The sequence below is a fragment of the Tympanuchus pallidicinctus genome, unplaced genomic scaffold, assembly GCF_026119805.1.
Source record: "Tympanuchus pallidicinctus isolate F22 unplaced genomic scaffold, pur_lepc_1.0 scaffold1, whole genome shotgun sequence".
NCBI classification, from domain to species: Eukaryota; Metazoa; Chordata; class Aves; order Galliformes; family Phasianidae; genus Tympanuchus; species Tympanuchus pallidicinctus.
In genome coordinates this window covers 94101025-94379593 of record NW_026294618.1, presented here as the reverse complement: position 1 = coordinate 94379593, position 278569 = coordinate 94101025, and the positions used below count along the sequence as shown (strand labels likewise).

The following is a 278569-nucleotide window of genomic DNA, read 5'->3' as shown; positions in this document are numbered from 1 at the left end:
GTTGCTTGCCAGGCGTTCTGGGGACACCTGCAAACGAGAGGCGGCCCCTCGGCGCTCACGGCGCGAGGAGATCCGAGCACAGCACAGCCCCGTGCGGAGCAAAGCGGCCCCCCGCCGGGGCAGCGCGAGAGCCGCGCTCCGGCTTGTCGCTGCCCGCCGGGCGCCGGGACGGGGGCGGAGGGCAGGGCAGGCCGGGGCAGGGACGCGTTGCCCGGCCCCGGGGTGCCGCCGGCTGGCTGTCGCGGAGAGAGGGGGCGGGAGCGGGGCCGCTCCCTAAGCGGTGCGGCCCCCGGGGCCCCGCCGCGGCGCGGGTAGGGCCGGGCAGGGCGCCGCTCCTCCTCCCGGCGCTGAGACGCCAGGTGCGGGCGAAGGGAGCAGGAGCCGGGCGGGGAAGCGAGGGACGGCCGGGCCGGGCCCGAGTGAGTGAGCGAGCGAGAGCGGGGAGCGGCGCGGGCTGGGGGCGGCGGGGCAATCCTTGCCGGGGCGAGGGGCGCGGAGCGGCGGCGAGCGTGGGGTCGGCTGAGTTTGTTGCTGTTATCTGGGGAGCTGTTTTAATCGCTGCGGTGCGAGTCGAGCCCACCCGAGGCCCGTCCGGGAAATCTCCTCGCTGGGGTGTCAGCAGCCGGGCACTTCCTCAAAGGCCTGCGCTCCGTGCGGAATGCGCTCCTCGCCGTCGCCTTCTGAGGACGGCGGGGCGATCGGCGGCACGCTGCGTGTTTTCCCCGCTTAACCTGAAGGTGAACGCGTGCCTGCGCAGACAAGGACACGTCCTTCTGTATTTCCACACGAAGTTCGAAGCTTGGGGCTGAAATCTGCGCCGAGCTCGGTGCGGGTGTAACGGCTGCACTGGAGGTTTGCGTTGGCCAACAGGCTGTGCCGTGCCGCTGCCCCTCCGGCACGTGCAGAGCCCACCTGAAGTTTAATCACCGGACGTGCGCGGCCCCTCTTGGCAGTTCGGGCCGTTTCTTTTGTTTTTCGTGCTCAACAGTCAGTTGTCCACGTTGCGTGGTTTGCCGCTTTTTTGAGACCGGGCTTTGTTCTGTGATGGATTTACTGGTGGTTGTGTTTTCTTATCATCAAACTAAAACCTCTCGAGGAGGAAGTGGGGAGGAGAGCAGCTTCAGGGAATGACGGGGTGCCAGAATTAGCTGCTCTCAGGCCATGGTTTTCCAGGCCCTGCAAGCCGCAGTGCGAGTGAGGCTCTCCCAGCCCCCGGGCTGCTCGTTTTCACCCACATCAGCACAAGCGTTTGTACACAGAATTGCATTGGCAAGCTAACGTGCATTTAAAAAGAAGTTACCTATACGGTTTTGCTGGATGGATGATAATAATTCAGTAATAATACTGCCTCATGATAGACAGAAGTGTAGGCAGAAGTTACGGCTCTGCCAGATTTCATACCTGCACTTGAACTGAAATCACATGTTCCTCATGCTTAGTCAGCTGTCGATTTTTATGTATTTTGATGCTGTTACGGATGCTCAGGAGTGTGATTGGTGGCGTTCTGACTTTCTTGTTGCTGTGAATAAAGTGCAATGGTAACAACTGATCTCCTGCATGCTGTATTCCCCTTCTGCTGAATTCTGGTGCGCCAGGATTCAGGAACTCTTGAACACTGCCTCCATGAGAGGCACAGTGCCCTGTTCTAAAGCATACTAAGCTAGTAAAACCATATAGTGCACAGCAGCACAATAGCAGAATCCCAGCTCTATCCCAGAAGCAGTACAGCTGTAGTGTTGTCCAGTGTACAGCATGATGCCTTTATCTACCAAGACAAAACAGACTTCTTGGTTAAGTACCAGCCCTTGTTAGTTTTTAGTTCAGTAACTATTTGGTGAAAAGGTGTAGGCTGACACATGCAGGAACATAACGGCATTTGTTCCTCCGTGTAAATTGGCCTTTCGGTGTTCTGAGTTAGAGCTCTCTGTTCTAAGTCACGATTTTAGCCATGCAGGGCAGACTCCCAGCACTGTTCCAATGAAACTCCTTTTAGGGGAAAACCACTGCATCAGTGATGGCTTTGAGCCGGACAGGTCGTTTCCTTTATGTTATCGTTCATTTTCTTTTGGCATAAATCAAATCTTAACACGTACATTTTCATTGCATTTACATTTGGAATCATTCTTTCTTAGTAGTAGATTTGTCATTGCCACCATATTTGTATTATCCCTTAGATATCTAATTTTATATCAGTAGGATTGCCACAAAGTATGGCCTCAACCCAAAGGAGTTGGAAACCAAGAAACCAGAAACAGTGGTATTCTGAGAACAGATTTTCAAAGAACTTGACTGAAATGCTTAGACGACTTTATACTATACTCCATAGTACAAATACTACCTATTATTGTAATGTAAATTGCATGTACATTACATAAAATGTAAATTATATGTAATTTAACAAAAAATCAGAAGTCTTCCTATTGAAATTTTTAAGCTGTAAGAAGTTAGGAAGAACATTTGAAAGTCTGGAGAAGATTAAGCAGTAACAGGTTGGCTGTTGAGCCTCTTTGTGCCTCTGGAAAGGAACCTCTGAACATTGAACTCGGCTCTGCCTTCAAATAGTATCTTTTGGCACATAAACCCTCCTTTGTTATCTAATCAGTAACATAAAGCTGTATTATTATGAATTTGGTGCATAGGTGGAAAAAAAACTAGAAAACCCTGTTTCTAGGCATGAAGTGCTTAACCCTTAGCTTCATTTTACATTCATATAACCTAAACAAGTCTGCTTTTGTGCTGTGATCAGTCCCGTGTTCATTCCTTCTGCCACTCCTCACCTGTGAGAATGGGCCTTGATCTTATATTTTGACCTAACTTAGGCTAAATGATTTAACTGCTAAATGTTGTTTTTTTTAAGGATCTACAGAAGTCTGTTAGCACTGCTGTGTCCCTTCTAGCCTTCTTTGTAAACAAGTACTAGTTGATTTATATGTTCAAGCAGTCTGTGTACAGCACCATAGGCAAAGTCTTTGTTTGTGACTTGAATTCTTAGACATTGCTGAATGTCTGCGTTAAATGGAAGTCATCCACTCTATTGCCTACACTTCTACTGTAAAGGTTTGTTTCTTAGGGTTCAGTTTGATGGCACCCTGAGTGATAATCTGCTGTCTTCTTTCACTGGGTAAATATCCCAAATGCTTCATGCAGCGTCTGGCACTGTGTGCCTACAGCTCCTTCTTCACTAATTAGCAAAACTCTACTGATGATAACCTGCTTTGCTTCTACTGTGAGCATCTCTTCTAGTCTGGCTTGGCATGATTACTATGTACCTGTCCTGGCAGGAGCCTGGTGGAATCTCAGGTGATTCACCATGCTGAGACAGGGTACGTGCTTTCATCCCTGCAGAAGCAGACAGTCAGCTGGAACTGCTGCTACGTGCCTTGATGTTGCTGGCAAAGAGCCACTAAAGTTGTTTGTACACTCCCACACACACCTACCCTAATAGGTAAAATACTCTGGTAGAACTCTTCTGCCTTTTGCTCTAAATGTAAACTTTTATTTGCAGTGAAAATTACAGCCGTGAGTGTAAAAGTCAACAAAATTCCTCTCTTCACTGGATAGATTGCCAGAACAGATTCCACCTACAACTATTTGCAGTGTCCCTGGCATTGGGGAAACCGGAATGAAATTGGGCTCTTTCTACCCTATGAGCGACACTTGAGTTAGGGAAAAAAAACATCCAGAATTTAAAAAAATCCCACTCTGTCTTGCAAGAGTAATCAGAAGAACAGAGTTTAGTTCAGGGGTAGCAAGATAACAAATCTGAATTTCCTACTAAGGCTACTCTGAAATCTTGGCAGTATGGACATGTTTTGAGACTGTGAAGATATCAGTTAGTTTCAAAGAGTAGAGGAAAAAATAAGGAAAAAAATATCCTTTTTGTTTGGTTTTTGCAGAGCTTGCACAGATCTTTGGAAAATGATTTCCTCAAGTGCTTACGGGTCTAACACCTGGGAGCTCTTGGTGATAGTTGATCATCAGTGTGAAGAAGAGCAAAAGGAATTTACACTGCGGGTCACAGGGGACCTTCATATTGGAGGAGTGATGCTGAAATTAGTGGAACAAATCAGTGAGTAAAGACCGTTTCATTTGAATGGTGTTATTAAAATAATGTGTGAAGCTTTCCTTTAATCCATTTAATCGCAGAAGTCCCCGTGGAATTAAGAGCAGCAAGGTTTTGTCTCTTTCCTTAATCAATGTGTGTGCTTTTCAATCTCATTTAGTCAAGGTTTTGTCATCTTTCATGTCAGGATAGCTAAGGGCTCAAAACTAATCAGACTAAAGCTATTGTTCACCCTTCCATAATCCTCCATGGAACTCACAAAGTCTCCTATCTCCTATCTTGATTCAGAGCTTTTCTTTGTCTGCATAGTTTTCAAAGTAGAAAGGACCCCAACATTTTTATTTAATCAAAACACATGCAAGTCCATATTAGTGAAACAAGACAGTTATCTTTTGGCAGCTGTCTTTTCACTGAGATGCTTTTGTAGTCAACCGTTGGCTGTCCTCGGTCAGCCTCATCAGTCTGCTCTTCTGCAGAGACCTTTGAAAGATTTATTTGTACCACATCACAGCATATTGACTCTACCTCCCTTACAAGTTTGTACTTCTCTTGTAAGTTTCTTTATCCTGTGTGGTAGAGGCCATCTTATTTGTTAGAGCTTGTTAACGCTCTCCTGATTGGTACAGGGCTTACTGCCAACACAGTAAATCTTGTTCTTGTGAGCATCCTGATTAACTTTAACTGTGCAGTCAACGAGGAAAACTGAATGACTGAAAGAGACTTTTGCTGCATGTCACCAAAACCTCAAGGAACTTACTGCTGGTTCTTAAGGCTAAAGAGATGATCTGTTCAGCAGTGCTTTGCAGGAGACCATGGAAGAACTTGTGCCCATCTGCGTGTGCACGAGGTATTTTGAGCTCACGCTGTTGAGTTGCAAAGTGGGTCCCCTGATTATTATTCCACATCCCAGCACAATCCAAGTAGTGTTGGACCATGCACAGCACCACATTCAGATGTGCTTTCCCTGTGGATATCTGCAAGATTAAGACAGTGCCACAGTCAGCATCTAGCTTAATTCTTCAAGGAAAACAAAGTTAAATCCCAGCACCTGTAACAAGTATTCAGCAAATGGGGTCTAGGTCTGAGGAACTGGAACTATAATTTTAATGTAAATTCTCCCATATGCAGAGTACTGTTTCCAAAGCCGATTTGTCAGTATGTTAGTTACTGGACTTATTAAGAACCATATTGTTTTTGTTTTTTTTCTAGAGGTGTCACAAGATTGGTCAGACTATGCCCTTTGGTGGGAGCAAAAAAAGTGCTGGCTACTGAAAACCCACTGGACTCTTGATAAATGCGGGGTACAGGCAGATGCTAAGCTGCTCTTTACTACTCAGCACAAAATGCTGCGGCTTCGCTTGCCAAACATGAAGACGGTGAGACTGAAAGTCAGCTTTTCTTCTGTGGTATTCAAAGCTGTCAGTGACATCTGCAAAATTCTCAGTAAGTAAAGCTAAATCTCATCTGGCAGCTAAACTGGAGCATTTTATTGAGCAGCTTTGTTTTCAGGTAAAATCCTTACTCCCTGCTAGCTCAAGAAGTTGTTTCATTGAGTTGAGGTAGGATTGAGTTTCATTGAGGTTTCATTGAGTTGAGAAAAGACAGTTGTTCTGGTTTTTGTGTATGCCAGTGGTTCCCATTGTACTGAAAACAGTGTCAGAAATGAGCTGCAAGAGTACTGGATGGTTGAAGTCCTGCTGATGGTGCGCTCAAGAAAGTAGGCACATGAAAACCTAATGAGGTTTAACTAGGCCAAATGCATGGTGTTGAACTTGGGTCGAGGCAGTCCCAAATACAAGTGTAGACTGGGAGAAGAACTCATTGAAAGCAGCCCTGCAGAAAGAACTTGGGGATCCTGATGGACAAAAAGCTGTACGTGAGTCAGCAGCATGGGCTTGCAGCCTGGAGGACCAGCAGTATCCTGGGCTGCATCAACAGAGGGGTGGCAGCAGGGAGAGGGAGAGGATTGTCCCCCTCTGCTCTCTTGTGAGGCCCCACCTGGAGTACTGCATCCAGGTCTGGGGCCCTGAGTACAAGAAGGATGCAGAGCTGTTGGAGTGGGTCCAGAGGAGGCAACAAAGGGCTGGAGCACCTCAGAAAGGCTCCAGGGAGACCTCTCTGTAGCCTTCCAGTACTTGAAGGAGCTTATAAGCAGGAGGGGATGTGAGTTTTTACACGATCTGACAGTGATAGGACAGTGGGGGATGGCTTTAAACTAAAAGAGGGGAGATTTAGGTTGGATGTTAGAAAGAAGTTTTTTACGTGGAGGATGGTGAAGTACTGGAACAGCAGATTGCCCAGGGAGGTTGTGGATATACCAACCCAGGAGACACTCAGGGTGGGGTTGGATGGGGCCCTGAGCAGCCTGATCTAGCAGCTGGCAATGCTGGCAGGGGTTTGGAACTAGATGATCTTGAAGGTCCCCTCCAACCTAAGCTATTCCATGATACACTGACCACAGTATAGCTTTCAATTTCTTCTAGCAGTGGACTGTGCATTTATTACATCTAACAACTCTGATAGAAGTGCCATAATTGCTCAACTGACATTTGGCTTAATTAAATATTTCTATCCGCGTTTTTCTCTCAGATTAAATCTTCTAACTCTTCTCTACATGAACGGAGCTTAAAATGTCTTTGCTTACCCAACATGGAAGTATTTTGCACGTTTTTTAGATTTGCAACTGATAATACATGTCTGAATCAGTACTGCAGTAGGGAACAGAATATCAACAAGACGGGTATAGAATAGAATAGAATATCGACAAGGTAAAATAAGAAATTTTTAAGCAAAAAAAAAAACAAAAAACCAAAGGAGTGAATTTCAAATACAGCATTTCCATTTCTGTTCTTGCTTATTCTTAAATCATACATTTAATTGAGTTTATGCTCAAAGGTTACTGCGGAGCCTTTAGGGACAGAGTTTTTATCCTCATATTCTAAGCCATAGTGACACTTGCTAGGAAAGCAGGACTAAATGCTTGCAAAACTCACCCTCGCTGCCCATCCTCTGGCCTTGTCACTGAATTACTAGATTTTCTATTCTTCTATTTCTATTACTAGATTTTCTTTTCAAACTGCTGAAATTAAGGTTCAGAGAGAAATATGGAGCTTCCCCAGACGTTGTTACTAATCATGGGGCTTTTTTTGGACGTAGTCTTCTAGGTTTCCTACGTTTCATGTTCCTTCATTTCCCAAATTGCCATTGTAGATATCAGACGGTCAGAAGAACTCTCTTTGTTGAAACAGTCAGAAGATACACTCAGAAAGAAGAAGAAAAAAGATAAGAATAGCAAAGAAGTGGTTACAGAGGACATTTTAAACTTGTGCAACTCTCCAACAAGTTCTGGATTGTCAGGTAATGAGAAGCTAGTAAGATTTTCTTCTTCTGACTGAAAGAAAAAAGAGGAAGGAATTCTGTTATGCAGTTGAACCCAAGGAGAGCAGTTCAGTGTAGGGTTGTAGTTACAGAGACATAGCTGAGTTCAAATTAGTAGCTTCAAAAAATCCCCAGTATATTTATATTCTTCTATTGTGTAAATGTTTTACTTTCCATTGTTGTTTGAAAGGTAGTAGCACAAAACAGGTGATCAGCTGTGGCCCTGCACACAGGATGTGCTGCTGCTCTTTAAAAATGTGAGATCAGACTTTTAAAAAAATGGACAGTTTTGGCAATCTGCAAGGAAAAAGTGAAATGAAAAAATGAGAGCATTTCTTGTATCTAACACAAATGAGATATATCTCACAGAAGGAAAAGTACTTTTATCCCTTAAGGCACTTGGCCTGTAAAAAGACAAGGGTTCTGCAAAGAGCAGAGATAGTAGTGTCTCAAAAGACAGAGGTTAGCTAGTCTTTTGCAATGGGAAATGGTAGACTACCTAAGTCTGAAGGCAGTTTTCCTTGGAATAATACTTTACTGCTTTAACTTGCAGCGAGTCCAGGTTTATACAGTAAAACCATGACGCCCACTTACGATCCCATCAGTGGGACACCAGCTTCTTCTACAATCACCTGGTTCAGTGATAGTCCCTTGACTGAGCAGAACTGCAGCATCCTTGCCTTCAGTCATCCCAACTGTTCTCCAGAAGCACTAGCAGAGATGTACCAGCCTCGGACTTTAGCTGACAAAGCCAAACTCAATGCAGGGTAAGGCGGCTAAACTCTGAAGACTTTAAAGGAACAGTAGAGATACACATGTGGATAAATTCAGTAAGTTCGGATGAATTAAGACTATGTGAGTTCTTGAAATTTGCAAAAGCAAGCGCTGCTTACTGGACAGCACAGAAGAATACAGCGTGCTAGGGGGTTTAGGTATGCAAGTGTGTGAGAAGATTGTCTCTCTAGCCTTGGATTGTCCTGTTTGAGATCTGTGGGGCATTTAACAGTAACTTTAATATGTCCCTGGATTTTACGGAAGGACAAAAGTAGCTGGAATGATAAAACAGCAAATACTGAAATTAAAAGCAAGAGTTCTAAAGATAACATGGCCTGAATTAAATTCTCATTTCTGGAGGTCAGTTAACAACAATCTTACTGGCATAGCTAAGTCAATGATTACTTACTGCCCAGTTTCTGGCATCTAGTCCTGATGTTTTGAGTAGTAGCTGAGAAAAAAAAAAAAGAGGAAGATTTTAGGTACTGTGTTCATACAATGAGAATTGGAAATCTATATGAATATTCCACTTACTCAAGTTATGACTTGAAATGTGAATTTTTCCCTGACTTGCAAGACTTAGAGCTGTTCATTACCATTTCTGTTTCATAACAACACTGCAGCTTTGCAGGTGTGACAGTTTTCCCATACAAATGAATTTGAGAGTTGTTTTCTTCCACAGCTGGCTAGATTCATCTCGATCACTTATGGAACAAGGCATTCTGGAGGATGACCAGCTTCTTCTACGCTTTAAATATTACACTTTCTTTGATTTGAATCCAAAAGTAAGAACTTTGTCTTTATTGTTGCTGACTATTTGGCTGCTTTCATGTCAAGAAGCTGTAGCACAAAGATACTGAATTTTAGCTAGGATTTGTCACAGATCTTTAAGAGATCAAAATCTAATTCTGCCCCTCAGCTATAGCTGCACTTTTCCCCTCTAGACACAGAATTACCATTGTGATAAGATCTTAAGTGTAAAGATGAGATCTGAAGAGCACCAGAAACAGTATCTGTAGAGGACAGTTTACTTTCCATTTCACTTCTAACAAGAAAAACGAAGGGAAAAACTAAACCTAAATGATCTAGAAGTATAAGCCCTATTTTTGAAAATAGGAGAGAAAGTGACATTAATGTTCTGCTGCCCTTCAAGGAATATTCAGCTTTTCTGGACTCAAGCCTTCTGAAGCTCCAAGGCACTTAAATTAATTTCAATGTATCTGGATGATTAAAAACTTCTGGAAAGCTCAGTAAAAGTATTTGAGTCCCTTTTGAAAGCAAGACTTAGTCTTCGAAAATCACTTATATGGTTTTTTGCCTCTTACTGTGTTTAATTCCAGTAAAAGTCAGTCAGACACTGTGGTTTCATTAAGCCAAAGTTTTTAAGGGCCTGGGTGGTACATTGAAAGAAATTAAACTGTGATTATTGACCAGCATAAATCAAGAGTTAAATGTGAAAGGGGTTTGGCATTCATATCATTATTTTCCGTAAATTCTGTGAACCTGTTTTCTTTCAGGCACCTCAGCTAAACAGAAGGGCATTTTTTAGTTCAGGTCATAATGTTTTAGGTGAAATACCATTCCCACTAGAAATCAAATAGGAGCCTCCGCTTCAGTAGCTCTGACATTTCCACTCTTTGCCATAGCCATGAAATAAGCTAAGATAGCAATGAGCTATTAGGTAGCCTGAAGCTATTGAAAGAGAGAGGTCATGCTCCCAGGTTCATCATCCCGTCAGCTGCCTTCCACCAGCTCTGGAGCTTGCGTATCCATGACTCACTTCAGCTTACTAACCAAACAAATTTAAACTAATCCACACTGAATAAATGGAGAGTGAATTAAAGCAGTTCACAGCAGGATCTGACAAACGTCAAGCCAGTGAAAGAGGAGAGCAAAAACCAAAAATGCCAAAAGCAAAAGAGAGGAAGTAAGGTCTAAGAATTTCTGTCTTTTGGCTGTGGCAAGCTATTGAATGTCGTATTCCTGTCAGCCATGTGGTGTTATTTTCACTTTCAGTGTGGTTCCACATTTGGTGAAAGCCAGTCCAAAACCTACTACCACAAAAAGGGAAGTCTCAGTCTTTCCTTCGACTTCAGCCACAAAGTCCTCATTAATTTTCTGTTGGATCAGCAAGTCACTGTGCAATTACAGTTGTGCGAGCTTGTGTAAGAGAAGGATGGGAACATACAGCAGGGCAGAAGTTGGGGAGAGGAAGGAAACAACTTTTATGACTTCAGTCCAATGTTGGATCATCAATTAGATTAGCTGCAGCTGATCGTGAATCTGTACCTTGATTGCCATCAATGACCAGTGTTGTTCTTTTTCTGCTACAGTATGATGCCGTGCGAATAAACCAAATATATGAGCAAGCCCGTTGGGCCATCCTCTTAGAAGAAATTGACTGTACAGAGGAAGAAATGTTGATCTTTGCTGCACTACAGGCATGTACTTGATCCAAGCTGCAAAACCTGTTTTCTTGAAGCAGGCACAAGCTAGGACAGAAACTCAACAGAGCCCAGGCCAATAGGTCTCCTTGGTCTGGGGGCCTCCTATTTGAGTGAGAAACAGTAAGGAGCATCAGCTAACTAAAACAAATACATTTGGTGACAGCATACCATTACTCAGATTAACACATACGCTTCATGGAACCATTTACTAGCACTACCTAAAGCTAACCATACACAAGATATTACTTTGATCCCAGTCTATTCTGAAGGGGATTACTATGAAGTGTTGCTTCTCATACCAGCTACCACCCTTTCATTTGTTCTTCATGGAAATCTAATACACGAATGAATATGTTCACAACAGCCAAAAATAAAGAAACCTTATAATACAGTGTGAAGACTGAAATGCAATGGAGTACATATAAATTTAACGTGATTTATCGTGGCGTGGTCCCTTACTGTGCGTAATAAGGCAGAACAATTCATTAGTAATAAATTCCTTGTACATTTAAATGAAGTTGCCAAAAATGCACAGTTTGTCACTATAGAATACCACAGAACTTATCTGTCAAATTTCCACCTGGTGTGGATGGCACTTACAGGTCACAGTGCTACGAATGTAAATGTTAGCAGAGTCAACCTCACAGAATGCAGAATGGATACACACTGAAGTAATATAAATCTTGACAGTTAAGGTGGGAAACTTTTGTCAGCAGTTGCAGTGGAAATGACACAGGACTTACAGTTTCCCTTTAAGAGGTTCTGCATTGCAGTACATTACACCGTTCACCAAGACCCAGAAAATCAAAGGGCATTTTCAAATGCTGTGATTCTATGTTGCTAATAACCATTTGAAATAAATTTGCCCATTCAAATCTGATTCTTGATGATTTATTTTAGTATCACGTAAGCAAGTTGTCATCATCATCAGAGACACAAGATTTCACCAACGAATCAGAAGTAGATGAAGTAGAAGCTGCACTTTCTAATCTGGAGGTGACGCTGGAAGGTGGAAAATCAAGTAACATTTTGGTATGACTTTTTGCATCCCAGAATTGCTTTCACCAAATCAAATGTATTGGCTCTGATGAGCCTTCCTGGTTCCCAGTTTCTTAACAGAATTAACAGACAATAACAAAGTGTATTGTACTAAAATTATTCCTGATTATTCCTGATAGGAGGACATCACAGACATCCCGAAACTTGCTGATTATCTCAGGCTAGTTAGGTGAGTTATTAAAACTAATAATAACAAAAAGCTTACCATACAAGAGATCCCTTGAATATTGCATTCTAATCTTACTGTAGATCCTGAGGTTATAAGTGAGCAAATACACCAGCTAGCTCTAACTAGCCTAATGTTGCCCTATTCAAATCTTTCTTTTACTGCTTCTGAGCCAGATTCTCATCAAATCTTTCTAACTTCTGGAGCGCTATGGCATCTGTATTTATGCTTGTTAAAAGTCTAGGCTCTTTATATTTCTCTGTAATTTCCTAGCATTCATCAATCATTGTCTCTAAATAATTTACAGTCTTGTTCTCAATCACACTTCACTGTGATTCATTTCTGCCAATGAGAAACATGGAAAAGAACTTTTGGCTTTCCCTGAGAAGGGTTTCTGAAGGCAACCTTGCAGATTTTTTCCTTTTCAAACAAAACAAACATATTACCCCTTTCTCACCAGATGTGGAGTCTGTTTTTTCTAACATCAAAATGAATTTCAAGTTGGAGTAAAAGTGAAAGTAAACCAACTCAGTAATACCTCACCTGAATAAGAAAACTGAGGAAAGTACAGTTCTGAAGTCCCATTATAATATCTTGATTTAAAGGTTATACAAATGACTACGCTGACCTCAAGTCTACAGTATCTTTCATCAAAGCAGTCTTCAGGTTTTAGAAGAATAAAGATTTCTGTTACAGGAATATCTGTTAGATTTACTCTGTTTACAGGTCATATTTGTAATCAGCAAACTGAAAATTACACTTGAAAATGCTTAACTGTTGTTAACTGCTAAATATTATTAATTTCCAATTAAGAAGTTGTGTTTGACATGCACATTACAAAGGTGGCTTAGGATTAAAGGGAATTTAAGAATTTGAAGGGCCGTCAGCTACTTGCCTCTAACAATACACTGTTTATTTTTTCTCAGCAGTTGAATGGTTTGCTTTAAAAACATTCAGTGGTTATTTTTCATCATTAAACATTTCCTGTAGACATGGTTAATTGCTTACTAAATCTAAGGCATTGTAGAAATTTGGTTAAGTTGTAGAACATTTTTTCAAGGAACAACAGCATTTTGGGAGTAAAATTATGTGCTCAGTTATAAATCTAAATGCAAACTTCTGCATGTCATATACATATGTATTCACATAGATGTAACTATAATAAATACATAACTTATAATGTAGTATAATTTATAATAAAGTAGAAGTAAACTTTTACTCAAAATTATGTTAGCACACAAGTAAATATAGCTTTCAGGTGGGTGATGATATTATGGAGAAGTATAGTTTTGTTTCAAAAAGAAAAATGATAAGCTTTGAAAAAAAGTGCTCATTAACTTCTAGTGATTGAATTCTGTCAGTCTAAGAAAATGTCAGAGTCTTATTCCTGGGGTGGGAAAAAATTTGACCCTGTATTGGAAAACTGAAAGCCAAAGCAGTTGGCAGTTTTGAAAATTATGTTTGGAATTGAAACCTAAAGATCTGAATTTTCTAGAAAGGACTGAAGTAGGACTTTTAGAAAGGTGCTAGAGAAGGCAAGAGGAGGTAATAATTCACTGTTGTGCAGCTGTGTAGCATTTATGCCATCATCTCGGATGTAAAGGCGAGTACTAAAGAGAGCAGAATTCCACAAAGAGCGCAAAGACTTCTGTTTTTCTCTCTTGCACTGTACTCAATCTAAGGTTTTTTTCCCCATGGTTTTGCTGGAGTATTCTTAGTGGGATTATGATTTTTAGTGGGATTATGATTTTTATCTCCTCCTGGAACTGTTACAACCACTAAGTTTAATTGTTAGTATCCATCAGTTAATTCACAGTTCCAAAGTTGATATTTTTCTGCCTACTGTTAGAAAGAAATTAGTTTGCTTTAGCAAAGCACCAAAATGAAGTAAAATAATTTATAATGAGGATTAACTCATGTATATACATGTGTGAAGGGTTGAGTAAGATGGTTTCAACTATTACCACTTCTTGGAGTGCTAAAGAACCTCTGAAACTTAGACAAAGATTAACATTTTGTTGTGCTAGGTATTATTCAGATAAAGCCAAAAAGATGGTCCCTACTCCACTACAATTCAGTGCACACAGGTTAGTTTGATGGGTGTAAATCTCCTAGCTAAGGAAAACCTGGAAAGTTTCTGTTGTATAAGAACAAACTATACATACATGCACACATATATATTCTTTGTTGGAAGAGAATGGCTTCACTTAGGAAAGGAAGAAAAAATAAGAGAAATCACATAGGAGTGGGGGAATAAAAGGAAGGAAAGAAATTACAGATAAGATTCAGCTGGAGTCTAGGATAAAAAACACATACACAGCTGGGACAACCTGGGTGTTGTGCTGGTTCCAGGAATGTGCTTTCCCCCTCAATGACACAAGTGTGAGTTGCCCAACTGAAGCCATGTGTAGGTAACCTCTAGGCAGTCTGAGCTGTACAGTAGTAGTGGTGAGTGAACTAGCACTTTGTACCTTTCAATATCAACAAACGTGATTGCTTTTTTTCTTCTAGGCCTAGGAGACTGTCAATCAAAACTATCAAGCCATATTGGTTTGTCTTTAAAGACACTTCCATATCTTATTTTAAAAACAAAGAATCTGGACAGGGAGAACCTATAGAGAAACTAAACCTAAAAGGTAGGGATTTTCTTCTCATTTCTTTCCTCTTTTATATTGCGTTAATGAACTGAAAACATCAAGAGATCTCTGCAAGACTCAAGGCATGCACAGTTTAGTCCTGAAACTACTTTTTCAGTTACTGACACTCCTGAGCAGGCAGACTGAATCTTCAAAAGGCTGAACAGAAAGCATTCAGTAATTTAGCACAAGATTATCTGGACCTGGCTTGTAAAATTGCATATACCCCTGAGTTCACTTAAAGATGAATCAGAGAGAGAATGTGATCTCTGAGTGATACTTTTATTACCAAATAGTTCTCTTCTCTGTTAGGTGGCAGTACTCACCTCTGTAGTAGTAGAGGTATGGATGATGCGATGATCCAGTACCTGTACACCTCTGTGCAGCAGCACCTCCAAGAAGTTCTCTGTGCCTTGTTTGTTTCACACAAGGGGATTTCCATAGCTGCAGCCAGCTTTAGGTGCTTCTGGAAGAGAAACATTGCATGTACACGGCACACACCAACATTTTATGTAGCTTCCACCTACGTGTACTTCTGCAGGAACACCATATATTCAGCAGCAGGGAATGGGTGATGCCCAGGATTCCTCCTAAAAGAAACTTTTGAAAAAGAAAGCAGATTGACACCTGTGAACAGATGGCTCTGCATACCGATCTGCACATCCTCAGTAGGTCAGATAAATGGATGGTTAAACTAGTCAGGGTGACTGGAACCTCACCAAGTAGCTCACAGCTCTGGTGTCCCTTGACACAAAGGCAACTCTAGTCATCCTTGACTCCTGCTGGGTCCAGAAAGCCTTTAGTAGCACCATCAACATGAAATACTGAGTTCTAGAGATCGCTGGGATCCTTGGAATGACCAGCTCTGTTGCAGATGTCACCTGTGTCCCATTTTCACTATTAAATTGCTTCTGAAAATAAGTTGCTTAGGGTAAAATAGGGGAAAAAAAGTCTTTTCAGGTAAAATGCTCTGTCTCATCAACTCCACTCCATTTTAAATGTTGAGCATTTCCTAAGAGCAGGCTGAAGCTTGAAAGCACCACATCTGGTCTCTTCCATAGTGAATAACATGCTCTCTGAGCTCAGAGCATTCATATCCGTGGCAAGCCAGGCCAGGCAGTGAACTAGAACAGAAAGCTTTCATTAGGCTTAATCTTTGAAAGTCTTGGACCTCAATTTTAAAGCAAAGCAACAATTAAGTGCAGTTTTTCAGTATTTAAGTACTGAATACTGAAAAACTGCACTTAAGTTAGTGAGATAGTAATTAAATAAATCCATTTTTCTCATTTTCTGTGATCTAGGGTGTGAAGTTGTACCAGATGTAAATGTTGCAGCAAAGAAGTTTGGAATAAAGTTGCTAATTCCTGTTGCTGCTGGCATGAATGAAGTATACTTAAGATGTGACAACGTGAGTAACACAAGGGAAAGTTTATATTCTTGATTTATTAGCAGACGTCTAGAAAGCCCACAGTCCAGTTCTAGAATTTGTGTAGAGAAATAGGAATGCTCTGGGGAGTTCATTATTTACATGTTCAGTAAATTTAAGACTGATGTGGTGGTCTAACAAAAATCTAATGGCTGATGGGAGGAAAGGACATTAATTCTGCCTTTATCATCCGTTTCCAAGTAGACTTGCTGGGAAAAATAAAATACTGTGCTATCAAAAATATCAAAGAAGTTACAAAATTTTGTACAGTTTTTTTAGAACAAGTTCTTGTTTTTGTTCTCTTTCTTAATTAGAACTCCCTACGTACGGATAAAGATTGGGATCTCACATTAGCTTTCAATTTAAATGTATTTGGTTTGCATTGGAATGCATCAATGCAAATTGTGTAAAAAATTTTATTATGTGGAAAACAGTGCCACAAAATTTCCAATCAAATATATTCAGAAATACTGGATTTCTTTCTGCCAGCTAGTAGCTTCATGCATCAGCCCATTTTCCAGATACATTCATGTGGATGAAATACCAAAATTGTTCTAGCAAACATAGGAGTGATAGCATATAGCTGCAATTGCAGCTCATACCAGTGATAGCTGTGGACACAGCAAAAACTGTTTTACATAGTACATTCTTTGGCATAAGAAAGCATCTCTTTTTTTTGAGAAATAACTACATTTTCAAGATAAAGGGTTTTCAAACTTTAAAACCTAACTGTTGTGCAGGTTGATTCTGTAGACAGAACTCACCCAGTCAGGGAAGAACAGCAGTACTATTGTAACTACATATCCATATGTACTAAGTACAGTGGCTTTACTGTACATTTTCAAGATAAAGGGTTTTCAAACTTTAAAACCTAACTGTTGTGCAGGTTGATTCTGTAGACAGAACTCACCCAGTCAGGGAAGAACAGCAGTACTATTGTAACTACATATCCATATGTACTAAGTACAGTGGCTTTACTGTACAAAGATGTGTGAGCCATCTTCATAAATGCTTTGACCAGAAATACCAACATTTGTATTTGTTGCAGGAGAATCAGTATGCCCGCTGGATGGCTGCTTCTGTTTTAGCCTCAAAAGGCAAAACAATGGCTGACAGCTCTTATCATCCTGAGGTTCACAAGATCCTTTCATTTCTCAAGATGAAGAACTGGACTATGTCTCCCCAGGCTGCCTCTGATCCAGAAAGCGTAGATATGAAACCAGAATGCTTTGTCTCACTACGTTACACAAAAAAATACAAGTCTAAGCAGGTATACTGAGCATGGCTTTACAGTTGGAAATGGGTTGTTCCAAACACCAGGCAGATGACTGCTTAAGGATGAGACTGGTTCCAAGCAGCATTTGGAAACCATGTGGCTATGCACTAGAATCACCTTGCATTACTCATTTGTCCCTTTGACACTCAGTGAGAGGTCTCTTTTGTTTTAAATTGAACCCGGGACAGCTCTCTCAGCTCCTCTTCCAAGTATTCCTACATCTGCCTGCCTCCTAAGTCACTCATCACATACTCCTGATGGCGCTGTCCCTGAAAGTCTCTTCAGAGTGAGAAAGGAAGGGAAGATTCTGCCTGCATTTTAAACCAAGTACCCCTCCTCCTTCCTCTCCATTTAATTCTTTGTGCCTTTGAGTCAAGAGTTCAGCCCACCTGAGCACGGGATGCAGTCTCCAAGCACAGTAATAGTGTACGTGCTACTCAGCATTGTCCATAAAATCCCGTCACCTAATCAGAGGGGCTGACTGCACATCTCACAGTCTGCTTTCAGGACTAGATAAACAGCACAGTAATTAGAGCAGCTACATAAGGAAGGGGACTTGTGTTACTGTGAATATATTTGTATTTAGCCTGTGCATGGCAGCTTGAGCTTATAAGATGCCTAAATGAGTAACAAATGGTACACTAGTAAAAAATCCTGAGGGGTTTGCTGAGCTCCTTCCCTCCCTCATTGCCTTAAGTTGTGAGCGTGTCCCAAGCACCTGGAGAGTGGTGAGAGTTCATTTCCAGGTGTGTGGAACTGCTCCTTAACAGTGCATTTAACATTCTAGCAAGACAGCTTTCCAGAGGTATTCCATCTATTCCATCAATTCCTGGATTGATGGAGTCAATCCAGAGCAAGTACACTAAGGCCCATGTTGCCAGAGAAGAAATACAAGGCAAGAATAATGAAAAAATTGGCTAAAAAAAGTTCTGGCATGGGACACTGCAGGTTCTGAATGAGAACAAACTGTTACTCCAAGATAGCTGATTGGAGAACCTATTAAAAATGAACATGCAATTCAGATGTTTGCCTTCTGCAACTGCCTTGGCCAGCAGGGAGCCATGGGCCAGAATTTCACTAGTAATGCAAGCTACCCTGTAGCAGTCTGTTTTGGCAGTGCTATAACACTATGAGTCACTAATAATACCATCTCATACTTTTGCCCAGTGGAGAAGACACAGACGGCAGAGGGAACTGAACGGAGGCTTCCTCCCTGTTTGCCAGCAGGCTCCCAGGACAGAATGGGCCTGTGGGCAGCAAACAAGGACAAGATCATTTTGTGGCATGCTGGAAGTAGTCTGAGTGCAGCACAAACCCAAATACTGAGACCTTCCTGTGCTGTTCTGCCCTTATAGCTCTAAGTCTATCCCCAGGTTCTCTCTGCAGTATGACTGCATGAACAGTGACAAGTAAATACCTTGACATCAGAGCTAATGCTGTTTGATTTAGTGAAAACATGTATATTTTTGTTCAATTGAAATCTTTCTCTCTTGCTGTGTTTCCCAGTTGGCAGCTCGTATTCTGGAAGCTCACCAGAATGTATCCCAGATGCCCCTGGTGGAAGCAAAGCTGCGTTTTATTCAAGCATGGCAGTCCCTCCCCGAGTTTGGCTTATCCTACTACATTGTGAGGTAATCGCACTGCTGCAGCGATGTCAGGCTGTTCGCAGTCACTGATTTTCAGGAATTTATTTGATTCCTTGTTGTAGAAACTCTCTCTTAGTATTTTTTTTTCCCCACAGACCTTTATTAACTGTAGTAACTTCCATGCTGCTGATTTTTCTATAGCTGTAGCACTCAGTAATTCCATTCCTGGAATGAGAGTCTCTACTATGCTTTTATACTTGCTTTTATACAAACCTGCTGGGTTTTGCCTGAAATAACATCAGTAAGATTAAACCCTTCCTGACATAAAATCTCTACAATTAAAAAAAAATTTAATAAAAAAAAAAACAAAAAAAAACAGGGAAATCTTGCTGATGTTCTCAGATTTGCCTTATATTTTTTTCATTCCATTTCTCAGTTGTTAGAATACAAAAGCATGCTTTTTGCTGAGCATAATTTCTTTGGCATTTCTTTAAGAAAATAGCAAACAAAATCCCACTTTTAGGTTAGTTTGGAAGAGCAGTGAGCACAAAAAAGGTCCTGCTGTCTTCACAGCAATTTCCCCAGATGCTTCCCTTGAATATGGCATAGCTCTGCAAAAGTATCTGACCTGCATCCTCTTCTCTTGACAAAACAGCAAAGGAATGAAGAGTACTGACACAGTCATACTCGGAGGCACACTCCTTAATTTCTTACTACCTCCCCTAGTACTACTTAAGAATCATCTGCGGTATAAACTGAGCAAGCTGGTAACCATACTCTGGCATAGAGGCCAGCTGGCATAGAAGAGCAAACATCCATACTACTAAACTCTCGTATTTCCCCAACCCCAGTAGTTGGGTGTGAACCACCAGTACAGCATGAGCTAGTAGTGAACACAGAGCTGGTAAACACAAGCTAAGCCTGGATGTTCCAGCTCCTCAGCCATCCCTGGGAGCCACATGGGAGAGTGCTGCTTGCTTGCAGCCAGAACTGTGCCCGGGGCTCCTCTAGCAGTTGAACAGAACAGACACTTGAGTTCAGTGCGCAGGAATGTTCCCTGTCAGTATTTAATTAACTAACATAGAGATGTTTTGCCCCATCTGTCAACACTAATTCTGTAACAACAGCAACAAGAACCTTAAATTTTATAGGATGGGCAAAACATCTTGTGCCTTATTTCTGCAAGCTGATGGACAGTATCTCAGTGGAAGAGTTAATTAAGATGCTATTTGTGGTCCAGGTCACGTTACCTCCCTCAGACCTGTTTAAACAAAAGACAGAAAATTCAAAAGCAGAATGAAAATCATAGAAAATATAGCAGTAGCCAGGTTAGACTTTTTCCAGCTTTTGTGAATGGTATTTTTTAATCTGCTTAGTCTTTCCCTTGTTTTGTTCAGCTCAGAAACTTCTGTTTGCAAGAAATTCTGATACCATTGTATTCCATTTTCACCTCAAGTTAGAAGACAGATGAGACATCTCAATATTTTGTGATGTTATCACTACTCAGAGATGTGCATATTTTGCTAACTCAGTTGTTTCAATAAGTTAATGGTGATACACAAAATAGTTTCTTTTATATGTTTATATAATTTAAATGAGAATATGTGCAAGAATATATTTCAGCAATATTGAAACAAGGAAAAATATTATTGACACTTTTCCAATACAGATACAATCAAATTCATGCATTTTGGCAGAACAGTACTTTTTAAACAGACAACAACAAATCGGAAAGATTTCAGCCACATCTACCTGCCCTGTTATTTTACCTGGTTCACCAGGCCACATCTTTGCTTTCTTACAAATGCTGTCTTAAAGAAGAATCCAAGCTCTAGTCCAGCCCAGGCTGTTGTGAATTTTCCCACCCTTTTTTTGCACTTTTGCAGAAGGGCACATTAAATGCATCTTTAGGCAAGAATTATTGCAGACTAAATCTGCTCAAAGTTGGCTGTGGTTTTCTTTTCAGGTTTAAAGGAAGCAAGAAAGAAGATGTGCTTGGGGTGTCCTACAACAGGCTGATAAGAATAGATATAGCCACAGGAGACCCTATTACAACATGGAGGTTCTCCACCATGAAGCAGTGGAATGTGAACTGGGAAATACGCCAGGTAAAACAGGAACAGCTCACAGCATTCAGCCATTACATTTCAGGCAATGGAAATCTTTTTAAACTTCATAGTGAGGTTTAAAAAAGGAAATTTTAAACGTGTTCTGATGTGTTATTAAATAACATAGGGCTTTTTCTTAATGGAGTCTGTAGTGAAAGTTCAGGAAACTATAAGGTCTCCAAGTTTAAAATCTACCTACCAAGATTATTCAAGTTGCTTTTGATTTTAGTGGGATGAAGTACAGAGACTTGAAGGTAAATTTCTCCTCATTATCTCTGTCTGTAAGAATGCCTCTTACTCATGTGTCATCCTCTAAATTGCAGTAGTTCAGTCTCTGTTACAGGCTGAGGATGCAAGGACCCAATGTGTTTTTCAAACCCCAGTCTGAGGTTGCAAACTCTCCTATGCCCATACAGATGCTCCGTTGTGCATTTTATAACAAGGTGCTTCTGCTCCTGGATGCTCTGTGCAACCATCTGTTGCCCAGCAGCCTACTAGATTTCAAACTTTGAAGCCACCTTTGCAATTGCACATTATTGGTGTGGAACTAGTGTAAGCTGATATAAATACAAGCAGCCTTGAAATTGTTCCTGCTTATACCATTTTCCATATCCATCTGAAAGAGCCAGGAGAGATCAAATTCAATACCTGTTGCTCTCCCCCTGTCACTGCACACCCTCTCAGGCAAAAGCCAGTTAGTAACTAACCCCACTTTGCTGGATTCTAGAACTGACAGTAGTTGGAAATCAAAACCTGGCCCCCAGAGCAGATTTTAAAGTCAGCACATAACAACAAATGGTATTAAACATAGCTGGTTAAACGTGCAAAGAGTCAGGAGTGCCACTTCTGCTCTCCCCAGTGTTCTCACTTACTACACCGCTAGAAAAAAAATCATTGGAAACTTTTTGTTGCCTGCCAAAAAGGCCTTTGACCACAAGAGGGCCCTGAAGAACAGAACAGTTGCAAACAAGAAGCCACAGACCTGCAACGTACTGCAGACCTAGAAATCAAATCTACAGCTCTTGCTTAGCAGAGACAGGTGCTGCTTTGTCACAGTATTTCTGGTCCAGCTGTGCTCTCACACTCACTCTTGACGCTGAAGCAGAAAAATGATGCAGCTTATCTCCATTCCTTCTTTTTCTGTATGTATTTTCTCTAGGTTGGAATTGAGTTTGATCAGAACGTGTCTATTGCTTTCACATGTCTGAGCGCAGACTGCAAAATCATCCATGAGCATATTGGGGGCTACATCTTCTTGTCAACCCGCTCCAAAGACCACAATGAATCTCTGGATGAAGAACTGTTCCACAAACTAACTGGAGGTCAGGAATGAGGTGAAAAGCTCTGCCTGCTTCTCCCCACTGCTTAAGAGAACAAGAGATAAAGAAAAATACGTCTCTGATGGTTAATTACTGAATAATAAATAAATTTTACAGGAACTCGAGGACATTGTGCAGTGAATTTCCTCTGTTACAGCTGTGTAATTCCCACTGTCAAACCAGCCCCTGTTAAACAGGCCATCCTTTAATAGAATGAGTGCTGAATAAATATGTTTTAAAGCTATATCACCTGACTAACACTTGTGCTGGGAACAGAAAACATTCAGGCAGTGTTCCAAAGCCCTAGAGGCTGCGCTGTCATGACTCAAGCAGTGATTACACAGCTCAAAACTACCATGGTGCCGTGTCTACCTTCACCCATATAAATAGCTCCCATAAGGCCAGTGGAGCTACCGCATACCAAGAACAAAGCATTTATCTCGACAGAATTGGATTCGGGATGTTAATGTTTTGAGGAACTCTGCCAGTTTCCAGATTGAAAAAATGCATTAGGTATTATTTTAAATTATTTACTTGTTAAAAAGGCCTTTGAGCATGGGCCTTCTTTTTGTCTTCTGTCCTTGTTACTCTGTTTTGTGGTAACATCTAACTCTAAGCTTGTTCAGGAGTTCGGAGCTGAAGTGCCAGTAGAAATTATCTTGCTCATGAATGTAATGCAGAATAGAAAAAGCTTACTCTGAAACATTGTGCATAAGGAGCTGCAACTGTAGCAGCCCGCTGGAGAGAGCCACACACATCCACTTGTTCTGAAAGAACTGTGGTTCTGCCCTACCATGTGTAGAAAGGCACAGGAGAAGAGAGTTAGGAGGATTCATAAAACTGCTGGACAAACCAAAACTGGTTTCAGGTATCTAAAGAAATTGAAGGGACAAGTGTTGCCATATCACCAGGAGATGTTGCAGAAATGACCATATGATTTCCAAATGTCACAGGCTGGACAGCCCTCATTCTTCTGTCACATCCTGTGCTTTTCTGCTGTGCCTGCAAGAAGGCTGTTGAAGAATGACTCTCAATTTAAAGAAACTGTGACTTTATATTTTGCAAAAGAGTGAGCAGATACAGCCTACTTCCCAGCCCACTGTGACTCTTTCTCCTCAGCACTTTCTACACAGGGGCCAAGGCACCATCCAGTTTTACTTCAACTGAGGACTGACTTGTTTCTCATTTGCTTGACACAAGCCAGGTATTTTCCTTGGAGTCTCAGAACCACAGATAGTAACAGATAGTCCAAGTCCAGACACTTGCAGGATTTACAACCTGCCCTGGGGAGCTACAGGAGAGCTGACACAGATGTCAGTGCCATAGGTGCCCTCTGCCAGGCAGCTTCCATGTCAGCTACTGACTTCCAGTCAGGATCATGGCCATGCCTGTGCTGAAGCCCTGCATTTGGTGACAGCAGGCTCCTTCACATTGATCACCAGGAAGCACAGCTCTTGTGCTTGTCACTCAGCACACAGCTTGTCACACAGCCGTCGCATGGAACACCTGCAGTTGCCACCTGTTGTTTAAATTATCTGAATATGAAAATCCAGACACTTTGAACACAGTTCCCACTAGCACAGCATGTGACTCCTACAGTGCTTAGCTAACACGCGTTCCAGTCAAGGATGCCTTGGCTGAAATTCCAGTGAAACTACCAAATCTTTCCGTTCTTTACCACCCCTCCCTCCGTCTTACCCTGGTGCGTCACTGCCTTTCTCAGAAAGCCTTCCTGCTGCTACGCAAGCAGCTTTGCCAGCTCATTCAGGCTGGCACGTAAGCCCCACCATCTGCCATGCTTCCTTGCCCCTGCCCTGTCCCCATGGTTTTTGAGATCATTGTTTCTTCTTGTACCACCCAACATACAAGGCTCTTGGATGAGAAGTAAAGAACACAGAGAGGAATCTGTTCTTATCCATTTGCCTTCAGTGCTGCAAGGGGCAGTGGCTGCAGGTCCTGTAGGCAGCCTAGGGGTAGCACAGGGCACTCTGCACCTCACAACCGCAGGCTGAGCAGCCCGCTCTGCCTGGGCCTGCACACAGCCCTGCTCAGGGCCAGCTGCTCAACTTCCATCCCACCCATGGCACCAAGCATGTCACAGCCAGACTCAGACCTTCCTCTTCATGCACACCAAATACCACACCCTTACTCATGCAATAACCTGATTTAACTTTGCTTTTGCTGTTTGTACCACCAATGCAGCAATCTATAATAATGAAGTTGCTAACTGCACAATCCCAGGAAAATTCCCTATGTGAGAAATACTTCACAGGGAAAGTAGCTGCCCTAGAAATAGAGCATCTTCTGTCTGTGCAATGCACGAAGTCCCAGACAGGATCGTTGTTTAAATTAAATCAGAAACCTTTAGCAAACTAATACATTGGCCCAACCGTGACCGTATTCTATGTCGAGCTTAATTAAACCGATGTCAGGTCAGGGTAAAATGCTACCAATGTCAGATGGCTGCTGTCTGTCCTTACCCACAAGATTCCGTAGGGCGTTTTGCAGCTGCTTTCAGACTGCACTACTGTAACAGACAATACACACGCCCCACAGTTTTCTGAAACCTTGGGCTAGATAATCCTCTCCCCCTAATGGCTGTAGGAAAACATCTTGCTAGTGCTTGCTCTGTGGAGTGACCAATAAAGTATTTCTTCTGTTGGCTTTAAAAGCCATTCTCCAAATTTTTCAGGATACTTTCATTCTTAGCCATCACTTGGACCAAAGCCAGTAAGAAACACTCATCTCTTAAACTTTACAGCCTGGTACCATTCTCACCTTCTCCTTTTCTCCCCGTGGCTCTGCTTATCGCTGTGTCACTGAGGAATGCAGGGCCCATCCCCAGCATTCCTGCAGGCAAGGAGGTTTTGTGCAGCACTGAATCAGCCCTAAGGAGGGGGCGTCTGGTTTAGCTCTTTGTGCCTCATAGATCATCCGTGTGAAAAAGAAGCTAACAAAAATGCCTGCCTTGACTGAGCATTCCCTCAGATTGACACCACAACTCCCAGAAAAGCAGAATAAGGAGATCAATAACCTGAAGAAACAGCAACTTGAGAACAGGTCGAAGTGACACACAGGGAGAAAGGAAATCTGCCTGCTGCCATCAGAGGATTTCCAAGAAACTGGTGAGAGAAGGCTGCTGTCTGCCTTGGGAAATCTCCACCACACCTGGGCAGCTCTCTGAGATATACCAGAGCTATAATACTCCAAATGATTAGAGAATTTGCAGCTTGGCTAAAGAGTGGGAAAAATGTAATGCCTGCCCCAAAACTGTGCATCCAAAAACCAGAGACAAATGTGAAAAAGAAATGTAACAAAAGCTCATTTTCCTTGGCTTCTCTACTTTGTGTAAGAGCTTCTCACAGTCACTCAGAATCAAGCTTCTCAGCTTCTCAAAAAGGAGCTAAGCTAAGAAGCTGCAAAGGCAAAGAGAAGGTAAGGTTCCCACTAGTCTGGTTGAGACCAGACTTTGCTCCTACTACTCCTGTAGCAAATGCTTCAGAATCTTTTTTACCTGCTCCAATTTGCCCTTTGAACCTGGCAGATCCCCAGAGCTACCTGTAGGCATATGAGCACCTGGCCTGCGTGCTCCCCTAAGCACAGGCCTGACAGCTGCTCCACCAACATTAATCCATGGGATTAGCCCTTCATTTAGGAAAGTATTTGTCTTGCCCGACAGCCGTTCCACGCAGAACAACATGTACGTTGCACCCAGCCTCCAAAAGAACCACAAGGGCTCCAGAGAGTCCTACTCAAAGCCCGTATCTTGATCCAGGGATGTTCTGGTGTTTTTCAAGGTCCTCTCCCCACACAGATAATGAATGACATAGTTAGAAGATAAGGTCTGCATACATGCAGAGTCAAGGATTTTGTGAAAGCAAGACCTTTATCTGCACTTTAGCACCAAAGCCCACAGGCCTGTTCTGCCTTCCACGTCACAATCTCTTTTGTCACCTTGACAAATGAAAAGCACTGACTACTGTTCTCCCTGAAAATGTTAACAACTGTCTTATAGCAGCAACTGAGCAGCCACATTCTTGCTTTAGCTTTGGAACCACCTCTTTTAATACATTCCTTTCAAGTTCCTGCTCTTCATCTTGGCCCTTGACCTGATGGTTTCAACTGTGACACAGCCAATAGCCCTAGCTCAGAGCAGTCCCTTGGCTTTACACCACTGCTCTTACACCAGCAAAGAAAGAACAAAGGAGCAGGAAGGGAACCTTCCCCAGCTGCAGACCACAGCAGATGCAGCACATAGATGAGAAGCCCCACACAGCAGGCCTGGGAGCCGGTCACGCTGCCATGTGATGCTGCAGGCCTCTCCCCAGCTGAAGGGATTTTGCAGGAGCAGCAGGTGGGTGGGAGCTTTCCTGTGGTATGTCCCAGGGGCCTCCTCGGCTCTGAGAGATGCCATCTGTCCTGGGAGAGCAGTCCTGAGAGTTACTCCCAAGTGCAAGTGTCTTACAGAGAAATGTAAATACTTTAAGCCTTTTATTGGTGTGCAGAGTTATCAACACCCTTGTCAGCAGATGGAGCAGAGCTCCACATCGTTACAGTCCGTCCACAGAAAAAAAATCCAGAAGAATTCCTCTCCCCTCCCAAGCTCCCTCCGTCCGCGGAAGATGCGATGGGTGGGACTGGAGGCACCTCTCCGTTGCCTTTACACCCGTGCTCAGCAGAAGACGGAGGCAGCAGGCCTGCCTGGGGAGCGGCGCTGAGAGACGGCAGCCCTCCCACCCTCCTGCGAGGGGGGAACGCTGCGGAGCCAGCCCCTCTCCAGGCAGGGGGAGCGAGCCTGGAACAAACGTCGCCTGCGTTGTGGGCAGAGCCGCGAGCAGGGGAAGCCGGGAACAGAACACAGACCTTACACGCTCCTCGGCTGAGTCACCAGAGTGTATAAAACAGAGCCCGGCAGCTCGCGCTGCGCGAAAGGGGAGGCACGAGGCATCGGGACTCTCGGGCAGGTACGTGCGAGCGGCCGCGGTTTAGATCTGGGGGCTGCGGGTGAATGCAAGAGCAGGATCCAGCCGTCCCGCTGCTCCCTTCCTCCCGCTGCCATGTGCCGCGGAGCAGGGAAGCCAGCAGCCCCGGGGACCGGGAGATCGTGAGGCTGCTCTGCTCTAGTGCGCTCCAGACGCCGGAAAGGACTCAGGTGACCAAAGCACACTGGCTGGTCCCTACCTCAAACCTGAGATGGGAGCAATAGACGATGGTCTGTCCAATACCTGGCACCTCTCAGGGAACAGCAAGTAGCTAATAAGATGAAGTGAGAGCCCGAAACAACAGATTAATAAGTAAAGCACTAGTTCAGGGCTATGGTTAATTTGTTCCTCTGACACAGAACTACCTGCACAGCCTTGGGCAAGTCACTTAGGACTTGTATTTTTCAAAGGGGTCTTCAGGTTGAGCTTTTGAATTCCTCAGAGGAGTGATGCAGTAACTTTGGTAGGAGTCTCATGGATGTATTTGTGTATTTTTCAAAGTGTTTGTCTATCAAAAATGTCTCTCATCACCCATCTCCTAGAGGACTGGGATGAATGAACCAGAGGCTGTGATACCCACACAAACCCAGCTGGGGCTGGACAAGGAGGGAGCACGGAGGGAACCATAACACTGAATAAAGTGCATCTCAGAACCCAAGCTTTTGAGGCCCTGATCCAGGAGCACGCACTCAGATCTGGCCACTTGAACAAAAACACAGGTCAGCAGCTACATTACCAGCACCTCCCTTTGCCTCTGGAACTGGAGCACATAATATCTCACCCACAGCAGAGCCCCAGCCACACCTGCCCCCAGCCCCATTGCCTGAGTACCTCCCCAGCAGGCAGCTCTTCCCAGAAAAGACACTGCGCTTTGTAGGGTTGTCCTGCTGCAAGACACAACCAGGTACAAAAGGAAAGTCATATAACATGGCAAGATCCCTTTCCTGCAGGTTGTGCTGTCCCAGCACCTGTTGCTGCAATGTCAACCAGTCAAGCAGCTCACTTCCCATGCAGCTGCTGCTCCAATGTGCAATACTGCTTGGTTGCTTTCTGCATGAAAAACTGTAGGCAAACTTGTACTAAGATCACACAATAATTCAGACAGAATGTCCCAAGGGGCTCCTTTTTGCTTAGGCTTAATTATAGAAGAGACGTTAATTATCCCTTACACTGTCTGGATGCAACAGGAAAACAATTGTATGTGTTTCACTTTTAAATACCTTGTAGCTACCTGGATGTATTTTAATTTGGTTTGTAATGCTGACGTTATGTTTTCCTTTCCCTGAAACAAAAAACAAACAGATCTTGCAACTAACTGCAAGCCATCCAGCAGGAAGATGCTCTCCTTCTTGCTCATCATTTGTCTGCTGGCAAGAAACACAGCATCAGGCCTGGTGAGCAGAGCAGAGCCTGCAGCATCCAGGGATGTCACCACCTTTTTCCAGCTGGCTCAGGGAGACCACTGGGAGAACGTTAATCTCACCAGCATGTCCTGCGAGGATTGGAAGAACAGGACATGGATCACCCTGCAGCTGACCAACAGCAGCCTGACGGCTTTCCCCATCTGCCTCCCAGAGGCCCTGCAGACCTTGGATCTCAGCAACAACCTCTTAGAAGAGGTGAATGGCACAGAAATAGCAAATCTCCCACAGCTGCGCATCCTTGTACTGAGGCAGAACCTTCTCCAGGCAATCAGGTGGGGGTCGGAAACCTTCAGCAGCCTTCATTCACTGGACTTAAGCTTTAACAAGCTGTCCTCTGTGCCATCGTGCCACACCTCTTCCATGCCTAACCTGAGGTGGCTGTCCTTGGCTGGAAATCCACTGATTGAAATCCAGCCACTGGCTTTTTCCTGTTACCCCCAGCTACAGTTCCTGAACCTCTCCACAACTCTGCTTGGGCAGGAAGGCAGAAGGGGAATTCAGGAGTCTGCTTTTGCCATCAGTCTCTCCCCTGGCGATGCTCTGCACAGTCTCGAGAACACCATCAGCGTGCTTGATCTGAGCGGGACCTTTCTCGAGAGAAGTAAGTTTATGGATTTCTCATGGTAAACATGGGGCCTGACCTTATTTACAGCCAACGTGAGCGTGTGAGGCACTCTCCAGCATCACATAATCCTGGAGAGAGGCCCTGGCACAGAGCAGCCTCCCCGAGGGAGGGCAAGGACAGCACCAAGCACAACTGCCCATCGCTGCAGCACCTTGCCTCCCTCCTAATCCCACAGCACACCACTGCCAGCCCCAGGATTAGCTTTGGGAAGCACAGAAGGAAATTCATTTCTCTTTCCAGATAAATGGCCAAAATCTTTCATTGTCTATCCCCATGCTTATACCCTGCTTTACACTGCTGCATTGAAGTAGCACAGAGAATATGGCAACAAAAACCAGCCCAACACTTCTGCACAGTGAGACTTCCCAGCTTGGAGCGATTGGCAGCACAACTTTTCTTTTTGTACATCTCCTGTCAGCTTACTTGTAACTGAGGTGCTGAGGCGGTGAGATGCTGAACGCTTTGCCCAGCTGGGGCAGAGCCAAGGCTTGGCTCCAGTTCTCCCACACACCAGGCCACTGCTTCCCTGGCCTCCCTGCACAGCCACCCTACGCATTTCCGTCTCGCTTCATAGCAGTTTTATTCATCTGAAACAATCCTACTCTCACAGGGGCTCTCAGTGAGGCGTCACCATGCATTACTGGGCAGCACTGGCACAAGAAGCACAGCATGGAGTCACAGCAGTGATTCTCTCCAGAACAGGGCAGCAGTAGCTCTAGCCCACAGCAGGGAGCAAAAGGAAGGCAGCACCGAGGGATTCTTCCCATCTGTACCCAATTCCAGCATGCAGCAGTAGAGACTTCCCTAGGTCACCTCACCAAGCACTGAGCAGATACACCACTAAATTTCTAACATCTCTTGTGGTAGTGAGTTACACGATTCAGTCCTAGGATGGAAAAGCACTTTTGTATAAGACCTGTTCCTCCATAGTTTCACGTCTCAGCTTCTTCTTGTTCTAGGAGAAATGAGATGGTATTTGCCTTTCTCACACCACTCAGACTTTGTAGACCTCTCTCATCCCCCTCCAGCCATCACTTCTCTGAGAATCCATTTAATCTCATCCAATAGGAAAACTGTTCCATCTCTCTGGTTGCCTTTATTACCTTTCTCTCTCTGTTTCCTTCTTCTCCCCTGCCCCATAAGGGCATGGTCAGATCTGTAACATTATAAAAATTATTGTTTCAGTGTTTATACGCCTGTGTACTGATTTTTGTTTGTATTCCTTTCCCCACGGGGAATAGCTACAGAAAACCACAGAGATATTTTACATCACTATGAATTCAGAACTTTTATCTGGTGGTTCTCTAGCTAAGTTACTAATAAATCCATGTGCTTCACAAAGAGAGGGTTCCATCTTTTCTGTGTGCTGCTTGGCAAAATCTCACTAACATCTGTCAATGGGCCAGCATTTCAGTCTGCTTCTTTTTTCCTAGGAGAAATCCACAGCATTGCACTATTTATGCAACAAGTAAAAATCTCTTTTCTGCTTCAGTTCAAGTTGAGTGGACCAGAGACTTGCCCAACCTCAGATTTCTTCACCTGACAAAGATGCCAAAATTACGAAGTCTTGATACCGACTTCAGGTCTATGCCTCACCTCAGAGAGCTGAACTGCCGTGACTCCCATTCTCTGGGTTTTGTGAGGACAGAGATGTTTGAAAGCACACCTAACCTAAGCCATCTCTCCTTTCAAAAGTGAGTTGTTTTCTTTTCTGTTGTTCTTCATCAGAGACATCATTGCCTTTGTCTCCCAGAACAACTGCGTGTGGAGCTGACTTTTATGCAAAGGTTGTTTGTCATTGCATATGTGGAAAAGAGGTATGGGTTTGTGTGTCATGGAGAAACACTATGCACCCAGGTACGCCACATGAAGCCTGTGCCGTAGCAACAGGACGAACACAGCAGGAGAACTGATAAAGCCCAGAGCTGCTGTGAGACTTGCAGCAATAGCATAGTTACCATTTGTCTGAGATCACATCCATCCTGCTGCCCCGCCACTAGAAGGCTTCACCCAGTGTTGATGAGATCAGCACAGATGCTCTGAAGCCTACTTTTGGTAGCTGATCACGCTTCCAAAGTCTACATTGCTTTACAAAGGATGGAAGCTGATAGTTTCCTAAATTTACACAACATTTTACAACATATGCAGAAATATCAGTTCTAAGTGCTAAAAATCAGGACCCAAACTCAAAGAGAAGAAAGGAATAACAATTAAAGTAGCAGAGATTAGACAGCACCTTCTGAACACTCAGGCTGAACACTTTTTCTGTGGCTAGGGCAGTTTAACAGTAAAGGCAAGCAAGGTCTTCCTAGATCAGTTATTTGATTTAGTAGCCGAGGGATATGGTCTAAGAGAGGTAATTAACATGAAGGGGATGACTACCATAAGTCAAGCCACTAGAAGCACACTGAGAAAGAAGCTAAAGAAATGACATAACATCAAAGTGCAGGTGAACGCATGATGGCAGAGATAACCTTTTCCTTTCCAGCTGCCATCTCTAAGGGTGCTATCCACTTACAGCACTTTAGCTATATAGAGACATATATACTAGAGACAGCAGCCACATTGTGCAGTTTAGAGAGATGGGCAAATAGCAACCTGGACTTTCAAATGCAGAATGGGAGTGTTGGTAATATGGTATTTCCAAGGCAACTGGCAATTTGGCATTGTATCTTACACAGGATGGGATACTAAAGCCTGCTCCAATTCTTCAAAGGTGAGCTCAGCACAAACTAATTACTTTATTTATTTGTCATCTTTTAGCTGTAACCTGAGTTCCTTTAATTCTTGGAATACCAATTCCTCAGACAGTATCATCATCAACTTGCATGGAAATCCTCTGCTATGTGACTGTAGGCTCTCCTGGCTGCTCTCCACGCCCAAGATTGTGCTGCAAAAGTAAGTGTTTTCAAGGAGATGAAGTAATCCTCTTTATACACAACTTAAATATGCAAGTTATTTGAAGACCAAATAGTCATTACCCTACAAGTTGCTCACATTCCTTGCATGTTCCTCATTTCCACAAGAGGTAGAAGTGTAAAATAAAGTCTTTTTTTTAGGAAGAAGCTATGGCTGAATTACACTTGGAAATGGACAAATACAGTGAGCATATGTAGAAAAGCATGAAGTGATATTAGCTGTGGATTCTGAGAATAGTTCATTTTCCTTCTTGGTTCATATTTCTCTATTTGCTGGAGATAAAAAATGAGCTAGCTAGGTGGCCTTGATGGGCAAGCACTGGGAGCATGGCTGGAAGACTTTACAAGTACTTTTGTTCACCATTTCCTCCTGCTCTGGCATTCCCAAAGCCAGAGGCGGTGAACAAACTTGCAAAAAGTACCATTTATCCTCAATTGTTTTCATGCTTTCCAAGAGTTTTACAGAAGAAGCACTTTGCATATGCATAATCTGACTTCCTTTGGAGGGATAACCAAGATTTCACCACCCAAAACTAAGAAAGCAGGGAAGTATACTGTTAAAATTAGATTGCTGCTCTTCATGAAGGACTTAGCATTTGCATTCTTTAAAAAAGCCTGCAGGGACTGAGTAAAGAAAGGAACTGAGCTCAGTCAAACACTGGATGTGCTTTAGCATGGCTCTTGCAGTCTGAGACAGCCAAGTTTAAGGATCCTGGGGACCTCATTACAACTCTCTGTATGTGTTTCCTTCTGAAGTGCAGCATTAAAGCCTGAACCTTTAACACAATCTGCCTTGAACCCAGACACTCTTGCCAAAGTCCACGGAGTACCAAAGGATGCTTTGTCTCAGGCACCTTACAAAAGCCAAGAGCTAGTCAGCTATGCTCACAATGCTGTGGAAAGTCATCTGTTTAGCACAGGACTATCGTTAACACAACCTAGTTCTGGTCTAGGCCTCACCTCTTTAATATGAAGAATGGTTTGGGATAAAAAGGCTCAGAGGAGCCTGTTAATGCTCTTGTGGAATTGGTCTTTTCTAACTTGTCCTCTCTACAGGGTTTCGGACACTTTTTGCACCACATCCCAAGAAAATGGGGACAGGCCTTCAGTCTCTTTTTCACTGCAAGATCTCTACAATAAATGCCAGGCTGAGGAGGATATCTCACTGCCCGATTCAAACACACCCTCCAGCCAAGGAGACGCTTTCAGCCTTGCCAGCTACTACACCACGACTGCAGCAATGACAACAGACTCTGCTCCGCTAACCAAAGACGCTTACATTCGTCTGAATGAGGAAGCCAGTGTAATGAGCACAACCTCAGCCAACCCAGCTGAGCTGATGCTCACTAAAGCCAACAGTTCCTCCCCCGAGGACGAGGCAGTTTCCGAATCCATGAGCCATCCCCCTTCCCTTGCATCTCTAACCACCTCCCCCGGTTTTCTCAGAGAGCTCTACAGCCAGACCACGGATTATGGCTCTGTGAGTCAAACTGAAACACTGAAGCAGCTCCAGGGAGAGCTCAGAAAAACTCACATGGCATTTCCCCAGGAACGCCTATTCAGCCAGCCCACTAGCGAGCATTCTACTCCAGCAACAGGAAAACCAGATGCCATTCCCCATTACATTCACTCCTTTGCTGTGGAAAGGACACCACAAACAAATCTACGGCAGCCAAACTCCACAAAGTCCAGCACTCAGTCAGCATCCACACCCACCCGGCCACGGATCCACTACGTAGATGACTACGAATACAGCGAGGAGACAACGGAACCCCCTGTGCAACAAACGTACACCTCCTGTGACTACAACCCATGCAGACACCTTCAGAAGCCGTGCAGCGAACTTCAGAGAGCATCCCCATGCTTATGTCCTGGCATGTCAACAGAAAATGAAATTCCAGACCCGCCGAGGCTCAGAGAGGTGTCTGAAGTCACAGACAGCTCTGCACAGATACACTGGTGCGCCCCAAACTCCGTTGTTCGTACCTATCAGTTGATGCTCCGTGACCAAGGCGATGAGGAAGGACAGTTTGTCCTGGAGAACATTTACTCCACAGCGAGGCAGTACACCCTGTATAACCTCTCCCCATACACCACTTACCACGTTTGTGTGACTGCTTCCAACAGCGCAGGGTTAAGCCACACAGTAAACCAAGGAATTGCAGGCAATTCATGCGCCAGGTTCAGGACAAAGCCCAGCTACAAGTCTGTCTTTGCTGCTCTGTCTGCAGCAAGTGGACTCTTTCTCATTTCCACAATTATTTTGTCCATCTGTCTGTGCAAGGCACGTAAGAAGCCTCACAGTGAGCAGTACAGTACGCATCTGGTCTCCTACAAGAACCCAGCGTTTGATTACCCATTAAAGTTACAAAGTGCAGATTAGCACTAGGTATCGTTCTACACATTCCAAGGTCGCTATCTCTATCACTTTGGTATGTTTTCCTTTATCAGAAAGTCCTTCAGAAAAAAAAAAAAAAGGAAATATCTGACATCATTGCCACTGTGTTTCTAGAGAAGAAAAAAAAATTTTTTTTTAAAGGCAGCCAAACAAAAAAAAAAAGCCTTTGGTTCTTGTTCACATGCTAAGTGTGGACATTAACCTTGAGAAGTAAGTTTTATGCTCAGCTACAAATATACTAATGTAATTTCACACCATGAGATGGATCCTTGTCAGCTGTCACCAATACAGTCCGTGCAGAGCGAGAATCTAGAATGCATTTTACTAAGCACAACAGATACTGCTCTCACTCACGTGAGTGAGGCTGAGCTTTCATTTTTGAAAGAGCATTACTGAAAGGAGCATGAAACAGACCTCCTTGGGCCCAGTGGCAGGGTGCTGTATGCATCCAACTCCAGTAAATAACTGGTGACCAAAACTGCTCAGCTCTACATCTGGTCAGGAAAAAGAAACACGAAGGTGAACTGCCAAAAGGAAGAGCAAGACACTGCGGGATCATCACAGCCAGGACAATTGCTTTGTTCTGACTTTGTGTGACATCTTCTGCAACTGAAGCTTCCGAGTGCAACCACAATAGCAACCGCAGGCAGTGCAGGGTTTGGAATACAAGTTCCTCAGAGAAAGGGTGGGAGGGAGCACATCAGCATTTACTTCACAATTGACTTTAAACAAGAGATTACTGCTCAGTTCCATCTGCAGATTGAGTGGGCTGATGACTTACCTCATACAGAGGCATAGAGCCAAGCAAAGAAAGAATTGAACGTGTATGTTGCTGAGACTTGAAAAACTGAAATCCTGTACACTAGCAACAGCAGGGATTTATGCAGACATTTTTCACACGTACTTCAGGGTACTCATTTCTGCTATACTAATAATAACAGATGCTGACAATTCCCATTCTTCAGCAGCTTAGAGAGATCTTTTCATTTGAAGTTTTTTGTTTGTTTGTTTGTTTACTTAAGAGGCAGCATTTGTCCTGGTCAAACATTTCCCTCTAACAACCACTGTTCAGAGAGCAAGCTATATTTCTATTGTTGTATAGATACAGCACATCAAACCCCCCAGGCTCAGAGAATGAAGGGTGCTGTATGCTGCAAGCGTCTCTTTTCTCTCCATGTTTTTTTTAACGTTCTTTGTATTAATGGAAATAAAAGCTACAGACTGGTAGTCCTTTGTTAAAGACAGATCTCTGAGTTACGTTTACCAGCTACAGTGTTTAGCCAGAAGAGTGAACACCAATATTTCATTAGTTTGGAACCTTCATGTATACAGTTAAAGAACATTTTCATTAAGATAAATCTGTGCTATCTGATGTCAAGAGAATTTTATTTTGTATGTGCCACATGCCTCTAAGGGCCTGCAAGCAACACTTCCAGGCAAATTTACTCCTCCCCCTATGGCAGCACTGGAGATGAGAGCAGCTCTGGACAGCTGCTCCCTGCACCCGTCCTGAGCTGCTGAGCTTCGTGACTCAGAAAAGAGGTGAAGTGCAGATGGAGAAACCAGGATGGCATCAGCTCTCACTTGGAAAACTTCAACTGCTTTCCCATTCTGGTAGTTCAGAGATTTGAATGTAGTTTCTCATGTTTATTTCAGGCCTGTTTTTTCCTGTGTTTTCTGGAAGGTCCAGTAAACAGGAGCAGATGATACTTCATTTGAAATGAGCAAGAGCACTCAGCCTTTGATTCACATTACCCCACATTGGGGCAGGGATCACATACTCCCCTGTGCATGTAAAATACCACTTGAAAAGACCTTGCCTAGGGTTCTTCAGTATCACCAGAAACAAAGTGGAAAAAAGTGAGAGACTTATGAATAGCCACATATATATTCTTGAAGATAGTTCTAGAGGGGAAGAACAGAAAAGATACTGCAACTGGAAATAAAATTAGTTGTTCCACTTCAACTATGAGTAAGCCCAAAGGAACACGATGCATAAAATGAGATTGAGAGGATGCATCTTAGCAATCCTTTCCCACATTACAAATCAAAAATCGCTGCAATGCTATACACCTATGGCAATGCTCAGCAGCAGAAGGTCTCCAGGCAGCAGAAATTCGACCTTGTTGAGGGTCAGTGAGAAGGGGACACGGCAACCTGCAGCTACCCAGAAGCAAAACGGCCGTTAGCCACAGCAGGCAGAAGGGCTGGCACTGACATCCACCCTGGCCACTCACAGCAGCCTTGTGCTGAGACATGGGAGCGCCTGCAAGCTCTACATGTTGTCATAACTGAGCACAGCAGCCATTTCTCATCACAGCTGCTACTCCAAGCCGTGCACAAGGACCAAGTCAGTGTTCATTATGTAGCCCTCCTGAAATCCCTCAGAGAGCAAATCACACCCAGGGTTCAGAGAAGCTCAAGCTATCATCTTTCATCCAAGCTCATCAGGTGTAAACATACCCTGCGGCTTTCCCAGAAGACTGATGACCCCTCATAGCAGCCTAGACACTCTGCAGGCTACTTTTTCACCTTCTTTTGTTTTCACAGCCCTGAAAAGGCAATGCCTAACACAAAAACTGTCCTTTGGGCCTGACCAGTTTTTCCCGGCACACAGCCCTCGGGTAGGAGACCCCCTTGTGCCAGAAAGCCCTGGCTGCAGACCTGCACACCCCTCAATTCCTGCTCCCCGACCCCACAAGGGCACAGAGGCAGGCACACAGCCAAGGCCCCTCCCACCTGCTGCCAAAAAATACCCACCTTCCTCTGGAATGTTTTGCAGACATCAGCGAGAGCTTCATTGGTTTCAGCTACCAAAGCACCAAAGACTTGCACAACACTTTGAGACCTCTTACAACAAACAAAATGCTTAAACTCTTCCCCTTACCACCCTTCTAGGAAAATACGTTGCAAAGAACAAACTACAGGAGAAGTATGTGAATCATGCAGTACAGTAGTAGAGGTTCTTCTAAAACTCACGTGCACCACTTGCAGAAGTTACTATATCTCACTGGTAATGCAGATTCCTTTCCCTTCAGGGAAACTAACCAGCTCCTTCTAAGAATATCTGAAAAAGTATCTCTGACTTGTTAAAAGACCCAAAGCCACTAGTTATGATCCAAAGAAGATCTCTGTTAAAGGAAGTAGGATGCAAAAGTACAGGAGGACAGAAGAATTGGAATCTTACAGTGCTCACTGAGCCCATTTTGTCTTCATTCCTTACAAACCAGGAAGATACAGCTGTTCAGAGAGACAATATTATTTAATAGACTCCTTGTGATGAAGTTCTGTATCACATGTTTTACTAAAGGCCATTATTTCCCCATGCAAACCTGACCTTGCTCATCATCAGCTTTACTACCTGTAAAGTAACAACCTGAAATACAGACGTTGTCATATCGTGTGTTGGTTGAGCCAGACCAGTTAGTCCTAATGAACTGGATCTTCTGGTGTGCATTATCAAAGACCTGAAGGTCACAGATAGATTACAAATATATTGATAGAGTTGATGTTGTAGCACATGATATACTCTTCATCTTCTGTACATATCACAAGTGTAGCTAGCATTATTATAATGATGTATATGTGTAAAACAAGGAAAAATTTCCTCTCTAGCTTCCTCTTTGCAAAACCATGCCTACCCCCCTTCACATGTGTATTTCTGTATCTGCTGTAACCTCGCTATTTCTCTTCTCATTACAAAAAGCAGTAAAACAGCACACTTTCCTGCACAACCTACTCTAGGTTACAACCTAGCTAGGTTTAGCACAAGGTTGGACTGGATGATCTCCAGAGGTCCCTTCCAACCCTGATTCTGCAGTAACAGGTTGAGCAGAAATGTAAACTGCAAGCAAAACCAAGAAAAACACTCAAAGCCTCACAAATACTGTGAGGTATAACATGATGGAAAAGCCTTCCATGACACAGATCACAGCCATGATGAGGCTGATAAAAACAGCAGCATCTTGCAGAGGCAGGTAAAGCAGGCTCAGTTTTCAGACTACAGAAGCCTCATTCCCCACCAACACACAACAGTGCTCTGTTACCTATGCCAATTGCACTCTTTTAAGCCAGGTGCTGCCTCATAATTTCTTTTCAACCTCAGTTCCTCACATCTTATCCAGCACAAGATGCAGGTTCATCACAACCAACTTCTCCAGCCAGTTCTCACTCCTGCCTCTTGTGTCTTTTCACAGGCCTTCTCTCTGCCCTCACACCATAATCCTACAGTCTGAAATCATTTTCAAGTTAAGGAAGCTATTGTTTCAAACTACTGAATACTTCCAGAAAACGTAAATCACCACAAGATCCATTCTAGAAGTTCAATTGTAGCTGCACCTACCAATTTCAAAAGTAAACCCTAAAAAGCAAGGTTGAACATTTTCTTGAAGCTTATTTTATAGCTTCCACACAATCCAAGTACATACAATTGCAGAAAAATATTACTCAGTACCATTCCTATTCCCCAACTCCCAAAAGCAGAGCTGTCGTTCCTGTAAACAGGAGCAGTAACTAGCTTGGACATTTCCTTTTGTTTCAGTGCTGCAGACAGACACAGGCAGCTGAGCGACCTCCCCCCAGCGCTGGCTGGAGCCAGGGCAGCGAAGAGAGCAATCAGGGGACAAAACGCCAACTTCTCCATCTGCGGGTGGAGTCAGACAGCTGCTGTTCTCCCAGCTCTGCTCCGCCTGGTTGTTCCTCCCTAGATTCCTGTTTCGGTCCAATCCTGCTTTGTAGCTCCAAATACTAAAACAAACCTTTGGATGTATGACAAAGGTACACCCATACATGTCTCTGAAACAATCTTAAAAGCCAACTGGCTGCCAGAAAGTGATCAGTAGTAAATCCACTTACCATGTAGCAGCTCAACTTGCTGTACTGTTTATCCCATCCTTCTCATGAACGGAAGATCAGCTGGGAGAAGCACACTGAGCACTAACAGTGCTTTCTCAAAAGCTTATGTCAATTTTTTCCCTGGCTTTTCTCTTCAAGGAAAAAATAAAATAAAATGTTACACGCATTCCTAAGATCCTTTTCCACTCACTTGGCGAGGCTTTTGTTCTTTCTAGAGGTCCAAGTTCAAGCAAAGGAAGGCCAGAACAACCAGCAGTGTGTGTGGGTGCATCCCCTGAGCATTGCAGCAGAGGCGCGTGCTGTTCCCTCTCCTCGCTCGGTACTTGAGAATCAGTCACCAAGTTCTCACGGAGTCATTTACACAGAAGAAACTCTCTGAAAAAAAGAGAGATGATCCCTGAAAAGGCCTCCACTCAGAAGAAAAGCCGTTCTCTTCAAGGCTCAGACACCACACAGCTTTGTGCGCTGTATGGGAATTGAGAGACCACGTAGTCTTCAGTGCAACAGATGCCATTTCGAGCAGCAGTTCCTCAGAGCCCTTGTGTCGGCACAAGCAGGAGAGTGAGGAAGCCCAGCAGAGAAGAGCAGCAGCTCAAGGTACGTTGCCCTGCATCACTCTACTACAAAGGGCAGCCTTCTTTGGAGAGCTGCCCCTGGAATCACTGCAACTGGAGGCAGGGAGTCCACATCGCACTGCTGCCTTGAACAGCCTCTTCTGCACAGGATGCAAAATTAAACCACCACACTTGCTCAGCAAGCACTGCATTGGCACAGATGTGCTCCTTCACAGTCACCTCCAAAAAACTTACATCCATCTGGAGGTAGAAATGAGGATCCTCTGTGGGCTCAATCTCGCTTGCCAAGAAGGATCCGGTTCATGCTTTACCTGCAAAATACAGAGATATTTATCACAGGTGAGAACATGCTTCGTGTCCACAGAAACAAACATTCATAAAAGAAAAAAAATGTTTAAACTCCTGGTACTTTTTTATCAGCTGTCCAAAGGATGTCGTTTGTTCTGAAACAGGGCAGCATATCAAGAGTAATTTCAACCTCTTTAAAACATAACCAAGCAAGACAATAAATAGCAGCTTTTATTTATTTTTTAATAGATTCAGGAAATAACTCCTTAGAGCAAGACTGATGTTCTGCTGCCACCTAGAGGGAGAGGATGGAATCATCCTGGGTACTATTCCACGTGGAAATACTTTACCGAAGAACTAGAGCCTGCACTGGTGCTACTGGACCCTTAAGGAAGCTGTAATTCTTCAAAGACTCAATAGCATTTATCTCAACATTCCGTCAGGATTCAGCCTCCAGCAATTGCTTTTCCCCACCTTAACCCTCTCTAGAGGCAACAAATCCCTCCAGAGAGTTGATGAAGGAAAGGAGGGACTTCAGTCTGAGTAAGTGCAACTGCAGCTTCAGTTTCTAGAGACGCAGAAAAATAGACGTCCTTTGTGTTGCTGTTCACCCAACTCTGTTTTGTATTGAGGTGCTCATCTGTTTTCAGTTCAGTAAGTAGAAGTGATGAGGATTATCAGTAGGGACAGTCCCTGTCCCACACTGCCTTTCAGCAGCGTATCTGCTCTTTACCTTTTTATGTAGCATTATGACCAGGAAGAGATTTGCCAATCTGACCGAGCAGAAAAGAACCATGGACTTCTAAAGATCGAGAAGGGGACTGCTCTCTGGGAAAATCAAATCTGGTAAATCAGTCTAAAAGAACAGTAAGATTTCTCTGTTTCCAAAATCTATGAATACAAGATCAGAGCACTAAGACTTTGCTGCCTCTACTGAGCAAAATAAAACCTTGAAAGTCACAGAAGCAGCATGCCATGGACAAGCAGGAGTCATTCTGCTGTTCCCTGGGCACCACATAGCTGTGCTTGCCCAGGTGGAAGGAGCCCCAAAGGAGAGTCCACTGCGTTGATGGTGGAGAAAGCAGTTGTGTTCCTCATCCTCCTTCCCACCGACCCACACCTTGTTATCTGTCCCACTCCCGCATGGATCCCCAGGCATCCCTAAAGGGCTGAGCTTCGTTCTCAGCATGCCACTAACTGAACACCCCTCCTCTGTACAGCTCAATATACACACAGACAGTGTAATGCTCCTACCACATTCAGTCAAAACTGGTGACAGGTCCAAGTCCCACCTGAAGGACAGAGTACTTCTTCAAAAAAATAAGTGGGAAAAAATATATAAGACCAGGATCATGTGTATACATGTTTACTGTATGATTTATCATCACCTTCCTCGCCACTCCCTGGAAATTCTGGAGAACAGAACAGTCAGAAATGACGATAAGAGGGAAAGAAGAACAAGATAATGTGCAGGCATCCCCTGATCTAAATCCAGCTCTCAAACAAGTCTGGAAAGCTTCTGTACATGCCGGCTCTAAGCACAGCCTAACACAAACACTGTCCCTTGGGCCTGACCAGTTTTATTCACCCATTTCAGATCCTACCCTCGCATGTAACGACTGCATTAAATACACACTAACAATTTATATAACTCAGACCAAGTACAACTTCTACCAGATGTGAAACCAAATACAAGGAGACAGATCTCAATAGTGTCAGCCTACAATTACTGAGGCAAGTGCTGATGAACCTAAGACAAACCCAGGCATGCTGGCAGCAGTTAGCGGGAATCCTAGTGCAAAACTCAAAATTAACCATAAACCCAGTCCAAACCCCAGGAAAACTAAATTGGAGTTCTCGTGGGTAGTCTCCTGAAGAGTATGGAGATCCTAAACCTACTCATCGGATCCTCCCAGTCTCTCCATCTGCACCTGCTCACAAGTCCATCCTACTCCAAATTTTAGCCTTCACTCCAATGGGAGACTAAACTTTAACAGCAGTTTTATGTTAAGTCAGCTCAGATAAATCTTCCACAAGCAATATTAAATCACAAGTTTAATGCTGTAATGCAACTGAAAGCACAGCAATGACAGCATAGTAACAAAGTCCTAGGCTGCAGCAAGTGGGAATATGCTCGAATGCAACAGCTGTAGGCACAGAAACAAAAGAGTCTGCTTACTCTTGGAAAGCCTCAGATACACAGGAATCTCCAGTGAGATGCCCTCAGTTCTACTGCCAACCCATAAATGAGGTCTGGGAAGGGGTGGATCCTGACTCCAGTCCTTCCAATCACTCAGATACGTTGCATGCACCTGAGCTCCCCTGGTTTGGCCCTGCCTTCCCACCAGGTGCTCGATCACTGGTTCAGGCTGTGATTTAGCACTTCTACTATAATGGGCATCTATGAAATGTCTATACACAGCCCACTGTCTGGACCAACTTTAACAACCTTTACGCGAGCCCAACAACTCCACAGTCACACATACCAGCACTCACTAAGCCCTCAATCCTAGCACTGCTCTGAAGACCAGCTCTTGAGAAGCAACCCTGCCAAACCAAAATTGCCTGTAAGTTGGAAGCCAATGACCACAGAAACCCTAAACTTAGATCAGCAGCTTGCTTCATACCCAGTAAAAACACAGGTTCTCCAGCCTGCAATGGAGCAAGCAGCAAGCCTCAACCCTAAGTTACCTTTAATATTGAGAGGCTTTTGTTTTAACCAAACACAGTTACATATAACAAGGTGACTGTGAGAGCAAGTTTCAGCCTTTATTTCCTCTAGAATCCTGAGGAAAAAACACCCAATCACCACCATGGCTCCTAACTCTAGTACCGTAAGGGCAGTGCTGAGCACTGTGCTCACTGCTAGCAGTGTTTCCTACCAGAAAACCATGCTGTATGTGCCATACTGTAGCATTACTCAACCCAAAGCCCAGTCCAGCACGCGAGAAAAAACACCTGCCCAAATTTTTGCACTCACTGTGTGCACAAAGGAAACTAAGAGCCTGGCCTGGAGGCTGCAAGGCAACCAGCTGCAGCTCTACACACAGCTCAGCACTTCTCAGCTCCTCCTGCTGAGTAACAGTGCTCTATCATGGCGGTAGCGTTAAGCCAGGTTTTAGCGCTGCTGCTATCACAGCTGGCAGCACCACGCTATGCGTTAGAGACCCCGACCACCCCGGGCATTTAGGATTGCTCTGTGCCGACGATACTGAAAGCGATACTGACCCAGGCCAGGACTATCGCTATGGCACACCCTCTGCCCACGGCCTGGATACGTCTCTGCTCTTATACTGCCTTCTTAGCCATCAGAAAAGGAACACGGAAAGACAAACACCAGCCACCCGCAGGCAACTCCACCACACAGCCAACTGCAGGGCAGCCAGGACCCCGCGCGGCCCGCTCTAGAAGCACCAGAACGCCTTTAGGTGTCCGCGCAGCTCGCCTGCAGGGCGGGAATTCCTGGCTCGCAGCGCGCAGGCGCGGCGCGGCCACCCATCGGCGTGACGTCACGCACGGCGCCGGCCGGCAGGACCCGGGCGCGCCCAGCGGGTTGTGGCGGCGTCTTCTGGAAGGTTCGCGGCTCCGTGAGCGGGGTTCATCCGCCTCCATCTGCCGTCACTGGGCGTCTGTCGGCGGCGAGCGGCAATGCCGGAGAACGCGGGACCCAAAATCCACGGCGGCGCTGGCAATCGGGCCAAGGGCACGTACCAGGACCGGGACAAGCCCTCGCAGATCCGCTTCAGCAACATCTCCGCCGGCAAAGGTGAGGTGAGGGCCGGCGGGGCTCCGGCGCTGCGTGCGGGAGCGTTCCGGGCTGCTCCCGGGGCCGTGGCGCTCGGGGGAGAAAGCCGTGGGGTGGGGGCTGCAGGAGGTTGCGCTGGGCGGGCGGTGCGAGCCCTCGGCGGGTTACGGCATGAGCTGTTTGCTCCTGCCGCGGTAAAGCGGGAGGTTGTACCCGCTTCAGAGAAAAGCTGCGAAATGGGCGTGTTTTATTATTACCGTGTTGCTGCTGAGAATGGCTCCATGGTGGTAAAACGGGGCGGGGGCTGCTTCGGAGTGGGAGACGCTGCTCAGAATCGAGTACGAGTGGCTGTAGCTCTTGAGATCAGCTTGTGAGTGCCGTTCTTCTCTTTCCAGCTGTCGCTGATGCTATCAGAACAAGCCTTGGACCAAAAGGAATGGATAAAATGGTAAACCTTTTGCTGAACATATGAAGGCAGTGAGATTGCTGAAGAGACTGCGATGTCTTATGTAAATCAAGTCAACGTGCTCTTTTGTCTTAAGCTGCTTTTCCAGACGTAAAATACTTCTCGTTTTTATGATCTAATGTTATTTGTACTAAAGCATACATTAAATACTTACCTAAGTTTTCCTGACAGGGTTATTTGTCACTGTCTGATACTGAACATCAAGATAAACGTTTCTAGTTCCAATCAGTGTTGTTTCTTTTCCCTCTCAGATTCAGGATGCTAAAGGAGATGTGACAATCACTAACGATGGTGCTACTATCCTGAAACAAATGCAGGTTTTGCACCCTGCAGCTAAAATGGTAAAGTCTTCTTTCATTGCTTACACAGTGATACTTGTTAGAGGTTCATTTCTGGGATAAAAGAACATTGATTGTAATATCTCATGTGGATTCAACGAGTGTAACTCATTAGTGATAAAGCAAGAGACTTTCTGCTGAGTGCTGCAGTCCTACTCACATTGATTGTAAGATGTTAAAGAATTCCAGGTCTTTGTTTCTTACTGCTTAGAAATATTTTTTTCTGGGTATGTGTGAAGATACAAAAGATTTTAGCCCAAATCTTCTATCTGAAAAAGAAAAGTTGGTGATGTCTCAAACCAGTAGGACAAAAGAGAGTCAAAGAATAAAATAAATGACATTATGGTCTGATGGCCCTAGGATACAGTAGTCCAGTCTTGTGAGAAATTGAATGTAGCCCTCTTTGATTTGGTTGAGATGGAAATGAGCATTCTGGGACCCTTCTAAAGGAAAGGGGAAAGATTCACTTGTTAGATAGGTGAGATCAGCTCCCTCTTAGCTTGGGAGAAAAGCTGCTTGATTTCTTTAGCTTTTGTTTTGTTGGAGGCTTTTGTTATCGCTTCAGCCAGCGGATGAGAAGCTGCAAATTAGAAAAGAGAAGTCCTGGTACTGTGGGTACTTTGGTAGTGCTGTGTTCTTTACTACCTCTCTTTTTTTTTTTTTTTTTTTTTTTTTGTAATTGTCAGAGTTTTCAGTTAAGTAGCATTATATTTAAACTCTTTTATAACTCATCATTTAGTTAGTAGAGCTGTCAAAAGCACAAGACATTGAAGCTGGGGATGGCACTACATCTGTTGTTGTCATTGCCGGAGCTCTTCTGGATGCCTGTTCCAGACTTCTTCAGAAAGGCAAGCATATTTATTTTACATATAAACATACATATGAGGCCTATTATACGTGGAAGTCTTGGCTACAAAAGCTGGTAAGTAGTGCGTACAGCTTTGTGTGTGTCACAAAGCTCAAAGCAGCTGTTAAATGAGAAGATAACATGAAAAGGTAACTTGAGGCTTTGCTCATGTCCCACTTCTGATTAAGATTCTCACTGCTTAGCTTTTATTTTGAGCTGATTGCAGCACCGTCAATACTGAAAATAGTAACTAAATGAGATGGTAAATGTTGCCTTATAAAAACTCACCCAGATTATACTTCTTATGGGCAGAGAGTTAAGATGATAAACTAAACTTTAAGCGGGTGATTCTGTAGTTGAGTAGTAAGACTGGTTTGGGGAGAGGGGGAAAGACCTTTGGTTTGCAAGGATGACCTAACAACCTTCTATATCATTCACAGGAATTCACCCCACCATCATTTCAGAGTCATTCCAGAAAGCTTTGGAGAAAGGCATTGAAGTATTGACCAACATGGCACAGCCAGTTGAACTGAGCGACAGGGAAACCCTGCTGAACAGTGCAACTACTTCACTGAACTCAAAGGTATGGCTGATGTGAACTTGATGCCTCCAGACAAACTGACCCTTCCAGCTTTTCCCAGTTTGTGCTGCTGTTTGCTTACTAAGAATCCTGCACATCTCAAATCTACTTGCTTTTGAGACGGTGGCTGCATTATGTTAAACTGACTTCTTAAAAAGCTATGGCTGATCAAGATTGAGTTGACACACTGAAGCAGAATTTCAATTTGAAACAGTTGGTGATCCCAAACATTAACTGCCAGGTGTAAAATACATACACAAACTTAAGATGAAAACAGTAACAGAAAGAACAGTTGGGTGGGGAGAGCTTTCACCAGCTTTTCATGTAGGCAGTTTTTAATTGTGAGGCAGAAGTTCCTAAAGCAGCATCAAAAAGTGGAGATGAATTGGCTGTTGAACAAACTTTGATCCTAGAATGCCTGTATTTCAGAGCTCTTGACTTTCCCTAGGGAGGCAATAGCTCTGAAACAAGCAGAAATTGTTCTCTTCTCCATAAAATTCCTTTGCACTGTACAATCTTTTCTTTACAAGTGCATTTTCATTCTGGCAGAACTCTCAACAGGATTATTTTAAGAGTTACAGAAATAAAGTCACATTTGTTTCCCAAAGTCCATGAGCTTATTTCTTTCCACCAGTGAAGCTGCTCTTAATGTTTCCATGTAGAGGAAAGGAGACACCATGTTGAGGTACCTGTCTGATGGACAGGGAGGGGAGTTTTGTTTTTCCAAAATTATCAAGTCAAACTAAAATACAGTGAGAAACTCCTACCTGTTGATGGTAAGTGTTAAATCACACATCACTGATTATTTTTATTTTTTTTTCCCCCTTCCATCATCAAATCTCTTAGGTTGTGTGTCAGTATTCCAGTTTACTTTCTCCCATGAGTGTGGATGCAGTGATGAAGGTGATTGACCCATCTACAGCGAGCAGTGTGGACCTCAGAGATATTAAAATTGTGAAGAAGTTGGGGTAAGAAACAATTTGCAATTATAGGCCTATGTGTTTTTGGAATTTGCTTCTCAAAATACTGGAGTTATGGATTGTTTTTGCTTGCAGAGGAACAATTGATGATTGTGAGCTGGTGGAAGGACTAGTCCTGACTCAGAAGGTGGCAAACACAGGTGTAACTAGAGTGGAAAAAGCCAAAATTGGCCTAATTCAGTTCTGCCTCTCTGCTCCAAAGACAGATGTAAGTTTAACTGGAACTAAAGTGGGAACTTTTGCTGTAGTTCTTGAAAAATGTAAATGTAATGACAAAACACATATCTTGTTTAAGATATAGTAATGTCAGCTCTATTCCACAGCTATAGTGAAAGCCTGCTAGTAAAGAGCTTATATTACTCATAACTCTTAAATATAAAGAATTTGTAGTTGGCATAAGAAAGAATAGTTCAGAAGTCCAGTACTTCTCCTAAAACAGTTTCTGATAGTACATCTTACTGTAATCTGTTTGTACTTTAAATCACAGGCTATTAAAGAACATACAGAACGTATCCTGATGCTTGTAAAACGAGCAGTTGTTCATGATGCTTGATGTTTCTTTTTTAATAGATGGACAACCAAATTGTTGTTTCTGATTACGCTCAAATGGACAGAGTACTGCGTGAAGAGAGAGCCTACATTCTAAACTTAGTTAAGCAAATTAAGAAGGCTGGATGCAATGTGCTGCTGATTCAGAAGTCTATTCTGCGGTACGTCAGTGCTGGTTTGCTCACCTGCTGTGGTCATTTGGGGAACAGCTGGAATCGTTTGCGGTCCTGGAAACTAGAAGTCAAACATCAGCAATTGCGTTGATGCAGAGTGACAGATTGTGTCTGTCACTCACAACCAATGCTAGTGCTGTCACAAATATATTTTGGATTTAATTATTTCCCTGTGAGGTAGACTGAAGAACTTCAGCATTACTGCTAATGCAGTTCACCCAGTTATTACAATAAGTTTGGACTGAGTACTCATCTCTTGTTTTTTAGGGATGCTCTTAGTGACCTCGCCCTGCACTTTCTGAACAAAATGAAGATCATGGTGGTTAAAGACATAGAAAGAGAAGACATTGAGTTTATATGTAAGGTAAAGTGAATTACATAAATGTTTACTAAAGTAACAGTTGTGTATAAAACAACACCAAAACTGGAGTACCCAACCAGTGCCAGTTTTTTCACACTTCAACAAATCTCACATTCTGAATGCAGTGTAAAGGCAGACAAGATATTTTACTGAAAGATGCTCCAGTTCTGTTGAGCTGTCCCAGTTTCGCAAAGAGAAGGGGTGGATGTAAGAGCAGCAGTTGTTACTGAGTTTTACTGAGGTACAACTGTAGAGCATGCCTGCTGACACTGCAGTTCAGATTAAGTATACTTAGATTTCTTTTTCTACTGTTATTTTTGCAGACCATTGGAACTAAGCCTGTTGCTCATATTGACCAGTTTACTCCTGACATGCTGGGCTCTGCTGAGCTGGCAGAAGAAGTCAACTTGAACGGTTCTGGAAAACTAATAAAGGTGAGTGAGCGGCAGATTAATTCCTTCTTAACCCTTGCCAATTCTTTTAATAACAACTACTAACTTAAAAGTAAGAACGTAAGTACTAAGAGGCCTTAAAGTACCTGCCTGTCATCCCTGCCTAGCCTCTGGCTTGCGAAGCATGGTGGTTTTGCTCTGCAGACCTCAGTGCTGTTACTGAAGTCGCACAGCAGATGAAGGCTTTTCTCTCATTTCTGTTGCTTGGCTCGGTTCTAGATTACGGGCTGTACAAACCCTGGAAAAACAGTGACCATTGTGGTACGTGGATCCAACAAGCTTGTTCTAGAAGAAGCTGAGCGTTCAATTCACGATGCCCTGTGTGTCATTAGATGCTTAGTTAAGAAAAGGTAACGTGTTCATTTGGCTGGAATAATTTAGTATATTAATGTGGAAAGCTCTTTGGCGCTTACGTACCTTGAGATTTGACTTCAGTTTCTGTCCCCAGAGCTTTAATTGCAGGAGGTGGAGCACCAGAGATAGAGCTGGCACTGCGCCTCAACGAGTACGCCCGCACGTTGAGGGGCATGGACTCGTACTGCGTGCGTGCCTATGGGGATGCACTGGAAGTCATACCATCTACACTGGCTGAAAACGCAGGTCTCAATCCTATCTCAACAGTAACAGAGCTGAGGAACAGACACGCTCAAGGAGAGAAAACAGCTGGCATTAATGTCAGAAAGGTAATGAGGAAGCTGAATATAGAACTCCGTAGCTTAAATAAATAGGGTATTAAAAGGAAAATATACTGCCTAAGTCTAAAATGCAGAGAACAAAATTCTTACTAGAACTAGTGTTGAGAGAAATAACAGCTTGCTGTCTGAGCCTGTAGCAGCTTATCCTGAGTATTGGTAATAGCAGATTCTTCTGCCTCCATGGCATTCAAGTACCTGCAGGTATCTCTTCAAAAGCATTTTTCCAGCTGAAGTCTTTCACAGTGAACTTAAAGACAAGTCTGGTTAGAAGGGTCGTGGGGTAGTGTCTGCAGGGGAAGGTGCTCACACATCTGGAGTAGCACAGTGGGATAGCTTTGTGTTTGTGCATTGTCACTACATTTGAACTGATAACAGCTATGGGTGGTTTTTCTCTTGGCTCATTTTGAGTGGATATCTCAAATACTCAGCAGCAGCAGACCTTTACAGTAATATTCCTGTTAGGAACCAAGGAGTGCAAACTAGTTGGTAGTCTAGCTTAGCACAACATCACTTTCAGGATTCTGTTAAATGTAGTTGCAGGCTCAATTGCACAAAGTGAAAGCAGCTTTCTGTTGCAGGGTGGCATCTCCAACATCCTGGAGGAGTTGGTAGTCCAGCCACTGCTCGTGTCTGTGAGTGCACTGACTCTGGCAACAGAAACTGTGCGCAGTATTCTTAAGATTGATGATGTGGTGAGTAGCGTTGGTGTTTATTTTTAATAAATGCAAGAATGTGTGGAAACACAGATTACGTGATCACCTGTTTCATTCTATTTCCTCCTTACTTTACGTGCTATTTATACCATTTGGTTCTCTCATAAGGGCTTAGGAGAAAGTGAAGCTGCTGTTGGTATAAAGCAGTACTTTAAAGCAAGATGTTACAGTGACTAACAATTACTTTTTTTGCTTATATATTTAATGTACTTGTGCTGGTGTATTTAATGTGCTTGTATATTTAATGTGTGGACCTCTTACACGTGTTGTTGTGCTCTTGCAGGTGAACACGCGGTAAGCTGAATCAAGGAAGCTGGGACTGTGGTCTGGAGCTCCTCAGCTGTAGTCTGAGCTGCAGCTTCCTCACCAAAAGCGCCTGTGTGAATTGTCTTAAAAAGTCCACAAGGCTTATGTACTTTTGTCACGTTAATTTAATACAGTTCCTGGTTTCAAAAAGGAAATGCAGTTTATCAATAAACAGGCACTAGTCTACTTGAGTCTTTGTTTTATGATTCACTAGAAAGTAGATCAACTTCTGTAGTTTGAATTACACTAGCATTTAGATTAGCATTCCATATCACTGTCAATTCATACAGCAGCTTACTACAGCCATGCTCCATCTTTTATCATGCCTCAAGCCCCCAGCTGTTAGCTGATCTGGGCTTTCCTTCCAGTTACAGTGTGTTCATCCCCCCCTGCCCCCTCCCCTCTAGCTGTTCCACGTGCACGCCAGCCCATGGCGCTATCCGGGCCCAGTGCTCAGCGATGCCTCCTCGGAGAGGTGGCAGACCACTCCCGACCCCAGTGTACCCGCACTCATTAATCCCCGTTCATCTCGAGCACAAACGCTTTAGAAAGGGAGGTGACCGACGGGCGGAACCAGCCGCGCCCCTTCTCACCGCCACCGCCCCCTCCTCCAGCGTGCTGCGGTACCGGGCCCTGAGGCTCCGGGCCGAGCGGCCCCGCCTCTCCCCGCCCGACGCGGTCCGGCCCCGCCTCTCCACCCTCCGCCGGCGGCGGCGCGCGGCCATGGAGGCTCCGCACGGCGCGGGGCCGTTGCCCACCGCCCGCCTCCGCGCTGCCGTGCAGCCGCACTGCCGGCCGCCTGCTGCCCGATCCCAGCGGGAGTCGCCGCACAGCGCGCAGGTACGGAGGGAGCGCCGGGACCGGGCCGGGCGGGTTGCGGAGCAGACGGGCCGGCCGCAGAGCCGTAAGAAGCTTACGCGGAGCAGCTAAGGGCTTCATTTTACAGTGGCTATGGAAACGGGCGGCGGAGAACCGTGGCGGAGGGGGGGCGGTTTAGGCTGTTCTACAGCTGCGTTCTAAGCAAGATAAGGTTTTTTTCCTTCCAAAAAATCCTCTCGGATCTTATTTCCCGATACAAGTATAAGGGCTTACAGAGAAAAACTTTGTTATTTAACTCCCTTTAAACAGCAGTCTCAAGCCATAAATCACTGTGCAGGAAGATTGTTCCATGCAGTGTGCATTAAAGCCTGCACATAGGTAATAGATATGAAATTCAGCTGTAGTGTTTAATTCATGAGACAATTAAATGAAGCAGCGCTAAAAACCTCATTCCCCTTTCCTCAGAGTCAGAAAGCTTGACACTGATCCCTCCTCTGTCCTAGGGGGAGCTGGGTGCAGAGCCAGGCCCTGGCAGCGAGCAGCCCCTCACCCCAGGCTGTGACACAGAGATGGGCTGCTCCAAGCTGGGCAGCTCAAACCAGGAGTATTACCTGAAACTGGAAGAGTTGAAGAATGCCCACTTGGAGACAATGGCAAAATTAGAAAGCATGTATCGGAACAAGCTGTATTTACAAGGAGTGCAGCCCTTGGAGAGGAACAACGCTAACAGTGCTACTTCCAAGGTCTGCTGTAGGTAAGTTTTGCGGTACCTTTGGTCTGGAGGATCTTTGCAGACAGCGGTAGGCAGGGATGTACTGCAGCTGGGAACTGCTGCTCTCCCCCTTTCCTGTAAATAGATAATTACAAAAAAGTTCCTTCAGTTTTAATAATGCTTATTCACCTTGCTAGTATGCTGTCAGACTAACAAGTGTGCAAACCTCAGAAATATGGTCAGTGTGTTCAGTAGAGCACGGTGCCTTGCCTTGTTCTCAGCCTGGATTTCCTTTGTAACAGTGATCTGGTGTCTGTACCATCTGGTGTCTTCTCTTACCCTCCAAGCACTCTTCCCTTTAGTGAGGGCACTGAAAACAGATTACTGCCTTTGAATCAATGTTGGAATGGATTCAAGCCTACTTCTCTTTTTCCCCCCTTTCTAAAGGCCAACCTGGGAGAAAAGCACATATCAGCCTCTAAATTTGCCCAGATCCTTCTCTGACTCCAGCTTAAGCGATCCCTTAGGCTCGGCTGTGTCTGGTGGGTCCGACAGAGAACTATCATCTGAGGACAGCTGTAGTGAAACCAGATCATTACTATTTGCTAAGGAACGGATTGCAAGGATGTGGGATGGCTTCTCAGTGGATGACTACCTTCCTCCCAGGAAGCACAGCCTGCCCACTGCAGCAGCTTCCAGGACAACACGGAAGCAGAAGGCATGGTCACCAAAAATCACTGTGCCCAAGCCCTTCCAGATGACAATTAGAGAAGCCAGAAAAAAAGAACAGAATGTCAAATCCAAGTCGCAGATTGAAATGGAAAATAACCTACTGAAGAAGCAGCTGGAGGAAGAAGCAGAGTGTCAGAAAAAGTTCCGAGCCACTCCAGTGCCCGCTGCAGTCTTCCTGCCACTCTACCATGAAATTGTGCAAAGGAATGAGGAGCGCAGGAAGTCTGTGAAGGAGAGGAGCAAAATCAGGCTCTTGGCTTCTCAGAAGCCATTTAAGTTCATTGAAAGAGAGAAGCAAAGGGATGAAATTAGAAGAATGCAATTAAGAGACCTTTCCACACCTGAAAAGAAAACAAAACCATTCAAAGCAAAACCAGTTCCCAGATATGTTTATAGCCCATCGGTTAGAGACAAGCTACAGGAGGAAGAGCTGTACAGAGAAATCCGGATTAGAATGAGAGCTGAGGAGCTGCTGCGAAATGCATCTCTGCCCACCAGCAGGCTGGCTCCCAAGGATGTCAACAAGAAGAAGAAACACAAGTGTGCCGAACCAAAGGAAACAGAGCACAAACCCAAGATCCAACCCAGAGTTCCAGATTTTGACCGACTACACCAGAAGTTTCAGAAACGGCTCCGGCAGAAGCAGCAGGTGAAACACCTCACGGTCTGTGAGCCGTTCCATCTCCGCACTCCGTACATTGCCTCGAACAAGGGGAAGGTTTTGAGAGACATTCAAGAGGATGAAGAAAGGCTAAAAGAAACACGCTGGCCATACGCCTCTCCAAGGCGCAAACCCCAAACCAGACAGTCGAGTGCAAATTCACCTCTCTTGGGATCTGGAGAATCCAAGTCGCCAAGAGTCACACAAGCTTCACAACGAAGGCTGCAGGCCCTAAGGTGACTGCTGCAGTGATGCTCTGTGTTCTATAAACACCTAGAGAGAATTCTTTTGTCCTTCTACAGGTGTAGTTAATTCTTTCATGCGGTGAATATGGGACTTATTATATTCAGTTGTATACTATCATTATGTCCTTAGACTAAATGCAGGACTTTACTAATGGATTTCCCTAGAAGCAGTAATGCACATTTCTGCACACGTCCATAGGAAAGGGAGAAACGGATGCAGTTTCTCAGGATATGTCCCAATCCCTTACAATGGCACATATTACCCATTTATATCAATCCCATTTTCATCCCCCCTCCCTGTTCCTCCATTTTTTAATATTTTTTTTTAAATATTTCAAATTTCCTTTGCCAAAGCTTCCTTTGAAACCTTGTGCTTGATTTCAAACAAATTCAGCCTTAGTTTATTTTTCCACCCAGGAATTCACATGAGGAAAAGAGAAGGCTGGAAGAACAACAGAAAAGAAACAGAACAAAGCAGAAACAAAGAACAAAAAAACTGCAGAAAATTGTAATGACTGGGGCTGAGGCCAATGACCCCCATCAGAGCCTCGCTCAGGTCTCTGAATCCAAACTAAAGGCATTCAGGTATTTCATCGCATTCCCTGAATCCTGAACCTCTCTGGCTTCATTGTATGTTAAGCATACAATGTTAAAGAAAAAAAAACAGAGTCTGAGTTTATATAGTTACATCCCTGATACACTGCACAAACAGGTCGTTACAAATAAGTGTGGCCAAATCTCAGCTGGGAATTGTTGCCCATTCTAACACCTCTCAGTACATGATTCCCTGCTCCATGTCTGGAACACGAGCACTAAATTGACAATTGAACTGAAGAAGAAAATAAGATTAAAAAACAGCACAGAAGAAGGATAGAGGAATTACCAAACATCTTTGCAGGGTGAGACTAGCAGGTGTTGGCATGGCTTCGCACAACTTTCTTCTTCCACAGAATCATTTGAGATGGATTTAAGTTCATTCAAGAGCAAACCTCACATCACAGTATCTGATCAGATTTTAGGAGCATAGTAAAACACTTGCAATTAATTATTCTCTGCATATAGTATTACACTATTACAAAGCACAACTACTTCCCTAGTGCTGATGGTTTAAGGATGGCGTAAGTGCTCAACTTGACAATGCTTACTGCAGCACAGGCTGGGTAATGAGGTACATGAATGTAAGGGCTCTTCTGGGAGAACAAACAAATAACAGTAAAGTTCACTCCCTCAGAATGGTGACTGTCCTGCCTTAATGCACAGCCCTACTGTAGAAACTCAGAGACAATGTGGGAAGAGGTGGGGAAGGCAGAAATGTGAAAGTTAAGAATGTAAGTTAAGAAACTAAACTCAGGCAGCCCCTGTTGGCCTCACTGGGCAGGACAACTTCAGAAATAGCTTTGTCCATCAGTATTCCAAGCAAGCTGATGTTCCAGTGGTGAGGGCCTGGCACAGCTGCCCATACATCTGCCCATACACACCCTGGAGGTGCTCAAGGCCAAGTTGAATGCGGCCCCAAGCAACCTGAGCTGGGGGAAACAGCCCTGCCCATGGCTGGGGCTGGGTGGGCTTTCAGGCACCTTCCAAATCATTCTATCATTCCATAAAAATGAGACAGTAAACTTAATTCCACCACAAGATAATATATCTTATGCATTTTTAACCAGGACCATACTTGTCATGAGCAATTCAACTTTTCACTGTAAGAAAGTACTTCTTGTACTATAGACAACTGATTTCTGTTGTACTGTGTTTATTTTAGGAACTCCTCAAAGCAGAGAATGCAGGAGTATTGGCAAGAGTTGCAAGAAATGGAAGAAAGAGTAAAGCAAAGGCCATTGCTCTTGGAAAGAGTAACTCAGGTTATCTTGTTTGTTTCTTAATCTCATCTCCAATTACTGTATAGGGAACTTTTAGTCAAACGCTGTTAGAAGTTATTTGATGTTATTTAGGCTAGTATTTGTCCATTTTAATTTCTACTGCTCCATCTCCCTATAAATTACTTTTCTGTGTCTAAGCATTCATGGCATGCTTGCACAAGGAAATCAGATGACATCCTCTGGTTCAATTATAATACATGCACATAGCACTGAGTCAAACAAATTTACAGCAAAAATGAGAGGTTTAAATTGGGAGAAAAACTAGAAGAACTCAAGCATTCCTCATGTCTGCTGTAAAGCTGAGACAGAATTTTCATCTCTGTCTCCCTGACTGCTTTTGGAATAGAGAGGCAGCAGGACATAGACGGCCCATTCCTCCCAGTTCTCTCATCCCTTCTGGGTGGGTTTCTTGGCCCACTACAGGGCCGGAGCATGCATGAAGGCTGGAGGACAAGGCCTCCTCACCCAGCTGTTACTCGGAGGAGCAGAGCTTACCACTCAGCTTCACAGAGAGATTCAGATTCATGCAGTGCGTCAAACAGTGCTGTAAGAGAATAAATCAATGTCATGTTTCAGAGCAGCAGCTCCCACGGAGAGAAACAGCCCTAGGAAGAACACAGTTGATGTTTCAGGTCTGCATCTTCTCCCCGCTCCCTCAATAGCAGTATACAGTATCCGCAGATCTTTGTTACCAGTGGATGTAGGGAGCAAACTGCATTTGAACAGAAAAGGGAGGAAGATCTGCTATAAAGTTCTCAAGTAGTTTTGCCATTCTTAGCTGCAGTAAATGATTTAACTTCTCACATGCAAATAATGAAACAGTATTAATATAAGCAAAAGTATCTGAAGATAGGCATTTAGCTCATACTTAACCCTTGTGTTTTTCCTACAGAGTAATGCCAGAATAGCTGCAGAAAAATATTATTCCAACAGACTGAGAGCTCTGGGGGTATGCCCAGACTTTGTTTCAAAGAAAGGACAAACAACTAACTTGCTAGAGTGCTACATTGCTGAAGATTTTGATGCCAAAGAAAGGTAGAGATCACAGAAGGTTTTTGGTTTTGCCACTGCATACCTAGTAATTAGAGCCATTTTTAATGCTGAGAAAATTATTTGCAGTATTCCCAAGTAAATATTTTAGTGTGCGTGGTTAGCTTTCCTGCACTGTTTTTTCCTGAATTAACTATTTGTTTTGTGAGTCAGAGAAGAGCACTGGATATGTTATACACCATGCACTTCAAAGAACAATTAAGAGTAACATTTTTAATTTGTTCCCTTAACCAAGATTTCAGGAAGGTTGCTAAGAAATCATTTCATTCTGCATTACCTTTTTTTTTTTTTTTTTTTTTAAATACAAGCCTTAAAAAATACTTCTCAATATCCATTTTGGTATTATGATAGGAAGGAAATGGAAAAAAAGAAATATATAAGCAGTACTGCTACTTTCTATCATAAAAGCAGAGTCCAGTGTTCCCTCTTTCCCAGTTTTACCCCAGCCAAGACTGCCAGGATTGGCTGTAGGTTACCTGAGCATGTAAGTCTTTTAAAACCTACTGGAAAGCATTTCACCTGAGAATACAAATCACATACAAATTGTCTTTACAGAGCCATCAAGAGTATAGTGGAAGAAAGGGAATTATTTGAGGAAGCAGACAGCATCAGTCCTCAATCTGAGCAATCCTTTGAGGAAGAGAAGAGAACAGGCATCAGAACCCCCAGCTGGGATGCTGAATCCGCTGAGAGGGAGGAAGAGGAAGAGACACAAGCCAGCCCTCAAGGTCAGCAACCTCACTGTGCAGAGGAGACCAGGTCCAGCCCCACCTCCAACCAGCACTGTGAAGAAGAAGAGCAGAAAGAGGAAAAGGAGGAGGAGGAAGCAAAGGCAGGCGTTCTGCTTGGACATACCCTAGAGGAAGAGAATGAAGAGGAGGAGGATGGGTCAAGACCCAGCTCTCAGTCTGATCGGTCCCATGAGCAGCAAGAGGAGAGTCAGTCTAACCCTGAAGCTGAGGGTGCTTTCCAATATGAGGATGAGGAATATGAAAGTGATGATTCTGAAGAGAAGCCCAATGATGACGAGGCTGACTGAAGGGAAGGCAGATAGGTTCCACAGCACCAGGCTGCCCTATTTCATTGCTGGCATTGAAATAGACACCAAAACCATGTCTTTTTGTTACTAATATTAAAAACTGTGAATGTAAAACTCTTAGCTTAGCAGTCTTTCCAGCACAGAAGCTGTGTTGATTTTCCAATATGAAAGATTAAATTATTCATTGCTACCAAGAAAAAAATGCACTAGAATATATTGAGAACCATCATTTTTAGTTTTCACTGAGCTCTAACAATGACAGACAAGTGGGGTAGAATAAAGTCAGTAGAATATCTTGAGGAAAAAAAGCATCATTCTGCAGATTGCTACCCAACCGAGATAGGAAGTTGTGCTCTTCCACCTGTTTTGATCAGAAGAGCTCTTTTGCAATCATGTAAATCTACCATTAACATAACAAGTGCTGACATTAACCTTCACACCTCCTTGTAGAGACAGTCAAGGGATACTGTGAAAAGAGAGCCTTATGACTTCACATAAACGCATACCCCTACTCAGGGCTTCAGGTACCACTCCACAAAGAACACAGACTGGTTTGTTTCTGCCCTTGCTATTTATATCCCCAGTAGCTTCTCCTACTCTTAGAGCTTTCCTGCTAACCTGTCATAGACAACGTTAGGAAAGAAAACAACAAAACTTCCATAACAAACAGTAGAGAGCAGAGTGTAACGTGGCATCACACAGGCTCTAAATAGTGAGCACAGTATTTGTTGAAGTGATCACACCTGCACAAGCAGCTGCAACAGCCAAGAGTACACATTTGGTGTTTCTGTGTTTGCTCTACTCAGGTTTTCTTCCACACTGTACCTGTTATTATTTATTCCTCCTGACTTTGAGAATCTGTGTCTCACTGTTTAGATTTTATTTTTAACTTATTTCTCATGTGTGGCATAACTAATACAAATTTGAACCTGTTGTTTTGTCATCGTTGTTTTTTTTGTTTGTTTGTTTTTTAACTCAAAATCTCCATCCCACATCTATCTTACTAAAATATTAATCACTGCTTCACAATGAAAATCATAGTTTACAATCTTGACAACCCACAATACAAATGAGGTTTGTTTGCTTGTGGAAGTCATTAGACTTTAGTTCTGAAAAGTCGTACAATAAGTTACTGAGTCAGGTATTACTGACACACAATCACACATTACTGCTGCAGTCTTTACTGAACCAGTTTTTGAGTTGTCTTGAAAGAAGGCAGAAAAGCTTTAGATTGTGTTTTCTCATACAGAAACTATTTGAAGAATTTTCAAATCCAAGACATTCAAAAGATCATTCAAATTTTTAAAACCTGATAGCACTTAAATTGAGTTTTCTAAAGAATATAACTATATAATCAAGCCATTAGGATAGAGCATAAGAAACATTACCAAAAACCTCCCTTGAACTAGGAGGTTAGAAAGAACAACTTTAAGATGAGTAGATTTGAAGAATGCACAGGTAAGTGGGATAACAAGAAAGAGTCAAAACAGTTTTAAAGGTTACACCTCAGTTTTCCTAGCATTTCTAAAGCAGCCAAGCAGAACTATGTAATCAAATGTGATCCAGCTGAGATGTTTTACCTAAGTTTCCAAGGTGTACTGAACAATCTGCTATCAATGGATTTTAAGTAAAATAAATCCCACTACAAAAGAAGAACAGTACTCATGAATTAGTTACTTGAGCCATAGGAAAAGATCAATTTTACTGCCCGTCACCAGGGTCTGGTGACCAGAGAGGAGGCAAAGAGGCACGAAGAAGGGAGCTTAGGAGCTTCCCAGGGGCACGCTGACCAGACCAAGGAAGAAGCAGCCACCTGGCACCTACTGAAGGCCTGCTCCAGGAGAAGCGTCAGGGGATGCAGAGCCAGAGCATCACAAATAGAAGCTATATGCTTGTAAAGGAGAAGCAGGAATAAATCTACTGATCTAACACAGCAATTTAACGAAGACTTAATGAGATCCAAAATGGCAAAGCACATTACTTACTGCACAGAGAGTAGCATTAAGCACTTATCCAAGAAGCTTTCATGTGGAATCATAAGGTTCAGAGTTGATCTTCTTGCACACTTTCTCAAAGTAGCAATGTAACTATCTATTTGGTATCTAAATTGAACATTTGCAAAATGCCTTTTGAAATAGGATATTATCGTAATAATTCTTATCCTCTCTGGTTACAGCAGTGTTACAGTCGGTATTACAGCTGGAAAGGCTATCACAGTGAAAACAGAAAAAGAAACAAACAAGGAAGGAATGCTCACCTCTATTGGAAGATGTAGGTTCACAGAAAAGACTCCACAGAAGAAGGATCTCTTGCTAGAGATCCTTCCCCAGTGGCAGTCAGCCCTTAAATGGGATCTAAGAGAGGTGCAGCCAGGCTCCACTCCTGCTCACACAGCTGAGTTGCCTTCACCTGTGCTCCCAGGGCTGACCAGTCCTTTCCCCAGGTGCTCAATCAGTGGTTCAGGCCATAACTCAACAGTTCCATACCAACAAACAATGAAAATCAGCAGTACGTTTTCAAAGGACTCACAGCGTAAATTCCAGTTATCACGGGGTTTTCTGTTGAGAATATGCTGTCAAAAGGAAAACAAGACCTATAGCATACAGAGCAACTATTTTGATTTTGACAGAGAATGATCGGCAGCCATTCCCTGTTAGCTAGTTCTTTAAACCAGAAGTTACAGAGAATATTTGTATCCAGATTTGTATTCTCTCCCAGATGCCTGCTGGGAAATTCAAATTTTCAATTTCAATAAAAAGACCAATGCAATGTTCCTCAGACTTCTCTCACACCGAAACACTACCAGGTGTTTGCAGAAATCATACCAAGGATATTTAATGTACTTTCATGTGTGTATTTGTTGTGAAGGCAGAATTGCATGCTAAAGTATGAGCAGCTTGTAAGTGTACAGAAGCTGTAAAAAACACATCAAACTGTAAATAACCAAAGCCACGCTAGAATGAGGTGGATCCTGTGCCTTGAAGTCTGTAACACTGACTGACCCTCGTTTGGCATCTTCATAATTTTCACAGCACTCTGAGGTTCCACACTGATGATAATGTTTTTCACCTGACCTCACATCACAATACAGTGCAAGGCAAAGAAAGCAGCACCAGCACGGGTGAAAACGGAAAAGAATCTGTAAGACTCCATCAGCATCTGCGAAGCATTATCACCAGAACAAACAGCTGCAGGCCATTTGATTTTGGGGTTCTCCCCAAAATATCCAGGCTCTACCTGCAGGTCTTTGGCCCGAGGGCAGTCAGCATACAGCTGGAGATCAGTCACTGCAGGGTCCCTGGAAGAAGAGCTGCTTTATTATAATTAGCAAAAACTGTCCACAGACCTCTTTGATGATCATCTTCTGACTTTAGCCCATAAATCACATGAAAGCGAACACCGGTAAAACTCCCTGCTTTGTGAATCAGGACAGGAAAATGAAGACTGTAAGTCTAAATCTGTAGAAAAGGGAACAACAAGCAGAAACTTATCATTCATAACTTTGTCCCTGAATGTTTATATGAAATAAACATGCTTTTTTGTTAATCAGGTCATTTTCAGCATTTTGGGGGGGAGGGAGAGGAAAAAAACAAACAATATACCTTCCAACTAAGATGTTAATCTATTTCACAAACAGCCAACAAAAACTCACCACGGCACTAGAAACCAAGCAAGCCCCCAAACCACAGGAAAGTTTTTTGCTTACAGCTTGCTATAAGCAAGAAGAAAAAAATGGAACAGATAGTGAGTATCTAAGTCACATAATATAACATCACAAATACTTCTCAAGGGAGGCAAGCTCCAGCTTTGTTTAAACAGAGAGAAAGTGATGGCTGTCAGCCAGAGCAGTGGGGACCTGCTGCTTGGCTCCCTGCGTTCCCTGAATGAATAGACCATGTGGTCTCCTTGTGCTTCTCCAATCAGCTATTATCAGTGAGTTGACCTCAAAATCTTTTAAGGAGCTGTACAGCAAGCATCCTGCTCATGGCAGGGGGCTTGGGAAGATGATAGGACTAAGACAGCCCTAGAGATTGCACTTTATAAAACCTACACAACCTCTACCTCTACAACCTCTGAAACATATTCCTCCTCACAGACATTTGTATTCTCTGCCTCAGTTTGGCAACTCCCTTGACTTTTAATACCTGAAGGAGAATAACTTCACAGCCTGCCACATCCTGACTCATTTGCTGACAGCTTCCAAAAGCTGTTCTGCCCCTGATTAACTTGACATGAATACAAACAGTTGCACAATGCACCATACGGAGCATCTGCCGACAGATTTTCACAATCACCATGAAAGATCAAAAGGACTTACTGCATTGCAAAGAGCAAACATTTTAGGGCAGCAACCTGACTTCCAAGCTTCCAAACGACAGATGAATGAGTTGCACTAAGAGGTATTACTTTTGCTGTGTCATTCATGCCACACGTTGCAGTATCTTAGGGATGCAATATACAAAGACCAACAGGCACTCAGCTAGCATCATTTGTTTAATAAAGTCTTTTCTGTATTTAAAAAAGTTTACAAGACAGATGTGTTTCGCATGATAAACAACTAGCGCCTGATCTTCCCTTTTAATAACTTAATCCATGCAGAAAGACTAGACTGCCTAACTTGGTGATACACAGCAATTGAACAATATGCCAAAATATACACAGACCTTCATGCTGAGATGGAAACAGATAGCACATGACATCATAGAGCTGCAATCAAAGTACAAGCTTGCTCGAATGACTTTTAGAATTCAAGTGTAAGTTTAAGGAAAAACCCTGATTTATTTTTGAAATGTAGCTTATGTACCAAGAGTGAATGTTCTGCTACAATCTGCCTACAGCCATCCTTCATTCGGCAGTCATGTGAAAACACATACACAGAAATGTTACAAGTCCTTTTTACTACTGATACTACACATTAACAACTGAATCTGATAGCATTGCTTTGGTTGTTTCAATACAGAATGATGTAATTTTCTATTGTCTTAGCTCTGCTTTTCCATTTTTATCCAAAGTCCTCAAAGAGTGGTGCTGAGGTGAATGTCTTTTAGGTCTCTCCTCAAGGATCCAGTGCAGCTTTTGTGTGAGAAACTGTGGAAGGCAAAAAACAGAAACATGACTGAAGACTCAGCATAAAAGTACAGGATTCCTTCTACCTACATAGAGAAAAGTATCTTGATTCACTGTCACAGCACATAATTTAATGCTATGTTATAACATTTTAGGAATGTTCAGCAATCTGGATTTTCAAATGCTATTGGAAAACTCAGCCAGATTAGAGTGCTCTAGAGTGCAAATCCCTGCCCTCTAAAATGTTCCTCTATCAACATAAAACCCAGAAACAGGAGGTGAAAGCTTGTATTCCTGTAGCACAGCTGTAAGGCCAACAGCTGCTGAGAAACAGTACATTTTTGCTTAATTTCTTAAGAAAATTTTCTCCTTTCCAGTGTGACTATCATCTCCACTATTGAAACAGGTGCATCGAGCATAAAGCCCAAGAGAGCCCAAGAGAGAACTCATGTGATTTCAGTTATGGTATTTACATGACTATCCAGTATTATCTGCCATCTAATGAACGGAACCATTTCACACCACTCTTTAAGCTGTTCTCCATGAGGCCAGAGGAAAAAACAAAAAAAAAATTGTGGATTTGAAAGTTTCTTTGATTCTTCTTCCAGATCAATCCAAAACAACAGTGTATTTCCAGAAATCTACTCAACTTGCCCTATTCAAATTAATTCAAATTACTATCGTACAGGTAATAATATGGACTTCTACAAAGCAGACATCACGCCTCAGTCTTACCACTCCAGAAGTTTGAAAAGAGGGGAGAGGGGAGGGGAGAGGAAAGATCTGAGTGATGTGTGATACTGAAGAGTATAAAACATATGCACCCTAGGGATAGGAAAATGAGGGAAAGGCTAGATCTAAACTTTGCAATGTTGTTCCCACTTAAACTGCCAAGTGAGGGCTCCATTGTGCAGATGAGGGAAATAATGCTTTCCTGGGTTCTTGGAAGCTCAAAATCAGCAACACAGCACATTTATTTAGGAAAAACAAAGATAAAAATAATTAAGAAAAGGAAAGCTGCAGCTTCCAGTTCTGGCCTATTTCCAATTTTCCACCTTCATTATTGGAGATTATTTATTTATTAGGGTATTACAAATAGTGGAGGCTGTTCCACAACGACCAGGCTGTTAGGTGTAGACAAAAGAAATCATGCATCTCAGCTCTGAAGGATACAAAGTAGGATTCTAAGTTAAGTTACTGCTGTGCTGTAAGACCAACATTTAGAATTGCGGCCTCAGCCTGAAAACAGTCGCAGCTGGGCCAGACTCAGGATGCACACTTCCAGCCAAACACACAGCTGGGAAGCAGTTTTCACCCACATCTCCATTCTGGCAGGTCAACTGCAGATCAAAAAGGAGGTTACCCACCAGTAACATTATTGGGATTCCACCTTTCAACACTTCTAATGCAACTCCCAGCAGAATCCAGGTACTGCTTCAGTAAAGCACTCAGGGTTTGAGACTGCCAAATGGGAGGACAAGACTTCACAGGAATGAAAAAGCCATACCTGAGGCCTGCTTTGGATGAGCTACGGCTCTCTTTCCGAAGACACATCTCCTTCAGCTCCACTGCTTGCACTGGGGTCATCTTTGTTACGGGGAGCATTTCTTTCTCTACTTGATTCAGAGGGTACCTTGGTTCTGGTCTTCTCTTTTCTTTGTTGTTGCTTTTCAAGCTTTGCCAGCTACTCACAAAGCAAGATCAGTGAGGAAACACTTCTGAAATAATCTGATTTCAGAAGACAGTATTTCTAAAAAACTGTAAATGAGCATTTGCAGCACACTTGTATCTCAATTCATAATACGTATGCATGGATCAGCAAGACAGAAAAGGAAAAACAATAAAAAACAAGAAACAAAGAAACAACCCAACAAAGCGTGGATTGCCAGATATTTGGAGAAAACAGTGAACTACCATGCAACAACATGATCACCTCCCTAAGAGAATTGACTTCCCTCTGCTTTCCAGAGCTTCTTTCCTGCTCACCAGAACATGCCAACATGAGAAAGAATAAAATACAAGGACCAAAAGGGGGAGCTGAATTCCACCAAGCTCCTGATGTGTCTGGGTGGCAGTTTTGAAGTTGCCAGGTTTCTAATAACAGAATAGCTCAAGTTCACTCACCCAGTACACAAGAACAGAAAAAGAGATATCCAAATCTTAGCATTACACAGGACATAGAGTAACCATTTCAGATCAGCTTGGACAAAACCTTCAGCTAGCACTGCCTTGCTACCTCCCTTATTAATGTTTTCAGTGCTCCCGGTAGAGTCAAACTAAGCTGGTATTATTTTTACATCTCTCCCATTTTTCAGAGAAGCAGGCTACAGTAAGCTTTGGGGACACTACAAACTGAGAGTCACTTACATCACTATGGACACACTGTGCAGTTCATCAGTTTGGTTAATTTCCATCATTTTTCTGATTTTCTCAAGTGCTTCCATGACAATTCCCCCAAGATAAATCATACTAGTCATAGAATCAATTCAGTTAAGTATGTGTGCTGATTATGAATTAGACTGGCTTGTGGAAGATACATAAGGTGTAAACCTGAGCTGTGAGTCAATATGAGCTTTGAGGACAGAACGAGGAGCCTCAAGAGGATGAACAGCATCCCCTTGTATCTTATCCCACATACACACCATCCTTACACACCTGTACACATGTACTTCCAAGCTGACACGGAATATCTTTAATTAGTTTCATCAGTAATTACAGAGTACCCCCCAGCACAAAGCCAAATCAGTCAAACCTAGAAGCAGTTCTTGCAGTGTGTACCCCATACTTTCACTGCAGCACCAGGCTGCTAGCAGTGATCTTTACTAACAGTGGTGCAGAAAATGATGTCTGAGTAGCATGTTGGTCTGTAATTTATCTCCATATTAAATTTCATAGTTTCTGTAAACTACATGATTACTAATTAACATAGAAATCCACTCTTCTCTAAATAGTATCCTTCTCTCTCTTATTAATGGAAAGAAAAAAAAAACAAAAAGCCTCGTGTTATGGGACACAAACCCACATACATGATATATATTTGTTCTTACATATTACAGAGAGGCAGAAAGGGCTCAATATATGACAGCTTTACCAACAGCATGCCAGTATCGATAACATGCATTACCAATTCAAACATGCCTACGCTGGCCATCTTCCAAGATGGTGTTGAGGGCAAACAGCACAACTTCCGAAATATATGCAGTTATATATGTACATATTTTCTTATGCACAAAGCGACCGTACGCTCTGCTGAAATCTCTGTAGTATTCATATTCTAGAGTAAAGAGTAAGCAACAGATTGTCTCTAAGGTTGCTACAAGAGACCTCAGAAATTACATAGCCCTGTAATTAGTTTAGCAGGACAAGGGGAAATGGCTTTAAGTTGAGGGAGGGAAGATTTAGGTTGGATGTCAGGAGGAAGTTCTTTACTGTGAGAGTGGTGAGGTGCTGGAACAGGCTGCCCAGAGAGGTCGTGGATGCCCCGTCCCTGGAGGTGTTCAAGGACAGGTTGGATGGGGCCCTGGGCAGCCTGGTCTAGTATCAAATGGGGAAGTTGGTGGCCCTGCATGTGGCAGGGGGGGCTGGAGATTCGTGATCCTTGAGGTCCCTTCCAACCCTGGCCATTCTGTGATTCTGTGATAGTTTGAGAACAACGCAGTGCAGAAACACAGATGGCAAACAGAACAGCAGATGTTCAGACGTAAATCCAGATCTGTGCCCTGTAGGATCCCCAAGGCTCTAGGCATGACTACTCAATCTCTCCCTCAGAGGGCAACATCTTTAACAGTAGAAGAGAAAAACAGGAGCTGTAATAACCTTGAATACTTAGGACAACACCCACGTGGGCATGAGCTGACCAAAGAAAAATGACACAAGTTCATTTATACGAGAGAGGAAGATCATTTGATAAGCTGTATTAATCCTTGTCTTATTATGAATGGAATTTAATGCCTTCTGTTAAACTATAACAAAGGTAAAATTCCTAAGTGTAGTTTCATCCATCTGAAACTCAAATAATACTGAAATGAATAAAGATTCGTGCACATCTCCATGTGTGTTCTCCACTGTGTCCATGCAGCACAATCAGTCTGTGCACTACAGTTCAGATTAAATATAAAGATTACTACAGAGATTAAATATACTGTTCTTTGTATTCACAAAATACAGACTCATCTTTATTATGCAGGCAATAAAAGAATTACTCATCCCTTAATTTTTTTCATTTCCTTGCTTATGGAGAGCTTGTGTAATTTAAGAGGACACTGTAAGAGCACTCTGTCAGAAAAGAGCAGACTGCACGCTGAAAAAAACCAGGGCAGCTAACTTTTGGTATTACAATGAAGAAAACTTCAGGCAGGCAACTCCGGTTCAATGTAACCAATGCTTTTCACACAAATACAGAGCATGCTGACACCCATCTCATCTGAAGAACTATCGTGAGCTACTTGTGTCTATTGAGTTGTCGGAATGCAATCAGAGAAAAGCAATCAAGCTGGTGAAGGGACCAGAAAACAGAACACATGAGGAGAGGCTGAGGGAAATGGTTAGTCTAAAGAAGAGGAGCCTGAAGGTACAGCTCATCTCTCTCTACAATTACCTGAAAGGAGGCTGCAGTGAAGATGCTGCTGGTCTCTGTTCTGAGATGATAAGCGATATGATGTGAGGAAACAGCCTTAAGTTGTGCCAGTGGAGGTTTAGAGTGAATATCAGGAAGAATTTTTTCAGGGAAAGACTGGTTAAGTAATGGAATGGGCTGTGCAGAAAGGTAGTGGAGTACCCATCCCAGGGGATATTTAAGCAATATGTGGAGATGGCACTTATGGACATGGTTTAGTGATGGATTTCATAGCGTTAAGTGACAGTAGGCTTGACAGTCTCTATTGTCCTTCCCAACCTAAATGATTCTGTGATTCTATGTGCAGTGTAGCTATGTCTGCAGAAGCAATGAAAAGTTCAACACTGTAACATAAGATCAGACATCTTCTATCTTGAGCTTTGACATGCAGTTACACTAAAGACAAAAAATGCGCACAGGATTAGAATTAGCAGTTCTCACCCTCCTATGACAGTCTTAACTGCAGACATAGCAGGACTAACGTGGAAAACAATTTCATATGTAACCCTGCAAATGCTGACCCTTTTATCTAAAAAACACCAATCAAGATCAGTTGTTCAGAAACTGCTTGCCCCCTGCCAGCAGTCAGTACCTGTGCTACCCTTCTATGGGGATCAGTATCTCGTCTGACCCAAATTCTGTATTTCTGAAGCATGGAAACGTCTTGGAATATTTCAAGTGCTTGAGATTATATTCCTTGTGACAATACACAAAATGCAAGAGTCCTCAGAGCATAGAAAGTACCTTTTCTTTCCTGCCCCTGGACCATGGATATTTTACACTGCTGAGACACTGCCAATAAACATAAACAAATTTCAAACTATGTCGACACTGCTCTGCTCTGAATGAATTGCCCAAAACACAGAATAATAGTTTTAACAGAGGTGAACGTTTACATTAGATTGACAGCTCTTAAGCTCAAAGTAGAGCTTTCTTCTCTGCCATCCAGATTTTTACACGCTATTTCCTGGGCAAATCAGCAGCAGCTCAGTTCCTCTGAGAGGGGACGTGAGTGCTTATATCCACATGCAGCTGTTAATCCACATACAGAGCTGCTGCTGCTAACTATGTACAGCTTGGGCTGATAACGCTCTGTGCTAAGCTGTGAGATTTCAGACAGACAGGGAACAGGTGAGTTCCTCCTCTAGGCAAAACATCACAAAAGGATGCAGAATAGAATTTGAAGGTAAAACAAAGCCAACTCCAAAGCAAGTTACTTCAGCCACTATGCAATTATTTTACTTTTCAGAGGCTGCATAGAAAGCATAAAATCCTCATGTCCAAGGGAAGCTGTACTGCTTCATAACAGGAATGCTTCCCTGGGATAATGCAATGGTTTCACATATTTGTGTCACATAAAGGCAGACGTACACCTCTGCAGTGAAGGCATAACCTGGACACCCACTTCTTGCAGACAGTCTCCCTGGTTTACTTACCTGTTTAGGGTCAACAGCAGCAGCTGGGGACTCCAGTTCTATTGTTACAGGCCCATCATTCTGGATGTGTACCTGCATGTAGGCACCAAACTTGCCATCTGAAGAGGGAAGAAAAGGAAGTGGTGAAAGAATAGCATTTACCAAAATCCTTCCCAAATGTGCTACTGGAGGAAAGGAAGAGGAAAGACAGAGGAAATAACAGCCAACTAATAAAGTGCAAAAAAAAAAACACTAAAAAAAGTCTCCATGCACTTAGCTCTGTGCTCTGATCCAGTGACAATAAATGCACAGCTAAGTACAAAGATGTCCACATGCTCACAAAACAGAATTACCTGCAGATAATCAAGGTGCTCACAGTTTAGGATAGGCAGGATAGCTCTCTCATGTAGGAGCTAAAATTGTAAAGGATGTAGCAGATAAGTCTAGGGCTCTAGTCCAGCTAGCCAGGCTGATGGTTTGAAGAAATCTTATATATGGACAAAGGACTGAAAAAAGAAAGAAGCTTTTGAAACACTTGACATTGACTACTCTGGAACAGGGAACACTGGTTTGCAGGTTGATCCCAATCTGACAGAGCAACTCCTGCGTTCCTGTCTGCAATGTAGGCTTTGTCAGAATTTGGTAACATGGGGAGATGTTCCAGACCCAACCCTGTCCTGTAAGTCTGCCAGAAGTTTGGTATTTACTTAAAAGTAAAAAGGAAGAAGGCTTGTTTGGGCCATATCCAAACAGATCTACTACTCAACTGCTTTTCCAAAGGCTGCATGCCACAAGTCACTGTGACCCAGAGAGACAAGCTTTGGGCAAAGCCAAGCACTGCAGCACCACAGAACAGATTGCTGGCAGCCCAGCAACTGAGGAAAAGGTTCCTGGGCCTTTGGCTCATTATTCATCAAAAAGATTAAAAAGCTACCGTCAAAATACAAGATGTTTGAAAGCATATCAGAAACAGAGTCTCCAAGTCTCAAGAAGAAAGATGTAAATATTTAGAGATAAGTCCATTTTTATGGCCCTCTTTTTGGTGAAAGCAGTCTCATGCTTGCTTTTAACTTTACCTGGACATAAATGTCCAAATCGACCAAATCTTAGCAGAGCAAATCTTATTCCCACTGACTTCTCAGGAAAGTTAAAATTCAAAAAGCACTTGGTCTAATGAATTCAGAGCATAAGCTGTATGGTACGGACCAAAAGGGATGCATAGAATGGGTATGAGAAGTGCATTCCTTCTCACCAACAAATGTTAACTGGAGGAATACACCAAGCCATTGGAAGGCTGACACCAGACAAGCATCTGACACATGCCTCTCACTGTGCCTCATTGGAAAGCACTGCTTAATAAGGCTGGGTACCTGGGATAATTATCTGTCACCAATAGTCAAAGTGAAGCTGAATACCCAAAGCTTTCTCTAGCTGGTTTTCTTCCTCCCAGTTTTTCCACTTCAGTCTGTTAATAATCCATTTAAACACACACACTTCTAGATTCTTGTCTTTTGGACAACTGTACCAAAAATTTAAGTTTAAATCTGCAAATGGCCAGAAACCAAAGAGAAAAGATTAAGGGTGGATAAAGAACAAAAGGACAGGGAAGCCAGGTGTTTTCTGGTGAAGAAAAAACTGCTGCAGAAATGGTACACATTTGAGAAAAGATAGTCTAAATGAAATGCTGTTTTCAAGTACCACATTACAGTTCCCACTATCATCATTATCACTTATCAAAATGTAAAAATAAAGTGCCAGATTGAGATGCACTGCTCACCACACAGTGGCGATGCCTTCGAGCCTGCCTAACAACCTAAGTCTCAGAAGAAATGTTCTGGGTTACTCTAGAGCAAAGATATCCAGCCTTTGAGCAAGCCTGGCATCACAGCTTATTCTCACAGTCACAGCCTCTCTGGGTTACAGCATCATTCCTGTTGAACAATTGCTGACATGAGAACATCTAAACGTCCAGGCGTTCCGGAGGAATGCCAGGAACTGGTGTGGCTAGAGGAAGGCCAGATGGATCACCTAACATCCCCTCACTTACTGCTGCATAAAGACACCTCCTTTGCAGCACAGACAGAAACTCACCAAACAAAGCAGCGATCACAGAAAAGCACGCACACACAAAGTCCACTGGTCACAGCAAGGACATTACCAACCTCTTGCCCTTACCTTTAATAAGCTCTGGTTTGTAGGCTTTTCTTAGCTGCTCTAGGAAGTTGTTATAAAAACTCTCCGCCTGCTCTGTGGGCATTGCCATGTGGTAGTCAGGTTTGTTTCCCTTAAGGATGCACTGGAGAGTGAATTGGCTCACACACAACACTTCGTACTGTTTATCCATCACACTTTTGGACCAGTGCTTCCCACTTTCATCTTCAAACACTCGCAAGTTTAAGATCTTCCGAACCCTGGGAGAAGAAAAAGACTTCTGAAGTTTCTCAGTTGACCCATTAAGGATCAACAGGTGCAGGTAATACCTGCCACACTGGAAGAGATAAAACGGATGGCAGACACACATTAATTCTGCCACCACATAACACATTTCCCTCGTCCCTTCCTTCCTAAATCACAGACATCTCACATTAGGCAGAGCCATAGCTAGCCATTGGTTGTACTTCATGTTTTTATAGAGCACAAGACCAGGACGCAACAACTGCACATGACAGAGTGTCATAAAGATGGTGCAGTAAGTAAAAAAGCTTACTCTTCACTCTCTGATTTTATATGTCACAACATTACTTAACGTGCACAGATTTGGAAATTTTAACCCTCCTACTGCACTGTCAAATCACACTCAGCATGATTGAAATGAAATGAGATAATCTTAAATGATATTTGTTTCCAAACACGATTCACATCTCCTCCTCCGTCTCCTCCTCGCACGCTTCCCAGACCGACCCCACAACCCAGATGACAACAGCACTTTTTCATCAGGATGACAAGGAAGGCAGTCAGCAGTGCAGAACTACAGGTGGCAGCAAAGCAGGGACTGGAACTTGTCCTTAGGGCTGGTTCCTTAGGGCTGGAGGTAGCGCTGGAAGTGACTGGCTTGAACTAAGACAACAAGGATCAGGGGACTTTCACAAATGCAGTCTTGCAACCTCACCTATGGTTCAACTCTGATACCATGAGTGTATGCATGTCACTCTCCATTCTTCTGTTTACTCTTTTAGCTTCACATCTTCAGCACCTACCAACAATTAAGTGCAACGAGTGCAAAGCAATTCAATTGCAGCCATGAGCCAGATCTTTTACGCTGCACCAGAAGTGAGGCACTTCGCATAAAACAAAGCTGCGACTTTACTATGAGCCAGCTTCAGGCTTTTCCATCATTAAGGTACAGTCAAATTATATACATATATATCCTTGCCCATTTTTGCATGCCAAAGACAAACAGAAATGAAGTAAGTGGATGGTTAAAAGTTTTGAAAGGCCTGGTACACAGAATTCATTCATCATCACTGCTGTGTTTTAATGACAAAGTTGTCTGCTGTTTCATTACTGAAGTTTCCTTTGATAGCATGAGAGACTGCTTAAGCAGATTTCTTCTTATTTGTTGTTTTCAGGTATCAGGTTCCCATCCTTTCTGTGTCAGCTTTCCAAACATCCTGGTGCTGTGAGCACAGTTGTTATTGATCACACCCTCGTAATGTTCAGAAGCATCTTTCATATGACAAAGTAGTAATGAGAAACAAGAGAGCCAATGTTACACACTGAAGAGACAAAAAGTAAGACAAGGCATGGGAGATCATCTTAATAAAAGTGTCTTCAGCTTTGCTACCATTTTCTACAAGTTTCACATGTGAGATCCCTACAGACCTTTAATTCGCACCCTCACTCTTCCACATCAAGGAGAAGTTTCACCCTCATTCACATTCTTGTCATTCACTGCTTGAAGGAGCACGTCCTCTTTTTGAATAGGTCTTTGTCTCTACTACCTGTTTCTTCTTTGCCTTCGTAAGAATTGAGATCAGTCCCTGAACGATAAAAAGCCTGAAGAAATAGAACAACTGCCTGGAGAGCTCTCCCCTGCACGTGTTTGGTGGTAGAACTGCAACACTTTGTGGCCACAGAAAGGATGGCAGAGTCAGACCTCTAGGCTGCCCAAATTATCTTTATAGAAAAGTAACTGATGAGATTACCCAGTCTTTCGGAAGAACAGAACTTCTCACATGCAACCTAATGTGAGAAGTCCAAGGTTTCTGATATATCTCAAACATGAAGAGTGAAGGCCTTTAGGGTAAACTCTTATAGAAAAAGGGCAGATATTCAAATAACAGAGATCAGAAATAAGAACAATGTGTTGATTCTTCCTCCTTGAGACTTTTTGTGATAAAAACCACATAGGAAATAGAAAACTGCTTTTATCAATGGGGCATAGAAAGCAAACTCTAATTAAATATTAGCTCCCCAAGTAAAATCCGAATAGGAATTAACGCAGGCTAATTCCTGCATATTCCAACAGAAAGAGTGCCTCATTTCCCTAGCTACAGAATAGGTATCACCAAATCAAAAATGCTCAGGCAAAAGAAGAGAAAGTGAAAGGAAATATGTGACTTACATGTGCTCCAGCTCTCTTTGCGTATCTTCTAAAGAAATGCCCAGCAGCACACAGAGGCCTCGTCCTATTGAACTTATCTGTTCACCACCCACTGGGAAAGGGGAGGAAAAAAAAGTAAGACGAAATCATAGAATCACAAGATCAGAGCACCATCCAGCAGCCTGACCTTGAATGTTTCCAAGGACGGGGCATCCACCTCCTCTCTGGGCAACCCGTGCCAATGCCTCACCATTCTTACTAGAACAGCTTCTTACTTACATCAAACATAAATCTCCCCTTTCAGTTTGAAACCATTCCCCTTGTCCTATCACAACAGATCCTACTAAAGAGTCTGTTCCCTTCTTTCTTACAGCCCTCCTCTGGATATTGAAAGGCCACACTCAGGTCTCCCCAGAGCCTTGTCTTCTCCAGGCTGAACAGCCCCAACTCTCAGCCTGTCCTCGTAGGAGAGGTGTTCTATTCCTTGGCTCATTTTTGTGGCCCTCCTCTAGATACACTCTAAAAGGTCTACACCTCTCATGTACTGAGGACTCCACATCTGGACACAGCACTCCAGGTGAGGTCTCACAACACAGAGCAGAGGGGCGAGATCACCTTCTTTGCCCTCCTGGCCACGCTTCTTTTGATGTAGCCCACGATACAGTTGGCCTTCTAGGCTGTGGGGGCACAAGCTGGCTCATGTCCAGCTTGCCATCCACCTGTGTCCACAGGTCCCTTTCAGCAAGGCTGTGCTCTATGCATACACCCCCCACTTATACTGATAGTGGGAGTTGCCATGACTCAGTTACAAGACCTTGGTATCTGAGTCTGTTGAACCTCATGGGGTTTACCCGGGCCCCCTGTTGGAGCCTCGGTCCCTCTGGATGGCATCTCATTCCTCAGGCTTGTCAACTACACCACGCAGCTTGGCATCGTGCACAAACTTGCTGAAGGGGCACTGGATCCCACTGCTGATGTCTGATAATGATATTTCAGAGCACCGGTCCCAGCAGTATCCCCTAAGAGACACCACTTGCCACTGATCTCCTCTCCATTGACCACCACTCTCCACATTCGATATGAAGAATTTTGCATACAATTGGACCAGCAGCGCTAAGCACAGCAGCAGCACAACACTCTCCCACCTCAGGAAAAATGACCCGACTGAATTCAGTAAGCATTCTTCATTTCTGTGCCGCACCACCCCCAACAGCTGCGAGAAAGTCACGCCTGTTCGAGCCTCTTACTCCTCATCTGAAATAAGACTTCGATCAACGCCCAGCTCCGTCCCTCCCGCTGAGAACAGAGCTCCTTAACGGAGCTCTGAAAACAGAAGGCAAGAGACCGCAGGAGGCACGGAAAGGCGACTAGGGCAGCGCTGGAAGCACATGCAAGCAGCGCCGGGACACCCGAAAGCCACGCGCCAACCAAGGCGAAGCGAGGGGGGCTCTGAGGGACCGCGCCGAGAGGAGCGCGGATGGGGGCCCGGCCGCGGGGCGGGGGGAAGGAGGCGGGGGCGGGCGGAGCAACGCTTCAGCAACGCTCCGCCCGCCCCCGCCTCCTCTCCCCCCGCCCCTCCGGCTCCGGTGTCCCTGCCGGTGCCGCGCACTGACCTGTGACACTGGCCTGGGCCACCCGCTGGACGATGGCCTTCATGGCGGCGCGGCGCGGGCCCGGCGCGGGGAGGTGGCGGCGCTAGGCGACGGCGGCCGCCCCCTGCTGGCCCGCGCAGCGCAGCGCCCCCTGGCGGATGGGAGGTACCGCCGCAGGGCTGGAGCGGCGGGCCTTCGACGGTGCAGGCGGTGCCTGTAGAGAGGCAGCCTCAATGGAAACGGGGCTGCGTACAGACCGAATTCGTACAGAATGGTGCAGAGGGGCTCCTTTCCTCTGAAGGTGGAGCCTTTCAAATTTTTTTTAATGATTTTTTCAGCAGTGCCTATAGAAAAAACAACTAGAGGTACCAGCACACCCATACCATTCCCTTCCACAGGAATGAGGCGTCCAGAGGTACCCATGGAAACTGGCAGCTTCCTTCTGAAGGGAGGCAGCGCCTGCAGGGACTGGGAGAAGCCCCTGAAAAGGAAGTAGGTCCACAAAGACTGGGGGAAACCGTATAGAAAGGAAGGCTACAGTCACAGCAGGGAGACGGCACCCTAGAAGGGGAGGCAGCATGTATTACAATCTTATAAAGCGACAGCAGCTCTAAGAGCAGCTACAGAAAGGAGATTTAGCAAACTGAGGGGAAGGGGGTATAAGGATAGTAGCCATGCATCAGGGGACAAAGCTGTATACCCTGTCTGCTTCTTTTTGAAGGATGACAACAACTCTTACACCTCAAAGATTAAACTGCATTCCTTGCCGCTTAATAATTCTTTAATGTTTTATTTTACACCCAATGGGTTGAGATAGCAGCTCATGCACAGAAACCCCTACGCTGGGAAACCTTCACAAAGTGAAGGGCACCTGGCAGCCCCCTGAGCAGCACTCCAGCTCACCACCATCTCACAAGACTCCACAGAACCTGGTTTACATTTAATAATTTGAGTACATGTGCAAAGAACAGCATCGATGTGAAGAGGCAAGAAAGCCTGCGAGTTTTGCAAAGGAATTTCGGACAGGGATCTGTTGTTTTGTTTCAACAATGTGACAGACCGACAGCCGACAGCATGGTGCCAGATGACAAGACCACATCCTCAGGCTCTCCTGCACAGCACAACACTCCTCGTTCCGCGTCCCTGCCGGCTCAGTTCTCAGAGGGGGGAGGACTACTGCTGGGAGTAAAATACGCTGTCATACGCCGGAGCAGCCGCGTGAGAGGAGGCAATTCCTTGTGGTACGTCATTACCGTGGTGACGTTTAACCCCATGGGTTTACTTTCAATCACCACATCTCTAGAGTGCTCTTCGTTCGCCTTATCATCACTTTCATCTTCTAACGAACGGGGAAAGAAAACGAAACGAAACATAAGAACTTCGCATTAAAACGCGCCATCCTTTCCTTGGGCCAACGCAGCAGCCACAGATACGATCAGACTCCCCGCCATCTTCTCAGCCCAGCGCGCCCGCCCACCTCAGCCAGGCCCCGCCCACCTCAGCCAGGCCCCGCCCCCTGCCGGCCCCTCAGCCCAGCTCTCCCCTCGCGCCCCAGCCCCGCCCCGCGGTGGCGATTTGAGGCGCCGTGCTCGGGCTCAGAGGGCCGCACCGGCCCCGTACCGTGCCCGCCGCCGCTGCTGTAGCTGTAGTGCAGCACGCCCCCCAGCACGGTCCAGCCGCCTATCGAGTACAGCAGCGCCGAGCGCATGTTCCACAGCGCCGCCCGCATCGCCCCCAGTCACTCCCGTACGCGCGGCAGCCGCTACGCGCATGCACCCTGGCTGGGGGGGGAAGGGGAGGGGCCGAAAGATGACGGTGGTGTGCGCGCGCACCTGCGCACGCGCTAAAGCTGAGGGGCGGGAGCGGAAGATGGCGGCGCGCGGAGACCTGGGCCTTACCGGGAACCAGAAGGTGCCCGCCGGCACGGTGCTGCACGCCGACCTCCAGCCCCGCTGCTCTGCTTCAGAAGTGTTCCGCACTGTATTTTCTTCACGTCCCTCTTTGTTTCCACGTGAAACTTCAGATCCGCGACTGAAACCATGTGTTAGAGAGCAGCGAGTGGCATTATTTGTAGTAGTTGGTACCTCTCCTGGTGGTGTGTTTTCAAAAACGCACATACAGCTCAATGGGGGTCAGCACTCAGTATTAATGCTTTTCTTATCCAGTTTTATTTTCCATTAATCCAGCCCCTGGTTGCCTAAAGCCACCACTTCAGACCACAGATCATTACATATTAAGCTAAGGCTGCAAAGATCTACACCTGATAAAACATACTTTGGCTCCCGATACAGTATGAGAAAATAGCATAAACAATAGAGGTAAAAAAGAGTACAAATAAATTAATATCTAGAAGGGCAAAGTACTAAGCTCTCCCCACGTATTTATTTCATTTAATACTTAAAAACCTTAGTCTAAAAGGAAATGTAAATAAATCGTTCCGCTTCCATCGTCACCGTGATGTATGTCACTGCTGTTTGTGCTGCTGGGTTCAATCAAGTCACGCTGCACTGGAGACCGCCAGCTTCTTGAGGTGGTCCATGAACACCTGCAGACTGACATCATCCGTCAGGATTGGGGCTCCTGATTCCTGCCAAGAAATAAAGGAAATAAATAATGAGCATGAAATAGCGCTGCTGGCCCTGGGGACTAAGCAAGCAAAGCAAATGTCAGCACTAAGCTAATTGCCTGCTAAACCTTTTCCCCTTGAAGGGTAGTCTGGTAATTGATAATATCTTTGAGTGCCACCTGCACTGTTGCAGGAAAGTCTCTTCCTTCTAACGCATTAGGAAGGTTTCTGCTCAAGGCTCGATGGAAACAAGGCAGAAGACATTAAAAACTATTATTGATAGAAAAATCACATCTATACGTATCTGTATGCTAGTTACAGAAAACTAAATACACTAACTGTGAACTAAGAGCTTTTACATCAGATTTGTAGCAGAAGGCAAATATAATTTCCACATCAGCTCATCTAAAACCTGTAAGAGTTTCTCTATCAGCTGCTTCCATCAGTAGCAGCCACAAAATACATTCTCCTTGTCTACCTGTGCACTACTTAGGTAACTTGGTTACAGGAAAGATGACAGAGACAAAAGCACCGCTGCTGGAAACCACTGATCTCCTGCTGTCATCAGGCTGCTGAGGTACTGGGCTGTTCTGCAGCACCTCTACTAGGACAGCCACCCTTTAGAAAAGCAAAAAAAAAACCATATCACAATATGCTGAAAACCTGGGGGAAATTCCATCCAAGAACAGAAGCAGACGTTTCATCATGTCCAGGCTTGAAAACTTTATTCTGAACATAGTGTAATCTAGTGCTCACCACCAGAACTCTTTATCTTGATAACCATGGACTTCAATTATCAGGATGAGTAAGAATCTGAGCTGCCTAAGAGACAAACCTATCCACTCGGTTGTCTTTTAAAATGCTACAGCTATTACAATGTCAGACAGTAATTTCATCACAGATCAACTGGTGCACAGAAATAACCTTGTTTCCTTGTATTCCAAAGCACTATTTCAAAGTTTTTCAAAGCCAACCATGTATGTCTTGCAAAAAGCTGTTAGATAAGAGCAGGACAAATACAACACACTCCCAGTCTGAGGCCAAATACTATGAGATAAAATGGGACACCAACTATGCAGACAATTATTTGAATGTACGTTTTACTGTATTCCCAAACACAAGTGGCTCTTCCATTGCTTACCTGTCCCCATGCATAGAGGTTATTGTGGGTCTGAGAAGGGTTCACTTTAGACAACAGGAATCGAGCCTATAAAGACAAAATGTGGGAAAAACATTTTTGCAGTAGGATAGAAATGTCAGCTCCCCTAACACTTATCTCCTCAGACACATGACTGGTGATGTTCGCCTGCTTTTACAAGGAAAGCACTTCTTTAACTGAAACAAGTTTCTGAGTTCAGAAAGAGCTTTGTTTCATAAACAATTTCACCGAACTTAAAAACAAGAATCTGCTTACTTTTAATGGCAATACTCTGAAAGGATAAATGTTTGGGAAAGATTTTACCACACAGCTGTGACTCCCATGGAACAGACAACAGTACTACTACAACGTGTTACAGTTTTACAAATTGTTTTGAAAGAAATAACATTAAGGAACATCACATAGCAGAATGAGATTGAGGAAGAAACCTGGGAGGAGGAAAAGGAGGAATCAAGTTTAAAAAGTCAGGGTATGCTGCTGTTATCTCAAAAAGAGAGAAAGAATCTGAATGCATTTCTTTCCCTGCTGTTATTCTTGAGTTAGTTGGTGGTGGCAGATTTCTATGAGAAAACTCTCTGCCCTCCATTTCAAAACGGTAACATCACTTTTAAGTTTCTCCAAGTGCTCTCCTATAGCAAGCAATGCTCGTCAAGCAGGGCAGCTCTAGTTTCATGTAACATGGACATGGCATCAGCAATTTCACTTTCATAGTAAACCCTTTTCCTTACATCAGAAAAGTGGTTAGTTGAGAATCAGGGCAACATGCTTACATTAATAGTTTAGTTTTGGAGCACCAATTCCTGCCTCTCCACTTCTACAAACAACAGGCTAGCAATAGACACACACTGAACTACTGTAATTCCAAGAAGTCAAAATAGAGACCATTTTATATTCTCACCTGGCATCTAAGAATAAAAGAGCAGATGTTCAAACATTCAGCATGACTGACTGCCCTAGCCAACTAACTGCACTCTCTGTCTCAGGAAGTTTAGGTACATAGCAAAACTATTCACTTCCCACCGCTCAAGGAATATAAAGATATTTACACTGGCTTTTTCTTTCCCCTTCTCTTTCCATCCTCAGAAGTCAAAAACACATGCAAGGAGCAACTGGCCTATTAAAAGACATGGATGCATTAAGAACTCATGGGAAAATATACAAACTCTTACTTTTAAGAGCTAAATTACCACTGTGTTTAACTTACAGAACTGTTTACTTAGTAAAGCAAGGAAAGACAGATATTTGCATTGTTCAACAGAGAAGGTTTTTGGATAAACATCCTTACCTGGCTGCCCCCATGTTCAGTGTGGACATAACGTGGCATTGGGAATCTGGTCTGCAAGATTTCCTGGGCATCATCCAATGGAGCCTGCAGTAGGTGCTTGAAGTTTTCATATTCAGGCATGTCTTGGTAACCAGCTTTCTGCCACTGTGCAATAGTCTGTTCACAGGGACAGGGAGGAAATGAAGAGATTGCAGAGATGCCGACAGGCCAACCCTTAACCAGCACATCTTAAGGTAGCAGAACATTACATGCATTTCTGCTTACACAGAGCAGGACAAACACATGCTTTCACTATTCTGTCAATAGTATTGTTTAGTTTCTGTCTGTTCCTTAAGAACATGCACTAAACACAGAATTGGTTAGCAGGCTGTGCAGTACAAGAGCCGATTGTTCAAAGTGAACTTCAAGCCATTATGCTTCTGCCTACCTCAACTTAAAAGCGTAAAGCATTTATAAATCAGTGACATTCCAAACCTGATTTGGTCTTAAGTGGAACAGTCTTTGCCTTACATTCTTTTCAAGGTCCACACATAGTTTATAGTTTCACTTGCAGCTCATAATTTAACATTTCCATTGTCTAATTTTACCCAGTTGAGTCTCTTGCTTCCCAACAGTTGAGGTAGGTAGGCACTGCTTAAAGTAACCTGTGAAGGCTTATTGCCACTACTGGCTCCACCATACAACTCCTGCTTGTGTGGACTGTGCATCACCGCAGGCCACCATGCCAAACTTTAAGCATTCTAGTAACAGTCACAAAAAGTCAGTAGTTCAGTTCAAAAATAAAGAGAAGAGTTAAAACACCTCTCCAAAAAAATCACTAACAGGAAGGTGAGACCATAAGCCAAGCTGAGCTTATTTAAATTTCAATTTGATGTCATGTTTAGGTAGAAAAAAATTGCATGAAAGGTACTCCTCAGACAAGACTGAAAAGAATCTGAGAGGGAAAAAAAGCATCAAATAAAAGGGATATTTCTAGAGAAGGAAGAGAGAAGCAAGTCAGCTTCACCCTCCTCTACATCATAACTTCTTTAGAGTGTGAGATGTTTCTATCATCCAGCTGCAGTAGCTTAGCGCTCCCTTACAAAACCGGTTGGATTCCAACACAGATCTACAGGTCTTCATACTGAAAAGGCACTGGAAAGCCAAGGCTTTAGATATTGGTCTAAATATCTACGCACAGGCACAGCTGTAAAGAACAGCCAGTACTTCAAAAGCAGAAGCTTTTAGTTTCTTTTAACTTTTTCAGTTCACAAGCTAACTCGATGGCTATTTCTCACAGCAGAACATATGCTTAACTACTCCAGCAGGATTTTTATCCATTACAAATGCATGGGAACAGGCATACGATGCCATTATGCCAAGGGTAAGCTTTGCAAGTGGTTCATTGCATACTAACAGTAGCATTATTTGCATGCATGGAAGGAGGAGGAGAGTTCAGAGAATACATCTCACCGTACCTCACCAAGGTAGATAACTATCTGGAAGAAAGTGTCCATCAGTAGGATTCTGTCAGGAAGAATGCTGCTGCTGTCCAAAAGCACTGGCTATGGAAAATAAAGGTCAATCGTTAAAACCTCAAAACTGCATTAACCTTACAGTTCAGCTGTAAGGAGGAGTGTTGTGTCTGTCAAGAGCTGCTGTTCATGTGAATGTTTCAGAGAACCACCAGCCTCCTATGGCATCACTGAATCAAGCAGCAAGTCCTCAGCTACTGTATGAAATGCAGTATATGAGAAAGCAATTTCTATGGCTTTCAAGTTTAATGATCTCGAGAAGCCAAGAAAAATAAGAAATTTAATACATACACTCAGGCAAATGCTGCCAGAAAGGTTTTAAAGTGTTTCTGCAGCAGCTTCTGCATTTCTTTCCTGCCAGATGCACTGCAGTCAACATAAATTAATAAAGTCTGTATAGCAGTTGAATGTTGCTGCTTAAACAGCTGAAAACAAGCAGCTGGACTCATTCAATCTCTAGAGGCCCCTTCCAACCCCTACAATTCTGTGCTAATGACCTGGAAGGGCAGAGGCTTGTTGACTTATGTGGTGGAGATGGCAGCTACTGGCAGAGAAGCAGCAGCACTGCTGAACTGCCAAGATGCCAGATATGGCATTAGCTTTTTGGGCCTTCTTTTTTTAGGCATGTATGTGTTTTTTAAAAGCCCAGCTGAAAGTATAGTTTACATGCTAAGAGTAAGTCTACTGAAAATATAACTTGTATTGTACAGTGCCCCATCTCACCCCTTAGTAATTACTTTAAGAAAAACAAAGTAAAAAGCTTTTTAATGAACTACTGTTATCCCAACTGCATGCTCTTTACTTTGCATTGATTCACCTCTCTGGTGAATCAATGTGAAACAGTGAACTACTGTTATCCCAACTGCATGCTCTTTATTTTGCATTGATTCACCTCTCTGTTAAACACAGACTTACCTCAGGAGGTCCGTGGAAAGAATAAGCATAAAGGATGGGCTGAATCATAATGAGAGACTGAGTGAGATCTTGCCTAGCAAAGTGGTGACGGTAATAAGAAGATTCATCTGGACTGTTATTGAAGACCTGCAGGAATGGGGAGCGTCGCAAATGGAACATGAACTGCATCAGAAAGATGAGTGAGAAGTGTCAGTGAGTTGCCAAAGCTTCTGCACCTTGTAAACAGCAAATTCCCCGAAAAAAGTCTCCCAGTGAACTCCTCAGAGTTCTTAACTTACCAGCTTTTTCTAACACTGAACTACAGGACCACCCGACAAATTCAAAAAGCATCTGCTCCTTCCCTCACGAATCCCATTGATGGTACAAGGTGCTTTACCATCATTCACCCTTGCAAACTTTTCCCATAGTTGCAAGAAGGTTCTTACCTGGGGATACAAAGAAAACGATTCCGACAATCTGAAGGAGTTGGGATCATCTTTGTTGTATTGTCCAAATTTCTGACACTGTTGGAAGCAAAATGCAAACTTCGTTTATACCTTCCTGAGAATCAACATTTTTTTTTTGAATGAGTTTTGTATGTTTTTAAACAGAGCAAACAAATGATGAACGTGGCAGCAAGAACTTAACAGGTCAGTAGCTTCTGTATCTTACTGGAGTGACAATGACAATTCAATCATCTTATCATTTCAGGTATATAAAAATCTTCTATTTTGAATCCAGATTCAGAGTTATTTAAGAACGAAATAAATAGTGCTTCTAGTACCACCCATTTTTTTCCACTGGATCATCATCATACTTAATGTTCTTTGTACACTATGAAACACTTCTGCAGCATCTCCTACTTCCTTCTAAAGCAACAGCAGACTAAAATTGCACTAGATGCTTCACTGAAAGCGAGTAGTTTGTGAATGGTTTATGGGCTGTTTTGGCCCAGTTCCATGACTAGCAGCAGGGTGCTCTTTATCAATTTCCTTATAAACTTAAAAAATTTGTATCAACCACAAATGAGTCCACAAGCATTTCAGGATGCAGTACACCCACGAGTGTTTCAGTGCTCAAATTTTTATTTGATATTGTCTCTTTTTTTCCAGCATCTGATGTGCCTGTGTGTGATGTTATGCTCTGTATAGTTACCTAGCACATAACTGAAGAAACTGGAATTCTGACAGGATATAAAAAATAATAATAGTAAATCACAGTAACTGTGATCAAATGTTGCAACAGGCTACCAAGAAACAAGACAAATTCCATCCGTGGAGATCATACAAACTCACCTGAACAAGACCCACAGCATCTAACTGTAACATGAAACTAGCCCTGCTTACGCAGAGTGTTGAGACCTGCAGAGGTCCCTTCCCACCTGTGTGATCATTTTACTATTACGTCTTCAATCTCAAGGTTTAACTCTTTCACCATGATGGGATGCTTACCTATCCCATCACCAACTCACCGATCATACAGCCTTCATAGTTATCACATACTATGAGACCACAATCAGAGCACAAATGAAGTGAGTCAGACTGGAAAAAGAATGGTGTTTTCATCCCAAGAGATTGTTTTAACTGAAAATAAGACCGCTGCTGAGTGCACTCCATCAGTCTTACCAGTCTGATCAGCTGTCTGTCCAGCCATCGCAGCACATCAGGCCCCTCCTCAGACTCAGCTCTGTACACTCCCAGCCGTGCCATCAGCACAGCAGCTGCTTCCTGGTCAAATGCAGCTTCTATGTGCTGGAGCTGACTTTGTGCATCTGCCCAGCTAAAGGATTAGTAAAGGGTTAGTGCAAAATCTGTCATCAGCAAAACCCAATCCACATTTTTCCCCCATGCCAAATATTCTGTGGCCAATGAATGTAATAAAAAGCTAGAACAATACCAGCAGAGTGGCTTCCATTTCTGCAATTCTGCCAAAGAACCAGCACGAGGTACTTACTTTCTGGCTATGGTGGTGACACGAATGCGTTTCTGTGTGCTGGAGTGTTGATACTGGGTGACAAACTGTACTGCTCCTCGGCCTCCCTGAGGTATTGGTGCATTGTGCTGCAAATTAAACAAGGAAAGCCTTCATCATAGGCTGGCTTTGTATACAACAGAGACAAAGCCAGGGCATCTGCTGAACAGAGTTAAGTTCAAGCTTGAAACGGACCATGGAGGAGACATGCATCTGTTAATGTTGTGTTTTAAAAGAGCCTTCAAAGCCAAGTGGTTCTGGGTGCATTTTTAATTCCATACCTGACACTTATCAGCTTACAAATATGCAAACAACCCCTATGAATATTACTTTGGCACAAAACATTTACCTACCCTGCAACCACCCATTCACAACACAAGAGATGCCTTGGACTTCCTGGTCCTGTTACAAACAGTTGGACAAAAAAAGAAAAGCCAGGGCTGACCTGATTTACCACTTCAAAGTAAATAGCCAGAGTTGTGTAGGGATCCAGACCACAAATTTTCCACTGAGATGTTCCTCCAATTCCAAGTTCCTGCATAGAATTGAAAAGAAAACAGCGTTTTAGTACTTGGCAGTAGTTAAGGTCAGCTCATGTTAAATTCTGATCAGATACATGAGGCAACCTTTCTGCATTTCTTATCTTCAGGATGTGGATTAAGTTACTGAGGGTAATACAGTTAGAAGGCAGCTTTATGGGACAAGAGTTCAGTCCAACAAGCTCTGCCTTTTCTCACATTCTATCTAAGCTCTAGGTTTCGACAGAAATTTTGCACCCTTTGTTTCCTACTTAACATAGTTGTTCTTTTCATGTTGAAAACGTACATTTTCAGAAACACACGGTCCTTTCACATTCAGGGATACACATGGTCCAATAGCACCTGCAATTTTCAGCTCTCTGGATGTCTAGAACAAGAAAACAGTTCTTAAAAAAATATATCAAGTTAGTCAAAAAGAACACACAGACTAAATCAGATGCTCAGCTTTGATCAGAAAGTGATTATACAAGGCTGCCAAGGAAAGCATCCTTGAGTACATTATCAAGGTAACCTACTGCCTTAGTTGGTGAACGTAAGCTCAGTTGTTGGTTTTTTTAAACCACAAATTTAATAAACTTTTAAATAAAAAATGCCTTCACTCATTCCAGTATGATGCTTTTTCCAAAGAAGGCAATACAGCTGACCTCAAAGACGTAGAATTTTCTACACAGATATCTAGAAAACTTTTCCAATCAGCAGCACTCGCACTTCTAAGTTAATGTCAGCTAATTAAACTTATCTCTCACCTTCACTTCCAAATTTGCACCAAAAGCCATCCGAAATTCCCCACTGAGCCCTTTGTTGAATACCCGCTGGAAGGTTTGCTTGAAGAGAGAAGTGTTGAAGGAATCTCCCATCACCATGTGTCCTCTGAGAAGGAAAAAAAAACCCACACAAGGTAACTGAAACAATTGAGAACTAGAAGCATATCACAAGGACACAACCCCTCCAACTCTCATGCATGCAAATACAGGCAGAAACTGTTTAGAAGCATGCCTTTGCATAGGTAGAATCCGCATTAGGGAATGTAGATTCATGGATGCCTCCAAAGCCAGACAAGTTAGTGCTCCATTTCTGCCAGCTTGCTTTCTCAACTATATTTCTTGTCATCCTTTCAGCTGCCTTAAAAATGCTCCTGTTTCCAGTGGTTACAAACACCCGTACCCAAAAGAGAGCCTTGCTCAGCCTACTTCCCCTAAGAAAGCAAAATGAGCTGTTAAGCATAAGAAAATCTGGCCAACACAATGAAAGCAACTACCCACCATGCCTGAAGCTCTGCTACTCTGATGGCACTTCAGTCAGGCACACACCACAACAGAGGGGATCTATGTCCCAGCAGCTCTGCAAAGGGTACTTGCTACCTCCCAGGGCATTTGAAGGTGACAGAAGGCATTTGCAAGACATGTTGCATCATGCTTTAGAATACCTTTCTCCAAAGCAGGACACTGAGTTTTCTACCAGCAGTGTTAACTCTTACGCTACTTTGAGGCTTCAGAAATGCGGACTGGGATCAGGGGAGGTTTGCCATGTAACTCCTGGCAAATTCAAACCACAATTTAGAATAAACGACAAAAATCTCACCCTTTTGCACTTATAGAAAACTAACTGCTTTTCAAACTGTTCTCCCCCTCCAAAAAAAATAAAAGTACCACCTCTGTGTTTCCTGTTACAGACATACCCAGTGAGGTTTGCACAACATTTCATCTCCAGCAGTCCAGTCTGATCCAGGGCGCAGGCGTAGATATCGATGCAGTGACCATTGGTGGCAGTGCGATTGGCCAGAGTCTCATAGTGCTGGGGAGAACAGACAGCACACACAATATTTAGGAATATTTAGGATGCTGCATCAGGCAATTTTTCCTCTGCTCTCCAGCTGAAGTCAACACACTGATGCACAAAGCACAAATGAAGCCATTGCCAGTGCTGCAAAAGTAAGGAGCTGTCTGCTTGAACAGAATTCTTCCTCCTAGGATGTTTGCCTATGGATAAACTTGAGCTGCAAGTGTAGAGAAGACACGAATTGCTACCATCACACAAGCACAGGCTCTTTGTGATAGAAACCTAAAGATTTCTAGGTGATAGTTAAGAGGACAGGTATCACAGTACTTCCTCTATGCTGACAGGCACATTTCATACCTAATATTTTAACTATTCTTTCACATGTCAAGAGAAAAAGGAGCCTTTCTGGAAGTCACCAGTTCTTGGAGTACAGGCTTGTTTTTTTCCCCTTTCCTGAACGAGCTAAAAGGAGCTCTACTCACCATCAGCTGGACGACAGCACTGAAATACTTCTCTCTCTGAGAAGGCACAAGACCATACTTGGAGAAGCAACTAACAGTAAGACTCTCATCCGTCCTTTGAACATTCTCAAAGCTTAACACACAGAAAGGCTCATGCATTTTATGAGCAGCTATGCAAATATCTGGACAGACTGATTCTATACCAAGAAAATAAGACTTCTGTTACCTATAGAAGAATACTGGAAGCTGCCTACATAGGCTCAGTCATCTCCTTCCTCCCATCCCCACTCTGTATTCCAACACTCCCATTTGTTTCAACACCCCTTGCCACACAACAAACCTAAGCTGTTCTGTGTGCTTTCTCCTCCAGCTGACACCAGCACCTACCTTGGTGGCCTTCTTCATGAACCTCGCGTTGTCCTTCTCTATGTCATGCCAAGAACGAATGGGTGTTTTCAATTCATCTCCCACCACCATGCCTGGTCCTTGCGTTGGTGGACCGCCTGTGAATAGCATTATTCTCGCTCCCGTGTTTGGAAATGTGCCCTGAAATAAAAATACAGTCTTACATTAGAACTCGGGGAAAAGATGTTTAAAAGAACAATGTTTTCTTCAGAGAGGAATCTGTACATTATTCTGCAATGCCATCAGGGACCTGTCTCTGTTACAGGCAGACCTGAAAAACAGCAACACGTTTCCTGACAGGCACCTTCTAGTTTAGACTCAAACTACAACAATCTTCACTACAGGAAGTAGTATTCTTTTTACTTCTACCTTAGATGACCCTTGCAAAAACAAATAAACAAAAAGAATCAGAGTACATACAATCACCTTCACATGGCAATATACGTAAGGATCAGAAGCCTTTAAACACCTGCACCTTTTACACGGTTTACAGTTAAATACAAATTCCTAGCCCACTCAACATCAGCTGGAACTCATGCCGGACATCAAGCAAAGACAAAATGCACCACTGCACCTCAATGTGACCGGGCTGCAAACCAATCTGCACTGAAACCTGTATACGTCTCAGCACGTACTGCCAGGTGCTTGCTTTGCCCAGCTCATGCCTAACAAGCAGGTGCAATAAAAGTACCTCTAGCAAGCCAACAGCAATCGAAAGAGCTACTCCAGTGGAACGTAAAGGCCTCTTTCCCTGGGTCACTGGCCACGGGTCCCTTTGAAGTTCTCCAAGGAGATCTGTTAAATTCATGTCAATCTTCTGTACTGGCTGCAGGAACCTGAAAAATTGAAATGAAATGTTTTCCCACTCTAAGTGTGCCTCTGTTCCTAGCGCACTTTAATTACACTGGAAGAGTTATCAGAAGCAAAACATTACACAACACATTCCTTTATGTCCAGACTTTCCAAACTAAGAGGCCTGTGCAAAGTAACAAAATTGATCAAAGGAACCAACAGGAACTGACAAGAAGGCAAAATCACTTAAAGCACAGAAAAGGACTTTAGTACTGATTTAGTCTACCAAAAGGTAAATGAGCTGCCAATGGAAAAAGAGGAGCTGAGAATAAAAACAAACAACTGTATCCAATAGAGGCAAATATGGCTTCACAGTTCAGGGGTCACTGCCTGCCTACCAATTGTTGCGTTTTGTGTCTGGTTTCTGGTTTTTTTTTTTGACTCATTCAAGCAAGGGCTCAAAGGATTGTTACTCATAAATGAGGGCCCCATTAGGTGCTCAACCAAAAAGGCTCCTGCTCTAAACACGTTCGACCCCTGAGCAACACGCTTTCCAAAGACAGCTATGCTATACTTTTCAAGAAGAAATCCAGTCTGAATGGCAATTATGTTCCTGTAACTGCAAAATCAAGACACTAGAGAAGGCTAAGAAATTGCTCTAGTAAATCTCACCCACTTGTATCACTTGATGCAGGGAAATAACTCTGCCAAGACAATACCATTTGTGTATACCTCTTGGAAAAGCTAGGTTTAGAAGTGCGATCCCGAAGGGTATAAAGCACCCATCCTGCTCTGCTGCTGGTTGTGTTTATGTAGCACTCACCTGCTTGAAATAACAGGCTGTTCTGGGGCTTGAAGAGGCCTTCCCTGTTGAATGGGGACAGCTGGCCTTGAAAGACCAAGCATATCCTACAGAAAAGAAAAAAAAAAGGAGGCAGAGGAGACTTCAAAATCAAACACTAGACATTGTTTGCTTTCAAGCAATATAGCCTAAAGCCTGCAACCCTGTAGCATTAAAGAAATTAAAACTGAAATAATTAATATCTGCACTCTCATTAGGAAGACATCAATGGTTCTATTATGTGAGATTTAAAAAACTATCTTGAGCACGTTTTCAAAAAACGTACAGCAGCAAACAGACAGGAGAGGTGTTGAGAGTGAAATAGCATAAAAATAATTAAGAGCACTGAACCCCAAAAGCCTGGTGCTTGAAATACCAGCAGTGTTGGCAACAAAGCTAAGAGGAACAAACCACTGGCCTAACAGATGGCAGGACATACCTGTATTTGCTTAGCTGTCAGGTCTTTAGTGCCTCTAAACACGTAGCTCTTAGAAATCCCTTCACAGCTCAGCTCGTGAACCTGGATCATTCTGCCAAATGTGATAAGTCCCACTAGAGCGTCAGCAGGCAGCAGACTTAGGGACATCTGGAGGGACTCCTTCAGTGCCTGCAAGTCCTCCTCTTCCAAGCACGTGTCAACAACATACAGGAAGATCAATGGCGTCTGCGGGCCTCGCTAATATGGAGAGAGATGGATTTATGAGGCTCGTACATAAGCTAGGTGACACTGTCCAATGACTCCAGACAAAGAATAAAATGAGCCCTATCTCAGGCATCTTACATGAGTGTTACTTATTTCTATTATCCTAAGTACAACGAATATGTACAGAAGATACCACAGAATACAATTCTGGAGACCACAAACTACGAATCATTACCTGCACTATATATTCAATTGTTGAAAACTGAGGCATAAGTTCAGCTGGTTGGTTGACTTCAGATATGCCTGCGTATGCTGGAGGAAACTGAAAAACAGGACCAAAAATTAGGACAAGCTGCAGGGCAGAAATGTAGGGCTCTCCTCTGTAGTACAGAGTCTTATGATGTGTTTATTCGATTCTTTATTTACTACCAACCGCACCAACCTGGTTAACTCATCAGAGACCTGTGCTGCTGCTTTGCTAAGCGCACACAACAGAGCCAGAACTACTGACAGTTACTCAGCCCAGTGTAAGCTAAGAACAGGACTAAAGCAGCAGCCACATTAGCCAAAACTTGCTTAGTTTTGTCGTTTTAGCCGTGTGACTGTTTCTGATGGTAAAAGTTTACCCAAATCTAATGTCATACTCAGGAAGAACAGTAAATGTCACGTACCAAAAACCACAATGGAAGCACATGTGATAAAATGGCTTTTTATCTATTTTCTATGTTCTCTGTGCTATTAAAGTCACTGGCAAAGCAACTGAAAATAAGCAAGATTTCATATATAACAGACTCATTAGCAAGCACTCTGGCCTGGGTTCAGCAAGAGAAAAGGCTACAAGATGAAATCTAGAGAGGCGAAATTTCTGTTTCCTGTAACATCCTTTGCACAGTAAGGTCATCAATAAAATGCTTTCTGAAAAGATGAAAATGCTGCTTCAACGTACCTGATTTCTCTGAAAACAGAAATTGCAAGCCCAGAGCTTGGCCCGATAGTCAACTTGGCTGCAAGGGAAAGGTGAGGCATTAGTATAGGTATAGGAACAATTTCACAACCTAGCTTCACAGTTGTCTATGCTGATGAGGAAGAATCAGAAAACCAGACGCTTCAACTTTATGGATAGTTTTAGGGATTCTGACTTTTGTTCCAATGCCAGAAAGCCTATTAGCTGAGGCAGTCCTGCTGCTTCCAGGCTTGTCAGTGTGAGTGATCACCAACAGACCATCGAAGCTTAGGATGCAGTAAGCAGGTCTGCATCTAATCACTCCTTCACTACGTTGAGGCTTATCTCAGTCATCTTACTGTTCGTACAGCTATAGCACACCAGTGCTCCAGTCATAGAGCAGCAGAAGCCATTCACTCACATCCTGTACAAACACAGAACAAATTAGCTGTTCTCTGCCCCAACGAGTTTCCTCTCCTCAACTCATTATGACATACTACATTGACTGCTAAGTACAGTGAAGCCTGACCTTATTCTTCCTTCATGGGTTTGACCTCTTCCTACTTCCTCTTGCTAGCATTCTGGTTTTTTTTCAGCCCACAGCTATGCTCTAAGGAAGTATGATAGTAACATGACTTCATGACAAGATTATTCCTCTTACTTTCTCAGCAAAACTCCAGAGAAAATTGATGCTCATACTGGAGCTGGCCTATAAAAAAGGGGATGTATAGAAAGCAGAAAATCAAATGAACACCATAGCCCAAAGGATAACGCCAGTATAAACAGCATCTTTGTTTAAGTTTCACCATTCACCATAACATTCTCTAGGATGATAACAGGATTGCCCACTTCCATATTATCTCCAGCTGAACAGGACACACCTCTCATCTCAGACTCTGGCAGCTCAGCAGAGGGTGCCATTCAACACATCTCAGCAGGCATGCAATGCTTTCAACATACTCACTATATCTAAAAGAGGCTACCAAGCATCATGCTGAGAAAAAAAGGGGAATTAGGAATAACCATAATTATTAAGGTTGGAAAAGACCTCTACAATCACTGTGTCCAACCATCAACCCACCTCCCCCATGACCATGTTCAGTGTTCTCTCAGTGCCTCTCCACTGTTCTTGAACATCTCTAGGGATGGTGATCCTACCACCTTCCTGGGCAGCCTGTGCCAGTGCTTCACTGCTCTGAGAATAATTTTTTTCCTATATCCAACCTGAACTTTCCCTGATGCAACCTGAGGCCATTCCCTCTTATCCTATCACCGTTACCTGGGAAAAGAGGCCGACCTCCAATTCAGCATACCCTCCTTTCAGGTAGTTACAGAATGCAATAAGGTCTTCCCCGAGCCGCCTCTTCTTCAGACTGAACAACCTCAGTTCCCTCAGCTGCTCCCCGTAAGACTCATCTCCAGACCCTTGACAGCTTCACTGCCCTTCTCTGGACACGCTTCAGAGTCTCAATGCCTTTCTTGCAGTGAGGAGCCCAGCACTGAACGCAGCACTCGATGCACAGCCTCACCAGAGCTGAGTACAGAGGGACGATGCTCTCCCTGCTCCATTTGGCTGCACTGTTGCCGATACAAGTCAGGATGCCACTGACACACTTTGCCAGCTGGGCACACCGCCGGCTCGTATTCAGCCAGCTGTCAGCCCACATCCCCACATCCTTTCCCTCCATGCAGCCCTTCAGCCACTCTGCCCCGAGCCTGTAGCGATGCCAAAACACAGGCACCAGGTCATGCTGAACACCACCCAATTGTCCTCAGCCCATCCGCCCAGCCTAGAGACGTCAGGCACACCGAAATACAAACCAGACGCTCCCCAGCCTCCCCGCCCCCCAGCTCATAGTTGCATACCAGAGCGGGTTGAGCACGGCCTTGCAGGTGGCCCTGCTGCAGAGCACGGGCTCGTACTGCACGGGAGGCAGGTCCGGGCGCTCCCGCAGCGGGGTCAGCAGGCAGGCCAGAGGCACGACCATCCGCGTAGCCTCCAGCCTGCTGGACGGCCACACGTTCCAGCTGAAGCGCACGCCGTCGCGCTCCTCGTTCTGCTGAATGAACTCCAGGTAGGTCGCCATGGGGCCGCGGCAGCTCCGAGCGCAGAGGGGAAGCCGAACTCCGACACGCTGCAAATACCAGCCCGCCCTCCTCACGGAACGAAAGGCCGACGAAAGGCTCCAGCGACGTCAGGCCAGTCTGCGAACGGCGCCGTGCCGCAGCTCGCGGCCGATGTTCCCGCTCTTTCCGTCAGGCGCAGCTCGCGGTCCGCACCCGAGCCCCGGCAGCACTCACCCGCCCGCACAGCCGCCGCTCTCTCCCGGCAGGCCCCGCGCGGCCAGCAACGCCAGCTCAGCGCTATGGGGCTGCCCTCACACAAGATGGCGGCACCCGCACGACCCGCCTCCCGCGCTTCCACCGCCATCTTGGTTAAGGGCATTCCGCGCGCCGTCCTGCATGACACTAACAACGTGGCGGCGCAGCTTCAGGGAAGCCACGTTAGCTATGGGCGAATGGAGAGAAAAGGAGCCCCTACCAGACATGGCGGGGAGCCTTCAGCGGGTGGAAGAGGCGGGGATGAAGGTGTCTGCCGTTGCGGCTGCGTGCAATGGCGCCGCGCCGGAAGCGTGCTCACAGAGTGGCGGGCTCGTGCTAGCTCACGTAATGGTGTGTGTGCGGCGCGGCCCTGCGAACAGCGACAAATAGGCGTGCTTCCCGTCTGGATGAAGGGATTTAAGAACGGGTTTCAAGGCTTCCAGAAATTGATAATTTGGGAGTATATTTTCGACATAAATACATCACTTGCAAATTCTCAAATGGAACGTCAGACATTCAACTCACACATCTGACTGTGTGACCACACCTTCATAACCCCTCCTCACCAGAGAGAAATACCCCTCCCTTCACAGTCACGCCTTACCCTGTCACCACTTTCTGGCAGTAAGCACAACCATGAGCAGCTGTCAAGGGTGAAGCACAGGAATCATTTCATCCAAAATCTCTGACCAACACCTGAGTCAGAACTCACTGAGAACTGCAACCCCTGCCCCCAAACCCCACTGCTGTGTCTGTGTCACAAAAAAAGGTCATGTACCTCACTGGCGCTCATTTTTTTCCATGTTCTTACAAAAAATATATAGTTAGAAGTTTTGTTGCTTATATACACATAAGTATATAAGCACTGGAAGTAATGCCTCCCATTTATTTCCATGAAAACTACAACAAAGAGCACAATGACACTATTTAATAGAGCAAATCCTCTGCTACATAACACTATTTTTCAACATAGTCACCTCCATTAGCTGCGTTACACAGTGATGCCAGCTGATATCACTGTCACCACTGCTGAAATGCACCACCCACCGCCTCACTGTGCTCACATCCACTGTCTGGTCTCCTGAAATGCTCAACAAGTATCAATGAATATCAGTGGGTACCATTTTCTCCACGTACAGGCATTCAGTTCCACACCTTTGCTCCATATGCACTTCCGTAACAGACGCCATTGTGTCAGACTGCCCTTGTGCTGCCATCACACAGCAACAACATGTAATGAGATACTGATGGGAAGGTTCAACCTCTACCACCATAACATCATCTGCCTCTGATTTTGTGGACCAAAATATAAGACAGGAGGCATTACATTCAGAGCAATCCTCATATTTTGTATGCAGCCCAAGACAACTCCCCTTCACTCCACAAGGCCCAGGCAAGCTAACTGGTTGGACACCCATAGCCTAAGAGCTCTCTTTTCAGAGTCTCAGAACAGCCATACCCAGGTGAGGCAGAAGATGGCACTCAAACAGCATCAGGTAAACAACCATTGCTCCACCAGTCCCATAGAGGTAAGAGGTGTAAGCAGACTAAAATGAAAAAAAAGAAAAAAGGGAAATCTAAATAGCCAATCAACCAGAGTTTTCACTATCAAAGCTTTAAGTTTGCCATTAACGTCTTAAACTTTGGACTGCAAAGGCTAGGCACGTTAAACAGTACCTGTGAGCTGTACTTTCTCTCCATTCACAGTACAGCCTGACACTGCAGTTAATGCTCCTGGAAACATTAAACATTTACATTTCATACCACATTGTAAAGGGGGCAGCTTTGCCAGGTAGAAAAGAAAACTGAAGGAAGTCAGGAAGGAAAAAAAGATTGAACTTATTAATGTTACCTTTTTATATTTATTCCCTTTTTGAACAAGGTGATAGGCCATGGAGATTCATGAAGATCCAGAATGACAGAAAGATCATCCCTCTCAATGAAACAGATCATACAAGCTCCTATTTTACAAATAGCAAAGAGAAATTGCTTCACTTTTCCCTATAGGTAGATTTTTTTTCTAAATTTAAGACGTCTTGTTACAGCTGCAACACTGTGAAATAACTTTGTGGACCACAAAGGTGAGGCCATCTAAACCAGATGAAGCCAGTACAAATGAAACAGAATTGAGAGGGCTTAATAGGCCAGCTCTCCACTCCTTACAGCCATTCCCAGAGAATAGGCAATAGGCCCTGTCTCTTTTTTCTCACTGCCAGTAAATATGGCCATACTGCATGAAGCGACACACTTGCACGATATATCATTTCCATGAAAGCTGTCTTCTAGCTGAGGCAGAGCACAATTTGCATTATTTCTGCTGCTACAGGATGCAGACTCTTGTGTTAGGTTGCCTTCATAAGAGGCAATCCCAGCCTCACACCTCAGTGAAATTATCTTCAGCCACATAACAGATGCCTGAAGCTGAGGTTAAGGTCAGTGAAGCAAGCAGCAGTTTTCTCAGGCTTCAGTGTGCTACATGGTTAAAGGCAGCAGAGAAAGAACAAACACCTCATAATTTCACCCCCCACTTTGTGACAACACTTCTTCCTCTGTAGAAAGAGATGTATCCCTGTCACCTCAAGAAACAATGCTGCCAACAAAAGAAACAGCCAGCTGTGGGTGCACACACTAGCTAACACCACCAAACTTGTTCCCATTCCGTTCTAGAAGCCTGTCCTCCAGAATTCTGTCTATACTAGCTAACTGCTTACTACTTGGAGTCAGAATTCCTTGCTTGACAAAAATTCAGTTGCAGAAGCGCTTGGCCACCACCCTCCCCCAAAAATGTCCTGAAGGGCTTATTTTCAGACAGAGTTCTGATAACAGACAGATGCAACAGGTCCACTATTGCAATCAACCCCACTAGTGGTTTCTGGTGAGTGCTGGGAGGCCATCACAAAGATAAAGTAGTTGGGTAGACATCCTGCAAAGCTAAGCCAGAGGCAGCAAGTTGTACTGAGACTGGGCTCTCCCAACAGAGTTAACATATCTACATTGCTCTGCCCACTAGTACTTCAGCCCAGCCCTCTGTTATTGTAGATGGTGGAGAGGCGGCTGGCTGTACCATATATGCACAATATTCTCATTTATGAAAATGAGCTGACTTTTCAAGATATTGCTTGATTACAGGACAAGGAAGAGGTGACATAATTAATTTCCATAACTGTTCGTTCAAAAGCCTGTTTACTTTCAAAGCAGGATTTGAACACACATTTCCAAAGACAGTATCATACCCCTAATGCTGCCAGATAACAGTCAGAAAATTGTATCTAGCTGCCTCAAAGAACAAGTCCATGTTCCAGCATGTCTTTGGCCACCATGAAAGGGCAATAGGCTTATGAAAACAGTTAATACATTATGGCCAATTCATGAGTCTAGAGGTGCACAGAGAAGGAGCATATCAGGCTATGCTCAAAAGAAGCACAAATTCACCTGCATTAGAAATAGTGTGGCCAGCAAGAGCAGAGAGGTAATCACCCCCCTGTATTCAGTACTGGTGAGGCTGCACCTCGAGTGCTGTGTTCAGTTTTGGTCCCCTCACTACAAGAAAGACATTAAAGCACTGGAATGTGTCCAGAGAAGGGCAACAAAACCGGTGAGGGGTCTGGAGCACAAGTCTTATGAGGAGCAGCTGAGGGAGCTGAGATTGTTCAGTCTGGAGGAGGCTCAGGGGAGACCTCACTGCACTCTACAACTTCTGAAGGGAGGTTGTGGTGAGGAGGGGTTTGGCCTCTTCTCCCAGGCAATGAGCAGGACAATGGGAAATGGCCACAAGTTGTGCCAGAGGAGGTTTAGGTTGGACATGAGGAAAAACTTTTTCTCTCAGAGTGGTCAGGCACTGGAATGGCTGCCAAGGGAGGTGGTGGAGTTGCCGTCCCTGGCAGTGCTCAAGAGGCGCCTGGAGGAGGAGCTGTGAGATGTGGTTTAGAAGCAGTGGTAATGGGATGACGGTTGGACTAGATGATCTTGTAAGTCCTTTCCAATCTTCTGATTCTGTGATTCTATGAAATTGGCTCTACATCACAGGAAGATAACACTATGCTTTTTGATGGTATGCCACTATCATGCCTTCTTCAGATCACAAACCGTACTTTCGTACAAACAGCTGTCACTGGTACTTTTTGTAATCCTCAGGGCATAAAGACAGCCTATAAAATTTTTCACTGTACCTGGTTACCAGAACAGAAGAGCTGTTTCTCATCTGGAAAACACATCTTCCCAGAATACTTACATTCAGAATTTCAGCTGACATTTATGTCCACGATGCAGCTGCCAGAACACAGAGCACTGATTAGATAATCCTGTAGCTGTCACACAGTAAATGCAACAGAAATATCACCAGACCCTGACAGCAGCGGAGAAAATGAAGCACAAAAATAGATAAGAAAAAAAAAATCAAATACAGTTTTAATCATAAATTATAGTAGGTAAGAATGATGGTAAAGAATCATTGATTTCTATTTTACATACGGGAAAAAAGTATCAGCTTTAGGACTTAAGCTCCCACCAGCGCTGTCTGAAAGCCAAGTTCAGGATCTAATTCTTGGCAATGCTCAACAGCAAGTTTTTCTGATCAGCCGATGACTTGTTTTCTTTCAAAGTGCCCGCTGAGTACTCAACACAATCCTTAAGTGTGATGCATCACCACACAGCTGTTCTGTGGCACTTCTCAAGTCACGCGCCCGCATTTTGTACAAGATGGGATCTATGTTTTCACTTCAGCCTTGATCTTCAGTGCTGGTTTGATTTTCAGTCCATTTACAGGACTGCTCACACAAACTAATGATGCAGCATTAAGTTTACTTAAAAAAGGCAAAGGAACTTCACATCCTGAAGTTGCTCACAAATTTAGAAGCTGCTTTGTCATCTTAGCTGTGAAGAATGGATTGAGTTTACAGATTTCTTTCACTCTAGAACTCCAGCCATTCTGTCATATAAATACAGTTAGATGGAGAAATCTCACCACCTTCATGGCAATCATCAAAAACCTGGGAAAGAAAGACCTGTGTCAGTACAGTAACTGTATACAGCAAGCATGAGTTCACTACAAATAGCACACCTCATGACTCTGTCTCTATTCTAAGCAGAAAAGCAGTAGTCTAGCTAAGAACAAAGTCTAGGAAGTTCAGTGCCAGCTCTGAGGAAGAGCAACATGAGCACAAGAAAGCAAAACAGATCCCACTGTCATAAATGATGCAACAGACACATCTGGCAAATTTTACCTATGAATCAACTCATGATCTTTGCAGAAGAGGCGAAATGCTAGACAGATGTAAGTTAGCTTTTAAAAAAAAAGACATAAATAGGCAAAGAACACAAGGTCAAATAATAAAAAGTTATATTTTAGAACAGGCTGAACTTGAAAGCACTCTGTAACACACAGTAAAGGAAAGAGTCAGCATGTTAAGTGGGAAATCATAGACATGGCCTGGGCCAAAGGCTCTGCCCCATACACCATAGTTAAAGCATCACCAATGATGCTCATGAGCATCACGAGCACACTTGGCTTAGAAACCCACAAGAATCACTCACAGGCATAACCTTCATTCACACCAGCTGCACGTTCTGGATACAGCCCTTCAGATGGTCACGCACCACTATTCATGTACAGAATTTGTTACTTACTGGACAGAGTCCACAGGGCGTCCTGACTAATCCAGTGGGTTGTATGAGAGGACTAACAGCTCTGTACAACTTCATCTGTCCATCCACACTGCCTACTGTCCCTTCCTTGGCAGCAATAATAGTCATCTCCACTTTTCCATCATATATTAGTGTATTTAAAATGGTTTCAATGTCTTCCATAGACAATTCTACCTAAGAAACAATTTGTAAAATAAATATAGGGAAGACATATGCCACTAAGTTCTGCAATGGGGAAACAAGAGCAAACCCCCACAAGTAACAAATGCTTAGAGGAGCCCTTCTAATTTGTCCCAGGTACAGGTACAGCTCTCACTGGGCACCTGATCAGGTTGTGTAGATACAAAAAGAAAAGCAAACAAACGCCTTCCCTCCCAAGACTTTTTGGGTTGCATTAGCCTTGACTAGCCCAAAAGAATTTTCCTATGCACCTCAGGCATCTACATTATCTTAGCATGATGTATTTCCCATCGTACAACAAAAAAGTTGTGGAAAAAAAAAAAAGACAAGAATACCAAAGCCTGTTGGTGGTGACCAACAATGGCCTCAGGCTGTGAAAGCTCTGACGTGTCTTTGAAAACCCACATGTACGGGCTATCCTCGAATCCCATACAGCACCACTGGCAATCCTCAAGAAGCAACAAAGCAGCCAATTCCACCTCCACTGCAGTAACTGCAGGGAACTGGAGCACTCACCAAACTTGCAGGACCTAGCTCCTATAGCCAGTCATATACTGACAATTTATGCTGACCTTACTGATACCCAGCTCACAGATGTATTTCCACACCTCATGGGAGGAGGCGAATGAGCTGTTCCTCTGTATCATGGGGTTCTGTTTGCTCTCTCGAGCTGCTTCTGCCTGAGGAAAAAAACACAAAAGACAAGTTGTAGTCAGCACTCACTGCCAGGGCTTTCTTCACAGCTCAGCTTTGGGCAGAGAGCAAAGCGTTGTTTTGCAAACCATTTCTGAGACATGTTGGTTGTTTGTTTTTTTAAAATCATTTAAAATTATGTCCTCAGGACTGATGTAAGCAAGATAACGAAGTGCACATCCAAACATAAATTTTACACTGAGTATGACACAAAATTTACACAGTAATTTATATTGATATGAAGTTATATATATATTGATGAATATCAATGAATTGATGAATATAATGAATATATTATTATATGAATTTATATTGATATGATATCTGCATTTTTGTTCTCTTGGCAAAAAAAAAAAGTGTTTCTGCTGTAGCTGGTGTTGCTTAAAATATTTTTAATGAAACAGAAAAATGCTGCCATCTGTTTAGTGTAGAACAGATTTAGGTAGTAAATCTGTGTAAATAGTCAATCTAGTAAATAGTGTAGAGGGCTTTTCCCTCAGCCATACTAGAGGAGATTGTCTTCCAGGCAGAGCTGACTGCCTGGTGCCTTTTACCCTCTCAGAAATGAGAGCTTTGAGAAAAAAAAAGAAAGGGACTTTTGCTGTTGTTTTTTTTTTGGTCCTGTGCCTTTGCTGCCTAGCTTGTCATTGCAGTTTGGAGAAGGAAGATTCCACCCACTGTGAAGGGTTCAAAACAGTGTAACGCTTACAGAAAGCACTATGGGAAACTTAAGCCTTGTCTGTCACTGACTTTAGAAATAAAAGAATTACTTGCAAACACAGATGGAGGATCGATTCAGTAGTGGCTCTCACCTTACTCTGTAGAAATTTAAAACACTGTTGATTTAACACCTCCACAAATTCAGACTCAAAGTCTTGGTCACTGTACCAGGCCCCACCGGTCACTGATCGGTCAGGCTGCAGGTTATACAGCATATACACCTTCTTCTTGGATGCCTGGTAGAGAAAGCACACAGCTCTGAATAGATGAAAGTAAAATTTAAGGCACAGTAATGACAGCTTGAGTCACCTGGATTGATGTATACAACTCCTAGATTAGATGGACATACAGAGAAGATTTACACATTGCTATATGCAACAGGCTCTGCAACAAGACAGGACCTGAGCTGAAAACCAGAAGAGTGCCCAAATAATACATGCACATGCCAATGATTTGCAATTAAGCAGGTAAGGCAGAGCAGGATGCTGCATAAGCATTACAACAGAATGACAAAAGTACTGAAAAGAATAGCCCTGTTCTGGTATGTGGACTATTTGCATGTAAGATATGAAAGTGCTTGAGTAACTGGAACAAAATAGAATAACCAAGACTAAGAATCAAATGTTTTAACACTTTTCAGACAACAGATGTCCAGTATCAATCAGATAACTGAAGGCTGCTCAGGGATCTTCAGAGAAGAACTACTTTACTATGGCACCTGCAGGTATGTAACTGTATCACTGCTACCATACACAGCTACAAATGCTTAAGTATTGGTTTAAGAGATACCACCTTCCTGTACAAACATAGCAAAACTGGGACCCAGGGAGACAAAGTACTCATAAGCAGGTTGCTGATTTAGATGGAAACAGTGGATGAAGATGGTAGGTAGATGGTGGAAAACCCAGTCAAGAAACAGAAAAGAATTCAGTACAAACACAAGTCAGCAATCAACAGAGGGAGGATGTGCAGATGGCAGGAGCGTGGATGCCTGCAGACAGCAGAGCTGCTGACCTATAAACCTAAAAGCCCACTGGGATGCCGGAAGCAAAAGTTTGAAACAACCCAGGCTCTTGAGTAGGTTTTATGTCCTCAAGAACGCACATGGAACAGCAGAGAAAAGGGAACAGAACCATGACAACAGTTTCGTCTAATTAAGAGCACTGAAGCTGTTGATTTGATAATAATGGTATGCCATTAACAGTAGTGTGAACAGTAATAGAGCAGTATATTAGCAGTGATGTATTTATTACTTACATTATTAATTCTTTTGCTAGTAGTATGTTTATTATTTATTAAAAATTAAAGCCTCTTGGATCTGGCACACCTCAAACATACATTATAAGTGTTGAAGAGTGAAGTGCTGGTACACGTGCAGCGACAAAGCTGGAAGCAGAACAAGGTTTCTCTGCTCCCTGTTCCACATTCAAACAAACACAGCATGTAGCAAACATGTGAAAATGTTAAAAAAAAAACAAGTCACAAACTACTCACTGCCACAGATTTAACTGCTTTAATTAGTTTCTTGCTTTCCAAGTTTTTCAGTATCTTGTTGATCTCCGTTAAAGGCAAATTACTTTTGTATCTAATGTCCCTGCTCCAAATACCTGTTTAAAAAGCACAGAAATGAACAGAAATGAATTATGAGAAGCAGGTATTTTTTTCTCTCAGCCAAAGGATGCATCTCCAATCCTCCTCAGCAAAAGGGAGGGAAGGGGAAAAAGAGGACGAAATAAAAATCACCTGATAAAACAGAAGAAAAAGCTCACACCACAGTCACCATCTCCACCTCTGGGAGCTCTTATACATTCACCTCATTTGGCCTCACAGAATTGTTCTTGCACATTTAGTATCCACACTCGCTTTAAACATTACAGCTACTTCTACCAGCTCTCTCTCAACAGGAGTGCAGAGATTCCTAAGAAAGCCTTGTTACTAGCAGTGGGTTCTGCTGTTAGTGCAGTTACTAAATCCAGCAGAGATATAATGTTGTCTTTTAAGTGATGAGTGTTTGTACAGATTCCTCTGTTTCACAGTCCCATAAATAAGCCATAATTCATATTCTAAAACTTCATATTTTGAAAGAGGTCCCAACAGGTCAGACCACAGAATTTGTTATTTTAATAGAAAAATATGTCTTCCTTTGTTTTTAATAAGCAGACACATGGAACATCAGCTACAGAGTTGTAAAGTGTACTCTTTATTTTATATCTGTACTGCCTGGACAAGAATTTAAAAGTTTGGATGGAAAAAGTTCCATAAACAAAGTTACTACCATTCACCATTATAATTTATTTAAACTACCTTTGTTGCCTGCATCTTCTATAATTTGGTAAACCAGCTTCTCTTGATTGTCAGAGCCTTTCATTTTACTGTGGAGTAGAACAGACAACGGGATTTTTTTTTTTTTAAGTTTGAAAGAGGGTGGATTTATTTTAAAGCAAAAACAAATTCAATGAAAAAAAACCACAACGCACAAAGGAAGAAAGAAGCCCTACACAATAAACCAGCCATTGGCAAATAAAATACATGACACCAAATCTCTCTGGATCATTCTGAGCTTGCCAGTGAGAAGCCACAGTAAAGAGAAAACAGCACAGTTGAAAAAAAAAAAATAATATTCGTAATTAAAAATGAGGGTAAGCAGGATTCACTCAACTTCTCTTAACAATGAGAAGTTTGGAGTCATATATTAACACAACTGCATAAGGTCAAACAGCGCATAACTCACGATCAACTGTCCTAACAAGGGGACAGCAGAGTGCTCCAAGCTCCACAACGTGCCTTTTCACTGGTCTGAGACTTCACTAAGCCTGAACTCAGGAATCTTTTTGTACTGCATTGGAAAGAGAAGTTGAGATGCGTGCACAGAAGATAATTTTGAAGGCCGTTTCTTTCTAGAAGTAAATCCTGGCATCTCCTACTCAGATTCACATAGGCATCACAAAACATGACTTTTTTGAAGGTACATTTTAATAAATCAAATAAAGAGCATCAACAACAGATCAAGTGGTCTTCTGGAACTGTTGTAAGTGCTGAGGAAGACCACAGAACTACAGTTGTAGATGCTGTGGCCAAGCTGCAGCTGGGTTTCATCTGAGCATACACATCTGCTCACACAGATCACTTTGCCAGATGAAGAATTCTGCTAGCAATTCACAGCTGGAGCCTCACGGTAGCCTCTGTGCAGCAGAAATCATAGAACAGTTTTCAGGATTGACTCAGGGGAATTAAGCGTATCAAGCAATTAAATTCTGTAACCTCCTTATCATAGAGCCCACATTAAATTCCTTACTGCATTCCCAACAATGCTGCACGTCAGTTGCACAACTGTGTCCAAGTATTTATTCCATAAGCACAAGGCTTACCTTGCATTTTGAGACTCTTTGATTCTATACAGGAGACCTGAACTGCTCCTGAGAAGGTCCAGTTGCCCCTGTGGGAAATAGGCACAGCACATTAACCTTCCTTCTAACTGCTTGTTTTCAGAACGTGGCAAAAAATCTCAGCTTGCAAAGAAAATACATTTACTTTCTATCAGCTGAATAAAGAAAAAACAACACTTCTTACTGCTAGACACAACAGTATCCTTGAGGATATTATCTTTCCCCTATGACCATCCATTTATCATTAGCTATCAGAAATAACAAATACAGTTCCAGCCTCTTCCCACAACATTGGTGCACTTCCCATTATTGTTTCTCCTAACTTTCACCTTGTACAAGGGACATTGAGCTCTTGTATACTTCCCACCAAAGTGCTCATTTGCACCCAGATATCAAGTGAGAGCTCTACTGGACAAGAACGTTAAACAATTCTGATTTCCAGTGGAAGAGACGGGGGTTCTTATTTTGTTTGGTTACGTTCTCAGTTTTGTAGAGATCACCAGAAAACTGCCAGCCAGGTTTGAGAATGCCTCACAGAGGCCAATTATTCACACAACAGATGTTAACTTTGTATTACAGAATGGAATCAGTATGTTCTGAGATATATTTTAACAGGTTATGGTGAGCACTACAAGTGGTCACGGTGATCATAAGTGGTTATGAGAACCAAAATTAAGCTGCGAAAACTGCCAATTACAGCAAATGACACGAAATCCAAAGATGAACTTCCTAGTCCTGCCGGGCTGGGTGCTACCATGCAGCCACTGACATCGAGAGAGAGCCTCAGGCTGAAGCAACGCGAGGGAGTGGGGAGCACCCTACCATGGAGAGCAGCCTGTTGATGGCCATGGCTCGCTGCTGGGCCTCCATGTGGGGCATGTCATTTTGGATCACCTGGTCCGTGATGCCGTGAGGGAACTGGTGGCACAGCTCGATGATCCTGGGAAAGGAGAGAAGCAGTTTGGGAACCAAAGACTGCTGCGCCTCAAACCAGTCCCTTGAAAGGTTATCAGAGCCGGGACGGAAGGAAAAGAACAGCCCAGAAGAAGTAAGGACGAACCGCTTCTCAGCCACTGCCAGTGAGGAGACACAGCGCCCGGCCCCGCTTCCTACCAAGACGCCTCTCCACCTCATGGAGAAACGGCCTCAGCTCTTCCTGACAGCGCTGCTGCTCCACTTAACTTTTAGCCTCAACAGCAACGCACCGAGCCCCGCCGCTCCCCGCTTCCCCAGCACCACGAAGCCTCTCCCGAGCACAGAGGGCCGGGGCGCGGCCCAGCGCACCTGCTCTCTATGTCCACGGGGTCGGGAACCTCCGGCTTCACCTTTACCTCCGCCATGACGGCGGACTCGGCTGCGCGGGGAGATGACGTCATCGAGGCGCGGCGAGGACCCGTTGCCGAGCGGCGGATCGCGGCGGCGCGTTGAGGTGACGTCACTTGCGCGCGACGGTGCCGGTTGCCGAGCAGCGGGACGCGTAGGCTCAGATCGCACTGTTGTCAAGAAAAATCATCGTCTGCTTTTCTGTTGTCGTTCCGGTTTAGAGATCACCGCTGAGAAGGATGACGGCGGGCTCCGTGTCGGTGCCGCAGGTCATACCCCTTCGGAGCCCTCTTCCAGGGAGGGCCAAGCACCGGATAGACACCAGCACTCGGCTAGAAATAAAGTCAGGTACGAACTGCAGCTTTGCCTCCGTAGAACCTTTTGTTACGCGATCCTTTGAACCTTAATCTCCATACCGTTGTTTGCAGATGATTGTGGTCTTTGCGATCTTTATCATAGGATCACAGAATGGCCTGTATTGAAAAGAACCACAATGATCATCCAGTTCCACCCCCTGCTGTGTGCAGGTCGCCAACCAGCAGACCAGGCTGCCCAAAGCCACATCCAGCCTGGCCTTGGATGCCTCCAGGGATGGGGCATCCACAGCCTCCTTGGGCAACCTGTTGCAGTTTATGATCTTCTTTAAGTACCCTGCAATATTACCTATTTGGGTACACCCAATATACTTGCACCAGCATTTTTTTTTTTTACATGCAAACAATATTGCTGACCAGGGTTATTTTAGTATATTAGTGCTCTCAACAGCTAGTCTCAGGACAGTTTTGTTCTGAACTTTTATGTAATTGCTTCATTATGTGAGAAAATCAAGCACAGTACTGGATATTTCCAGAGTTGTAGAGATGATGTTTGGTTTTTTTTCCAGTTCCTGCACAGTTTGGCTAATTACTTTCTCTGTGTTGTTCAGATACACCTGAGGTCTCTATTTATTACACTTTAGATGGAAGTAAACCAGAACTTTTTAGGAAACCTGGCTATGGAGAGCATAACACTTTTAAGTATAAGAGTCCTATCACGTTACCAGTTGGGAAAATAACAGTCAAGGCTCTTGCAGTTACCAAGTAAGTATCCTGGTCTAATTTATTTCTGTTTTGGATGGGACAAAAAGCAGCAGTGGCTTGAAGCCGTGCGGTTTAATGAAGTTTGTACTTAGCAAACAAGAGGCAGCAATCTCCCTGGCCAGGAGATTTCTGGGTTGCTTTCTCATAATGCTTTTTATTCATTAATAGCTTATTTATTGACTTTCAGGGACTGCAGGGAGAGTGCTGTTGTAACAAAGGTGTTTCTAGTAGAGTACAAGCAACCAAACATCCTCTTCTCTATGGAAGATGATGACAAGAAGTTCCTAAAAGATGTCACAACACAGGCAAGTTTTAGCAATTGTAATCTCTCGTCTGAATATAGAAAGTTTGATGTATGACAGTGCTTAGAGATTAAACCTTGACTGCCTGTATTTTTTACATATTTTATTTTCCCCGTTGCTCATCTTTGCAGCCTCAATCCTTTTTATAAAATGAAATTTATAAAATGAAATGTTTTTTTCTTTTCTCACTGTTCTGTCATGACCAATTCGGGTTAAATATACTTAAAATACATTTATCCTCTAAATTTTTCAAATGCTTACAATGAAAATAAATACTTTAATTATATGCCTTTAAAATCATAACAAATAACTACAGCAAGGAAGGATTAGAGCAAAAAGCAACCAATCCTAAGTATTCCAAATGAAATCACTCCTTAGGAGAAGGAAGATGAAATGTTTACTACAAAACTAAAGAAAAATGGTCTGGATGTGGAAATCAAGCCTGCCTGGAGTGAATTTCAAGGTATGGTATTGCTGCAGGAAATCAGAATAGACTTTCTTTTCTCTTAGCTGAAAATACAGTGCAAGATTTTCACCTAATGTCATCGTTAAAATATAGATAATTCTAAAAAACATCTCAGTGGACAAAACATCTTCTGAGAAATCCAATTTCCATTTCTCAACACTGCACATAGGGAACAAAAATTGCCTTCTATACATACCAGGTTGCTTATTAAAAAGAAAAAAATGTGATTCATTTCTGAGCAACATAAGAAGGCTCAATCTTGTATAAGAAAATGACATTAAACTGATGGGATTGCAAATTTATTTGCAGTAAGATTTTAAATAAATCCACAAGGCAGAAACGAAAGCTTGATGGATTTTTATACATAAAGGCTGTTAGCCTGTGCTAACAGCAATGGGAGTGTTCAAGAGCAGGGAATCACATTAATGTCTGTGCATTTTACTCTTGGTTTTTGAAATGCAGGAAGGAAAAAAAAACTAAATTGAGGAAAATATAAAAGGAAGCTCTTTTGGAAAGGAAAGAGGTTTCTTCTAGTTTTATTTCCTGTAATTCCACGCAGTTTGTTTTAACCCAGAATATGGATGTGAAAATCAGGTATGAGCGACTAGAAATATGCTTGCCTATTGAAATTTAAAATTTGAGAGTATGAAATAGTCATATTGACATATACGTTAACTGTATGAAGTGAATACCAGTAGAATAACAAGTCTTTGATTTTAGACTTGGAGACAGAAAGAAAGATTGAGCACAAGCCCCTGCAAGGACCACAGCTCCTGAGCAGCCCTTTGGGAACAGCAGGGTATGGAGAGGATTCCTCAGCACTACCAACAGAGTCCTTACAGGCAAGGAAAGGGGCATGGAGGAAAACTGCACAAGTCTGTCCAGAAAAGAGAAAGATGTGAAAATCTGTGATCATTTTTATACAGCCTCTCAGAAACTAGTGCCTTTGGCTGCACCGTACAGTACTGATTTAAAGTTATGGGTAAAGGCACGCTTCAGTGGGAAAGCAGTTATCAGTAAAGACAAAACCAAGCATGACAAATTACCAATGCCTGCACTGTTACAAATCCCTTTCTAATACATTACTGAAACTGCAATTAACAAATGTTTAAAACCTAAGATTTAAACATCCTGTCGTGGATGTGACAATTTTATTTTTTTTTTAAGAATCTCTGGATCACTAATACAGCTAATGGGAAATGTATTAGATATTCCTTAAAGCAGTACGTTTCAATGCACTTTGTCTCAAATCACATGTCTTTAGCTGTATTAGCTAGATGCATTTATGTGCATTTTGTATGCATTTGGCAAACATTAATTAATGCAAAAGAATTACCTTTATTTCAGTTTGCCAGTTCTGCAGTGCCCAGCCGGAAGAGCCTAGCAAGCACACAGGTGGCAAGGATCCAGAGAGACAGAGATTTCCTCAGGTGAATGACTTCCATTGACATCTTTGTCCTTAGAAAGAAACAGAGCAATTGCTTCCAACAACCAAGTTGATGATGCTGTGAGACTCTGCTATAAATAAGAAAAGCAAAACAGATACTCACAGTAGGTGATGCAGCTCAGGTATCAGTAGACCTTATATGGTGAGTAAAAATCATGAAACTTTGTAGCAGCAGCCAGAGAGCTTCCACCTTGCAAAGCTCTTGGTTGTTCAGCCTCCTGCAAAAGACACTGGGGAACGGCCTGGTGAGCCACCATAGACTAGGAGCCACAATTTACAAATCAGTGGCCTAAGTCCAGACACAAACTGTTCCAGATTTGTCACTGTTACACACCAGTACGTCACCAAAACAAGATCAGCCAGCTTGCTGTTGTTTTCAGATGTGCATACTGCTCTGCACCTCGCCTGTCTGACCCCTCGGCTCACTTCTGCCAGGAATGTGGCTCTCCTATCCCACCCATGTCAGTGCGCCGCTTCCCATCCCCTGAAGGAGCACAGGTCAGCAAAACATCGTAACACAATGAATCCTCTGTGGAGGAACTTCCTCAGCAAATTACATGTTCATTGTTTAGTCACTCTTTCATTGGAGAAGTTCTTTTTCTTATTTTGTTTGGAAATTTCAGCAGTGAATAACTACCAAAGTAGTTATTCAATGGAGGGCAAAATTAACTGGATTGCTGCAGGTGCCACATATTTTAATAAGGACAACTTTATAAAAGTAAATTGTATTTTATTCACTTGTGCCAGGAAACATCACCAAATTCAGATTCCTCCTCATCCTGCAACAACGACTGCATCTTCAGGAGCTGCATATGCATCTTATTTCAGTGCTAACTAGTGAGGTTAGTTAGCTAGTAACTAGTGTCTATGCCACAGCTGTAGAAGATCCATCTAATATGCCTGCAGATTTGAACAGTGGTGTGTATGTCAGAACACTAAGTTTTTGCAGTTATGTCTTCCACTGTCTTCCATAAGCTCTTCCCAGGAGATAATAACCCTATCTAATGAGTCAATGGTGTTGTTTTTTTCCTCCTGTATCCTCAGAAAGATGTCTTGTCTGAGACAATGCTGTAGTTTCAAGAGATGACTGAAAATATTGAGCACCTCTGTAGTTCACAGTTACAACGACTTGAGCTGCCTACACACATTATGATAGCATTTAAATTGACTGTGAAGTAACTTAGCACCTTTCTGGCACACGTATCAGTAAAGCATTCTCTTTGATCAATGTCAACTTTTGTTTTCTGCTGTCAGTCCACTGACTTTGCTGCTGATAGAAACTCTAATGAGCAAGATATAGAAAATACAATATTGTGACATTAATGACAATATCGTGGCAAACTGTCACAGTATCATTAAAGATCTCATGATAACCTTAATGATCTCCTTAATAAGATGTGATACATTTTTTCTTTCAGATGGCACCATGTCTTGAATGCAAACATCTCGTGCCAATGAATACGCCCACCTGCATTGTGTGTGAGTCACCAATAGATCCACAACTGCAGCCCCAAACCAACACCTGCTTTAAGGTAACTGAGAATAAATATAACAACTCAGTAATTTAACTCCTGGCATGCATTTCTTTAACAGGTGACAACTCTATGAATATTTTGAATCTAACGTGAAATACCTTAAAGCAGCATTAGGAGTTAGTAGGGTTAAAAAAGCTTGGATAGGAATAATTATTAAAGGCAAAAACACATAAGCTCAGGAAAGCATGCTGAGGAGCACCTGAGGTAGAAGCCCCAATGACAGGAATGCATGGAACTGTATTTAGTAGGGATCATCTTATCAATAAAGTGTATTAAGTATATTCTGATTACTCTGCTTACCTCATGTGATTGTGAGTGCTCAGTAGAGGTCAGCTGGAAGGATCAGGGCAGTCTTGGTCAGTGATCTGAAAGTACTGATAGCTTTAACTGGACAAAATTGGCCCTACAAAATACTCCCCATGTGTGGGCATGTGGACCATGGGAACCTTCCTCAGTTGTACTGCTGAGGGAATAGGTTGTGAAGTGGGGACTGATGTTACACATCAGCAATTGGTTGTGGAGCTGTTGACAAAAGGGTTTTAGTTTCTATGATTACAGGACCTTGCTTGAGGATCAACATTTCCTTAAAAGAAATGGGATCCACCTCATTAAACAGGGCAAGGGTATCTTGGCTAGCAAAATATCTTTATCAGGCTGACCAGATAAGGAGGGCTTTAAGCTAAGAATAAAGTGGAATAAAAGTTCCTAGCAGCCCTGTGAAGCAGCCCGAGGCAGGGCTGACAAGCACAGGAACACATAATCGACAAAACAAGGTTTTTGTTTTTTCCTTGCAAATATGGCTGCCTCTGTTGTGCATGAGTGCAGTGACTGAACAAGCTGACACTAATGATTTGAAAGGCCTGCAGGTACTGATACTGGATCTCGAGTGAATTGTACTGTAGATTAAATAAAGTAAAACTGGCACAAAGATATGCAGATGTGTGACAATCAGGCAATACAGCTTAACAAAAATCTGAAGCCCACAGCACAGACTTAGTCTCTCTTCTACTTGCAGAGCTGAATAAGCACAGCAATTTCTAAGATAAAGTCCTCTTGCTATGATTGTAGTTCACTGTTTTCAAATACTGTATGAAATGTGTTCTTTCTTTATTTAAAAGGGCAAAGTAATTTGTCAGGCATGTGGCACAGGAAATCCTCTTCACCTTAAACATTGCGTGACCTGTGAAAGCAAACTGCCTGAAACACAGATGGTAAGGCTTGTGTCGGCTGCGGTAGCATTACTGAAATCAAACCATAAAATTATTTGCTTTTCAAAGCAGAAGTCATGGCCCTGTGTGCCTATGTTACAAAAGCAGAGGATCCCACCCACATGCCATATTGTGGATCAGTACTCCCACACATGCACCATCACAAAGGACAAGCTCAGCATTATGCAAATGTATCCTATACTTTCAAATTTCTCCTGTGGAAATCAGGACTGGAAATGCCATTGTCAAAACTCAGGATGCTCTTTAAAAACAGGTAGCTGTGACTCCATGGGAGTCCTGCTGGTATTCAAATTATTTTTAATTGCAATAGAGAACTAGAAGAAGATTGTTCTCATTGATTTAAGTTACTTTGTGAAAACAAAATCGCCTTGTACATTATTTTTGTTATCTCCATTTGCTGCTGCCCCTATGTAGATGAAGTTCTCATGTTTGTATTTGGTGCTGACTCTGCACACACAAAAAAAAGTAACTGTTCCCTCTAAAATTGATGTTTGCTTCAGATCTCATTTTAGTTTGCTTATTGAATACCTTGGAAGAGTTTTAGTTTTACTTTGGAAGAGAGAAGTCTTGTATGAAAAGCTTAGGATACATTTCACTTCTTCAGATTCTCAAGTAGAAGCGAGAGAATAACAATTTGCAATTAAAAATCTGATCATTATGGCAACATCCTGAGTTTTAAAACCATCAGTAGCCAGATGCAAAGGTCTCTGGTACAGCCAGTGAGGTGTCACTTCAAAGTGAACTTCAGTAGGAATCTGTACTTACTTACCTAAGAAGATCATGTGTTTAACTGCTTCACTGAATGTAGGCATTAATGTGTAACTGCATAAAGTTGGGCATGTGACATGAACAATGAGCTCTGTAATAGCCAAGAAAGAAAGTTAAATGCTCATTTAATTATCAATGTTCTACAAACTTTACTGTTAATATTGATTGGTGATAACCAAGAGTAATTCCTGAATAACTGATTAACTGATCATTAGTAATAATACTGATATTGCTATTTATGATTGTTAAATAGTTTAGATGTAGAACATGTTTAGACTTGTTAGTTCCCTGAAGCAAAACCTAATAAAACATTTTATGCCTATTTGTCCTAGTTAGGATCTATGTTCAGCCTCTGGAAGTTTCAGATGAAAAAAAAAATCTTTTGCATACCGTGTAAGTAAATTGTAGTTGAAAAAGTAGGTAATATATAACTTGTATGAGGTAAATGTGTGCAAAAAAATATCCACGTGGCAGATATCAGCTGAGTGAAAACTCGCTGTCTGCACACACTTTCCTAACATACTCCAAGAAAGCTTTTAAAAGGTATTGAGAAAAATAACTCTTGTGTTTTGGATTTCAAAGTACAAGTTTACCAGGAGAGAAACCTCCTTGTCGATTCCAAATATACTTATGCATGGGGCCATATGAATAAGCATGCACTGTAAAAGAACAAGATTGCAAAAGATTTTTTTTTTTTGCACTATTTTGTACTAAAACAAACAGTAAATTAATTAGTACCACATTTTATTGTGGCTTTGCAAATAAAAAAGTGGCAAGTTAGAGCAAAGTCAGTCTGTTGCTTATTCCATGTTGAAATAATTCCTTTAGGCTGAATTTTATGTTATCAACACAGCTTGCTTTCCTGTTTCACCTTATTTAGCCATTGAACTTTTCTTTGTAAGAACTGTTTTCTACCTAATGCTTACCTTGTTTTATTAGCCCACGTTGGGAAGAGATCCTCCCCCACCTTACACCAGTCAGCAAGGGAAGACAGTATTCTGCTCAAAATGCAATCGTGTGAACCACTGTGATGCACGTTTTTGTGACTGGTGTGGAGCCAAGGTACGCTGGTCTTTTTGTTGACCAATCTGTTTTCGCTCATCTGTGAGCTGCAGCAATTACAATTTTCTCTTTGCAAAGCTCTTGTCAGATAGCACGTAGTTACTACTATCAAAACACTTGCTTAAAGCACACAGGATAAAGAAAAAATAAAGGCTGAGGTTATATCTTGATTCCACTTTAGTCAATGACTAAAGAGTTTAGAGATGTAAATAAATTGCCATGGATCAGTGAGCATCACCTTACTCCATCTGTTGAGATGCAGTAGCCACGCACTCTGCCAAAGTAACTTATTCGTTAAGAGTTAAAGCATACACTAACATAACTCCAGTTTTCCTACATTCCTACATCCTGGGCTATGATCATCTGTCTATTCAGGCAGCTACCAGAGATGAGATGATGCATGCAACTGTTTTGGCTGAAGGCCTTAAGTAAAGAGAAATACATTCTCAATGAATGCTCAGTAAAATTTTTGCATGGTACAATCAATATGAACAGTTTCTTTCAGCGTGTATTTTATTAATATAGCATTTCAAGGTAAGATTATTTTCCCAGAGTATAATACTTTTTTGTTTGTTTCTGTGAGCTGAGTCTACATAAAACTGAAAACATTCCCCTATATGCAAACACAGGGGGTCAATACCAGGACCACTACTCTTTAATATCTTCATCAGTGACATCAACAGGGGGATCAAGTGCATCCTCAGCAAGTTTGTGTATGACACCAAGCTGTGTGATATAGTCGACAGACCCAAAGAATGAGATGCCATTCAGAGAAACCCAGATGGGCTCTGGCAGTTGGCCCAGGAAAACCTCATGAAGTTCAACAAGGTCAAGGTCTTGCACCTGGGCCATGGCAACCCCTACTATCAGCACAAGCTGAGGGATGTAAGGATAGAGTGCAGCTCTGTTGAAAAGGAACTGGGGCATTCTGGTGGGTGGCAGCTGAACAGGAGCCAGCAATGTGCCCACACAGCCCAGAAAGTCAACTGTGTCCTGGGCTGCATCAAAAGAAGTGTGGCCAGCAGGGTGAGGGAGGTGATCCTGCCCCTCTGCTCTGAGCTGTGAGACCTCACCTGGAGTGCTGTGTCCAGATGTGGAGTCCTCAGTACAGGAGAGATGTGGATCTGCTGGAGCACATCCACAGGAGGGCCACACAAACGATCCAAGAAATGGAACACCCTTAACACAAGGAGGGGCTGAGAGCTAGGGCTGTTCAGCCTGAGGAAGAAAGAGAAGGCTCCAGGTAGACCTGAGAGCAGTCTTTCAGTAGCCAAAGGAGGGCTGTAAGAAAGAAGAGGCCAGGCTCTTCAGCAGAGTCTGTTGTGATAGGAGGTTTCAAACTAAAAGGAGAGAGATTGGATAAAAGTTGTTTTTTTTTTTAACAATAAGGGTGGTGAGGCAGAAGAACAAGTTCCCCAGAGAGGTGGTGGAAGTCCTATCCCTGCAAACATTGGAGGTCAGGGCGTACAGGGCTCTGTGCAACCTGACCTACCTGTAGGTGTCCCTATTCATTGCAGGGGAGTTGGACTAGATCTGTCGGAAAACATGTTTCTCTCCATATGGTGGCGCTGAGATTGCTGAAGAGTCAGTCTTGTATCTACCAGTGTTAGTCATCTGGTATCTTGGTTAATGTTTCTAATCTAATAGCTTTAGATAGTGTTATTTTACTGCCTTTTAATTCACGTAATAGCTTTCCTCTCCCAAACTGTGTGTTGTATTTCTGTAGTCACAAGTGTCTCGTTAAACTTTCCAGCCTGACCCTCCGCCATGCTACTTTACTTGTTACAAGTGTGGTACAAAAACTCGTCCATATGCTCGGTTCTGTGGGTCCTGTGGTGTTTACATAGAGCCCCCATCAAGGTTGAGTTCTCAAAATGGAGTTCACATGGATTCTGGAGACTCGCTGAGATTTTCTGAGGTAAGACACACAGAAATTCAATGCCAGGCTTGAATATGGCTAAAAGACGTACTGATCTACACCAACAGCAGACTAACCTAACTCTCACTTCCTTTGAGATGTTGTGCTCTGTGAGCACGCCGAGAGCAAAACCAACCATATTTCTACTGATAACTATCTTCTTCATAAATGTGGACTTAGCCAAAGGCTTTAATCCAGTCTTATTTAAATATCAAAATGAGAAACAAGCAGCTTTTCAAAAGTCTTCATTCTTTAAGAAATTTTATCTTAGTACTTGTAAATTATTTGCGTCCTGCTAATAAGGCACTACTTCATGAATGTGTGACTCTGCCTTGAAAGTTAGCAAGGCCAACTAAGCGACCTGATTCTGCTGACAGTCACAAAGAGTTTTTCTTTCTCGATTATTTGTGATAAATTGCATCATTGTTACTGACTGATAACTATAACCAACAATTGTTAATAACTCTCCCTTCTAGCTTTGTCATTCTTTTACAACTTTTATACTGTTTTAGCTGTAAGCCATCTAATGACACTAGAATTTTTCTTCCTCTCCACCCTGTACAGCCTAAATCACTTCAAGCTCAAATTGCCTGGCAGCCTCTTCCTATTTCCTTCTCCAAATCGAGAACAGAACTAAAAGAAACAGAAGATAAAGGAACCCAAACCGTTGGACTTTTTTACCCATCTAGCAAACTGCTGGAAAAGAAGGAACTTGAGCTGGTTTTACACAAGGAAAAGCTGCAAAAGATGAGTGATCATAAGCCTCTCCTGACAGCTATAAGTCCTGGAAAAGGTTAGCAAGAGCTTTGATTTTATGTGATCGTGAACAACAACTCTTATTCAAAACAAAGCCCTGACATATGACCTTGTTTTAATTCAATAGGTGACAGTCTATGCCATGGGCCATCACTGACTGACATCCTTACAAGCCTGTTTTCCAACCAGTCTCTTGTAAATGAAGGGCCTTAGAAATCCAATCACCAATCACCATAATAGCTAAAAGAAAGCGTGTCAGCAATAATAAAATTGTGGCTAATGAGTCCAGAGCAGTCTTCCTAGAGTGCTAATAGTTTGATTACCTCAGATCCTAAAAGACCAGGGACAAATGTGCCCTGTATCTGGGCTGGAAACCAGTGAACAAATCCTATTCCACGGTGAAAGATAGGTTCAAGGAGTACAGCAATGGAGCCTGTTGGGAATGTTATTGAACAGAACTCTGAGGCACTGAGGGTTAGCTCTTGAAAAATATGATATGAGGCTTGTCTATGTGAAGAATTTGTGTGGAATGGTGTTGTGAAATAAACAGACATTGTAGAAGAAAAATAAACTAAACTAGGGAAAGAGACTCTTAAAAGCATTACAAAGATCGGGTTGGTAAAAACATTGAGAGCTCTGGCAGTCTCCATCTTACAGCCCCCAGAGGTATCAGTACATCACTCATTGCAGAGACTGTCCATACAGACACTGCTGTACCAATACTGCAGCTTCCTTACTCTTTGGCTCTAAAAGGTGACATTTTATCTTGGTGACATCACTGTAGGAAAGACAGCTCTGACTTAACTCAGCATGTCAGAGAGCTTAATTTAATCAGAGATAATAAAGGATTGGCCGTTAGTGGTGCAGCTTTTGACTTGTGAGAGAACAACTTTCACTAGGAAAGATTGAGAAGAAATTCTGAACTGCTTTTGAGCAACCCCAGATTTGCTGATTTTTATCTGACTTTAGAACAGACAGCTGTGTTAAAGCTACATTCTCCATTAGAGCCTGCCAAGGGCTGAGGAATGCATTTCATTCTGAAAAAATCAATGTCTGTCACATCAAGTTTTTAATGCTGTTCTTTTACCTTGGTGGTAAGCTTAATGAAGGGCTTGAAAGTACATGCATCACCGGGACTATATGCTGTCACCCAGTGAAAGCTTCCTTATATAGACCAAATATGTTCTAGAGATTTGGAGAGGCAAAAAAAATGGGAATGCTTAAGCTTTTCATACGCTCTCCCGTACATAATTGAAATGCATGTATTTGGAGATTGAGTCACACAGAGCAGGATGCCATTTAGGCTCCATTACTACGTCTGCAGCTTTCAGATTTGTCTTATTGTTAGCTGTCAGTGACCTCAAATCAACTAAAAATCCGTTCAAAAATGTACAGTTGCTAGTTGTACTATTGTACTTTTATCCTGAAATCAAAAGTTTCTTCTTTGCACAGGGCCAGTCTTGATTCCAAAGAACTCTGAGACATGATTTTGTCCTAAGAATTAATTATATCTTATGGATGAGACAGTATTCCACCTTTTTTTTTTTCTTTAAGAGTATAACTTATTTGATCAGTTACATTTTCTGAAGAAAAATTCAGTCCTTTTTTCTTTTTTATGTTTCTGGGAAAATCTTCTATATTTAAAATAAATTATCAGATGAGTAGAAGAAATACTAATCATAATGTCAGGGATGTTTCTCCTGCTTAACTCTCTCTCATCAGGCTACTGGAGAAAACAGCTGGATCACATTTGTGCTCACCTTAGAAGCTATGCTCAGAACAACCTTGAATTCAGAGCACTGGTTGGAGAACCTCGAATGGGAAAGGTAAGAGCAATATCTTCCAATCCAAAGCATCGTGAAAAGATTATTCTGGCTGGTAGACAAACACTGGAGTAAGCATCTCAGTTTTCTTTAGACCTTGACCCATTTCTACGTGGTGATTTTTGTTTTTGTTGTTCCATTTTTCACTTAGTCTGTCACTGAATGTTTATTTCTGCCTATAGCAGTCTCTTTTCAGTTAGAGAAGTGATAGAAGCCAGAAGGCTCTTGCTCAGCTGCTTTTACAGAATCCCAGAGCAGGCAATCAAGAAGAGACCACGGACATCTCTGTAGTTGTTCAGTTAAATGAGCCCTACTAGAAACAGCATTTAGGTGATATGCTTGCCCCTGCTCAAAGCTGCATTACACCAGCAGATAGCAGTAATTCTCTGTGGTTGTATAGCCTACTTTGAGGATAAACTGTATCAGCAGTGGAACAGTGAATTCTTTCCATACCAGAGATAGGGCCTTCAGTGCACCCAAGTGCATTAAAATGATTAGATTGTAACAGCAAGTAGAAATTGGAGGCTCTTCCTAAAGAGTCCTAGACAACACAGCTTGAATGGCAGAGACCACTCGGTCCCTTTCCTGAGGGAGGTTCAACTCTGTCTAAACTTTGCCTGACAGATGTTTGTTTTGAAGCTTTTAAAACTCACCAACAATGGAGATTTCACAATTGCCCGAGGCAGTCCTTTTCTGCAGTCAATTATCCTTTGCAGTTCAGCTGTGGTGCTGTATTGCTTTCTTTGGCAGTCCTGCTGGATTAAGGAGTTGCTTCCTCCCTGAATGAAGGCTTTCCTAGGTGAAGCCAACACAACTGCTCCTAGGTGATGCCAGCACAAGTGGTAATGACAGTGTCCCGTGGACTGGATCAACAAAGTGACCTAGGCTAAGACTATCTGGGAAGAAAAAACATCAGTACTAATATAAAAGAAAGTTGGCAGCAAGCAGATGGAGGTGGGATGAAGGCAGAGGTATGGTTAGGAATTCCTTAAACTGGCACAGCTACTGGAAAACTTTTCTGTGTCTGACCTTGTTCCAGTTCAAATTCAATGCATCTTATCCTGTCCTGACTGATATGGCACAAAAATGAAGAAAACAAGTATAGCACATAGAAATTGCTATAAAAGAAGCTCATGAATACTGAAGTGAGAAATCTGTTATTTGGCAAGAGTTCCTTTTTTGGAAGGTTTAGCAACCCATCAGATATTTTGTACCTGAGCTGTATACCCACTGAGACATATTTGGTAGACCAACATGTTCAGAAACTGTAATGCAACTATAAATATAAAAGATATGTTTGATAAAGGTGGTACAGCAGGTGAGGTATAGATCCACTGCAGCTTGTTTCCTTTGCTAGTGACATCAGAAAGCCCGAGTTGCCTACTGCTGCTTTCCTGGGCTTTTGTCATTCTAATATGTTGAAACCACTGTCCCCAAAATAACAATAGTTATTCAAAGTAGATGCCAACTATCTGAGCCTCTTTCTCAGTAATGAAGATTGGAAACATAACCAACCTTATCTTAAAATTCTCAGTCTGCTGCAATATTACCGTATCACATTCATTTCAATTCTTTATAATCCCCTGAGTTTACACATAAGTAACTTCAAGACCTTTTTGTAAGCAGTACCCTCTCAACTTTTTTTTCCAAAGTTGCCAGTGTTTTGTGACAGATGGCACTTCTACAGACTGATATAACTAAAGCAGCAGTCATTTCTCTTGGCATAAAGAATCTTAACACCACGACCTTCCACGCAACTGCAAAATCTAGGTTGAAATTGACTGTACTCTTACGGAACACAGACATTTGGCATTTCAGTCATTCTGACGTTTCCAGCTACTCAAAATATTACCTTTTCTTTGCTCAGTTAAATGGGAAGCATTCGTATTGTATTAGAAACAGATAAAAGTAATGTGTGATTTTATGTATTGGCTCCACAATAGATACTGACAGCCCATTGCCATGACTCGTTATGTATCTTTTGTAAGAGATATTAACAGTTGCTTGGTTGCTCTCTCCCTGCAGATTACTTCTGCTGCCCTCCATGAGAACGACCATCAAGTCACTATTATGTTAAATTATGCTCTTGCTATTAACAAGGTCAGTTTGGGGGATGAGGCCCATCGTCAGGCAGCCGGTGTAAAGTTGTTGCTAGAGCAGTCAGGGTAACACTGATATGTTTTAAATTCAGGTCTAAACAAGGTATTATTTTGTTCAGAGGATGTTAATTCTTCACCTCAGAGAAAGGAATCTTCTTTGTTTTCTTTTGGAGCTGGTTCAACAGGTATCTTTATCTGATAAAGTCAGACTTCACAGTCGTGTTGCTATCATTTTGCATTTTGTTAGTTTACTATTAATATTTACATTTTTCTTCCTAGTGCTGATATTCAGTCATTCTAGCACCTCTTAGCACCTTATCTTAGAACCTCCTTCCATCTACATATTGTGCTCTTCAGCAACACAGTTAATAATAACGTTCAGTAGTTTGGAGCAGATCTCCTATAATACTGTTTTAAACACTCAAAATCCCTACCTCCAGAATCACCACGTTACAAAAAACAGCTTTTCAAAGATGGAAATCTGCCATCTCAAAGATTCAAAATTCAGACTCTTTCTCCTGTGTAGAATCTTCAAGAGCTCTCCTTGCCAAACGGTGCCTGAGAAGCTGTATCACAGCATTTCACAAGTGAGGAATGAATCAGATCTTTCAGCTGGCAGAGGCACTGTCATTTGGACAAGAATCTTCATTTCAATAAGTGAAGTTGTATAGCTTCTTCTTCTTCTTTTTTTTTTTTTTTTTAATCAGAAGACACCATCACATCGTTTAGAAGGAAACAGTGCATTATCTTGCCAGAAAACAGTTCAATTCCAGATACTCATGTAATCTGAGACTGATATTGAAAGCCTACTTATTTGCTGGGTTTTTTTTAATGTGCACCAGCACTGTATTTGTGCTACAAAGTTTGTAATAGCATAATCTGATTAACTTCCTGCATTTGATCATTCTACAGGGTGTTCATACCAAACCAGTCAAGTTCAATAATCATTACCTGACCAGCGTAACAGAGGGCAGAGATGAACAGGATGGCAGTCAGCCTAGTTCTGGTAAGAATCTTTACTCCTGTCATTGTGATATAAATATTGCAGTCAAGAATAAGGAACTGCTGCTTAGAATGTTAGGTTCTGGGACAGGCAAACATACATAAGGTGCACATTCTGTCCCTTAATTTGATCTTTAAGTGTCAAATTCTGTTTGAGTTGTGATTTCAGCAATGGAGACTGTCAAAAGCTCACAGGTCTGCCTCATAGCCAGAGAACAGCTGGAAATGCCAATGAACTGTGGCCACAGCAATGTTTTTATTCTAGTGATGAAAACTGCAGCTGCTTTGTGTATTGTTTTCCAATAGGAGCCAATATATCTCTACATTTGAGCTCTGCCAGGGACTTCAGCCTTGGTATGTTTGGCAAACATAAGAAATGAAATACATTAACTATAGACCTAGTTTTCAGAGACACTTAACTTCCATCTTCCAATGCCCTCCTGCACACAGGTATATATATTTTAAAACCACTGGATGTACATATATATTCTCCATGTCCTCTAGTCTTGTTCTCAAGTATTTGGGAACTAAAAAGCATTGAAAGAATTGTTAAGGCTTTTAGTCAAAACAATTCATCCGAGTCAAACTCAATGAATAGCTGCAGCTAGCTAAGAGATTCAAACACTCCAACTCCATATTTCACTGAATCTTCATTTCAAAACAGCAAGTTTTTAAGTCTGCTCGAGTGCAAACCTTTTGTTAAAACCAGTCTGATCTGCAACAAACGTTTCATCACTTTCTCTTGTAGAAAACTGATAAATATCACTTTCATTTCAGCACAAAATGAAATATTTTTGGATCAATTATTTCCAGACTTTTTCCCTGAGTTCTTGTTAGGATACTGACTCTGTTTTGAATTGTTTGCTCATTTCCCTTTCTGGTAGGCAAAGAAGATCATAATCTTTCATATTCAAGAGGCAAAATAAAGAGAACAAAATCAAGAACACTCACAGAAAAAGAAGATAATCTCCTGGTACGTATCCTCTGCTGGTACAGGAAAAACTAGATATGGAGCAGCACTAACAAGAAAAAGGGCACCCAAGGATAAAAATAGAAAGCTGACATGGGGAAATGGAGTTGGGAGGAAGGAGACAGAAGTCTAACTTAATTCAAAAGCTGAAAATTGATGGCTGACCTTTATTTCAAAACTGAAAATGGTCAAGCTGTCTTCCTACCAAAAGCTTAATGAGACTATTCCTGGTTTTGGATTCATTCTGTCTTAATGACACAGTGGTAAATACTGTTGCAGAATGATTTCTTATAGGTTTTTCTAAAAAGCAACATCTGATGGAGGCATTACCATCTTCCCTCGACGTTGCCTCCAGGTTCTGACCCTACAGAACATCCCCTATGCTGTAGCTGCTGCATGAAGTCTAACTGCAAACAAGCCAGGTTACGTAACCTACGCAACAAGTTTTAAATTAGCTCAGTTTTCTCATCAAGCTGAGATGCCAGATGGCTAAGGCATTCTCTAATGCAAAAAGCAAACCTCTATTTCCACTAGAGACCAAGCACTCAGGAAGCACTGCCTACTCTTTTATTCATAATTTCAAGAGGGAAATGTGCAGTTATCTGTGCTTGGATCACTCAGCCTACTCAATAGGTGGAAGAAGATGTAAAGCTTTGCGATGTGAGTCCAGAGATGAAAATGGTTTGTCAAGTGCGTGGGCTTTTGAAAAGGGGGGAAGAAAGTGAAAGGGTGGAAAGAAATAAAATGAAACAGGTGTTGGTATTGTTAAATATTTAGTTAAATAAGTTCTGTAACATTTTGTAAGTAACACGCTCCCACAAGTTCTGGAAGCTTCAGACTTTGATTCTATAGGAAAGAACTAATGCTGTGTTTGACTGTTGTGAGAAAGTCTCTGTCCAGTTCTGGACAGGTGTATTGATGTAAAGCTAATCATTTGCAGATCTGTTTACAATCAAGACTTGAGTAGTGAGATATTAGCCTGGGTTATCCAACACTTGTTCAGAGTCAGAAAGAAATTCCCACAGAAGGGTCTGAGGTAATGCAGGCTCAGCTATACTGCCGTCTTCCCTCAACAACATTTTGTGTGCATTTCCCAATCATCACCCAAATGCAGATATCCTACTTGTATTTCCACTATGTGAAACGTAAGGGAGTTTCCTGTGTTTCCACAGTCAGAGTCCCAGCAACTACTGGATGAACTGGGTACAAATGGGAAAGGAAGAATCACCTTGATAGAACAGTTGCTTAGTGAAGTAAGTTACCATTTCACCTTACAAGTCTTTGGCCACTTACTGCATGAATATTAGCCTGGCACGTGATTTCAACTTCACACTTAGAAGGTAGCCTCCTCACAGTATAACCATCTTCAGGAACATTTTAAATGAGAAACATCTACTTTACATTTATATTATTTGTCCCCAAATTTCTATTTAGCAGGTTCGTAAGGCATTCTCCTCTAGGTTTCACCAGGCCACATAGAAAGAAAAAATGAGTGTTGGAGGTAGAGTCCTTTACGCAGAAAAGAAACAAAGCACACATCCTCTGCTTTTTGGCTGTAGAGTAAGTGCAGCTTGACTGTGGGAATCTGTTTGGACTGCCCTTGTTGCATACACGTACTCTGGTTCTGAGCTAGGAGACAACAGTTTTCAGACAGAACATGAAGAATCAATAATATAATTTGGATATTTCTGTCCTGAAAATAGAGACCACTTGCCAGTATAAACTGATGTAACATATTAATGTTAAAGCACAGTGGAAAAATACGGCTTGTAACAGCTTACCTTCCTCCTGCACGTTCTAGGGAGCTGACCCAAACTGCACCAACACTGAGGACCGACCTGCTCTGACGGTGGCTGTCCTTAACAGGCATGCAGAAGTGATCTCTCTTCTTGTACAGAAAGGTGCTGACATTGACCAGCAGTCAGGACTGTAAGTGAGCTGTGGTTCTCTGCCTCAGGTCTTTACCAAAAATGTACCTGTATCGTTTCAATTAGAAAATCTACTGTTCTATTTAATTTCTTTCCCATCAACTTCAACTTAATACACTAAACCACATCGAAGCACACAAAAGAAATCAGTGCAACTTCTTGTATATTCTATTCCTATTAATTTTCCTTAGTTTAATCTGTTGTAACACTTCCTTGCATACCAGGGTTTCCTTAGCAAAGAAGTACATTGCTGACTCCTTCCCTGCAGGCACAACAACACCGCTCTGCATGAGGCAGTTCTGCTTGGACTGGAGGGAAAGGAATGTATCCGAGCCCTGTTACGGTAAGTGCTGCAGCTGGGCATCCACCCAGTGTACCTGCACAGATCTAGCAGCAGTGGTGATGGACAAGAGCCTGCCCAACACAGTGCTGCCCCCTCACACCTGGCCTTGCAGGAAGAGGCATCCAGAAAGTCTAAGCGACTCCACATCAGTGCCTACATAGAAGCAACTCAGCTAATTCCAGTAACTTGGAATGAATTTAACTAGCTTAAAACAATCTATTCTTTACTTACAGCTGCAACGCAAGTATTAAAAAGAAGAATACAAAAGGACAATCGGCATATGATTTGGCTGTTACAGCTGGAAGTAACGAAATTATTTCATTGTTTGCAAGTGAGCTTGGACAGGGAATGTTGGATAGCCTCACAAAACCAAGGGATATTGGTCTTGTCAGCATTTGATTACAACTGCCTTTTCTCCAAGATGGAGCTCAAGGTTCTCCGAATTCAAGAGAACTTAAACTTGCACATCCAGTTCAGTTTGGCCTGCAGACTTTGCTGAATCATACAATAAACTGATTATTTTGTAAAATATTCTCCCACTTACTCCCAGCAGTTCAGAACATAATTCTTCACTGTCTGTGCACTGGTGAAATTTCCTTCCCTAACTTACACAAGGAGAATGACCAACCTTGTCTTACAAGGCACAGCAACATTTCAAGGCAACCTGGTAAATGCTCCTAAAGACAATCTGACACCTGAGCAACAGCACTGCAAGCTGGGCTTTGATACCATTATTTTTCCATTGTGAAGTTAAAATTGCATTCAGTTTGCTGCATTGCCTTCCTCTTTTACTTATAAATGCTTCTACATGAGACAACAGCCAAATCTAACAAAAACTTGTAAGGATACTAAGCACACTATGGTTTGGTATTACTAGACATTATTAGCCACCACAATCATATGTCCCTAAAGGAGTTTCAATCCTTTTTATTTCTAAAAGTAACCATAAGTACCAGTAGCATTCAGTACAAAAATGGAAAGGTCTGCTAGCTCTCATAAGTTTTTGCAGCAGGGCTACCAGCACTTCTCAAATGGGAAGAACTGAGTTTACAAAACAGAATTTAAAAAAGAACAAATAAAAGCACCAGTAATGGGAAGAATAAAAGAATCCCTGCTGAAAAAGACAATCTATGCAATGCACCACATCCCAGGTACTTCTTAGACAGACTCAGATAAGTAAAGAAGAATTCAGCGCTGTTTTGCTACTCAGAGGTGTGGCCATTGCAGAAGTGGTCCCAGGAAACAGCTTTTCAGACAGCATGGCAGTGTCAAGGCACATACACCCGGCACAGGAGCCTAAGGGCCCATGTTCTCTATTGCATGCCGCACGTCCTTGGCTACATCTTCCATATCAGTCTCCTTCTGAGAAATCGCTTTTTTCTGCAAATGGAAACAAAGCCTTATGCTGTCTTACTGCACGGAGCACCAGTCGGTACCAGGGCCCCATAAGGGCTGGAAGCAGGGCAGGGCAGGGCGGCAGCAGGGAGCCGGAGCCGGAAAGCAAACAGCTCTTCCAGCCTCGGCGGTAAGGGAAACAGCACGCTGCCGATACGTACAATTACGTTTTTGGCCCGCTTTTTATCCAGCTTCAAGAACTCCTGCACTGTCAGCTTAGCGGGATCTTTCTGAAGAGCGGCAAAAGCGCAGCCCGCGGAGTGCTTTTTGTGTTCCTCCCTAAAAAAAAAAACACAAAAACAACGCCCAACAAGTTCGTAACGGCGCCCGCTCCCTTCCCCGGCCCGGCCCCGCCCCCCCCACTCACAGCGGGTCGTCGTCGGGCTCCCAGCCCTCCAGCTCCTTGAGGCAGAAGAAGCACTGCACCACGTCGGGGCTGTTCTCGCTAGGGCAATGCACGAAGCCCGCCGCCGCCATCTGCGGGCACAGCCAAGGCCGTCAGCGCCACCCGGACCCCGCCGCCCCCCCCCCATCCCCATCCCTCCGCTTCCGCCCGGGAAGGCTCACCCGCTCGGGCGTGCAGGCGCAGCCCTCGGTGAAGGGCCAGTTGCGGAAGGTGGCGGCGCGGGTGGAGACGAGGTAGACCAGCCATTCCTCGGGCAGCGCTTCAGCGTAAGCCGCCATTTTTCAAACGGCGGCTGTTGGGCGCGCGGGGCAGGGCGGGAGCGGAGCGGCGCGGGGGCTGCTGGGAGATGTAGTCCGCGTCGGGGCTGCAGCCACCTTGCCCGGCGTGGCTTAGGGCGGAGCGAACCTTAACGCCCACCCAGCGCTGAGGAACGGGCAGGACAAGCGCATCTCTAGCAGCTCCCCGATTGCGAAGCATCAAAGCACACACAGGCTCTTGGAGAGGTCTGGGCTTCGCTGTGCTCAGCCTCCGCTCCCACGTAACAGCAATATGTCAAGAGGCACAAATGACATCTGGTGCTCAGCTTTCCTGCAGCTGCTTTACAGCTGCGTTAAAAGCTCCCTCATCCTGGTGCTCATCAAGCGAGGGCAGGCAGAGCTCTCTGGCAGCCCTGGTGTGTTTTCACAGGGCTGCCAGCCCATATGTGAGCACACATCTGATCTCACACAGTGCCTGTTAAGAGTCTGGCCCCATCATCTCACCCTCAGAAGATTCATGCTGAAAGCAAGGGGTGAATTTCTGCTCAAGTAGTGCCTCCTTAGCGTGCTGTGCTCACCCACACAGCCAGCAGAGAAGTAGATATCATCTGTAACAGACATCTTGAGCATCCAAGATATGCCCCACCTGCATTCTGAACAGGTACTGCCAGCTTCATCAGTGCCCTTCAGATCTGGTTTGCTGGGATCCCTTCACCAGTCACAAATGCCTTTGTAGATCATCGCCATTTGTTTTTGCCCAAACTATCAGCAACACAATCTTTAAGACAGCTGCACTTTCTTCTAACTAAAGCCATTAGGATCAACAGGAAAGGACTTAATAGGGAACAGTTCAAAGCCATTTGAGACTTTCACAGGCAACACTAAGGAACAGGGTACAGTTTCCCAGAGCACGTTAAAATAATACCAAGGGATCAAAACTAAAGGCTACAGAGTCCCACAGATGTGGAATGCAACAAATACAACAGGCAAGTGGCTGATTTTTCAAGAAATAGAGGCAAATAAGCATGAAACAAGTCATTTCCTCCTTCAAGCTGCAGAGCAATTTCTTGCTCCTCAGTCTGCAGAACAGCAATAGCTATCTCCAGCCCCTATAAACTTTACTGAGTCCATTCCAGAAGCTCCTCAAACTCTTAAAAGCCACCTTTGAGAATGTGGTGCAGAATTGTTCTTCTACAGGTTATCTTTTATGCCTGCTCTGGCCAGCAAGGATAGAGCCTGCTAGGTCCTGAATGCACGGCCTCTGAGTGGATGCCCAGCAGAGAAGTAGCTGCAGGGGAATCCTGCCAGCGCTCCTGTGGAATTTCGCCTTAGAGAAGCAAGAAGCATCCTTCTATTTGCCATAATTTGGTTTGCCAAGTGCAGAAAGACAACAGAAAGTCAGCTTAGCAAACAGGATAACTACAGATAGGCTCTTTCAAGGGAAGGGCTTTACTTTAATTCCATTCAAAAAGACATTTTTTTCCTTTCCAAGTACAGCTAATTCCTAACACCAGTAACATGGAAAATTTTCACAGTCATCAAGCAAGGCTGAAATGTGCATGGATGTTAGGTCACAGTTCTTAGATGGGTTCTTATTTCCTCCCACTAACACTGGTTTTGATTGGATGGAGATACACATCGGCTACACAAAAGCATACTACATATCCACCTTCCTGCTGTTACCAACATGAAGAGTCAATTAAGGCAATACAATAGCCAAGTACCTAAAAGGTATACACAGTAGATTTAAAACATATATTTGTTGTGCAGCTCTCTGTGGGTCTTGATGCAAAAGGAACAAGGCAGAGAATATGATTCATACTTAAACACACTGACAGCCTTCAGTCAGAAAGCAGAGAGAAGTGCCAACTTCCTGTTCTTCTGTAGTAAAAAAAAATAAAAATAAATAAAAAAAAAAATCAGAGAGAAAGCTGCTGCTGAAGTGTATAAAAGGGCTGGTATACCCTGGTATCAGATTAACTGTTGTATTTTGTTTTTCCTTAAATTCTTGGCTATTATTTTTTATTCTTTGCTCTCCTCTTTACTTTGAGCCATGAAAACAGAGTCTAAGCGCTTCAGTGAACTGGAATCAGCTCACCTCTGCTCTTTCTCTCCAAGCTACAAACAGGTTGCTTCTACAAACCAGAGCCTGAATTTCAAACTTAACCACTGACTTTTGCTCCTGCTTTCTTCTACCCACAGTGCTCCTCTACAGCAGGAGGAGGCAGATACTGGCTGGAGCCTGTGAGGCTGGCTCTGTGGTTAGAGGTGAGCCCAAAAGGCTGATCTTCAGTATCAAGATCCGGCAGATAAGCTGTAAGATCTCAAAGAGCTCATGTAGCAGCTGCTGTATTCTATCTCACCTAGCTACAAACCCAACTGACATCTTGTACCTGAACTCAAAACACTGTGTGTTACAAGAACTTCACAATGAGCACAGAGTCAACAAGGGTGAAGAAGGCCACAGGGAAGGAGCAGAACAAAGACATCTCCTCTGGGTCTTCTACTTAGGATCACGCAAGTTCACACACACTTCATTATTCTAAAACACAGCCTCAGTATTGCTATTCTGGCCCATGCAGAGCTTTCCTAAAGTCTGAATCCAACTATGTCACTGATATTGGATTCCCTTCATGGATTCAAGACGTGGCTCCTAACAGAGCAATCAAATCGCAGAAACACTGTAGATGACTTAAGTTTAGATGTTCATTTTCCATAAACAAAACATAAACAAAAACCCTGTAACTTGGGATAGGTTTCAAAATTTGAAATCCACAGGGCTCCTCTGAAGTGACAAGTTCTGGTGTTTTTGTTTTTTGGGGTTTTTTTTTTTCTTCCCTTTTTCTCCAGTGGCAATCCCCAAAGTGTCAGGAAAACTGCATAAGAATCTCTGTCTTTCAGTGGCTTCAGCATGTTTCTGTTGGCATTTCTGGGCCTGTCCCTCAGAGAGTGTGAATCAATCCTCTCGGATTGCACTTGCAGCACACAACATAGCACTGTTGATATTAGAAGTCCTGTCGAAAAAGGCCAATGTGCGTTCCAGCTCTCCTGTGACTGCCAGCATCCTGTGCTGAAAGCCACGGTAGTACCTTGCTCGACAGGCTAGGCTTTTCACAGATCCCACAGTGGCTCTGGTAGATCAGCGCCGCAGTCTGAGAAAGAATGCATGCTTGCACTCCTTACTGTCCAAGGGATAATATTTGTCATAAAAATCCAAAATGTATTCTTCAGTCTTAAATCCAAACTTTTGGTAGAGCAGCATGGCGGGGTTGCTTGCAGAGACGTGAAGGGTTACATCTTTGCCCATGCAGGTCTGGCAGAGGAGGAGGGAAAAAAAAAAAAAAATCATCACAGCAAGAGAATGAAAAGCCTCTGGGGAAATGCGGAGGTGAAGAGATTCATCAGCTTTGGTATTTAAGTTACTGAGAAAATGTGAGAAAAATCCTAGGCCTCAACACAGACATTATCACACACAGCACCAGCTGAAACATGAAGGCAATACTGCTCTTCCTCAAAGCCTTTGTTTCTGGGAAACACGGACTCTGACAATGAAATCAAAGCTTTGGATTCTCATCTGTAAGCTTCCCATCGTCAATTTCTAAGTAATTGTTAATTAAAAATAACCTCAGTGTACTGCACTAATCTCAAATACTTAGTGACAACAGCCTGAAGAAAAGACAAAACACGCCAAAGGATCAAGTGCTGTGCTCCTCCCCATTAGCAAACAGGGCTGAACTCTCTGGGACTGTGCTATAACGCCAGTGCACCTCTGGGCTGTCACACTGGAATTCCTCCACATAACACCCAGCTCCTCTCCCATCCTGCAGGGCATGGCACGCATCTCCTGAGAAGGCAAGAGAATTCAGTTCTGACAGCAATTGGCATTGCTGAAGTTACCATAAAGATCCAAGGTCATACTGGGCACCTTTCTCTCTGATAAACTAATAATATCACAGTGTTTCCTGCTTTCCTTTAGTGCTTTAATAGCATCCTATATATGTTGAACATGTGGTAACTTTAAGTAGTAACAGCACTCAAGGAACTCTACACAGCATATCATTCCAAGTGAAAAGCTCTCATCAGGATTTAAGGAAAAGAAAAAAAACAACAAACTGAAATACTCAGGAACCACCTTGGGGAAAAAGAGGCTGAGATCATCAAGAAGATATACTTTGGCACTCTGGGCCAGATGCATTAGAAGGTAATTTCTGCAAACAAGTCCATCATCAAAGCACTACTTGCTTCAAAGCATTTTTTGTTAGATTATGCTGTTCCCAATAAATCATCCCCAAAATAAGCACATTGATCTTTACCTACTGAGAATGAAACACTACCCTCCATCCAAACAGTGCACAGAGTTGGCCTTAGCTACAGAGAACAGCCCCTGGTGTCAGCCCATGCTGTCTACCACTGACAAATGTGCAGCAATGCAAAAATAAATCTAACATGAGCCAAACACACAACGGCGATGTCTCATTGCTAGTGAGTCCAATCAGCCTCAGCCCTACTTGGCTCTCCTCAACACGATAAGCTTTTTTGCTAGTTCACCTGAAAGTAGAATTAGAATTAATTGGCTGTGATGGGTCCTAAAAATATTTGTGGTGATTTTGCACAGCTGACTTGCAAACACATCCCAGCCAGGAAAGAGTCCAGCTGCTGGATCCCTGCAAACTTCAGCTCACCTCCCATGCCTGTTCCCACTGGGAGCTGACATCTCACATCAGCTGTCTACAGTTCACAGCAATTTAGTTAAATGCTTTAAGGTGGAGATGTTCAGGAAAGGCAAGGGGTGAATTTAAAATAGATTGCCCTATGTGCTGACACAAACTAACAACCAGTGAGAGGTGGGCACTGCAGAAAGCTTTGTTGGTAGCATTACCCACGGGTGGCCAAGAAGAGCTACTCGCAGTAGAAACTGCTTTTCTGAGGTACAAATGACTGTTTCTACAGATCTGCTAGAACTCATTCTCTCTTTAACCAAATAAACATTAGTGAAAGCAGTTTCAATGATGAGCTCTTGCTAGTGCAACTTATCTCAACTAAACCAAGTTAAGGAACACTTCACAACAGCAGCTCTGCCAAGAGAGCTCAGGGAGTGCTAAAACTGGGTCCTGAGGAAGTACAGCTGGGCTCTGATAAGGACATCTGTCTGTACCCTTACTCAAAATTACACTGGCTTTCATGCAATTCAATTCAAGAAAGTAACGGAATTAAGGATACCTTAATAAGAGCATTCATTCAGTGGTTTCATGAAGCTTAACTACTTTAATTTTTAAGGAGTTGTCCTTAGTTAGCTCAGATTAATTTTCCCAAGTGTCCTTGTGCAACAAAGCCTGGTACCAGCTGGTCTGAACAAATATGAATGAGGTTGCAAACACTTATTCTTTATCTTCGACTCCGCTGGATTTTATCCAGCATATTAGAAGTGAAGGAGAACGACTACGATCAGTTAAGTGATTTAACACAACTGCACTGGAATAAGCTTCCAGGTGTAGATAAGAAAAAATGCCATATATACCAACTGCAATATTAGCACTATTTTCCCCTTCCGTTCCCAAATTTACAAGATTGCTGTTATGGGAACTACTGACCACTGGAATAAGCACACCTAATCCCAAAAGACCCCATCACCTCACTAATTCTGAGGACCTTAGCAACACAGTCTTCTAAGCACATTTCAGTTTCTGCTTTTCAAGCAACTTCCCCCCATAAATCTTCCTACATGACAATCTGTGCAGCTATATGAGCAAACAAAGGGCAAGGGGAAAGGGGGAACACAGCACTACCTACTCTTGAACATGTGCACACGTACATACCAGGAAGAAGGGAGAGCTGGTGCTTTAGCAAAGACATGGGATTCTTTTTTTTTTTTCTATTACCTGGATAAGATGATAAATCATGAAGGTTGCAATTCCAGCTCTTCTCCACTCAGGGTGAACAAACAGAAAAGAGATGTAAGCTTCATTGTATTTCACATCTGGCACCATAAAGCCAAAGGCAATGATAACTTTTTTGTAAAGGACAACAACACTGAAGTCTGGATACTGTAGGCATTCTGACAAATCAATTCCTACAAAAAAAGAAATAAACAGTTGAAAGCACTACAAACCAAATGGAAAGCAGGGCTACACTGTCACACTTGCATGGAAATTTAGATTTTTAAGCCCAGTTACTTGATTTCTTCCTCTTATCCATTTCCAAGCCCTGTGACTGACAGATGCTTCAACCAAACACTTAAACAAGATGAGACTTTTGCCACTGATAACAATGGACGCAGCAGTTAGAATGCACAAGAGGGAAAAACCTGCTTACCTGTTCTGGAGAAATAAACTAAAGCCAAATTAGCTAAAGGTAAAACTCAAAAATCAGAAAAGGAATGGTTTAAAAAATATTTTAAAAATTAATAACAATCTCAGTACCCAATTAAACTTTCCTTGGTTTGTATCCTGAGCCGTATCAGCAGTCTGTTGGATCCAGTCCTAAACACGTATATGGATTAAGACACTTGCACATATGCAAATATTTTCTGGATCAGGTCCCAGTAAATCTGGGATCCCCTTTGCCTACGGCTCTTGGGGCCGCAGTAACATTGAAGGACAAGGGCTTACTTCACCCATCTGTGCCTGCCAGCACCAGGCAGACACACACCGTTACTACCGCAACCGGCAAATGCCAAAGGACCTGTCTGCAAGCAAAGGGGAGCAACGCAGAGTGCACCAGCTGGCTTCTGTGTGGAGTTTGTAACCTTGCCCAATCACATGGCTGGTGCAGCCTAAGAGCATCTAGACAGCATGCTAGGGCCAAGCATTTGGCTCACAGCACAGAAAAGTGCTCGGTAATTTGTCTGCGTAGACAAGCCCTACACAAGGTGCAGGATCACACTGTCTATTTCAGCCTCACATAGGCAATCTGAGATATTCCTGTAACAGGGGGTAACAAAACAGCACAGTACGTTCTGCAGTAATGTTTATCACTCATAATGAGATGTGAGACTTCAGAAAGCACTAGGCTTAAAAAAGTGGGTGAATTATTTTCTTGCTCGAGAGTAAGACGGGTGGAGTAAGATGTAGGAGGAATTGATTGGCAATAGGGAGCAGCGTTAATTATCTCAAGGCTGCAATTGACTGTGAAGTGCCTCAGAGCATGTCTGTACAGGAACACCACACTGCCCTGAGTGCTCTGGTGGTGGTGCAGCAGTGCTGTACCCGCAGGAAGACGCTTAGCTCAGTACAGTTTACCACTCGTCTGCTCAGGAGATGTTTCCCGTTGGGGCATGAAGGCACAAGATAGCATGAGAGACAACAAGGAGGAATCTTGCTTCACTTCAGCTCATTTGAGGTAACTACCCCTCAGCTTGTTTCTGCCTTGAGATAAACAAGAAAAGTTTTGACAGGAAGGACTTAGAGATGTGTAAGAACTAAGGTCTGGACTCACCCCACCTGGGGAAGTGCCTATGACTTAAGAACTCAGTCGGTGAGACAGTCTCACTACTAGAAGGCACTGAGTGCACTGAAGTGCACTAAACACAGTTCAATGACAGTGCACCTGATAGGTCAAGTTGACAGCTGGCCTTCATGATCTTGTAAAGTCTTTTCCAATCTAAATGATTCTGTTTCTCTGAACACCACTGCTATGACATCCTCACAGCCGTGCATCCCATCCCCAGCTAATCAGCAGCTGCACCAGCCCAGCGTAAACTAAACCTCTGGTGCCCACACAGACACTGTGCTTTACATCTCCTGCTAAAATAGATCAAGGTGCAATAATATTACAGCCCCAACCTCAGAAAATTTACACCTTGGAAAAGATTTTGAATTTTAGAGACTGGGAGTGTCAGCTTTCTGATTTAATGATGCACAGTCCCTAGTAGGGTGGAACACACCCACGCTCCTTATGTTAAATAAGACAAGGTGAGTCCTGAAAAGCTTGATGAATGCACAACCCAACTTGGCCAGAACTTCAAATGCATTATCAAAAGAGGATAGACCATGACAAAAGGGTTCTGTCTCTGTCAGGATTGCCGTATCTTGTGAGTTCCCAACTTGGCATATCTTGCCTTTCACAAGCCATCTTCCCCTGGAATGTACAGTTTGAACAATAAGTAGCACAAAGAGCTCTGATCCTGACTGCAGCTTAGGAGCACAGCTGAACTACAACCAACGTTGAATCATTATCTGCAAATCAAAATGTAAAGCAAACAGTTATTTGGAATAAAGGCGTGGACTGTTTACACTGGGCTTTTCCGAATTACTCTGCAGTGTTGACTTCTAATCAGAAGCTTCACTGCTGTTATTTCACAAGAGTTAGAGGCTACAGTCTAACTGTTGCCCCAACTCCACCCAATAAAGGGCAGCCGCTGCCCCAGGGATCTTACAATTAAAGAGATGATACATAAAAATCAATATTCAAACTCTCTCATACATTGCAAATATCAAGCCTTGAAGAAATAAAGAACACAACACTGAAACTTGTAGCAGTGTGATTCCTAGATTTCACTTCAATGAGCATTAGACCTATGGTATAAAATTGTTTACATTCAGCCCACTCCCAAACCTCCACAGCAAAAGGTTCAACTGGTTCCTTTATTTTAGTAACTGACTATTTCTACTGGCATCAATGATGTTACTCAAAATAACCTATTTCTTTAAGTGCTGTGCTAATTAGGGCCTAATTGCCCAGTTCTAAATGATCTCAAAAGACAAAGACACCAAACCCACGTCTCCATCTCAACCACATTCCTATGATGTCAGATAATGGTTTTTTAAGAACTGAGCCAGACACCAACTGAAGAAAAGTTTGGCCCCAGAATGCTTTCTTTTCTGAATAAAACCACTTCCTTCTTAGAAAACCAAGCATCGAAGGAATCTTACCAGGCCAGAAGAATTCGTGGCACATAGAGTTTATAGTAGGGATGTGATTAGGGCGAACGTAGCAGTAATCAATGGGTGCTTCTGGCTCAGCCTTCCAGCTGAGATCATTCCTGTGTGGATACGCCCAGATTTCTGCCAGCAGCTTCAGTTTGGGGGGCTTTGTCTCATAATCACGCCTGCCAATTAACATGAAAAGCAAACACAGAAGGCAAGTGAGGAACAATGCCACTGCAGTCCATAAAATATTTTCTGACATGCTCTACTTGGAACAAAAGAACAGTCTTCCATTCATGTGGGAACACAGCATATTGCTCAGCAATAGCACTGTTGTGTCAGAGATCCAAAGCACATTGAGGCAGACTTTATGGCTGCACCAAGGATATTATGGGTCTGACCCAAGAGCAGGCACAACTTGCACCTAAGAACCATGGTTCCTCCTCTGCCCTGCTCCCCTTCCCTTGGAGACTCCCCTTTCTAATGCCAGTTTAATTATTCAGCTAAACAAAACTATCTTTCCAAAGTTACCACAGGATACTGAATTGTACAGCAGTGAGCGAGGATGGCTGCCCAGAAGAAAAGCATCCTCTCCCTCAAGAACACCTCTTGCTCAGAGGCCACAAAAGGTAGGCTGTTGTTTCCAAAGTGAAGAGCAAATTCAACCTCTGGCCACCTGTACCTGATGTACGGTTTCAGGACACGAGACGTGTAAGGACTGACAATGCTGTGGTCTGGAAGCAGGTCTTCTGACCCTACCAGTCGATACAGGAACTTTGTTGTCTGCTGTCGATATCCCTTCATGGCAGGCAGCACTGTCTGCACATACAAAAAAAATTCAGAACATTTCAGGAAAACTAGTCAATGACTTAACACAAGGGAATCATAACAAAGAAAAAGGGCTTCTCATTACAACAGGATGATCTGGCCCCCAGGATGACTGTCCCACCTCAGAGGAACTGCAGTGCACTCACAGATTCAGCAGCCGTAGCTCGAGCTGCACTTACTGCACAGCGAAGCACTCCAGGTAACCTCTTTCCTACATGGCATGAAAGAATAGTTGGGTACCACCATGGTTTATTGGGCAGGACTGGAGTACAAATACATAGAAATCTGTGGTACTTATACTGACAGACAGTTGTGCTGACTGAGCATTTCCTGAGGAAAAAAACTGGAGCTTGTGAAATAATCAGCGAGTACACAGCTCCAAGTCATAGTAAGCCTTGTTCACATACATCTTTCAACTTCTCAGGCCAGATATTCAAAAGGTGATGCTGCTGCTTGCAGCAAAAACTCTAGAACAACTAGAGTCAAAGGATCACTTAGATTTAATGGCACTCACTTGGTATCTGTCCAAGATCCTGAAGTCTTGACTCGTAGTTCTGTAGGTCGCTTGCCCTACTGGGGACCTGGAAACACCTTCTTTGGCTCCATAAATCCCATCAACCAAGAGCAGTGCAGCATTCACGACCTGGTCCAAGTCAAAAAGTGGCAGCCCCCTTTCCCTCTTGGCTTGCCTGACTATCAGCTTGCGCCTCAGTCTCCGGGCCTCTGGGGTCATGCTCAGGGCATTGGGACAGGCTTCCAGTCTCTTCAGCAGCAGCTTCTCCTCATAGATGCTAACAGAGGTATGCTTGGGAGCTCTGGGTTTGGCATCCTTTTCCAGCTGTGGTTTCCTCTTGTCTCTTCCCCTCAACTGCAGAGGCGTGTTTGACTCTTCAGGATCTTCACTGTCACCTTCCATCCTTTCTGTTTTTTCTTCTTCACTCTCCACTTCTTGCTTGATCTGCTCAGCTGTCTTCACTTTTTTTCTACTTGCTATCATGGTCCCAGCACCAGCAGTCCCACTTGGGGGAGGCACATACTCTATTCCTGGGTCTATGACTCCATCTCCTTCCATCTCCTCATCATCTGCTCAAAACACCATAATAATCCAGGAAGAAAAACGTAAACACACAAATCCCATTGCAAAAGGGGCTCTTGAAGAACTTTTCTGCTAAGGAACAATACTGTGGGATACCCAACAGACTCAATTTTCTGTATACTTCTAGGCCTCCAGATTTGGGACAGAGAATGCATTAAGGAGTCCAATTTCGGGACACAGAATTGATCCTTCTAAGATACCTCGCAATTTGGCATCCAAAAATATCACACACACTGAGCTGTAAAGCTCAAATATTAAGTTGCTGAAAATTCCTGAACACAATCAAATGGTGAACTGATGAGCTCTATCTTCAGCTAGCATACCCTGGAGAAGCTTTGTTTAAAGTGATGTAACAATTACAAGTCACAAACGAACAGCATTTGTTGCTCTGCAGAATGTGATTCAATGAGTCGTGAGGGAATCACCTGAAGTTGATTCAGGGGAGGTTGAGGTTGGATATAAGGAAAAATTTCTTCTCCAAAAGAGTGGTCAAGCACTAGAACTGGCTGCCAAGGCAGGTGATGGAGTCACCGTCCTTGGAGGTGTTTGAGAAACATTCAGTGTTGTACTAAGGGACATGATTTAGTGGGAAAATATTGGTGGTAGGTGGATGGTTGGACTAGATAATCTTGGAGGCCTTTTCCAAGTTTGGTGATTCTATGATTCTCTGACTACCTTCCTTCCAACAATAAGATTTACTCTCTATCTTCCAGATTAGAATGAGGTCTGGCTCCCCAGGGAACTGCCAGCATTCGCTATGGATCACTAGTCTGCAACCATCTTAACTTTAAAAAATCCTGCAGCTTTGAGAGCTCCTTTTTTTTAATGTCTCCTTCTTGACAACTATGTGCAGCTTATTACTAAGAGAAAAATACAGCAACTCTTACCATGAAACAGGGCCTGTGGTGGCATGACATCAGGGATGAGATCTGCTTCTGAGAGAAGGCTAGGAGTAGCTGAATGCGAGGCTGGCGTGCCAGGAGCGGAGAAATCCAGAGATGGGGAAGGAGAAGGGCTTGTCAGAGGAGTGCGATCTGAAGAGCTCAAAGAAGAAAAGTCAATCACCTCTCCTTTCTCAAGGACAATGTCGGGACGACGGCCTCGACTGGAGAATTTAACAGGAGTGGAGGAAGTGCTACGGTCCAGGAAGCCGGCTGCCTCCTTCTGGGCTCTCCGAATATCCTTGGCTTCCTGAGTGCGAGACCTCTTCTCCTTCAGCTCCATGGCCGATTCAACTGGATTGCGGCTTACCCGTTTCCTGAGACCTTCCACAGTAATGATGGGATCCAGAGGTGGCTTTGAAGCTGCTGAAGAAGTAGCTTGCTTATTCTAACATACACTTAGCTCCTGCAATCACTGTATACGTACTATATAGTGATAAGAACACGCTGCCTTGAAACTTGAGAGGATCTGTTTTCAAGATATACATGAAATTTACTTCAAGGCATATAGCAAAGTCAATGCGTCATTAAAACCTCACTTAAACTCTGTTCTTGCTCCTCTACACTGAAGGGAATTTGCATTTAGCGTGAACAAAATGAAAACAAAATAAAACACTCCCTAGGGTAAAGAAGAACAGAAGAATCACAGATTTCAGTTGCAAAGAAAAAAAACACCACCAAAAAAGCCCACACAGATCTCAAAAGCCTTTAAATGAGTTAGCACACTGCAAAAAGGAAACAAAATATAAAAGGCTTTTCTTTTAAGCAAACTTTTGTCATGTTTTCCAGCTCTATCAGCTCTGGCCCAGCTAGGAATCTATATCCCATCTGGGAAACAGTTACCTTTCGCCTTTAGTGTGGATGCAGACAGCTTTTCCCCTTCAGGTTTCATTGTTGGGGGTTTATTATGAACCAGTTTCCACCACCCTGGTTCTCCAAATTCCTGGGCTCCTGAGCGGAAATACAAGGGGCTCCCCACAGAGAGACAGCCAGCAACTGTGCTCCACCATGTCGAGGTCTTTTTCCTACAGTGGGAGATATGAAAACAAGCGTTAGGTCCCTACTCACCAGCTGTGCCTTCACCCCTAAGCCTCCCCACTGCTCAGAGATGGTAAGGGCAGAGGGCTTCAGGCGCTGACTGACACAGCGGGATTACGTACTCCCTCAATTCCAGTCCTCCAGCAGAGAAAGGATTAAAGAATTTCTTCTCAGAAAAAGGACAACCTACAATCAACAGGCTCTGACAAAGTGCTGCATACCTACGTTCCATAAACGCCAGACAAATTGAGCACAGCGAGATGTTATTTTTCTTCTTGTGACAGTGAGTTGCGATACACGTATCTGATGGAGGACAGGCTAATTCTGCCACTAGCACCCCTGCAGTGCCCTTTAAACCTGGGAGATTAGCATCAAATGTCCCAGTTCAGAGTCTGGAGCGACTAGATCTGGCAAGCATGAACACCACAGCGGCTCCTGAACTGTCACACATATGGTTTAGCTGTCCCTGCTCCACCAGAGGCTAATCCAGGCAAAGAAGGGAACCAACAGACTCAAGCCAGTACTCATTTCATCTGAAATCAATCAGAGCAGGGACTACCTCGCCCATAAGGCAGGTCTCAGGAGGCAGCAGCAAACACTGAGAGGCAAGGCTCCCTGAGAGAGAGACAACTGGCCATCAGCTGCCCTCCTGCCAGAGTCCTGTTGGTTTCCAGAGGGGACTAACATTGCTGGGTACAGAGCAACGAGGCACAGGCATGCAATGAAAGCAAACAACAAATCTGGACAGGGAGAAAAGGCCAATCCTTGAAGCCAGGAGGAAGTCTGTGAAACCAATAAATACACAACTTCCTAGGCTTGCTCAATTCTTTTTCTGCCTCCATAGCACATGCATTAACAGTGACATTTGATTTTGACAGTGGCAGTATGCTTAGAAAATAACACAACATTCACTTACGCAAGGCACAAGACACTGTCACAAGTTACCATTTATGAGAAGGGTTCTCATTCTAACAGCTTCCTCCTCAGTACACACCGAGTGAGAAAGAATTTACTGTACTGTGCAACACCTATTAAGAGCTATTTTATTAAGATCCAAAACAAACTAGAAGACAAAGCCCAGCTTCCCTTTGTCATGAACTTGATCATACAAACTTTGGAGCTGAGGAACAGAGTACTTTGCTGAAGCTCTTTCTTTCAAGTCCAGACAGATGACGTCAGGATTAGCCCATCTGCTGTGAAAATTTAGTCAGACTGAAAAGCTTTGTGGGTTCATACAGTATTTAAATGAAGAAATAACTCCAAAACATATGCAGCTACATGGCTACATTTTTTATTTTGCTTTTTTTCCCCTTCACATTGAGAAATGCTTATTTTTTCCTCAAGATTGCCCCTCATGCCTATATTCAGGTTCTTAGCATTAAATACTTCAATTTTCTGGCTAGCTAGACTCAACAAAGACATCCCTAACTAACCAGGGCTCACGTTGCCCACCTGTATACCAGCTTTTAATTCATTCAGCTCACCAACCAAAGCTTCCAGGACACAGCATGTCTTTACCTGTTTCCTAATAAGAAAGTCCAGTGTTTCTCAATAAAAGCACAAATATCTTCTTTCCATCTGAAGTACCCCTGACGGCCAGTTCCTTCCAGAGACAAATTGTACATTGCCAGCATGACAACCTGGAACAGAAAGCAGTGGAAACCAGTGCACCTTTTCTGCTTCTCCTGGTGAGCTGCACCCAACTGTGTGACGCTATGCACACAAATCTTTGCAGCCTCATAGATATCTTATTTTGCAACATCTCTTAGGCAATTTCTGCAGTCTTTCTTTCATGCTGCCTTTTCTCATCTCTCTATTGTTAGATGAACATTCTTCTGTCTTTTTCCCCCCCCAGAGATTTCACCACCCTAGGGGAATAAAAGCTGCTTAATTACACAGGTTTATGAAGAAACACAAACTTCTGCAGTGGGATAAATCAGTCATATGGCAACTGGGATCTGAATGCAGTGTGTAAGTATGAAGAGTCTTTTTCAAAAGACAAAAAGAATTGTGACAAGCAATCCCACTACCTTATTCATCAGAAACATAGCAATCAGAGTCTTCCCAGATATTTACTGTTGCATATTAAACTGAACGCAGGCTAAACTATGTAAAAAAAATCACATAACATCTTCTAATATTTCTTGGTATGCAAAATTAAGTTTGTCTCCAAATCACAGAATGGCTTGGGTTGGAAGGAACCCCAAAGATCTCTAAGTTCCAAGTACCCTGTCACAGGCACAGGCTGCCACTAAATCAAATACTAGATCAGGTTGCCCAGGCCCCACCCACAAGGACAGGGCATCCACATCATCTCTGGGCAGTCTGTTCCAGCACCTCACCAAACTCTCAGGAAAAAACCTCCCCCTGCCATCTAATCTAAACCTCCCCTCCTTTAGTTTAAAACCACTCCCCCTTTTCCTATCACTACCTACCCATGTAAAGTTGATTTCCAACACATTCATCAACTCCCTTCAAATGCTGGAAGGCCACAATGAGGTCTCTTCTCCGCTTTCTCTTCTCCAAACTGAACGAGTTCAGTTCCTTCACCCTGTCTCCATAGGAAAGGTGCTCCAGCTCTCTGAGCATCTTCGTGGCCCTCCTCTGGAGAGAAGGCTCCAAAAGCTGCGCTTCTTTCCCATGTTGGGGCCACAGAACTCCAGATGGGGCCTCACAAGGGCACAGTAGATGGGGACAGTCGCCTCCCTGTCCCTGCCTAGGGAGACTTTCCTCTTCACCAGTTCTGATTCCATCTCTCCCTCTGACATGCCACCCTCCTTCCATTCTGCTGAAGAGGGCAGAGCATAAAGCTGCTGACTTTGCTCTCTGGTGCACAGTTGGCAACACTGACTTTTTCACCCTGCAGCCCTACACAGGACGCCAGCAGAAAGCACTGCAGAACTTACACCTGATGTTTGAAATGATCTATGAGACAGCACACGACTTCTGTCACAAAGAGCAGAAAGATGTCTTGTATACACCTCCCAGTGCTCAGCATTTGGAAGCACTTAATGCTGGGCAGTAGCTACCACTTGATCAAATCCATTTATGCAAAAGCAATTGGCACTTCCTGCGTGCCCCTCAAAGTAAATCTGCACTCTACTGGGAGCAAGACATGCATCACCCTATCCACACAGTGGTTGCTGTCTAATGCAGAATATTTTGACTGCTCAGGTGTGTAAGTGACTGAACTTGCAGAATCCAGCAAGAACTGTTAGTAAGCAAGGAGCCAAGTTAGAGCTTTGCATTCAGGGAACTGGCAAGCTTTCTGTTTGTGTGCTGCCACCTCACTAGTTTTATATTTGCTTGTATATACAAAAAACTGTTCATGCCTAGAAGCCAAGTTGCATTTTGCTTTTCCAAATTTGCCTGAAGCCATGAAATTCACGTGCAACATGAGTGAGGAGGGAAAAAGAGGAGGAATGTGGTTTGTGTGATTATCTTGCAACTTACTTGCCAAATACTCAAATTCTAATCTGCAGGCAATCCTCTACTAATTAATTTCTGCAGTTCACTCATATGTTTGTCATCTGTACCCAATCCTCCTTTTCTAGGTAATACATACATAACAAACAACAATTCTCTAAAGTGCTGTGGTCGTTCTCCTGGCACAGACATTGTACTTACTTGTTGCCAAGTTAATCTCAGCCGCTCAAATTGTTCTTTCCCATCTTCTGAGCAATCTGAGCAAGTAAATCTGAAAAAGTTATCTCCTTTGAGATAGCTGAGCTGTTCTCTCAGTTGACCTAAAATCAATAGGCAAAAGATCACACTTTCAGTCCTTTCATACAAAGAAAAGCTGCAAAAAAGATCTGGATTCCCTACAACATCAGGCAGAAAAGCACTTTTGCCTTTTCCTAGAGTTCAAAGACCCAAGCAGTACCCAACAAGTGCTGGCACAAGCTGTAATGTAAGGTATGGGTTCATTTTACAGTTGCAGCAGCCAGCAGTGACTATCAAAAAAGCACAGGCGTTAGAAAGTCTCGTTCTACTTAGCAGAAGAACACAGCCAAAGGACTTCCTCCACATTTTTCATTAGTTTTTGCTTCCCAAGAATAATCTATATGTTGCAATAAATAGCCATTTTCCCCATTCTACTTGATAACAAATAACAAAAAAAAAACAGCTGATCTGCTAACCCTGCAAGAAGTTTGAATAAATGTCATCTACTGGGGTAGAGACAAATATAAAGCAGCACACATTAAAAGCTAAATGTTCTAATTCTGCTTCAACAGCAAACAATGGACAAAAAAAAAAAAAAAATCAGGATCCCTAAATGCAACAGAGATGAAAGAAAGCAAAATCAGAAGAGAGGGAAACAGAGGATTATGGCACTTCTGAAATACAGGAAAGGTCTGCCTCTAAAAGCATTCCATCTCTTTCATTACTGCTCTGGGGATTTGTTCCACAGCAACAAGAGGAACATCTATCTTTGTAAAACAGAGCAAACTGAGTGTTAAATTGAGTGCCCTGAGATCTCATGCTACCTTTAACTCTATTCCTTTTTATTATTATTATTAATACATTTCAAGCTAATATGTCCCACTGTCTGCACAGCATCATTTTAACAGTACTATGCTGGCTCCACCACATTACTAGCAATGCTTACACCATGCCTTGAGGGATTTCTACACTAGACTTGTGGCAAGTTCTAGGATATTAATAAGGGCAGCTCTGATACAGCTGTGAAATAGGTGTCACAATGAAGAGTTCCATAATGCTAAACACAGAAATAATAAAAACACAACAACTAGATAACAAAACAGCAACAAAAAGCAGTGCTTAGCAATACCTAGGTTTTGGATCTAATAATAGAACCAACTGCTTAGAATTCCTAATGTAAAGCCTGCTATTTTGGTAGCAGCATACATCTTATGTCAAGCAGCAACAGCAAAGGGATCTAGTTATCTAGCTTGCTCCAAGCACCTCCCAAAGCTAGACACACTTCTGCAAAAGCTAAATTAAATTCACATTATCAGAAAATCATTAGTGCTGAGATTTATCCATATGCTACACACATGCAGCAAGCTAACTAGGGAAGAAAACAATAAAAAAGAGAAGTGGCTCCACATCCAAAGGGTTCCTCCACAGACCTTTGCAGAAAGAGTTCTTTATTTGAGAGGACTGAGAGGACAACTCACTTGGCCAAAGTCCCTTGGCATGCCAGTGACAGGCCTCAGGACAGCATGTGCACTTCTGATGTCCTATCCTTGTTTGGCAGTAATTAGAGCAGACAGCCCCCCTTCTTGCAGGGAACACCAGCTAACGACACCCACACAGCTCATGGGCTGAGGTGCCCAACACACAGAACAAGCAGCATGAGGCAGCTGGGCTCTGTGCTACACCTAGACAGCACTTTCACCCCATCCCCAGGACATAGCTAACTGAAAGTCACACAGAGCAAACAAGACAGCACAGACACCTTGTAAATCACAACCCTGGTGATGCCAATTGCACTTGGGAAAGGCTACAAGAAACAACAAAGCCAGCCCTCTTACTTGCTGGAATCCACTTCTGGCACTTCTCGCAGTAGTAGGACATCTCCTCCATCCAGGACGCATCACCTTCATCACTGTTCAGTGAGTCTCCACTCTGGTCATGGGATAAATCCACCGAGGCCTGGTCCTCAGACTCTACAATCAGGAGGGTTTCCCCTTCCACCTCACCCTCCTCCAAGCCCTCCGAAGTCGAAGTCCTCGTGGCTTCATCGTCATGGCGGCTCAGCAGCCCGCTCATGTGGACGTTATTAGCCATCCTTCATGGCCTACAGCAGGATGGGGTTTGCATGAGCCCGTCCTCCCCGCATTCACAAGTCCATCCACACTGAATGTGCCACGTCTCCAAAAGTACTGGTGATGGAAGAAATATTTTGTGTGTGCCCTATGGCTTTTGGTACAGGAATACAACGTGGCTGAAAGAAACAGTCTTCCACAGCTGATCTTTGTTTACTGAAATACTTGAAAGTACTTAGAATGCAATCATCACAAGTGCCTTGAATCAAACCTCTAACAAATCAGGTCCCACCTAGGACTGCTGGGATCCCTTTTCCATTAGCATCTTCTCTCTTTCTTCTGTAAGCTGCTTTGTCAAAGCAATCTGCTCTTCCAGCAGGCGAATGTTTTCCCTTTTCTGATTTTGTCGCTCCAGATCTCTGAGGACACCACTGTGCAGCCTCTGAAAGCACATGGGACAGGGTTTATCACAGCCTGTTCGATCGTGAACTTGACCAACCCCACCTGGGCTCCAGTCCATCTTGCAGGGCTGCTCACCGTGCCATACTGCCTCTGCAAACCTCCTACAGCCATAACGCCCTGCAGTGCACTGGTAGCTCCCACACCGTGCAGGATGGACACAACCTGTAACAGTCGGGTATCTCTGCCCAAAGCCTCTACCCAAAGCCAAGCAATTTCTCCAAAAGTGCCATTCTGCTTGGAGAGAATTTGGTGGCAAAATAAATTTAAGGAAAAACCGCCATTTTATCTTGATTTGCTTATGTCTCACTCTTTATTTTTTTTAATTATTATTTGAAAAAAAATAAAGCTAGTAAACTCTCACTGTAAGGCTGGCTGAAGATCCACAGCCTGCTTACGCCAAGCTCTTGAAACAGCAGGGCACTTCATTTGCAGGCTGTACTCTTATCCAGAACATTTGTTATACGTGAGACACACGGCACTGATGAGCAGTTTGCACACTGACAGCTAAGTCACCAAGCAGATGTAAACAGCCTTAAGAAGACTGCAGCTACTCTTTTGTTTCCTACTTACGCTTTTCTGTCTCTGCTACCCATAATCACAGAACGGTTTGTGTTGAAAGGAACCTTTAAGACCACCTCGTTCCAACCCCTGCTATGGGCAGGGACATCTCTCCCTAGACCAGGCTGCTCACAGCCCCATCCAGCCTGGCCTGGAATGCCTGCAGGGAGGGGCATCCGCAGCCCCTGGGCAACCTGTGCCGGTATCTGGGAAGGCACCCGGCAGGTTTTTGCCGGGCACCTCTGGAAGCCGTGAGTGAGAAGTGCATTTTGGGAGAGAGAAGCTCACAGCAGCGGCCTCATCAGGTGCCCGAACCAAAGGCACCTGCCATCGGTTAGCAAACGAAGCAACAGCTGCAGCACACAGAAGGCGCAAAGGGCTGCGAGCCCCATCCTGACAGCGGTACAAATACGCGAACGGACGAGAGGGCATCACACCGCTCCGGGCCGGCCGGCCGGCCTGCCTCCCCGCTCCCGCTCACCTCACGCTCCCGCCGCTGCTGGACGTGCACGGCCGCGATGGTGGTGGCGGAGAGGAGCGCGGTGACGAGCAGCACCGCCCGAGAGCTCCTCGACATTGCCGGGCACGCGCACGACCAACAGCCGTTAGCAGCGCCCGCCACAACCGCCTGCCCGCCGCGGGGGAAAGGCGGGACTGGGGGAAGGGGGGGGGTGAAACGAGCCCGCCCTGCCGAGCGCCGAGCGCGTCGAACCGCCGCCGCCAGCCCTGAGTAGCGGAGGGCCGAGAAGGTCAATGCCATCCTTGCTTGTATCGGCAACAGTATAGCCAGCAGCAGCAGGGAGGGCATCGTCCCTCTGTACTCAGATCTGGTGAGGCTGTGCCTCGAGTGCTGTGTTCGGTGCTGGGCCCCTCACTACAGGAAAGACACTGAAGCCTGGAGTGTGTCCAGAGAAGGGCAATAAAGCTGTGAGGGATCTGGAGCAGGAGCCTTAGGGGTAGCAGCTGAGGGAGCTGCGGTGGTTCAGTCTGGAGGAGAGGAGGCTCAGGGGAGACCTTACTGCTCTTACAACTGCCTGAAAAAAGGGTGTGCTGAAGTGGGAGTTGGCCTCTTCTCTCAGGTAACAGCAATAGGATGAGAAGGAATGGCATCAAGTTGCACTAGGGAAAGTTCAGGTTGGATATAAGAAACATGAGTGGTGAGGCATAGGCACAGGCTGCCCAGGGAGGTGGTGGATGGAGTCACCATCCCTGGAGGTGTTTGAGGAAAGGCTAGATGTGGTTCTGAGGGACATGCTTTAATGGGCAATATTGTGGGAGGTGGGTGGTATGATTCTATGATCACAGGAGGGTTGTGGACAATGGCTTTATGTCCAGGTAAAGGCTGGCGATGAGTGCTATCCCCCAGGATTCTCTTCTGGGACCTGTGCTCTTCAGCATCTTTAACAGTGAGCTCTAAACTAAAAGAGAGGAGATTTAGATTCCATATTAGGGGGAAATTCTTTACAGTGAGGCCCTGGCACTGCTGCCCAGAGTAACTGTGGGTCCTCTATCCCTGGAGGCACTCCAGGCCAGGTTGGATGGGTCCTGGGCAGTCTGAGCAATTGGAGGCAGCCCTGCCCATGGCTGGAGTTGGTGAAGGGGCTTAAGGTCCCTTCCAACCTGAGCCATTCTATTGATTCCATGATTCTGTGTTGAGTTGCTGCTTTCAACTCACAAATTCCTTACCACCAGCAGATGGGAGGTTTATTGTGAGAGGCGGTCTTATCCCTGACTCCTTCCTATGCTTTTTGTCCAAGTATTTGCCACTGCTGTCTGTCAGGTGGGAACACAAGGATTTTCAGCTCCTCTAAGACAGGCTCGGCTATTTCCAAGTAGAGCATGGAGGTGCTGCACTGTAGTCAGCTTTGATGACACTAGTGGGGACCTTTGCTGTGAGAAGGTGGCCAGGGCACATCCCCTGAGTAGAACCGGAAAACTGAATGCATGAAGCCAATCCTTCCTTGTTATAATCTTCTTCATCTGTCTGCTGAACAAATGTGATTAAAATGAAAGGTAAAATTAGTGGAAATGATAGCATTTCAATTTAGTATAATAGTTTTGCTCACGTTTTTATGTTTACTGTTATTAAGACGTGCATAAGTGCTTGTAGCACAGCCAAGGCCACCGGGTGCCAAGAACAGGGTTGGGCCAGATGTAGAGCGGGTGTGAGCCAAGGCACAGTGCCTTTGGCACCATGGAGGGGCACAGCTTGCCCAGCTGGAAGCCAAGTGCCTCTGTGTGAGCCTGGCATTAATCACTTCAGGGCCCAAAACCCCAGACAGGGAAAGTTGAGGCTGTGGTTTCACAGTGGGGAGTTCTGGCTCAAGGTGTTCCCATTTTCCTCCCATCCCTCCTGAGGGCCAAGGGTTGCTGCAGTGCTCACCTTCCCCAGGGTCAGTCTGCTGTGGTCTACCATTCTGGATAGTTGTTGTCCTTCCATGCTCAGAGTAAGCTCATTGAGGAGATGACCTTTTGGAAAACCAAGCTAGCTGTGGGCTAGACTGGCAACTAGGTCTGGCTTAAAACCCCGCAGCAACTACGTGGAAAAGTCCCCCTTTCTTTTTGTGTAAAGCTGCTCTCCAGCTGGATGGTGTGGACAGGCAGTGTGCATACAGCCAGAGGCATGATGCAGGGATGGAGAGCAGGAATGGCATTGGAGGGAGGGAGACTGAAGTGCCCTGCAGTGATACTGCTGGGGAAGCCTTTCAGCTGGCGATTAGCACAAGGGGAAAAAAAGAAGATTTCAGAGTTACCTACAACAAATACAACCTTAACCACCCACGAGCCATTGCAGAGACATCTCACAGAACTTGTGGTGCCACTGGTGGTAGCTTATTGCAAGGAGTCAAGCCACACTGCTCTGGAGCAGAGAGTGAGATGAGATATTGAGCTTGTGCTGAGGGAAATTGGCTCAGAAGAGCCTTTTGGTTTTTTTTGCTGGCTCACCTGGTTTCTCTCCACTTAGGGTTTCCTCGAATAAACACCTTGGTTTGCTAATAGAGGGTTCCTGGCGTGTTGCGTCTGTGCTATTCTTTGATGTCCTATTTCCTGTGCCTCTGTTCCTCCTTTGCTAGCCTGGGCATAGCAGCATGCATCATCTCCCAGAGAAGGGCTTGCAATTCAGCCAGGAAAGGGTTTATTCGCATGTGAAGGAGGCTGTGAAAAGCTAGAGGCCATTTCCCTCCTGGGCAAACAGCTCAGATCTCTACAGTTATCTTGAATAAGCGTCTGAAGTCAATGCTTAGAGGGCATTTTTATCCCGGTTTCCTAAGAAAACGAAGCTTGTGCAACCTCTGTGCCTCATTCACCCCCTCCCTTCCCCTCTGTTCATGCACAGGCGTCTGCCAGTCTCCCAGATGAGGCCGCGTTGGAGTTTCTGTGTCAGGAAGGTTTCTGTGTTCATCTGCCAGTTCCAGCCCTTTCGATAGGCGTGGAGGAGTTCTTGCTGTGCTGTGTGTGAAGGCGTGGTTACACTGAAGCTGGAGAGCAGGGTGAAGGTAAGGGTGGCTGCAGCACCTTAATCCATCCACCAGAGAATCCAGCCCACAGGGCTCTCACTTGCAGCTCACCTAGCAGGTCGTCAGCTGCTGCAAATCCCCAGGAAAACCCCATGAGATGTTACAGGAATGGATACAAAATATGAACTGAATCCATTTACAGGATTGATTTGCAGCCTGAACACAGCCCCAGTTGTCCCACCTCTCACTCCCAGGGACAAACCAATCTACAAGCACACAAAGCATCATGAGTGAAAACCCTGAAGATGCGTTTCCCTCTTTGCAGAGCCAGCTCTTCCTCCTTACGCAGCAGTTGTGCATACCCTCAGCGCCCCACCAAACAGCCAGAAGGAAGGCAGAAGGTTCAGACCCCACCCAAAGTATGCATGATCCCCTTCACACAGTAGAGCCCAACAGGGCTTTCCAGCGCTGCAGGCAGGAATGCATCCCCCAACTGCTGTCCTGTGTGCATGCAGCCAGAAAGAAGGCTCAGGAGGATGGAGATGAGTGAGCAGAGATTTCTGAAAGGGAGAGAGCCTCTCCTACTGCTGTTAGCACTGATTTTCTTACTACATCAGTACTAACAACAGTGACAGAAATTATCATTACTGTGTTGCAGGCATTTTTTTCTCACCGCAATACCGTTTCCCTTCTAAGAAATGTAAGGATCCCCCCAACAGCTGCAGACCCGATTGCTGCAACGTGGACATTGCTCAGGTGCAGCCTACCTGGCCAGGCAGCCCTTCTCCCCATTGGATTTGCAGGGCAGGGAGTGTTGCATCATCAATACGAAAAAAAATTCAAAAACAGAGGTGGGAAATGACAATATATTAAGGGCTTTCTGTCCCTGCTCTGTAATTAAGAGGGAGGGCAGCCAAGGGCTTCTCTGCATGCAGACTCCACAATCAATATGAATGAACGAAATGCACGCACTGAAAGTGTGTTATTTCAGCTGGGTGAGCTCCTCTCCAAACAGACGAACGTGTGCATAACGTGGGCTGGTTTTACTTTCCGCCAGGCACCAATGAAGTGAATGCTACCAGGGTGTCTGTGAGGGGATTCCACGAGCCCCTGCCCCCCTCCCACAGCAGCGCGGATAGGTTGGGCTGCTCATCCCACAGTCTGACTCCGCTAAGATCTGAATGATGAGGAAAAAGAGAACGCCCAGGCGGAAAGCAGCCCGCTCTCTCGATTGCAGCAAAGAGCAGCGCAGGGCTCTCTGTAAAACAGTTACTTCTGATTTTAATTTGCCTGCGCGTTTCCTCCTTCGAGGGGAGGGCAGGCAGGGCAGGCGCCGCTGTGAGCGCTGCCGGATTTACAGCCACCGGCGCACAGGTTGGCCGGCGAGCCCTGCTGCGCCCCAGGTAACCCGCGGCACGGGCCGGGCCGCCGTTTCTTCCTGCTTTGCCCAGGGCACGGCTCTCCCGCTCCCTACCCCACCGACTGCAGCGTCGGGGGGCTTTGGGGTGCTGCAGCGGGCGCCCGGATAGGGAGCTCCCCAGGCTCCCGGTGGTGTGGGGAAGGGCGGGTGAAATGCAGGTCGAGGCCAAAGTCTAGCAGCGAGGCGGCAGGAGGAGGATGTGAAAACAGCTCTTTATAATTATATTGGTGGCAATTTCACAGACCCTTGTCCGCAGACGGAGCGAGGCAGGCAACGCTGCTGGGAGGCTGCTGTGGGCAGGGATGCCAAAAGGCGTGGGGTTTATGTTTTTTGTTTTCTTTTTTAAACAATTTTTTATTTTTGGTCTGGTAAACATTATAAAGGGCATCGGTGATAAAAACCCTTGTGCAAAAAGGAAAAAAAGAAAAAGAAAAAAGAAAAAGAAAAAGAAAAGAAAGAAAGAAAGAAAGAAAAACGTTGTCAAAGCAATTCTGAGAGAAATCACTCCAGAGCTTGCATGACAAAGGTGGCCCTGCTGGAAAAAGATCTCGTCCCCGTCTGAGGCACCCCCACCACTGCGATTCCCTGAGGACGGGGATCGCTGCTGGGGCCGTGGAGCTGTTTGGAGCCGCCCAAACAAACTGGCTTCAGCGGGAAGCTGGGGAGGGGCAAAGGTGCCCCTGGTTTCCCTGAGCCCTGACTGAGAGCAGCCCTGCTGGGAGCGGCACCTGGGGCCATTTGCAGGTAGCGGGTGCCCGTGCTGATGGGTAACAGCTCCGGGCATGTTGGAACAGATGCTGTGCCTCAGCACGGGGGAGCAGGAGAGGGAAGGCTCTGGCCCTGACCTGAGGATCAGGCACCTCAACAGCCCCTGGCCCAGTCGGGGGCAGACCAGGCAGTGGGGATCAGTGGTTCTCAGACAACGTCTTTTCTTTCCACTGCTGCAAACACCTCGGGATGTTTCCTGAGCACCTGAGCCCAGCCCAAGACAGTTATTTCTCTCTCCATCTCATCCTCATCTCTCCTTGTTGCTCCTTTGTGTCCACCCGCTTGTGAAGGGAATGCACCCACCGCCCAGCTGCTCTCTCCCAAAGGTCGACTCCCACCCATTTGAAATGGTAAAGAAGTGTGACAGGCCCATATGCATACAATGGGTTTTATTGCAGCTGTTCGTCCTGCAGGAATGAGGAAGTATCTCCCTAGCCCCAGAGATGCCATTTGTCCTTTGGGGATGGAGATTTTCTCCCTGAGCTGGAGGGGGATGTTAGATGTGGTCGGCAGGGAGCGCAGCCTGGAGCCTGCCCCGTTATCAGCTGTGCCAGCTGCAGGAAGTGGGGCTCATTATTTTTAGGAAGGGGTTGGCTAGGTCATACCCCAGCCTTCTTCCACTGGCAGCAGCCTTCTTGAGGAGAGCTTCAGGCAAGCAATGCAGGGAAAATGTGGCTTTTGGGGGATATTTCCTGGCGTTCACATGGGTGGCATGCGCCATCCAAGCAGAGACGTGGGGACGCAGAACTGCGGTGGTGTGGAGAGCTGAGCAGGATGTGATGAGGGAAAGAGTGGTGCTTGGAAGGAAATAAGGAGTACAAGGTTTCCATATGCTACCCTGCCTTGAGCTGCCCCTTCAGCAGAAGCTCTTTGTTCTCATGGGTACTGGCACCTCTGTGCCCAGTGGGACCCAAAGCCCACCAGCACTGCTCCTGTGATCAAACCAGCCCTGTACCAAGCAAGAGGAGAGAAGGGACAACACCCCGCCTGAGAAGCCATATAGATATATGTCCTGCCTACAGAGCAGGCAACCATCTCCTGGCACCTCGGTGGGTTCTCTGGTGTCTGATGAAAGCTATGCTCTTGGTGAATCCTCGCCCAAGCATGGTGGGAACATGAACAGGAGTGGTTTCTCTTTAGCATGCATGTGTGAGGAGCTCATGGCTGTGTGACGCTTGGCAGCCACACACGCACTGCTCCAGGGGCACTTGGAGGCGACAGTGGGAGCAGCTGGGGCTGCTCTGGGTGCCTGAGGGAGCACAGCCACGGCGAGTGGGTGGCAGGGAGACAGCACTGAGCTGGGAGAGGAGCGGACGGATCGGTGCGGAAAGACAGGGAGACGCTGGGAGTGGCAGGGGCTGTGGGAGGCTGGGAGCCAGTGAGTCAGCGTGGCGGGGCGCTTGGAAGCACGGCAGGGCTGCTGCAGGCCCAGCGCCACGTTCTCCTGGCTGGCACCCGCTGCTGCCCTCCTTCATGGCTCAGCCAAGGTGAGCAGATCGCTCTCCTGGTTGGGGAAATGCTGTGGCCTCCTCCTGAATGTGTGGCACACCTAACTGGGGCAGACGTGACAATGTGGCCTGGGAGTGGTGCTGCCTGGCGGCCGGGCCACCTCTGTGAGCAGGATGCTGCTGGGGACATCACAGCTGGGGGTGCTGTTCACATCTCCTGCGCCCAAACAGAGGACCATCTGTGCTTTAGGTGACATGTCACATCCACACATTCTCCATCCAGCCTGTTTGGCTCAAAATCGAAAGAAATCACCAGAAAGCACTGTGCATCACTGGCGTGGAGCTCATCCCCTCAGGCTGGTGTCTCTGTATTTCTAGGTGGCATGATGATGGCCACGCTCAAACCTTCTGTCTGTAGATAGACCTGCGCCCTCACCACTCACTTAACAGCAGACAAATGCCTTTGCTTATACTTATTTGCTTCTTTTCCCATGTATTTCTCCCTCCACTCCTTTCCTCTCTGCCCCCTCCAACCCAGTCCCTCCCCTTACTCTCCAGACCCAGGTCTCAGCTCTTGACCTTGCCTTTCCCACTTCCTCTTGGCATTATATGGACCGGCACGGGGCTGGCAATGAGGACAGCCCTCTACCAGGGACATGAGCCCATCCCCATGCAGGGCTGCATGCGGGAGGGATGTGATTGCGACAGCGTCTCATGGCTGCTGTGCAATGTTTGATCCCATCTTTCCCTTTTCATTCCCAGATGATTTGAGTCAAATGAAGCCCATTTTAGTAGTCAAATATGTAAGGGTGGGTCCCATTGTGCTTTGACCCTACGGGGCGTTTTGTACGTTTAATTTGATTTACACCCAAAATGTTAATATGACGTACCGGATTTTCTCCCACACCCAGCTAAGGCTGAAAATTAAGCAAGGTCCCACAGAAAGGTTGGTACCACGCAGTCTCGTTAGCACTGCTATTTGTTAAGCAGTTACAGTGCTCGGGCTCTGCATGGCTTTTCTCCCACAGCTGATGGGGGAGGACGGAAGCTGCCCTGTGCCACATCCATGGGGCTGCTTTGCTGGGGGGAGGCACAGCCCCAGGGTACTGCTTATGGCACCACATGCATTTGCCTACAATGGTGTTTGCGGGGTCATGCTGAGAGCCTGCTCCCCAGGCTCCTCTGGGTTGAATAACAGCATGAAGAAGCTCGCCCATCACCACCATGGGCCCTGGTCCTCTTGCCTTGCCAGAAGCTGCAAGACCACCACTGCTGGGCACACTGCAGCCCTGACCACTCATTAGGGCTCCGGAACTGGCCATAATTATAATTCCTGATTTAGCCATGTGAGTGAGTGCACACATGGTGTGGAGCACCCAAAGGGAGCTGAGTATGTCCTCCGGTACCTTACTGAGTGGGGACCTCAAAGCAGGGATTGAAAAAGGCAAGAGCATGATGAAGCAGTCCCAGAGAGCTCTTGGTACAGGAGTGCTGTGATTAATGACATTTGCTGCCTCTTTTGGCTTAAAAGACAAGGAGTGGTTAAAATAAAAGAAACCTCAAGTCGAAAGCCTTGCAAAAAATCAATTAAAACCTGTGTAGTTTTATCCTGACCTGGAGCAAAATCTCAGACATAACAGAGAAATCACTTAGCCTTAAAGAGAAGGAAAGGAAGAGCGTTCCTCGTGGTATCGCTGAGGTGCCCTGGGGCACACTGGGTTCCACCTCCCCTGGCACCACAGGTCCTGCAGTCCCTGTGTGTTGAGCTGCCCTGGGTGGCTGGGGGGTGACGGTGGCACTGAGGGGAACAAAGCTGGGCACTGTCCCTCAAAGGCAGCTCCTTGGATAGGGCTTCTCAGCTCTTCCCTCTGGGCGCTATCAGCAATGGAGGCTGTGAAGACAGGTGGTGATGCTCTCCTGCCTCACTTCTACCAAACCATAGAATCACAGAATTGTTCAGGTTAGAAAAGACCCAAAGATCACCATGTCTGACAGTGAGCTCATCACCTCCACTAACCACGTCCTTTATCTCCAAATTTCCAACACCTGCCTGGGCATCCTCTGCTTGTGTTCGATCATGAGAATAAATGTATCCTAATATCCAATCTGAACCTCCACTGGTTCAGAGGACCTCCAACTGAAGGCCATCACCTCTTGTCCTACCACTGTTACCTGGGAACCCAGGCCAACACCCACCTGGCCACAGCCTCCTTTCAGGCAGCTGGAGAGAGCAATAAGATCTCTCCTGAGTCTCACCCAGACTGCACCATCCCAAAGAGCAGCTCCCATCTGGGAGCCTGCTGGGCGGCTCTGCTCCATCCTTAGCCCACAAGGGGCTTCAGTCCCACTGGGGACATGAATTGAACACAGATCTTCAATTTGGATGTTTCATTTGGAGGCACGTCCTTTTCAGAACCTTCAGGTTTGGCTCTCAACACCAAATCCTTACCCTGGTGGAATCAGCAGCAAACCCACCCTGACCCCCCTCCTCCTCCCTCCCATCATCTCCCTGTGGCATTTTGCTCTGGGAGGAACACGGCAACCTTGAAGGAGAGCGATGCCTGGAGGCCCCTTGGCACAGGGCAGCGCCATGGAGATGTGCGGGGAGGAAGGACTGCGCGGTGCCAGGCGCAGGGCAGGGAGCACCCAGAACGCTGTTCGGTGCTCAAGGACACACCACGCGCGGGGCTTTGCTGCGCTCAGAGGCTCTTCAACGCTGTTTTGTGGGTTTTCTTCTGTTTCTTTTGCTTCCTTCCCCCCAACCCGTCCTCTTTTCTTTTGTTTCGTTTCCACTTCGGGAAGAGGAGAGAGGACAAGAGACAATTAAAAAAAAAAGGGGGGGGACGAGGGGCGAGAAGTGAAAAGTCGGAGGCCTTGACACGTTTTTTACTTTAAATAAATGAATAAAACAGAATAAAGCTTTTCCATCTTTTGTTGTTGTTTCCTTTTCGCTCGCAGAAGGAAAGCCGGTGGTGAAGCTGAGTAACGCCGAGAGCCGCTCTCCTGCCCGCTGTCGCCCCGAGGGCACGGCTGCCCCGCACAGCCCCGCTCTGCTGGCTCTGCCCCGCACCGCCCCGAGCAGCCCCGCACACGGGGCCGGGGGCACCGCCGCTCTGGGCTACGGGAGGGTAACGGCGAGCTGTTCCCCCGACTCCTCGTGAGCTTTTTTTATTTTCTTTTCTTAATTTTCAGACGTTAAATTCTTTTGCAAACATTCATGCCTTAGGAAGGGCTGGAACAAAGCTCAGCTGCTCCAACCGGTCGGACAGGTAAGCAGACTTGTTGACACCGTTATGTTTGCAGCACGCATGCTCCTTCCCAAGTTTCCTGGTGCATTTTTCTATTCCACCTTATGAAACTTTCCCCCCCCCCTCCGCCCCCCCACCCTTTCCAGCCACCCCTCCCCTTCCCCTCCCCGCTCTTCGCGCGGCTCTGCCCCGGTGCGTGCGGTCCCGCGCCCCGCGCACGGCAGCGCTGCGCCCCGCCGGGCTGCGGCCGGCCCGGCCCCGGCAGCGCTCCTGTGCGCCGCACCGATCCGCGTGTGCCACACGGCTCAGCTCAGCTCCGCGCCGCGCCCCCCGCCCTCGCCATGCCCAGAGCCTTCCTGGTGAAGCGGCGCAGCCCGCAGCCCGCCGTGCGCAGCTGGGCTGGGCTGCCCGACGACGAGCGCGCCGACACCTACATCCCAGGTAAGGATCCGCCGCTCCGCTCTGAGCCCCTCGGGGCCACGGGACCCCAAATAACGGAGGAGGGCGGCCCCATTTCGCCACCGGGACGCCGCGGGTGGGGAGGGCGGCGGGGGAGGTGGGCGGCGGGGGGAGGGAAGGGAAGGGCCGGGGGTGTCCTCCCGGTCCCCCCCCTTCCCTACTCCTCCTCCTCCCCGCCGCCTGTCCTTGCCCGGGGTATAACGGGAAGGCGGCGGAGCTGCGCCCGTTTGAACTTTGGGACCGTTCGTTGTTTGAGTTTCCGATCGCGGAGAGAACCTCCCCCACCCCCTCAACCCGAGGGCTCTCCCGCGGGTTCAGCGCCGCGGCCGCCCCCGGCCCGCTCCATTTGTCTCCCCATCCTCACCCGCCGCAGGCGGCCTCGGCTGCGCCCCGGGCTACGAAGACAGCTGCAGCCTGGAGAGCAGCGGCAGCAGCGGGACGCGGGACCCCGATCTCGGAGATCCCCCAACGCCGCAGGCGGCCCCGGAGGAGCTGGGCGCGCCCGGGGGGATGCTGCTGGACCTGGCCGTCAGGCGCCCCGCCGTCAGGTCGAAAATCAAGGTAACGGCCCCGCGCACTTTGCCTTCCCGAGCCCTGCCCCGCCGCGCTGCTCCTGGCTCCAGTTCCGCGCGGGTGGGCCCCGCTCCTCGGCACAGAGCCTCCCGCAGAGCCCCGTTCCGGGCGGGGAGCACGGGGCGCTGCGTGGGTCGTCCCGCTCCCCACCTTCCTCTCGGCTTATCGAGAGACGGGCCCTGACCCGGGGCTGCACAGGGCCGTCCGCACCTTAGAGGGGAACCGCGGGCCGGAGAGAAGGAAGCGCTTATCTCCCCGTTAGCTTCGCTGCTGCAGGTAGGAGCGATGATAGGCTCGATCCCGTGGGCAGAGCCGGCGAGGCGAGGCTGCGCTTTCAGTCCCAAGAGAGGTGGTGGGATGTAGGGCACAGGGGGGATGCAGGGTGCGGCGGGATAGTCGGTATGGAGGGATGCAGAATATGGGATACAGGACATGGCGGGATGCAGGATGCAATGGGATGCGCTGGGCTGAGCGCTCTCCATCCAGGAGCACCCCGGCCGCCCCCGTGCTGGGGCGGAGCTGCGTTACCCAGGGGCCGGTTCTCACCGCGTTAAGCTTTGAGCGCTGCTCTGCGGACCGAGCTGTAAGCATTCCCACAATCGGTGGTGGGGTTGCGGCGGTGCAGCCATCACTTCATGTTTTTCCACCCCTTACGTGCAGCCAGCATGAGGGGGAGCCCCACCTGTTGCCCGCACACGCTTTCCCCTCTGCTGCTCCTCTTGTTTCATAGAAACCCCAAGTGCTTTTTCACAGAAACCCCAGACTGTTCCTCTCGCTTTGACTTGAGCCCATTTCTTTCAACTTAGCCTGCACGAGTAGCAAAAGATACAGCCCAGTCCACGAGAACAGATCTGTGCTCAGCTCTGTTTCTGCAGCGCTGGGTTTTCTGCAGATGCCACAGAAACTTGCCGGGAGCCCCTGAGTGCTGACAGCGTGTGCGTGCGGTGCTGCTGGCTGGAAAGGCTGGCGGCAGCTGCACTGAGCATAATTAAAATAATGGCCGGGCATTTGCATAGGAACCTTCCTTGTGAGGAACGCTCTTCCTCAGAGCTGAATCATCCGTGTCTCCCTCCGTCAGGTTGGGTTGTGGAGCTGGCACAACAATTTTAGTAGTAGAAAGGCGATTAACCTGTAATAACAGCCTCAAATGAATTAACGAGCGAGGGGGGCTGACAGGAGATCAGGGCCATTGTTGTAGGCTCCGCTGAGTCAGCACAGCCTGACTTTGTCTCACCACATCACCTCTGTGGGCAGAAACACCGCTAACCCAGGGCGCTTCGGTGGGAAATAGCGATGTTTGCAGGGAGACGTCAGCGCACGGGAGCTACTCTGAATGGGACGCCGTGCCGCGTCCTGGCACGTGACAGAATCGTTAAGGTTAGGAAAGACCACTAAGATCATCGAGTCCAGCCCTCAACCCATCACCACCACGCCCGCTAAGCCACGTCCCTCGCTGCCCCACGAGCCAGCCCTCCCCTTCCACTTTTGGTTCCGTTCGGGCTTTGCCATGCCCGCAATCCACTCACCCGGTCTCTCCCGTTCCCCAGTTCACCACAGGCACCTGTACCGACGCCGCCGTGCACTCCTGCGAGCTGTGCGGCAAGGGCTTCCGCCTGCAGCGCATGCTGAACCGGCACGTCAAGTGCCACAGCCAGGTGAAGAGGCACCTGTGCACCTTCTGCGGGAAGGGCTTCAACGACACCTTTGATCTGAAACGCCACGTCCGGACCCACACCGGTGAGACGGCGGCGGGATGGGTGCGAGAGGACGGGCCGAGGGTAACCGGCGGGGTGGGAGCTGCGCGGGCGCCGAGTGAAGGCGTTTTGCCCTCTAGAGGAAACGAGCAGCAGTTTCTTCCATCGCGCTGCACCGCCACAGGCTTTTCTGTGGAAAGGGGGCACTCGGGGGTCAGTTTTGGCATCTGGAGGAGGTACCGTGGTGTATGCTGTGATTCTGGGAGACCGTGCGATGCATTTGGTGCCTGCTGAGCCCAGCAAGCAACACGCATGGCTTCTGCTGCAGAACACAGCTTGAGCCAACTGGGAGCTCCAAGGCTGTGCTTCAGCCACAGCCATTCAAATGTCGGGGCTGGGGCCCAGCTGCATTCTGAATGAGCTCAGGTGGAAGCAAACCATTTCAGAGCCTTTTGCTAACCTGGAAGAAGGATGCTCTCTTTTGGTTTCCTTTTCTTCTTCTTTTTTCTTCCTAAGTGAAAGCAATGGCACGAGCACACATCAAGCCCACCTCCACCACATAGGGCACTCTGTAAAGCCAGGCTGCTCGCACCAGGAGCCTTTCCATTCCCACCATGGGGCACCTGGTAGAGTCTCTGCCTCTCCCAGGCATGTTCCACCTTTCTGCATTCGCTGCTCCCTCCAGGACTGCTCTGCAATGCCCTTTTCTTTGACATGTAGGATTAGGCAGAATTAAGCAGGTGCATGGCTAGCAGCACAAGTCTGTTGGTAGACAGGATTTGTTCCTTATCAGTAGATGTCATGAAAACAACGCTGCCCATTTTGATGAGAGAACGTTGGCCAGGACCAGTGTTCTGCGCTGGTTTAGGTTTGCCAAGTGGCCAGGAAATCTTCCAACTGAGACCAACGGGCTGTGCCTGAAGGACAGAGCCAATGTGTCAGGAAGAGGTGGTGTTTTCTACCCAAGTCCTCTTCTTTGGATTCAGAAACTCACCTTGCTTAGGGCAAGGTCTCTGACCAGAAGCCATAGGCATCTGTGCTGTGGCTGGGACAGCTGAACCCAACAGTCAGGATTGAACTGATTTTGTAAAACTGTGGAGGAAGAAGGATCTGGAGTGAACAGAACTGAAACACTACAGTCCACGTCAGGTGACTTACAGTTAAACTGTCCCCAAATTTAATCAGAGAAATCCAGCGTTACCATTTCTCCTCTCCAGCATAAAGCCAGGCTAAGCACAGGCTGTGCTTTTTTCTCTAGGGTTTGCTTTCCTGAATTTGGTGTTCCAGTGGAAATTGCTTGCAGCCAGATGTAACAGTGGGACAGCCAAATGTGCTAACCCAGGTGCATGGCACATACAGAGTTCAACGTTAAGTAACTCACATGCACAGTAAAATGAAATTGTGAAATGATTCAAAAGTAATGGAGAAGCACAGACCCTGGTCAGCTGCCATAAGTGCAGACCCACGCTGATGCTGGGTGAGCATAAAACCACACCCAAAATACTGTTTGTAACGGATGCGTTTTTTGTTTGTGAATTCTGAGAAAGATTTGGAGTTTCTCTCCACCTGCAGCTCAGTGTAACTGAAGCCACTGGTGCAGTCTCACAGCAGTAGGTGTTAGGAAATTAACACTTTAAGTTTGACAGTTCTAACACTTTGGAATAAACTCCTTGCCCAAGACTTGCAAAAATGCAATCAAGATGCTTTTGATTGGAGCTCCCAATTAGTTGGGATTTCTGGTAACAAGATTCCAGCAAGTAAATGGCAAACTTAACACAGTTCGATGACTAATTTAACACCATGGGAACATGGCAGCTTTGCTCTTCACCGTTCCTTGCCTATTGCTCACTGATACATACTTATATCAAAGCGGGCTTGGGATAGCACGTTGTATCAGCTTTAAGGCTGGCCTTAGTACTGAGCTACTCTGTAGTGAGAAAAATCACACACCATGTTTGGGTTTTTCAAGTGTTGATAAACCCCCAGGTGTTCATCCACTGAGCACTGAGGAGCTATTGTTGTTAAATCAGTTGATTGGTGATAAAGTGGATACTCTTCTCTGCTTTTTATAATGAAAGTATTCAGGCATTCAAATCACAAGCCACTTGTGTTCTTCCTCCTCCAAGAGACACACAGAGACTTTTTTCATCTCAGTACACTATTTTGTAGAACCCAAGCCTGTAATCACAATAATTAATACTCTATCTTATGAAAACACTCTTGCTCATTGGAAGTGCTGTGATCTCTGTATGTCCACGTTAGGCAGCCATCCACTGAAGAGTCACTAAAAGAGGATAATTACTTACCAAGACACAAAATTTCGTTCATTACAAGCAACAAAATGAGCAGTTAGCTAAAACCAACAGCTCTATCTAATCACAGAACTAAAATTTTAAGTCAAGTCTTCAAAGGAATAAGTGTTGCAAGAATAGATAACTGTTTCTTCTTTGGGACCAAAGCTGTGATGGCCACCAGTCAGCTTCAGCTCCTGCTTCCATCTCCTCAAAACATTTATACGCTCCTAAATATATCAAACCACTCGTGATTTTGGCCTAAAAGTAAAATGTTCTATTCACAGTTTCTTGGGCTAGCAGCTACTTAGTGCTAGGTGTCTGCTTGCTATCTAAGAAGACAGCCTTGCTTTCAGCTGATTTCTTGGCTATAATAAATGTAAACTAGAAAAATAATGACCCTCTTTTGGCATTGTAGGAATTCGCCCTTACAAATGTGAGGTTTGCAACAAAGCATTTACCCAGCGGTGTTCCCTGGAATCCCACCTCAAGAAGATTCACGGGGTGCAGCAGCAATACGCCTACAAACAGAGGCGGGACAAACTGTACGTGTGCGAGGATTGCGGCTACACGGGCCCCACGCAGGAGGACCTGTACCTGCACGTCAGCAGCGTCCACCCCAGCAGTGCCTTCCTGAAAAAAACCTCAAAAAAACTCGCAGCGGTCTTGCAAAACAAACTGAGCCCTGTCCTGCAGAGGAACTCCAAAGATGACGACAAAGATGAGTAACGCGGTGGATTACAATGGTCTGCAGGAATGAAGTTTACACGTAGGACTACATATATATTATTTTTTTAAAAAACTATTTTGAAATAAATCCCTGAAAGAAAAGGGATACTTTTGTTAATGGGACTCTCTTGATACTGGTAGAACCTCGACTTGAAAGAAATATTCCCACAAATCATACAAACGTCAGACTTTATCTGGTCAAAAAAATGGAAACCCTAACCCTAAGATGGAGTATTTACTGACCCTGGCATTCAGGTAACCTGACTGCCATTTCAGCTCTCCTACACATCTGAACGGTGCTGACAAAGAAGCTCACCTTTCCCCAGCACATTTCTTCAAGACAGTAACAGTTACCTCCTGCAAAAATTACTGTTGAGGTGTTTGGGTGAAAGGGGCCACGTAAGAGCGGCTCCTAGTATGCTGTTCTGATGTGCAAAGTTCATTAAAATTGGCTTACAAACAGTACAGGGTATTGGTACTTAAGTTTAAGTGTGCAAATAACCTTAGCTCTGCCCCTGTGCAGTAAATGAACAATTTGCAGAACCGTTATCCAAGATGAGCTGAAACTTTATTTAAAACAACACAGACCTTTTTCCCTCCTAAACTTCCCCTTCCAGCACAGAGACTCACATTCTAGGGACTTCAAGCTGTGAAATCATTTCAACCTATCTAGATGTAAGTGTAACCTTAACGCTGACTTTTCTGGACTCCTCATGCTCACTTGGGAATTGTTACCAAATCCTTCTAACGTAAATCAATACCAAGCCAGAAACCCAAAGAAATCCTTTTAACAATTGAAAGATATGTATTTTCTGTCACGATGGAGTGTAACTGTGTGTGTATTTTATGGCGTGCGCAGGAACGTGGGTGGTTTAAATTTTTAAAAATCAGGTGCCTGTTCATTAGTACAACAAAGCTGTGCAAAGCAGATAAGAGTGTGACATAGGCTGTCTGCCTCATGAGACGAGTGCAAAGCTGTATGCATAACTGCCCCCTAATCACTGTTAGTTTAGATGGCTCCTAGTAAGACTGATGTTACCAGAGAAGGTGGTGTGCTGATGACAAGGGACCAGTACTACGTCCTTGCTTTTAGGACTCCCCTTATATCCAACACTGTAAATCTCTTCAGAAGCTGCTGCAACCCTTACTGGGCACTCAGGTGTCTAAGTTAGCAAAGACAGGGTGGGGTGGTAACTTCCTCAGCAACAATCCAAGTTACACCAGTCCAAGCACATTTATTCATGTCTCATATCTTAATGGCCACAGCTGCTAAACACAGTTTAAATTAATTTAAATGCTAAACAATTAATGGTTTTCATTGGTAATTTTCCCAATATTTATTTTAGGCTCAAAATAGAAGTATATTTTTGGAAAAACATATCCCACTCTGTACACATTGAAACAAATGCTCTGTATGAGCAATGAACTGTAACTCACCTGGCCAGGACCTTCATAACCATTACCACTTAAATTGTAAGGTTCTGAGTATCTACGTAGGAATCAAAAAAATAAAAAACAAAATCAAACCTCAAGATACCTCAGTCTTGTACAGACATCTCCTTGGGTTCTCACAGTGAAGAGCTTTCAGCAGTTTTCCTGGTGGTATTAGTATTTGATCCAGCACAAATCTACGTGCTTGAGGTACTGAAAATGATGATAATAAAGTGATGCTACTATGTTAAGAACAAACTTCACTGCTATGTAACAGGAAAGTTTGAAAAATACTTTAATAAACAGTAAACCTAAGGAAGAAAAAGCATCTGAAGTATTTAGAAGATACTTTGCAAAAACTGCTAAGGCTCATGCGCTAATCTCAGCTCTTCTGAGATGGTGCCATTATAACTGAACAGTGTAGTAATACAGATGTCACTTCCCTTAACCCTCACAGTCCAGTCCCAGGCATGACTTGAGTTCAGCTATTGGGAGGGAGTGTCAGCAGAGGCCACCTGAGCAAGTGAGTAGAATTCACCTAACCACAAAGGATCCGTATGCTTAGCTCTACTGAAACAGCAGCCCTTGGAGCAGTGGCATAGCAGCTAAAACCATTCCCACCTATTTTAACTGGATGGGGAATTTGTGGTGCTGTGTGTGAGGAGGAGGTAGGTGCTCTTCCCACTGTAGGAACCAATGCTTTTGACTTCCTTCCGTTACCACTGCCGAACGATACCTTTGCCAAAGAATGAGACCCGTCGAGGTGGGTCATCTATGTGATTTTAGACAAAGAAAGCATTCACAGCAAAAGAATAACGTAGCGTGTAACAGTACACAGAACCAAAACTGCCCTGGATGGATAGCAAAGTTCCAACAAACTTGACACTACAGTTGCAGTAACTGCCCTGAACTGTCTGACAGGTTTTTCTACAGAGGACAGATACTCCCTGTAGCAGACGCCTTGGGCATGTCAATTTAACAGTCTGAGAAGCAATGCTAAACTGGTGACAAAGTGGGTCTGAGTTTGCATGGGACTGGCAATAGCTTGTTATGGGACAAAACTGGCAACACCTTTACCTCTTCAGTAGTTTGAGAACTCCTATAGGGATGCCTGAGGCAGCCAGGCTTTCAGAAGTGCTAGACATGAGTAACTTCCACTGATACTGTCTACCTTCCCCTGACTCTCTGATGTTACAAATTAATCCAAGACTTAAAAATAGGTTTACAAACTGGCACTGCTAATGAAGTTGGCAACCTTCCTCAAAGGCTTTTGTAATAAACAAATGAACACAGATGAAGCCAACAGATGCCTATGCTGCCCAGGCTCAACTAGGCCTCATTCAGTAGGAAGCAGGGTGAGGATGAAAACTTACAAAGCTCAGGGACATCTAATGGCTGGCTGATGCACTGATGCAGGAGGCAATCCCATCCCAACCTTGCTCAATTTTATTTATCCAATCCTAATCAACACAAAGAGTTCAGAACATTTTATCACCGCCTACTTCAGCCCGAAGCATCGTCTCTCTCACTTATGCTGCCCTTCTTTGCATCCACAGAGCTGTCTAACTGACCATCTCCAATGGCACTGACCTACCCACTTGCTCAAATCCTGTGATGTGGAGATGTACTTGCCAAACAGGTAGAACTGAGTATTCACACTGCTTCGTTACAATTAGTCATCTATGAACCCAGTTTCTCAGTCTCCATGTTTGTCTCCTTAGAAATCTAATTAAGCTCAGAGTAATCATGCCGTCACCACATCGTGGTTTGAATAAGCACGGACCGGCACAACCAGCAAAGCTTTATTGTGCAAGTGTTCACAGTTCAGTACTCTACAAGAGTCGAGTATCAAACACAACACAGGCTTACATTCTTTCTGCAGCAAGCTTGCTTATCATTTTTTTAGGTATGGTTCTGGCTGATTTTCTTGAAGCCTGTAAGTCAGTTGTATTTCTATATGTAATCTGCAGCGATATTATGAAAACTCGTGCATGTAAATCAGAGAAAATAAAGAGAATGAGGAAAAGTTTTTCCAGATGTAACACACAAAGTGTTGTCACCTGATACCATGACTTATTCTATGTCTGTAAACTTGACTGTATGAAACAAGCTTCAAATTAACTCCTCTGTTTTAGAACATTTATTCCTCATGTTATTTTAAACAACAAAACAAAGGCAATCTCAAAAAAAAAAGTGCTTTTCAGAATGCCCAGCTTCAAAGTCTGAAATCAGAAATCTGTGACTGCAAAGAAATCCACTTGCACTGGAAAATGCTTAAACCTGTCACTAGAAATAGTTCTGCACGGGTAGGCTCCTCATCTGCTCAGACTCACAAGAAAGTCAGGAAAGCTGAAAATAGTTGCAGACTTGCCCTGCGCAGTGTCCATTATCAGCCCACCACCAAAGGCACGTAGCCCATTTACATTTTCACATTTCTTTTCCTTAGCCCAGGGGCTTTTTACACAGCCTGTTTTGGAACCTGCAGGAGCTACCAGAAGTAATAAACTTCCTGTCTTTTAAAACACCTGCTAGAAATTTCTACGTGTATCAGTTACAATTCTGCTCCTCTGCTCCTAAGCCACTTCTGTTAAACAAGTAACTTTTTTTGTAATATTTAAAATAAGTACTTATGTGAGCTTTGGTTGTAGTTCACAGTGCAAGTTTTGCATTTGTTGCTGTAAGAAAAAACACAAATAGTAACAGGCCTGTTAATAGATATCTTTGAAATGGGCAAGATCTACCTTGACTGAAACCCAGTCAACAATATTCATTTATTTTTCATTCTCAGTCTCAGCTTTTTCTTGAAAACAAAAGGAGGATGATTGAACAGTTTTTACTTCATCTAGCTAACTGATGTACAAACCTTCCTATCAACTTCAAATTGTATAGACAGGGAGGGAAAGATATAGGGATGATGCAGGTTCTACTCTGTCTTGCCACATCCACTGAAGTCTCCTACAACTTAGACAAGTGTGCATTTCCCATTCTGATTTTTCTTCTTTCTTTCTTTTTTTTTTTTAAGGGGAAAAAATGATAGATGTTAACTCAAGTTACTAAGAACAGAATTACTAAATAAAGACTTAAACAAAAGATTTGTGCTTCGGCTCTGTGCTCAGATCACTTGCCTCTGCATAGCTTAGTTTGGGTCAGTTTCTGTCCATGTATTCTTCAAGACGCAAAAGCCACTTATTCCAGTACTGTGAGCAAAGATCTGGATCCATGAAATGTGGATGTGCGGGGCAGCCGTCCTTATAGGCAACCACAATGAGTCCACAATGAACCTACAGTTAAAAGCAGAGGGCTGTTAGAGATCGAACATTAATATGCAACTTCAATCAGTAGTTTTAGCAACAGGATCTCACTGCACAATACCATCTTAGATCTTAACATCTCAGAATGGTCAGAGTTGGAAGCCACCTCCGGGTCTGCCTGCTCCAGCAGGGACACCCAGAGCTGGGTGCTCAGAACCACATCTGAGGGATTCCAAGGAGGAGCCTTCACATCTTCTCTGGGCAGCCCTTGCCAGTGCTGTGGCACCTGTACAGTGAAGTGCTTTCTGGTATCTTACATAAGAAACATTTAATTTGTAAGAAATATGTTCTGAAATACTTCATACTTGACAGACAGCTGTAATATCCAAACCTTAAGGAAGGTGAAGAGAAAGTGGTAGGAATCAGAATAACAGAATCCTTGAATTACCTCCTATACTGCACTTTAAGGATCTGCTTCACATTTTGCCCTTTCAAAGCTTTGGGTCAAGCAGGCCTGGCTACAGTTACCTTTGGAGTCTTAAGAGCATCACATGACATGAGCAATACCTTCCCATCCCATTTCCCTGTTTGCACGCTCTTTTGTTTTATTTCTTCTTTCTTTTCCCAGTCCTGACACAAGATAAAACTACACAGAACAAAGCACCAAGGACTCACAAAATACCAATCACTACAGCTTTACTGGACCTTCTAGGACACAACTGTTCCCACTGAACAGGGCTTTCCTTAAAATCAGGCAATATACTATGGACAAGCCATGGCAGCAGGAAGAATAATTTTGCAGTAAAGTTGTACGTCAGTTTAGCCTGACCTAAGACAGGACTGTTTGGTTACAAATCCTAACAACAGTTCATACTAAAAGCAATAAGAGGGGAGAAATGAAAGTAACACAGGCACTGCTGCTTGTCTTGGCTGGCAGCAGACTTACTGACCTGGAAGTCATAATTGGCATCATGATTTATGGCTCCAATATATGCTGCAACTTGCAGTGGGTTGTCAAAAGTATTCTGCAGAAATGGCTTCGGTTTCTCTGATGTCTTCCAATCAATCACACATAACTGTCCTCTGCATAAGACAAGAGAGAATGTATCAGCTTAACTTCACTCACAGCAGGAAACAAGGTATAGCACAACAAAAGAAGTCATATCACTTTCAACCCATTTCCACCCAAAGTCATGCTGCTCATTATTACTTCCAAGCTAAGAAAATCTTCCCCTTGCTGGTGGTTTAGATCTCAAAAAAAGACTTCCTGCAATTCCTGGTAACTGCCCTGCTCACACTCTGGTCAAAAACAAATCCTCCACAAGGCACTATAACAATTCTGTCAGCAGATTCACCTCTGAGTCCTTCCAAATCACCCTTCTTGAATATCCTTCTAGCTCCCCCTCTGTAGCTCACCAACACAGCTCCCCACATGCCACATAACACCACACAGCAGCTGGACATTATTTGGCTTCTTAGAGAACCAGCACCTCACCGATACTTAGCCACGCAGTCTACCAGGCCCAGATACTGAAGAGTTTCATGCTGAACTGCACTTTCCAGAGCTTTAACTTCACTGATATCTTTTAGGACATGTTGCACGCTTGATAGGTAGCCAGAAACAGCAGAGTCTTCTCCTTGCTCCTTAACAGCCATCTCTTCAGGCAGAAATATAGATTCCAAAGCTGCATGAAAAAGCTCTCCCTGGAGGAAAAGATCTAGGAAAGATGCAACATTTTAGGCACTATACATAATATGTGGCAAGCATGCCTAATAGATATTTTACAAAGTAACTCTTAAACTAGCCACCTTTTAATACTGAAGGCTTAAGGATGTAGGGCAGGGAATACAGTAAGACAGCAAAAAAACTATCAAGAGAAATTCTCTCTCGTATTAATGCTTACTTTATTTTGTTTTGGTTTCATTAATTCCACAGAAAGAAAATAAGAACTTCACTGTTTAGTCAATGGCATTATTTTACTGTGTATTCCAAATGAGAATTTCTGTAAATTTAAAAACATTATTCTATGTTTCTCGTCACATTTGCTTTTTATGTTGTACAGGTTCACTTGAATGAAACAAATCTGAAGTGGATGGGCATAGTTCTGTACAGTAAGGGCTTATCTCAGAAATGTTGCAGAGAAGAATAATTTTAAATAGCTGTATCAGGTTTGTGTCTGTTTTACCTAGTAAGCTTATTCAGTCAAGTGCTTAGTAACTGAGAAGAGCATAAAGAAGGACATACAGTTTTCCAAAGAATAACTGTTCAAGTAAGGAGCGCTAGAGGGTATTTACCAGCCTTTCTGCAAAAGGCATTATCCTCCATGCCTCCTCTGACTGTCTTCAGCCCTACAGCTTGAGGGAAGTCATTTTTGTATGCGACTTCGCTAAATGAGAACCTCTAAAACCTCTGAACTTCATGGAAGAAGCTGTATATACCATATATACACGGTTTCTGATGAACTTCAGCATATACAGCAATATGTGCAGTCTTCTGAACAATCAGGACGATATAATTTCAGAATGCTTCTTTCCACCTAGTTATAAAATACCTTTGTATCTCCAAACAGGCTGAATAAATTCAGCTGGAAAACATATATTTGTAGAGAAAGCAGCAAACAGAGAAACAGCAGAGGCAGATAGGATAGAGCAAAGGAGTCTACAGTGTAATTCTATTTTCTCCGCTCATTTCCGGATCAGTTTTAACGGTCCTCAAACAAAGATTAGAGCTTACACTGACAACATGTGCCCTCATAATATACTCTGACCTCTGAAAATGAAACAACTTAATGGATTTTCAAAACACTCAACTTCTAGAACCAGATATTCCAGCAATGCTAGTCTGGACAGTTGTCACCATTGGGACATACCATTGCTTCTGCTTTGTCACCACACCGTGATAAGACTTACTTTTAGTATACTCTTCAAAACCATCTTTCCCAAGTTCCAGTATCATTTTTTGCTTCCATCTTTCTAGATAAAAGGCCTGCTGCGGAGAGATGGTCTGTTGAAGAATACGGGTAACACTGGGTATTTTGTTTTTTTGTAAAGCAATTTTCATGGGGCGGTTTGAATTGCTGCTCACAAGCGGAATTGTCTTTTTGGGATTTATTAGAGAAACCCAATTCTTAGGAGTTTTTGTTTCAACTTTATTTGAAGATTTACGTTTAAGCGGTTGTCCATATAATAAATTGTCTTCTTCAAATATTGTCTCTGGTGTTTGAGCACTGGCTTTGTAAGATGTAACAGAGCATACCAAGCTTTTGTATTTTTCTTGGTCAACTTGTTCATAACTGTTCGCTTTTTTCTTCTTGCTATAAAGATGAGCAGAGGTAGCCAGACACATATATGGGAACTGCTTTTGGTAAAATTGTGGCTGAAAAAGCATTTCCAGTTTCTCAGATTTCCGAGCCAGTAGCTGTAGGAGTTTCATTCTGATGAGAAGCATTTGTGAGCACCTATAGTTTTCTTCCTTCTGTTAGGACTGGTCTGTAGGCTATCATAATTTCCCCCTGTAGAAAAATAAATTTGTTATTTCCAAAGTCATAAAACACATAACTATCAACCTATTTTTGCCTTTTGCCAAATAAAAATCTGCTATGGTGCCTTCATACACTTAATGCCATCAAAACTCCTTTAGATTACTAACACAATAACAGAAAAAACACATTAGCAATGAAACAGAAAACAATTCTGAAAAGAACCAGTGCTGGCTGGCAGAACTGGAATCAGCAAACATAAAGATGTTTCCAGTACCAAAAGGAGCAAAAGAGGATGCTCTTACAGCAACAATATCATGAAACTCAACGATTTGTAACAAACAGTCCTAAAAGGGGCAGGGGAAAACAACACAAATATGCCTATAAACATAACTAAAATAAATACTTGAATTGTGTAATTTAAATCAATACTACATAATTGCAGAATTGATTCTCCCACTCAGAGTTATGTGATTACCACCACAAAGATCTCTGCCATCTACCCTGTGCAAACAAAGAATAGGAGCAACACATCACCAAGCAACATTAGCATCTTGCTTTAAAACTCTTTTATTTCACCACACTTCTTATACAGCACTTCACACAGCACCCAAATTGTGGGCAACACAGACATCAAAAAATATGATAGGAGTTGTTTTGCATGGACAGATCCTGAACTCATGTGGAACTGCAGGGGCAGAAAAGTGTGGGTGCAGGAATCTGTTGCACAGAACAGCTTGCAAAAAAAATGGGGCTATACCAGCTGCAGCTGTTTAGATCAAGGAATCTTGTAACAAAAGGATGAGACCTTGGACTCCGTTCCCATAATAACTGTTCTCGATCTACGAAGGACAAGACCTTCCAGCTGTAGAAGCTTAATCAGGAGTAAGCAGACACACTGTAGTTTTTCTTCACTGGCTTCACTTTTTCACACTGACTCTGTATGGTTTAGGCAAATAATAACTGATCTAACAAAAAGCTAACATAAAACATCAAGGTTGCAAACAGCATGTGACCTGATGCAAAATTAACTTGCCAAAAGCAAATTTAAACCTGGATAATTCCATAAGATTAATCAGAACTTTGTGTCACGTAGTGGCATTTCTGACCCAGGACCAGGAGCACTACAGCTAGCTTTGCAGCACAAACTCAACCCAAGACAATAAAAAACAAACCAGCGCAATATTATCTAAACTTGCAGCTTCTCAGAATATTGTTTGATGACCATTACTCTGCTCACCCAAGCCTATCGATCAGAACAGAATAAACAATGGATCAACCACTGCGTATTTGTTATGCTACTCAGCGCATAAAAAAATAATTTACCAGACTGGAAATACAAAGCAGAGGAAAAAAAAAAAAAAAAAAAAAAAGGCTTAAAGTAAAGAAAAAAACTTCCTTGAGCAATCCCAGGTACAGCACCGAATCCCCGAAAGGATGGCACAGCAGCCATGCAACCACTCTCCCTCAGCGAACCCCATGAGAGCCTTCTCCCCTCGCTACCGACCCCCGCACAGCCTCACCCCGCTTCCCCCGCGCTGCGGAGCGCGGCGTGTGCCCGCTAAGGCGCCCAGCCCGTCCTCGTTTCCTCAGAACGAAGCGCCAACCGCCGCAACCTGCGCGCCACGCTTCCCGCCGCCGCCTGCGCGCATGCGTGACAGCAGCCTCCCTCAGCGCCCACGCGCTTGCGCTTCGCGGCTTGTCCAATTCGTAGTTCTTCCCCGCCGCCAGCCCTTTCCCACCGCAGCGGAGAAAGTCGGCGATAAATCCCACGGTATCTGTTCTATCTTCCTCTCTGTTGGGTTTTTGTTGCTTTTGTAAAGCTCCCCAAATCGTGAAGAGAAAAAAAAAAAAAGAGTTAAGCGCTACGCCGCCATCTTAGATGAAGGCAAACAGCACGCTGCCCTCACCTAAGATGGCCGCCGCGCCGAGGGGCCGGGCGCAGCGGCCCCGCCCCGCGCTATATGAGGGGCGGCGGCGGCCGTGAGGCGGCAGGCGGGCGGCTGGTAGTACCGAGATATGGCTCTGCTTCGGGACGGCGTGCAAAGCAAGGTGAGGGGGCAGCGCCGGGCCGTGCCAGGAGCTGGGCCGCAGTGCGCTTGGCCTGCTCCGCCGGGCTGCCAGCGTTGTGAGGTGCGGTCCCAGGCGGTGGCCTGCGCTGAGGGGCTGTCAGCTGTCACTGGGCTGTGCCTCCCTCCCTCCCGCTCCAGCTGTTGTGGTCGGGCACCGACTTAGTTTTGCGTTCCGTGTGGTGCTGCCTTGGGACGTCGAAGCCCTGACCGAGTGCTCAGGTCTCGGCGCTGAATGTGTGTGGGATGGTTTGCTGCGTTCGGTTGCTGTTTCAGAGGAGGTGCAGCTTAAAGGCTGAGACGGGAACTTCGTGAGGTGTTTAATGGGAGTGCGTGCTGGCAGTGCTTAAAGATGCCTCTTTTACCAAGTGGTCTGCCTGGTTTAGTCTGTATGCCTTAATAGCTGGCAGCAACACCCCGGGTGGAAGGGAAGGCAGCCTTCCAGCAGGGGTCAGCTGCCTGGCCAGCCTCTGTAATCTGGAGCTGAATATAGTTTGCATTATGCCTAAACTGAACTCTGGAAGGTGAATTGTGCTTCAGGCTGTTTGTGCTGCTTGAGGGTTGTCTTCTCAGTGTCCTCTCCAACCTTCTGGGAGGTGCCTTGTAGGACTTGAAAGGCTAGAAATGCCCCCTCTAAAAGAGGGGAGACTTAGATATAAAGAGGAAACTTTTTACTTAAAGATAGTGAGGTTCTGGTGCAGCTGCCCATAGAGGCTGTGGTGCCCCATCCCTGGAGATGCTCAAGGCCAGGTTGGGTGGGTCCTGGGCAGCCTGAGCTGGTGGGAGGCAGCCCTGCCCATGTCTGAGGGTTGGAACTGGATTGATTGGTCTCTTCTAGATGTAAAAAATACATCTGTCTTGAACAATCTTGTTAAATAACCTCTTTCCTTCCATCTGCTTCCACAGAACATGAAACTTTTAATACAAACTTGACCTATTGAACTGACAGAATCTTAAGTGTCTTGCCTTCTAGTTCTTCACTTTGAATTGCGAATCAGCTGCTACTTCTTTCTGCTATGCATTAAATGACAAGCATTAGGTAAAATATCTATCACTTGAGAGTAGTGAGTGAAAGCCTTTGTAGGCTGCAGAATCTGCAAGTGAGAAGGTAAAACATCAGCTGTCTTGCAGCAATGAGTAACTGTGTATTAGTCTGCTTTTCTAACATAATGGGCAGGAGCACTGAAGGGAGGGGAAAATGTTCCCACTAAGGGTTCAAGTAGCTTTAAACTCCAGCAGAAAATGACCAAAGATTAACTAGCTATTCAGGTAGTAAGGCTGTCTTGGGATTCCAGCAGTTGCAGTGAAGATAGAAACATAGCTATCTTGTCTGTTCCTGTTTAGGTATGTGGGCAGTAGATTAAGTTTCTGGCTGTGAAGGAAACATCATTGTGTGCTAACCTTGAGTAGGAATTGTTGGTGTGTATAAACTAAAAACTGACCCTGAGTAGGTAAAGCAGAAGTGGCAAGATATATAGGAAGAGGAAGGGAGGGACGGTAGAATAAGGGGGATTGGAAGTGCAGTGGGAAAGATAGTGTCCTGGAGAGGAAAAGGCACTTCAGAAAGTGAAGCAAGCAGTGGGACTGCCAAGCAAAGCTTGTGTGAATGTACTGGATTTGTTCAAATGCTTGATTATTCAACTGCAGACTTAAGTGTTCAAAATACCGTTATAGATCAAAATAGTGGGAGTGAGTGTTGTGGCTGCTCTCCTTCACAATGGTCAGTGAAAGATGAAATATTATGTTTCTAGGCTTTTGCTGGGAACCTGCTGTTAGCACTTCTGAATGGCAGTTCTCTGTTCTAGCCAACTTCTACTAGATGCTCTGGAAAGGAGTTCCCTACTAGGTCTTTTGGTCTTTTGCTCTGCAAGAAAACACTTTATAGGGAGATGAACTACTAGCAAGGTAAAAGTTACTGAATAGGAATAGTGTGCTGTCCAGTCTGTAGGAGTCTATAAAGCTGGCCTAGTGGTTTGGACTACTGACAGAATCTCAGATCCACGGGAGATGAAGATTGCATGTGTTGCAGAGTCCCTTTTACTGTTCCTGGCTTCACTGTGGAAGGTTGGCAAAGCATTCTTGGAAATGCTGAGTATAGATTAGGGGCTTTCTTCTGTTGCACAATTTCCATCTTAGCTGGGCGTACTCCATGTTGTAGATGAAATATAGACTGGAAGTGCTTTGCCTCAGGCTGTGCTCTGCAGGCAAATTGCTATGGCAGGGTAGATTTGGCCTGTGTTGCCGAAGATGGTGCTTGATTCCTGGAGTGCAGGGAGTTCCTATGTGCTGCTACTTGGAGCAAGGTGAGTTAGAGGTTTTGGCTTGAAATGTGGGAACCCTGAATGGTGGCAGTATCATTCCTACAGCTCCTTTCCTCTGTAGAGAGCTGTTTGACCACTTGAGAGAAGAGCAAGTCTGGGATCCCTTTTACAGGAGAGCAGAGTGATCAGGGAGCTTATTGCACAGCCAGTGGCAACAGGTGCTGTAGCCGTAGAGCCTGCTTTCACAGGATTGCAGAATGGCTTGGGTTGGAAGGGACCCCATGGATCATCAAGCTCCAATCCTCCTGCTGCTGGCAGGGTCACCAGTCCCCATATCTAATCCTAGACCAGGCTGCCCAGAGCCCCATCCAACCTGTCCTTGAACACCTCCAGGGACGGGGCATCCACGACCTCTCTGGGCAGCCTGTTCCAGCACCTCACCACTCTCACAGTAAAGAACTTCCCCCTGACATCCAACCTAAATCTTCCCTCCTTCAACTTAAAGCCATTTCCCTTGTCCTGCCTTTCTGCCTGATTGGAAAGCTCTGCACTCAGTGAGGAATAGCATCTCACTGGGAATAAACTAAGCTGCTACTTTGCTTAAAACAAAGATTAAGAGGGAATAATGAAATAATTCCGCCACTGGAGTTGTGTGGTACAAAAATCACAGATTTGGGAGAGTTTTCTGTAGTGTAAGTAGCAAGGTAAAGACTGCGTACAAGAAGCCTGCTTCAGTTTTCCTGGTTATGTGTAACTTGGACAACTTCAGGACTATTTCAACTAAATGCCAGAGAAATAATAGCAGTTCTGTCCCAAAGGCTGTGAAATCAAAGCTTCTCATCTACTGTGTTGGCTCTGCTATGTGGATGCAGTGTACTTTCAGATATATTTTTAGTATTTTGATTAAGGGGAATCTTAAGCTACTAGTGCTGAATATGACTGAAATGCAATTCTAGGAAGTAATACTGAATGTGTGCTGGCCACTTGAAGGGCTGCTGGTTAACTCCTGGGTGTTGAAATGAGACATTCTGTAACTGAAAGCTCTATAGAAACTGCCAGAAAATGTCATAATATTCTAGTGGCCTTGAGAGAGCACTTAAACTGGTTTAACTAAACTACTCTGTTTAGGGGGGGAAAAAAGTGGCTGCTGGGTAGGTGGCAGATGTAATTACTTCTGTCCTGTTTGTGGCTGCAGGTTGACTGACAACAAGGAGGCAATCAGCAAGAGGGGAGCTGGCTGCAGCTGATAATTGGTAGAAGGTTCTCTGAAGTGTAAGCTCTCACTGAAGTGTTACTTGTTCCTTCTGGAAGCCAAGTTATGTTGCAAACCCGTGGATTAATCTGACATTCAGAATGAATATGGATACTTATTTAACTACCAACCAAATGTTGTATGCAGTTGCTTGCGCTAGCAGATTCTTTTGTTAGAATGGAGAAGTGACTGAGTCACTTCAGGAAAACTAACGCTAAATTGCAAAGAATGTGACTCTAAAGCTTGGGACACTTGCCAGAACCAGGCAGCTTCTGTGGCTGAGGAGCTCCACTGGGAGCTTGCGAGTATGAAGATGTGCTTGTGCTGAGTGAGGCCTGGTCAGAAACTTGCCAAGCTGAAGCCTGAGTAGGTGATGATCAGTGCTGCATTGTACTTAGGTGGTCCAACTTTCTCCTTTAAGCAGTAGAAAAACTGCTGTAAAATTCTGCCTGTATTGGTCAGTGGTATTCTCCTTGCTATCTTTTCTCTTTAGTGTCAAGATTGAGTGATTTATCATAGTGTTCTCATTAGTACCATAATATGAGTTCTGAAGCTTGAAGCAATCAATGTGATGATTATCTGTTTTTCTGGAGAGCTCTGTGTGGTGTCCTGCTCTAATTGCCAAGTCAGGCTAAGTAGGAGCTATGGTGACTGATATCTCTACTGAACAGGGATCAGATTTTCTTGAATCCACGTGAAGTCCTGAGGGTCCCACTATAAGTTGGTAAAGAGGCATGAGATGCTGAAGGCATCAGTACTGTAAAAGTTGCTGCAAACCATAAACTTCTAAAATCATACTGCAGAAGGGAAATAAAAGGTGGCAGTAGGGATGCTGTGCCCTGCTAGTTGGAGTGTTCAAGTTTCCAACCCAATTCAGGTGCTTCCCTGCTGTGCTGCTAAAGGAGCTACCATCCTTAGCACCTCTCTGCTGTAAGGGAGGCATGCTTTCACCAGCTGCTGAGCTCTGGTCTTATCCCCCAGCACTGAGGATGTGAGGAAGAACAGACTAGATTCTGGTTGCTGAGATGGGGAATCTTAGTTCTGCTCATTGTAGGAAGGAAGCAATGATGTTCTAGCTGCAAAATGTGTCCTGATGGAGAAGAGTTGTTAGGCATGGCAGTCTGGGGGGGGTCAACTAGGGTAGTTTCCCAGGGAGATCTTGAGCTGGGTGCCTGATATGGTAAAGGAACAAGCCTTGGGGCCTGGAGATGAAAAAAGGCTCTGCACAGCCTGCTTGTGACTGTAAGCATGTTTTTTTTTGTCATTGCTGCTTATGGGATGGGTGAAAGAGGAGTGATAGCAAGCATCCTGAAAGATGAACTGCTGGTGCTGCCAGGGCAGGTGATTGTGTCAAGACCAGGCATTACTGTAGAACATCTGCTCTGGCTGCTCACTGGTTTAGTGCCTTGTAGAGCTCATAAGTTTGGGTGGGCAGAGGAGGAGGTGGGGGGGAGGGAAGAGCTCCTTGGTTCCAATTCAGTGGAAAAATGCTATGGGGGAACAGTGCTCTGCACAAAGCTGGGATGTGTCAATGCTTTCTTTGTAGTGTGAGCCTTTCTGCCATGATTGTGTAATCTGAAAGGTCTCTGGCCTGGAGTTAGAAGCCACAGTGACCTTCATAGGGCTAGAATAGACCGGTGGCTTTCTGATCCTCAGTTTCATATTCCTGAAAGAACTGATGCTAAGGCTTGGGATAGAGTTGATAATCCTGTGCTACTCTACAACAATGAAATGTTTCAGCCTGCAGTGATCTTTATGCATAGGCTAGATAGTCATGTGTTTACTGTAGATGTTTAGGGCAGGAGAAAGTGCAAGACTTCTTCAGCAGTTAGTTCTTGATTATTGTTCTGGTTTTTGGACCCTCCTGTTGTGGGCTGTTTGTCTTTATGTACTGCTCTGAGTTGTGCTGCTGCTGACTCCTAGCTGTTCTTTGTAAATGAGGCCCTGCTGGAGCGCAAAGCTCTGCTTAAGTAGCATTACTGGGGAGTTATGAAGTTGTAGGTTGCACGTTCTTGCCAAATTGTTCTAATCTGACAAAGCAGTACCATCTTACATTCATACATTTATCTCTACCTCCTGTGCAGGCAACTACTAGGATGGAGAGCTGAGGATGGCATCTAATCACAGGTTACTTCCTCTGTGACGCTTAAGAAATCTCCCAAGTTGAGGACTGGCTGGTTTGTGTAACCTTTCCTGTAGTTTAGCTGAGAGGAGGCAGTTTCCTTTAGCTTATCGTGCTTTTCACAGACTCAGCGGTTTGTATTGTTAGTTCTGCTGATCCTGTTTGGACAGTGGAGATAAGTAAGCAGGATGCAAAACACAGTAAGAGGGGCTGCATCTCACTGCTTTGGCTGCTGGTGTTATCTGGCATGAAAGCAGCTGGGAAATTCTGAAAGTTGCCTTTCATTCAGATGGCAACAAACTTCAAGCTCTGCTCCTTGTGGAACTATTCCTTGAATAGTGGCCTTCTACCTAGCCTGCCTCTAGTACTTGAGTGGAGTGGTGTGGCTGCTGTTGGAGATGTTTGAACCACACCTCTGTGTTGTGATGCTTCATCTGTGCCTTCCTGGGGAGAGCTGTGTGCATGTAGGGGAGTGTGATTAGCAGCCTCACTCTGTGGCTGGGTCCCCATGGTGTCAGGAGTATCATACGTTCAGACCTAAGCGGTGTCTGGGCTGCTAGGGCTGCCCTTACAGGATACGCTCTGGAAGCACAGTGTTTGGGGTATCCCTCTCTTAGGTGTGGGGATCTGAGCGTATTTGCTAACAGTAACTATTAGTGATAGCTGGAATCTAGCCAGCAGCAGCCTGGCTAGAGGCAGCTGTGTGCCACCCTGGCAGCTGTGTCCTCTGCAGGCTAGTGGGGAAGCTTGCTGTCTGCCAGGATTTCAGTTCACAGATGGCCAGATGACGGGGGGAGAGGTTTCCAAAGCTCCTGGAAATAAAGCTTTCACCTTAAAAAGGACAACCCCTCATCAGTTCTTATGCAGCTTTACACAGAAGCTTAAAGCAGGATTCGAGCAATGTGTTGTATGATGGCCTTGCTCAGATGCTGTCTAGTGCTACTACTTGTGGGTTTGCTGCTGGATCTTGTGGTTAGCAGGTGGTATGTGCAGGCTCCTGGCTTCTGTTAGCCAATATGCTGCAGGGTGGTGAAGTGGTACCGCCTCAGCCCATCTCTTGAGCTTTTTTTCTGGTAATGTATTCAAAATAATCTCTAACGGATGGGTTTGGGATTTGGCCTGGCTCTGACAATTGCTCTTCAGCAAACTTCCTGTGTTGTGACCTTGATCAGCAGTTTCTCCCTTACACAGGAAATAAGAATGATTTGTTAGACTGCAGTGCTGGTTGAAGAGCCTCTTACGAGACAAGACTTGTAATGCAAGAACCACCGTAATGTAGGCTGGGGCTATTGCTGGCTTCTAGAATAGATGTCTGAAATTGGCAGCAACTTGTGTTCTTAATAGCAATAGCTTGTATTTCTTGATATCTAGATCGCTGCATCTACTTGATGTAGGAATTGGATGCATGTATCGATAATCATCAGTTATCTATGCTACATATGCCTAAAATCCTTTGCTTCCTTCTGAGGTCATGTAGCTGTCTGTGGCTGTTTGCCCTGAACATTTAGGTACAAGCAGTGTAGTACAAATCATTGAATTGAGCATCCTTCATAAACAAGAGGGAGAAAATGAGTAAAGCTTGTGTTGTAAAGCAGTAAGGTTCAGCATAACCTGGCCACTGCCCTGGTATCCCACATACCTTGACTTAAGCTGTTGGAAAGAAGTGTCTCCTGCTAAGAAAGGCACTGGATCTGTTTAAAGCTCCTGTCTGAATCAGTGTGAGGGTCTGGTGTGTCTGGTTTTTGAACCTGATATGCTCTGTGATCTCTGGTTAACGGTTTATTTGGAGCACATCCACATAGCATATTCAGAAACCTCTTCATAGGTGTTCCAATAGAAGCAAATAGCACTAAAATGTTGCCAGGCAAAGACTCTGTCTAGGTAAGGTAAGACTTGAATTCAGGAGAGGTAGAGGCTTGTAGTTACAAGTATAAATAGCTTTCATAAAGCAAAGTTCAGGTATCTCTGAAACTAGTTCTCATTCTAGCTCATGGGGGCTTTCTTTAAATAGCACGTGTGCATTCCAGCAGCTATTAACTTGATGCCAGGTACTTTGAAAATAGGATTATACTGATGCAGGGTTAGTACTCCAGTATTCTTGGGTTCTTGTCTTGTTTCTGGCAGACACTTGGATCTTAGACTTCTAGGAGTCTAAGGAGGTTTTAGGCATCTGCTCCATTTTTCCCTGGGGGCAAAGAAACCTTCACAGCTGTTAGAACAGTTAGTAGAAGTGCCACTGTGGAACCAACTTTGTGTGCAGTAGTCTTGGGAGATCAGAGTGGCAGCAGTGGCCAATCTGAGCCAGAGGAGGAAGAGCCTAGTTTGGTGGATAAAAATCACTTAATTCTTGTGCCAAAGCAGCTGTCTGATGTAAAGATAAGGAAACAGGTCACATGACTAGGCTCTTAAGAGCTGTTCTTCCATATATTGTGGAGATAGAAATTGAGGAGAACTATTAGTGCTGTTACTCCCTTCAAAATGATTTAACAGTCTTTGGCTTGATGTGCTTAAGTAAATAAAGCTGAAGAAGTACTGGAGGGAAGATGCTTCTTTCTAGGAATACTTCACTAATACCCTGAGTTGTTCCTAGACAGTTGGGTCTGTGGGCTCTTAAGTAACACTATTCTTATTTTATGTGCTTGGAAGAGAGGGTTGTGTTGGGGCTGTTAGATCCCTGTGCGTGCTGCTCCTTGAGGCAGCAGTCTGCTGCAATGTGGTTCTTGTTGACAATGCCACTGACTGATTTAGCTTCACTAAGCCTACTGGATGCTTGACCAGAGCTTGTTTTGTGATTTTTGTGAATTCCGTTGCAGCTGAGGTCTGTATCTGTAGACCTGAATGTTGATCCTTCTCTTCAAATTGATATACCTGATGCTCTGAGTGAAAAGGACAAAGTGAAGTTCACGGTACATACTAAGGTAAGGTAACGGGGCTAGAAAGTGCTCTTTGTGGATATGATGGAAGTAATCTATGTATTTGTAATGAGCATACCTGCAAAAGTGGGTTTGGCAGTGAGGAAAATCTAATTAAATGGAGCTTTTCCACTTAAAGGTGGCCTGAGGATATAAAGGCAGAAACTTTTACATTTAAGACTTGAATGCGCCCTTTAAGACAAGGTAACTGATACACTAGGTTGGATTTACTTTTAAATAAATAAATAAATAAAGTAGCTTGAGACTGGGAAGGCTGGGGGGAAGGCAGCTACTGTGAGGTGCCACTAAATAAACTGTATGAATGCTGTTCTACAGCAGTGCCTTTTCTTCAAACAATGTTCTTAGTAAGGCTCTCATTTGAGTGCCAGCTCAGCTGAAAAGGAGTAGGCGAGGCTCTTACTAGGCAAAATAGCTTCCTTTGAAAATAGAACTGTTTCTAAAAGCATTCATTTACAAAACAGTGAGGCTTCCTTATCTTCTCTTCCAGACTACGCTGCCAGCTTTTCAAAGTCCTGAGTTTTCAGTTACAAGGCAGCATGAAGATTTTGTGTGGCTGCATGACACACTCAGTGAAACTGAGGAGTATGCAGGACTCATTGTAAGTAGTTCCTGAAAATGTGATTCTAAACAGAATTCTGTGGTAATTTAATGTGGAAATTAGTAAAGACACGAAGTCTGTTTTTTACTACTGCTGTTAGTATTTCATGACATGGATATTCCTTATGCTTTCTTCTTACTCGCTCAAGTGGTATAGCTCTAGCGTTAACTTTCCCTATAGGTTGGCTGGGAGCAGCAAAACAGCCACAGGCCTCAGTCCCTGACACCACAGTGGGACTAGTATCTGCCCGAAGGTGGATCAATAGACTGATCCATTAAGTCGTCTCTCTTGTCTTAAGGTTATTCAACTGCCACAGCAGGCAGCTGGCTATGCAGTGTGTAGTAGAGGTTTTTTTCTCTTGTTTGGCTTCGAAGTGCACAGAGCTGGAGGGAAGATGAGAGATTTAGGCATCTGAGCTTCCTGGTTGCAGAGCCTTGCTGGCTTGACACGACCCTGCAAAAAGACCGTCTCCCACAGATTGCTAGAAGTAACTTTGTAAAGCTTAAGATCGTTACTGTTTATCCCTAACCAATTATTTCTTTGCTAGATACCTCCAGCCCCTTCCAAGCCTGACTTTGATGGTCCCAGAGAGAAGATGCAGAAACTAGGGGAAGGAGAAGTATCTATGACCAAAGAAGAGTTTGCCAAAATGAAGCAAGAGCTAGAAGCGTAAGTAGGATGAATGTATCTATCAGAATGCTGCTAAGGGCTGAATGTAAAGCCGCCTTCTGGGAGAGCAATATATTTAATGGTAACTGATGTTGAAGGTGCTGCTCCCTGATATTCTGTAAAATCCTGGAATTAGGGAGTACGTTAAGCTTCTCTCAAACCTGGAAAATTTCCTGGTTACAGACTGTAAGTAGCTTCTTAATTGCTAGCTGGCTGTTTCAGAGGCACACTGAATACTTTTACTGGAAAACTTGAAGCAATTCTTTGTGCAGTGGAGTTGCAGATGGATCTGAGGCTTTTTTTTTCTTTCAGTGAATACCTCGCTGTCTTCAAGAAGACTGTGTCATCACATGAAATCTTCCTTCAGCGGATTTCTTCTCACCCTGTGCTCAGCAAAGATCACAATTTTTGTGTTTTCTTGGAGTATGACCAGGATGTAAGAGACCTTCTACTTTGCATGTGAGGCAGGGTGTTAGAAGTGCTGCCACTCTTCTGTGTGGTTAGGTTAGAATGTTATATAAGTCTACCCACAGTGTCAGCAAGATGTTGCCAGTAGTAGTAGTAGTAGTTGAAAGATAGAGGCCTGTCTTTAGGTCACTTTGCTGCATTTCTTAACTGTAATCAAGTTAGGAAGCCAACTTGATGTGTCCTTGGATCTTAGGAGCAAATATTGTGCAGGTGTGTTTCTGCTGTCTCTTTCATGATCCTTTAAAATGAAGAATATCGGTGTGCTGAAGTTGGTACTGCGTCTGTTTTGTACCTCATAAGTGGTGGATGCTGATTGATGTTACCTATGGAGAAGCTGAGCTGTTCCTGGGAATGAGAAAAATCTGTTGTGGAGCAGTTGAACTGCTAGTAAAGCTATTTGTCCTTTTATAGAACTTACAGGGGTGTTAAGGAGAGCTTGTAAATCAGGCTGCTCTGTCATATGTTAGACATAAGTGATGTTAATATTCTGTTAACATTAAAGTCGTCATCTTTTCCCTGCATCCATCCTGGATTAATTTGAAGCTGTCTTGGCCTCTCTTGTAGCTGAGTGTTCGGAGGAAAAACACGAAAGAGATGCTTGGTTTCCTTCTAAAAAGTGTGGTAAAGAGTGCAGATGAAATCCTCTTGTCTGGAGTCAAGGTAAGGTAGTTGGTTTGCCTCCTATTTGCTTTATTCTTGATGGCTTCTTATTTCTTAAGGGACATTACTTATGTGCTTTAGGCTTAGTGTATGTGAGGCTTAGATTTACTACTGCAAACCTTACTGCTGTCCCAAGATGTGCAGAGTGGCCTTTTGATTTTAAATAAATAAAAAAAGACACTGAGGGTATAGACTGCTGAAAACTTGAGTGTATTTCAAGAATCTGATGTGCAAGAGTTGCCCTAACATCTGATCCTGCTGGGAAAGAGGGAATCTTCCCTTCAGCAAACATGCTTTTGTCTACTTCAGAGGTCTGAATAAAACAAGTTATGGTTTCTGCTCCTACTGGTGAAAATAAAATATCAGGCTTCTGTAAGTGGTTCAACTTCAGCTTTTCTATTTTGTTGCCATGGTAGCTCTTTCTAATAGACTTGCTATCCTAAACACCATGTCATGAAGCTGGTGTTACAATAGATATGTTTTGTATGGATTTTAAATAAGCTTGTAAACTGCTTAATATTCAATTACTGTGCTGTTAAAGGTCTGGGAAACGAAATTGTAACAGCTGTTAGCTTTGAGGGCTCTCTGGTTACTTCAGCCTGCAGCACTGAGTAGTTGTGTGTCAAATCCATCTTTGCTTCAATGTGTAACTATTTAGAAATTCTCAGGGTCTTTTCTTGAACTCTACTTTTCAATAGAGATTGACAGGCATAAAACTCAGGTAGCTAATGGTGTTTGTTTAGACCCTTCCTTAAATAGAAAAATGCCTGTGCTCTGTGGTAAAGTAACTTAACAGGTTATACTCTCTTTCAGGAAGTAGATGACTTTTTTGAGCAAGAGAAGACTTTTCTTGTAAACTACCACAACAGAATCAAGGACGCATGTGCAAAAGCAGATAAGATGACAAGATCTCGTAAAAGTGAATCTTTTCAAAGACCTTTCTAAAGACCTGCAGTCTCACTGGATTTAGTGATTTCTGTAGCCTGAAAACCTTCTCTTGTTCTTGCAGATATTGCAGATGACTATATTTATACTTCAGCTTGCTTGAACAGCCTGGCATTAGAAGAACCTACAGTTATCAAAAAGTAAGCAATGCTAATTGCTCAGAACATTCTGAGTTTTCAGAAATTCAGGGGGTTGAGTCATAATTAGTTCGAGTTTCTTGAATTGTACACAGATGGCATTGAAACTTTCTTTCACCTGATGCATCAGAGGAAAGAATATCAGCTGCGTTGGTTACTTACCTAACTGATCTCATGCCACTTGTGTGGCAGAGCTGAACTGTACTGCTCAAATCTTCTTCAGTATAGAAGCCCTGAATTTTATTCATATCACAAACTCAGAGAATATAGGAAGAGTTGCACCCCTGTATTCTGATGTATTAAATACATTTACAGCCTACACTAGAACCTCTGAAGTTCCAAAATAGTTTTTTTTTCCACTGTGGAAGCCTGGTCATTCTAATATAAATTATCTTGATAACAATGTACTGAGCTTTGCTAATGCAGTTTACCAGCTGGAAAAAAAACCAACAAAAAACAACACCAACAAAATAGTCTGTCACTCTTGGAGAGTAGCAGTGGGAAATTCTTTACAGGATTGTTAATGCTACTTGTTTATTATTTTAAACGGTGCCTAGTTGCTCAACTCTGTTAAAAAGGAATCCAGCACCTCTTGCATTAAATCTTTTGTCCATGTTTCTGCCTAGACCATCTTTTGAATCTCTTGTCTGCATCCATATCTAATGCTTATGCATTTTCCTCCCCGAGGTACTTGCTGAAAGTTGCTGAACTCTTTGAGAAACTCAGGGTAAGAGAAGCTTTGGGAAAAGTAAAAATAACACAGATCTGTAAGTCTGGATGACACTGTCCTGTTACATGCAGATTCTATAATTTCTTCTGCAGAAGGTGGAGAGTAGAGTTTCATCTGATGAAGACTTAAAGCTCTCTGAACTGTTGAGGTACTACATGCTCAATATAGATGCTGCTAAGGTGAGAACTGTCTTCTTTGTGAAGCTTGTTTTTGTGGAATTGTGACTCAGTTATCTCTGTGCTTTGAGAAGATAGGAAGGTGGACCCTTGTCTCACTTAAGAAACCTGGCACTTTTGAATGACAGCAGAATATAGAAACTATTTATGACACTGTCTAGTCCACTTCTGAAACAGTTAAGACATCTGGCCAGTTTCTTTGGCATGTAGAGGTAAAAAAAAAACCTCAGAATCACAGAATTGTAGGAGTTGGAAGGGACATCTAGAGATAGAGTCCAACCTATGTAAGTTGGGACCTGTTTTACGTAGGGGACCTGTTTTAGCATGCTGCACAGGTTAGTGTCCAGACAAGTCTTGAATATCTCCAGAGAAGAAGACTTGACAACCTCTCTAGGCAGCTGGTTTCAGTTCTTTGTCACTGACAGTAAAGAAGCTCTATGGGAGATGCTCCAGGCCCTTAATTGTCTTTGTCACCCTCCACTAGACTCCTAGGAGATCTCTGACTTTCTTGAACTGGGGAGCCCAGAATTGGAGACAGTACTCCAGTGTGTCCTCACCTAGGATAGAGTAGAGGGGGAGGAGAACCTCCTTCTATTTGCTGGCCATGTTCTTTTTTTTTAATGTACCTCAGGATACTGTTGGCCTTCTTTGGCCTCAACTCAATGGATTCTTGTGAGTTAGAGTCAATTGAGTTTCAGTTCGCAGTACTCTGATACTTCCAGTGTTTATAACCCATTAAAAATGCTGATGACAAATTAAAAATCCTTAAGTAAATCCTAAGTACTGGAGCCCTCTCGCATAGTTATGTGACAACTAGTGGAGTCTGGACTTCCAACAGGTAGTGTTATTACTACTCGGTGGGGAGGCCCACCTTACAGAAGGATGGAACTGTTTTAAAGGGAGTAATTATAACTAAAATAGCCCTCAAACTTCCTTGATTAAGACATAAATCACTATCTTGAGCATGTGATACTGTATGGGTGAAACACTTCTGCTACTTTGCTAAGAGTAAAGAGTGTTAGAACAGTTTGTTAGAAAAAGCATAATCTAGTGCTGGCAGAAGTGAAACCTCCTGCTAAAGTAGTTTGTATCTCAATTTGACTGCAGTCCTCTTAAGATTTTTACATGTTATTCCTGTCTGCTTTCAGGATCTTCTGTACAGACGTGCAAGGGCTCTTGTTGGTTATGAAAATTCAAACAAAGCTTTAGACAAAGCCAGGCTAAAGAGCAAGGATGTCAATCTGGCTGAGGCACATCAACAGGATTGTTACCAGAAGTTTGAAAAGATTTCAGAATCTGCAAAACAAGGTGAAAAAGACTTTGCTGTACTTATCTTCAAGGGAGATTTTAATGCAGTTGTGGTTTCAATGTTACCTTGGACAGCTGTAGTCTTCTGAACACTCTCCTGTAGCAAGTAGTCTGAAATTCTTAGGGACTGTGTAAATGTATGTAAAAATTTTTGCAACTGTATCTTCAGAAGAATGATTGTCTGAAGCTGAGCCATGTCTGCACTAGACCAACCTTAAATATAAGCCCTCATTTGCTTTCTAGACTGAGCTCTTGTTCTTAGCTTCCACACCAAACAACTGTGGAATCAGGCTTCTTCTCTGTCCTCTTGCTGCTGAGTGCCTGATACCAAATCTCAAATGCTGCTGCTTAGTTGTATGCTTTTGGCCAGTATTAAAGAGAAAATGTACCTTCAGGTTGCACACAACTTCCTTCCTATTCCTGGTTTCCAAATGCTCCAGCCTCTCCCAGAGCTTGTGTGGCTCACTATTTTATTCATGTTGTTTTCCTACAAAACCCTTCTGTTTCAGAGCAGATAGGCAACTTGTCTACTAAGATAACACTACTATGTGAATCAGTGCATATTCTGGCTAGAAACAGTGAGACTTAGCTCTTAAATCTTTTTTGGTCAAACTCTGTACTAGAGTTGCACAATATGAAACACAAAGGGCATTACTGAAACTTCAGTCATTACTTTGTACATCTCTCATCTATGCTTATGCTTTCTTCCTACAGAATTGATAAGCTTCAAACAGAAGAGAATAACAGCCTTCCGCAAAAACCTAATTGAAATGGCAGAACTGGAAATAAAACATGCAAAGGTGTGTTCTTTAGAATTTAACAGAGGTAGCTTGAGATAAGTAAATAATGTGCAACCTACAACTTGCTGGGTTTCCATTTAAGTAATTGTAAAATAGAACAGTCAGGTTCTCTGAGATCCAGAGAAGAGGAGGAAAAGGAATTGAAAGTCTGTAAGTATTTGAATATACAGTGAACAAGTGCTAGCAGTCTCGGACTGTCTTATGGGACAAAGGCTTTCAGCCTGTCATTCCTGGGACACTGGCCTGTTGCCCTGTGAGTAAGAATTTTCAGTTAGCATGTAGCAGGCTGCCCTTTCATTTAAACTTCCTGTGAAGCCACTTCATCTATGGTATTTGACCCCTCCTGAATATGCCTGATAGTGGGCAGCTGTGGATGCGTTACTGAGAGCTGTGGGCACGTTCTGCAGCTTGTGATCCAGCTGTCGACTCTTTTTGGCTTTGTGAAGGGAGGCTCTGTGCTGAGCAAACTTGATGGAAGATGGAGAGGCCATTTTGCGTGCTGTAATCTTAATGTAGGAATGCATATACTAATTGTAGGGTCTGCTAATTTAGAGAACAAAGTGGAAAGCCTGAAGAAGTAACTCTAGCCTCTTTTGGGAAGTCTAAAGAGTCTAATTTTCCGTTCCTTGGACTTCATTATGGGTAGTACTTCAGTGCTGTGCTTAAATTAGATATAAGAAAGGCTCTGTTTGGCCCACTTTAAAAAAAAAAAAAAAAATCTAGTCTCCTGTCCTTTTCCTCCCTCCCACAAACAAGGTCACAGTTGCAGGTTTACAGAGAGGAGCAGACCACTGACTGCTTTTGACAGTGCTTGAATACTTGTTTCTGCAGTACAGTCTCTTAATTGTTGTCACAAGCTACAAAATCTGGGGATGGACCTGACATCTTGAAAGCTCCTTCATTGTTGAAAACCTGATTTACACAATCAGTCTGACTCACCTGAAACTAATTATCTTCCTTTCCAGAATAACGTCTCTCTCCTGCAAAGCTGTATTGACTTGCTCAAGAACTAAGGAGCCTTATTCTGAAAATGTGAAGGAATTTAAAAAAAAAAAAAAAAATCAATTGCACTCAATGGCTGGGGTAACTTATTGGCTCAATTTCATAAGCTTAAAATAAATATTGTCACTGAGGTTATTTGACTAGTACTTAAATATGTTGATAGTGATGTTGACTTCCTTGGTATAAATGAGAGCAGAACTGCGTATGAATTTTCTGGATGTAGCTACATCCTGTTGACTGATAACTCAAAATGAGTCAAATGTTGGGGGGGAAAAATTAATTTGCTGTTGACTGATTCTTCATCTAGTGGAAAATCTTTTTGGAGAAGAATTCCTATTTTCCAGGATCGCAAAGCAGTCTGTTGTTGTAGACTTGATATTTGAAAGTTGCAAGTGGGAATAACTTATGTGTAGAAATTTTATAAAGTAAATACCTTTAACATTCCATTTCCCAGATGGATTTCTACTACAGTATATTTTGAATTTGTATAACTACATTCAGTATTTGTACACTTGGGTGATACAGCAAATAAAGATATCTGACTAAACAAGCTGTTGCTCTATGGCAAGACTTTGTGTGGGATCTAAGTGACATAATGGGGCTTCCAGGTACAGAATTATCACATTACTCATCACCTGGAGCTTTTCATTCTGTGCACTGGAGATGTATATTTGGCTCAGTAGGAATGATCTTGAAATGGATGTTGATGTGAAATATGGGGAGTTGAGATCATGCTGCTGCTTGAGAAGTGTTCTTAAACTGTTGGTTGCTATATGCTGTACGCCAAGGAAGCTAAACCTAGGTCTGGATGGCTTGGACTCCTTCAAACCGCTTTGCAGCGCTTCATTTGTGTTCTACTGATCTTGACGACACCTGTTAGTATCAAGAGTTGTTTGAAACTTCAACGGTGCTGCAAGCACAGCCCTTGTCAGTCTTCTGTGTAAGCTGTAAGTCTTTACATTTCATGTGACCAACTGGGCATTCACTACCATAATCTAGGTACTCCAATGTGGCATGGCAGTGTAGCTGTCGTTTGACGTGTGAGGATACAGGTCAGCTAGAGCTGTCCTAGAGACAGCTTTCTGTAGAGTAGAAGAGAAACTTGAGCGTATATTTTTTTGTTTGAACTTCTAATTGTGCTGAAAGCAGACTACATAGCTATGCTCTGATCAGACTGTTTGAAGCAGTTTCAGCTAGACAAGCTTGTTGAATTGCTTACTCTTCTATAGCCCACTGCTTATTTATTTGGACTCCACTGTGCTGCTCTTGGCAACCACATCTTACAGAGTTGTTAGGTAGGTTGCATTGTCTGTAACAGGGAAACTCTGCTTGCTTGTCCTGGAGTGTTCAAGCATGCAAACTTTCCTTAAAAACTGTGCACTGCACCTTCTGCCATTACTTTGGCTCCTTCATTCAGAGGAAAGAGCAGGCTGAGGTTTCCTGGGGTCAGTTAGTATGCTAGCTGTGTCGTGATGAACGTGGCTGTGACTCACAGCAACTGTGGTTGCTTCATGTCCTTTTGCACCTATTTGTACCTATTGCATGTTTTATGGGGAAAGTAATATTGCCTTGCTTATGGTACTTGACAGCAAAATGCTGCTTATATAATGGATCTTCTGAACCCAGCTGTAGTATTTGGGTTGTCTGTGTTTTTTTTGTTTTTTTTTTTTTTTTCAAACTTTTCATTGAGTTTGGTTTTAGGGAAGTTTGATGCAGTATTTTAAGTAAAGTGGATTTCATCAGATTTAAACATTCAGAAGATTTTGTAATTACAGTATTATACAAACGCTGTAGTCAGCAAATTCGCAATAACTGCAAGCGAAGCAGCTATAAAGCAGTCTTTGTCAGTGACACGGTTGCTCTGCAAGAAGCTGCCTTCTTCTAGCTGTACCGGTAGAGTGCGTCAGTCTGCTTCAGTGCCTGAAGCACGTTTACTTGGAAAAATACCACTCAGCACAGATTGTGTTCCTGGAGGCCAGTGGGTGGCAGTCTGGGACAGCCGGTAACTAATAACACCGCGTTTACTTTCAGGTAGAGTTGTGATGGAAGTACTGGAAAACTGCTGCATACCCTAGTTTCCTATCCAACAGCTAGACATATGTTGAGACTTATGAGAAATTGACTGCATATGTGAGCATTCTGCTGATAAGGACCAGTAAGAGTTTAACGTAATATGACTTGGCATGTAGCATGGCCTTGAATAGAGCCGTGGAGCAAAGAAAAGAGCATGCAAGTTGGTGTGATAAGACAGTTGATCATCAATATGACATCAAGTGTTTAAAAATATTGCTGAGACTCAGTTTGAAAGGCTGTCTGGGGAGGGCAAGAGCAGAATTTCACAGATGCCTGAAACAGGGATTGTCTTTTCAGTATATACTCCCCCATCACATCTACTAAGCAGTTTACTTTCACAGCCTTGTTACTCTGATCTAAGCGTTGTGAATGGACTTTGTAGGAGGGGCACAAGCTTTACCATTGTTGTGGTTACTATGGTATGTGGCTTTTGCTTGAAGTTAGAGGGGAAAACTAATGTTTGCTGAAGTTTGCTCAGGTTTGTTAGACTTCCAGTTCTAATATTGCTGATGGAGACTGTCAGCACTGTGACCAGGAGGTAAGCATACCACTGACCTGCAGCACAGGTCTGTTCCAGCAGTTACCTCTAAGAGTTAAAATAACAGGTCTCTATACTGATCCAGCTTGCCCTGCCTGGGTAGGGATTGGGCCAGGGATTCTCCTAGAAGCAGCTCAGCAGATAATAATCTCTAGTCATGTACGTCTTCTGTTAACAGCTGATTGCAGAAGCACATCTTGTACATTGCATCTTAGTGCAATGCTATGGCTTGGGTTACAGGAGATAGCATAGAGAAACTGTCCTCCATCAGGGAGAATGTTTTTACCAGCATAAAGCTGCTGGGCTGCATAGGGTTTGTAGAAGGGAGCTCTGTATTCTACAAACATGGTAAGTTAGGAGTCTAGTTTTTCTATTCCATTTGACAAAGAGCAGACGGTTTTCATCCTTCCAAGGGAAGTGTGGATCCTGAGGAATCCAGCACCTACTCAATATTAGAGAGAAAAAGGGTGATTCATGTCCTTGAACAGAGTAGTGTATCTCTGCTTACAGAGAAGTGAAGATGACTGTTGGGATGGTGAGAGTGAAATAGGATAGAATGAATGAATGGGTGCTGCAGGTATCTGGCTGAGTGTTTTTTGGTGGAGCAGAGCTGAAAGTAAGACAAGCACAGAACAGTGGGTCTGATTGAGAGTGCACCCCCAAAAGGGACTAGTAGCAGGGCAGCTGGATGCAGAAGGCTGTAGTCCTGGTATGGTGAGTTTGCAGTGAGTCAGTCATATTAAAATAAGAGCAGTTTAGGGCTGGATGAAACAGGTGGCAATTGTGCTTAGGGAGTATGTAGCATCTGGGTATTGGAAAACCGCAGATGAGAACCAACCTGGTCAAATATGATAAGCTGATAAATATGTCCTGTTGTGTGAGATTGCATCAGTTGAAATAGCAAGAAACAAAGGATTCAGTAAAATAGGGTTTTGTATCTGCAGAAGGGGAATGATTAAGGGTCAAGTGTGCTTGTAGAAGAAGGAACTATTTTGCTGTGATTTCAGGAAGGTGTGTCACTGATGCTGAGGGTGGTAATCCAGGCAGAGAACAGTTCCTGTGCCTTTGGAATACAGAAAGCCCTGACTGACTATGCATGGACTTGATGCAACAGCTTGTTTATTCTATAAAGTAAAGAATACTGCAGAGTTCCTGTTCTTGAGTGTAGCTCTCAGTAATTTGCTGCTATCTCAGTGCTGAATGAGGAGTTATTTCAACTTGCATTCCTGAGAAACACCTCTGTCACTGCATGGTGACTGTGGAAATTGGAATTGGATTTGAAATTTGTCCATTTGCAGCTCACTGGTCTCCAGTGAATGATTACAGGCACTGGTCATCCATTTTAATCCCCCGGGTCACTGACTGGTTCTAGCTGTAGAGCAGCAGCTTGCTGTTTTTGGGAAATGTGCTTCATCTGCTATCAAATGCTGTCCAGTGGCTGGGCTCTGGTGTGGGTTCAGCCTTGCTTTTTGTTTACTTCTTACATTACAGAGCCAAAGAGAAGGCCTAGCTGAGATCAGAGTCCAGCTCAGCTGGGTTTTTGTGCTGGTGTGCTAAAAATAATCCCTGCTAGGGCAGCTTTATAATTTGAACAGACAAGCAAGAACAGTGCCCCTTTTGCAGGAGAAGGGATTCAAGCAGAGTATGGAAAAGGTGACTTGCCTGTTTTTCCACAGGGAATTTGTGGCAGAGACAGAAATTTAACTTGGATCTGAAATTCTACTCCAGGACTCTTGCTGTCTCAGTCTGCTGCTGCTGGAAGCAGTCAAATGAGTGTTTGTGTTGGTTTTTTTTTTTTTTGGTTTGACTGTCCCTTGGCTGCAATTTACCGCTCTTCTGTGGAAGTGTGGTAACTGCTGCTGTGACTTTCTGTGTCCACTCCAGTGCAGTGAAATGTGTCAGTTTAAATGTTCTCGTTTGTGGGTCTGTTTTACTGGCAGTGGAATTGTGAGGTCACTTTTTGCAGAGAGGGTGGAGGAGTACTTGCTACTTGGAAAAGAATTGTGAGTGCTGCTCTGATGATGCTTTAGCTGCATATTAACACTCAGAGGGAGAGTGTTGTGGCCAGACCATGTGCATTTAGTGCTTACAGCATTTTAACTTCTGGGTATGGCTGCAGAAGGTTTCCCTATCAGCTAGAGGGTTACTTTTGTTTCTTTTGTTTCACGTTGCTTTGTTGTTATTTAACAACTTTCCTAAGCCTGTTCTGTGTGGAACATGTCTTTGAGAGTCCAATTCACTGGTAAAAGAAGAGCAGTGAAAGGTAGTTTAAGGTTCCTTTTCAGTAAGAATCTACTGCCTTCTTAGAAAACAGTTCACCACTTTGTGTCTAAGTTTGGATCAAGTTTGGTTCTATCCTCTGGAGGACAGGGGGGGAAAAAAGACAAGGCGGCACAGGTTTAGTATGCACTCATGGCTTAGCCCAGGTCTTATTTGGCTTGAGCATAATTTAGTCAGTCTTGAGCTCTTTCTTGTACTGCTCCTTCTTGAAGGTGTTGCTCAAAAACCTTTTTTTTTAAAAAAAAGGTTAAGCAAGTTAAAAAATGGTTTAAAAAAAAAAAAAAAAGTTGAGCAGGTGAGCAGAGATGTGCTAATGAAGTAGTTTAATTTAAATTTGGACAGTGAAAGGTGTTGTTTCATCACCAGCTTGCTGCTGCTGGAAGGGGATGGCCTCGCTTCCCCTCCTGTTTTGTTTCTACTGCTTCCCTTGGGCTGGTCCTGATGTTCTCGTGGCCTTGTGCCAAGCTGATGTAACTCACTAAAATGGCATGAGATGGGCCAAAATGGAGATGGGCCAGACCAAAGTCAGGCTTTTTGCCAAGTCAGTGTACTGAATCTGTTCTTGGAGCAGAGGCACGTGGGCCTGTGCGGGGCAGGCGGAGGGGGTTGCTGGAGGTGATGGTGGTTGGTGCCTTCTATGCAAAGGTGTAGGCATCTGAGATGGGGCAGCACCGTGCTGGGCTCACGCCCGCTCACAAGTGGTGCTGGACTGTGGGTGTGGAAAAGGTCAGCGAGCTGAAGCTCTGAGCTAACGGGCAGTGCCACTTTAAAATTTTTCATTCTGCTGTGGAGATTACTGGCACGGCCTCCTTCAGTAAATGCAAGGTTGTTGCCATGGAGGACAGGAAATCCCTCGTCTGCACGGAGAAGGAAAACATTGGAAACTGTCCTACTGTAAAGCACAGCTGCCTCTGTGCTGGGAGAGGGGTGCTTGCTTGTGCAGAGTGTTTTCCAAAGGTCTCCTTTTTGTCTGCAGATCTTTATGCCTTTGCTCTGTTTCTTAGAATGCTTTTTGCGTGTTTGAAGAGCGATGGACAAAGGAAGTGGGAGCAGCTGGCTGGGACTAGCTTTAAGTGCCCTGATTATCGTGAGAAGCAGAAGGGATTTTCGCTTGGGAGTAAGATACTTAACAAATTTACAGTATCTGCTTCATCCTTTAAATCCACAGCTCCTCTTCTTCCTCTTTCGTCTACTGTTTGCAGAGGAAGGTCTCTGCCTTTTCTTCCATTGGACCTCCAAAAACAGGAGGCCTTTCTGCTGCTAATGCCTGGATGGGGAGAACTGCCCTATCCCTGTAGGATGGGGAAGAAGTGAGATTTGAGGATGATCTTTCAGGATGTGTTGACCCCACCTTTCCACTGCAGGCTCTGCAAGAGGACTTGGTTCCTGTAAGAGCTGAAATCAGATAAGCATATGGGGAGGCTAATTAGTTCTGTTAAGCTTTTTAATGCCATCAAGTTGCATAAAGGTTGGGATGCTTGGCTGCTGCTGGGCAATGCTTGTCTGTCTTCTCCATGGTCTGTTCCATAGGTCAGACATGCAGGTTATCATTGATGTACACTAACAGTTACTGGTGGCCTGTAGATGGATGTCTGGATCGGGGTTTTCCCTGCCTTCAGAAAGAGGTTTGTCAGTTTTCTAGTTCAGCTCAGGTTCTGTCCCTACTGCTGTCCTGTCTGTGCATACTGGTAAAGTCCTGAGCTTGCTAGGTACTGAACAGAAGCAGGTAGGGGAAGTCTTGTCTGACTCATTGAGCTTTAACCTCTGCTTAGTAATGTTTTCTGGGCCAAGTGCTTGTGCTAACACTCATGAAGCTGAACTTACTGTTGCAAGACGCTGGAGGATGTTCCTGCATTGTAGACCATGGTGGTATAGAAGGTGTCTTGGCTGCAGAGGGAAGGGAGCTTGTGCTTTTCAGCTTCTCAGTATGTACGTGTGGGTACTGCTTTTAACATGCTGTGTTTCAATGAGCTGTGTGGTTCCTAGTGCTGTGCATTGTTGAAGTGGCAGCAAGCCTATGGGATACCTCTTGGGAGTTGCCGACAGGGATGGTGTGGGGAGGCTGTGGTACCTTTGACAAGCATTGTGGTGGGAACAGCATGAGAGCAGAGGGCTCTGGTTGAGGGGTGAAACTCCCCTCTTCCCTAAAGGGACTCTAGGATTTCCCTGGCAACTGTTTCTGGACCTGCCTCAGGTTGTTTTTTTTTTTTTTTTTTTTTTTTTTCAATTCAGATGATGTAATCCTAGTACAAGCAGCCCTCTTGCGTGGTTTCTTCTCATCCTGGGAAAGGAGGCTGGAGTCTCTTCTGATGTAAGCTGGCCTTGTGTTGACTAGCATGAATGCAAGGCTGATTTATGCTACTAGGGCTCCACAGCCATGTTTGCCTAGTTCTGAACACAGTTGGTTTTGACGTCTGTGTGGAGTCAATATGCAATACCTGATTCATGTTTTCCTTTATGAATGACTGCAAAGCACCACCTCCTCCGTTCCGTATCAGCCCTCCCTAGGTATATTTGCGCAAGTCAAGCCCTACTTTTTGTGTTGCCTTATTTTCCCATTGATAAGTGACGCAGGGTTCTTCAGATGTCTACATTTTGACATAATTCCTCTGCTCTGATGGGAGACCAGACTTTTTAGGCTTAGCTGAATAGCTCTGTCTATTTGAGTGTTTTTCTGGCATGGCCTTCTAGGTTGGGGCTGGCACCATTTGGTGCAGGGCCTGGCTCAGTTTGTTTAAGACTATCTGATCCTTGTGGAGTCCCAGCCCTGTGCCTTGTAAAACATGCCAGGAAATGGAGAAGTTGGTCACTGGACATGAGACAACATGGAAAAGCTCTACCTCATATATGTGTGGAGAGAAACAAAAGGTAGGAATTTAAGGCAGTAAATGGAGATGATGAAGCCTATCTTCAACTTAGTTGTCAGTAACAGCCTTTCTGGCAACTGTTTGTAGTATGGAGCTCTCCTTTTATTTTCTAGAGGCCACCCGTTGGTTAGAAGGAAAGAGGAAGAAGCATGGATCTAGGGAGGGTGAAGGAATCATGTCTCGCTCACATCAGACCCCAGGGCAATGTATTCCATGTTCTGTGGCAAGTATTGGTAAGAATGTAGCCAGAGTGAGCATTTGCACAGGATGGTGGGGGGAGGTATCGCTAATGGTGCAAAGCAAGGCTGATGACTGTGCTTCTGCCCCGTTGTTTGGTGCACGCCCCAATGAGCCCCCCTCCATTAGACACTTCCAGAGGCTCTGGAGAGAGCGACTTCTGCAAAATCCCTTGGCTTGCATTACAGCAGAGGGCAGTGAGGACCTGGAACTGCTGCCCATAGAAACTGTGGTGCCCCATCCCTGGAGGCACTCAAGGCCAGGTTGCAAGGGGAGCCCTGGGCAGCCTAAGCTGGTGCGGGAGCAGCGCTGCCTACAGTGGGTGTTGGAACTGGGTGGGCTTTGAGGCCTCTTCCAACTACCCAGTTTTGTGATTCATCAAGCACAAAGCGTAGCGTGGGGCCTGGGTGTTGCAAGTGGCTCAGAAGAGGGAAGAGGGAAAATGCAGCGCTGACCTGCTGTCCTTAGAACTGCGCATGTAATGTTTGCTCAAGTGAAATTGTAAGCTAGAGGATGTATGCTGAAGGAAGAAAGGGGGCAGTTGGCTGAAAAGCTTTCCTCAGGCAGGATAACTTGGTTTACAAAAATGGTTTAATTGTAGAAGCCGTGTGGTATGTGGGTATGCAAACCTTCAGCCACCAGAACTCCCTTGGTGCACACATCAACCAGAGGGAGGTGCAGCAAAAACAGGGAGCCCTCTGTGGGAGACAAGCAACTCTGTGTCTCAATGGGGAAATCTTTGTAAATAAACCACCTGGCCATGTTTGATTACAGCAGAGCTATAAAAGGAGCAAGGACACTGACTGGAGTGGCTCCCTGACTGGTGACTGATGAGATGGATGAGTTTAGTGAGAGATGGAGGTAGGGACAGCTTCCTCCCTGGTCTTTACCCATGGCAGGAAGGATGTAGGAATCTCGTTGTCATTTGAGTGTTGTGCTGCTGAGAACTCCTTGTCTGCTAACTGCTGTGAGGTGGGTTATGCAGCATAGGCGTGGAGAGTGAAGTGGATGGGCTGTTTCCTTTCTTCTTTGTGTTCTGTTCAAGGCAATGTGGAGCAATGGGCCATGGTCTCCCGTCAGCTCCCCTATGGGATGGAGAGATGTATCACTTCTGGGGAACCCGCAGGACCTTCACAAATGGATCGCTTCTCTTGAGCACAACAAAAGAGGGGAAGATAAGAGGATAGAGGGCAGCCCCTGCCCTCTGTAAGCCATAGACAGAAGGGGCTAATGTGCAGCACTGGGTTTTGGTTCCTCCCAGGTTTGTGGTTGTGCTCTCCAGCAGTGTTGCAATGTGTGTTGTACTGTAGCAAGCATGCATCCTGACTACCCTGCTGTCACAAAAAGCTCTTTCTCTTCCAGCAGTGTCAGCTGCAAGCTGCTCAAGGCAGGCTATGGTCTTTACTGGTGTTAGTGTAACACCTTGTGTAGAGGAGTCATGATCCCAGCCCTGAGCTATTGCCTGGAAGCAGGTGTTTCTCAGTCCTCTGCACGCTCCTTGCTGCAGGACCCTGTGGCCAGGTACATGCTGACTGGCAGAGAACAGAGGGGGCTGCAGCAGGTTTCCAGCTGCCTGCAGACGGTCTCTGTGCTGGTAGTGGGACAGACTTCTGCGGAGATGGGCCAGAGAAAACAGGTTTATTTCCTTGGCCTGGACTCACAGTGAGGCTTAAAGGAGAAGAATTGCAGTCGTACCGTGAATGAAGACAGATTGAAGAAGGCAGCCCACACCACTAGAATGAGCTGAGGGCTCATGGTTGCAAAACTGGAGTGTCTTAGTCCTTGCATCAAAGTATTTAGAGGTGGATGTCTCAGTATCTGTGCCTGTCGGTCACTGAGAGCATCCTTGTGCCAGATGCTTGCTGCCCATATGGAGCCCAAGCTTGTGTTGCCTGATGGGAGCAGAGGAGTAGAGGGAGCCTTTTCTCTGATCTAAGTTTCCCCTGCAGCTTCAGCACAGCCTTTGTCCCTGTGTGGCTGCTCAGCCAGGTCTCTGTGTTGCTCCTGCTAGGCTGTGTGAGATGTGTTCTCACCATATGGTTTTTGTTGCCACAAGTGAGTGAAGCCAGAAATCTGATATGTGAAAGCAATATCACGGCTGATTTCCTGGGGCTGGTAAGTACAGGAATTATAAAAACACTTTGGCATGTTTCAGTGAGGTGCTTCTTGTAGCATAGCACTAGGCTGGGGAATGAAAGGCAGAAAGCAGAGGTTGATCAGCTGTGACAAGGACAAACAGCAGGTGGGTGAAGCTTTTATAACAGGAGTGCTTCTGTACTTCAGGGTCCTGCTCTAATTTCAGGAAGAAAGTGCTCCTTTGCTGAGGGGAAGCTGGGTGTAATTCTCCCTGTTAAACATCAAAAGCAGGCTCTGATTCCCTGGCCATCATTTCTCTTGTCCCACAGCTTGCTTTCCAGCCTTGGAAAAAAGGAAAAACCCCAAGAAAGTGGCTTGGGGTTGAGGCTTTGGATGTCTGCAAAGGTCAGATCAAAAAGGAATTCATGCAGGAAAAGTGGAATGAAAAGACATCTGCTTGCCCCAGGGTGCCTGTCCTTAGGTCTCCAAGTGGAGGAACAAGAATGCAGGGGGCACATTTCCACAAGTAAGCATGCAAGAGTGTTTTGTGGCACAGCAGGCAGGGCTTGGCCGAGTCCATGTGTTATTAAATTGCCTCCAAAGCAGGGCAGGCACGTCCATGCTGCCTGCTGGGAAAGCTGTCTGACCCACTGTGCCCTAAATGTGGAATATCTGCAGACTGAAGCTACAAGGACTATTCTAACAGCTGCATTTCCAATTCCTAGCAATGTTTCCTGGTTAAAAGCCTCCTGCCTTTGTTATGGCACCATGCTGATTGGTCCTTGCTGGTGCACACCAGCATGGTGATGTTTCCGCTCTAGAACTTGAGGCTGAATGTATTTCATGAGGGCCCTTTTGGCATTTTGCAGTGGATGGGAAGTAATGGTGGGATTCTTGTGGTTGCCTTTCCTACTGATGTCTGGAACCAGGTGTTGTGGTGATGGATCCTGCCTTTGGATCCAGGCAGGTGAGTCCACAGCTGTGTCCTGATCAGCAAGTCAGCTTTAAACCCAATGCCTTGAAGTAAGCCCAAGGAAAGTGATGTGTTGCCAAACCTGAGATTTGATGCATCTGTGCCTGTGGCAGGCACCCTGGCAGCTCTGTGTGCTGCTCAGCAGCACCCACAGGCACAACGTCTGGCAGAGCTCCCGCCTTTGCCTTGTCTGTAAATATTTGCATCCTTTCCTTGCCATCAGTAGTCTGGCATTTGCTCAGAGAGAAGGTAACAGATGTTCAGGGAAGTCATTTTCTGGATGGCCAGGTCTTGGTAGCTGTGTAGGAAGGCTTCCTGGGGGGGTGGGGGAACCATGGTGCAGCAAAGCAGCAGTGCTTCCTTCTGCAGCACATTCTCCTTGTGATTTGTGGAGTGCTGTGCATATCTAGCTACTGCCTGCAAAGCAGGAGGCATTCTCAGCTTGGAGCACTGGTGTTTGGCAGGTGGTTGTATTCAAGAGGAATGAAGAGGGCTGCTGGTAAACCTGCATGTCTAATCTCTCATCTTTTAATGCTTTCCTGAGTCAGCCAGTTCAGTGGTTACTGATTTACTGTTTCTTCTTCCTGAGACTTGAAGGGAGTTCATGTTGGCTTTTCCAGAGGCAAGATGTGGTCTCATGAGGGCAATGCTTTCTCATGGTCCTCAGTCTCTCTGTTGTGGGCTTGATTGATCAGTGCTGCTTCACCTCCTCAGGGCCATCACCTGCTGGAATCCTGCCCAACGTAACCCATCAACATCTGTGCACTGGCCTGGAGCAGTATCTGCTTTGGCACTGCAGGTGGTAATTAATAGGATGTATAGCTTCACTGCCAGCTAGAGAAAGGCCAGACGTGGAAAGTGCTTAGGCTTATTCCTTCATTTCTTCACCTGCCGCAGTCACTGCAGAAGAAACCTTTGGGAACCATTTGCCAAATGTTTCTCTTCGAAGCAATCCAGGTTGAAGCAATGCTTGTGATTCCTGCCTCCCTGCTTGTTTACAATGCTGCTCTGTGAGACCGGGAGTAAAACAGCAGCGGACTGACCCAGGCCGGAAGTAACCTAGGAGAAATGATGGCTTGGGTGCTGCTGCTAACATGATGCTAACTGAGAAACCATGCTCATGGTCAGAATTCAGTGGACTGCAGAGGTTTGCAGTAGGTCTTCTGGTAAAGGCATGTTTTGCTGATAATGAAGAATGGTTTTTAGGAATATGTTCTCTCTGTTGGCATGTTTATTCCTGCAGGAGATAACAGCATCTTTCAGAGGAAGAGAGCCCCAAACCCTCAATCTCACCCAGAGGATGCTGAAGTGAATGTGGATGATGCACTGGCCTGTGTCTCATTCTCTGAGTTCTGGAGATGTTTGCCCTTGTTAGAGTGGTAACATTTGCATGGAGTCAAAACTCTGCTTTGATCTGTTAGAGGGGAAGTGAATGAAGAGAGCAATTAGCCAGTGTTAGCACCTGTCAAGGCAGGAGGCAGCTGGTGCTTCTGTGGGTAAGTCCCTGCCAGCCCACCTGCCTGCTCTCATGCTGCATATTCTCCAGGAAGGGCCCAGGCTCTTCAGGAAGGAATTAGGTCCATGGCAGTCCTGTGAGGGGCTCAGGGGGACACCAGCCTGCTGTAACGTGGTGCAGCTGTGCCTTGGCTGGAGACTGGTTGGTACCCAGCCTCACTTTATCTAGGATTGTAGCAAAAATGCTAAGTCATGGCTTGAAACAGTGATAGAGCAACTGGTAGGAAGGCAGGGCCAACCCTCGGATGCTCAGGTGCATGCAGTGCTCCTGAGTGACCAGAAGAGGTGGAGCCATGATCCACCCCTTGCCAGACCTCATTTAATGGTTGGCAGTGGAGGCAAAGCTATCTTGCTGTACATCCCTGCTATACCTGAGGCCTTCTAAATATAAGCAGCTTCTTTCCTTTATTTCTGTGCCTGTGGCTGTTGCGTGTGAGCAAATCTTCACTTGCTACAGCCTAGGACCTTGCTGTTCTGCCATCATTGCTGTGCTTTCTGTCACATTACAAGGATCAAAGGAAGCATGAAAACTCCTGGGTAGAGCTGGGAGTGCTGTCACCATTTGCTGGCAGGTTTTCTTTTTCCAGAGGAGGTAGTCTTAGAGTATACTCCCAGAAGGGGCTGGGACTTCCCAAAGAACAGGAGGGAATTAAGGATGCAGTGTCTGCCCTTGGCTCCTCAGGATGTTGCAAACTGCTCCTGGTCCTTCCAACAGTGTCTGGGATCCCCACAGCACTATTCCAGTGCTGGGCAGAGAAACCTCATGTCAACAGCTGCTGTGCTCCGCTCTCCTCCAAAGACTCCCAATTAATTTTTTAAAACACAGCCCATCTGTTCTCAGCCTGCAGACTGCTTGAGATAGGGGCTGTCTTTTCTGTGTGTATTAGAACAGCGCTGCAGAAAGGGGTCCTGGCCTCGGGCGCGGTGACAAGCAGAACATTAAACTTTGTGTGAAGTGACTGTGTGTTCTGGCACAGCCCTAGGCTGATGAAGTTGTCAAGGGAAATGCCATATTTTTGTTTTCTTGGTCATGTGCAGAAACTGTCATGAATACAGAAGTGCGTCTGCTTGGTCTGGAGATTTTTACTATCCCCTTGTGCAGCTGCTGCTTTAATGTTGTGGGTGCTACTGAGCCATGTTGTTCTCCCAGATCTTTCTTTCGTGCTGTTTTATTCTGAGTTTTGTTTTTCTGGAAGCATGGTGGAGGAGCTGAGGTTGTCTCTGTGGTCTTCTCTTTGCTAGATCTCCAGGCTTGTGCTCCGGAGCTCAGTAGGACAAGCGTGCTGCTGAGCACGTGGCATCCTGTGCTGCCTCCTGCCCTTTGTGGTGCTTCTGCCCTGGGCTGGAGGCTGTGTCCTCAGGGCTCCTGATAACCACATCAAAACGGGCCTGACCCTGTGACTGAGCCAAGGCTCTAATTACCAATGCAAACTCACTTTTATGGTTCAGATTTGTTAAAGATTTTTGGCAGGCTGACTGGAGAGCCTTGTGCCACATCAGGAGCTGCTGGTGTCCAAGTGCTGCACGTTGGACTATATACTGCCTGTTTTTCCTGCACAGAGATAGCATAAAATCCACAACCATGACTAATGGGGTAGGAATTAGATGTTCTGCTCATGCAAAACCTCGACCAAATGTGTGCTGCTCAGAGGTCTGGTGCACAGATGCTATGTTACTGAGCATGGAAGTGCAGCTGGAGCACTCAGGTATTCTCCTTGTGTCACTGTGCAGCCTGCAGGACAAGAGCCTGGCTGTCATCCTGCCTTGGGGTGGGCAGTGCTGCTCCATCACTTGCTCTTCTCCACTGCTCAGGGTGCAGGTGGCTGCATAGCTCAGCTGGGATGTGGTTAAAAATTACACCTAAAGGTCAGCTTACTTAAAATCATTTGGGGGAATGTTTTAATTTAAAAAAGCATTCAAAAAAGAATCAGTGTATGTGATAGTAAAAATGTGATTGCTTTTCCTCACTGAGTGGTGACAGTGAGAAGCTGTGGTTTGCATTCGTCTTTCTTGTCTGTGCCTACATGGATCAGGATCACTTAACCTGCTTTCAAGCACTAGAAAAAGTGACTCCAGCCACCTCCTGTGCATGCTCAAAACTGGAGTCCCAAAGCTGACACTGACTGTGCCCTGCAGCCCAGTGGGGGTGTGAGAAAGAGGACAGGCTGGGGCATTTCTTCATGCTGTTCTGGCTGTCAGGAAGGCACTCCCTGCAGCCAAGCTTACAGCAGCAAGCTGCTTGCCAGCTGTGTGGGCAGGCTCAACGCATAGGTCATGTGGCATGGCTGCAGATTTTTAGTGCACTTGAAAACTGAGCTAAGCTGGAGGGTTGTGCAATAAGCCCGGGAGACAGCTGTTGTGGCAGTGGATAAATGACCAGGAAGCAAAAAAACACTATTTCCCTGTTTCAGAGACAGAAGAATCTCTTTTCTGCATGTTGAGGTTTTAGGTTCCAGATGGGAGCAATGGCCTTAGCTGCAGCCCAGAAAGGGTGGTTGAGCCCACACCTTTGCATCTGGGTGGGCAATGAGTATGGATTCCTGGCTCTCGATCCACTGCTGTGGGAGGAACCACTGAGGGACTCTTTGGTATTGAAGGGTTAAGCAGTGTGGATGCAAGGAATGAGCTGCGGTGCTCCTTTTGTGAGTCAGAGGGAAAAATGTGCCCTCCCTCTCAGATGTTTCCCTCTGTCCAAAAATGGCTAAATGGGCTCAGTGAAAAAAGCAAGGAGGCATTCCTCGTATTCTCTGGAGTAATTAGATTTAAAAGCCCGTACTTAAAGGGGTAGCTTGCAGCAAATTAAATATGACTCTGGCAGGAATTCTGCAGGAAGGCGGCTGTGTCTTGGGTACTATAGAGCAGGCTGGGCACTGGCTGGGGAAAAACAAGGCTGTCAGAGATGGACATTAACGAGCAGTCTGTTAGTCAGCATGGATTACTAAACACAGGAGGTCAGTCTGTCTTCTTTATTTTATTAGGGATGGCTGACACGCAGCAATAACCACAGGACTCAACTGGGTTTGCTTCTGAGCGCACAGGTTAAATAGTGTCAACCCCATCCAAAAGCCATTCGTGTCAACAGGAGTCTTTCCTCCAACTTTCAAAGTGATTTGGAGCATGACCAAAGTTAGTTTAATAGGCTTTTTTAATATATATCTTGTGATCTTCCTGCAGCCAAACAGCCTGCGTTGTCTTCTCTGGAGCAGGATTGCAGGCACTTACTACATCATTTGCTGGTGGCAGTCTGCCTGTGCTGAAGCACACGTGAGGGCTGGTCTGCAGCAAACATCTCTGTGCAGAGAAATACCATCTTTGCCTCCAGACCTCCCAAGGCCCCTCTTCTGCCTTGTGAGGGTTTGTGGAGGCTGTTGGTTTGAGGCCTGTATGATGGGGGGTGGAAAGCAAAGCTTAAAAAGAGAGGGAAATGAAGAGAAAAGGAGGAACGTTAGCTTGTCTGTGTTATAGCCCACCCTTCCTGCCTCCAGCCAGCTGGAGAGCCAGCACTGGGCAAGACTTTGGTGTAGGAGAATTGCTGCTGCCACCTCCTCTCTGGCCCAGAGATGGAGAGATGTCTGCCTTGCTGTCCAAAAGTAGGGTTTCACAGAGGCTGAGGCTATGAACAGTGCCACCTTTGTCCTGAATAAGTGGAAAAATCTCCAGGTCTCTTCTCTTGGGGAAAAAGCAAGTCTATGCCAACCCTGGAGAAACCTGCTGGGGCTGTGCCATTTGAGCTGTCTGTCCTAGTGCGTGCCCAGTACAGGACTGTTCCAGCAGACTCCATGTGTGTAGGTCCTTGTGGTGGGGTGAGAGAAGCATCAAGGGGAGAGCTCCCAAGAGCATCTCAGCCAGGCTGCTTGTGCCAGCAGTGTAAGGTCTACTGAGCTGCAGGATGGATGTTGGATGTGTTTCCTAAGACCTTCTGACCCTGCAGGCTCATGTTTAAAAACTGTTTCTTCTTCAGGTGGGTTTTCCCACTCCTGTAAGGATGCCTGACCTGCCAAAGAGGTCCCGGTTGGCCAGAATGTCCCTAGTGAGAATGCTTTAGAACTATAAGAATTGTGAGAGAAAATAGAGGAAGAAGAAAAGAGGAGGCGGAAGAGGTTTCTTCAGGGTGTTTCGGTCACTGGATGAGAATTTCTTTTTTTTTTTTTTTTTTTTTTTTTTTGTTCTTCTGGGCAGAATGAATTTCTGGGATGGAGAACAGTTGCTTCATCTCCAGTGTCAGCATGGACTTTGCTTTGTGGCTTGTCCGGTAGAGAGATCGTGGCTGGGTATCCTGAGCAAAGATGGAGGTTTTTCCTTCCACAACTGATAATCTCCTTTATGGGATAAGGCTTCAGCTCTCTTCAGTGGCATCTGCAAATACCAAGCCTGGGCAGCTCATTGGAAGTGTTCACATTTTGCCTGGACAGAAATGTTGCAGTTTCTCAGTATCGAGCTCACATCAGTTGGTGGTTTTTACTCTGTAAAAGTTGATCACATGTAGAGGAAGCCAAACCCAGGGCTTCTGAGTTGCAGGTCATTCTGCAAGCTGAGCTTTTCTTTGCAAGGAAATTCCATTTAAGGGGAGCCCTGAGTGAAGTGGAGTGCTGAGATCTTGTGCAGAGGTGAGCATTTCAACAAGGCAGCTTAGCATAGGTGAGGATTCAGCTCGTTCTTCCCTTGCCCAAATGCCCACAACACATGCAAATACTGTTTTGCCAAAGACACTTCAATGTTGAATCCCATCTGTGTCTGTCTGAAGCTCTCCAGTGTGGATGTGTGGGATTTGTTTCTGCCTGGTATAGATGGAGGGGCTAACCCCGTGCTTTATCCCATCATGCACATTGTTGGGATGTATGTTCCCAGCTTGAGCTCTGGATAAAACCTACAGAGACAGTTGGGACCACTGAGCCAAGCTCCTTCACCATGTTTCCTTCCCATTGTGCTTCAGTGCCCTGGTGTATTGTGTACTGTATGGGCAGTGTCCTGCTGGGAGGAGGGGGGCCTCTGGTCCTTGGAAATCAAAGGAAAGTCTGGTTGAAAGTAGTTCATTTGCTAAAGCTCATTCTTATCCAGCTCTGTGCAACCAGCTGTCTGCTTGATTTAAGCTCTCAGAGTGATGCTGAAGTGATGCTGGCTGAGCCTCTGTACCCAGGACGCCTTGAATAACCTGAAAGGGAAAGGAAGAAGAAAGGCAAGGTTCAAGGTTGAGAAGACAGAAAGTACACTGAGAGAATGAATTCCTGTGTGCATTGGGTTTTTTTTTTTTTTTTTTTTTTTGCGGGAGCACAAGTTGTTTTCTTCAACCTAAAATGGCAATTTCTAAGCCAAACGCGACTGGTTGGGGGCATTTAGGAACATGACTTCGACTTCACAACAACGAGCGCCCTGTGCTCCCAGCTATCCAGCTTGCATATGACCAAGTGCAGGTGAGGTACTTGACTGTTTTTTTTGTTTGTTTTTTGTTTTTTCCTAAAGTCTTCTATTTCCCTCAATTTTAAATCCACCATTGTTCTCTGCTGCTGGCACCCATTTCTTAGTAGCATGTGTACCAGCAGGGGTAAGGGGTCAGCACCATGCTTAGCGGCCCCCCCCATTCTCCTGTTTTCTGAACAGGACCCCTTCCTTAGCATGTTCTGCCTTTTTATCATTTCTTTTTCTTATTGATAAGTATCAAGAGCTGGTAGGCTGAAAATGTGGTGTATATCTCCAGCTGTTCTCTCTGCCTGCTAGTAGCTTGGATCGGATGCCTGGAGTAGGCTCATGTCTCCATTTGCCATTAGGGAATGGGGCTGCACTTTTCCAGGCAGCTGAAGAGAACCATCACTTTGATCCTATTAAAGCTTCTGTTCCATGAGCATCTCTTTGCTGCCAGATAGATGTCAAAAAAAGAGGGAATTGAAAGTATAAAAATGCTTCAAGAAATGGAAAATTGCTGAAACCTGCTTTTTCCAGTTCTTTTTCCCCTCTGTGACCTGACAGGGTTGAAGTTTTGTGTCTATTGTATGCATGCTGCTTGGGTGAAAACTGGCATTCCTTTGCTGTCCTCACTTTTGTTTAAGGGAGAAGCCTCCACCAGATACCATAAGAGCCACGAGCATCACTTACTTGAAACTATGTCCCATTTTCTCTCCCTGACCTTGTAAAGGGAGGCTGATCAAAAACCTTACTTCTTCTTTTATATCAGAAAAGAGATTTGAAAGGGTTTTGTGGCAGCAGAAAAAAACCCAGCTTGCACATGGCCTTTCCACATGGCTACAGACATGGGTATCTTCCACAGGGTTTCCTGTTTGGTAGAGCACCTGTGGCTCTGGCACAGAAAAATATCTGGAGGCAAACATGCTGCCTTCTGCAGCACTTTCTGGAGCTACGGGCTGCAGGTGGTTTGGCGGTGCTGTGGGTGAGGCCTGTATGCTTCTCAGTGGTTTCCTCTTGCTCTCAGCTGCTGAAGCATCTCCTGGGCTGGCAGCCCTGTGTCTGTGGGATGACTCAGTGCCTGGCAGAGGCAGGGAAGGCCAGCAGCCCCCAGCCCGTGCCCGAACAGACCTGGCTTTGTGCTGCCTGGCTTAAAGGAGCTTTATGGCTCTTCTAGGCCCTGCACAGGACCTGCTTTGTGGGGTGCTGCAGGGCAGGGCCGTGCTCACATGGCTCTACTGTGCTTGTGCTGTCCTGAAGGCTGTGTCACCAGCCCCAAGCCAGCATCGTGGGTCTCATAACTGACTATGGAGTGTTTAGTAACAATCTCTTTGCCAAGGGTCTCCTAATCATGTGTAAACATATGAAATCTCAGCTCTGTGAGGCTTTTTGTTCACGCTTCTGCTGCTCAGTTTCATGTTGAAACCCCCTCTGCAGCTGCAGTCTCTCAGTTGCAGGGGCAGCCATATGGTTTGACTCTAAGACCAAAATAGTGATTTTTTTTTTTTTAATATGCTAGGATGGAACAGGTGTTTGATAAATTACCACAAACCTGTCCCAGTGTGGAAGGATCCTTTTAAAGCTCCTTCTTATATTCTCAACTGGGATTAAATCTTAAAATGTTGTATTGAAATGAAAAAAGTTCCGGCACCTTGGTTTTCAAGTGAAAAGCTTTGATATCAAAAGGTTTTTATTTATTTATTTATTTTGTCAGAATGGTTCATTGGTTGTGGCATGAGTCTGCAAACACTTCTCCTTCAGCTGGAGCTGCATGTTTTGGCAACAGGAATTAGTCACCTGAATAATTGCACCAGCTCTGTTTGCTGTTCTTGCCCAGTGTATCCCACCTGTTTGAGTGTTCCCAGCGCAATTTCTGGGGATGCTTCTGCTTCTTTCACCCACTTACTGCAGGTAATGGGCAGGCAGTGAGGGTTCTCCCACCACCTCCTCCTGCCCGCTGGCATTGTGTCATGTCCTCCGTGAAACCAAGTCACATTTCTTGTAAAATCTCTGTCACTGCATGGTGCTACAGAAGCTGTAAAGGCTGGGATTTGTGCTGCTGCTTGTGTTGCACAATGTTGGCTGGCTCCTCTCCTTCCCTAAGGGCTGGACCTTGCCTCTTGCTACTGGGGTTATTGCAGTGTTCTGCTGGAAACATCTCTTCTTGCAGTGTGGCTGCAGCTTATGTCTAGTTTTGCCTGAATTCCATCAAGCTCTGCAAGAACTCACACTCATGAATGTGAAAGGATTTTAAAGACTTGTTTTGCAAACAGCTTTTAGAGTCGTGAAATCATTTAGTTTGGAAAAGATCTGTAAGATCATCATGTCCAACTGTCAACCTGACCTACTAAATCCTGTCACTAAACCAGGTCCTCAGTGCTGTGTCCACCCATCTCTTAAATACCTCCAGGCCTGGGAACTGCACCACTGCCCTGGGCAGCCCATTTTGAGATCTGACCCCTATCTCCAAAAGGAACTTCTTCCTGGTGTTCAATCTGAACCTTCCTTGGCAAACTTGAGGCCATTGTATTATTGAAGTTTTAGAAATCAGTCACTTTTCCAGTGTTACCCATCAGCTGCTGGGCATTTGTGCAGCAGAAAGCCTGGAATAACACAAGGTGAACCTGGCCTTAAGCATACATAGAAACAGGTTGTGCAGTTTTTCTTATAGGTAAGCTGCCAAGCCTGAAGAGGGAACTGTCAAATGCTGTGGCAATGCTCATACAATAATCCCAATGGTTCTAGCAGGAAATTCTTAAGATACGCTGAGTTTTGCTACCAAACTCTGGTGGTCCATAGGCTGCATCAGTCCTGCTCTAAAGTCCCAGTGCTGCAAGCAGATCTCTTGTCCTTACCATGCCTGGGGCTGGGCACAGTGGTCCTTGCAGCGCCTTCCTGAGCCTGTGCTTTCCCCCAAAGGTTGGGTTACCAGCCCTTTTCCCTCCAAGTCCCTGTGGAGTTGTGGAACAGTCTACATTGAAAAATACTTTCAAATAATGGTGTCCTACCATCAGCTAACCTACTCTACTGCACTAAGCCATGTCCTTCAGTGCTGTGTCCACGTGTTGTTTTTTTTTCCCCTACTGGTGCAGACCTTGCCATCGCTGGAACCCCAGGATGTTGAAGGAAGGGAAGGTAAATGGTCACAAACCAACAGTGCTCTCTTGAGTGTTGTGTGGTTTTTCTGGACATGTCTGTGTGCATGAGGAAGCCATCCCAAGGAAGCAATTCTGTATTGTGCAGGTGCAAGCTGTTAGTGAGGTAATGGAGGTTCCTCCATGGGGACCTTCAGAAGCCACCTGGACATGGGCCTGGGAACCCTCCTCTGGGTATTTCTGCTGGGCAGGGCCTGCAGCAGATGGACAAATGTAGAGGTGCCTTCCCACCTCTGCCATCTTGCTATCTGTGACCACCCAGCATGTGGGCTGTAACCTTGAGGGGAACTCCCTGGGATGTGTCTCTGTCCAGAAACCTGCACAGCTGCAGAGCAAGGAGGAACCAGAGCACCTGAAACTGCTGCAGAAGGGCATGATGCTATTTTTTTAAGTGCAACCTTCACCTCACATCACAAGCTAAGATTTAAACTGAAAGAAAAAAGGTAATGCATCTCTTTAACATGGGAAATAGCTTGCTAGCAAACAGGGACAGTGAAGTCAGGCTGACAGGTGAATTAACACTACTACTAAGCTGCTCTTTTAGTTCTTGAAAGTAGAAGAGCGTATTTTTAGCAACAGGGTTTTAAGTGTTTTAGGCCTGAAACCGCCTTGGAGGCTGAAAGTCAAGCCTGCTCTGCCAACCTGTGCAGCTGCTTGAAAAAGGAAAGGACGCGTAGGGGGAGAATTCAAACCAAATCTGCTGTGAGCCCTGGCTTTCTGGTGCAGATGGGGAGGTGGACCCCAGCCGTGACCAGAGAGAAAACTGTTGCTGAGATGTGTTGCTGCTCCTTCAACTCCCTGCTTGGGGCTTAAGGGGATTTAGTGACAGTAAACATCCAGTTCCTGTAGCAACAGGGGTTGCAGCCCACCGTGGTCAGTGCCATCTTGTTGTACCGAAGAGCTCGGGGGTCAGACAGTGCGTGGTGTCTGGACGATGAAACCTGAGCCCTTGAGAAAGGAGGGGAGTTTTAATGAGATAGCATGAAATGGCTTGCCTTTGCTAAACCATTTGGTAAAAATAGCTGATTTTTGAGTAAGAGGGAGATTTGTAAAAAGATCTGCCCTGTAGATTTCTCTTTCTGGGGCTCTTGGCTTTCTGTGCTGCCTCTGTCTGTGGCACAGATTTCAGCTGAACTAATCCTGTAAAAATGCTGCAACATCCCCTTAATTCCCTCTAAACCAGGCTTCCCTCAGGATAACCACAGCAGAGCCCTGAATCAGTGCAGGCGGTGTTTAGGCCTGAAATCTCAGCTTGGATGAGCTGAGCTGAGATGCTGGGCAGGGAGCTGGGAGGGCTGGTGGAGCTCATGCTCTTCTGCCATACTTTGATGGGGCAGGACATCTGTCTAGAGGACCTGTGGGATGGCTGATCTTATCTTTGTATATAAAAACATGGTGGGGAGGGGTGGGGGGAGGAAGCAATCCTAAAGCTTTTTTCACTGCTCATCTTTCTATAGAAATGATAAGTAACATAAGTCCTAGTAAAGCAGTCACTTGGAGCTTAGGAAGGTGGTCCATCTAGATTTGCTGAGTCTGGAGATGAGACACAGACTGCGTCCCACCAAGTCTCAGATTTCATCTCTTTCATGTCATGAAAAGCATTTCCTTTGATGGGAAAACTATGTTGTGCAATTTGCAGACCTCTTGCAAAACAAGAAAAAAAAAAAAAGAAAAGGAAAAAAGTTTCTGGAATCATGATGGAATGAAAGGTCTAAACCCAAAGATCTATTCTTGTGATTGAAATGATCAATGTCAATGTAACTGAAAGCTAGCAAGCATGTCAAAATCTTGTTCCTGACATCCTGTGAGCAGTCACATGCATCAGCAGAGCAGGGCCACTGCCTCATGAGCAAACTTCTGTCCCTCTCCCACGTGGACCAGAGCTTTTACCCAGAGCTAGGGCCTGATGCTCACAGCTGGTTACCCTGCTCTGCTGGGAGAATGTCAGAGGATGGCCCTCAGTGTCCTTCAGATGTTTTAAGTAGTTGGGCTGAGCCTCATCAGGTATGGAAAGAGAACTAGGGGGAAGATGGGCAGTTATGTTTCTGGTAGCCATCTCTACGGTGGTAAATCTTACAGACTCGAGTGTCAAGATTTGAGCCCCCAGGAGAAGGTGGGCTGGGAAAGGAAAGCTGTGTAGAAGAGCCCAGGAGGAACCTGGGTCTTCTGCCTGCAGGAGAGAGAGATGATAGCAGCGTTGTAGATAAATTGCTTTGTCTCTAGCTAATTGATGGTGCTGATTCCTGCTCGCTGAGCCCAGATAGGCTTTTCAGGGAAAGTCTAAACATTAACAAAACAAGTGGTGTGCACACAGTGGAGCAGCTCAAACACAGCGTGGGTGGTATGCTGGAGGGCATTCACACACAGGCACAAGGGAGGGGGTCCTCCTGATTCTGGAGCTGGAGTGTTCAAGGCTGCCTTCTATCGATTCGTCAAATATTTGCTTGCGTCTGCAACCTTCTGACATTCCCATAACAGGGGTAATTTCAGCTGCAGGAGCACTAGTGGTGACTTTGAGTGACAGAAGGGGCTTGGGAGCAGGGCAGCACACTGGAGATCCCCACAGGTGAAGTTCCTCTGGAAGGAAAGAACAGCAGTTCTCAGTACTGGGCCTTGCTGAAGTTCACTGGTGCCTTGGGGCAAGGCTCTCGCAAACACTCTTTTCAGAAAGGTTCTTCTGAGCAAAGATGGTGCCACGATGTTCATATGTTCCAATCTTGGCCATCCACACAGTTCTGTCCAGTGGAAATCATTGTTCCTCCAGGCATTGGTGGAGAGCACCTGCAGCAGGTGCAGATCTTGCTTTCTCCATGCAAGGCGAGGGCAGGCTTCCCAGTGTGGGAACAGCATTCCTGTGTTGCTGTATAGGCAGGTGAACACATCTCCTCCCTTTGGAGATTTTGCCCTGAGGGAGGACTTGGGCTAAGCAGCTGTTCAGCTGTTATGGTAAAGGTCCTCTCAGTCTCACCTAGGAAAAAGGCATCCAAAAGGCTGTCTTCTCCTTGCTAAGTTGTTTGTACCTTTAGAAACCAAGCTTCAGACTTCCACATTTCAGAGATATGTCCTCAGCAGTGAGGTACAGGACAGGTTTTTCTCAGCAGCGATTTCTCTTAGGAGTTGATTGCTTTTAGTGTGAGTGTGCCCAGTTCATTTTGTGTTTACTGGATGTGATCTGTGGTATTTATTAACCTGCAATTATTATTAATTGTGCAATATTCCTTCCTGCTCATAGATATTTCCTGTGTATGGGCAGAACCATTTTTGCACTTTTTATTTGCTATGTTGCTAATTATGAACACTTTTTCCAGGTTTCTGAGGAAGCTTCCCCTCCTCCTAGACCTTTCTCCATTCTTTCTCAGGACTTCCTTCTCCTTCCTGCCTTGCTTTTGCTCTTGGGGGATATCTCAGCTCTTTTGTAGGGTGTTGATATGGTGACCTACTAGCTTGCCTGAGCTTAGCCACATCTGTCTTGGACTCTCTTGTGACACAGGAAGGGAAAAGGCTCTGTACCTCATGATGATTGCCCACATTAGGTGCCCCATCTTTGGAGGTGCTCCAGGCAGTTGGATGGGGCTCTGGGCAGATTGAGCTGATGGGAGGCAGCCCTGCCCATGCCAGTGGGTTGGGGCTGCGTGGGCTTTAAGATCCCTCCCAGCCCATGATATTCTATGATTCCATGGCTGCAGATAACGAGTGATGTAGTTCTTGTTTTGGGTGCTGTTTCCTCTTTCCAGAAAGGCAAGTTGCTGTTGCTGGACTGTCAGTGAGCATGGGCATTCATGCTCGTTCAATTATATCACACCTTTCAGGAGTTGCACGGTAGGTGCCTTCTCAGATGGCTGAATCCTTCTGGACAACATCTTCCATGCCGTACTTTGCTTTTGTCTCTAGAAAAGATGAAACGTGACCATAAAGTCATCTGCAGGAATTCAGTTAGGGAGGTGAAGTTTCTCTGTGAAGAATTGAGATATGCAAGCATCAAAACATGCATCTTGTAGGTCACTTTTGTGGTATGTTTTGAAACTATCTACTTTGGCGCTTCAGCTAAAGTGGATTTTGAGATTATTCTTTTCCCATTAAGAAACGCCAAAAACACTGCAAAGTGACAGTTTTCATAAAAGCATATACAAAGTGTAAATTTGGTGTAAAATTCACTTTTTCTAGTCTTCATAGCAGATTTGAACAGTTCCAGTGGGTTACAGACTGTGCCCTGTTAGAAGTCACTCATGACAGGCTTTACCTGATAAAAGGCAATGTGAACTTCAGGCTTTACCTAAAAGGCAATGTGAACTTCACACTCTTCAGACCACACTGAGCTAAGGGACCAGCTGATCTCTAGCTGTACCTCTGTGTCCCCAGCATTTTACAGAAAAGTCTGTGGAAGAAATGAGCAGGAAGAGTGGCAGAGAAACAGCTCCTTGCAGAGTGACTCCAGGAACCTCTGGCTTTGCTCCTGACCAGGCATTTGTTAGATCCCTGCCCATCCATCCAGTGTGTGGTCGTTATGGGGAGGCCAGGTGGCATCAGCATCTGAAGACACAGCAAGCCCTTGCTTTCTGCTGGCAGTCACCAGAATATTCCTTGCACCTGGGCCTTGAGGAGCAGCAAGGCCATGTACCATTTTGTGATCTGCTGCCAGTACCTGTATCACTTTCCTGTTCTCCATCAAGTAGGTTGTAGCTTGCTATCTTGTGCCTCTCAAGCCATGAGGAAGTGCTATTGGCACAATAGATTAGCAGTGAGATGGAATTAGACTTTCTCTACATCAAGTCCTGCCTGAAGTCTTGCACCATCATGTCTATGTTGCCCTTTCTGCAGACCTCCTGGCCAGTGTTTTGTGGAGGAGCAAGGACCCGTTCTCCTGTGTGGCAGGATCTGCTCTGAGCCTTGTGCAGCTGTGTCCTGCCACACCTGCAGGTCAGGGTGGTTCTCGCTCAGCTCTCTGGCTGTTCTCACCCAGAACATATTGCAGAGGGCTCCACTTTCAGGACTGGTGCTGCAGTTTCAGTTTCAGTGTCGGCTTGTGAAGTGAAATCCAAGGTAAAAAATGAACTTGGTAGTGTTCAGGGAGATACAAAAAGAATGGAGTCTGGAAAAAGCCTGTGAGAAACAGGGTGTTGGTGCACCTGTCTTGCACACAACTCTGGCGCTATGTTGTCCGGCAAACCCTTTCTGCTTTTTGTTTGCTTTCCAAATGCCTTCTATGACTATGCTTTTCTGGGGTTGAGGCTCTGCATGTTTCACCCTGCACATAACATTGCTCTCCGCAGAGAGTCATCATCCTGAAGCAGGATGGAGATATCCGCTGCCCCATGGTGCTGGGTTCACTCTGAGTTTTCCCTCTGTCCTGTTGCTGAATTTTTGACACAACAGGGGAGACGGATAGGCTCATGTCTGCTCCTATAACCTGTAGAGATAAAGGGCTGAGTTGTTTTCAGTAGAATCTATTCTTGGGCTAAACGCCCATTACTTCTGTTTTTTGCTTCTGTGGCCCCTGACACCATGACATTGCTTCATATTTAGCTCTGTGTTACATGAATCAACTGCACAGAATAGAAAAGAGATGGTACTAACTGGAAGTTTCTTGACTACTGGGTCCATCACCTGGAGGAATAGGAGGCTCAAAGAGTCCCTTGCTCTTCTCCTGGTTGAAATGTGTTGGAAAAGCAAATAAAACACCATGGAGCGGGCAGAATCAGTGTTTTACTGCCAGCTCTTCTTGGCTAGTCAGGAGTTTCCCCAGACCTACTGTACACTGCTATCATTTTTTTTGTTCAGTGGGAAATTCATGAGGCAAGCAGAGACCTGTGGAATGGGAATCTCTGGAGTCATCCCATCCGCTGTCCATCACAGGAGCTGGTCTGAGCTGTTCATGCTGGAAGGGGGTGGTGTCTTTCTCAACTGGAATAAGTCCTAAAATATCTTGGGAAAATCTGAGTGCGACAGAGAACTCATGTTGCCTGATGCTCCTCAAGTGGCAGAAGTTCTTGGGGCTGGTCCATTTTCTGTCTTGTATCTAAAAGATAGGCACTTGCCAAATGTGGATTTACCTGGCATCCCTCTGTCTTTGTTTTAAATTATACTGAGAGAGATTTGCTGAGTTTTGCCTTGCAAGAATAATTAGCCCTGTGATGTTAGGCTTGGTGTGTTTTCCTGGTTCCTGCCAAAGACCTGCAAAAACACTGAGGCTCTTAATGCCTGGGCTCTTGGCAAAACCCCCAGGCAGTGGTGTGGGCAGGGAAGGTGACTTGTTGTTGCTGTTTTGAAGTCTGTCCTTCATGTCCAGTGTGTCTGACAGGGACGTAGTGAACCTTCCTCACCAGATGTCTTTTCCTATTATATAGATTTTCCTTCTGATCTTCCTCTCAGTGTAAATGGACACTCCTAGGTTTTGAGCTGCCCAATAATGGGGAAAAAGTATTTGAATATAGGGAAAGCTACTTGATGCTTCCAAGTGCTATGCTGAAGAGTAAGAAAATAAGGGAACCAGGTCTTCCTCTGGTATGAGGTGACCTGGTTGACGAGCAGAAGCACATCAGCTTTCAGAGAGACAGAGGTATATCTGCAGGTGATCTGGTTTAAGAACTTCCAACAGCAGCTGGTGTGGTTTTCCAAAACAAAACAAAGCAACTTTGTTTTTAAGCACAAATATGCTCAAAAAGCAAGCCTTAGAAAGTGGGCAGTGTCATTCCTTACCTTTCCTGGTAGACCAGACATCCAGCAAGGATGGCAAAGGAGGCAAAGAAAATATCATGCTCACCTCTTCTTCCAAGTAGTTGCAGTAACCTCCTTCAGGGGGAAAGGGATAGAGCCTCTGGCTTTTGATTTCCAGAGAAAGCAAGTTTCAGCAGGCACTTGATCTGAGCCACTGTAGAGATGTGAGATTCAAAGAGCCTTGCACTTGCCCACCTGGATTGATACAGACTTGTCTCTGGCTGGGTAATAGTGAGCTGAACTGAGTGTGGGAGACAGCTGGCCTGACAAAGTGATCATCTGTCTTCTAATTTCTAATGTCTGTTTCTTCTGGGCCATCCCCAGTGGTTGTGCCAGCCTCATGCCTGGTGCATGGATCTGTGCCTGGCAACGGCTTCTTTCATATCTGATGATGGCTGAGCTCATCTCCAGCCTTGTTTGTGGGAGCTCTTCTCCGCCTCTCTCCTGTCCTCAGAAAACTTGTGGGCACTCGTTATTTTCAGGAGCTCACACTCTCTGCAACACTTGTTAGAAGTGCCTCCGTGGAGGCGAGTGCTGAGCAGATGCAACTCTTGCTTAAATTTTGGGACCTTAGGAAACTATGCTTAAACCACATTAAGGAAACAGAGTTGTTTCCAGGAAAAGTTTTCCAAAGTCTCCATGCCAGCCATGTCCTGGTACTCAGTGGTCCCACCTGGGAGCCAGCTCAGTGCAGCTGCTGGATTGAAGCACATTTCTTTCCTAGATGTCATTCTGGGCTTTGCCCCAACTCCTCTGGATTTCCAGGGTGCTTGGACTCATTGCTGACTGTGGTATTGCTGATGTGGATGGGCTGGGCTGCATATTTGGGATCTGATTCAAAGCCCACTGAAGGCACCAGCAATTTGCTGCTGATGTCAGTGGTCTCTCTGGAGCAGACACTGCGCCACTGGTATTTTTTATATAGACAATCACCTCTAAGGGAAGTGAAGGGAAAAAGCAGACATTTCATTTAGAAAGTGAATAAATGAGGTGTGATTCTTCTGAATTCTCCCTAGCACACGAGCATCTGGGATCCCTCCCAAACCGCGCTCTTATTTCTGGGGCCTTTAGCAACTGGCTTGCAGCATGCAGATGTCCCCTTTCTTTAAGCCTTTTCTGCCTGCTGTCTGAAGGCGGTCAGCATAGGTCAGATCTGCAGAACTTTACAAAGGACATTTCTCCTGCCACACCCAAACTCTTGCTTTGCAACCCCGTGCTGAACCTCATGGCCATGTGGATGGGAAACTGGAGCAACCTGATCCTGGTGGGATGCAACCAGCCCAAGGCAGGGGTGTTGGATCATCATCTTTGAGGTCCTTTCCTACCCCAGCCATTCTGTGATCCTGTGATTCTGACCAGAGAAGCTGTGGATGTCCCACCCTTGGAGGTGTTCGAGGCCAGCTTGGATGGGAACCTGGACAACCTGATGCGGTGCCTGGTTTAGTGGCTGAAAAACTTGTCTGCAGCAGAGGTTGAAAGTAAGTGATCTTTGAGGTCCCTTCCAATCTAAGCCATGATTCTATGATTCATTGCAAACCTGATGGCAGGGTTCCCCCCAAAAGCTGTGCAGCCATTCCTTGGGGAAGCTGATGACTGCCTGTCTGGTTATGTTTGGTACCTTTCAAAATCTTCAGCTGTCCCCAAGGACAAGTCAAGAAGGAATGCTAAAGTCAAGAAGAAATGCTAAAGAGCCTTGTGATAAAGGCACTGACACCAGAGAGCTGCCAGGAGAGCAAGACACAGAAGCAGTTTACAAAGGAAAAAATGGGTGCACGTGTAACCCTCAGTGCAAATGGCCAGTGTGGGGTGAAGTTATGGGTCAGGAGCTGCCAGGGAAGGTGTGGGGGATCTGGGTGGGTATTTAACTGGGCAGAATTAGTGAGTCATTGAGACTGCATTGCTTATTTGACTTTACTTTATCCAAAGCCTGCTAAAGCTAATGTGATTTTTTCCACTGACTTCCATGGGCTTTGGAATGGGATCTTTGGGCCTACAGGGTTATCTCTGTTTCCTGGAACCCATTCACTGTTTGAATTTGCTAAGTATATTTACTGCCAGACTCCTTTTTTCTTTCACTCCTGATGTCGGATTGCAAAAAGTTCCCAGCAGTGACCAGTTGTGGGGGCTGTGCTGCTGTCGTGCAATAGGCCGTGGGTGTCCTCTTCCCTGTCTAGCTTTGTGCACCTCTTACAAAGTCACACCTGTGATGAGTGTGCCACTTGCAGGGGTCTGAAGCATTTGGAGTAGCTAAACAGAACTCAAGAGTATTAGAAATAATTATTGTTGTTTTTCTTTTGACCCTCTTTCCCCATGATGAGGCTGTGCTTGTTCTGAGCTCATTCCCCGTGCCATCATTCATCCATCCAACCTTCGTCGTACCATTGCCTGCCTGCTGTGCCCATGTGAGCCTGCACCCTCTTATGGGCCCTGCTGGAGACAGGTTCCTTACAGGCCCTCCGTGAGCTTGTGTAGGACTGTACAAAGACAAACAAGGAGCCACGGGGCTGGGGAGCAGAGGCTGTGACTGAACCTCTCAGCTGGGAGATGCTGATGGTTGAGCAGAGCTTTGAGAACCATACCTGAATCACTACCACATTTAATCCAGGCAGTGTCCCAAAACCTTTGGTCTGTTCTTTGGAACAAAGCGCCCTCAGTAACAGCTATGGGCTCACAGACAGTGTGTAACTTGTTTTCCCACTTGGATTAGGGCAGGTCCACAGATGTTTATTATCCATTTTTTAGGTGCTGATGAAAATCTGACTCTTTCAGGAAAATATGTTTGTTTTTCATCCGTGGGTCAAGATAGTCCTTCCATTTTGGAAACTGGAAGAAAAAAAAAAAAGAGCTGCTTTTAAACCAGCCCTCCCACCCCATGCTCATGAGACATAAGCATCTATGAGCCCTCTGGGTAGACCTGGACTCCTAGGCAGTGACGGCTCTTGCGTGTATGACATCTATTTCTTGGAGAAGGCTTGAACGCCTGACTGTCTGGCCCTGGACTACCATTTTTGCTGGGCTTGGAGTCTAATTTGAGCTTCGTTCATTTATTTTTAACTTGTGATTTGCACTTCAAAGGTTGATGAGTTAGTCTACAATAAGGAGCAGAGGTAGATTTGCAGACAACCTTTACATTGTCGCTCTTAAGGTAAATATTTCCCTTGAGCACACAGAGTCAAAGTACAGCTTGCACGTATATAAAACCAGGGACAAACTACAGTGCGTGTGCTCTGTTCTGGGTCAGTGCTACCCCGTCCTCTGCTGACAGGGTGTCGGGACCTCCCTTAGCCCTCTGCTCAAAGCTGCTCCCTCAGCATCATGTGGGTGTGAGACTGCAGCCACAATCTGAACCAGGTGTGTGCCTATCCCTCACCTGGGTGGCTGGGAAAAAGCCTGGGAACTGTGACCCGTTTCCCTGTGCTAAGATTTAAACCTGTAGTGCTGAGTCAATAGGATCCAAAATGTATTGTTTGAAGGGATTCAGCGTTGCTTTTTTTTTTTTTTTTTTTTTTTTTTTTTTTTTTTTTGACTACGTTGGCATGTATGCTGCATTGTGATGCTTGAGATTTACAACACGTTCTTTACAAGCGACTTCCACAGCTCAATTATGTCGTGTGAAGAGATTAATTAACTTTACGAGAGTCACAGCTTCTGGCAGTGGAAACAGGAACTGCTTCTGCTGGCTGGGCTGGATCCACGCTGATCCTGCACAAAGCCTTTGGCCAAGCAAATCCCTCCTCCCTGGCAGCACACGAGCCTGGGGCGTGGGGCTGCAGCAGGCAGGCACCCAGACTGTGCTGCTCAGTGTGCCCAGCTCCAGCGGGCAGGGCAGTGCTTTAGACAGGGGTTTTCCCACTGCTGAGCCCCCTGTGATGCCTCAGGGTGCTGGTGCTGGGGGGAGTGCAGGTGGATTGGTGCTGTGTCAGAGCTCTTCAAACTGACTAATGTCGTGATGACCTTACTCCCCGGCTTCCCCACGTCCAGCATTCGTGTGGCCTGCTTTTATTTCTAGGACTCTGGACAAAGACTGAACGCTGCTTCCCTTCGTCCAAGGCGATTGCTGGCCAAAAGCCCACAGTGTTGCCTCTCTACTCACCGCTCACCCGTAGCTGGCCCAAGCCCTGCAGTCTGGGTGCGTACTCAGAGAGCTCTGGTTTGTTTGCTGCTGTAAAGCCCCTGAGCACAAGGTGTTGTTTTAAGGCTGAATGGTGAGTACAGCGTGTTCTCAGACGGCAGCATGCAGGTACGCGCTGCTGCCCTAAGAGGAGCAATTCAGGGCTGGGATTTACCTTGGCATTACTTGGTGCCACCTCGCACACAGGTCTAACTTCTCCCAGGGCCTGAGGTTCCCTACTGTATTTTTTGGAAGGAAAACTGCTTCACATTCATTTCTTTTTTTTCTTTTTTTTTTTCCTTCTTCTCTTTTCTCTCTCTTTTTCTTCTTCTACTTCTTTGTCTTCTACTTGGAACAGCCTGCCCAGGGAGGTGGTGGAGTCACCATCCTTGGAAGTGTTCAAGGAACGTGGAGATGTGTCACTGAGGGACATTGTTAGTGGGCATGGTGGGGATGGTTGGACGTGGTGATCTTAGTGGTCTCTCCAACCTTAATGATTCTATGATACTGTGCAGGATTTGGTTCAGGGGTGTTGTTATGAAGGCAGTGTGCTCAGAGCATTCCTCTGATGGCTGCTCTGCTTCTCTGGATAAAGAACTACTCTGAGGTGTGCCTATTTCAGGGCGGCTTGGATGCATTTCTGTGCTGATGTGGCAGATTCCAGGACCTCTCCAGAAAGTTTTTCCTGCACACATTGCAACTCTTATCTGCACACATCGCAATAGTGGGCATGTTGGATGCCTTAACTGTCCAACGATGGTGTGTGTGGAGAGGAGAGCTCCATATTCAAAGCAGGAATTTTCCTTCTCCAGAAAAAACATGCCCCTCATGGGGTGTATTTGTTTTATATGAGTGACGAACGTGGTTTTCTAAAAGGAAGCATTCTGCATCAACAGCTACAAATGGAGGGATGATCTCGTGCTCAAAGGGGAGCCAGCACATTTTAGGACATGGGAGATGTTTCCACCACACAGTAGAGACCCAGGAGAGGCCTGGAGGTGGGGTTGATGCTGCTGCCCTTCTCTCCCAAGTACTTTACAGTCACTTGGAGTGACATACTGGAAATAGTGCATACAGCATGCATGTGGATGTAGCATCGAGGTATGTGGTTTAGTGGGCACAGTGGTGATGGGCTGACAGTTGGACATGGTGATTCCAACTTTTTCCAACTTAAAGATCCTATGATTCTTTGATTCTATGATCACCTCTGCCGAGTGCCTATGCCCACAGTTTCTTGGTGTCCCCACCCAGACAGCCGTTCTCTATATATTGGGCCATGCAATGGGAGTTCTCATAGCTGGGAGCTGTGTTGCAGGCTTGTTTAGATCCTTGCTGGGTTCTCTTCAGCTGGTTACAATTTCCAGATATTGAGTCAATCAATTGACACAACTTTTTATAAGATGGAAAGTGAGGAAAAACTCTGGTTTCCCCATTACAACCTGGTGGCAGTGGAAGAAGTTTGTGTGGCTCTGTACCATCTCACCAGATTTTGTATGTCCTGAAGCATTTGGTGCTTCTTATTAAGGACCGTCTCTTAAAGTCACATGGACTTCTGTCCAGACAGACTTTCAAGAGGGCCATACAGTTACCTGGACCAGAAAGCAGCCTAAGGATAGGGAGAGGGAGTGCTCTCCCACGCTGAATGTCCCATCCTGAGGATGCAGAGGGCACCCTTTCCTTGCCTGGATGTGAATGCCCTTCCTTCCAAGCTGTGCGAAGCCCTAACCATGCCGCCTGGTAAAGCATTAGGTAATTTCCTTCCCTCCTCCTCTGGAAGGTGTTTTGATTAGTGTAACCATTGTGTTCCCAAATTAGCTTGTGTTCCCGGCTTTGCCTTTTGGCTGGATTTTCCTGTCACAAGTGTGCTCTGGCACAGTGACACAGCTTTCTACATGCCAGCGTGTTGCCTATGTCCCAGCCACCCAGGTGGCACCAGAGATGCACCAGGGCAAGGCAAGGTCCTAACCCTGATAAATCCGTGTGCTGAAGATGATTGACATGGAGATATGATCAGCTTGGTGCTTATCATAGGACCACAGGATGGCCAGAGTGGGAAGGAACCTCTGGAGTTTACCTGATCCAGCCTCTGCTTAGGCAGGGCTTGTGCCTCTATTGCCTTGATTATTCACTGAGACCTCATGTGAGCCTGGTGGAAATGCGGCGAGTCAGCCCCACTGCATGGAAGTTGGACAAGATGACCTTTATACGTCCCTCCCAACTCAAACGATTCTATGATCTGCGGGACTATGTCTGCTCACGTGGCTGACATGCCACTGGTGCTGGAGATGGGAGAACACTTGCTCACCATGGGATGTTGCAGTTGCACAGCCTTCCCTCTGCTAAGCCTTCAAGTAAATTCTGTGTCAGAACAAGCTTAAGAATGGTCTGCTTAAAACATCTCCAAAGAGGAAGGAGGAACTGATGAACCACGCGGATATTTGACCTTGCTCCCTGCGAAAGCATGTGCTGTCATGCCTTTGGATGGCCTGAAGCAATCTGACGCCAGATTTCAGCTGGACTCAGCGGAAGTCCCAGTATGGCCATGGGGAGAAGAAAGGATGCCACAGGGATGTGATGTTTTTGATGAGGTCAGTGGGCAAAGTGAGAAGTAGCTGGGGAGGAAAGAAAGAGATTATCTTCTCAAAAACTTCGTCAGCCAATTTAACTCCCAGATCCTCATCAGTGCTATCTGCTTCTGTGTTAACTGTCACTCATTCCAAGCATAAAGTCACTGAGCTTTTGGCTTCTGGTTGCCATTTCTGCATGCTGGTGTGCTTGGAAAGGTGATGGAAAGAAAAGCTAAAGTACAGATGTGCTCCTTGTGATTGGGTGTAGGTGCCCATACAGATGCGCTACAGATGAGCAGGAGCTGGCCAAGAGCTGAGGAGTCACCTCAGCAGGGACAGCTGCACTGGGATATCCTTGTCATAAAGCCCCTTGCTCTATCAGAGCTGTGTTTTGGGACTGTGTGCTCGTGCTCCCTGTGAGCAAGCCCTGCCAGGAGCCTTTTCTTATAGGCTGAAAAGCTGTGGTGTGGTACACGCTTGTTTCTTTGCAAGCATGGCCTCTTAACTCCTGACGTAACACTTTGCTCTTCCTCGTATGTTTCCCATCCTGCTCCCTCTCAGCCTGCATTGCGCTCGTCTGAAGATCTCAGCTCTTGGTTCCTTCAGGACCTGGGGAGCCCCATGCAGAGTCCCCTCACCCGCAGTAGGGCTTGTTTGAGGAGCTAAATATATTCCAGCCACAGCTATGAATTTAGGATAACTAATACATCTAACGGAAAGATTTGGAGCTGCTCCAGGGCCAAACAACATTTTCTTCCCCAACAGCCAAAGACTTGTGGATGCAAAAATAACTAGGGACTAAAACTTGAATTGGAGCAGGGGATTTTCATACTGATCCCAAGAAAAACTTTCTAGCAATGAGGATGACCGTGGATGATTGCCAGCATTTTGGTTGTTTTAACACCAGGGTACAGAGAGCTGTGGAGGGGTTGGGCTGGGGTTGGATGCTGCCTCGGGATGAGTTCAGCTCCCCAGCCCCATTCCTGGGCTGTGATGCCTTAAAAAGGGGAGGATAGACAAACCATAGGCACTGGGATGAGGTTTGAACCACCTAGGTGTTGGTGAGCAGAGGACAAGCGAGGGCTTCAGGCAGCTGAGGAATTAACACACGAGGAGCCTGAGGGCATGTCTGTGCCAGTGTGGTCTACATGCCTGATCTGTCTATTTCAGGTCCCTGTGCAGAAGCCATGTTGTCATAATTAGCTGAAATGTTTCTTCGCTAGCATTTCTTTTCCCTCTCGTTTCGTCACATTTGTCTGCATGAAACAGTCACTTATTGTCCTGCCATTGTGTTGAGATGTACCAGGCTGTGGACGGGACCTGCTGCTGATCTCAGTTGGCCTCAATAGCACAGCTTGTTCTGTGCTATTGATGGTGATGGTGCAGCAGCAACTGGTGTGAGTCCTAGTGACACCGCTAAGAGCAGCCCCAGTGGCCACTCCATGAGAGGCTCTGGCCACTGAAATGTACTGATGCGTTTTTAACCCCTTTTTTTCTTCAATCACATGAAGTATCATTCTGCTCAAATACTTTATGTTCCCTGGGACCCAGCTCTATGCCCATATGAAAAGGTCAGATTATCCCTCCTTCCCAGCTACTTCTGTAACAAATGGATTTCTATCTATGATCAATGCCTAATGAGCTCAGAAGCTACTGAGTGCTTCATAACAGAGCCAGAGTGGAGCAGAAAAGGGAGAGAGATGGCTTTGGGCTTGGCTGAAGGTGTGGAGACACAGGAGTTGTCCCCACCAGAGCCCAGATTTGGATGCAGCTTTGGGTGAAAAGGATAGCTCATGCAATCTTGGGTTACACAGTAGGCAGCAAACCTCTATTCTTGCCCTTTTGCTGCTCTTTGGCTGATGGTTCCTGCTTGGTTGGGTGGTTGGTTGGTTTGTTGGCTTTTTTTTTTTTTTTTCAGGTAGCTGGTTGGGTTATTTGTTGGTTCATTTGCTGTTTGGGTTTTTTTGGATGGATGGTTGGGTGGGTGGTTTGCTGGGTGGTTGTTTGAGCAGGTGGTTGATTTGTTGGGTGATTTTGGAGACACAGCCTCATGGAGTTTGGCCTTTGGTCATACTCAAGATGGGTCTCTTATGGTACAGATTGCCAGGTGACAGCATCTCCCAAAGGGCGTCCTGGCTCCTCTCCATCACTTCAGCCATGGTTGCTCTGTTCCATTGTGAATGGAGTCCCTTCAAGTCCTTTCTAAGATATTGAAGCATTTACTTAACTTCCAGCTAGTTAACCCTCTCTGGTGCAAATAGACACTTGAGTAGTACACCCCGTTTCCTTTTTGTCCCACACAGGACCTCAGTCAGGCCAGGAGGCATACATACCCCTGTGCCCACCACGCCAGGTGTCACTGCACACCGAGAGCGGCTCTGGGCAAGGTTCTGCCTCAGCTCCGGAACCCAAGGCTTATCAGGCTCTGCTCTAATAGCACGGAGTGCATCGTGCTGATCCCAGCAGCTTCCCGGGCAATCAAACCCTCTTTCTTCCCCGCAAACAGCACTCGGCCAAAGGTCTGCAGAGCTGCACACCACGGGCCGACCTGCTCAGGACCGGCTCGCAAGCCTTTACGTCTGAGTCGGAGCCAGCCAGCCCCTCGGAAGCTCCTTTCCACCTCGCTAACACCGCCAGCTCCGAGCCCGGCTTTCCCCGGACCGGGGCCTACAGCCCCCAGGAGGCGGCGCGCCCGGCCCGCCCCCCGCTCTGAGTGGCCCCGCGGTGCGGAGCGGGGCGGGCCCGGCGCGCCCGGCGAGCGAGCGGCAGAAAGTGCCACGACTCCAGACGGGCGCGCGGCGAGCGGGGTGCGACCCGGACGGGTAGGCGGCGGCGGGGCCGGGTCGGGTGGGGGGCGCCGCTTCGCTCGGAGCCGCGGGGGCTCTGCCGGGGACCCCCTCTCTGCACACACCCCCGGCTGCCGGCGGGGTCCCCGGGGCGCGGCGAGAGGAATTCCCGCACTCCCCCGCGGCGCTGCCGGGGGACCCCGCTCCGGGCTCGGTAGCCCCCGGCCGGCTGTCAGCGCTCCGAGGGGCCATCTCCGCGCCTCCACGTGCTGGGGGGTCCCGCTGCGAGGGGTCCCGGTCCGTGCCTCTCCGTCCCCCCGGGGGGGTGTCCGGCCGGGATGAATGGCCCGCGGCGTGCAGGGCGGTGCGGAATGGCGACGTGTGCAGGCGGCCGGGGAGGGGCCCGCACCGCCGGATGATGGACGCGGCTACGCCGCCTCTTCCTCCCCCGACCGACCCCTCCTGCGCTCCCCGGACACCCCCGGGGCTCCGTGCCGCGGCCCCGGCTGTCCCGGCCGCATTCCTGTACCCGCAGCTCGATGGGATCCCGTAAGCTGATTACCCGCGGTTACGGAAGGTCACGGCTATGAGACGATCGTGCTTTTTCCGTTCATCGCGCTAGAAAAAAAGACCTCGGGATGTCCTCCTCCTGTTGCAGCGGGGTGCGGGGAGAAACTTCAGGAGCTGCTGGCGGTTTCGTGCTTGAGAAGAAGCTGAAATCTCAGCTCGGAGTCTCGTGTGCTGGGCCGGGCAGCTGCTGGGGGAAGGCAGAGGGAGAGCACCGCTCTGCGGGCTGCACGGAGCCCGGCTCGCTACCCTGCGGCCCCACGCACCTCTGCACCTCCTGACTCCAGCGGGAGGTGCTGCTGCGATGCTACAGCCAAGCACAGCCCTTGGGTGGCAGCGCGGGAGCTGCAGGGAGCATCTTTCCCTGTCTGCTGCGCTCTTCCAGGGCAGGGCAGCCAACGCGTTCTCCTTTGACTGCGTGGGGAAATGAGATCTCTGTGGCTCCTGTGTGACCTGCTGAGCTCCGTGTGTGTGATGATGGGGCTGCGCACTGCTCTGTGCTTACATCTAGCAGGGCCGAGCGTTCCCAGCTCCGCTTCCATGGACTAATGCTCGGGATGAACAGGAGTGGCTGTGTGAGGAGGGTTTCCTGGGCTGTTATCTGAGATTTGGGGAAGTTTGGCTAGCGAGCAAAAGGCACGCTGAAGAGTTAAAATGTGGATTCATGTGGGTTTTTGGAATGTGAGCTCTGTTTTTTGAATGTGGAAGGCTGGTTGTGTCTGTGCACCGCAGTGTGGGCAGTGGGCTGTAAAAGGCCCTTGCAGGAGAAAACAGTGTGCCCCTCTCCTCTGCTCTGTGTGTAAGGACAGGTACAGGGGACTGCTGTGAGCACAGCCGGTGGGACGTCCCAAGTGCAGACTGTGGCTGCTAGGACCTGCGTCATCTTGGGTGTGAGGTTTTAGCCAGGCTCTGGAAAGGTGTTCTGGTGCCAGACTGGGGTTTGCACTGTTTCTTCTTTTTCCCTCCTTGGCTCCACGCAGCTGCTTTTGGATGTGGTGACAGCAGCTGGTGGGGTTGGGTGGTGGTTGCCAGAAGTTGGCAGTAAGCCTTCCCTAAGCTGGAGCACCAAATTTGCTCTAAACGTGTGTATGTGATAGTATGGGGTTGAGGAGGGTTTATTCTTACCAACGTAGGTCACTTTGTTCTGTCTTCTGACAGCTGATGGATGCTTTGGTGTAACTCTAAAACCAGCATTAGATCATGGATATGTGTTCTTCAGCCTTACTTTCTATTTACTGTGGGGAAGTCCTCCCTTTTCCCCAGTAGATTGGAACACGTTGCCCAGAGAAGCTGTGGTATCCCGTCCCTGGTGACACTCAAAGCCAGGTTGGATGGGACCCTGGGCAACCTGAGCTGGTGGGAAACAGTCTTTCCTGTGGAACTGGATGATCTTCATGGTCCCCTCCTACCTGTGCCATTCTATGAGGCTGCCCATCCTGGTGGAGAAGATCCCAAAGCACTCTCCCTGCAGCAAAGACACCTAGCACACTGGGGCAGGGTCTGTGTTATCCGCTGGGAGCTCGGGCAGTGCCTGTTCAGTGCAGGGTGGCTGGGTCCAGCTGGCACAGAGCCTCCTGTTCACTTCAGACAGGGCTGTGAGTTCCCTGCTCCAGCTGTTGGAAAGGAAGAGCCTCCCAGGTCTCTGCCTTCAGGCACTGAGGTTTTGCAAAGATGCTGATCTCCTTAGCTTTATTCTTCTTTTTGCCTCCTCCCCCCCCAGCACCTCCTTCCCTCCCTCCTCCTCAACCCACAACCCATTATACAGAGGAAATTTGATAATGTTTACAGTTAAGTGTGGGGATGGGAACTCCTGATAACTGGGGGCGTTCTGCATTTTTCTGATTATGTTTTGAGACAGGATGGCCAGAAACCACATTTTGGCATGTCCTGGAAAGCACTCCTTTGCAGATGACTGGCCCAATTCAGTATCCCAGTCAGGGTTAATGAGCCAGCTTAGGGCCATGTGGAGGTTGTGCCCTGATAGGAAGAACCTGAGTGGGACGGTGGGGAAATGATGGTCTTAGGAGTTTGGGACAAGGTTTGATTAGGAATTGAGCAGAGTGGAGATGGCAGCACCTTGCAGTGGCTGCTCTCTGCCTGTCCAGTCTCAGCATCCAATGCTGCTCGTGGTGTTTGAGTGGACAAACTGAGCCCCTCTTGCCTGCCAGCTGATAGCAGAGGTGGAAGGAGAAGTGCCACATCCAGAGCTCCCTCCACTCACAAGTCTCACTCACTTCTTCCTGCTGGCGTCTGTTGGGGAGATGAGATAATTTATGACTGTGACTTTTTTTTTTTTTTTTTTTTTTTTAAAGCATGAGCTTCTGACTTTAACTGCTATTTGCATTTCAAGGAAATGGTTGGAACTTGGTTCTCTACATGGCGTACGTGCGCACAGCCTCGGTGCTGGGTTTTCTCCCTAAGAGCAGCGATCTGGCAGAGTGTGATCACGGCACGTCCATGCTGCAGGAGCTGTTGCAGGATGGCTGTTTCTGCATTTGGAAGCAAATAAGGAAAGCTGCCCTGTACATGCTTTCATCCTGTTTGTTAGGAGTGCCACAGGTATCGCCCTACAGTCATGCTAAAGCCATCTCAGAGGGCATGCAACAGGTGGTTGCTAGTGCCTGTGATTGCGTCCCTCTTCTTCTCTTTCCAACTCTCTTGTTCTTCTGGAGATTGCTACCAGTGAAATTAGTTGCAGCAGTATAACTGGATCGCTGTGAATAGACAACGTAGTGGAGGAGCACAAGCATAATGATCTGCAGCTTGGTAGCCCTCCCCAGATGTGTGTGAATCATGAGTATGATTCTTCATGAGTCTTCAGTGCGCGGTGGTATTTGGAAACACAAATAATTCTTTTAATTCCCTTGCAGAAGTGATTGTGTTTTTTTGGTTTTCCCTTCACTGTTGCTCTGATGTCTTGCAGGCACAGAAAAATAAGGCAGGATGGATGTGTACGATCCTCAGACGTTGGGTGTTGTGGTCTTTGGAGGCTTTATGGTGATATCAGCCATTGGGATCTTCCTGGTGTCCACCTTCTCAATGAAGGAGACTTCTTATGAAGAAGCCTTGGCAAAGCAACGTAAGGAGCTTGAGAAGACCAACCAGCACAAAACAGAGAAAAAGAAGAAGGAAAAACCTGTTGAGAAAAAAGGAAAAGCAAAGAAAAAGGAAGAAAAACCTAATGGAAAGATACCGGAGCAGCAAGTTACTCAGGAAGTGACTGACTCTTCCAAGGATGTGGTTCTTCAGCCTGCTGTGGTGCCAGAGCCTGTAACAGTTGAATCTCCGATCCCAGCGGTGTCTGTGCCCCCCCAGGAAAAGGAGAAACCTGCTCCATCTCCTAAGGAAAAGAGGAAGAAAGAGAAGAAGGTGGCAAAGGTAGAACCTGCTCCTAGCCCAACACTGGCGTCTCCTCCTGCCAGTGTTCCCAAAGGCTCTCCTGTCTTGGAGGTGACTCCTAAGGAGGTACCTGTTGTGGCTGTGCCACCAGTTGGCACGCAGCAAAGTGCTCCGGTTGTCAGCTCCATCCCCATCAAAAAACCTGAGGCTCTTCCAACCCATGAGGAGCAGAAGCATGATGGGCCTGTCAAGAAGAAGGCTGCATCCAAGAAGAAGGCTGAACCAGGTAGGGCCAAATTCTTCTGTGTGTATTCCCACTGGGTAAGCAAACACAGCATCTTAGTACTGCTAAAACAGAGCTGTCCTGTTCTGAGACTTTTAATTTCTTTTTCTTCCTAGTTGGTAACAGGGTAACTGTAAAATGGCTGCATCTGGTGAGATGGAGGGTGTGTGTTGAGGTTGGTTGGGAGGAACTTGTTCTGGACTGCCATTCTCTCTAGGAGAAGGAGAATTAACAACTTACTGATTTATTTTTAGTCTGTAATGTGTTGCCTCCTGCTTTTGGGTGTCCTGCGTGGTGCTTATCTCCTTAGCTCAGCACACAGGCATTAACAAGCTATAGGTTCCTGTAGGATTCGTAGGATTCACTGTTGTATTGGGGATCTCTTAGCAGTTTTGTATACCAGGAATGAATGGGAGCTCCAGGTACTTCTGGGATAGGAGCGGCAGCCAGGGTGCTGGTCAGCAGGGTGCAAAACAAGGATAAGGAGCTCCCGTATTCACTGGGGTGTAAATAGGTGTAGGCACAGTTCTGTAGCTGGATTCCTGCTAATCTTTGCACCAATTTGAAGAGGTTTGTGCTTGTTTTTTTGTTTTTTTTTTGTTTTTTATGTTGTTGCTATTTGGGTAAATGATTCTTGTAGGCTGAGGCAACGCTGATTGGAGATGAGCTTTTATCACTTATTCACTTAGGTAGTTTTTGGGTTGCTCTGAACATCTGTGCCTTTGGGTGTGAAGTACAGATCCTGCATGTCTTAAAAGCCAGGACTGATGTCTTAGGTGCTTCCAAAAGAGAGCTCTTGTCAGTGTTTGTGCCATGACATTGTCTGTAGCTGGACCAAAGCATTATTGACAGCCTTTTGGTACCTGCTGTGGTCTCTCACTTTATTGGAGGCAGAAGCAATACATTATCCTGTTGCAGATAAAAACTGAGATGTTCAAAGACATGTCCTCGGCACTGAAACAAATGCCAAACCTGGCAGAAGGGGATTGAGGTATTTTCCTCTTGTGTGGCTTTTTTTTCAGCCTCCTGCATTGCAGGAAAGCTTGTTTACGAGTGGTTGATATGTACGTGGATCCGAGGTCACAAGCTTTGGTAGTAGGAGCTGCTCCCCTTGACACACGTGAGGGTACCTGATGTGGTAGTGCTGAGTGAGCTCTGTTCCTGGGGCTCCAGGCAAGGAATGATCTGTGTCTGCAGTGCCACATGTTTCCTTGGGTTTGAGAAGTGGCTCAAACCTCGCTGTGCTTCCCCTTAGCAGCTCTGCCAGGGCAATGCTGTGTGAGGGCGTGAGGCGTGAGGTTTCCACCTCAAAATCAATTGGTGAATCGTCTCGGCATGGTGTAGGCTTCCCTTTGCAGAGCAGAGCTGGGCTGAAGCAGGCTGCTGTGCTGTGCCGTGGTTTGGCAGGTTGGCCCAGGCCCGTTTGCCAGCTGTGAGATGGTGTTTGTGTCATGCCCTCCTTGTGCAAAGATTGCTTGCGCAGTGCTGGCCGGAGATGGGTGACATTTTGCTGATGCTCCACCCAACAGAACCAGGTTGAGGGAGATGATGTGCTGTCCTGCATCCGTATGAGTGAAATGTGAGCCTGGCTCCTGAGCAGTGCAGTGTTTTGCCCCTTCTTAAATGTGTTTTCTATGAGGTGCTGCCACCATTGTGGCTGCTGGGCCCAGTTGGGCCCTGTAGTGGAACTGGCCCCGGACAGCCTGGCAGAGGCCCCTGTGTCCCCAGCAGGGGTTCTGCTGGAGTGAGTGACCTTGATGCCCACTCCTTGCCCAGCTCCAGGGACCCCAAGCCCTTCATGTTAGCAGAGCAGTAGGGAATCCTAGAATCTCAAAGTGGTTGAGGTCAGGAGATACCTCTGGACTGCACACATTGGGCTGGTTGCTAATTTTAAACATCAGTTTTGGGGTTGAAACTTGCTGACGGATCTGGATGCTCTGCCATCATCCTAAAGTGGACTCAGTTCCCCCTTTTTTCTCCCTAGCACCTGCTGACTCGGATGGGCCCCTCTACCTGCCCTACAAGACACTGGTATCCACCATCGGCAGCATGGCATTCAGTGAGGGGGAGGCTCAGCAGCTCATCGAGATCCTGACAGAGAGAGCGGGCATCGTGCAGGACACCTGGCACACGGTAGGGCTGTGGGCACCCTCATGGCCACCCACTGCTGCTGCTTCTGCCTCTGTCAAGCCGCTGCAGGGAAAGCTCCAAGTCTTTGGGTGGGCTGGGGGTCCTATTGACCCCACGATTCAGTTCTGGAGGCTGAAGCTTCATTCGAAGTCCTGTCAAAGCACTTTGGATGGCTTCTGCCTGTGGAGCAAGAGAGTGGGTTTGGAGATGGTGGTCCCCGCTCATGTGCCACCTCACTTTGCAGGCCACGCAGAAGGGTGACCCAGTCGCTGTCCTGAAGCGCCAGCTGGAAGAGAAGGAGAAGCAGCTCAGTGCTGAACAGGCAGATGCAGCTGCTGCCAGAAACAAGCTGCGGGAGTTGAACAAGGTAAGCACTGTGCAGCCTGCCCAGCATCATGGTGGCTCACCCCACTTTGAGAAAGCATCCAGGCTGTGAGCCTCTTAGTCCCCACATCTTGTCCCTTTGAGATGGCCACAGTCTTTTTGCATTTGCCTCTGCCTTGCTACCGGCAGGACTGTGCGGCAGGGAGAGGAAAGGGCAAAGCCATCCAGCACAGTTGTGTCTCTGTCCCACACAGCCCATACAACATAGCCCAGCCACCCAGCAGTAGTCATAGAATCACAGAATGGCACAGAATGGAGGAGACCTTAAAGATCGTCTAGTTGCACCCAGGGTCTCCAACTGCTGGATTGAGCACTAATTCTGCTTCTGCAAGGGGTGGTGGGTGCTCTTATTTTTTTTTTTTTTTCCTGCTTTGTGCCCAAATTTGGTCTGACGAGCAGGAGAAAAAAATCCATGGTTTTACTGCTTTCTCACATTTGGCCCACTGTGGAACAACAGTGGCATCCAGTGGCCACAGAGCCCAAAAGAAGATGCGAGCAGAAATATAAGTGCTGAATGACTTAGCTTGGCTGTGCTGCCTTGGTGTAGGGGTGCCTGGGTAGCTGGTAGCCCTGAAATGGCTGAACTTCTGAATTAGGCAGCCAAGTGTTGTGCTCCCTTGTAAGGAGGAAACGGGAGCCTCAAGTACTAAGCAGGCGGCTTCTCTCCATGCAGGAACTGGCAGCTGAGAGGGCCAAGGCAGCAGCCAGTGAGAACAAGCTGAAGGAACAGCTGGTCACCCGCGAGCGGGAGATCACTGCTGTCCAGGCACGGATGCAGGCGAGCTACCAGGACCATGTTAATGAAACGCAGCAGCTCCAGGGAAAGGTAGGCTACTGGATGTCCTCTTCTTGCTGCCTAATGATTTTTCTGGGGTTCATGGAGATGCAGAGTGGTGCAAGGAGAGATCTGACGCTTGAGGAGGTGGGAGTGACTCTGATGTTCAGTTCTTCAATGTGGGCTTTAATGAACCGTGTTGCTCAAGGGGGAGTGAGTGTATGGGAGCATCTTAATGAGACCTCGTGTTCTGGGGGCTGTTGGTGCCTGTAGACTGATGAAGGGGCAAAGCTCTGTGGCACATCCTTCGTGTGTATGTCCCAGGCTGAACCGGGATATTGCATGCACTCCATAAAGCAGTATAACCTCTGTTGGGCTGCTCTAGATTCGGGCCCTGCAGGAACAGCTGGAGAATGGCCCCAACACACAGCTCGCTCGCCTGCAGCAGGAGAACTCCATCCTGAGGGATGCGCTCAACCAGGCGACCAGCCAGACGGAGAGCAAGTAAGCCTGTGGCTGGGGTGGGGATAGAGGCTAAGACTACCTTTGGGCAGCAGGGATTAGCTCTCCTTTGGGCTTGGCCTTTCTCACTTAATGAAGGGACTTCTCCCTGCAAAGCCTGTTGCTGGCTAGAGGTAGGAGTGGGAGTGAGGAAGTGTTTGCAAATGGCTTTTGGGGTCAGGCAGGAAATGAAGATGTCTTTCCCATGCTGTGGCTTGTGATATTGTGGGAGGACAGGGGAACCCCCTCTGCTGTGAGCCCAGGGCTACCTGTGCTGCTGCTTCAGCCAGCAGGCAGCGGGAGGGAGGAGGGAGCAGGAGGCGCTGGAGCCCTTCCCTGCTTAGGTGAGCTCATACATCCTGACCCAAGAAGAAATTCAGCTGGCTCTTTGAAACGAGTGACGATGCAGGGAGCTGAGACGTGCCTGATGCCTGTAGAACAAATATGAGCTAGATAGAAGAATTTCACACTCCTTTTTATAGAAAATGTGAAATAGCTGGTGATTAACAGCAGTAAAATAATTACAGACTCGACTCCAGATGCTTAGAGAACTTCCTCTTGTGTCTGGGAACACAGATCCTCATGTCTTCTACTTCATAAGAAAGGAATGTCTCCTGTGATTGAAATACGGCTTTTAAAAAGTGATTTGTCAACTTTCCACCCCCTCCCTGAAGAACCAGGCGGGCTCTAGAAATAGGAAAATGCAAACACTAAAATGCTTCGAGTCCTATATCAGGCCCACAAGTGGTTGTATTCCTCTGTAAGTAACACCAAGGATACTTGACTGTCCTGCAGGCTAAGAGAACCCTGCTTTTTCCAGGCAAAATGCTGAGCTGGCCAAGTTACGGCAAGAATGCAACAAGCTGATGAAAGAGCTGTCTGAAAAATCAGAGGTGCTACAGCAAGAGGAGCAGCAGAAAAAGAGCTGGGAGATCAAAGCAGCAGCGTCAGAGAAGCAGATCGAGCAGCTACAGGTCAGGCAGGCGCTGCCAGCCTGCTCCACCAGCTTGGGCTTGGTGCCCTGCAGGAGGGTCTGTGCTAGCTGCAGCTCCAGCCTGGGCTGGGGGACAGCTGGCTTGAGCTAACCAGGAGTGTGGGGCTTTGCCAAATGTTTTCCCTCTGATCTTGTCTGAGTTGCTTAATCTCCATGTGTTTCTGGTCATTCTCTCTGCAAACTGTAGAGGGTTGGACAGAGAGAGAGGATTTGCTGCGAGAGCCAAGTCCTGCAGTGTTCTGGGTTTGTGACCTTAGGTCTTTTTTCTTTTTTTTTTTTTTTCTAGTGGAAATGGGCAGCTGCTTAGAGCAAAGTGTCGTATACATACAGACAGCTCTTTCCCTGTGCCAGCCTTCAAAAGGGAAAGTGCTCATGTCAGGCATTGACTTCTCACCCCCCTTTCTGCAGGGAAGGTGATTGTGAGGGACACTGGCTGTAAGAAACTGAAGTTAGCTGTTGGGAGATGAGGTTATGTGCATGCTCAGACATGCTCTGAGCCCACATGCATGCACACACCTTACCCTACTCAGTAAAATTGTCTCTTTCCAGGTTGGTTAAGGGCTAAGTGGCTCAGATATCATTAAGAGTAACTGAATTTCGTGGGATGTGGGGACATCAAAGGAGCTTGTGGAGAGATGACTATCCACAGCTGGAAAGCAAACTGCTTTGCAGATCTCTTAATAGTCTCCCCCGTGTTAGTTTGTCACATGCATTGTGGCTTTCTTGTAGCATCACCAGCAAAGCCCAGGCAGCATGAGACTTAGTTAAAACCATTCTTGTCACACATCTGTGGGGCTGGTGTGAAGGTGTTGGGGAAACCCAGACTGTATGTGCTGCTGGGTGTACTTGGCGCTGAATGGGCAGGGAGCATCTGGCCTTGCTTCCTGGTCCCTGTGGGACCAGACATGGGCAGGCACCACCTCCTGGTGGTGATTCGAGCTTTGGTGGCAGGAGGGAGAGGAGCACCTGGGAGAAGGAGGGCTTTTTCTGCAGCAGTGTTCCTTTCTTTTCTGTAGAAACCCCCTGAGATGTGATGGGAAACCTGCTGGCCTGCACCACCTTGTGTCTGTGCTTGTGCAGATGAGAGAGCGAGAGAGTGAACCCGCAACTCTGTTTTCAGGCCTGTTAATGCTAGCACAGGAGATAGAACTGTGGCTTTTTTGTTGTCACCAGGGTGTGGCTGGGTTGTTTGTTTCTTTGGGTGCTCAAAGGCCACCTCCCAAGCACAGACTTGGGGCAGGCTGTGGTAGCAGTGTGTTGCCAGCGAGCAGGGGGAAGGATCTTCTGGTAGGACAGTGCTTGTGCTGGGGCTTGGCTAAGCCAGGATCTGGGAGCAGCGTAGGCACTCAGTGTCCTACCTCTTCATTTTCTGCATGCCTGAGGGTGCAGTCCTCCTTTCAATGGACCATTTTTGAGCCCCTATTGCTTTTGCAGTCAAGCAACAGAGACAGCAAGGAGCCTGGTTGGTGATGAAAGCACGGTACTGGTGTGAGGGCAGAAGCTGCCTTAAAGCACCAACTTCTAGGCACACTTTTAGGAGAACTTCTCAAAGGCTGTCAGCTTGTTGCATGCCTTTATACTGGTCGCATAAGCCATCATACTAACTGCAGGGCCTCAAAGCTCAGAGCAGCTCTGGAATCATCATGCACACAAGCTCTGGGCTGCTGGTTGCCTTTTCCTGTCCTTTCCACACAAAGCATTGCAGTGGTGTGATGTGTGGAGCTGCTGATTTTTAGCACGTGCCTCATGCTCCTTGCTCCTCTTTCTGCCTTCCCCCTCTAAGCACACATCTTGGCCTCTCCTCTGCTGCTTTCTAAGATGGAAAAAAAAGTCTTCTCTGGCCCAAACCACATGAAAAATTCCACTGCTTGTGGAAACACGTGGCTGGGCGTCTCAGTCTCTCTGATGGCAGTGTCAGACCTCTACATGCTGGGCTGAGGCATCAGCTGCCTGCATGGCACCTGCTTTCTGGGAGCTAAAAATGTTGAGGATGACCTCCTTGGTGTAAGGAGCTCCTGTGATATCCTGTGTGCTGCTGGCAGGACATTCTCCTCATCTCCCCCCCCACCGCACGGCGGCAGCTGTGAGTGTGGTCAGTAAATGGAGCTGTGCAATGCCTGCCAGAGTAAACCTGCAGCAGAGAAGTTCAGAGACATCAGTGTGTGCTGCCGAGCGTGGGGTGTTTGGGCTCTGAGCATCGACTGGGGCTGTGCAAAGGGGAGGCTTCCTGCAGTGCACTGCGTAACAATGCTTTTGGGTTAGGTATTAGGAAACATTTCTTCTCAGAAGAGTGGAGAGGCAGTGGCACAGGCTGCCCAGGGAGGTGGTGGAGTCAATGGCCCTGGGGGGGCTCAAGAACCGTGGAGATGTGGCACTGAGTGACGTGGATAATGGTGCGGATGGGTTGATGGTTGGACATGATGATCTTATCTTAATGGTCTTTTTCAATCTTAATGACTCTATGCTTCTATGACAGAATGGCCAGGATTGGAAGGGACCTCGAGGATCATGAATCTCCAACCCCCCTGCCACATGCAGGGCCATGACTGGGGCTTTCAGAGGGTTTTCAGCACTTAGCTCCTTTGCAGACTAGGGGGGATGTTAGCATGATGGCCAGGGTGCCTGGTATGCTCTTTAAAGCCTTCTTTTTCTGCCATGCAGGCTACACACAGAGAAGTGGAGGTGACACTCCAGAAGAGATTGGATGAAGTAAGCGATGAGCTTCGCAAAACCCAGAGCAGCTACAGGAGCCTGGTAGCAGATGCAGAAAAGGCCAAAGGGCAGCAGCAGAGCATTGCTGGTGAGGATGATGAAACAGCACAGGGATAGCTGTGGGGCAGCTGGAAAGTAGCAGATTTTGAGCTTTTGAGGCTGAGTGTTGGATGGGGCTGTTGAGGGCAGGATGGGTAGACCTGGGGATGAGTTTGGCTTTCTAGCATCAATACAAGCAAGACAAGGGGCTGGTACATGGCTGGTGCTGCAGGAAGAGGCTGTGATCCTCCCCTGGGTTGCCACTGCAGTGCCTCTGTCCTGTGTCAGCTTGTGCTGTCTCACATCCCTTCCTGCCTATTCTGTGCCCTTGGAAGGCATCCATGGCCAAGACTTCTTTGGCCAAGGGTTGTGCTAGGGCAGGGCGGGATGGGGAGTCTCTAAGTCTGTTGCACTACCTTAGTGTGTTTCTCTCCCCTTCCTCTGGCAGAACTGCAGACCAAGCTGCTGAGCTCTGAAACAGAGGTCAAAAGCAAATTGCTGGAGCTGGACAGCTTGAAGGGGAAACTGCAGGATGCCAGCTCAGAGAACACGAGGCTTCTGGAGAGAATCAAATCCATCGAAGCTCTGCTGGAAGCAGGCCAGATGAGGGAGGCAGAAAAAGACAGAGACCTGCAGGTACTGTGCGTTTTTAATTTGGGTGAGAGGAGGAAAGGGGGTTGCATTGCTTTGTGACAGATGTGGAAGGGATCTGACTGTGCCCAGCTGGAAGTGGGTGGTTCAGCTCTTAGCACCAGGCCCAACCAGGTGCTTTTGCACTGTGATATTAGTATCTGTGTTACCTGCTAGCAGATCTTCCCTGGGGTACCACTGAAATGGCTGATCTGCATCACTTGTGTAGGAAGATAATGAAAGTGATTTCTCTGTTTCTAGGCAGCCAATGAAGCAGAAATGAAGCAGCTGCAGCTAAGGTATGTCTGGGTGCTCTCTAGCATATACAAACTGCTTCTTCTTCCAACTTGCTGTCAGTGCATCCCAGACTTTGCCCAGTGCTGAGCTGTGTGGATCAGTACTTCCTGCTCTCCCTGTTAGACAGCCTAGAGGGACTGTGAAGCCAGGAAGATGAGGTGAATCCTGGTCAGTGCAGCTGTTTAAGGTATTAATTGGTTCCAGTGCTGGCCTGCTGGCCCCAAATAACAGCCAATCCATTCTGAAGTGACAGTTTAATTGCTGCCTGGCACGTGAAGGCTAACTGTTCATGTACAACTGGCTGGGGAAGTTGTTGGGGCTGAAAGTGGATGAGGACCTGCAATGTTTCTAATTAAAGCCTGTGCTCAAAGCTGGGTTATCCAGATCAAGGATTTGGGGACTGTTTCAGGTGAGTTTTGGATGTCTTGAGGGATGGAGATTCACCACCTCTCTGGGTCCCTGTTCTTCTGTTTGACATCTACTTGCATCAGAGAAAAAAGATTTCATGGCATCTGATTGGAGTTTCCCACACCACAAGTTGTGGCTGCTGTCTCTCACCCATGTGCTGGGCACCTCCGAGAAGGGTCAGGCTCTGTCTGTGGCAGAAGGAATTCTGAGGTGCCCTTGCTGAGAGCAAGCACCCAGAGTTCCCCTAAAGGAGGGCACCTGATCAATCTGAGGTCCTGAGACCCCAAGATATTTGAGTGATTTGTATCAGGGACTTAAATCTCCCTTGTTCTGCTCAAGATGAGAGTTCTTTCGGGGCAGATGATGGGCCTGAGGCTGTGGAGGGAAGCTCCGGGCTGTGAGATGTTTAGTTGGTGCTGATTTGTGGTTACTGGAGATAGTAGGATGATGCCTTCAAAATGTGGAGCTGTGGGCTGTCTCAGCCTAATGAGCCCTGAATGGAAGCGTGCTGGGTGTGGTTCCAGTTGTATGATCCAGAGCTTGTGGCCTTTGGCTCAAGTTGTTGACTTGTTCTAGATGTGCAGCCAGACAACTACTTGCTTATTATTGCTGTTAAGAAAACTGGATCCCACTCCAGCATTGCCATGGTCTTTCATTTCCTGGTTTTAATCCCAGCGAGTGCAGTCTGCTCACTTTATCTCTCCATCCAAGTTCAGCTTCCCACTGCTTGTAAATCCAAGAGCAGATCCCAAATGGGGCTGTGGTCCCATACTCAGAGCGCACTGCCTGGGGTGGAAGGTGGAGATGGAATCTCACTCCTGCATCATGCAATTCATCGTACCATTCCAGGCTCCAGGAGAAAACAGACCAGCTCTTGTCCTTGGAAAGGGAAGCAGCAGAGCTGCGAGAGGCGATGGAGCAACAGAAGATAAAAAACAACGTATGTGGAATGAACTGGGCTCAACTATTGCTGCTCAGATTCTTTTTCCTCTAAAACCCAAATCTTTGGGATCAGAATGTTAACAGTTGCTCTCTGGGCAGCATGGGCTCTTTCAGCCCCAGGGAGCAGTGGGGTATCACTTTGTCTGCCAGAGATTGGGAGGGCCCTGGCAGGGTGCATGACTCGAGTGCTTCAGCTGATGGGCTGCGTGGTTGGAGGTGTCCCTCCTCTGTCCTCCTGAGCTCAGAACCTATAAAGCAGAGAAATGCTGTCCAGCAGGGTCAGGGCAGTTCCTCATTGCCTATCTGCTCCTTTTCCCTCTACTGCAAGGCTGCATGAGTTATTTGGAGGCAACACTGCAGCCTTCCACTAGGCTTGTGTCCTCTTCAGGCAGCTCCGACGGCTGCTTTTGGAGTTGGTCTCCATCCTGCTCTGTTTTGTTCCTGCAGGAGGATTTGAGCCTGGTGCTTTGGGCAGCTGCAGGGACGGAGGAGAAGGGAGTGCATGTGGGTGGTGGGACGGGGGATCCTCGGCAAAAGTGGCGGGCTGCCCGTTTTCCTGAACGGAGGCTTTGAAATCCTCCGCAGTGCCAACAAGCAGCTTGGCGGCCTTCAGCGTGGTGTGTGGCAATAAGCCTTGTGTGTGTGGTCTCGGCAGGACCTTCGTGAGAAGAACTGGAAAGCAGTGGAAGCATTGACCGAGCTGGAGAAGGCATGCGAGGAAAAGCTACTTGCTGCTACAAAAGCAAAGGTGAGTCCGGTATTTCTCTTCAGTAGTGGTGCCAGTGTTGTAGGGGAAGCGTTCAGCCTCCCCAGAGCCACCAGTTGTTTGTTCTGGGCTGCCTGCCTTGTCTTAGGAGCAGTGCTGGTTTAACTTTCTTGCCAGCTTCCTCAGGTCTTGTCCTGAGGCCTGTGCATCCACTACAGATTGCCACTGGGGAACCAGGACTGTGGATGGAGGGGGAGGGATGTTTTAGTGATTCTCAGAGGCCGTGTTCTCTGCTTGCTGGTTTTCCCATGCCAGCTTACCTGTGTAGGCACAGAAAAGCAAGGCTGGTGCTGCCAGCCTGGCCCACAAGCACCCGAGTCCTCCACCCCATGCCTCTGTGTTCCTCCTGCAGGAGGAGTTGGCCCACCAGCTTGATGCGCTCCAGACACGAACCAAAGAGACTCTGCTCTCTGCGCTCCCAGAAATCACTGTGTCACAACAGGTGGGTTCCTATCATTCCAGCCCCCTTACAGAGTCTCTGCCATGTAGGAATGACAGGCATCTAAACATTTTTTTTTCTTTTCCCCTCCTTGTCCTGTTTTTCAAACTCAGGATTATGAGGCATGGCTACAAGAGTTTAAGGAGAAGGCTGTGGACGTGCTAAAGCAACACACAATTACAACAGAGCCTGTGGTAAGTGAGGGGGCTGGGAAGTAGAGGGGCAAGTGAGTGCTTAAGTCACTTTTTTCTTTTTCTCATTTCTCTTTCTCCATCTCCCTTCTCAGGATTCAGCACTTAAACTGAAAGAGGCAGAGGAAGCGCAGAGCACTTTACAAGCAGAATGCGAGCAGTACAGAGCTATCCTTGCAGAGACAGTAAGTTACAGCTCCTTGTAATATGTTGGTCTTCTGCTAGAAATACAGCTCAGTTTCCCAGCAGATCATGGGCTGCTGGTGGGCTTTGCACAGTATGCTGGCGCTGCCATGGAGATGATTATTCCCCAGTGAGACAGGGGAAGTGGACAGGCCTGAATTGTATCCATTCTAATCAAGTTGGAAGCCTTCCTGGATGTTGCTTGAGGCACAGTGGCACATGCAAGGGCGCTGTTAAGCAAAGGGGTCAAGGCAGCTTGGGAATTGGGTGTCCCCAGCCCCACCTGGTTTTGTTGCCGATGCATTGCCCCAAATTGCAGCGGCTCAAATCTTTCGAGAAGAGATGGATGTTCCATGGCACCCATGGCCCTGGTGACTGCCATGGTGCTCCATTTGGGAGGGCTGCAGGAGGCTTGGGCTCAGCTGTGGCTTTTCCAATAGGAAGGAATGCTGCGAAACCTGCAGAAGAGTGTGGAGGAGGAAGAGCAGGTGTGGAAAGCAAAGCTCACTGTCTCTGGAGAGGAACTCCAAAAGGTGAGTGCTTTGGGGCATCTGAGTGTGTTGCTTGTGGAGCAGAGAGGCTGTTGGCTGCAGACTGGATGGTGACCCTATCTGTTCCTGCCAGCTTTGGTCTCTGAGGCAAGAGACCTTTCTCTTCTACCTCTTGTCACAAAATTAACAGACACGAAGCTCACTTAAACCCTTCTTACCCCCGCCTTCCTGCCCACTGTATACTGGAGGAATGGGTTGCAGCTCTCTGGTACAGGCATGATCATTGGGAAACTACGTTACTGCTTCAGTAATCTCAGCTCTGGAACTTGGAAGTCAGACTCAGCCCTCCTGGTGGGTGCTGGCTTGGCTGAGTCAGGGCACGTGCCGTGCTCTTGGACTCCTATTTTCAGGGACTTGGCTTGCTCTTGGTATCTAGGTTGAGTTTGGCTTTGGTTGAAGTTTCAGAAAGGAGCTGAGGTCCAAGCCACGTACTGTGAATAGTTTTTGGTCCAGCTGTCTGTCTAGCTTTGGGTACCTCTCTCACTGGCTACAAAGCCAGCTGGCTGCTGCTGAAGAGCCAGTGCTCTCCAACTGTCTGGGGGAAAGCATGTGTCCTGAACTCCTGTGACTTAGCTGGGGTTTGGGAGGGCTTAGCTGGTCACACCTCTTCTGACTTCAGTTATCTCTGACTTCAGTATCCTCTTGAATGCAGAACTGAAATAAAGCTATTTCCCATGGTCTTGTTGCTCCCATCCTGTAGGTTCTTAAGAGGCTGCAGAGAGGTGGGAGAGCTCTTGTACAGGAGATCTCTAATTCCACTGCTGGATGTCTGGCACTGAGGGCGGCAGCTGTGCTGCATGGGGATGACGTGGCTGCTGGTGTGTGTGTGTTGGGATGGACGTGGCAGCTGGGGCAGGCTCTGAGCAGCTCTGCCTCTCTGTGGAGAACAGGGGAATTCTTCTGTTCAAATAATTCAGCAACCGTGATGTCCTTCTCTCAAAAATAAATCTGGGAATGCCTTCTACTGATGATTTTTTCTTTCTCTTGGCTTAGTCACAACTCCAGTTGAAATCCCTTGAAGACATGATAGAGAAGTTGAAAACAGAGCTGCAGAGCACCGACCAGGTAAGGTTTTTGGCTTTCTGTGTTCCTGGCACAGGCACTGGGCAGACGAGTGCTGTGCTTGCGCTGAATGGGAGCCCATCTCCTGACCTATCCTGGGGAAGGTGGGCTGCAGCACGGGATGGGTCCAGGGTGTTTGGCACCTCAACCCCCTCTGCATTCTTCCCTTTTAATCCAGCTAAAGGAATACATCTCTCTCCTGGAAGCACAACTGGAAAATCACTTACAGACAGCCAGCTCTGAACGCCAAAACTACACAAAAGAAGTTGAAGGCGTAAGTGTGGCAGATGTTACTTTAAATATTGCTTCTTCTAAGTTGGACTCACCACCCTTCCACTTTTTTGGGGGGGATTTGAGGCGTGCCCCAGGGAATTTGCAGGTTTGCAAATGAGGAGAAAGTAGCTGGAGATGTTTGCTCCAGTCTGGGTTGTGGGCATCTAGTGTTGGGATGAGTTGGCAGGCGGATGGAGATCTATATGGAGATGCCCACTGCATCTCAGTACCCCGTGGGATTTCTGTGGCTCAGGTGAGGTGGCGCTGTCCCACAGTTGCCTCTTTGAGCAGCCATTAGCAAGTGATGCTATCACTGCTTCTCTGAGATGGTGTTGAATTGTAATGATGCCTCCCTGGGCTGCAGAGCTCCAACATGAAGTACATATGCATGTTTGCCTTTTTACCTCTCTGAGGGCACCAGTAGAAGGGCTGACAATGGGGCTGGGAGATCAGAGGGCAGCAAAACGGGATGGGGAGTGGCCAGAACAGGACTTTTGTATTGTGAGGTGGGCCACAGCCTCTCAGAGATGTGGCTGGAGATAAAAGCCCAAACTCTAATGCTCTTCCTCACCTCTGCTTCCTGTTTCTTTTCACCAGCTGAGACAGCTCTTATCAGAGTCCCAAGAGCAGCTGGAGGCAGCAAAGACAGAAACGCAGAAGCAGAGCAAGGAGCTGGCCCTGGTAAGGGGGTGATGCACCGCTGGGACTCATCTGCCTGCATGCAGGACTGCTGCCTGGCCTCAGGGCAGCTCACAAACCACAACCCAGGGTTCATCTGCTTGCTGGTGTCCTGTTCCTCTCTGCAGGTTTAGAGGCAGGAGGAAGGCACAGTCATCACATGGGCACACATAGTGCTCCCAGCCTTCCCCACAGTGGAGACTGATTACCCCTCACAGAACTTGGGGTAGGGCTTTAGGTGCTGCCCTGGGACCGTAGATGGGATGAATTAGCTTGTGTATGCCATGTGCATAGAGGTTGCTTAGAGGACTAAAAGATGGGGCTGAGTTTCTGCAGGTAAGTGGGAGAGAGGCTGGGGATAAAGGGCCAGGAGAGCCAGCAGACCTGCCAAAACCATGAGGGCTTTTGTTTTTTAAATCATTACTTCTGTTGTGAGACAGCACTTGTTGCTTTGCATTTTAATATTGGAAGTGCTTCATTGTTTGGAGCTCACCATCATCTGACTCGCTGAACAAACTGGTGCAGCCTTTGCTCTTTGGGGAGCTTGGTGCTGGATGGTCACTGGCTTTAATCTCGTTAGCTGGGCAGGCGGCTGTAAGCACTGAACTTGCTTGTGTTCATTCAGAAGCCTTTCCTTTCTTCTGGACAGGGTTTGTTTGTTAATCCAAACATTCATCTTTCAAACTGCCCATGTTAGATGCAGAACCTGAGATAGTTTTCCCAACATTTCAGCTTGTGTGCAAGTAGAAGGGCTGACAAAACTGGTCTGCAGGTCCATATGGATCTTGTCACAGGACAGTGCAACTGAGGCAAGCTCGCTGGTCCTTCCTCCAGGTCAGGCAGCAGCTGAGTGAGATGAAGAGCCACGTGCAGGATGGAGAAGTAGCGGGGTCACAAGCTGACCTGGGCGATCCCACACCCTTTGAGGTTAGGGTGGTGAGAATGCTGCCCGCAGGGTCACTGACCCTTAACTGTGTCCCTTGTCCTGTCCCCCTGTCTCTAACTGCATGGAAAACTGCACGTGGCTTTGCTGTTGTCTCCTGTCCTGTGTGTATGGGGTCTGACAATGGAGGCTGTGGGAAGCTGAGCCTCGCTCCCTTCAGCTGCATGTTGAAGGTCTTCTCTGAAGCAGGACAGGCTACAGAAGAGGACATCCTGACACGGCTGCATGGGAACCCTTTCCAGCAGGAGGCTGAGGATTAGGATTATAGACCCTATGTAGGAACAGAGGCTCTGCAAATCTTGCTGGAGCCGGGCTGAAGGCATTATCCACAGCTGTTCCTTTGCAGGCTAACACCTCTTGCTGGCAGCGGTGGCTGCCGCACGCTGAGCTCTGTCTCTCTCCTTTAATCCTGTTAACTGTGGAACCTTCTCTCGGGCACTGCTCTGGCACACACGAGCACCTGCCACATACGTCATCCCTTGAGGTGCTGCTCAAGAAGCAAGCAAACTTTGGCAGTGCCCAGGCTCCCCGTGGCCATCCTCCCAGCTTCTTCACCCATTGCCCTTTTGTGCCCTGGGGAAAGCTCTGGGCTTTATTTCTTTGGTACGGCCCAGCTCCCCACCGGCTCGTCATCCTCATGAGCTCTCCCTTTGTTTTGTTTTCTGCGCGTTTCTCCCCTCTCCTATGCAGTTGAAAATGCAGCTGGAGCAGAATGAGGCACTGATGGAGAAGGAACAAGAGCTGAGGCAAAAGCTGGTGCGGGAGCTGGAGGAGGTGGGTGCTGGGCCAGGAGTGCTGATGGCCGGGCTCTTCGTGCTCCTGGCCAAGAGCGCTGCCCTCCCGGTGGATGCAGTGCACCCAGCCGTCTGCTGGCGGCTCCATAGCCCAACTGTACAGCAGGGCCAGGACGTGCTGGCTGCCAGGGCAGGAGGTGCCCGCGGCTGTGCGCTGGTGTTTAATGAGTGTGTCCCCCTTCCAGGCACAAAGCTCAGCGTGCAGCTTGCAAGCAGAGCTGGAGAAGTTGAGACTGGCTGAAAACGCAGCAACTTCAGACATGGAGGAGGCCCAGCATCTCAAGGTGATGCAGCTGACCCGGTCCCTTGCTTGGTGCTGAGCCAGGACGGCCAAAGCTATATCCAGGCAGAACTTGGGGCGTGATTCATCCCCAATGGGGGTGGTGGAGCAAGGCAGATAGTTCCCAAAGGAAGATTCTCCTTGCCCCTGTGCAATCAGTAAGCTTTGATAGGGCTGAAGAACAGCAGGCTATGAGTCACAGCCCCTCACTGACCAAGGTCGGGTGATGCTCTGAGCTGACTGCCTGAGCTCGTATGCAGGCTGGGATTCCCGTAGAGTGGGAGGTCACAGAACCATAGGATATCCCGAGTTGGAAGGGACCTGTAAGGATCACTGAGTGCAACTCCTGGCTCTGTACAGCACTACCCAAATTTCAGACCCTGTGTCTGAAAGCAGTGTCCATGTGCTCCTTGAACTCTGGCGAGCACGTTACCGCAACCAGTTTTGTGGTCACTGTGCTCTGTTGAAGTTTGCAGCCCGTGCTGTCCCTGGGGTTGCTGGGTCCCCTGTGAGCAGGGAAGCTGAGGCATATGGGTTCTTTTCACTCCCATCTAGGAAAGACTTGAAAAAGAAAAAAAGCTGACAAGGGACTTGGGCCAGGCGGCAACCAAACTACAGGAGCTACTGAAGGTTACCCAGGACCAACTGGCCAAAGAGAGAGAAACGGTGAAGAAGTTGAAAGAACAACTTCATGAAAAGGTACTTGTTCCCAGGACTGGGACAGATGCCCAGCTGTGGCAGTTGGCCATCCCTTCTGCCACTGGTGGAGGTTGCAGGAGTGTGTCCTGTGGTGGTTTAAAATGGAATGCAGTGGGGATCCTACTGCCAGAAACCATCTGGCCTGGCCGGCTTTGGGCAATGCCTGAGGCTGTAGTGGGTGGTGGTCAACGTTCTCCCTGCCCACAAGGGGAGATCTGGCCCGTCTGGGAAATGCTTCGCTGCTTATCCTACAGTGAGAATAAAGTTGGGACCCAGTTGAGTAACTCACCTCTGTTCTCCTTCTCCAGGGGGAAGAGGACAGTTCGAAGGAAGGGACTTCAGTTTGATGAGTCTGTGACCTAGAACGTACCGTTCAACTTACCAAATGCCTTACACATTCCTAAAACAAAAATATATGCTGAATTTATTGTAGATAAGATACAATACAAGCCATTAGTGACCCACAACCTAGTTTTGAAACTTAAGAAAAAAAAAAAACAGAAAAAAAAGCAACAGTGCAGGCGTACATTTGTAAGAAAATCTTCATACTGTTTTGTACAACCATTCATTCCCCTGGGTGCTGCTCTGGCCGGGCTGGGGCCAGGACGTGACCCTCCTCGAACCCACGAATGTGTGAAAAGGGAAGGCTGTGTTTGTACATCAACTGGTGCAATTATTATTATATATATAAATATATATATATATATATTATTTTTTTTTTGAGTGAAAGAAGTGTGAAAGTAAGACCCATGATGGAAGGAAGCCACTTGATGGGTGGCTCAGGGCACGTATCCTTCTGTGTATTTTCTGGGTGTCGATGCAATTAAAATGACGTAGCGGGGAGAGCTGCTTCCTGCTTTATTTCTCTGGTTATTTTTCATGTTGGCAGGCTGCTGGGCCTTGGGCGTGACTGAAGGATGACCCTGCTGTGGCCAGAAGTGGATCCTCTGCTCCTTGCTGTGCTGTAGCAGCTCTCCCCACTGTATTTTCTCCAGTATGTGTGAAGGAGGTGCAGAGGCTGAGGCCACAGGGGGATGCAATGGGATGGCTGCTCCTAGGGACAGGTATGGAGGCTTTCCCTGCTGCTGGTGGGAGCAGCAGAGACTTCACACAACTGAGGCTGGTGGGCATCCCCAGCACAGCCTTGTGGTTGACACATCAACGCTGCAGTCAGTGCATCAGTGAAGGCTGATGGTGTCTCCTGCCCTTTGTAACCCACCAGAACAGCAACCAGAGTGGGGCTGAGTGCCTCCCACCCCAGTGCCACAGGGTTTTTGAGGTGGGGACTGTGGACTTTTGATGTGGGGTGGAGCTTATGCTCCTGGCTGGAGGGGAGCTGGTGGCTGCAGGCTGGTGGCCTTGGGCCCTCTGCCCTCTGCTTCCCTTGCTTCCAGCCCTCTGAGCACAGGAGGCTGAGTGCCTGGCTTCTGCCTGGCTATATTAGGCTGCTGGCAGGATGTGCTCATTGACCCAGCCCTCACCCTGCAGCCATCATTAGCCATCAGCTTCCTCTTCTGGCTTTGGGAGGCTCTACTGACCCAGGCAGTAACAAAAAAGCAAAACCAGGAGAAACCAACCATAGGTTGGAATGAGTTGTTGAGTGTAAGGGGGTGGCCATCATCCAAACAGCAGTCGGTGGTGAGGGCCCCAAAACAGCCAGCACAGCAGTGATGAAACTCTTTGGTTTTTGGGTTTTGCTTTCGCAACAACCCGTTCCTTCACTCTGCTTGCTTGTGCAAAGCAGCACACGCTTAATGAGTGTGCACACAGGAGCAGTGAGGAAGCTCTTTAAGTACACAGCCAAAGCAAGGAGCGTGGACAACAGCATGCATGCTCAATGGGCTCCAGAAGCCAGAGGAGTGCAGATTTGGTGTCCTTGGCATGAGGAATGTACGTGTACTTTGGGACATCACCCAGCTTCTGTGTTTGGAAGGGAGAGAAGAGCTGGAGTTGTTAAGTAAGGCTGATGATGGAAACAGGTTGCTGGGGTCTGGTGGTTAAGCTTGAGTTCAGGTGCCTGGTGTGGTGCTGCTGGGATTTATGCTGTTCCATGGAGCCATGAGAAGGGGAAAGCCAACAACCTCCTGAGAGGCCAGGGTCGCCTCTCAGAGGGCCAACCCTCACCTCAGAGCAGTGGGATTTCACACTGCACCCACCCCTGGAGCAGCATTGCTCTTTCAGGCAAGCTGTAGTGCTGGCTCATTACCCGGTGAGCAGGTTGTGATGCAGGGCAGGTGGGAACAGCAGCCTGGGTGCTGCAGCCAGGTGGGTCCTCAGTCAAAGCTCAATGGCTCTGCTTGTGTCGTCTTTTCAAGAAGGTCTGAGTGATTTGGGAAAAGCCACGAATGAAAGGATTGGAAAATCATAAAAGGAAACATCTTTGCAAGTTTTATAATAGCTACAATTGTACAAGGGCAAGATGAAGTTTGGCTTGCTAAGTAACTCCATGCTGTGATCAACAAAGCTGAAGGCAAAGTAACAGCCAGCACAGGAGCACAGTAGCAGAGATCAGGCTTGTGCCTCAGGGTTTGCACCAAGGGCCCTAAAAACTGACCAAGTGAAGCTGGGACCCACCCAACCACAACCAAAAACAACATCTCTTGCCTCAGTCCCCTGACTGAAGCACTCTGCACCCAAGTTCCTGGCTTGAATACTTTCACGTGGTGAGAAGCATCCTCCTGCCTCTGCATCTGACTTCCTTCCCCCTTTGTTGAGGCTCTTCTCTAACCAAAAAAGGAAATCCCAGGGAGAAGTCCACCAGCTTCACCAGGCCTGGATTGCTCTTTGACGTTAGCTGCAGTCTGGAGGTGTTAGTTATCAGTTGACTCCTGAATGGGAGTTCCCCTTATTTGTCAGGCAGCACCACTCCCACTGTGTCACTGGTTTTCTTATCTCAGCCTGAACTTTGGACAGACACCAAGTACAGAAGAGCTGTTTTTATGGAGATGGTTACTCCCTTGTGCCAGGTTGAAAGTTGAGGGAACAGGCCAGGAGCACCCACTGATGCCAGTTTAGTTTCCTCTTCTGATAGGATCTCACTGTAGTGGATCATATCAGAAACCCTTGTGTGCTCCACGCGGGTACCACATTAGAGCACGTGGTCAATGCTTGCCTTTGATTAAATCTTCAAATACGCAGCACAGCCAAAAAGCACAGACACTGCATTAAGCCAGGGAGCAGCACTTCCCTGGTAGCGCTCTGCTGGAAAGCAGCAGACCAAGCAGCTGTCCCTACGTACCTGGCAGAAGGGGCAGCCTTTAACTTTCTGGGACAGGCCAGAGGAAGCTCTCCGTTCTGACAGGAGAAGCAGCACCAAGTAACTGACACAGGCCTCCACGGTGAGATGCTTCCCATGAAGCTCCCTCCCTGTGGCCATCTGGGACCGGAGCCCAGAAGGAAGGGAGCAGACACCACGGTGGATCCCGTGACTGCCACAGACTGCTACGCACTCAGCTGCTGAGGTGTGCGAGGCCAAGGAAGACATCGACAGGCTGCAGAGACATGGACATGCTTTCTCCCCCACTTCTCCTTCCAGCCTCTTTTCCCCCACTGCAAACTGGAGAGGAATCAGTCACTGACCGAGGGGAAAGAAACCCCATTTATTTAAGCTATTCAAGTTTGGCACACACAGAACATACCACAGTAACGCACTGGAGGCTAAGGGTTTTTTTTTCTTTTTTTTTTTTTCTCTACAGACATACAGGAAAACTCTATGCAACTTCCATGTACACATTACACAAAGGAAACAGCTTTAATTAACCACTGGTGAAACATGGAAGCTTTTAAGATCTCTGTAGCTGGCACAGGAATGTTCTCTACCCCCCCATACAAAAGGCATTTCAGGTCAGACTTTCTAGTAGGTGATATTTCCATGCATTTCTACAGAATTAAAGAAGCTAACAGACAAAAAGCCCAGATCAAGCCGTATTAGTCAGGCTGATTGGTTCTACCAAGTTAAATCAATAATAATTATGGACAAATGGACCAAGTGACCAAGACTGGGGCTGAGAACACCACTTGTAATCTTTTGCTGTTTTTCCAAGTGGTTCTTTCTCATTGTACTGCCCGTAACTGGAGAGCTCCGATGGAAGAATCTGCACTTGTCAAAGCCTCAGAAGCATCTGATCCGCTAGGAAATGTTAGTGGAAAAAAGGTAGTTCTAAATTAACCTATGCCAAAGGAAAAGCAATTTTAATAGAATCGTTCAGTTCAGCCTTGGAGGAGATCTCAAGACACTTCATAACCAATGTTAACCTGTAGGAACAAGCAAACCTTTAAAGATTACTGCACTGCGAGTTTACAAGAACGATTAGGACTTTCTCCAGGAAAGTGTGCCTACTTCCATCTCTATTTTATCCTCCTAATTAACCTTTATTAGTAATGCTGTGCAACTGCAAGCACTAAGAATTTAGCTCTGTTCAGGTGCCTAGCTTTAACTACAGGTTTGAAGTCTTGCATTAAATGATTCAAGGGGAAAGTTTTTAGTTTGGCAGTTTGGCCAGTAGCCTCAGAAGGACTGATGATTTTGCTCATTTTAATTTAGAAAAGAACAGGAACCAGATTGTTCTCATCATCCTCCCCCCTTCATCCCATGATACACTGCTGAATCAGAATTTTTGGAGACCTTTAGTGTTAATTCACTGGGGATAAGTATTGGGATAGACAACCAATGCAAATATTAATACACCAAGATAAATCCTTAATTTGATTTATTTAAGGTCATTTGTACATACGAGCTACATCTCCAAAATCTACTTTATTCTACAAGACAGCTTCCCTACAGTTAGTGAAACCCTTGCCTAGAATGGTTGCTTTACATAACTGATATATTAAAACATGGAATGCTTGTAGAGTTGTGGCACTGTATGACATCTACACGGGACTTCCTTCAAAAGCTACGACTAGGGAGCCTCCTAGCTTCTCAGCAATACAAGCTCGATTGAGGTCCTCTGGCCCATTTGCTTGGCATTCATGCTTTATGCCTAAAAAAAAGATGCAGAACACTCAATAATGCAGTATTTCAATATGCTAGTAATCAACCAGAGAAGCACAGTTAGTAGTAATATTAGAAGAGGCAGTCTGGTCACTCAAGCTGCAAAGTCCCACCTTCACTAAGGAAAACTAAGGAATTTGGGTTTATTCCCCCTCGATATATCACAGGAGACATCTGGCTACACATCACAAATCAAATACATGTATCAGGGAGAAGCTTTTCACTACTATCAGTGCTTGGACTGTCAGCTGCCCATGGCAAATCAGCCTGTGAGTGAAAGTCTCATTTCTACTGTTACCCTGAATATGTCAACTGAGGGAGCTGCTGCAACGCAAGCACTGAACAGCTGACAATCAAAGCAGGACGCGCTGTGCAGACTTGCTGGTACACAGAATTAAGAGTGGTTTCTGTTCCGGAGATAAGGGAGCCAGACCCAACTCTGCCTTATGTTGAGAAAAATAGAGAAAGCAGTGTTTCTTTTTCAGCCCTCACCAGCTTCAATTCATTGGTGAGCTGTACTGTGAAGAACAGCACTGCTGTGCACCGCTCAGTACTACGCAGTGCTGCACTCTGACCAGCACGGCACTAAGAGCTGAAGGGGGCTCTGCTACCGGGCTGGGAGGCATCACAGTCATTTATTCAGAATGAGATTTCAGAGTGCTGCAGCAAGGGTAACTCTTTGGTCACTGGTACCTGACAGGATGAACATCACTTTGCTTCTCCTCTCAGAGATGCAATGCCTTTGAAATGAGTAATCACAACTGCATCTCTAAGTCAAGCCAATCATTACTTCCTAGTACAGCACAGTTACTTGATTCTGCAGTTCAATAGATACAGGGCTGAAAGTCCTCTGCCACAGAGACAGCGTGACACAAAATACAGGTCACTGTTAACAAGAATGTGATGTTTATAGGCTGCATGGCGTAAACAAGTTACTCTGTATGGCAGCAGTTACTCTTGTACGCTGCCAAGCCTGCTCCAGTTCTGAGCACAGTTCTAGTGCCTCTAAGGCTCAGAGTCAGACATTTTAAATTTGGCTTCAGCCAGAGCTTCTTTTAGCTCTGTCACAAGGCACTTCACCTGGTGAAATTCTCATCTCGCTAGCATCTCAAAAGAAAAAAAAAAGCCAATTAGCAAATGGTTAAGCCTTGCTGTGTAAGTGTTTCAGATGGCACCTAGGAGTGTTAGCTGCACTACATACCTTGGAACTTCTTTTTGATTGCATCCTTGGAGCTTGCATAGATCATCTTACTTTTGAGAGGTGCTTGTTCTGGTGCCCTAGTGGAATACAAGAAGATAGTGCAATTAGCAGCATTTATTATCCAGCAGTAAGACAAACACCATCCCACTGATTATAAACAAAGGAAACTCTAATGGCTCGTAATACAAGTACCATGCTGTCCAGCACATTTTAAGCCTTCCACAGACAAAACAAATGCTCGTAGACCTCAGCACAGCTCGGGCCTCATGCTAGGAACAGGCGAGTTGTGAAGAGTGCTTACCACAAGAAGAACATCAGCTCTTCTTTTTTGGATTCCTTGGTCTCGAAACTTGCATCATACAAGGCGTAACGGCAATCCTTCTCGGGAAGCATCTGCACAAAGTGCTTGAAAGGGTCAGTAACCGTCACACCAACATCTCCCACTAGAATCTCTTTGCCTTCTTCCACAATAATGCACTTTTTGTCTGGACTGAGGCAGAAGATGACAGCCTTCTTCCTCTTCTTCACTTCCTCAGGCGTAGAGCATTTCCGCACTTTCATGTCATAGAAGATACGGCAAACCTCATCGGCAACTTGCACTCCAGATGCCTGCAAAGATGAGAACAAAGGCCTTTAGGGCTACCACTGAGTATTTGCACAACTACGTTACTGTGCTGCCTCCAAACTGAGGCTGGAAGACGAGCGATACTCGCAACACTCACTCACAGCCCCACAGTCTAGACAGGAGAGCTGCAGGCCCTTCTCAAATAAAGAATCTGGAGCCTCAATGCCGCCTACAGTAAGTTGCCAAACCAAAAGTACTCTGAACAAGGCACAGTCCTTCTTAGATTAGAACAGCGTTGGTAGGGTAGTTTCACATTTATGTCCACCCCTTGTCCTCTGAAATTTCAGTTGTGGCAAATCCTTTGATGTTGCAGCAGAGTGGCTTCATTGGCCATCTCGGGACAGGCAGACAACTAAATTAACAAGGGTCACTTCTACTCAGTCTCCTGGCCACTTCCAGCCTATCTGCCATCAGCTTTAGGAACAGAGGTACAATAGTGTCAAACCCACGCGTATCAACTGGGTTTGGCTTAGAAGTCAGGAGAGATACAGTGGGGCACTGGAATACAATTCTCAGCCACGAACAAACCAACCTTCTGAAGGTGCTCTCAATTCAGTGTTTTAAAGGCAGAGCTTGCAAGTCCAACTGTAAAAATTCTCAGCTTCCCCAGCAGTTCCTCTTCCAGTTTTTAAAACAAGCTGCCTTTAAAACGATTTCTTCACCCCATCCCATCTTTTTTTTTCCCCCACTCCTGGAAGCTTGGTGAGAAATTGTGGTTACTCAGCGGTAACAGACAGTATTCATATCTGAGTTTTACACTCAGAACAAAATGAAGTTTGAGAGGTTAAAGACAGCCCTAAAATAGAGAATGCCGCAAATCCAGGGAGTCACACTGCTGGAAAAACATCACGGTCAGAGCAGTAAACTGTAAATCAAAGCCTGTCCAACACTCATTGTGCTCAAACCGCAACGTGCCATGTAAACACTGAGATTCCTTCCTAATATTGCCTCTCCCCCTGCTGCTTTTGGGGCTTCCAAAAGTGACCTTATCCTCAGATACAGTAAGTCACGCACTGGAAGGAAAGTCACCCTCCTCCGTGTAACTGCCACACGTCATCATCTTCAGCACAGTCAGCACTACTATGCAGGCAGGTACAGCATCACGTGAGAGGTACCAACTGAAAAACACTGAAGGTTGTTCCTTGTTTTGGTTTCCCTTCAGCTCAGCCCACAAAAGCGTGCCCAATGGAATCATTTTGGGGGGGGAGAGGAGGGAGAAGGGGGATAAGATGCCAAATCACAGCACTCTCTCAAGGTATAAGCAAGTAGCAGAGTTCAGCTGGAATGCCAGGGAAATCAGTGAAGGTCAACTGCACAGTGCTAACTTTCCTGTCCTTAAGAGTCATTATGGATTGGACAGCTACTACTTCTAACATACATATATATTCTTTTCAAAGCCCTGACCACTGCATGTCTTTTTTCCTCTTCTTTCCCCCACCAGAGAGATCTGGATGCCAATGCTATACAGCCATCAATCTGACATGGAAGCTTTCCTCCACGAAACAGAGCTCTTTAGGAGCTTACTCAAACACAAAGGGACCCTCAGAATTTACAATGCACGGATTGTCTGTTTGGGGTAATCTACCTCAAATCCCTTACATTTGCTCTGGGAGAGGAGCAGGCCCACAGAACAGGAGGAAGTTGCTGTGCCTCAGCTGCCTGGCAGGCAGCCACCCTTTTGCATGTCTCCAGCAGCATAAGGAAAGCAAGCAGAGAAAGCTTATTCCAGGGTAACTACAAGCAGAAGTGCAAACATCAGTGCAAAGTGACGCATTCCTACATCACCTCCTTCATACAATGGACTGCACCTCTGTGAGAGCGTGGCTGGGAACTAATGAGAAATGAATGTATTTCTTCCTGTCTCTGCATCACTGTGTGTGGTGTGGGCAAGAGCACTCTGGGAGGACTGGAAATAAGGCAGGGTTGCCCTAATAATGCAAACAGCACAGCAACTGGAACTACGGCATCGCTCACTACAGCTAATGCACTGCCAACTCCAGACAGACATTTTTTCCCCTCCTTTCTATGAGATTTGTCTTCCAGGCTAATGGTACCTCAGCAGCTGACAGGAGATTTAAGTCTCAGCTTTTAAACCTGCAAAAAGCTTAGGAGTTTACACAGAAGATGCACAAAGTCTGACCCAGCACAGCCTAGTAATGCCATAAAAGGAATTGGTGTCAACCATCTCCACCTTTATCAACTGTTGATCTTTGCTCTAAGATCACTAGTTCCTCCTTATCGACTCCTGTTACCAAGAAGTTAACTCTGAAAGCAGGCATTACTACTCAGCAGAGAGCCCGAAAAAAGCATCAGCAATGGAGCTGCTAGTAGATGCAAACTGTGCAGCCAGGAGCAGATGCACAGCCAGAAACATTTCTCCAAGCTGGGAGTCAAGTTATTTCCTTATAAAGGAATTGAACACGGCTGGCAAGTTGCTTCAGATTCCAAAAATGTTGAGAGTACTCAGTCTGGAAAGTCAAATTCACTCTTACTCTGCAGCTGACCACTGGGACTGACCAGAGGCTGAAGGGGAAACAGTAAGAACTGGATTTTTTCTTAACTTTCCAAAGTAAAGTGTTTATTAGCTGGTGCAACTCTTCATAACTATTATACAACTTCTGAATCCATTCAGGAGTTGATACCAGCAGATGCTGATCTGCTGGGGATGGCATAGATTCCTTCATCCTGAGAAAACACTACAGCTGTGTCACAGCGTGGGGTTGAAATGAACCCATAAAATCCCAGCACAAGTGCTTCCAAGAAGGCAGCATACTCCTGCACCAAAAGGACTCCCTCTCCAGCTCCAGGCTTGTACCAGTTATGATTCTCTAAACATACCTAAAAAGGAAAAACCTCAACATTAGGTAGCTTTTTGCTGTAACTTGGCCACGGCCATTCAGGGTAGGGCAGCAACAGGATGACTGTGAAAGCCACTGGAACACAGAGAAATGCCACATGCCTAAGTACATGTTCTCAAGTGGTAATTTAACCATGTCTCTGCTGACCTGTCCTGAAAAACAGCTGCTGAGAAGCCTCCACCTGCCAGTAATGACAGGATAAGCATTTATTTGTTTGTGTGGATTCTCTCTGGCCCAGTGTTACACTGCTCAGAGGATTCAATACAGCACACTCATTATTTTTTCAGGCATGGTGGCCAGAATGCTGCATAGCTGAGGACAGATAGCTTGCTTCTGTTCCTTCTTCAATAGGGAAGCAATTATCCAACTCAGGACAGCACACATGGGTGGCTGAGCAGCGTGCATGGCAGGTACTGGTGGGACACAAGGCCATCAGCTGGCTGCATTTTGTAGCATTGGACAGAGCAACCCCTGAATATACGCAACAATAATTAAAACCATTCTCAGGACACAAGAGGCAGGCAAATAGCCAGGCTGTTCCCATGGGTGTCAGGGCCAGCTAACCTCATCAAGGCAGCAACAAGGAGGCAAGCTGCCTTGTTATCAGATGGAAAAAATGATGACAGGGCTGCATATTCTTGCCTGCACGTCTCCCTAACTGTGCAAATGTCCCCCCACAGGGAAGGGATTTAGCACAAAATGAGTTCTCCCCTCATACTTCCATGCAACTACGGCCAAAGCAGCATGCCTTGTGGGCTGCACCTCCGCCTACGTTATTCCACAGCCCTCACACCAGTACCCCATTGTATTTTCATATAGATTGCTGTAGGCACATGAGGTAATGGTTGCATTAAATGCCTTGTCAGCATGCACTGCAGTAACACAGCAGCTCTTATTCCCTTCACAAAGCCACCGTTCCTGCCTCAAGTGCAAAGCACTGCAGAAGCCCTGTGAGAGCAGAATGCTGTCCCCAAATAGCACGGCTGAAGAGAGAGCCTTCTGTCTCACAGGCCTCGGACTGCAAGGCCTGGCTCCAGCTGGCTCCGCTAACAGCTTCCAACACTTTGCCTTCATCACAAAGTACTCTGCAGCTGGAATTTCATCTGAACAGGGTGATAAAATGGAGGGGTAAGGCCGAAGAATAACCCAAAATTTTCCTCCAAGAAATCCCTGTGTACAGAAAGAGATTTCAAGTAAGGCACTTATCAGATCCTCAATAGATTGATTTGCAGCAAGCCTGCATAGAAATAGATCTCCAATGCAATTTGCATTGGATTTTATTAAGGATCGTTGTGAACACCAGCATATTTTCTGAATATTTAAAATACTTCACCTAGAAGGTTTTGCTCCTACATCAGCAGTAAGACAGACAGCTTTAATGACTTAGTTTGTCTCACAAGGAGCTTGACAGATTAAACCCGTTTTTAAGTGCACGCCAATTTTATGCTGCAGACTTCCTTTGTAATGTTTCTGTAGATAACAGCTCAGGCATTTCAAGAAGCAGTTCTTGCCTCGTTTTGTTTGGGAGCCACGTGCACACACATTGTATACATCAGCACGGACAATCCGCAGCTACTCAAGTGGAAAGTTCTCCCTCTTGGAAAAGCACCATCAGTTTTTCCAGAATTGACACCAAGAACATACTGAAGCACGCCTGGTTTAATTGCAAAGGCAGAGATCTGAGAGCACTGTGCGCCCATGTTTACCAGTCACACCACTGCCACATATTTGGTTCTGGGTTTCTTGAGCAAGCATCTTGTTTCCCCCAGCCCTGGCATACCATCCCTCCCAGCCACCTTCCAAATCCCCTTCCACTGCCAGAACTGTTTGTGTGACTGTGTGGCACTTTCATCTGACTCACCAATGTGTCACAGCACAAGTTTTCAGTTAGAACCATTATCACCTGACTGTTCCAGGACAGGAGACTGCAAAGCCGTTCCTTACACTGCCACGCAGCACCCTGAGATGTTGCCAGGGCTGAGACCTGAAGGGAGAACTAAGCTCAGCTAGCACAGGGCACCCAGCAGGCAGAGAGGCCTGCTGGAAGAACGTCAGTTCCACAGCAGGCTTGAAAAGGTGTCAGCTAAAGCTGCCAGCTGTGGTCAGCAAGATGCCTGAAAACTTGGGTGTTACAGACGTATGGGTCTCAAATGCTGCTTTGCTTCTCATCTATTAGCAGAACACTCAAGAAAACCCATTCGATACTAGCACTTCTGCTTTCCAGAGCAAGGAAGGAGGCAACATGTGGAGCAGCTGCTGCGACTTCACCCTGCAGACCAGGCCAGCACAACCATAGCCGTGCCCTCCTAAGTCCAAAGTTGGCCCACTTCCCCCACTAGCAGCAGCAAAACAGACACCCACACCTACACAAGGCAGTCTACACATCTGAAAAAGTCCAAAGCTTTGGTTCAGATCTGAAGCGTGATAGGAAACATAACTGCCTTTTTTATTTTTACTGCTGTTGTGTAAGAGGCCATTATTTACACACCATAAACCAGCAAGAAGAACAGTGCTATTTGCATGCCACTTGTAGGCAGATCTTGCCAGGCTGATTTAAGCTTTTTATTTTATTTTGCATTACGTGATCCATCTTTTGAGGGGAGGGAAGGGAAACAAAATTCTATTCAGCTTCTTTTTTCCTGACAGTAAGAAAAATTCCAACTAGACAATGAAAGAAGAAGAGAGCTGTCATAGAAAGACAAGAAAAAGCATCTTCTGCATTCCTTGAGGTTATTTCCTCACCTTTCAGCCAGAGGAAATCATCACCTGCTCCCAGCCACCATGAAATTTGCCCGTGGTAATTACCCAGGCAGGCAGAACAGGCAATCCCCACTGAGAAAGGCAACCCCAGCCATGCTATTAAAGAACAGGAAGCGTGGCAGCCACTAGGGGGGCAGAAATTTTGAAAAGTGCCCATTCCTGTGTTGAAACACATGTTTCTAAGGTAATGCGGGTCTAAGCTGGAAGGCAACAAGACTCCTGCAGAAAAGCAAAGCTTCTTAAGAACGCATTCAGCACAAAAATCAGATCTTACAAGCCGTATGTCTGCAGGAATGTTCGTGCAGCCCTCCACAACCCTGTAGCTACATAACATTCATCCTTAAAAACAGCTTCTGAAGGCCTTCCCTGGGCAACTCAGACATTTGCTAACAAGTTACCTGCCCTGGAGATGGCTGAGTGTTGTGCAAGCATGAAACCCCCAAGCACCTCTCAATAAAGACTCTGCCTGCCCATAGCTCTCCTGTATGAGATACCTGGGTCAGCCCTTGCTCCCTCCAGGGACCAGTAATACCCCAGCAGCATGAGTAGAAACATGCCAGGCATGCACCCAACCAAGCGCTGGGAGGCTGTCTTCTTGTCCACGAGGCACACAGACCTCTTAGTTACACAGATTTGGGAATACTATTGACTAACAAGCAAGGAAAATAATTTGCATGGTCCTCCGAAGACTGTGGAACCATTTAATCCAGTACCAAAGAAATTAAGCCTTACAGCAAGGCTTGTAAAAGCGGGAATTCCAATGCTCTTTTGATACCAAGTGATGCCCTCCTGCTGGCTTCGCTGTACTCTGTCAAAAGGACTACGCTGCCTAAAAGCAAGTTCATTAGCTGCAACAAGCAAGCATCTAAAAGCAAATAAAAGGAACAAAAAACCTAAAGCTTGTTCCAAAAAGGAGATAGCTATGAGAAATACGTGTCTCAGCCAACTTGGGAATTGCCTGCTTCTGAAGCAAGAGGAAGCCTGGCACACGGAGCAAGTCATTTTAAACTAGGTTTGTGTACTGCAGAAGTAGCAGCTGCTTGTTGAGACAAGCCTACTTTAAAACAGGAGCTGCAGGTCTCGTCAGACCTTCGGCAGCTCCCTCTGCACCTCCCCTGGCTGTGCCTCCTGCCGAGGGTTAGCCGCAGCGCTCCAGCTGCTTCACGGGAAGCGAGATGAGCAGCACCTCCCACGTGCAGGGCCTGTGCTGAACGGGAGCTCATTTACTGGACATTCCCTGCGTTCAAGAAGGCAACGATAAGCTTTGGGCGAGCTGCCGTCAGGCAAAGCGCACGAAATGAGGTGCGTAGAAACACTTGTTTGTTGACAGAGAAGCGTTTGCGCGCGACGTAAGCAAAACCAGGACGAAAGTGCGATGATTCAAGGGAGTTTGTCAGGCGGTGCTGCAGAACGCGGCCCGCCCCACGCAGCGCAGAGCCGGCGCGAGGCGCCCGTCCCGCCCCGCGCCGCCGGCCGAAGGAGCCCTGGGGCACCGCGCTCCCGCACGCGTCTCCTCGGCTCGGGCGATAGAACCGCCCCCACCTCTCCTCCTTTTGTTCCCCGGGCCCGCGCCGAACGGAGCCACCGCCCTCCCTCCCGCCGCCGCTTTCTAGGCCAGGCCCGATCCCCCGCGCCGCGGAAAGATGGCTCCCACCCCGCGGCCGGATGCGGCCCCGCGCTTCCTGCCGCCCGCCCGCCCGCCCCGCCGAGGCCGTGAGGGGGCGCCGCCTCCCCTCCCCCCTCGCAGCCCCTCCCCCACGTGGCCGCGCCCTGCGGCACGGGGAAGGAGCGCGCATCGCTCCCCCCCACCCCCCCCACGCCTCGCGCGCGCGCGCCCTGCTCGCCATGCCCTCCTTCCCCCCATCCCCCCAATGGCCGCGCTGCCCCTCGCGCCCGCGTGCGGCGCGGAGCGCGCCATCGCTCTGCGGGGGGAGCTGGTGGGGCGCGCGAGGAGGAGAGGGCGGGCCCATCTCCTCAAAAAGAGGGGGGGCCGCGCCCCACCGCCTCGCGGCGGGGTGGGGGGGAAAGGAAAGGGACGAAACGCAGCGCGGCCGCCTTGAGCCCAGAGGCCCGCCGGCCGCGGGAAGGGCTGCGCGACGGCATCGCGGCGGCGCTGGATGCCAAGGCTCCATCCGCCCCTGGCCGCCGACCCCCCTCCCCCCCCCAACGGCTCCCCCCGCGGATGAGGGCAGTGGGGGAACGGCGTCCCCGCTTGCAGCGCCCGGCTCCTACCATGGTGTCGGCGGAGCGGCGGTTGCTTCCCTCGGGTGTTGGGCGCGGCGCGGGCTCCGGCAGCAGGAAGGGAAGCGGCGAGGGCGCGAGCCGAGCGGAAACGCTGCCGACGTCACGGCCGCCGTGCCCGGCGGAGGAAGCGGTTGTTATGGTAGGACCCTGCGTGGCAACGCCCCGGCCCGCTCCCCTATCCAGCTTCGCGCATGCGTGCGGCCGCAAACACCACCCACACACCGGCCGGACCGGGGGGAGCGCTCCCTTCGCTTGCCTGCCCGAGGGGGGGGCTGGGCTGTCCAATCGGAAGGCGAACCGCAGAATGATTGACGGCCGCCGCGTGCCGGCCGGCCAATGGCGGCGGGCGGTGTGTGGGGGGCGGGATTACCTGCCCCAAGGTGTGTGCGGGGGGGGCTGAGGGGAGCTGTAACAGGGGCGGCGGGGATAAAAGTGGTGGGGGTGGTCGTGAGGGGAGTGGCGGTAGAAAGCCCAGGCAGAACGGGTGGGGAAGCTCTGCGGGGAAGGCGGCGTGAACGAGGCCGAGGGGAGGGGAGGGGAGGGGACAGGCAGCGCAGCCCGGGAGGAGGAAGTGTGGTGCTTTTTTTTTTTTTTTTTTTTTTTTTTGAGCGTTTTTTAATACCTACTTTGGTGCGATCTCAGTCGGCCACTGGTGATTGGCTGCCGTTGTCGTTCTCGTGGAGGGCTGGGGAAATCCCGCGAGAGAGAGGAGCGGCGCGCCGGGCTGGGGGTGCGGGCGCTGTGTGTCCGTCTCGTAGACAAAGCGGCGCTGCAGGCGTGGGGCCGCGCTGTGCTCTAGGGCTGCTAGGCGATACGCTGCGGAGATGCCATTTCTGTCATGATTCTGGGCAGTCGGGGTTCTTGTAGTCAGGCTGAGCTGCTTACAGGAGCGCCTTCTATGTTAAAAAATAGTGGAGACGAGCGTGTTTCGTTGCGGGATGCTGCCTGCAGTGCTCCCAGCTAGTATGGCCGTGCGCTGATAGGCAGAGCCCAGCACCACGCCGATCTTTTGTGTTTCCGTGCCAGCAGAAAACAAAGCGAGGCTTGATGGTGTGTTTTCAGGGCTGAGTGACAAGGCAGCACGATTTTCAAGATTACAGCTATTTTTCTGATGTTACAGCTAGCGTAAAGCACCAGTAATAAAGATAGAAGGTATACCTTGCTGCTTTTGTCCATATTGCTGTTCTACTATAGTGTAACATCCTGTTTTTTCTCCCTTACCAGTTTCCCTTTTTAGATGCTATCAGACCTGTTCACATGAGTGGTTGCATACTGAAGATGGGTGTGTTGAAAAAGCAGTCCTGTTCCAGTGGGCTCTGCTAGGGGTCCCTTTGGCCCACAGCATTTGCACCTGATGGGCTGAAATGAAGCGGCACTGGTGAACAGTTTGCTAGGAGTGGGTGGGTTGTTCCTCTTGGTGCTTTTTTTTTTTTGTGTATAATCAAAGAACGGGAGGGAAAATGATAGAATTATACAATCACTATGGTTGGAAAAGATCTTCTGTATCACCAAGTCCAACCATCAAACCATCACCACTGTGCCTACTAACTCATCTCCCTATGTGCCACATCTACACCTTTCTTGAAGACCTCTATGCTGCTGGGCTGCTGGAGCCTCTGCATGGGACTGTAGCACGTAACCTGGGCAGCTGTGCTTTTAGCTAATTGCTGTGGGTAATTTGTCTGTCATTGTTCTGAGCTTGCTCTTAATGACTTGGTTTCACTAGAAGAGAGAAGGGTGCAGAAATAAGGCATCCGCGGGAGAAGGGGAAGGGATGATGTAAGGCCATGAGAACAGGGCTGAGGCTGTTTCACCTTGTATACTTACAAGGGAAAATGAATTGAAATTGGGCTGTTGGCTCAGCCTGTTTCAATAGGACTCGTGTTTCTGGGCACGTTGCTATGAGTCAAGAAGGTATCTTAACAAGTGAGAAGAAGCTCAACAAGGAGGAGTTTGAGCAAGGACTCTCACTTGTTTCAGTCTAATGTGAAAGATGTGCTTGCTCTGGGAAGGACACATTACTGAGAACCCTGATGGCTTTCTGAAAGACATTACCAAAGACTCTTTACCAAGAGACAGGCCAGCATAGCCTGGTGAGGCACAGCACCTGTGGCTGAAGAAGCCAAGGGGCACTGGCAGCTGCCTGCCTTGTGGTGGATCCTGAGCTCTGTGGGCTCTATGTGCGGTACCAACACAGGCACAGAGAGCTCTGGCTCTGCACTGGGAGCTGTGTGCCATTGGCTGTTGATGAGTAGCAATACTGTTTGAGTTTGTTATGGTTTGGGAACCCCTGCTCCATGGAAATCCTGTGCTGCTTTTCCTGTAGGTGACAGGGAGTCTGTTTTTCCAGTCCTGAGCAGCCTGTTCCTCAGAGGCTTTGAACTAAAGCTGTCTTCTGGCTGCCTGAGCCAAGGAGGAGCTCCCTGTTTTGGAGTGGGTGACAGGGAATTTTGGTGCTTCTTTTTTTACTTCCTCTTATCATCAGTCCTGCCTTCTGATGGAACAGGGACCTGGGACAATGATGAGGAAGTTGTGCCCTGTGGTGGCTTATTGCCACACCAACACCAACCCCAACCCCCTGTGGCTTGCTGCTCTGCTAATGCCTCTTACAGCCAGCTGCTGTGATGGCATACGAGTGAGCAGAGCTTCTGTTTTCTGAGACTTTCTCCTTTGGCCACAGGATGTAAGTGCAATGTGAAGTTATTAAGAAGAAAGAAATGAACACTGCTGACTGCTACGACTGTACTGTGGAAATGTAGGTTTTCATAAAAAAAAAAAAATAATAATAATTCGTCTTTCAGGTACTTAATAAGCTTTGTCCTTTTCTTTCCCTGGTGTTTGTGCTATGAATAAGCCAGGCTGAAAGCTGAAGCGGGATGTTCAGATAAACCACCTCAAAAGGTGAATACCCTCTGAATTCCCCTCCTTCTCTTATGGCAAACTGCATTTGCAATTTACCTGAAACCTCCTTCCAAAAAATCCATCCCTCTCCCCGTGAGCAAGTCTGAGAAGTTTCAGCAATGCTATTGCTGCTGGTGACTGCCTTCTTTGGATCCAATCTAAAACACCTGCATGAGCTGCTGCCATCCACTTTCTGTTCAGTGAAGGACTGCTTCCAACCCTGCCATGATCAATGTAAATGGTCACCTGTGCACCTACAGGAGTCTAATGTGATCAATACTATCTCCACCTCACTGTCTTGCTAGCATCTGAGATGGTGACTACTTGCTTACTTTGTGTGCCTCAGCTATGTGTACTCCCCCTCCTGTCTCCAAGCTACTGACTCATTTCCTCCTCTGAAACCTTCCTTTTTTAGCCTTTCGCTCTCAAGTATTTGGTGGCTGTTTTGAGCTGCCTGTTCCATGCCTTACTTAGGCAAACCTCTACATGGCAGCCCTGCAAGCCTTTCTTTTTGTAACGCAGAAATCAGGTTTTTTTCCCCACAATACTCTCAGTTCAGTGAGGCAGTTTGATCTACTCGTAGCCAGTTTGCTCCTTTGCTGTTGGAAATCAGGGAGGCAAAGCATCAATTGGCAAAGCAGCTGGTGAGCTGAGGCTGCTGCTGCTTATGCTAATTACTATTGTCTCGTTCTTAGCCCCCTGCTTCCCCATCTGTCTGTCCCCACCTGCTGCCTTTTCATACCTTTTGGCCCTGCTCCCCCAGTTCACCACTCTTCCCGTGGCTATCGTGGAGACTCCTCTTGGTTTGGACAGCCCTCCTGGTGGCCATGGTCAGGCCCTGTCTTTATGTGCTCTCAGGAAGCAAAGAAACAGGGTGGTCTTGTTTGAGGTGGGGGCTGTGAGTTCTGCTCATGCCTGATGGATGCTGCTGTAACCAAATTCTCTCTGTCTGTCTGAAATTCAGTAGTCCATTTTTTTCATAGGGTTTATGGAATATTGGCTCTGTGCTCTTTTGGCGTCTCAAGGCTCAGCAAAGATAATTTTAGACAGGAACAGAAAGTCTCTGTAAACCTTACAGTCATAGCTTTTCGCTGGCAGAAACAAAGCAGGGAGAAACCCACTGCAGTGCATTGCTGAAACACTGAGCTTAGTAGATGCATTGGAATCAAAATGTATGGGGAAATTTCACGGGAGGAGGTGCTCCTGAAGGTGTTTCCCAAAAGTGCTGCTATGCTGTGGTCCCTTTCTGAGGAGGTGATGATATGCAGCCAGCAGTGTGCAGGAGCCTGGAGTCCAGCCCAAGCCCCTGCCCTGGCCTCTGGGGTGAGGCTAGCAAGCTGTCTTACCTCTTAGTTTCCCATCTATGAAGTGCTGGTGTTCCTCTAAGTCGATGTGTGATATATTGGAAATCAGAGCTGCATGTTGATTATTTTTACAGTAATTAAAAGGCTGTCACAAGTTACTACAGATAAATGCCAGAACTTGTATTAATTTTTAATTTGCTCTCAAGTTCTGCAATTGCTGCAGGTTGCAGTCCTTTTAATTTCCATAGAGTACAAAATGCAGGCTATGAACAATTGGAGCAGAATCTGACCCTGCTTACTGCTGTGAATCCTGGCCAGTTTTATCAACCTCAGCAGAACCACTCTGGATCGAGTGTGATGGGGAAGGTGTTCAGCTCCTTCATTACCACTCAGTGGCATTCTCACCACCAGAAGGACAAAGGAGGGAATAAAATGAGAAGGCAGCTTGGGAATAGAACAGCCCTGTGTTAATTTAAAAATGCAAGAATGTCACCAAGCTACTCTCCACCTGATTTATTTATTTCTTTTTTTCTGTTGTTGCCTACAGAGTACCTGTGTATGATGAGAATGAAACAAATCCTGCCCCCAAATCACTTTAAAGACTAACTGCTGCTCCAGTCTCATTTAAATAATCAAAATGGGCAACAAGCAAAACTTAAAACGATGTGTTGGCTTCCTGCACAGGCATGAACTGCATGTTAAATTCCCCTCTGTCTGAGACGCGGAGTGCATGTTAAGTACACTGAGGCCTTGAACTGTTCTTAGCCAGTGGGTAAAGGTCTAAGCAAAATCTCTGGCTGCACTATCTGAATGATTTGCTGTGCTGAGTGTGGTTATGCTCCTGAGCTTTTGCTGTGACACAGGGCTGTATTTGTCACTGATTTTATAGAGGGGCAGGGCTCCCGGCCTCAGGCAGGAAATCCGTGGTGAGGCTGATGCAGCCTTCTTTCCATTTATGGGGTAACACCCTAACCTTTAGGCCATTTCTTCTCTGAACATGTAAGGTGGTAATATTGTAGAAAGCATCATGGCTGCAAGAATTTCTTAGAGAATAAGCACTTGTGGCTTATGTGGGCTTTGTTCCAGCGTGGAGGTGGTTGCTGCTGACATCTTTCAGCAGTGTCATTAATACATATATTTTTTTCCTGACTTAATTAACTCCCACTACTCTCGCACTGCAACCCAGGAAGGAAGTTGTTGCAGTAAGTTGTCTTTGATAGCTTTGCAATTGGCTGCATCAGAATAATGATAAAACCTCTTGGCAGTGTGTTTCTTCTGCAGAACAGCTGTTTCTTCTGACTGGGAACTTCATCTTGTTTGTGTTCCTTGGAGCTGAGGCTGCTTGTTGAGCCTGTCTGGGAATGGGGAGAGCTTGGGGGTGGTTAAAAATCATGAGTTCATTATCAGAAGGGTTTCTGAGCCTAAGATGAGGTGGCATGAGAATTAGCCCTACCACACGTATTGCCAGTCGTGTGAAGTGCTGCACAGTCACTGACTGGCAAATCCCTGCCCTAATCTGCTTATTGTCTAACCATGAGATAAGAAGAGCATGGGGTAATGAAAAAGGAAGCAATGAGACCGTATTAGTCAGCATGAAGGATATTCATCAACAGCAGCCTGAGAGCTGGGAAGGTCTCGGGGGAGGTTTGTTAGGGGTTAATGAAGCCACTTTCAAAGATAATGTGATAAAACCGTGTTAATTTTGAGAAGGTGTTGTGTGAGGAGGCTGCTCTGGGAACGAAGGATGGTTACTGGAGGCACAGTAGAGTGCCTCTAACCAGTGTGCCTCTGCCACACAGAGGCAGTAACTCATTTCCAAAGCCCAGCCCTGACTGCAGGCTGTGCAGCACTGCCAGTGCCTGTGGAGCACAGTGGGATGGACAGCAGGACACATCTGCCCACGAGTTGTGCTCACTTATTCCTTTCTGCTTCTGATACACTGGGTAGTGTGAAAAAGGCTGTTACCTTTCTGATGAACCAACCTTGGGTGCGTACAGACAACGCTCCTATGGCTCCTGCCATATGGAATGAGGGAGGCAAGGTGGTGCTCATCAGAGGAGTGGGGGGACATTGTATACACGGGCTCTGGGAAAAAGGAGGATCCAGCTGTGCTTCATCGTGGAACAGCAGTTCTAGGGTAGGGAGCTCTGTCTGTCCCTGAGCTCTCTCTTTTTCTGTGTTGTGGGTATGGTTGGCCTGAAGGATGTGGTCTCTGTGTAGGTCAGGAATGGGGTCACGAGTGGCTTGATAGCTGTTCTGCCAGCCAGCTGGGCTGCTGGTTGGACTGTGGTGAGCTGTGTCATCCTGCTGTGGCTGGCCTTGTCCAAGGAAGTGGCTATGAGATGACCTCCATTGGCAGACAGCGTCTGTGAGTGGAACAAGCCTTTCTCACCCTACTCTTAGGTCTGTGCTTGGCATGCTGGCTGGAGGGAGGCCTCTGGTCTGCTGATGTGTCCAGCTGAGTGATGCCACGTTTACAGCCTTCATCAGCCAGCTGTGAGCATTGCCAGAGAGACAGCTCGGAGCTCAGGCAGGTGGTCATGGCTGCCATATGTGGGTGCTGGCAGGAGCGTGGCTGCAGCTGCACTGCCAGAGGAGGCCAGGAAATGCCGGCAGCCCATTGGTGCTGTGTGGATTCTATGGCCTGCTGGAGCAGCTTCTCCCTCAGGCAGGCTCCCATGCCATCTACCCCCAGGATTCATAAGGATTGAATGTAACCCAGTCCTTGGACCGGGCTCCCCCTGTCTCCAAAGCCTTTCTTCTTTCACGGCGCTCAGAAAGGTGCTTCAGAGCTTATCTGTGCCTCTGGCCAGGTTGTCCAGCCTCTCGTCCCCACATCCAAATCCAGCTCAGTCTGTTTAGGGTATGGAGGGTCCCAGACCACTCTCAGACCGTCTGCTGGGCAAGCAAAGAGGGGCTGGGGTTCTTCTGCCACTGCAGTTTGCAGGACAGTGCGCACCAACACAGGTGGAACAGAGCAGAACATGCAGGCCAGCCGTGAAGGCAGGGCACCATCTTGTGGCATGAATGTATTTCCTCTGCACATCTGTAGGAGAGCAGTGCTGACTTTCTTTGTCAGATACAACATGGGAGTTGCCAGCTCTCCTTTTTTTTTTTTTTTTTTTTTTTTTTTTTTTAATGCAGCTGGGCTTCTTTTCTGTGGCCCTAATTCCCTCTGTGGCTTTTCCTGCCTGCACAATGTGCTTGTTTCTCCAGCTGCTGGGACCACCTCTTCCAGAGAAGCTTAAGCTAGCAGACTTGGCAAGCTCTAGGTGGGTCCTGACACAGTTTCTCAGAGGGGGAAGAAGCAGAGGAGCTGCAGAGAGAATGTCCAGACATGTCTGTATTGTGGATCTGCTCATCCCAGCCAAGAAGGAGCAGTGGTACACGGTTGTGAACTGGGTGTCAATGTGGGCTGCCAACAGTGAACTTTGTGTGTGAGCCATCTGTACAAGATGAGGTAGTTTGCCTCTTCCAGATCCCCTGAGGCCCCAGCAGTCTGGGGGCTTCTGGACACTTGAGCTTGACTGTTCCTTAAGAAAGCAGTCCCAAAAGTCAGGTGGAGAAAAGTGGAGGCCTGTTGTTTTGCAGAAGTAATAGCAGTTCAAGCTGCTTTTCGTACAGATTGTCTTGTTCGTTGTCTGGGTCTTGTGGGTCCTGTAAAACCTGGATGGAGATGATGAGTATTTTTGCCCTCAACTGACAGGTTATAGAGCAGACTGATTTCATCCCCTTCCTTTTCACTTTGCCCTTGCCTTCTCATGAGACATTCACCAGCCTTTTCTGCTCTCTCGTCAGCAGCTCAGATTCCTGAACAGCATTGTCCCCCATTTTCCTTAGTCTTGAGCTGCTACAGCCCCTGGAAACACTGATCTGACCTGTGTATGGTTGTTTTTTTAGGTAATCAAATGCCAGCAGGTACCTGCATGGTGTTTCCTGGCTTGTGAGCATGTGTCCTAGCATAGCTCACGTGCCTGGAGGAGAAAGGGCTACAGCATCGTGAGGAGTGGGCTATGAGCTGTGAGTGTCAGGTACTGAAATAGGCAGCCCTGCAGATAAAAGCATCTTGTCCTGTGTTTGGTGAAGCTACTCTTTGTGGAGACATGCTTTGGTTGGAGCTCCTTGGGGAGAGGGCAGCACAGGACTGTTTCTCCACTGTTCTCACATGGGCAAGGAAAAGCAGAGGGGTCACAGAAGATCCATCTTTGCAAATTCACATGTTGCCACCAGAGAGCTCCCATCCTTCACAGCAGTCCAAGGGTGAGCAAATGCTGATCAACATGGGAATGTAGTCTCCACCACAAACCTGCACTCGTAGAAAGGGCTGAACACTTCGTGTTTTTTCTGCTCCATTATTATTACTGTTGTTCATATTAGTATAAGACTGTAGTGCTTGGATGAATCTTCTTCTTTCAACACAGGCTTCTTATGAAAAGGGAAATATTAAATTGGGATTGTTGAGACTGGCTAATCAGAGATAACAAAGTGAGCTGGTGGAAAACTGGTGGCAGCAGAGAGTTTTTCTCTCTGTTGTTTTTCACAGCCTTGCTGATGGGATAGCAGGACATGAAAGGATTTGCCTGAAGCACACCATCACTGTAAGCCATCCTACAGAAGAATGTGGCACTTGCATTTATGGCTTCTGCTTCTAAAAACAGTGTTATCAATTGAAATAGGTTTTGATTGATACTAATTTGACTTTGTAATCACATGTGATAACAATTCCTGTTTGATTACTAGGTTAACTCATCAGGGCAATCTATTTCTTCCCTTTATTACCTGTTCTCCTCCCTGCCAGAACTTTGTCCCTACTTCTGTCTGGGTCTTTCACATTCACATCACCCCCTCACACCTGGAAGAAAAAGTGGGTAATTGGTTTATTTCAGTGAATGGCTTATATGTGAAACTGATAACTGAAAGCTGTACCTGGCTGAGCAATCTGAATGCTACAGTGTAAACAGTGTAAATGACTGTAAACACTGGGAAATGGCTGGGTTCCCTTCCCTGAGAGGTGATGTGATGTCTTGCCTTCCTTCTGCACCTCTTTTGCTTTTTCTATACTGAGAGCATGAGGAAGCTCTGGCTCCCTTGTAGCTGAGACATCAGCTTAAGGGCAGATCTGCCCTACATGTACACTCTGGCATCTTGGGGTAAATGAATCTGGAAACTAGCAGTCTCAGCTACCTCTTCCTGATTGAAGAGGCCATCGTTGCAGCTCCTCTCAATTTGCTCAATGAACTCCATCTTTCCTTAGGCACCTCTTTTCTGTGACATAGTATACCTGACAGAAATCCCAAAGGAACTTTGGAACTTGGGGAATCTAAGTCAATAGAGGTCAAATCTTATCAGAACTAGACTCTTGTCGTCTACTTTGGAACTATCTGCTAGCAGTTCCTAGAGTCCATGCATCAAAAGAAGCAGCATCTACCTAATATTTAGAAAAAGCCTTTACCTCTAAAGCCTCAGACCACTGGGTGTTAACTGTGCAACTGCAGCCCAAAGACTGACCACTTCCCAACTTGCCTGGTTGGCTGCAGATGAAGAAGGCCGCATTTGGTTGTAGCTGTGGCCAAGATGGAATTCTGTTTAATATCACTGCTCTTTCCTGGAGAAGATAGTGTGGCACCATCAAGCTCCCTGCTTCCTCGAGCTGTCCACTGTGCTACAGCTCAATCTTGTGGGAGTTTTTATAGCTATTGATTAGGCTCTCTAAACATTCTGGTGGAGACTTAGGGTTGTTTTTTACTGCTCATCGTGCTTCTTGCTCAGAGTCCCACATCTGGTCTTGTGAAGTGGGCTGCCTGCATCTTCCATGGAGCAATGGCCTGCAGCCACATGGTGGGGGAAATGGGGACAGCAGTTAAAGATAAAGGCTAGTGTTAATCTAAAAAGCATAATCTTCAAGGGAATATGCAGGGAGCTGGAAGGTTGCTTAGCTGAGGAAGGGAGGACTCAAGAGTTTACAGCCATCTCAAAACATATGTGTGGTCAGCTGAGAAGAAGTAGTGTGTTCTTGTGTTCATGCTAGCTAAAAGCAAGATGTATACAAAAAGGGACATGTGGGATTAGAAAGATGTTTCCAAGGGTGATAATAGAAAACAAGTGAGCGAGATTATTTGAGAATTGAATGTTCTTTCTTGGAGGTTCTCAAGATACAACATCCATCAAGAATGGTGTAACTTCTGTCTGTGTTCTCAGCTGATCTCTCAGGGCAGAGGACGTCTGCAGCAAAAGCTTCTGTGGCCCAGGAAGAGGGTGGAGGAGGGAAAACACCCCCAGTGACCTGCCTGGCAAGTCCCCCCTTCTTGGGCTCATGATTAACCTGCAATGGCTGTGCACAGTGTCTGCTGGAAGTAGTAACGTAGTGCCAGGGAAGTAGAGATGGAGGTCCCTAGGAAGCCAAGGACAAAGCTTTGGCACTTATGATCCCAGTGTGAGCTCCTTGTGACTGCAGTTGGAGTTAACAGTCCAGAAACATTATCCCAACCTGGGGAGACAGGCCTGTTTGGCAACATTTTCGCTTCACTGGTCAGTTCCAGCTGCTCTGGGGAGGAGCACCACATAAACCTGATGACCCTAAGCTATCCCAGTAGCAGTCCTAAGTACTGCTTGGTCATGTACATCTGTTTGCATCAAGAGATGACAGCAGCTCCAGCAGTTTATGGGAGACCCTGGGATGGGTATATTCTTGGGAATGCAGGGCTGGGCAGGCTTGCTAGGGGAAAGTGCTTTTTGTTCCACTGACCTCCTTGCTCTGGGTGCAGCACCTGATTCTCACCAGTGTGCTGGGATTTTACGTGGGGTGTGAATTATGCTGGTGCCTCATGAAGGGTCCTGAGCAGTGTAAAAGATCATTAGCATAGATGAGAATTGTTTCTAATGCTGCAGCAGTTGTGAGCTAAATGGGTTCCATATTAAGCTGAAATAGGTTTCATTTTTGTGAAACATTGTTATTCAGATTTTCACTAGAAATGTATCCCAAAAGAATGTATACCTTCAGAGATCACCAGAACAGGGTCTTAGCTTGGAAGAATCCTACTGTTGCAACAAAGCTGCAACGTAACTGCATGAGAGCACCAAAGCCCTGGTGAGATGGACAGCCTGGAAGGAGTTCTGCTCCAGAGGGTAATTCCAAAGAGTAGAACAGCTGCAGTTGTAAACTTGGTGAGGGTCCGGGGAAATGTTTCAGAGGTTAGAGTGCATTTGGGTCATACCTATCACAGGATCAGCATGTACCACCATGCAATCAGGTGTGAATATTCACATGCAAAAAAATAAAAAGAGCCAGGGCTCTTCTGGAGGGGGAGAACTTGCTTCGTCATTTATTTACAAGCTCCGACACTGCTGCATTTTCCCAAGGCCTAGATATTTCATGTACTTGCCAGAACAAATACAGCCCAGGACTCTTCTAAGCCATTGATGAAATCATTAAGGGACTCTGTGTCTACTTGTGATTTTCCACTTGCTTGAGCTGACTTTGAGATGTGAACATAAAATCTGGCACTTGCAGGCATCTTGTGGATTTGTGACGGTCTTGGGAGCACTGCTTCTCCATGAAACAATGTCTTGATCTTATCCAAGCACAGATGTTGTTTGTTTGTCTGTGACAGGTGTAGTAGCACTGATATTTCCTTGTTGAGCCATCCAAGTCATGCTTTGATGGAAATTCTTTAAAGAAGTTACAAATAATTCATTTTAATACACTGGTTCAGTAAACACTGCAGTAAACTCTTTGGCAGAGAGAATGAATTATAAGAACGAGAATTATGTGTGGAGGGGAAATGGACAGCATTTTTTTATTGTGTATTGTTACTAAGCATTATGGTTGTGTCAGCAGTCTTGAGATGTTTTATGTATCTTTTCTTGAATTCCCAGCTGCTGGAAGGAAGGTATTATGTAAGAATCTCCATTTTTCTCATTTTAAAAAAGTAAATTTCTAACCCTCCTGGTTGCTTAGAAAAACATGAAAACATGAGCTGAATGTTCCAGATAGAATGTTGAAATCAAACCCAAATACAATGGAAAACTTGGTTCACAGCTTTAAAATCTAGACAGCAAATAAACAGCCCTAGACCGATTTAGACCGTCATTTGGAAATGTATCAATATCTCACTTTTTGGTTCTCACTGCTGAAATAAGGACGCCTGATTTTGGAATCAGTTTAGCTTCTCTTTGGTCAGGCAATACTGATTTTTATCAGAAGGCATCATTTTCATTATATGTGTATATATATTTAGTTAGAATACCTCTTTTTCAACAGTTTATTTTAGCATTGCTTCCATCTCACTTCCATCTCGTTTTGGCTCTTGTTTTGCTGCACATCACCTTTTCTTCTGAGTTAAGAATTTCTTTCTGAATCTCTTTCATTCATGCTTCTTTCTCCTTTGGCTTTAATGTTTCTGCCTGAACACTTCAGTTTGGTTAGGTTTTGACGTAGACCTTGGCTTTGGTGTTTTCTTCCTTTCCTCATTTTAGCTTCTTCATCTGATCTGTTGCTTCCCAGCATTGCTTTCAGCTGGTGCTGGAAAATTCCACTTTGGGTAGGCAGTGGTGCACCTGGAGATTTGCCTTGCATCAGATGAGCGCACAGAGTTTCCGAGTGGCTCAGCCCAGTTACCCAAAATCGCATTAGAGTTCATCATCTCGTGACTGGGGAAGTTGTAGTCTCATTCTGTTTTTCCAGAGGAAAATAACTGAATTTTTGGTGAAAGACATGCATAATGCAGGAATTCAGAGATGGAATTTGTGTTCTCCAAGCGGACCTGAGGGCCTGTAGGGGGCCGTACTGCCAATGAAACTGTTGGATGGTGTGAAAAAAGTTGGAGGATGAAAAGCAAAGAGGTCCTTCTCTCTTCTATCCCCTACTTGTATGACATGGGAATGATAATTGTATGTTGTTACCTGTGTTGCAGTCTGTAGTCTGTTCTTTTTTTTTTGCACACTGTTCCTGGAGCTAAAAGGCCAATTCAAGTTGAGGTGCCAGCTTAACCCAAATGGTGGTGCTTTCTGAAATGCGGAAGATGAAGGTCTGAACACATTTGTTGCAGACTTATGATGTTGTGCCTGGGAGCTGACTGTATTGGGCACAGCCCCATCTCCAGAACCTAATCTGAGTGTAGTTCTTCCAGCATGGATGTTTTGAGCCCCAGCCACCCTAGCTGCTAATGGTGAGAACAGAAGCCCTGTTGTGTCCCAGGGCTTTGCCCTGTCTGGTGTCTTGGAGAACAGGTCAAGTTTCTGACCATCCCCACTAAGTCTTGAATTCGCTTGGTGAACTGTGTATCCTCCATTTGCAGAATGAAAATAAAGGGTTTGCAGAGCTTGTAGGAATCCTAAGAAACAACAGTGGAGTGAGTATGACATACTCAGGAAACCTGTGGTGGGAGCATGAACTGGGGAGGTCCTGGCCCCAGAAAGTTGAGGAACCAGAGTGTAGTGCTGTCCAAGGCCAACAGCCCATCTAAAGAAAAATCTGGGGTACACATGACTGCTATGAGTGCAGGAACAAAAGAAAGGGAAGATGATGTGAAGTTCATATATCTCCGCATAGTCCAGCTGCATATGAAATTGTTTCTTTGAAGTCAGTGCAGGTACTGGCTCTTGTCCAGAGACTGCTGTCTTGCTCTAAGAATGTCTCTTTTGGAATGAATATGGTTTTTCTCTCAGGACCAGGAGTGGTAGGTAGTGCTTCCAGCCAGTATTGAACTCTACAACAACCTTTGCTGATCGCTTCTGCAGGAAGCCGTGGTTCAGGATCCTGGGAGGATGTGGTGTCACCAGGCTTTCTGCCACTTCTGCCAGTACCTTCCAGCAACTTCCAGCCTGGCTCAGACAAACACAGCATAAAGTAGAGGTCAACACGGCCAACTGCTGGGCTGCTGCGCTTGAGAGAAAAAGCAAGCTGCTTCTACTTGCAGTTAGAAATGGGCCAGAAATGATTCTTCTCAGCTTTTCCAAAACTAAGCTCTCAGACTTTTCCGTGTCATGATGAATAACCTACTTGGGTTCCTGTTCAGCATTTATAAAAATCTTGTTTGCATTTATTTGCATCTGTCTATATGGAAACACTGTTGTCTGGCCATCTGAAAGATGGTGCTGATGTTGCATGTCATTAAGTTAACTGCATACACAAAACATGCATGGGCAAAATGATGATTTTAGACCTAGACCTTAAACTTTTTAAGATGAGATGAATATACTACTTTTGGTGTGGTTTTCATTTTCCAGATGTCTTTTATTGTTTTGATATGGTTGGATATCCACAGTTTAAGATTTGGAGCTCCAAACATCGTATATGAGATAGAAATAAATGTCTTTAGCAGCAAGCAAGCAAGCTTGCTAGAGATGATTTGTCTTCAGAGCTTCAGAGCTGTAGACCTGTGGCTGTCCAGGACCTTGAGGCCATATAGATGGTTAGTAGTGAGTCTTTTCTGTTTAGGCCTTTCCCAGTTTATTAACCTCAAAAGGCCCTGTATGCACTGGGTAGTATAAATACATGAGTCAAGGGCCAACCCATGCACTAAGCAATGTGTAGGACAGACTGTCGGCAGGTCAGGGCAGGGGTAGCTTTACTCCCATTTTAAGCCAACAGAGAGAATTGCTTCCTAGGTTTAGCTGCCGTTGAACAGAACCTTGAGGAACCTGATTGGACTGGATCTTCTTTCGGCAAGGAGCTGGGCTTGATGACCTTCAGAAATGTCTTTGAAAACCTGTATTATCCTCTGATAAATTCAATAGAATTGTGTTGTCAGGCACTTGCTAGAGGTGGAAACAGACACTACATCCTGCTAGCAAGTGAGGCCATGGAAGTTCCTAAGGTAGGCTGAGCTATCCCAGCCCTGCCAGCATCTGCCTCACAAACAAGTAAAAGTAAGAGTGGAACAGCTGTGGGGAAAGGAGTGGAGAGAGGCATTCCTTTGATCCACACCTCAAGTCGTGCCTCATAGCACGGACTCGCTTATCTGTGTTTGCCAGCCCTTAGTGCTGTGCATGCACATTATAGAGGTAACTGCTGGGTGGCAAATAGTGATTAGAAAAAATTGAGAGGGCAGTAAGAGACATAAAGAGCTAGAGGTGGCATGGCCAAACTATGAAGGTGCTGTGGAACTGCTGGTCTCCAAAGCAACTTGCTACCCACTTAGTAAAACACTCATGTCTCAACTGCTGCTTAAAATTCCTAAGCAAGGACTTAGTAGATAGCATAGCTAGAGTGGGGCTGGTGGGATTTGGAGAGCTTTGCTGGAGCAAGGTGCACCTTCAGCAGCAGAACAAATGAAATATCCCAATTTTTATTTTTCTTCAAAGGCTTTCTCAGATTCTCCTCAGATTCTTCTGTATGTAGCAGTTTGGTCATCAGAGCCGTTATCTGTGAGCTGTGATCTTTTCTGAAAATAGTTTCTCATAGATCCAATTCTTTCTGTGCTCGCTTATTTCTTCTTCCTGTACAATCAGGGGTTGTTGCAAAGTACATGCCTCTATTCTACAATATTTTCTTCAGTTTCCTTTTTCCTTCTTGAAACTCCCACCAAGACAACTGGTGTGCCAGAAGCTGAGGTGCTGTGTAGATGTTGCCTCCATCTTTTCTGTCCAATGTTAAGGGGTTTGAGGTCTGCCTTTTCCCTCTTACAGCAATCTAGCCTTCATAACAGAAAAGAGGAGGCTGTTTTAGTTTCTCTTGTAATTCTGGAAACCAATTCTGGAACCATAGCAAGTGCCTTCATCTGGCACTGGGAAGAGGATGTCCTCGTCTTGCTTAAAGTTGGAACTGCTTATTTTCCTTTTGCAAATCTGTGTAAGCAGAAGGGTAAATGATTTCCAAAACAGACTTCAGGGGTGACCTTGAAACATTGGACCTTTTTTTGGTCCAAATCCTTTAGGGTGGGAAGAAGAGAGCTTGCATTCCTGACATTATTAAAATGGACATTAATTATGTGTGAAGGTGGATTAGTGCATGGTGTGCCATGAGTTGTTAATGTTAATCAATCAGAATTACAAGTAATATGCCTTTTTCTTCATTAGCAATGGCTTACTGGAGGGACTTTCTCCCTAGGAAAGAAGGGAAATATGCTGAGGGCAGAAAGAAAGAAAGAATAATGGAAATAATAATGGAATTAAATGAGTGGTATTGAGGCTTATTTCTGATCTCCCTCTCCTGATTCTGGGTCTTGATTCAAAAATTATTTGATGTGTTCAGCTACTTTGTGTGATCTTGAATAACAACCTTGTTTATGCTGGTTTTGCAAGCAATCAATTGAACTAGAATTTCAATATATAGGAACGTTGATGGTTCCCTGAATTCATGATTTTCTTCTTCAGAGAAGATCTAATCTTCAAAAAAGGTGCAGAAGGATCACACAGATCTTCTTCACTCAATGCGAGCTGACTTCAGCTCAGAGATCTGCAGTTAGTTTGTGGCAACTAGACACCAAACTCATCACCTGTCTGCAAATGCTGTAATGCAGAAGAGAAAGAAGCAACTTCTAGCACTCAGAGAGCTTCAAATTGCTGTGCTGGACCTAGGAGAGAGATAGCTGGACCTAGGGAGAGAGAGACTATGGCAAGCAGGAGGAAAGCAGACCATTAACGCACTCATTACCTACTCAGCACCTTTTTTCTCCCCTTATCAAAGCAAAGCAACATTTTGTCCTGAATTAGAAGGAAATTAGGGAGTTGGCTTTGGGAGTAGTTTCAATGAATACTTTTGGAGAACTGTTTTTTTTCCCCCAGGGAGCCAACAGTCCTCATATTTGAAAGTTATGAAGAGCTCAAAGGAGTTAAGTCCTATTTCTGCTGTTGGCATTAGAGAAAGCATCACCCCATGTGGCAAATTGATGTTATTTGGCTGCCTGTATTTTCATACCTAAAAGTAGAGTGCTGGAATGTAGTGCCTGCAGACTTTTTGCTGTGTACAGACTGTGCTCAGCACAGCGGGACTCTTGGGTGTATAGCGCTGCTTGATGCTGAAGTGGCTGTGGCATGCTTGTAATGACTGCCTCCAGGCATGCTCAGCTACTCTCTATTTTTGTAGTGAAGTGCAGCCACGGTAAATAAGGCCTTGTTGTAGAGTGATTTGTTGTAGCTGTAGGTCTGTTTGATTGGAGTCCTGAAGTTTAGCGGCCAGAATTCAAGTGACTAATGGAGTAGTTTGACCTGACACAAAATGATTCGGGATGACTGGAAAGAAAATATCAAGTATCAGAGAGGTTAACTAATTCCTCATCTTGCTGCCTTGCTTCTTTTTATTCCATCCCTTCTGATCATAGAGTTCCTTGGCATCTGAAAAGAGGAAGGCTTTGAGTCACAATGTCAGCGTTCCCCAAATGAGACTACTGGTCTGACCAGGAAGTAGCTGTTCAAACATCTGCGTGGCAGCTTAGTTCATTAATTCTTGGGGATTTCAATTCCTTCCAGAGATTTCATACTAATTTGTACATTTTGTTTAAGCTTCAGCCTCTGGAGTGATATGAATGTTTGCAAATCCTATCAATTGTTATATTGCTTTTCTTTCTGGCTGCCAGTTTTGCAGAGGAAAACTTGAGAATTTAACCATGATTTATGACTGATATGTTTTAAGAAAAATAATTTTTTAAATAGTAGATAAATCAAAGCATTGAGATTGTGTTGTCTTTAAAACATGAGATATTTCAAAAGTAATCACTTAACGATGGGAAGCATAATCACTCGTTTTTCAACATCTGAGGTTTGCTATCTTGTTGCTAAGTGACAGAAAAAAACTTTTGTGCCTTTTGCATGCTTTGGTTTCTGTCCTAAGTGTCTTGCAGAGATTAGAACTGTGCAAGTTGGTTTTCCAGTCCTTTAGAAACCAGTGCAGGGCTGGGCTACATGAAATTCTCATTAGATAAAAGCAGATAGTGGGTCTGGAACAGAGGTGGCTAGATAACTTCCACGCAACCGCAAT

The 278569-nt window shown here is 45.6% G+C and overlaps 16 protein-coding genes and 1 long non-coding RNA gene across 33 annotated transcripts; 8 read left to right on the top strand and 9 right to left on the bottom strand.

The window, feature by feature from the left end:
- The first annotated feature begins 277 nt into the window (after positions 1–277).
- FERMT1 (FERM domain containing kindlin 1) lies at positions 278–22363 on the top strand. The gene is made up of 15 exons (XM_052672239.1): positions 278–419; positions 3897–4069; positions 5273–5506; positions 7274–7420; positions 7995–8208; positions 8898–9000; positions 10549–10656; positions 11563–11694; positions 11841–11890; positions 14399–14523; positions 15825–15931; positions 16998–17219; positions 18732–18856; positions 20778–20919; positions 22079–22363. Exons 2-15 carry the CDS (start codon positions 3919–3921, stop codon positions 22250–22252), a joined length of 2034 nt encoding a protein of 677 aa, XP_052528199.1. The 5' UTR covers positions 278–419; positions 3897–3918; the 3' UTR covers positions 22253–22363.
- Positions 22364–26730: 4367 nt separating this feature from the next.
- On the top strand, positions 26731–35825 carry LRRN4 (leucine rich repeat neuronal 4). Its single transcript, XM_052672177.1, has 5 exons — positions 26731–27202; positions 28523–29245; positions 30762–30963; positions 32033–32167; positions 33244–35825. The coding sequence occupies exons 2-5, from the start codon at positions 28558–28560 to the stop codon at positions 34568–34570; spliced, it is 2352 nt and encodes a 783-aa protein (XP_052528137.1). The 5' UTR covers positions 26731–27202; positions 28523–28557; the 3' UTR covers positions 34571–35825.
- Positions 35826–43821: 7996 nt separating this feature from the next.
- On the top strand, positions 43822–50693 carry CCT4 (chaperonin containing TCP1 subunit 4). Its single transcript, XM_052672268.1, has 14 exons — positions 43822–44068; positions 44443–44495; positions 44765–44854; positions 45591–45699; positions 46139–46281; positions 47125–47246; positions 47334–47466; positions 47829–47968; positions 48248–48344; positions 48665–48775; positions 49013–49143; positions 49242–49476; positions 50067–50180; positions 50485–50693. The coding sequence occupies exons 1-14, from the start codon at positions 43951–43953 to the stop codon at positions 50497–50499; spliced, it is 1611 nt and encodes a 536-aa protein (XP_052528228.1). The 5' UTR covers positions 43822–43950; the 3' UTR covers positions 50500–50693.
- Positions 50694–50808: 115 nt separating this feature from the next.
- Positions 50809–57838, top strand: FAM161A (FAM161 centrosomal protein A). Its single transcript, XM_052672398.1, has 7 exons — positions 50809–51347; positions 51830–52080; positions 52486–53667; positions 54094–54261; positions 55436–55535; positions 56446–56588; positions 57159–57838. Exons 1-7 carry the CDS (start codon positions 50967–50969, stop codon positions 57640–57642), a joined length of 2709 nt encoding a protein of 902 aa, XP_052528358.1. The 5' UTR covers positions 50809–50966; the 3' UTR covers positions 57643–57838.
- A 4285-nt stretch (positions 57839–62123) lies between these two features.
- DTD1 (D-aminoacyl-tRNA deacylase 1) lies at positions 62124–75034 on the bottom strand. The gene is made up of 6 exons (XM_052672337.1): positions 74896–75034; positions 73304–73394; positions 70915–71150; positions 68761–68858; positions 64217–64393; positions 62124–62730 (listed from the first exon to the last, which is right to left on the bottom strand). Exons 1-5 carry the CDS (start codon positions 74936–74938, stop codon positions 64238–64240), a joined length of 624 nt encoding a protein of 207 aa, XP_052528297.1. The 5' UTR covers positions 74939–75034; the 3' UTR covers positions 62124–62730; positions 64217–64237.
- A 603-nt stretch (positions 75035–75637) lies between these two features.
- Positions 75638–93236, bottom strand: SEC23B (SEC23 homolog B, COPII coat complex component). 4 transcript variants are annotated; one of them, XM_052672206.1, is made up of 20 exons: positions 92533–93015; positions 90670–90727; positions 89959–90045; positions 89520–89756; positions 89063–89148; positions 88139–88283; positions 87430–87588; positions 86481–86596; positions 85549–85672; positions 85089–85169; positions 84709–84798; positions 84246–84352; positions 83918–84071; positions 82739–82816; positions 82314–82475; positions 81342–81428; positions 79885–80040; positions 78582–78647; positions 76773–77461; positions 75638–76213 (listed from the first exon to the last, which is right to left on the bottom strand). In XM_052672206.1, exons 1-19 carry the CDS (start codon positions 92751–92753, stop codon positions 77372–77374), a joined length of 2304 nt encoding a protein of 767 aa, XP_052528166.1. In that variant the 5' UTR covers positions 92754–93015; the 3' UTR covers positions 75638–76213; positions 76773–77371. The 4 variants fall into 4 exon arrangements, with proteins under 4 accessions (XP_052528166.1, XP_052528183.1, XP_052528175.1 ...); XM_052672223.1 differs by lacking the exon at positions 92533–93015 and adding an exon at positions 92281–92481; XM_052672215.1 differs by lacking the exons at positions 75638–76213; positions 76773–77461 and adding an exon at positions 77468–78058 and having other exon boundaries at positions 92533–93020.
- Positions 93237–94316: 1080 nt separating this feature from the next.
- Positions 94317–105150, bottom strand: POLR3F (RNA polymerase III subunit F). Of its 2 annotated transcripts, none has more exons than XM_052672304.1 (9): positions 104895–105150; positions 104433–104550; positions 103593–103660; positions 102529–102596; positions 101719–101831; positions 100317–100460; positions 99384–99491; positions 98614–98805; positions 94317–94535 (listed from the first exon to the last, which is right to left on the bottom strand). In XM_052672304.1, the coding sequence occupies exons 1-9, from the start codon at positions 104984–104986 to the stop codon at positions 94425–94427; spliced, it is 1014 nt and encodes a 337-aa protein (XP_052528264.1). In that variant the 5' UTR covers positions 104987–105150; the 3' UTR covers positions 94317–94424. The 2 variants fall into 2 exon arrangements, with proteins under 2 accessions (XP_052528264.1, XP_052528274.1); XM_052672314.1 differs by lacking the exon at positions 94317–94535 and adding an exon at positions 97366–97976 and having other exon boundaries at positions 104895–105147.
- DZANK1 (double zinc ribbon and ankyrin repeat domains 1) lies at positions 105048–124754 on the top strand. Of its 2 annotated transcripts, XM_052672261.1 has the most exons (20): positions 105048–105281; positions 105859–106012; positions 106200–106317; positions 106693–106777; positions 107501–107622; positions 108128–108210; positions 108608–108725; positions 109646–109759; positions 110881–110973; positions 112699–112821; positions 114575–114739; positions 115304–115532; positions 117218–117321; positions 119344–119418; positions 120330–120423; positions 121304–121392; positions 122562–122642; positions 123191–123318; positions 123586–123660; positions 123894–124189. In XM_052672261.1, exons 1-20 carry the CDS (start codon positions 105173–105175, stop codon positions 124057–124059), a joined length of 2325 nt encoding a protein of 774 aa, XP_052528221.1. In that variant the 5' UTR covers positions 105048–105172; the 3' UTR covers positions 124060–124189. The 2 variants fall into 2 exon arrangements, with proteins under 2 accessions (XP_052528221.1, XP_052528212.1); XM_052672252.1 differs by lacking the exons at positions 105048–105281; positions 105859–106012; positions 106200–106317; positions 106693–106777; positions 107501–107622 and having other exon boundaries at positions 107633–108210; positions 123542–123660; positions 123894–124754.
- LOC128075548 (uncharacterized) lies at positions 105170–122095 on the bottom strand. Of its 4 annotated transcripts, none has more exons than XR_008203886.1 (5): positions 121371–122095; positions 111761–111850; positions 108331–110225; positions 108117–108238; positions 105170–105406 (listed from the first exon to the last, which is right to left on the bottom strand). It is a non-coding gene; the product is annotated as an uncharacterized LOC128075548 (long non-coding RNA). The 4 variants fall into 4 exon arrangements; XR_008203883.1 differs by having other exon boundaries at positions 108331–110222; XR_008203884.1 differs by lacking the exon at positions 121371–122095 and adding an exon at positions 112686–112785 and having other exon boundaries at positions 108331–110222.
- On the bottom strand, positions 124572–127031 carry BIRC5 (baculoviral IAP repeat containing 5). The gene is made up of 4 exons (XM_052672370.1): positions 125623–127031; positions 125423–125532; positions 125217–125334; positions 124572–125040 (listed from the first exon to the last, which is right to left on the bottom strand). The coding sequence occupies exons 1-4, from the start codon at positions 125737–125739 to the stop codon at positions 124957–124959; spliced, it is 429 nt and encodes a 142-aa protein (XP_052528330.1). The 5' UTR covers positions 125740–127031; the 3' UTR covers positions 124572–124956.
- Positions 127032–128574: 1543 nt separating this feature from the next.
- KAT14 (lysine acetyltransferase 14) lies at positions 128575–144500 on the bottom strand. 2 transcript variants are annotated; one of them, XM_052672187.1, is made up of 10 exons: positions 143984–144500; positions 142113–142231; positions 140004–140125; positions 138291–138472; positions 137394–137813; positions 135925–136493; positions 135265–135401; positions 134589–134764; positions 131598–131788; positions 128575–129031 (listed from the first exon to the last, which is right to left on the bottom strand). In XM_052672187.1, exons 1-10 carry the CDS (start codon positions 144237–144239, stop codon positions 128858–128860), a joined length of 2346 nt encoding a protein of 781 aa, XP_052528147.1. In that variant the 5' UTR covers positions 144240–144500; the 3' UTR covers positions 128575–128857. The 2 variants fall into 2 exon arrangements, with proteins under 2 accessions (XP_052528147.1, XP_052528153.1); XM_052672193.1 differs by having other exon boundaries at positions 137394–137810.
- A 9-nt stretch (positions 144501–144509) lies between these two features.
- LOC128075540 (protein PET117 homolog, mitochondrial) lies at positions 144510–145904 on the bottom strand. The gene is made up of 2 exons (XM_052672383.1): positions 145719–145904; positions 144510–144659 (listed from the first exon to the last, which is right to left on the bottom strand). Exons 1-2 carry the CDS (start codon positions 145812–145814, stop codon positions 144510–144512), a joined length of 246 nt encoding a protein of 81 aa, XP_052528343.1. The 5' UTR covers positions 145815–145904.
- A 9954-nt stretch (positions 145905–155858) lies between these two features.
- OVOL2 (ovo like zinc finger 2) lies at positions 155859–162143 on the top strand. Of its 2 annotated transcripts, XM_052677219.1 has the most exons (4): positions 155859–156020; positions 156412–156599; positions 158159–158348; positions 161015–162143. In XM_052677219.1, exons 1-4 carry the CDS (start codon positions 155921–155923, stop codon positions 161323–161325), a joined length of 789 nt encoding a protein of 262 aa, XP_052533179.1. In that variant the 5' UTR covers positions 155859–155920; the 3' UTR covers positions 161326–162143. The 2 variants fall into 2 exon arrangements, with proteins under 2 accessions (XP_052533179.1, XP_052533188.1); XM_052677228.1 differs by lacking the exons at positions 155859–156020; positions 156412–156599 and adding an exon at positions 156697–157988.
- A 2738-nt stretch (positions 162144–164881) lies between these two features.
- Positions 164882–171371, bottom strand: MGME1 (mitochondrial genome maintenance exonuclease 1). 2 transcript variants are annotated; one of them, XM_052677200.1, is made up of 5 exons: positions 171010–171371; positions 168918–169519; positions 167503–167725; positions 166958–167090; positions 164882–166037 (listed from the first exon to the last, which is right to left on the bottom strand). In XM_052677200.1, the coding sequence occupies exons 2-5, from the start codon at positions 169453–169455 to the stop codon at positions 165903–165905; spliced, it is 1029 nt and encodes a 342-aa protein (XP_052533160.1). In that variant the 5' UTR covers positions 169456–169519; positions 171010–171371; the 3' UTR covers positions 164882–165902. The 2 variants fall into 2 exon arrangements, with proteins under 2 accessions (XP_052533160.1, XP_052533168.1); XM_052677208.1 differs by having other exon boundaries at positions 171103–171371.
- A 24-nt stretch (positions 171372–171395) lies between these two features.
- On the top strand, positions 171396–188166 carry SNX5 (sorting nexin 5). The gene is made up of 13 exons (XM_052677189.1): positions 171396–171538; positions 180004–180108; positions 180611–180721; positions 181269–181390; positions 181703–181826; positions 182423–182518; positions 183332–183437; positions 183528–183603; positions 184288–184327; positions 184423–184509; positions 185655–185814; positions 186529–186614; positions 187580–188166. Exons 1-13 carry the CDS (start codon positions 171506–171508, stop codon positions 187625–187627), a joined length of 1194 nt encoding a protein of 397 aa, XP_052533149.1. The 5' UTR covers positions 171396–171505; the 3' UTR covers positions 187628–188166.
- A 31269-nt stretch (positions 188167–219435) lies between these two features.
- RRBP1 (ribosome binding protein 1) lies at positions 219436–249452 on the top strand. Of its 6 annotated transcripts, none has more exons than XM_052683773.1 (24): positions 219436–219570; positions 228396–229097; positions 231079–231227; positions 231469–231591; positions 232282–232434; positions 232769–232887; positions 233705–233858; positions 236540–236678; positions 237078–237265; positions 237521–237558; positions 238814–238904; positions 239562–239654; positions 240025–240114; positions 240225–240305; positions 240398–240487; positions 240926–241018; positions 242030–242101; positions 242277–242372; positions 242969–243052; positions 243884–243976; positions 244683–244766; positions 244972–245070; positions 245622–245765; positions 246074–249452. In XM_052683773.1, the coding sequence occupies exons 2-24, from the start codon at positions 228416–228418 to the stop codon at positions 246110–246112; spliced, it is 2994 nt and encodes a 997-aa protein (XP_052539733.1). In that variant the 5' UTR covers positions 219436–219570; positions 228396–228415; the 3' UTR covers positions 246113–249452. The 6 variants fall into 6 exon arrangements, with proteins under 6 accessions (XP_052539733.1, XP_052539971.1, XP_052540046.1 ...); XM_052683863.1 differs by lacking the exon at positions 219436–219570 and adding an exon at positions 224860–224941; XM_052683933.1 differs by lacking the exon at positions 219436–219570 and adding an exon at positions 225432–225454.
- A 1005-nt stretch (positions 249453–250457) lies between these two features.
- On the bottom strand, positions 250458–260574 carry DSTN (destrin, actin depolymerizing factor). The gene is made up of 4 exons (XM_052684285.1): positions 260435–260574; positions 252261–252568; positions 251960–252036; positions 250458–250747 (listed from the first exon to the last, which is right to left on the bottom strand). The coding sequence occupies exons 1-4, from the start codon at positions 260435–260437 to the stop codon at positions 250638–250640; spliced, it is 498 nt and encodes a 165-aa protein (XP_052540245.1). The 5' UTR covers positions 260438–260574; the 3' UTR covers positions 250458–250637.
- Between the last annotated feature and the right edge of the window lie 17995 nt (positions 260575–278569).

Bases quoted from the DNA above. Each gene is read 5' to 3' on its own strand.
- FERMT1 (XM_052672239.1), top strand. From the start codon at position 3,919: ATGATTTCCTCAAGTGCTTACGGGTCTAACACCTGGGAGCTCTTGGTG. The intron at 4,070-5,272 runs GTGAGTAAAGAC...TTTTTTTTCTAG, and splicing joins GAAATTAGTGGAACAAATCA to AGGTGTCACAAGATTGGTCA. The intron at 20,920-22,078 runs GTAAAACAGGAA...TATTTTCTCTAG, and splicing joins TGAACTGGGAAATACGCCAG to GTTGGAATTGAGTTTGATCA.
- LRRN4 (XM_052672177.1), top strand. From the start codon at position 28,558: ATGCTCTCCTTCTTGCTCATCATTTGTCTGCTGGCAAGAAACACAGCA. The intron at 29,246-30,761 runs GTAAGTTTATGG...TTTCTGCTTCAG, and splicing joins CGGGACCTTTCTCGAGAGAA to TTCAAGTTGAGTGGACCAGA. The intron at 32,168-33,243 runs GTAAGTGTTTTC...TCCTCTCTACAG, and splicing joins CCCAAGATTGTGCTGCAAAA to GGTTTCGGACACTTTTTGCA.
- CCT4 (XM_052672268.1), top strand. From the start codon at position 43,951: ATGCCGGAGAACGCGGGACCCAAAATCCACGGCGGCGCTGGCAATCGG. The intron at 44,069-44,442 runs GTGAGGTGAGGG...TTCTCTTTCCAG, and splicing joins CAACATCTCCGCCGGCAAAG to CTGTCGCTGATGCTATCAGA. The intron at 45,700-46,138 runs GCAAGCATATTT...TATCATTCACAG, and splicing joins TTCCAGACTTCTTCAGAAAG to GAATTCACCCCACCATCATT.
- FAM161A (XM_052672398.1), top strand. From the start codon at position 50,967: ATGCCTCCTCGGAGAGGTGGCAGACCACTCCCGACCCCAGTGTACCCG. The intron at 51,348-51,829 runs GTACGGAGGGAG...CCTCTGTCCTAG, and splicing joins AGTCGCCGCACAGCGCGCAG to GGGGAGCTGGGTGCAGAGCC. The intron at 53,668-54,093 runs GTGACTGCTGCA...TTTTCCACCCAG, and splicing joins CGAAGGCTGCAGGCCCTAAG to GAATTCACATGAGGAAAAGA.
- DTD1 (XM_052672337.1), bottom strand. From the start codon at position 74,938: ATGAAGGCCATCGTCCAGCGGGTGGCCCAGGCCAGTGTCACAG. The intron at 73,395-74,895 runs GTCAGTGCGCGG...CCCCTTTCCCAG, and splicing joins GGCCCAGGCCAGTGTCACAG to TGGGTGGTGAACAGATAAGT. The intron at 71,151-73,303 runs GTAAGTCACATA...TTCTTCTCCCAG, and splicing joins CAAAGAGAGCTGGAGCACAT to GGTTCGGAAGATCTTAAACT.
- SEC23B (XM_052672206.1), bottom strand. From the start codon at position 92,753: ATGGCGACCTACCTGGAGTTCATTCAGCAGAACGAGGAGCGCGACGGC. The intron at 90,728-92,532 runs GTATGCAACTAT...TTTCCCTTGCAG, and splicing joins GCCGTGCTCAACCCGCTCTG to CCAAGTTGACTATCGGGCCA. The intron at 77,462-78,581 runs GTAAGCAATGGA...ATTTCTTGGCAG, and splicing joins ACCTCTATGCATGGGGACAG to GAATCAGGAGCCCCAATCCT.
- POLR3F (XM_052672304.1), bottom strand. From the start codon at position 104,986: ATGACGTCATCTCCCCGCGCAGCCGAGTCCGCCGTCATGGCGGAGGTA. The intron at 103,661-104,432 runs GTAGGGTGCTCC...TATTTCCCACAG, and splicing joins TCAACAGGCTGCTCTCCATG to GGGCAACTGGACCTTCTCAG. The intron at 100,461-101,718 runs GTGAGTAGTTTG...TTTCTCTACCAG, and splicing joins AAGCAGTTAAATCTGTGGCA to GCATCCAAGAAGAAGGTGTA.
- DZANK1 (XM_052672261.1), top strand. From the start codon at position 105,173: ATGACGGCGGGCTCCGTGTCGGTGCCGCAGGTCATACCCCTTCGGAGC. The intron at 108,211-108,607 runs GTGAATGACTTC...TGTTGTTTTCAG, and splicing joins AGAGACAGAGATTTCCTCAG to ATGTGCATACTGCTCTGCAC. The intron at 112,822-114,574 runs GTACGCTGGTCT...TAAACTTTCCAG, and splicing joins GTGACTGGTGTGGAGCCAAG to CCTGACCCTCCGCCATGCTA.
- BIRC5 (XM_052672370.1), bottom strand. From the start codon at position 125,739: ATGGCGGCTTACGCTGAAGCGCTGCCCGAGGAATGGCTGGTCTACCTC. The intron at 125,533-125,622 runs GTGAGCCTTCCC...CTGTGCCCGCAG, and splicing joins GCGCCTGCACGCCCGAGCGG to ATGGCGGCGGCGGGCTTCGT. The intron at 125,041-125,216 runs GTACGTATCGGC...TTCCATTTGCAG, and splicing joins AGCGGGCCAAAAACGTAATT to AAAAAAGCGATTTCTCAGAA.
- KAT14 (XM_052672187.1), bottom strand. From the start codon at position 144,239: ATGGCTAATAACGTCCACATGAGCGGGCTGCTGAGCCGCCATGACGAT. The intron at 138,473-140,003 runs GTAAAGACATGC...CTCCCACTGTAG, and splicing joins ACTTTCTTATTAGGAAACAG to GAAAAAGACCTCGACATGGT. The intron at 136,494-137,393 runs GTAAGAGTTGCT...TGTTTTGAGCAG, and splicing joins ACCACAGGCCCTGTTTCATG to ATGATGAGGAGATGGAAGGA.
- LOC128075540 (XM_052672383.1), bottom strand. From the start codon at position 145,814: ATGTCGAGGAGCTCTCGGGCGGTGCTGCTCGTCACCGCGCTCCTCTCC. The intron at 144,660-145,718 runs GTGAGCGGGAGC...ATGTGCTTTCAG, and splicing joins AGCAGCGGCGGGAGCGTGAG to AGGCTGCACAGTGGTGTCCT.
- OVOL2 (XM_052677219.1), top strand. From the start codon at position 155,921: ATGCCCAGAGCCTTCCTGGTGAAGCGGCGCAGCCCGCAGCCCGCCGTG. The intron at 156,021-156,411 runs GTAAGGATCCGC...CACCCGCCGCAG, and splicing joins CGCCGACACCTACATCCCAG to GCGGCCTCGGCTGCGCCCCG. The intron at 158,349-161,014 runs GTGAGACGGCGG...TTGGCATTGTAG, and splicing joins CCACGTCCGGACCCACACCG to GAATTCGCCCTTACAAATGT.
- MGME1 (XM_052677200.1), bottom strand. From the start codon at position 169,455: ATGCTTCTCATCAGAATGAAACTCCTACAGCTACTGGCTCGGAAATCT. The intron at 167,726-168,917 runs GTAAGTCTTATC...CATCTTTCCTAG, and splicing joins TTTTGAAGAGTATACTAAAA to ATCTTTTCCTCCAGGGAGAG. The intron at 167,091-167,502 runs GTGAGGTGCTGG...TGTCTTATGCAG, and splicing joins GACTGCGTGGCTAAGTATCG to AGGACAGTTATGTGTGATTG.
- SNX5 (XM_052677189.1), top strand. From the start codon at position 171,506: ATGGCTCTGCTTCGGGACGGCGTGCAAAGCAAG. The intron at 182,519-183,331 runs GTAAGGTAGTTG...ACTCTCTTTCAG, and splicing joins TCCTCTTGTCTGGAGTCAAG to GAAGTAGATGACTTTTTTGA. The intron at 183,438-183,527 runs GTGAATCTTTTC...TTGTTCTTGCAG, and splicing joins GATGACAAGATCTCGTAAAA to ATATTGCAGATGACTATATT.
- RRBP1 (XM_052683773.1), top strand. From the start codon at position 228,416: ATGGATGTGTACGATCCTCAGACGTTGGGTGTTGTGGTCTTTGGAGGC. The intron at 240,306-240,397 runs GTAAGTGAGGGG...CTCCCTTCTCAG, and splicing joins CAATTACAACAGAGCCTGTG to GATTCAGCACTTAAACTGAA. The intron at 245,071-245,621 runs GTGATGCAGCTG...ACTCCCATCTAG, and splicing joins AGGAGGCCCAGCATCTCAAG to GAAAGACTTGAAAAAGAAAA.
- DSTN (XM_052684285.1), bottom strand. The intron at 252,037-252,260 runs GTAAGCACTCTT...GTATTCCACTAG, and splicing joins GAGCTGATGTTCTTCTTGTG to GGCACCAGAACAAGCACCTC. The intron at 250,748-251,959 runs GTATGTAGTGCA...TCTTTTTTTTAG, and splicing joins AATCAAAAAGAAGTTCCAAG to GCATAAAGCATGAATGCCAA.